The following is a 238,876-nucleotide window of genomic DNA, read 5'->3' as shown; positions in this document are numbered from 1 at the left end:
ACCTCTTGCGATGTCCTCCTCAAAAATCTTCTTTACCACCTCTACCTCAAGCTTCTCTAAATTCCACCGATTCATCTGAAACCTTTTCTTCAGGTTTTTAAACCCCAATCGACATTTCATTAACCCCAAATTATGGTCGCTATCAATGTCTGCTCCAGGGTAAGTTTTGCAGTCAACGAGTTGATTTCTAAATCTTTGCTTAACCATGATATGATCTATCTGATACCTTGCAGTATTGCCTGGCTTTTTCCAAGTGTATATTCTTCTATTATGATTTTTAAATTGGGTGTTGGCAATTACTAAATTATACTTCGTGCAAAACTCTATAAGTTGGTTCCCTCTTTCATTCCTTTTGCCCAGCCGTTGTCGGTTTAGGTTTTGATTTTATCCTTATTACAATGATTCTATCGCTATGTGTTTTGAAATACTCTACTCTCTTCCCTATCTTCTTGTTCATTATGAAACCTACTCCTGCCTGCCCATTATTTGAAGCTGAGTTAATTATTCTACAAATCACCTGACCAAAAGTCGCCTTCCTCTTCCTCTCTAATTCCTACTACATCTACATTTATCCTATCCATTTCCCTTTTTAAATTTTCTAGCCTACCAACTTTTTTTAAACTTCTAACATTCCACGCTCCGACTCGTAGAATGTTATTTTTTAATTTTCTGGTGACCCCTTCCTTAGCAGTCCCCACCCGGAGATCTGAATGGGGGACTAGCTTACCTCCGGAATATTTTACCAAGGAAGGCGCCTCCTCCATCATTGCTATATGAAAATGAAGAGAGCTACATTTTCTTGGAAAAAAAGCAGCTGTAGTTTTCCATTCCTTTCAGCTGCGCAGTACTCAGAGGACTGAGTGATGTTGATATGGCCGTTTAAGTCATTCTGACTCACGCCCCTAACAACTACTGAAAGAGTTGGCTGCCCTCTTTCAGGAATCATTCCTTAGTCTGGCTCTCAACAGATACCTCTCCGATATGGTTGCACCTTCGGTCCAGCTACTCTGTATCCCTGAGCACTCAAGCCCCCTCACCAACGGCAAGGCCTCATGATTCATAGAGGAGGCACCTGTTATCAGTTTTCGGTAATCAAATTAAAACTAACTACGATACGTTATCAACCCAATGTTCAATATTATCATTGTAGATAACAAATTGCAATTCTTAGAAATAAAATTGTAATTGTCCACTGTACAACACGCGCACAACTAAACACACACACACACACACTAACACGAAAAAAGTTCAAACCATATTACCTGCTGGCACTAAAGCTATACAACAAAAAAACCCGGTTAAAAAAAAATGTCTGTAACCCTAAATCTTCAAAACTATAAAACACGACCAATAATAAACCATCGTTCTTGCCAAACGTCCAGTCCATACAAAAAACTGCAAAACCAACCCAAAAACACAATCAAAACCTCGGAGCAAAAGTGTACAAAAAGAAAAAGTGATTTAATTTCTCAATCATTTGGTGGAGAATGAAGGATGGATAAAGTTATGAGAATTTTTTGTTTTATTTGAGAATAGTAAAAATCCAGAGCCAGAAAAGAGTTAGAGATCTATGATAAATTCTTCGAAATCTCCAGACAGGTTTTTTTATTGTTAATTCAGTCAATTATGGCTTCTTTTAAGATTTCATATTTTTACCAGAGGTAAACGAAATGGAGGTTCGATGCGAATAAGAAGTCTTAAATGGAAAAGATAATTCCCATTAATACTATTATCGATGATAAAAATAAAGGCTAACTAGAAAAGCAGAGTATTCATTACTTGAAACAATTATGAAACGGGGAAAAATTTATTTCTGGTTTAATTTTTGTATTTTTTTAACATGTGATCTAAAATATTATGTTGTGTTTCTTATTTTGCTAAAACGAGTCTTAAAAAATCATTTTATAGCTGCACAACTTTGCTTTTCCTTTGCTTATGCAAAGGAAAACCTATTAAATATTAAATAAAGCTAAATTCAAGCTTTAAAGAAATTTATATTATTTTCTATTAAACTTGATTTACTAAACATCCGTATACAAATACAAGTTTTTTTTTTGTACCGAAAAGGAATTCGATCCCATAACAGTCTTTATTAGGAAATGCAACTACCACACGATAATTTATTCAGAATTCTGAAACAGGAATTAAAAACGAGGTAGAAATTTAAAGGTAAGCTGAAAAGCTGTTTACTTCCAACATACGCTTCTGTGGAAAACCGACAGAGTATATTTTACATTAGATAAATTAATACAAATTTTTCACATCTATTTGTTTCCACGTAGAGAAATTGTACATTTAGAGTCTACTATTACACCGACTACATTACATTATTATGCTCTACTACATGTACTATGACACCATATGCTACTCGCTACAGGAGAGAAAATAAAAATGAAAACGCTTCGCGATAAGATTTACTAAAACATAAAACATGTTAAAAAAATAGTAATAATTTTAGATGACTTTTCAAAAATATTATAAACTTATCGTTTCCGTGTAACAGATCATTACTATTTGTCTTGACAATAAAAAGGGTAGGCAGAAAACACTCATCGCATCCGTGAAGAGTTCATTTACAATTAGGCCAACAGACTTATTCTTTTATAATTAAAAAATTTTGACAAATCATGTAACTTATTAATTAATGTATTCCGCACACTTATTTCACATCATACTAATGTGATATTTAATAAGAATATCACATTATCATATCTAATTTAAAACCATGCTTATTTTATATATCTCTTGTAATTTCTCTTATATTGTAATTCACAATACGTTATATTACAATATTATAATTTCAATTATATTTTGACGCCATTACTGTTACAATTTATACAGATACATATTTAATGCCTAACTGCTAACTGTATCGGCCTAACTGCCGACTCGGGTAGTTCGTAAATTCGGCTTAATTTTTTTTTTACGTAGATTCAAAATTTTCATGTTATCAATTTTACGTTGTGTGAGGTCGCTCAATAATAGTTTTGACAGTTATAACATCAATCAAAATACTTTCTTAATAAATCCTATTGATAACTCTGAAAATTGAAATCGGTAAATCTTATCACAAATAAATTTAAGATAACTTTAGCCGTAGACGTGTACAAACGTCTGAGACGTATCTCCCACTATTTCCTAGCTCCTTCCCCGCCGACTCGGCAACAACGGGGCTCAAGGTTTTAGTACCCTTCTGGCATTCCGAGAGGAAGGTAAGGAAAGTGTTATTTTGATTCTATTTATAGTAGGGTCTGGAGGGTTGGGTCGCCTCTGTAGAAGTGCCTTCTCACAGACACTGTGTACCTTCCTGCAAGTTGATTTGGGTATCTGTGAGACTGTGTGTACCAAGGTTACATTACGCCACTATTCTTTTTATTTTTCTCTCTTACTTTTGGTTTATGTTAACATATTTTGTATTTGTTGTAGTTTATCATTCGTGTAAGAAATATAATATATATATATATATATATCCTTTTTTTTTTATTTTTATTGTGCAGGTAAAAAAATGGCGCATTCTCAATCTAGTTGCAGTAATGTAGTTTATCAAACTGACGACCCTGGTTTTAATATAAAAGTGAGAAACCTTTTGTTTGAGGATAAGTAAATGGAAAATGAAATTTTATCTAGGAGAGGTGAAAGTAGAGAGGAGAATAGCTCAGGTACTGATGATGAAATTAAAGAGAAAGATGGTCTGATGGAAGACTCTGATCACTGTGATGCAAACCCTGACTACATTGTATCTTCAGAAGATAGTGATGAATGCTGAAGCAGTGATGGTGATTATGACTGTGATGAAGTCCATGAATCTTCATGTCCTCAATTCCATTCAAATGAGGAAGCAAGTAGAGCTAAAGTAGAGCTGTAGAGAGCAACTAGAGCTGAGGAAGCAAGTAGAGCTAAAGTAGAGCTGTAGAGAGCAACTAGAGCTATAACATATCTTGGGACGAATGATTTTGAATCGCATTCTGCAGAATGCAATCAACAAGTAAGGGTGTCTCGTGATAATATAATCGGAGGTCTTCCCAGTCTTATGAAATCAGCAAAGGCACGTGGAGAAAATATGTCACCAAAACAACTTTGGAACCTTCTGATAGACCAACAAATACTCGACAAAATATTAAAATGGAAGCAAGAAATTTGAAAATAAATGCTAAGCCTGAAAGAACTGAAAACGATAGAAAACAAAAAACTCTTGAATAAGTGCAAACCAACTGATTTGCATGAGATAAATGCTTTCATTGCAGCAAACTTGTTCACATCAATTTATAAAGGCTCCACAGTAGATATTGAATCTCTTTTCGCTTCCAAAGCTTCAGGGTGACCAATATTTAGATCCATCATGACTGGAAAAAGATTCAAAACCTTCTTGCAGCCCTACAGTTTGACAACCCTGAACTGAATGCATGACTACAAAACTGCACCAATTTCATTTATTTTTGAGTGCTTTGTCAATAATTGCAAATCTCCTATGAGCCTCATTCGTACGACTTGCATAGATGAAATTAGTCTCTCATAGACGCTGTTGCTCTTTCAGGGTTATATGCCAAGTAAACTGACTAAACACAGCATAAAGATTCAGGCGCTCACTGATTCAAGGAGGTCATATTTTTATAATGGCTACATTTATCAAGGGAATGAAACTGGTGGAATGGGACAAACTCCCTCTGAAAGAGAACTCCAAGTCCCATCGCAAGTTGCTATACAACTTGTGAAGCCAATTGTCAACAGTGAAAGAAACATTACTGCTGACAATTATTATTGTTCAGTTGAATTGGGTCTAGAATTAGCGAAGAGAGGTCTCACCCTCGTCGATACTCTACAAAAAAAGAAAAGGGAAATTCCACCAGAATTTCAGGCATTAAACAGACGACCGGTACAAAGTTTTTTATTTGGTTTCACACAAAATATGACCCATGTGTCATATTAATACGTTCCTAAGAAAAATAGGAATGTGATTTTGCTATCTACAATGCACCATGACAAAGAGATTAATGAGAACACCTGAAAACCATCAATAATTATGTTCTATAAAAGAACTAAAGGTGAGGTTAACTACCTTGATAAAAAGTGTTCAACTTACTCTTCATAGTGTAGGTCCCCGAGATGGCCACTGACTATGTTCTTCTGAATTTGTGATACAGCTTCTTTGAATGTTCTCATGCTCTGTATTTCTTTCAGGAAAAACCCACTGCTGTGAAGATTCAAGTACATTGAAATGCTGGTGAAACAAATGATGGCTCCACATTTACAGAGGAGGCGATTAGAACCTACAACTAGAAGTAGTGTAAAAGGTATCATCAATGAAGTTCTCAATGTACCACCAGAACCAGAGCTAGAGCCTTGCACTGAAGAAATGTCAGATGTGCTACCATCAAAGAAAACTTATAAAAAATGTGATCCAAAACTAAAGAGAAGGACATAGTATAAATGCGTCAGCTGTGGTACACCTATTTGCCTACAATGTTCCAGAAAAATATGTACTGACTGTACTAATAAAAATTATCAAAATGATTGAAAGAAAATAAAACTGTAGTCTCCTACTTATATATTTACAGTCTCAAGTTTATTTACGTAGATTATTTTTTAGGAATATTACTCTTCTTGTTGTAGTTCTTTGATAATTTCTTATACATTTATTATTTCATTTAATTTTAATTTTCATCATTTTAATTTTCATTTAATTTCTTATACACTTCTTATACATTAATATAATTTTTTAGTATTTTTGATGATCTCTTTTAAATGTTACCTATATATAATATATACTTACTACTTTACAAGAAGCAAAGACACATTTATTTTAATTTTAAAAGGACGATTGTTCTTCATTTTTCTATTGATTTTTGGAGGCTGTGTTTTCTAGCTAAGTCAAGTCCTAAGTGAGGGTATTATTAGTTTAGGCTGTGTTCTTACTTTAATTTATAGAGCTAAAGACAGTTATAATAATTTTTTTATTAATGATATTTATAAGATTTGTAATTTACGTACAATAAAGTGATTAGCACTTTAAAAAAGAAAAGTTCATGAAAAGTTTAGTAATTTGAAAATTACACTTTGTCCCAAAAAAAAGAATAAAGTTTCATACTTCTTAAAAATTTACTCAATCCACTTTCACCCTTGTATTCCTATATTCATGTATGCAATGTTCAGTTTATGGGTAAGTGGGAGGTAAAATCACTAACTTAGTGAAAAAAAGAAATGGTGTTTCACAGATGGTGTGTACCCTGGGGCAGGCCCAGGTGCGTGTACCCATGGAAGGTTATCCTAGAAATCCATGGTTATCCATGGAAATCCTAGGTTATCCATGGAAGGAAATCCTAGTCAAAAATTAAAAATTCTAATCAAAGTACAAACACAAATTCCAACAGAATGGACAAGAAACTCCACTGTGATTCCATTATATCCCGGGACTTTACTCCTGCCAAAGCAAACATTTCACCTGATGTACCTCAGCTTCTGTATTTTCTAAAGACAAATCATCAGGATGAAAATGAGCAACTTCCTCTCGAATTCACAGATGATACGAGGTTTCATTGGTTTCAACAACATCCAGCAAGAGATTGTTCAACAAAGTGTTCAAACCAGAAAATCAAGACGAGAGAGAGAGAAATCGCAAGTTTTTTCATCCCTGAAGTGCCTTTGTGAGTAGTCTGCTAAATCAAATATTGGCTAAGATATCCCAAAAAAAGGAAGGATCAGAAGATAATTTTATTGACAGTTGTAATATGGTAACATGCAACGGGCGTTTCTGGCATTACAGGTCAAGTCAATAGTTCAAATTTCATAAAATGTCTTAAAAGCGCATGAAAGTTTCTTATTTATCAGTACTTTCTTACATGACGAAGGCATGCTATCAAATTTAAAAAATAAACTCTCAGATTCCAAAACATTTTGGTTGCCTGCAGTTCACACTATATTGTTTAAATGGGAAAGTAAGGAGTCTATCAATAGAAGTTTAAGTGGAAAACGTAACATAAAATCATTAGGTTTTGTGGACTATCCTGTTATGGTTTTACTACGATTATAGTATTAGGTTTAAATTCTCAGACAGGATAATAAACACGGGAAAATATAAACTGCAATCACTATTTGAGGATTTTGCACAAATATAGGATTTGCTGTTGAAGCAATGGTATAAATGTAATTTAAAAAGCGAAACAAATTATCTATTTAGTGTAATCTATGATAGCTAAATTTCACGGTAGTAAAAGACAAGGTACTCAGGCCGACATGAGATTTGATTTTCAGTGCGAGGTTGAACAAGATAAAGCTTCCAAACTGTTGAAAGTCTTTAGAACTAATTGTGATGCTATTAAAATTCAGTATATGGATATGAACTCAATAAAAACTTATGTGTGCGAAAAAGAACAGGAAATATCAGGATAAATGTATTAATCATTTTAAAAAGCCACACTTATATTCGGGTGCACATATTTCAATGGACTACTACATGCAACATTTTCAAAAATTATTGAACCCTACTATTTTTATTATCTTCTGAAAGAACAAATAGTTATTATTTTAAAGAAACACTTTATGCCAAATCTCAGGTGGTGGATGCGGTAATGAATGCACCATTTATATATCGGATTTGGATAAAATTCTGGCAGTTTAGAGAGAGCACAAGTCATCTCGTATATCTGTCCACGTGTTGGCAGATCTCTTATGAATTTTTATAAAATGCACCTAATAATTTTAAAGTAGATTTCTTGAATATTTATATCATTAAAATAAAGTTAATCATTTTTATATTTATTAAAAATTATATTTATAATGATATTCAACTTAGGGTTACAAAAAGTTTTAAATGATCGATTATATATATATAATTTTTAAAAAGGAGATGGGAGCCAACGATTGAATTACAGAGGATATCCGTTTTTAATACAATCGGGAAATCTGTTTACAAGCCTCCTGCTGGACGTTATATGAAACCTGGGTTAGCTCTCATGATCTTTTAAGTTCCAAATTCAATTTTTTTAAGTACCTTGAATGTAAGAGGATTTTTAAACTTGTTAAAAAAATCAATCTAAATTTACAAAAAAAAATTAGTACACATTAGGTAAGAAAATAACTGTTTATATAAATAATTAAGAACATATGGTTATAAGGGAATAAATAATTGTTTATTTTATTACTGGGTGAAAAATGATTTTTTGATGAATATTCTTGAAAAATAGAGCATCACTGTCTTCATTTTACTTAAAAAAAATATTTTCTGGTTAATAGCGTATTAAAGGAGAATGTAATGCAATATGTACACAAAAAGGTAATTTATTGTGGTTAACTAAATAAAATTTATATCATTTTTATGAATTTAAAAAAAGTATTCAGATTATGTTTAAAAATAATAGTTTTGAATAATTCTAATAATTTACAATAAACGGGTTAAAACATCTCAAATAATGAATCATCATTTTTAAATATAAGTAAAAAATACAATTTATACTTTTTTATGTAAATCTCTCTAATCAAATCATTTAGTCATCTCTTTAAAACATACTGAAAATATTTTAAATGATCATAATTTAACCAACTTTACTTATCTAATTCAAGTCAATGTACCTGGTGATTATTCAAAGGTATAACTTTGGTAAAATCATAAAAATATCTTTTAATGGAAGATATGACATAAGTAAACCAAACTTGAAGGATAAGTCACTCAAAAAAGTAGTTGTTGAGTTAAAATTATAACATCAATTAAAATTATTTTATTTCATTACAGTATACAAAATATAAGATAGAAATACAAATAATAAAGTTAAACTACTTATTATAAAAATATTTTTCATATGCTTAAAATAAAAATTATACATGTTCACTCTATATAATATTATGTGCATAACATGAATAATATGCATAACAGCTACAGGAATCCAATTATTTGTGCAATCATCTATAATATAATTATATATTAATAGACTGTAATATTTTCATATATAATTTATAAATGCACTTATAAAATGTAATATTAACTTAATTATATAGTAATACTGTACAAGTTTAATACCAAAACTGTTTTTTAGTTATGTATCTAAATATTTGTGTGAAAATTACATCCATACAAAATATAAGAAAAAAAGTGCATGTTCATTTATATGCATACATTACTTCCAGTATTACAAAAACTATAAGCAATGGCACATTACCAATCAGAACTACTATTTTGATAAGGGGAACAATAATCATAACATTAGAATTATTCTTAAAGCCTTATTCTCTAACTCTGGCACTAATAATAATAAAATAAAAGATCTAATAATAATAAGATATGGCCAATTGAGAAATATTATTTTGTCAATGTGCTGATATCTCTAGTTAAAAAAAAGAAATAAGAGCTTAAAGAGGGTATTAAAATGGGATGAAAAGCTTAATCATGTCTATGGAGACATATGAATGGGCACTGGCATGTGGAAAAGTATCACATTTTCATTTTAAAGATAAGAACAGTAACATCCAAGATCAAACTGCCTCACAAGACCACAAAAAAGGATACAGGTTATGCATGAATGATTAATATCTGAACAATAATCATAACATTAGAATTATTCTTAAAGCCTTATTCTCTAACTCTGGCACTAATAATAATAAAATAAAAGATCTAATAATAATAAGATATGGCCAATTGAGAAATATTATTTTGTCAATGTGCTGATATCTCTAGTTAAAAAAAAGAAATAAGAGCTTAAAGAGGGTATTAAAATGGGATGAAAAGCTTAATCATGTCTATGGAGACATATGAATGGGCACTGGCATGTGGAAAAGTATCACATTTTCATTTTAAAGATAAGAACAGTAACATCCAAGATCAAACTGCCTCACAAGACCACAAAAAAGGATACAGGTTATGCATGAATGATTAATATCTGAATTCACCAGCAATAAAAAAAAACCAAAACACTATCAGCAGAAAGAATAACATACAATCTTCTGAGATGCAGTCTGACAATTCTGGAATCTGAGAAACCATAACTGTTGCTTCTTTGTTTCTATTCATACTAAGCAAACTTAAGTCATTTCTATGAAAAAGTTTTGTCTCACATCATTCACTTTCGTTGAAAACATTCATTCTTATGCTGCTCGTTTCACCATGGACAATATTTGATCTAGTTCAAAAGGAGATTCTGGTACGTCAGATGGAAAGTTCCAAATTTGGTATATTCAGAATATCATCTTTTCTAAATTGTATGGTAATTTTCAGAGATCAAGAAAAATGTATAAATATGTATAAAGAAATGAAAAAATGTGAATAAATAATTTTTAAATGAGTAACAAAAGATGTTGCTTGATTTTTCACACAAAAAAAAATGTTAATGTGATGTACAGAATGATTTGTGCTAAATGATGATTGGAATAATTAACTAGAGAACGTTCAAGAATCATGTGCCTAAAGAAAGTTCTTTTTACTTTATGTAAATAGGTTTTAAGTATGCTCTTTCTTATTCTAATAAATAAAGTAAAAAACTACAACACATTTTACAACATTGTTGTATAAATACTAAAATTTAATATATATTAGTTAGTTACAATTATTATTTAACAACAAATCTTTAATTTTTTGTATAGTGAATTTAAATGAATAAAAGATACTCAACAGGATTTTTTATGCTGATTTCAAATATGTTAACAGTTTTTTCCAACCAGACATAGTTTGTAAATAATTAAAATTATTTTTTGCAACAAAAAAGACAAATCCTGATAATATAACATTACCTTCACATTGACCTAAAATCCACTTCTTTTGGATTTTCTACTGAAATTAGCTTTGGATTCCATTTTCTGTGGTAGAATGTTTTGATGGTGAATATGAAAGCAGGCTTTGTATTCATCACTAACAGAACCAAGATTGTTAGCTAAAATCCAAATGTAAAAGTATGAAATGAATTTTGAGAGATGGTATATCCATGTTTTCTGTAGATTTGAAAGAGCTCACTTACAAGCCCTCTATAGCAATTCATTTTATGGTTCCCCTGGGAATTTTTTTACCATACTTTGAAATGATTTCCATGCAGAATCTCAACTCTATTCAGATATTTTTTAAATTCAGGATCATTTATTAGTTTTCTTATTTGTGGTCCAAAAAACATGTTTTCCTATCCATTATACTCAAGAATTTCCCTTTCATAAAAAACTGGATGGTGTGCCATATGATTCACTGCTTTAACAAAATCTTTTTTTAAGCTTAACTTAATGTGCAGTAAAAAATAAACTTTCAGGTGATACTAATTAGCGCCAGACTTTCTACATTCTTCCCTCTTGGCCAATGCTTTTTCCTACTCCTGTTGTTATTCATTTCCACGAGAAATAACAAAATTTAGATTCTAGTTGTGAAAGTAAAAGTGCAATCACTTTCAGATCTTCAAAACATGACATGAATATTTCTCATACTGAACCCTGTTCACTATAAAATTTTTTATACCTTCAGATAACTGACTTAAGATAAAGAAAGGGATTGATTACTTTTCCAGTGTAAAGTGATACCATTCTCAAATTAAGTTTTAAAGAGTCTCTGAAGAAATGTAAATCTTCAGGATGGTACACATGTTCCAAAGCTTCCAGTAAAGAATTCACATCAATACAGCAAACTAGGTTCTCATACAAACTGAAAAAATGTTTAAATCCAGGCAGACACACATTATTTTAGTATTCTATTGTAAAAAAATTCTATCCTTTCTGTCTTGATGCTGGCATTTCTGCTTGACTTTTTGATAAATTTAAATTGCAAATGAGATCGTTTGGTTCTGAGTGATTAGTTGAAGTTCAATATGTGTATTTTTTAGAAAATCTGGGTCTCCTTTCTATGTCACCCGAGAAATTCTTCACAAGGTTTGATATTAGTAACATCTTTATCATCCGCTAAGTTCCATGTTTCTGGTGCTAATGGAACTGGAAGGTCTGGATGTTACTAATGCCAAACTTTGCGAGGATGTCTCAGCTGATATAAAAGAAAGACCCAGAACAAAGATCATCTTCAATTAAGTTCCATGTTTCTGGCAGTAATGGAATTGGAAGCTCTAGATTTTGTGGCACTAGCCTAATAGTAGAGGGAATAACTGAATATTTATTACATTTACCCTTAGTTATTACCCAGTTATTTTTTACTATACAAAAATAAATCTGAAGACTGATCCTTTGATTCTTTCAATACCAATGGAATTACAAATGACAAGTAACAAGAGATGTTCAGCCAACCAGTAGACTGGTATACGTAATTACAGTGAGTATAAGGAGCCCAATATTTCCTCCGACTATCTAATTTACACTCAAAATACAGTTTATATAATTTTTTTTTATAAAGTTATTTCTTTTCCAAGATGTTTATGTTACTTCGCCAAAAACATAGCAGGTACTGTTTGGATGTTTGACGTGACTACGAGGTTAATATATACAAAAAAAGTATATAATATAATGTTTATGTAACCGCTAAAACTGTACTGTGCGTTGTAAACACACAATTCTGTAACACACACACTCTTGCTTTAAAAAAAAATTAAAACAAAAACAGATATGAAAACTAATACAGCACTGAATCGTATGTGGACGAAAACTTACATTTGAATGAGGTAATAAAAACATTTAACCCTATTCTATTAAATAATTTATCTTTGAATCACCACAGAAATAAAAAGGTCAGGATTATGATAAGATTCAATGAAAAAAATTACAAAAAAATACCAACATTTCACTCTTTTTAAATTATTGAATTAAAGTATAAATTATTTGGAAAAAACTGCCTTCTTTTACCTTTGAATTTGCTTTATGCAAACTTTTGTAGTAAATGTAATTTTATATTCATAATGATCCATCATTATCAGTACATGATATGTTATGTGAATATAATCAGAGTTTATTACAAACATTTATTCTTGATTTAATATAAAAAGGAAAAATAGTGAAATTTTTTTTTTTAGTGCATTTATAAATATATTAGTACTGGAAGTTTTCTCCAAACAATTTATACTTTAATTCAATAATTTCCAAATAGTGAAATTTTGTAACTTTTTTCATTAGCTAAATAAATGTGTATTTAAAATTGTTTTTATTAATTTTGTTTTTTAATCAGTTGCAGTGATTTTTCTGTTAAAATGTGTACTGTTATAGTTTTATTACTGTTTACTTTTAAGATTTCCTGCTTTCATTTATAATGACCAATTCTCAGAGATTTAGAATAGGAAGCAAAGTTAGGAATGCCAAAACTAGAATATAAATATGTATCCCAATTATTTATTACATGTTTTTTTCTTTATACACTGCTAACAGTGATTTGCTAGATAATTTTATCAAATACTTAGCGTACTACTACTGATTTATTATGTGTTCACAAAAGAATTCCATATTTGATGTGTATTTATATTTATTGCTAGCTATTTATGTATTGTAGATTTTTTCTATTATGCAATTTATAGAATTGTATTTTTAGATTTGTCTGTTATTTTTTATTTATTTACGTTTTTACTCAAATTATTGCTTATTTAAAACAACAAACTTTAACTCAGTTTTACATATTCTTTAGTTAGTGGTGAAATAGTTACGTGCAGTAATTATTATATCAGTACACTTTAACCTGTGGGAAAATTTCTATAATGAAAATATTTTATGTTAACTCAAGACATGAAACTGATTCTACAATACCTTCGCAGTAAATACATGAATTATGTTGGCACTGAGTCATTAATGAGGCGGTACCAATTCGACAACAAAAGTGGTTGTTTGTGCTACATGAAACTGAGATGTTAAATAGTATTGAGTTAACACTGTTTCAGGTGGTTTGCCCTACACTGTTCAGGACCCAGAAGTACTAATATAACCTTTGGGTTTCTTTTTATTGTTTTCACAAGCAGTTTTGAAACTGCTCCAATAATGTCTATAACTAAAATAAGTGAACTGGTTGTAACCAGTTTACGGAATAAAATCTACAATCAGACATCATTATAGAGAAAATTTATTGATTATTGCCTTATGTGCCCACAAGAACTACTCTGGTTTTTGGTGCTACACTAGCACTCAGTATGTGCAAATGTATACTTAATTATTATGACAAGAATGACTTCATTTGACTTGATGTATTAGAGACTTAATGAATTATATGCATTTTCTATATATAATTTAGTCACTGAAGTTGCTGTCAAAAAACTGATTTATTTCAGGAAATTTATTCCTATTAAAAAGAAATACCTAGGCATGAAATTCAGTAAAATCTCTCCAGTTCAAATTCAGTTATTCTCTAGTTACACTACTGTTATAGACTTGTTCATAAGTGAAGGTTGTTTTCTGGTGCAAGAAAGTATGGTGACTAAATAAGTCAAATTGTTTTGAATCTGTGTTGGAGAATTGAAGACTAGGAAATGGCTGCATATGACAAATTTATCATTTGCTTTACACTCTTAGCCTTGAATTATCTATAAAAAAATAAATCATTCTTGATCTATTTATACCTTTAACATTTTAGGTATAAAAAATTGAGGGTCATTTTTATATATATATAATAAAAAGTTTCATTGCTGGCTACCAAAGAACCTGTACATAACTGAATTCTTTACAAACAGATCACAATGAATTTTCATGGGAGTTTCAAGCAATAAAAAAATTCTGTTATATTTGTTTTTTTGTACTAAAATTGCCGTCCTGGCGTAATGTGTGGAACTGTCATTTGTGTTCCTAAATAAATGATATTTGTGTACCTGGTCACTCACTGGCACTAAACCAAATTGTTTAGTGGCACTCACTATGAACACATGCTTCAGAAACTGAAATAATTATTCTGTAGTCTAACCCTGAGTACACCAATATTGAAGATGTTCCCCTGTTTATTGTTATTCACCAGACACCTCAGAACATGTCCACCTGCCACACTAATGGTTCTGTTATAGTCTGAACATGACAATCAGATCAATCTTCCTCTAAAATTTTTGAACATCCTTAGAGAACTTATCAATCCAGTTGTACACTGCATAAATGATAATATACTTCTTATTTTAAATCGGTAACATTTCATCAATGTAAGCATTTGTTGTAAGAAGCCCTTTTTTCACAAAATCACTCAACAGAGCACGTTACTATTCCAACATACATTCTTTGTGCAAGGTCATCATTTTTAAACCAAGTTACTCAAATGTGTGATTACAATTCATATAATAGCTGGATTGTACTGCCACTTAGTGACATATTTAGAAACTAGGTCACTCCTTTATTTTTTAAAGTATAATCTGAGTTTAGTGAAATTTTTCTTTCTAATTTCCTGTGACTTAAATTGATTTTAAGAGACCAAGTGAGTTGAAAACAGTGCCTAGTGATAATACAAAGTGTAGTACATCATCATAGTGTGGAAAAACCTTTTCAGTAAGTTTTTATTCAAAATTTAAGGTTATAGATATATTACATTATACAGCTAAATTTTCTAAGTCGATAGACAAGCCAAGTCTTGTTGGTGACGTCATCGACTATAGTAGCAAACAAGGACTTGGAAAAATTTTCGTCGAATATTCATAAGACGAGAATATACAAAGTCCTACAGACACTCATAAGTGCATACCTTTTTCCTTCAATAGCTCCTGCAATTTTCCATATTTTTCAAAACTTTCTTCATATCTCCACGAATCAAAACTTTTCCCTTCCATTGACCCCCCCAAAATTTTCGACCACTTTTTTGGCAATATACATTTTACCTCCCCCCCCCAAAATTTCTTTTTGGGGCTCCCGCCCGAGTGGGGTCTCGTTAGACTCGGGATCAGGCCCTGAGACGATGAAGCTCTTTGCCGCTGGAGGACAAGAAAGCGACCTCACAGAGATCTATAAAGATCTCCAGAGAATTAATGATGAGGCTTCAGAAAAGTAGGATATTGGGACACAGACGGAAGGTCACTTTCAGGAGTAATAATCTCACACCGGATAACCTTGTCAAATGGTTATTACAAGATACCAGGAACAGGGACTGGTTTTCCAATTTCGCGAGCTCGATCCTCAGAATCAAGGAGGAAGAAGAGAGGCATCGTGGGGACAGGCGTGACGATAGAGCAGGGAGGACAGTCCCATCCTGGAGGGCCAGCATGCTCTAACAGGGGTTAAGTAAAGACCGAGTCCTGTCTGGTTCCTGGGGCTGGCGCTATCGGTTTGAGGCAGGCATAAAAAGACCGAGACCTGGTCCTCCGTGGGCGGGGGGGAGACGGCATAGCCGGGTCTTCCTTGCGCGCGGGGGATTAGAGGCAGGCAATATGAAAAGATCCGGAACCGGGGGGAGGGGGGGTGACCTGCCGTGCCGGTGGGTGGGAAGGCCTGGAGTCGCAAGGACACGTCCCTGGGCCGCATATACTTTAGTGGATGTCCGGGCCAGGGATGTAGGGGGGAAAAAAAGGTCACTCTTATTTTCAATTGTCCTACATCAGTTTTTCAACTATTTTCTGATTTACCCGTGTAATTTTAAATGTGTTTAAACAATTTTAAGAGTGTAACTTTAAATTTCACAAACAGTGAAGCCAGTTAGTAAGTTACTTTGCAGCTACGTGTACATATAAATTTATTTTAGGTATCCCATTTCTGGAATGTTAATATGAACTATTAGAAGTTTGATTTATTTATCTTTAAAAATTTGAAATGATTTTTTTCTTGTGAGCTTTGAATTTTTTACATAATTTTTTGTAGTAAAATGTAATACTGCACGATTTTCAAAAACTAAATGTATTGCACAAATTATAGACCTGGTATAATTAATTTTTTTTTTAAATTAATAAACCTTTTCCAGCATAATGGTCTATAATTTGTGCAATACATTTAGTTTTTGAAAATCGTGCAGTATTACATTTTACTACAAAAAAATTTCCATTATTACTGTATGTGGTATTAACTTAGGTGTAAAGAAAAATATGTACTAAATGGTTATTGAAATAAATTTAAAAACTAGAAAGCACTCTAAATTTAGTTCATTCCTTGTATTCAAGTTGAGCCTTTTGAGCTTAAAATGAAGGAAAGGTTTTTTCATTTCCGCAAGAATTCACTTTTTTTTTAATACATTCAAGAGAGAAAAGGTTTTCCAGATTTATTATGATGAATATATCTATAAAAAATATAACAAAAAAGTTAATTTTAAATGTTAAATAAAGTTGATTGAATTTGGAGATAAAATCAATTTTTAATTATATATATGCTCACATATTTATAATGTGTAAAAAGTGTTTTCATAATGAAAAACATAATTCAGATAAAGTTAAAAAAATAATTAAATCTTTTTTTATTTTCAGTGATGAAACACATGTTATTCTCAAAATAAATGTTTAGGTTAAATATGTATACCAGTAAAATCTGTTAACCAAGCAGTTTTAACTCATTAAAAATCTACTGGTTTTTAACCTTTTTTTCAGGTCAGTTTTACCATTTGGTTTTTTTTATCATCTTTGGATATCACAGAAATACATAAAAACAATAAACTTTTCTTTAAAATTCTACTTGTTTGTAACTGCCATGCAATTGTCAAATTCTCATTTAAGCTGAAGTTCATTTAACTCTTTTTTTTTTTTAATTCCTTGGTAGTGCATTTTTAAATATATTAGTATTGGAAGTTTTTTCCAAACAATTTATACTTTAATTCAATAATTTACAAATAGTAAAATTTTGGTGTTTTTTTGTAATTTTTTCATTAGTTAAAACTGTATTAAAAGATCTTTTTTTTATTTTATACTTTTAGATTTCCATTAGACTAAAAAAATTACTGTCACAATTAGTCAGTGTGTACTATTATGAAACTTCTCAGACACAATCTCAGAGAAATGTGCTCTAATTTATCCAATTTATAACCCATTTTCATATTAGAGACTATTCAATTTTTTGTGAAGCACAGTTGACTGACACTCTGCATTGAAGTCTTTCCATAAGCATGCGTGGTTGTTTGAATTTCCGTTATTTGCAAACAACAAATTTTCTATTAAAATAGATTTTTTTATAGAACTTTTTGTTATCACAATGCATTGTCACTGACAACAAGCAAACGTGCAAAATTTTAGCCTTCTATCTCATCTGGAAGTATGTTAAATATTGTTGACAAAATTCTGATCATCCTGCTGAGCAACACAGTGCAAGTTGAATAAAAGCATATAAAAAAATACAGTCTTAAACTTAAAAAAAATTCCTTAAAAAAGAGAAATCATGTAAATAGTTAAAGCTTGCATGACATTCTAGGTTAATACTTGCTAAAAGTTTTGAGATGCTTGGATAAGATTAAACAACCTTAAAACGAATTTTTAATAATTAGATATGGTTGGAAAAAGAGAATACAATACAATCTTAAATAAATAGAAGTTCCAAGTCAAAGGGAACAAACAGAATAAATTATTGCTAATATATACCATGAATTTATTTTTGAATAAGATAAAACAATATTTATAAAAATGTTATGAATTTATAGTAGTGTTGTTAGCAGTATAATCCTGTATGAAAAAAAATAAAAATATAAATTAAAACTTTCATACTCCACTCTTATTTGTAGTACAAGGTAGACATGACTAGACAAACATTTGCGTGTCTGAACTTGTTACTGGTTGCAATTTCTCTCCTTCATGTATACTTTGTGTTGACTAAGTGTGTGTGTGTGTAATACGATGTTGAAAAAAACAATAATTAAGTTTTTGACAAATAAAGAGGTCAGTCCATCTCAAACTTTACATGTCTTAAAAAATAGGTCAGGGGATGAGTGTACTGTTCAATCCTGCATGAATTGTACATATCATTCAATTGGATGCCCACTGGCCAAGAAACTAAGTCAATAAATGGAGACTGAAGTTAAGCACTTAAATGAGCAAAACAGTGAACTAGTGCAAGGGAAGTTACTTGTTAACTAGAGATTTGCAGCACGAACATAAGAAAACTTGGTAGCTGCCTCACAATTTTTGGATTAACATGAAAAGAATGGGACAAAGTTCTAAATTCTAAAGTAATCTGTTACGAAATTACAAGCATGTAATAGCAGCAATCGAGCAACTTTTTTTTGGATTCACAGGGATACCCTTCCTTGATTTTCTTACAGACCAAAGCACTGCCATTACTTAATACTCTGCTATGATTCTAAAAGACAAAGTGAAGACTGTAGAGCTTTCCAAGAAGATAGCTACTTAGTCTTCTGTTAAGATAACAATCGCCCTCACACTGCAGTTTCAACAAAGTATTAAGAGAGGTAGGAGGTACCTCACATCCCACAATCCAGATTTAGCACCATTCAGTCCTTTAAGTAATTTAAGGTCACTGATGCTGTGGTACGATGGGTTAACTTGTAATCAAGAAAAAGCAAGACTTCTCTTCTGAGGTCAGATAGCTTCATGAATTTGGAACAAGGGCTGCAGTTGGATAGGTCAACAACTACCTAATCATAAAATGAATTTATTTAAAACATTAAAAAAGGCAAACAAATATAATCATTAACAATACTTAGATCACATTACTTTGAAAACGTACATTTAAGACAATTGAAAAGCTGCCAAGAAAAAAAAAAAATCAATTACAGCTTTTACTGATTAATTTTGATCAGCTGTATTTAAATCCATTACTCAAATTAAACAAAACCCATTCTCCAATAAGATAATTCAAAATCGGCTTCTATAAAGCAAAGACATCTACAATACAAAGACAACCAAACAGCAACATATCTTGTCAGCCAATCAGATCTACATATTCAATTGAATATACATAATCAATTTTAATTGTTCTGCAATCATCCCCTGACAGTTAATTGCCGATCATACCATATCAAGTCTATGATGCATTCAACATTGTCATCACTTTTTGACATTATTGGTCTCCAGAGTGTGGATTGTCTGCAACTGATTCCCGGCCATCTGAAAATGCTTTAAACCACCTAAAAACTTGGGCTCATGAAAGAGCATCATCTCCATATATCCTTTTCAATTTTGAAAAAGTTTCAGTAGCATTCTCACAAAGTTTAACACAAAACTTGATTGCACAATGTTGCTCATAATTAGAACCACTCATTTTTGTAACAAACACTCGTTTCACAAAAAAATTGTTTACATCACACGTGGCAACAATAGGCTAAAAATATTAATACCTAATATAAATCAGCTGTTGATACAACCATATGTTTACTACTAACTTTACATTGTTGCCACTTTGGCTGACAAAAAAAACTAGTCTCATTACTTTATTTACAGACCTCATAGATGCAATCACATTCATTCATTTATTAATATATCAGTGATTATTTATTATTACATTGAAATGGTTTTTAACAGTTACCTATTACAGAATATTATGAAATAAAACGAAAAAAATGGCATTTAGTCAAAACCAAATAATATTTCCATCATGTTCAAGCAAATAAGAAATGCCCTTCTTATTACACAATTCTTTAGTTTTGATCTGATATCTTTAAAATACAGGTTAATATTAAGATGATTGGAATAATAAATGTATGTTTAATTTTCAGCAATTTCTCAGCAATGTGATTATAAGGACATATTTGATTTTGCCTGCCAGCTCCTCAATTTGTTACCAAATACTAAAATGTGACGCAGCATCGTGGTGTTGGCAATTTGTATAGAGTACAGATTGCAAAATTACAATGTTGCATTTCGCAATTAATGAATCAATGCAATATAAAGTGTTTACTACAGCCTATAACAATTATTTAAATGAGTAGGAAGATAGATACACTCAGTAATTTCAAACATACGTTCATAGATTTGAGGGAGGTTCTGGTTACCCAAAACTTCTTGCTTCTGCTTTTTTTTTTTTTTAATCGACTATTTTCAAGAAAGTTTCATTTTTTATGAACCCAAACATATAAAACAGCAGCCTTCTTATCAAGAGATAATGATTTTTCCCAAAAGTAATACTGAAAATTCATAACATGGAGGTTCTACTGTCAACTACATACATAATACAAAGAATACTTTATATTCTCCTCAACGAATAAAGACAAAATCTGAAGTCATGTATAAATAATGAGTTATGATTATTTGAATAAAGTAACTACAGGGGACAGAATCCTCATGAACTGTTTACATAAAGCAAAGTGTTAGAACTAAGTGTAAATTCAGATTAATAATTATCACAAATTTTTGTAAATGAATTGATAAAAATAAATAAATAAGGAAAATAATAATTTATAAAATAAACACCTTGAAACTAATACAAATGCAATCTTATTACTATTAATCAAAGCAGAAAGCAAAAAAGGTTTAGGTATATATCACCTGATCTGGTGACCATGCCCTGTAAGAACCCCTCATAAATGTTACAAAATAAATATTTTACTATCAGGTCATCTTCACATAAATCTTTATAATCCAATTTAATAAATAGTGAACCAAACAAGATATGGGGCTAATTCAGCTGACATTTAGTTTGCAGACAATATTGCAATTTTGCTTCTACTTTGAGAGTCCTCATATGTAGCATATTTTTTTTTTTTGTGCTGATTAGTGTTTGATTATTAATTCACTACATCTCACAGCTTATGCAAGAAATCTGATATGAAAATTTTATTATATAAAAAAAAAAATGGAAAACCTAATCCGAATTCTTTAAACTCAAAATCTTCTGAATGAAAGCGAGATGTTACCATTCACACAAAAATCAGCATTTACCAGCATTTCATAAACACACACAACTTTTATAGTGGTCCATAATTATTGTTCTGTATATTTTTTACAATATACCCTGACTTATGACTGCTAGTTTTAAAAATCCCTTTAATTTAATAAAAATATGCAAGACAGATTGGATAGCAAAAGAAAAGGGGTATTTATTGCTTATTAATATGTACTTGTAATATATAAAAAAAAAATTATTTCTCTTTTGACTCCAAACTAACCCCTTCCTTCCTGCTTAATGCTACTTTAACTATTTCAATTTTACTCAAATTTTTTATCAGATACAATATTTTTTTTTTTAATATGAAAGTGGTTTTATAGGGTAAGTAACATTTAAAAAATTCACATCTGTTGCTAGAAATTTTTTTTAACCATATTTTTAGATATTTTAGTTTTTTATATCTCAACATTTTAGTTGAAGATTTTTGCTATCATGGTTTTGCATTGTTATGTAGTGTGATGTCAGAAATTTCCTATATAATTTAATAACTTCATAAAAACGTTAAGGCATGATAAATTGTAGATGACAGATAAACATACAAATCTCCATTTTTTGACATTCTGGGTTATGAATACATTTTTATAGTAATTTTAATGGGGAATCTAAATCTGAACTCATTAAGAATCAAAACTAACAATTTCCTATTCAAAAACAACACCAAAGTTTAGGGTTGGAGTTAAAACTCACAATCTCCACTGGGTAATGCTAGTTTTGATACCAACTTCTGATTTAGCCAATGAGAAAGCAGCATTATCAAAAAACTATCATGGCTGCCTGCTGAAGCTCAATATACTAAGATAATAATTATTACAATATTATTTGAATATGATTTTTGTAAATATAAATCCTCTATTTAATTTGATAGACTGTATCATTGAAATAAAATGTTATTTTTGTCACTCAATAATTAGGTTGGTACCATAATTATAATTAGGATGATAACATAGAACAAATTAATGTCAACTGTTTGTGAACTTTTTTTGTCAGGTTTTTTCTGTTATAACCTATTAAGAAGTGTTTTATTTTTACTGGCTGAGTGTTGACAATTCATATTATTAAATTATCTTTAGCACATTGACTAAAAATGAATAAGTTGGTTTCTACAGGGAAGACTAGAAAAAGAAAAAGAAATGAAGAGTTTTGGGAAAAAAATATTTTAAGCGTGAGAGAGAGGGGGGAGGAAAAAGAGTGGTTGTTTACAGACGATATTCTGTTGGGGGAAAGGATTTAAAAAAAAGGCAAAGGATTGAAGGAAGGGAATAAGAAGTAAAGAAAAATGGGGGAAGGTGTTCCTAAGGTAAAACCACCAAACACGAGATTAAGTGATCTTTATTTAAATATAATTTGCTTTCCAGTATTTTTTTATTTTTTTAACCTCCGTGACCACCATTAGGTATTGCTTCAGAGGATGAGATGAATGACAAGTAGCGCGTGAAAATGCCATGCCTGACTGGGATTCAAACCTGGGACCTCCGGATGAAAGCCCGAGACAGTACCACTCACGCCACAAAGGCCAGTTTCAGTATTATTTTGAGGAATGTTATTATCACTTTCATGTTCAAAATCAATAAAATCAAAGATGATCAAATTAATGACACATTCAAATTATTAAAGATCAATATTTTTAAATTAAATACATAATATTGTACGTTTTCATTAACCTTTTTAATGAAATTTAAAAAAAATTAAATTAAATTAATGAATTTTTTTTCTGTACCAAGGACTATTTTTATTTTTTGTGAATAAAGAAAATACATATACTAATCTTTTTGTGTTAACAAGGTGTGTCCATAAATCGTTTTATTTTTTAAATTTCCATTATATTTTTAAAACATATTTAATTTAAAACAGTTCTTTATAGCAACAAAAAGGGCATTTTAGAAGTACACAATATTTCTTTTCCAGATAATTTTAATGAGATTTTGCATATATTTACGGTCTTTATGTTCTAGTTATAAATTTGTACTTCGGTTGTTAGCCCGTTACTTACTGCAATGTTACAATTCCTTAAAAAGTTAAATTTTCATAATTCATATTTTTATTGCTCATTTTTCTCAAAAGTTTCAATTAGAGACAATATAAAAGCTATTTACATAAATTTCAAGTAGCAACATCTGGTATCTATTTACTACTAAGCAATGACTACATACACATAATAAAGTTAAAGCTATGTGGCTGTACAGTGGATTGCATTAATATAAATACTTTCCGATAAAAAAGTGTATAAATAAAAATGTCAAACATTAAAAGAATGACTTGAAGGATCTTTTCTTAGATTAATTGTAATATATACAAAGCTGCATGACCACAAGTTTTACAGCTAAATTATAAACTACTCTTAAATACTACATAATAAATGATAATAATAATTACAAAACAGATGATGATCTTAATACAGATTAACATGTATTTCATTATTAGAGTCTCTGGATCTGGATTAAGTCTCACTAACAAATGTAATAATACACTTACATAATGATGAATCTAAGTATTGATTTTACAAAATTCTAATTTCATACTTTACTAAAGGTGTTAATTAAATTGAAAACAAAATATTTTGAAAATAAAACAATATTTTAAAAGAAAAAAAATTCATTCCTACTTTTTAAAATGCATACATTACAAGCCACGGAGCAGCAAACTTATCTCTTAAATATGAATACATTATAAATTGAGTATAACTGCAGTTAGCATAATTATATATTCATTTGGTACAATCATCTCTTAACATGAACTCAGAAAAGTGACACTTTTTCTGTACATACTACAACAAAATCTATCCGCATAATTTAATTTTTCTACAAGAAGTGCAATAAAACTGTGTTAATGTAAACCTGTTTGTATCATCACTACTGATTAGGTCTCTAAGAAAGGAGACCTACACTATGTCCTATGAATCTTTTTTATGAATGAAAAATGGATCCATTGCTCTAATAAAACCATTCTCAAATTCTATCACAGAGAATCTATCAACAGATGCTCTCGCAGCTGTACGTATATTTTCCCTAGCAGCAGGAGACAATTTAATTATACCACCAATAACATTAGCATATTCCATTTCATCACTGGCTAAGAATCCATTACGGCTATTTTCAGCTTCCTCAATGATGTCCATTTTTGGTCCTCCAGATCTATGTGCAACCATAATAAGTCCAGCAGCCATACATTCAACTACACCTATGCCAAAATGTTCATTCCACATAGCATGAAGACCGATCATACCTCTTGACAGTTCTTCTTTAAGTTCATCAAAAGATACATTAACCTGCAAAACAAAAAAAATCAGAAAGGACTTTGTTGTTGACAAGATTAATAGGCGTAGTTCCTACTATGACTGAACTTTTCAGTTGTAGCCACAGTTTTGCATCTACATTGATTATTTTGTTAGTGGTTTTACTTTTTAGGATGCAGATCATTATTAAAAACAATTCTTTACACCAGTGTTTTCAAGCAGAACACTTTAATTCTCGATGTGTATAATGTTCAAGGTCTGACTGTATGACTAAGGGGCAGACGTCTTATGGATTTACATCATATAGTAACACTTATAAACCCTATAGACTTACCTTAACAAAATCATTCTCATACAAACCGCTCCTGCAAAGTTTTAGATTTCTGAGGGTAGCAACAGTCCAGATTTTAATGCTTAAAGAGTTTTTATTTGCCTACACAGAGATTAAGTTACATTATTTTGTTCTATAATCTAAAATAAAAATTACAGTTATTGATAGCATATTATAACAATAATTATTGTCATAATGATACTAAAAGGACTTTATAAATTTATATATGTGATTATAAATTTTCTGATGAACACATCATCCCTTTCTTCCTGAACAGGGCTTAACCACTGACTGCATATCATAATAACAAATCTCAACCAGGATGCCACTGACTGATATTAATCAGCGTCTCAGGAGAATATTAGTTTGTATTTTATCTCACTATTTTCACTTACACCAAAGCTTTCTGTAAAAAATCTTTCTTAATCTACTACATGGATATTTTTCTTAATCTACTGTCTTGCTTATTGAACCCTTCTTCATTTATTCTTCTCCCAGCTGTATAAGTTCAAATGCCACAATTTTTATTCTGTTGTGTTGGTACACTTATCCCTAACCCCGATGGGGAGTTTTATTCTTTAAGACTTTGGGGGTTGGCTTCCCCATGGGCCTAGCCTCTGCAGCTTTTCTTCCCACTACACACTTAGCTGCAGAATACTTTACACTATACACATATACTACATCAAGAACACTACACGAATTACAACATATACATTTACTCAACTACACAACAACATCCAAGACAATTTTCTCTTTCATTTACACTTGGTGGTGTTGCGACATCTTACGAAACGCAACTGTAACCTAAGGTGGGAACTATCGTGCCGATGGGTGAATGGCTCTACGTAGTGAGTCTCGAATGATGTCCTCTGGGCACCAGCGCAAACCCAGTTGTATTTAGCTCAAACTCCAGTATGCATGCGCTCTATTGGAGTGGTCTATTATATCACATTCTCGTGGGACCAAAATTTCAGTTCCTTCAGCAAATTCTATGATGGTTGGTGGTCCATCTGAAAAAACCACCAATTTCAGTCTAGTGAAACGGCCTCGATCAGCGAGGATAATCTCGCTACAGCGGACGAAGATGGTGTCAGGTGTAAGAATGTTTGCTTTGTTGTTATTCAAAATAATCAGCAAGGTGGCTCCCTTCAAAAGGTCTCACCTTTCCTGATTAACAAATGAGTCACGGGTTGTATTGGTTCTCCAAGGAACATTAAGAGATTACGTGATGGAACAATTCTGGTGGAAACACATAACGGTGAGCAGAGTCGCTCACTATTACGTCTCACAAATATGGGCGGCATAAACATAAGTACGAAACGCCACAAGACCCTAAATACCAGCCGAGGTGTAATTTTTTTGTCGTGACCTTCTGGAAATGAATTTAAGTGAAATTGTTGATGAACTTCGTACTCAAGGTTTTGTAGAAGTGAAACGTATAATGAAATAGCAAAAAGGAACAGAAGAACCGACACCGTCTCTTATACGAACATTTGGTCTTCCTGTTCCACCGGAGAAGACTAAAGTGGGTTTCCTCTCTGTTCGGGTATGCCCATTCATACCCAACCCACGGCGATGTTTCAGATGTCAAAGGTATGGCCACACTACATCTTGCTCAAGAACGGAGAACTATGGTCAACATGCCAATGAAGGTCACAATGACAATAACTGCAAGGAAAGTAAAAAATGTACGAACTGCAGTGGTTCACATACAGCCCGCTCCCTAGATTGCCCGACCTTTAAGAAAGAGAAGGCAATTCTCAAGATCTGTACTGAGCAGAAACTATCTTTCCCGGCTGCACGCAGGGAATATAGAAAGATAGTTAACTCACAGAACCTAGTCAAACCAGATGTGTCTTTCGCCACCGCTACAAATGTTCATTAAACAAATGAAAAAATGTTCATTATCAACAGTGCGGATCCTGCAATGAACTTAAGAAACTCGTTCAGCTGCTCTCTGATCAAGTTACTTCGCTTACAGCCACTATTTCAGAGCTAAAAAAGGTGAATAAAAAGTCCTACGTCACGGTAAATGATTCCAACAGTGGGATCCATATGAAAGTTCCTGCTCCCAAAGCCCTACTGGTACGGGCAGAGACTACCACGGCTAGCAGTAAGCTCCCTGTAAAGAGAACCCACATAACCACCTCATCTAGGATGTCAATAAAGACATCCCATTCTAATAAGTCTCCTCCACCATCACCCCATATACTGGAGGATATGGTTGAAGAACCTCCCGACCCAAAACCATCGGATGTATCTAAAATAAAGAATACGAAAAAGAAAAACCGAATCACATACATCTAAATTTTATATAGTTTCCTAAGTATATTTATTTATTTTTTTGTTTATATTTTTTCCCTTATGAACATTATTCAGTGGAATGTTAGGCATCTTCGGTCCCGCATTGAAGATATTGGAGTACTGGCACACGTACATCATCTGATAATCATGTGTTTCCAGGAAACTCATGTACATGACCCAATAGCACTCAGAGGATACTTCAGTGAGAGATACAACTGTATAGTAGACGGTAGAGAGAGTGGTGGAGTGGCTATTTTCATGAAGGATGAGGTGTCGACTACAAGAATTCAACTGACCACTATCATTCCTGCTGTTGCAGTAAAGAACTCTATCCCCTTCAAGTTACATATCTGCAATCTGTATCTCTCACCGAACACTGAGTTCAGTGCTCTGGATATCTCAAATCTCCTCACACAAATACCATCTCCATCATTAATAGTAGGATACTTCAATGCCCACCATGTTTCCTGGGGCTCGACCTTCTGCTCCACTCGAGGAAATATAGTACACAGTGTGAGACAAGACTTAGACCTTGGGTCTCACACATTCATATCTTTATAATCTGGTACTAACATCGATCCTTCCGTATGCTCACCGAATTTACTCCCTCAACTTGATTGGTCTGTTTGAGATGACTTTCACAACAGTGACCACAAACCAATTATTATTGGTTTCTGTGTGGACCACGAGATTAACAGAAAGCCACGGAGGTGGGTTGTTGAAAGGGCACATTGGGATGGATATCGTAAAGCCTTCCAATCGCAGTATGACGATGGTGCCAACATTCTTGAGCAATGTTCCTCTTTTACGTCCATGATGCTTGAAACTGCCAGCAGATATATCCCACAAACATCTGGTAATCCTAAACGTCCTTCCATTCCATGGTGGAATGATGATTGCAAACGTACTATTAAGAATCGACGGCGAGCACTACGCAAATTTAATAATAGATCTACAACTGAACATCTAAATTTGTACCGCAGAGCTAGAGTGGTATACCGTCGGGTCTTCTTGAACGCTAAGAGGAATTCATGGACGAAATATGTGAACACCATCTCATGTACTACTCCCATGTCTACTGTGTGGAAAAAATCCATGCAATTTTCAGATCACCAAGGCAATCTATTCTCGGTCTCATTGATGAAGGAGAACTCCTTTCATCATCTTCGGCTGTAGCAAATACTTTAGCAAAATCTTACCACTGGGTATCTCTCACTTCATCATATAACAATGATTTTCAGAGGTACAGAGTACAGATAGAAATATTGGTGTTAAACATTGGTGATTCGGTTGGTGAATTGAACACTCATTCGTATTTAGGGAATTGTTACACGCACTTAAGAACTCACGTGACACTTCCCCTGGACCAGACAACGTTCACCTTGGTATGCTTTCCACCCCTAACTCAGCACTACAACATCTTTTGAATATTTACAATGGTTTATTCTCCGAACAATTCTTTCCGGCCAGCTGGTCAGAAGCATTTATTATTCCAGTACTAAAGCCTGGTAAAGACAAAACCTATCCCTCAAGCTACCGCCCTATTTCTTTAACAAGCGTGTTGTGTAAAATAATGGAGAGAATGGTAAACCACAGGCTTACATGGTATTTGGAAAAACATGGCTTTCTATCTTCGGAACAGTGTGGTTTCCGACAAGGACGATCTTCCATGGACCATTTAGTTTCAATGGAAACAGCCATACAAAATGCATTCCTAAACGCCAACATCTCGTTGCTATCTTCTTCGATATAAAGAAGGCGTATGACACAGCCTGGCGACGTGGTATTCTTAACACCCTCATGAGATGGGGAATCAAGGATAATATGCTTGCTTTAGTCCAGAGATTCTTAAATCACCGAACGTTTCGTGTTGACGATTCACTTTCAGATAGTGTCGTCTTGGAGAATGGAGTACCCTCAAGGTAGTGTATTAAGTACGACCTTATTTTCTGTAGCCATAAACAGTATTACCAATAGTGTACATGCTCCTCTCTCATGTTCTCTCTTTGTTGACGATTTTGTTATTTACATTGTGAGCCGTTCAACGCCCACTGCAGAGCGACTGCTACAGAACACTGTAATTCGCCTTGAGGCTTGGTCCAGTACTACTGGTTTCACATTTTCATCTGACTAAACGAAATGTGTAGTCTTTTCTCAGCTACGAAACCCTTCTATTCCGCAAGTTTTTCTGAACAGAAAGCTTATTGCTATCTCTCCTTACGTCAAGTTATACATAAAGGAATTAAGGACAAAATGTTCCAAACTTTTAGATATGATACGGGTCCTTAGTAACACCAATTGGAAAGCCGATCGGTCATGTATGTTACAATTTTTACTATTCCCTTGTTCATTCCCGTTTAGATTATAGTTGTGTCGCCTACTCTTCAGCTCATCAAACTGTGTTTAAAATGCTGGTTGGTGTACATCATGCTTTTCTTCGGCTTGCCACAGGTGCGTTTAGATCAAGCCCTATCGCAAGCTTTCTTGTAGACTGTGGCGAGCCATCACTTTGGGATACACGAGACCAGCTTTTGTTATCTTATTTTGCCCGTCTCAAAGGACAGCCAAATCACCCAGCTTTTGACCCAGTTCTTAGAAATCCTATTTTAAGGAAGTATGAGGACCGTCCACGCTGTACTGCACCTGTGGATGTCCGGACCCGATGTCTGCTGCAGCATATAAATGTTGACATTCCCTCATTCTTTCCATCACGTCAATCTGTATCCAGGTGTTAACTAAAGGTGTTTGCTAAAGGTGCTCATATCCTCCGTGGAGAATAAACCTTGTAAATTTTACATTTGGCCTTACAACATATGATAAACAATCAACACCACCTACTCGTTTTCCGACAAATGTTTTAGTATATTCTCACCAAGACGAACCCAGACGCAGTGATATACACTGATGGATCAAAACAAGATGATACCGTTGGTTGTGCTTTTGTTGTCAATGAAAGAACTTATATGTTTGGCCTACCCAGTATTACGAGTGTGTTCACCGCTGAACTACTGGCTATAACTAAAGCTTTAAATATCATTAATCCTAAATATAGAAACATTCTTATTTGCAGTGACTCGTGTAGTGCTCTCCAGGCGTTAGAAAACCTTTATTCCAAACATCCTATCGTCATTGAAATTTACGATGCAATGACTGATTTAGGTAATCGCAACACAGAAGTAAGTTTCTGCTGGGTCCCTAGCCACGTAGGGATTCCAGGTAACGAACAAGCAGATTATGGTGCCAAAGAAGAGTGTATTCAACCTCCTTTCACCACCCGAGTTACTACCTTTGATTTTATTAATCGTGTAAAACAATCACTGAGAGCAAGGTGGCAAAGTGACTGGGCGACTACCATCGATAATAAACTTCGACAGATTAAAGATACAGTGTTACCATGGAGCTCCTCTTGCAGAAAAACTCGTCGTGAGGAAGTGGTTCTCTGCCGGTTACGGATAGGACATACGAGGATCACACACGAGTACCTAATGTCAGGAGGGCATGCACCCCTATGCACACGATGCGACTGCCGCATGACTGTGCACCACATTCTCGTAGACTGCGTATGTTATGCGGCGTTGCATCGTAAGTTTAATCTACCCAGAAACATCCGTGATATCTTGTACAATAATAACGAAATTTTGGACCGGATGTTTCTGTTTTTGCATAGTACCAGGTTACTGGAAAAATATAACATTATCATATATATTTTTATGCTGGAAGAGTTTTTGATAATTTTTAATCTTTAGTTTCATTTTTGATTTTTTTGGTTCTATGTCTTTAATTTTATTATCCGGGAAGGGAGCCTTTTCCACAACCTATCGGAATTAGGTAATTTTTATATAGTTTCTTTATTCTATTATTTTAACTTTTATATTTATAACAAGACTTCGTCTGCGATATTAGTTTTGAGTTTTATTTCACTTTTTTGACTTTTGTTTTAATAAATTATTATTATATGATTTATATTAATTTTACACCTTATATGTTTTATTATTTTGGAGTATTTTACCCTTTTATTAATAAAAATTCCGGGCGATGATAACACCTAGGCGTTTTTCGCCTCCAAACTAACACATGTTTACATTGGTAAACATCCAACATGGAAGCCACATTGGATGCTTAGTTTATTGTTGGCTGTCAAAAAGGTTACATATGTTTTGGTATGGTTGGTAATTTTTAACTTGTAGAAAAAATGGAACAAAGAATTTGCATTAAATTTTGATTTAATTATGGAATAAAGTGCAGCACCACACTGGAAATGTTGAACGTTGAATTTCTATGAATAAAACAAGCATTTACAAGCAGTACATATGTTTCCAAGATGGTAATGAAGTTGTTGAAGATGATGAGCACCCTGGACATCCCAGCACATCAACTGATGACAATGTTGAAAAAGTAAAGAAAATGATTATGGACAATCACTGAATCACATCAGGGAGTCAGTAAGGATTATTAGCTGCAACTTCTATGCCATTTGCTTGACACAACCCAAAGAAAATGACTGGATTCATGGCAAAACAATTCATGGAAATTGCATCATGATAATGGACCTGCTTACACTTCCCAGCTTGTTTGTGAATTTTTGGCCAAAAACAACATTATGATGCCTTAGCCTCCATATTTACCAGAATCACTGAAGGAGCTAATCGCCATACTGGAAATTGCATTCCAAAGGTGCTTCGAAGAGTGGAAAAAGCACTGGCACAAATGTATTACATCTGAAAAGGAGTACTTTGAAGGTGACAAAATCTATACTGATGAATAACTAAAAAAGTTTGAGAAAAACTAAAATTCCATCTATTTTTTTTATCAAACTTCGCATTAAAAGTCTGTGTTAAATTTGCATACAGTAAATCCTCAATTTATTCTGTATATCAATAACTGATTTAGAATTTTTATTTTCCTTTTGTATCAGTTAGATTAGCTTAGTTTATTTTCTTTTGACTTCATCTATCACCTGACTTCTTTATGACCTGAAAATTAGATTTTAGGTGAATTCTTGTGAACGTTTTAGAACAGATCTGACAAACAAGTAAATTAACTACATTATTTATGTTTTAAACATATAATGAAATAAAACACTGTATATTTTAATGCTTTTATTAAAAAGAATAGTAATAAAATTAAAAATATTTATGTAATGTACATATTATAAAAGATATAAATAATGGCCAAAAGTATTAATCTAAAATGAAAATAATAGCATCAATATATAATTACAAAAAAAAAAAGTTTAAACATAATTCTCCAAGCAATACTTACTGAAATACTTAATAATTTATAGAATAAATCTACTTAATATAAATCTAGCCTCTTTTCTAAGTGATGAAACTGATACAAATTTAAAATTCTACCAAAAAAAGGCCATGTATTCATAGATCACGCACCTGCAAGTGCTCAGCACTGAATATGTTATTCTTTGGATCAGATACCATTCTGTTTGGAGGACAGCCACTCTATGCTATCTATATGATTGAGAAGCAGAGTTAAACAGGTTGCAAAAACAAAATGTGGTAAATACCTATTCTACAAAAAAAATTTTTCAATTAACACATACTTGATCATTGCCAGGGGTTTTTTATCCAAAATGAGTAACTCAAAATGCTAAGACTTAAGTTATTTGACCGTCAACTCTATTCACAAAGAGCTGAAAGATTTAATTATGAACCTAACTGATTAAGGAGGAACACTATTTAGTGTTGCTCCTAAGCATTTAGTGTATTTGCATACAACAATATTATCTAATACTCTATAAGGTGCAAAGATATTAGGCTTTAATAAATAGAGTACAGTGCAAAGAAATTAGGTTGTAAAAAAGCATAATGGTTGGTAAAGGTAGCAATTCTCCCATGTAAACCATCAATTTTCATTCAGATAGGGAATTTTCAAAAGATTTAAAAATTTCCTTAGGAAGGAGAAAAACAAAATAATTGTCTACTCATATAAAGCGATCAAACAACTAAAACTTCCTTAAAATTTCTCCGAATTTTAAGTTCTCAGATGATTAACTATTGTTGAACTGCCAGATGGTGTCATTGATTTAGCCATGAAAAAAGCATTACATGAACACAGGGTGTAAAGATATCAATACAATGCTAAAATATATTTTTGTAAGAGATAAAAAGAATGTTGTCTTGTATGGTATGTTGAAGTGAACTCTCATATTTATGCAGAAGAATGTAGATTCCAATGAAGTAGATATTCCACTGACCATTAACAGTTCTTGAGAAAGTGGCCGTAATGCTTTGATAATATGTTAATGAATCTATAATTATGTACTGTACAGATTTCGAGTGTTACTTAAAAATTTAAATCCTTCTTTGGAATATTGAGCAAAAACTAATAGTTTAAAATTTCAGTTATGAAAATGTGTATGCTTTTCCTGTTTATATATGAATAATACGTCTGGAATTTAACAAGAAAAATGAGTAAACATGTAATATTTTTATGTATATATTTTAGTAAATGCATAACGATTAAAAATTTAAGAGATCTCTAAATCTGCTGTTTAAGCATTTTTAAAACGTGTAACAACTTTACAACATGTAGTAACAACAGTTGAGGCAGTTTTGTTTAGTGTGTTTAAAAAAAATCAAGCAGGATTACAGTTCAGCTGTTTATTCTTCCATGAGACAAGTGTTTCTTAAGATGATATAAAACCCATTCATAAAAACTTTCTGCAACTCTCAAGTGCTTTCTAATCCATCCTTTGGTAAGAATTTTAGCAGAGAAGAGTCACTTACTGAGCAAGACAGGAACAACTGTTAATTGTTTATAAGTAGCATTTAAAGAAACAACCTCAATAACCTTAGTTTGACCTTGTTTAGCAATTGTAAAAAATTTGTTGTTTTATTTCACAGTTTTTTAGGGAATAATAACAAATTCTTTAAATATTCAAGGTCAGAAAATATTTGTCTATGTATGCAATAAAACTGAATAACATCAGTACATAGTAATGTTTCATTAGTATTAAGAGAGAATATTTTAAAAGAAAGGTTAGGAATACTAGGTTAGGAGAAGTTTTTATGAGAATATTTTTTAATAAAAAAATTCTTCTCTCAAGGTAGATTTCTTAAATTGTTTACAAACAGAACACCAAATGATGAAAATAGAAGTAAAATATAAATAATATGTTAAGTGTTAAGAACTCATTAACATTTACCTATTAGCACTTGTGTCAGAAGTCTTAAAGATCCCAGTTTCTTTGTATACTATTTACAATTTCATAATTACCAAATGAATTTCCAAAAGCTGGAATGGAATGCAAAGTTGGCAAGAGTTTATTACTCCCTACTTTATCGCAGAACCTGGACAGAGTCCCTTGCTGCTGGATCATTCTAATCGGGCTTGCCCAAAAGCTATGCATTCAGTGATTTACAAAATTTCAATACAAAAACTGGTTTACAGAAACTTGTGTGTCAGGTGATTGCCAGAAATGTTGACAGATGGGCATAACAAAAAACATCTTGCTGCAGCATGACTATTTAACTATAAAAATGAAAGAGATGAACTGCTTAACAACACTATGACTGATTATGAGACTTGAAGATGTGCAATTGGATTATACTACTGTTGAAATAAAGCACCAATTGATGCAGTGGTGACATTCATAAACTCTAACGTCCAAGAAGCTAGAGCACAAAAACATTCAGACAGGAAGTTTATGGCCTCTGTTTTTGGGTCAACAAAGGAATATTGTTTATCAAGTTCCCTGGTCGTGGAAGTATTGTAATGAAACTAAAAAAAAAAAAAAAAAACTTTGACAAGCTACAAGCTATTCAGAATAAAATTTGTGAAAAGCTGTCAAATGGGTTTTGTTTTGTTTCTGTACAACAATGTTCGACTGCTCACTGCAACAAATCCAAATCAAGAATTAGTAACTGCTAGGAAATCTTTGAAGATTCACAATTCAGTTCCAATCTCTCATCTAGCAATTATTATCTTTTTCTCTGTTTAAAACAATGGTTTGCATCATAGAAGTTTGAAACTTATGAGGAAGTAAAGACAAAGTTAACTTTGTCTTCAGTAAGGTTTAAATTACTAGAGGAAGAATTTTTTTAAAGATAAAATAACAAAGTGAGCAGATAAAACGTGTTGTAGTGAATGGTGAGTATTTGGAAAATAGTAGGCATATGTAAGTTTATATTATTGTAATGAAGTTTTTCTATATCACTCAATCTTGTTTTTAAACCAAAAAAAATCTTACTTGAATTTACTTGTGAAAATTAGTAGTCACGATATCATCTGCAGTGGAGGAAACTGGTAGTCAAGAGAAAAAGGAATATGGGTACACCTAATAGATGATAGTACAGGTGTCCCATATAAAACACAACCCATCAATCACTCATCCATGAAATTTCAAAAGTCAAGCTTACTCCCCTACTTGTTACTGAAATGGACTTGTCCAACATCTGAACATCGCGACGACGCAGTAGAACACTACCGATAGTAACAACAGTGCAATCATAACGTTCAGTGTATTGCTAGAGACAAGATGGTGTTTTCACTAGATGAACGTGTATTCATTGTTGAGTCGTACTTCAGTACGAAATCAGTGGTTGCAGTGCAAGATTTGTTTCGCCATAAGTACCCAGATAAACCAGCTCCTAACAAGACATCAGTATTAAGATTAGTCGCAAAATTTAGAGAGACTGGTTCTGTTAATAACAAGGAACACAAAAGATCTGCGTCAGTGTTGAATACAGATACAGTCACTGAAATCAAAGACCGATTACTCGCCTCGCCAAATAAATCGATCAGACGTTTGTCTGCTGAAATTAATTTGTCTAAATCAACTGTTCATCGGGCGACCAAACAATTACAATTACGACCTTATTGCATTCAAACGGTTCATCAACTTCTTGAGCCCGACAAAGAAAAACGGCTACAATATTGTCAATGGTTCCGTCGATTTCTATGTTAGGGAATTAATGTTATGGATTCGTTATTTTTCACAGATGAAGCACAGTTTCATTTGGATGGCTACGTAAACAGCCAAAACAGTAGAATTTGGAGTGCTGAAAATCCCCACGTTTATCACGAAAAACAATTACACCCGCAGAAGTTGGGCGTGTGGTGCGGGATATCGCGGAAGAAAATAATCCTATTTTTTTTCGAGTACACCATTAATGCAGAACGATATCAGAATATTTTATTTCAGTTCGTTGCACTCTTGGAAGAGGACGACAGCCATTGCTGGCTACAACATGACGGTGAGACATCGCACTACGCAGGTTCAACTTCTGATTTCGTTGAGGAATTCTTTGGTAATCGTGTTATCGGTCGAGGCTTGTGGCCACCAAGATCTCCAGATTTGACTGCGGCGGATTTTTTTCTATGGGGTTACCTCAAAGAAAAAGCCTACAGCAACAAACCACGAACAATTCAACAATTGAAAGTCAATATTGAACAAGCTGTATTAAATATCCAGCCACAAACTTTGAAAAAAGTTGCAAGAAACGCTGTAAAAAGAATTGAAGCTTGTATTCAAGAAGATGGCGGCCACTTCCAACATTTACTCTAAATGTAAAGTAATGGATGGTAATAATAAAAATTACATTTACATTTACACATGCCTTTTTATTGTTTCAATACCTACCAATATAAGGTTGGGTTGCGTTTTATATGGGACACCCTGTATCTTCAAGAATGTTAGTAATATATTATTATGAATGTATACATACATTTTTGGCAGTTCTTAATTTAAAAACTTATAAAAAAAAATAATCCCTTTTTAAATTCAATTAACATGTATTCAACATTTTTCTATGGATTCTCTGTAGAAAATCTAAGAGAGAATCCAAAGAAATTAAGAATTAACTTCTTTTAAGAAGGTTTCACGATTTGTGATCCCAAAATTATAAAGTAGTTGTTTGGTGTTATTTGGCTTAACAATTAAAAAAAAAATAAAATAAAACTTAAAAATGATGTTACTTCTAAAATTATGTTACATTTAAAAATGTTTTAAAACTTTTTAACTTCTAAACATAATAATCCCAAAGAACATAACATATAAAGATTTATTTTAGCATCTTTTCAATTAATTTTAAAAGATTTTGAAGAGAAATAGAACATAATCTGAATAAATCTCATTTCACTACATTCAAACAACTGTGAATAATTCACTAACTTCAGCAATTACCCAAACTGTTTGTACGATTTGTAAACAATAATTTGTCTCTTTAACTGTCTGTTTAAAACTGGTACAGTATGAACTAATAAGAAAACCACATAAATAGAATCCGTAGATAATAAAAGGACCTGACTATTAAAAACAGTTTTTGTAAGACATGCTTAACCCTTCTTTTGATGTATAGTGGTTTTCATGATATCTAATGCAGTTTATCAAAAATATTTTTATGATAAAGATAAAAAAAACCTTGATCAGTGTTTAAAATAAAACTTTTTTGGCCTGCTTTTCACTAGATACACAGTAAATAGCAACTTAGCATACAGTAGCGACTACTTTTAGGAGCTAATCAGCAAAAAATCCTTAAGGCTTCCTCAGCACAGAGTTTTATCACACAAAAGATTCCTGTAAAAGTTCAGAGATGATAAGATCGAATCAAATAAATATATTACATAAAGAATCTAAACATGCTTACCTTAAACTCCACATTATTTTCCAATGAAAGGTGTTTACAAAGGTCTTTCATATCTTTAACTCTCCTTTCATCGTCCACATGACGGCAAGATCCAACAAATACTAATCTCGTTCTTTCCCAAATATCATCTGGTAAAATCTGCCTCAATTGATACATTGCTTTTAACTGAAGAGGATGATCTTTTTCAGGTCGAAACTGACCAACAGAGACTATTCGTATCTGTGAGTCAGGATTATCATCACAACTTCTCACCAACTCTCTAAAAACTACAGTGTCACAAGGAGGATAAACTCTATGTGTTGTCAAAGGACGATCCCACAAGCTATTAATATGATCTTCTGTCCACGAAGAATTAACAAGAACTATGTCGGCAAACCTTCCAGCAATGCTATAAAGCCATGCAAATATACGATAATAAATGACTTTAGTAAAAGATAGTATTGGGCTTCGAGCAACTGCTGCACTATTATTATGGGCTGCAACTCGTGTAGCCACTCTTCTAAGCATATCGCGTGTAATAGTGGGATAATGTACATAACATGACACATTGCATCCTCCAATATATTTAAATAAGGGCAAAGTAAATGCATAGCCCATTGTATCAATATAAACATCTGGAAGAAACGATGACATAGCTTCTACTCCTAATATCACTGAACCTGCAACGTAAAGTTTAATTAAGCATCACTACAGAATAAAAATGAATATCTAAAATAATAATCTAAGAACATTAACGAACAACAAAGAGCAAATCTCTCAACAGTAAACAGAGTGAATCTGTGGCCTGTGACAACTTTCAAAGTAAATACTGCTCTGCTCATTAAAAAACTAATTCAATAAAAAAAGGACATAAGTAGTTACAAAAAAAAATCAAAATCAAAAGAAATGTTAATGCATTTATAGAATAAAACATCTTTACAGATTACATACACTGAATTAGCAGATTTTTTTTTTTTTTAAATTAAAATATTACCTCAATGAAAACTATAAAAAGACCACAAGGTGTGGGTTGTGGTCTTTCTTGAGATAAAGTTAATTATTTTTTTATACTTAAGTAGTACTGGTAAATCTTAAAATACACATTGGATAATGAATCATGTTAAACAATCATCCCACAATTCTTTAACTAATAATTATCATATTCGTCAGTTGACGTGATAAAATGTCAAACTTCACATATAAATAAAGACAAATTTCAATACAAATAATTACAATTAAAATTATGAGTCATGCAGTTAAAAAAAATCAACTCTACTTCATAGTAATCTTTACTAAATAATCAAAGATCATATCATCAAGACCACACCAAAGATCAAACTTAATCAAAGATCATGCTGCTTTGAATTTATTATATTACCACATTAGTAATGTATTTTTATTTGGTGTTAATAATGCTTATTCAGGTACAATAATTAATCATGTTCTTGGCCAGTATTTTTAACATTAAAAACCCAGCCATTGTATTTTTTAATAACATTGTATAATTTAATTTTAGTAAGATAATTTTTTTTTTTACAAATAAATTTAAGAGAAAAACATTTATCATAAAAAAGCAACAATCACGTCCATAAAATCACAATCTCCTTTTTTCTCTTCCAAAATCACATCTAATAATCTTTCACTTCTCTAGTCATTTTATACAAGTGATTCAAAGAAACGGGAAATTTAAAAAATTAAATAACGTTAATGAAAATTTTTTTTAGAAAATGAATTTTATTTCATGTAATTGTACAAATGTTGCCATTTTAGTTTATTTTTTAAAGATGACATGTTGCAGGTGATCTCCTCTTCTATGTAAACACTCACGAAGTCTCTTCGTTAAATTGTTCATGGTTTGACGTACCATCTCAACTGGAATTTCTGCAATTGCTTCTCGGATCTTTGCCTTCAGTTCTTCCGTTGTAGCAGGTCTACTGTGGAACACTTTGCTTTTAAGATGACCCTACAAAAAGTAATCGCAAGCTGAGAGATCAGGCGATCTGGGAGGCCATCTAATGTCACCATTTTGTGAAATGACACGACCAAACGATCAGCATACAGCTGCCATCGATATTCATGCAGTACGTGACGTTGAAACCGGGCTGTGTTAAGAATTGGTGGAAATCTCTTTTGTTGTTCCACAACAAAGGTTTCAAGCATGGCTACATAACGAGCCGACGTCACTGTAATTGCACATCATACAGTCACTTTCTGGCTGTGCAACGGACGCTGGTGTAGCTGCGTAGGATTTTCTTGTGCCCAGTATCTGAAATTTTACTTGTTAACAAATCCACTGAGATGGCGCTTCGTCTGACATCCACAGTTCGTGAACAAACTCTTCGTTATCATTTATCTTCTGAAGCATTACATTACCGAATTGTGCTCGCACAACTGCATCGTTCGGGTTCAGTTCCTGGATGATCTGCAACTTGTATGGATGGAATTGCAAGTCCTTCACTAACATTCTTCAAACACTTGAACTATGCAATTGTAAAGATGCTGAGAGACAACGGATTGATCGATGTGGACTTCGTGTGACAGCATCTTGTAAAGCTTGAACATTTTGTGGTGTACGGACGGTTTGCTCACGGCCTGGAGGTTTCTTTTTCATTGCCGAACCAGTTTCCTCAAAATTAGATATCCATGTTTTAACTGCATATGCTGATGGAACACGGTTGTGCCGTCCCAGATTAAAATGAGGGTGAAATTCTCTATTCGCTCCATCCACACTGTCATTGTTATTGTAAAACGCTTTGATAGCAAATGCACATTGCACACCACTCCAAGGATCCATGATAACTAAATGGCAGATTAGGTTAGAGAGGCTGGCGCCACTTATCAAGTGGTACGAATCGCCCACGGCTACCAACATAACTTTCAAACTTTCCCGTTTCTTTGAACCTGTATATTCCTGTAACATTCGTAGTTTCGTATGTCTGTAACAATTATTGTTTTCAATCTTATCCATCAATTATAGACCATAAAACACCCGCTGATTCCACCCTCCAGTGAAATTCAACTAGTGATTTATGGGTACTCAAGTTTAGCATTTTTTGTTATTAACACGTTCATTGCTGCCTCGAAATGACCTGACCACTCCAAAAACTCATAAATTTTTTTGCTTGTTTAGATTTATTGGCATTAAAGTGGTATTTTTTATACTATAGACAACATTAGAATAAAAAAAAAGTTATTTTAGAGATAAACAGAAAATGATGCATATGTGGCCCCAGTAGTCTGGTAAATGAAATGCAATACTGAAGCGCCAATGAGCACATACATCGCAGGCAGCTATTATCAGTAGCAATCACTTATACAAAATTATTTTTTTGTTACAATACTGCTCTAATTATGTTGCAGTTAATGTTCAATGGACGCAACAAAGCAAAAGAACATTTTATGTCAAAGAAAAACAATTTTATCAAAAAACAGCTCTATAGTTCATTCTTAAACTAAATAATAAACAACGAATGATAAGTATGAACAACATTGATTTACAAATAACAAGAAACATTTTAATGAAATGAATTACACATAAACATATGACAACAATAATATAACTACAAATAAAAATCAAGTCAATGGCTTAAAATGAAATCAAAATACATATCAAAGAATTACAGAGTATAAATACAATCATATTAAAATGTATCCAAATCACTTGAACGTCTCTATCATAACAGAAATAATTCCAATGTTTACTAATATTTAAAACAAGAAAATTTAAACCAATATATACAATGTTTTTTACACTTTATATTCAGCAAGTCAATTTATAAAAATTATTTATACTGCTTGAAAATCAAAACTAAAAATACAGCTACTTTTTCAAACAAAACATCAATAAGAAAATACAGTATTTACTATCAAATATATTATTTATGTATAATAAAGTTCAAAGCAGTCAAAACACAATCCAGGAGTATCAGGAAACGTCTTACAGTAGTACATTGTATCCTTTCTTTTATTATGTTGAGCACAAAGATGACATTTTTTTTGTAGAGAGCAACTGTTCTCACTAACTTCACATTTACCCATAAAATGATTTCCCACTACTGATGGACCTGGTTGTTTATCTTCCTGTGAAGCATTTTGTAGTAAAAATTCTTCTATCATGACTAATCTAAAATCATGAAAAGGTATTTTTGTTTTCATTGTTTTACAATAAAGTTTGTATGCATTGAATAGCATCATTTCAGTAATATGAAATGCAAGCTTCTTGCACCAACAAATGGTTTTTCTAGCTATTGGGTAATAAGAGAGCATTTGGTCTTGTTGATCAATACTGAACATATAGTTATTATACTCAGCAATAGGCTTTGGCTTTTCTTTAGTCTGCCCCCTCCTGTTGAATACTTCCACATGCTCATTTTCATGTTCAGTAATTATAAACATTACTGCTCTTTTACCTCGCCACTTTCCAATTCCTATTCCTTCTGAATATTGGCAAACAGATTGACCAGTTCTCAATTTTGCTTTAGAAACATGTTTAGGATTGTCTTTTCTGTTATTACGCAGAGTACTGGTTATGTATACGTCAAGTTCTAATAACTTTTTAGATAAATGATAGGAATTATAAAAATTATCCTTACATAGCTAATAACCTGATTCAATTCTCCTTCCATCAAGTGCAGTACAACATTAGCAGCAAACCCATGTTACCGCCCATATCATCCAAAAAACCGGTGTACACATTTACTTTTAAAATTGTTCTGTCAGGTTCAGTAAGCAGATACAACTTTATGCTGTATTTGTGTTTTTATTTTTGATATATTGCCAAAATATCAAATGACCATGCCACAAAATCATTGAGTCATCAATGCAACGTTCTTTATTCGGGTAGTACAAGTTATTCATTTTTTTATTGAACAACTCTAGTAAGGGTCTACTTTTGTTCAAACGGTCATTACAAGTTATTTTTCTGGTTAATTTTGAGTAAAATGAAGACACCTCAAAATTATCATAAATCTATTTCTTCCCATAAATTTGTGAAAACAAGGTATTTTATATAAGCGATGTGTCAACCAGTAATCTTTCAATCTATTTAACTTAATGTTTTCCATGTGCAGAACAAGTCCTAAAAATATTTGGCACTCATCCTTTTCTAGCGATTTTCATAGTGAAATTTGTGACAGGAGAAATAATTTATGTTTTTAAATTATTTCTACCAAAAGAAGTGAGAACTCATCTCAGCTATTAGGAAAAAATCGATAGGCTTACCTTCATTTGGTGTAGGAACCAGTAAATGGGATATTTTTCAAACCTGGTAGCTGGGACATCCATGTAATATTAGCTGGAGTAACTGGAGCTCATGTAGGATTTACTGTCAAGTTACCTGTGTTGTTGGTCAGGTTAATTCTGTTGTCTGGTTCGTCGTTTGTAATCAGATTATCATTGGTACAAATAATTTCTTGTTTTTCCCCAGCACTGTCAATAGTATTATCACACAGAATTTTGGTGTCAGTAATTCTTATTACATTTTCACAATCACTATCACAAGAAAATTTGTCACCACTATCATCATGAAAACAATAGTCAGTGTCACTATCAATGTCAACGTCTTCATCAGTGCTTTCATTAGCTAAAATTCATTTCAATTCTAAGACTGAGAAAATTTGTTTAGCGTTTAAATGTTGCCTTTTTGGTCAGAATGGACCAGCAATTACATTGTTGGACATAGTGCATACAGTAATAAAAAAAAATGAAACCACGTACGAACTAAATAAATTTACATTTCATACAACACACCTCTAAGAAAGAAACAGAATGACTGAGGCGCCAGTGAAGCAGGACAGTGTGGAAAAATAATATTAACACACCAGACACACATGTGGTGTTGCCAGGCGGTGGGATGACTGGATGGCAGGTACCACATATGCGTCCTTGGCGCTGAACATGTTAAACAGAGCAGATATCCTGCTTATATAGTTGTGTATCAGTAGAGTATACTTTTAAAGAGGGAAAGAGGTAACATAACATTTTTTAAAAAAAACTATTACGAGTGATAGTTTGAAAGTTATAGACATTTCAACCTGTATACTTAGAAATAAGCAAAAAGTATAAATTAAAACTAATAGACCGTGTTAAATAATAATTATACTGAAAGTTGTGCTATTACTATATTCATTCACGACACTAAGCTGCTGTTATATATCTTACAAAACTTTCATCATATCAGGAAACAAGTTACGTTTCTGAGGCCTGAGACCAGGAATTGTAGTCATGGTTGTTATTTCACAACAACGGTATAACAACGGTATTATTTCATGACGGTATAACCAACTGACGGTATCAGGACTACTAAATCAGGTTTAGATGCCAAGAGCTAGACATGTGAAAAATTAGCTCTTTTTCATCATTAAAAGGCATACAGAAATTCCAATTTTAATGTAAAATCATCCTGTCAAAATCAATATATTTATATACATTAGAGAAATATATATCACAGTAGTTTTCTAAGTAGATATTCTCACCAAGACTTTGCAGCAGTAATGTAAAATATGGATATCGTTCAGCTTCAACCCATCCTCTCTTATGAAGATAGATGAAGTCTACAGTACGAGGTAATATTATATTAAGATGATTTTCAACTTTGTGCATTATTTCAGTAGGAGATGCATCTATATCACCTGTATAAACAACCACTTTTAAATCTTTAAACCTGAAACAAGAAAAGTACAGCTAAGAAAAAATACTACTGATAAAATTATTAAATTAATAAAATTATTATCAATAAAAGACAAAAATTAAAGTAAATCAGATAGAAGAATAGTATTTAAAACAGAAAATAGATTAATATAAACTACAAAGTACATCAGAAATAATCCAATTCAAACCAAAATTATGTGAATAATTCAATTTGTTTGATAAAAATGATCAATGGTAGCAAAATTTATTAACAAGTTTATGTAACCTATTATTTTTGTTTCTACCTTTTAATTAACTTCATATATATGAAACAAATATATATTTTCATTATATCATAAAAATAACAATAATAAAAGATTTGCAACAACCTTCGACATAGCATTTGTTGAAATATCAATTGGGCCTTTGCCATTCTTTGTCACTGTATTTATATTTATGATTATTCTCTTAGGTTGCATTTCAGGAGTAAAATTTCAACACATAAAATATGAAGTAAATAAAATCTTGAATCATTTTAGTAAAGCATTTTTTATATTCAATCATTATTAATAATGATAATAATAGTTTTTGTACGTCCATCAATCAGAATACTTTCACAAAAAAAGAAAATGTAATCAGGGCTTTGATACACAATGACATAATATTTTTCCAATTTACTTTACTAGGGTACAATTTTCTAAAATATCTTAAACAACAAAGAAACCAAAGAGACTGTGCTTTTATTTCTTCCTTAAGAAAAATTTTTATTTTTATTTTTAAAAAACTGCATTTTCTGATAAAAGTATATATTTCTCTTTTCCCTGCTTGTTCATGTGAATACTTCACTACTACATTATTCAGCTGGTTTATCAATTCTATAAAAACAGTATTGATAGAAATCACCATACTCTGTTATACTATTAAGATTGGTTTGAGCCCTACATACTCTGAATTAAAATAATTCACTGCAATGTAGTAACTCACCTATTCTGAAGTGCTTTGATAGCACACCACAATACTCTTTCACCACCGCCACCAGTATTGCAGTAAGGATGAAAGAACCCGATGCTGGGTCCAACCCATTTCCTGGTAAGTTGTCGTCGATATTGACAATGATGTCGTGCCCAAGTTATCAATGCAAATAAAGCAACTACTGCTAAAATTATAATAAACAGTAAAATGTATATTAATTCAACCAGCATGACCTGTAAAAAGAATAAAAATCATCATATATAATATAAAATTTACTATAGAAAGAAAATATTTCGACCTGATTGAGTAATTATTTTGCAACTTTAAAGTAAGTTTGAAGGATTGCCAATTATCTACCCACTTTCAAATGTTTCCTAGTATTAAGTTTAAGGAATACTATTTAATCATTAGTGAACTTTCCTTAATTCTATTGCTTGAAAACTGTTAAGTCAATTTTAACTAAAAATTGATATGAGAGAAGTCTCAGAAGAGTAGGCACACAAAGAAACAAGTCACTGTGTATCTTACTAAAATCTCACACAACACGGACAATACATATGCATATCAACTGCCCAAATAATATCTGTTACGTACATGAATTATGTACGTAACAGAATATATACAATTTTCTTGTGGCTTTACTACACAAATTTGGTTTTTTATTAATCAGATAATATTTAATGTATATATTAGTAAAATAAATAAGCCATATAACAATTTCATGCAGGTATTGCATTAAGTATAACCAAGCTAATATAATAATGTGAATAATGCAAAGCCTAAAAACTACATTTATACAATGTGTTTCCTACTGCTGCTAAATATGAAGTGTGTTCAAAAAGTAACAAGAATTCTGAAATTTTGCGGGTTGTATTAGTCCGATTCTCCAGATTTTTTCGTTGTTATATTGGTAAACATGTCTGAAAAGTATCTGTTCATTTTTACCCATATTCGATGTTTAGTCTGTTGTCAGCTGTCAAAAGGATAACACGTGTTTTGGTACGATCGGCGATTTTTTTACTTGTATAAATAATGGATCGGAAAATTTGTATTAAATTTTACTATAAGAATTGAATAAAGTGTAACAGTGTTTCAGGAAATGTTAAATATTGTTTTTGGTGAGTGTGCTATGAGTAAAGCAAGGGTTTACGAGTGGTATAAGCGTTTCCAAGAAGGTCGTGAAGATGACGAGCGCCGCGGACGTCCAAGCACATCAACCGATGAAAAGGTGGAAAAAGTGAAATAAATGATTATGAATGATCGCCAATTCACAATCAGAGAAGTCGTTGATGATGTTGGGATGTCAACTGACTCATGCCATGAAATTTTTTCGTATGATTTGAGTATGAAACGTGTGACAGCAAGATTTGTTCCAAAATTGTTGAATTTCGAACAAAAACAGCGGCGAATGAAAGTTGCTCAGGAATCGCTAAATGAAGTCAACAACGATGCAGAACTACTCAAACGTGTCACAACTGGTGATGAAACATGGGTTTACGGATATGATGTCGAAACTAAGGCTTAATCGTCCCAGTGGAGGCATTCTGGATCATCAAGACCGAAAAAAGATCGACAAGTACGGTTGAATGTGAAGGTTATGCTCACAGTGTTCTTCGGTTTTAACACCACAGTGCATCATGAGTTCTTGCCACAAGGTCAAACCATCAATAAGGAGTATTACCTACAAGTTAAACGTCGTTTGCGTGAAGTAATCCGAAAAAACGCCCGGATTAGTGGCGAAACAATTCGTCTTTTGCACCACGATAATGATATCCCAGCCGCCATATTCGCCAGACATGGCCCCGTGTGACTTTTCTTTCCCAAAAATAAAGAAAACCTTTAAGGGCCGTCGTTTTACAAGCATAGATGAGATTAAACGAGCGAAACGCTGAAAGAGCTAAACATTATTCCAAAAATCGAGTTCCAGAAGTGTTTCGGGGATTGAAAAAGCGCTAGGATAAGTATATAATATCTAATGGGGACTATTCTGAAGGGAGTAACATTAATGTAGACGAATAGATAAAATTCTTACCAAAAAAACAAAAATTCTCGTTACTTTTTGAACACACCTAGTATACAAAAAGTTTTACAATTTTCTGTTTAATGTGCGATGTATGATTATAACGTAATGTGAACCTGGAACTTCGTTAATTGGAAGTGAATATAAAAATGTTCTTAATATTTTTTTTCTTTTCTTCTACTATCAGTACGTAGTTTTTTTATTTTATATATAATTATCATTTAAAGAATTGTTACTAGAAATGAGTAATTACGTCAAAAATAGCATTTTTCGTTAAAAAAATTATTTATTTTTCTTAAGTGTTTAATTCATTTTTAAAGTGATTACATCATGGGAAATTAATAACCAAAGCAAATTCATTAAAATATTTTTTTTTAAAATTATTATGTATTTCTTATGACAAAAATGCCCAAAAATAGCAAAACTGTTATGGAAATGATGGTTACATAATTAACATTTGGATTTAAACTGCTCGCATTTCCTTTTTACCACAAAGAAGCTTGCGTTTGTGTCATACCCGGCTCATTTCCGACTTATTACTAATTGGTAAGTTTTAGATGTAAATTTTATTTATTTAACATTTATTCCATTAAAATATATTGCATTTATCAGCATCAAATCTCTCAAACTTGAGTCTATATAATTTCTAGTGTAATAATATAGTATAATCTTAGCAGTTATTTCAACAATTTTCCCAACTTTTTTGGTGAGAAACTGTTTGACTGGACTGCTGAATACTTAGAAAAACATGTTATTATCTTTGAAATTTTAATACAAAATGCCTTGTCAGCCTGATGGTTTTTTTTTCACTTTCATACCTATAATGCTTTGGAGTCTATTGAGAAACTGAAGATAACAAATGTCGTGGATACCACTGAAGGCAGTAATGAGTATCTAAATCGATCATTAGACCACCTGAATATCCTGTTGAAGTAACATCAGAAGAGAAGCTTTATCTCATTACATCTGCACATTCTATTGAAAATATCCTTGAAGTCACCACTTTGTCAGGTCAGACTTTGGGATTTTGTGTTCAACATGTGGAACAATTTTTCCTTTATGACTATAATGAAAGCGATTGTTTTAGTGATTCTGCAACGCCCGATTCTTTTTGACATTTAAAATATTATCTAAAAAGACATCTTCTTATTTGCAATAAGATGGGTTATAATAAAGCGATAAAAGATTTGAAAAAAAGTTAGGTGATGCGTATTATGTAGAGAAGGAAAAGAGAATGCACCTAATTGTGCAAGTGCTGCATATTTAACTTACAAATTAAACACAAAGTACAAGTCATATGAATCTACAATTACTGAACTACGTAGTACTGGAAGTTCTGTGGGATTCTCAAATCATTCAAATGAATTTTGCAGGTTGTTTCTACCAAATGTCTAATCTGTTTTTAGAAAGGAAATTACAGTCTACATCAATGATACCTTCAATACATAAATGTAGGTACATCAATGGTATGTTCCTGTTGGTATTTCTTTTTTACAGACAAAATAACAATCACAGGTCTAGCCATATTTTTGGCATGAGGTTCCAGTTTTTGACATTTCATCAGAACATTTGTTCAACTGTATTTTTCTTGAGCACAACTTTCTTCAAGAGTACACTGGAAAAGGATTGATGAAAATTATTTTAAATACATTTAAAAAATTTGGTTCTGATTCATCATTTTTAAGAACTAATTTAATTGGTATGGCATTAGAAGGGCAGTATATTCTACTTTTGTGTGGATAAACACATGAAAGATGAACTTGTTTTAGAAAATACATCTGTTCCTAGAACTTGATGCACAGACGTGAACTAGCTGTGAAATATTCTTCTGCACCTGATCTAATCTAGAAAGGTCACACCCTCACTGATGAAACTATGAACGAATTCTGTACAGGAAGAAAGTACGGGTTATTTTTGCAGTCATCCAAAGAGTTTGAAGATTATTTTTATAAACCAAAAGCATTTTTAAAGTCATGAATTCTGCAAGCTACTCTGAATCTGTGTTAAAAATTTTCTTGAAGATTACAGAAGTCTTGTTTATGCAGTAGAAAAGCGCCCAGAATCATTTGTCCTGACAGACAGGCTGTTTTCAAAAATAAATTGTGCATAAGAATCAGCTCCGTAACTGTAGATACGGTTATTGCAATCCAATGAAAATAACCATGAAGACAGTGAGGCTGTCAGTTGTTATTCTTTTACTAGCTGACACTCCATTTTGTCTTCTTTATCAAAAGAAGTTCAATCCATATATCATTTATCTTGGTAATATGTACAGTTCATAGAAAATATCAAAGTACAGTCCATTATGATTAGATATGTAAATTATATTCTCTCTGCAAGCATTAAAGATAGTTTATGTCAAACTGTTAAAAAATTGTCTGAATCCTTCTTTAAGCACACCAAACTGTCCTGTAATTTATCATGGATATTAGCATCTTTTGCCTGATGTTCAGGGTAAGCAACAAAATTTTAGGATCACTTTCTTTCTGGTAGAGTTGGTAACGAAGTAATGAATAAAATTGTAAAATATACTAAACAGTTTTTGAAGTTTTTAGTGCCACTCAAAGAACAATGTCAGACTTACCTGAATGTAAATGAACCCAACAATCAATCTGTCAAAATTATTAAGATAGCAAATATTTTGTTCACTTGGACTCTCTCATATTTTCAAGAAATAATGCAGCTAACAACAAACCAGACAAAACGTTTAATTCGTTTGAAACTTTTTATGGCACAATCAGTGTTTGCTCATATTCATTTCAATCATCCACTGATAAAAGGAAACATTTTTTTATATAAACAAGTGTTGCTCTGGATGACTGAGAAATTAAATCCTGCAAGAATTAGTAAATATATTCTTGATTTCACAAGTATTTGTTCCAACTGGCAGCGATAGATTTTCATTAAAAATATCCTTAGAGTATTAAATTACAGAATTTTTTTCTGAATACCCCAGTTTCAATTTGTGAACGCTGAGGTCCTCTTATTACCAATGTAATAACTAAGCACCCTGCAGCCAGTAATTTTCCATAAAAGCAGATTGGTACCACTGATATGCTGGCTGTATAAATGATAAATGAACTTCCTGCTGATTATAAAGGAAACTGGACATTTTTGAAATTGGCTCTTTATCAGAAATGTCATTACTACAACCATTTCAAGCGTTTCAAAAAATAAATTAATGTTTCAATTGGTAACATCCAAAATTATAAAGAGGATTCAAGACGATTTAAATGAATCTTTGCCATGTTTTAATAATAAGAAAACTTAAAATTAAACATGCTTTCCTATTTGCTAGTGTTTTAAAAATTAAAAAATGTTTGTATATATCCGGCTTGCTTATTAATTCACATGTTAGAATGTATATTTCTTTACATACTCCCTCTATTATTTCTATGCATTGCGTATTCACTAAAATAAATAAATATCTCTAAACTAACATTAAATATATTTCTAAAAACATAATCCTAAAAAAATTTATCATTTTATCTCTTTATATTTTTAGATTTATTATTTCATTATATTGTGGGACTTTGACAGCCAGATTACATCAAACAATTTTTTATGACCTATTTACATTACACTATTTCTAAAATGCTTCCAGAAAGTTTTTTCTCCACAAACTGTTGCAGAGATTAAAAACATTCCACTTTGGGATGAACTGTACTGATAAAGCATTTCTGAATTACTGGCTCGTGGCTTTAGTTGCTTTTTTCTTATTATCTCTCTTAAACATTGCGTTCCCATCAAATAAAATTATCTTAAGACATTTTCATCTCACAGTTCGCTACAGCATAAAGTATACAATTAAGCTTACATGTATTACAATTATTATGTTTAACATATATCATACATCAAAAATGAAACTTTAGCACTTTTTTGAAAAAAAATTACTTTCTGTTAACACTGAATATATTAACAAATTAAAAAAATAATTCTCAGACTGTGATGTGATAAAATTTCAATAATATTCAAATTAGTTTATTAATTTCTATTTGATGTGTCATCTTAAATATTTATAATAAAATAAGGGCAAAAGCAAAAATATGAATTGTATATCCTAATTTAACATTGACAGCAATATATATTGCTGTCAATGTATATTGCTGTCAGCAAGGTTTATGCACCTTGGTTATTGCACCCATGAGGTGCAAGGTTGCCTTGCACCTCAAATTTAAATTTGAATTTAAAAGGGAATGCACTCAAGGTTATATCATTATAAAATACAATCTTGCTTCCAATTTCTTCATTATTGGAAAAGTTTCTGACTGATTACTTCTGAATAATATAAAATCACAGGCCTAAAAAATATGTAAAAGAAGAGAAAACCATTATGTAGAGTGAATTGTAAAGATAAAATAACAGAACCTCATAGATATATTATGTAGAAAAATTGTACAGTTCACATGATAATAAATCCGAATCAATATATTTCTACTTTTTTATAGAATAACTGAAACAAGACTTTTCCAAAAGAACTAAAAACAAAATAATACAATATCTTGATCAGTTTGGACCATAAAATTAATCACGCAATGAATCGTGTAAATTTTGATACACTATCAAAAATGAATGATTATCTGAAAAATATCAGAACTAAAAGTTGCTCATTGCAATATAAAATACCTTAAATCATGTAAAAAACATTTTTGGTTGTAGAAATGATAATAATCAAAGAAATCACTTCATTGATTGGCAAAACGTGGAAATTCATATCCCACATTTCCTTTTATAGAATATCAGTAATAGATTTAAAATCGGGAAACATTGAATTGCCGAATGAATGTTTATTCTTTAATTTAAACAGCTCATTAGCAGCAACAGCTTCGATTAACGGACTACATCATGGTAAATAACATAAGTATTGAAACAAAAGAATTCATTTTACATAAATAAGGATTTAACAAATAATAAATACTTACTAGATTAATACAAAACAAGTCACGTCACTTTATGTTAAAAACCACATTATCACACAACTCTGTCAGTAAATACCGATGATAGAACATACCAACTTAACAAATAATAAATAACACTTCGCTTAAAATCTCTTGTACTTTAAAAGAACGATTCCTAGCTAAACATACACTATTTCTAGGAAATTTTACCGAAATTATTGACTTCAAATAGTTCAGAATAATGGGACAATTCGCTGATAATAATTAAAAGCAGAGAGATTAAATATAATATTAAGTAACATAGTTCGTACGCAAGAACCTAGTCTAGAGAGTAAAAACAACATATTTCACTGCTAATTTATGAGCGTCAACTACCTCACACTTGCCTGAATGTTCTAATAAACATCACAATTAAATTATTTAAGCACCAGCAAGCAACACTAGTAATCAGACTATTTACTCTAAGAGTGGTTTAGATTAAGTATCAAAAATTAATATTTTTCAGTAATAAATAAGGTACTACTTTATACAGTGATAATTGTAACTGAACATCAATAATCAGGTTATATTATGACGATTTAATTGACAAGAAGCTTCCCAGCGTTATATGCAAAGATATCGGATAAAAAAATAGAAACTCAGGGTAGGCTCACAAGTAGAATCGCTCTTATCAAAACGCACTGTTAATAAGTATGCAGTGAATCTATAGTACCAAATACTTCAAGTATTTACCCGAAACCACTAGGAGAAGGGAGAATAATTAAAAAGGAATTAACCCATAGAGATAGCAAAACTAGACAAACTTAACCAAACAGATGTTCCAAAGTTTCTGCACGTCATGATTGCTCAAACAGCTCACAGATCCTCTGGCGAATGGGGTATACACCATCTAAGATAAGAACAACAGATTACTAAATATTGAATTAGCATTAAAATCAGCTTAAATCTATACTGCAATAAATTGCTTTTCCTCTGTAAACTCATGACAACTGAGCTCAGGTTACTTCTTCAAAAGGAATTCTCATCTTATCCAGAGTTGTCAGAGTATAATATCAACCTCTCTTAATAACCTAATCCTAGCTATAGCGAAGGATTAATTTGACTGAAAGTGATTTTAGCGATTTTAAGTTGGTCTTGCAGCTTTATCAATTCAAATTCTTAAAATAACCTAACACTTACTATTGCGGCACTAACGTATAGGTTTAACGGATTTTTATAAGCGAAATTTATAATCGGTCTACTTATGTTTGGAACTTATACAGAATGATTCACGAATAATATAATAAACTTTAACGACATATTCAACTGATGAAAATAAATAAAGTTCATATAAACATAGTGAGAAAACGCTTCGTTAGCGAGTGTCGGTTAGCGAAAGATTTTGTCCTAATTTCTCCGTCTTTAGTAAAAGTAACTTAATTAAGGTATAAAAGTTTTAAGTTCTTTGAGATCTGAATATTTTCTTATTGATTTCCCAACTCTAATGATTGTGTTATAAATACCATTAAAAAAAAAAAAATATATATATATATATATATGATACTATATATGAAATTGAAGTAATTTATGTTGTTTTAAAAGGACATAATATCTATTTTACATAACCACAGCACAATTTTTTAATGTTAATAGTACAACTGATTTCAAGAAAGTTTATGTAGAAAAAGGTATGTTTAATAAAGAATTTGGAAAGAACAGCAGTACATGAGTTTGTTTAAATTTTTTTTCAAATTTTACAAAAAGTATTTTTAATATTAAATTATTTATTTACATGCCGACTCTCTTTAGTTTCCTTGTTGCATCGAGAGGCAGACGATACACAGACACCCATCAACTATTATAAGAATGTGAGTCATCCCAAACTGGAATTATTTGTTTACATCATCTGCAAATAATTGGAATGAATTATTATTGTTTAAAAAATGAATTTATTGATATTTTCTCCTTCAGTGTGCATTGAAACAAAACTGTAAGAGCTGAAGCACAAAAAATTTGCAAAACTTTTGTTAATGCCGCGATTTGTAATTTCAATGGAAAATCACATAATTAGATTATAGGTCTTCCCTTTCTAATTATGGTCAACAGGGTTCAATATCTTCAATCTTTTCATCAACTTTGGAGACCAGATCGTCAGTCACAATGCTCGGACGTGCACTCTTCTCATTATCGTGAACGTTTGTTCGGCCACTTTTAAACTGAATGCACCACTTCCTGACAGAACTTTCACTCATTACGTTGTTCCCGTACACTTCACACAGTTACCGATGAATTTCTATTGGTGTTAAGTTTTTTACCCACAAAAAACGAATCACAGACCGCACCTCACAACTGGCTGGGTTTTCGATTGCAGCACACATTTCAAATTTGTTTATAAAAAAACGGGCAGTGCGGGGATGTTGCCGGCATAGAATCACTTTAGGTAGGCCATTATGCAAGTCTTAGAGGGAACTGTTCAGGCCTTGTGATCCTCCCAGTATTTTTCATATGTTCTGATTGTGCCCTTTCTGATGTTAAAAATCTTCACATTTTCTTGTTTTTTTTAATTATAAAATTTTTTATCAGTTTTTTAAAATATAATTCCGTCATAAAAGATGAAAAAAAAAATGATTATGTACACTGAATTATATCCCAAAAACAAGTTGGTCAAACTCTACAAATAAATTTTCTTTCCTGCATCATACAAATGATCTTTGATCACATTTTCTTGTTTTTTTTTATTATATTTTCAGTGACATCATATCTTATTACATAACACTATTTTCTTACCCTATCCAAATACTGGATATCAGAAACTGTTAATGTAATAAATCTTGCCTTTGAACAACCAATTTCTCAATCTTAGATGTTTCTCATTTACGATGTGCATATCTTTACAACCAGTTAAAAAACTGTGATCATACAAAGCCTTAAAATTTTGAGATAAGCAATATTTAGTCCTTTTCTTGGAAGTTTAGTTTGTAAGGGTATTTGTGATCTTTGCAATCCTGTTAAATGAATACTCTAAGTGTAAGCATTATGTTAATTTTGAAAAACAACCTATAACTCACTAAAATAGTATTTCTTCCTTTATATTATACTAAAAAAACAGATTGGTCAGTCGGAGAATTGCTTAACACCGTCGAACATTATTAACAAATAATAAAACTAGCCTACTTGTATGGATAGAATTACTGGTATTTATGAGAAATAAACAATACCACACACTTTTATAGTTTTACTTCCTTGTTTTTGACTTTTTACAGATTGGATGAATGGTATATTTTGTATTAGCTTTAACTTTTTTCACTTCAAAATTTGGATTGATTATCTGTTCTTGGAATGTGCATTTTTTTGTGTTATGTCTATTTTAAATCTGTAAAGAATATTGAATAATTCAAATTATATGAATATAATTTGCTAAATGTCATTACATTTCAGTGAGGTCGTGGTACAACAGATACTTTTTTATCTAAATTAATAAAAGTGGAGTGGTGAACATTAGTTTCATAGTTTTTATGCATGATGTTAAGTGCTACACCTAAACTAGCTATTGCAAAGTAAGATGAAGATATTTAGTGGTCTGGGAATAATTTACAAGAATTTTTTTAGTCAAAGATTTACTCATTTCACATAAATTAGCTACTCTGGGAGTCAGCAAAATTAATTTCTAATATTAAAATTCTGCTTCTCTCTAATTAATTTTTGTTTTAATGTGATAAGTTTAGACTTTACTCAAAGTTCTATGCTCAGGACATTAATCAACATCCACTATTGCTCTTACCAGTGGTTATGTTTATTACAGAAGCTTGAAATATATTTTTTGTTGGTATATCACAATTTAAAAACAATAATATATTCCTAGTTTTTCTAAGGGGTCTATTTTGTTACATCATGCATTTATTTTTTGTTAGTAACCCTCCCATTATGAAACTCACACTCTAAAATACATGTAAGACATTTTTGTTTTCTTCAAAAAAAAATCTTTCACTTTATACGAATGCACTTCTACCATCCTGTGAATAGTATAAGTGCCTGTGGCATTGATTTACATTTTTTTTAATTATAAAAGAAATTAGTGATGTAACATTTAGTATATACTATTTTCTTATTTGGTGGTAGAATCACAAACTGTAGTTCTGATTTCTTCATGCTAATTTATACTGTAGTAATTTCAATTTTATTTTTAATACATAACATTATTAGAATGCTTATATCAGAATTGTGTAGTAAAAAAAAGCACAGAATCTGAAAATTTAGGTTTAACTTATTCAATAAAGTCTGCTTGTGATGTTTACTCTAAATTATAAGCCCATACATTCTTATATTCTTTACTGCAATCATTTATTATGTGTACTGTAACATACAGTTACCAGGAAGGAAAAAAATTGAATTCATAAAAAACATCTGAAAAGTTTTAAAATCTGATGGTTTATCACATTGAAAATTTGTTTGTACTTATATATGTATATGTAATATTTTTCTAATATATTTAATTTTATGTTTAAAAAATAAAGTATACTCTAATGTTAACAGTGAATAAAAATAATATGTGGTAATCATATTCTGAACTAGTTTAGCAAGAAGGTTTAAGAAGACATTAATTAAAATATAACCTATTAATTAAATCATATTTTCAATAAAATATGTAAAATTATTATTTTTTTTTGTATTATGGCACTACTGAATGAATATATATATAGATATTTAATATTATATAAAATATAAACCAACAAAAACACATTAATTAGATAACTTATACTTACCATGTTAAATCCAATAATTAATTTTCACAAGATCCCGCATCTTAAATAAGTTAAAATAGGTAAGTTAAATAAGTTACACTACTTATTTTATATAGTTTATAAACTAATGCAATAACTTTATTAATTAATACGTTTTGAAGTTTATATTTAGTATAATATTACATTTTAAAAGAAAGAAGAGTGAATTAAAGAAAGATGTTCAGAAGTGGAAAGTGCTTACAGGAAAGTTAAGGAAAATTTTGGGGTACATAAATTAGAATCTAATCATGTGTTAAACAAAGATGGTACACTGATATATAATATGAAAGGCAAAGTCGACAGGTGGTGGAATATATTGGAGAGTTATACGGAGGAAATGAATTAGAAAATGGTGTTATAGAGGAACAAGAGGATGAAATGGGAGAAACAATACTGAGATCTGAATTTAAGAGAGCATTAAAAGATTTAAATGGCAGAAAGGCTCCTGGAATAGACGGAATACCTGTAGAATTACTGCGCAGTGCAGGTGAGGAAGCGATTGATAGATTATACAAACTGGTGTGTAATATTTATGAAAAAGGGGAAGTTCCGTCAGACTTCAAAAAAAGTGTAATAGTCATGATACCAAAGAAAGCAGGAGCAGATAAATGAGAAGAATACAGAACAACTAGTTTAACTAGTCATGCATCAAAAATCTTAACTAGAATTCTGTACAGAAGAATTGAAAGGAGAGTGGAAGAAGTGTTAAGAGAAGACCAATTTGGCTTCAGGAAAAGTATAGGGACAAGGGAAGCAATTTTAGCACTCGGATTAATAGTAGAAGGAAGATTAAAGAAAAACAAACCAACATACTTGACATTTATAGACCTAGAAAAGGAATTTGACAACGTAGACTGGAATAAAATGTTCAACATTTAAAAAAATTAGGGTTCAAATACAGAGATAGAAGAACAATTGCTAACATTTACAGGAACCATACAGCAACAGTAATAATTGAAGAACATAAGAAAGAGAGTCTGACAAGGATGTTCCCTATTCCCGTTACTTTTTAATCTTTACATAGAATTAGCAGTAAATGATGTTAAAGAACAATTTAGATCCGGAGTAACAGTACAAAGTGAAAAGATAAAGATGCTATGATTTGCTGATGATATAGTAATTCTAGCTGAGAGTAAAAAGGATTTAGAAGGAACAATGAACAGCATGGATGAAGTCCTATACAAGAACTACCGCATGAAAATAAACAAGAACAAAATGAAAGTAATGAAATGTAGTAGAAATAACAAATATGGACCACTGAATGTGAAATTAGGAAGAGAAAAGATTATGGAGGTAGAAGAATTTTATTATTTGGGAAGTAGAATTACTAAAGATGGACGAAGCAGGAGCGATATAAAATGCGAATTGCACAGGCGAATCATGCCCTCAGTCAGAAATATAATTTGTTTACATCAAAAATTAATTTAAATGTAAGTAAAAGATTTTTGAAAGTATATGTTTGAAGCGTAGCTTTAAATGAATGTGAAACTTGGATTTGAAGTACATGAGAAGAAAAGATTAGAAGCTTTTGAAATGTGGTGCTGTAGGAGAATGTTAAAAATCAGATGGGTGGATAAAGTGACAAATGAAGAGGTGTTGCGGCAAATAGATGAAGAAAGAAGCATTTGGAAAAATGTAGTTAAAAGAAGAGACAGACTTATAGGCCACATATTAAGGTATCCTGGAATAGTCGCTTTAATATTGGAGGTTTAATTTTTTTTTTCAAGGTCTGATTGGTCATGAAATTAAAACCAGTGAAAATAAAAATTTTTTTTATTTGTAACAAGTACTTACATAGTTACGCTATTTCTCTACATAGTCGCCACTTCGATTTAGACATTTTTCATAGCGTGGTACCAACTTTCCAATACCCTTGTCATAGAATGGAGCTGCCTGTGTTTTCAGCCATGTTTCTATGATGGTCTGCAGCTCGATCCTCTTTTGGCTGGTCTGTGCCAAAATGTTGTCCTCCTAGCCAGCGTTTCATGGGAGCAATGAGGTGAAAATCGGATGGAGCCAAGACTGGGCTGTATGGTGGTTGATCAAACACTTCCCAATGAAAATGCTGCAGGAGCTTCTTTGTTACAGCTGCATTGTGCATTGTCATGGAGGAAGACAATGCCTGATGACAACATTCCTCTCTGCTTATTCCGAATTGTCCTTCATAGATGTTCGCAGTCTAGAAGGGTCACGCAGTATGAGGCTGCAGTGATGGTCGTGCTACGTTCCATGAATTCCACCAAGAGAACTTCATTCCGGTCCCAGAACACAGTAGCCATACACTTTATATTGGGGAAGGTTTACTTGAACTTCTTTGGTTTACTGGGAGAATGAGAATGCATCCACTGTTTGGATTGTTCTTTTGTTTCTTCAGTTTCGAAATGGACCCATGTCTCGTCCCCTGAGACAATTTTGTTCAAAAAATCTTCTCCTTCGTGTGGTAGAGCTGGAGAAACATTAGGGAGGTGTCAATTCTCATTTTGTGATGGTTGGACAGCATCTTGGGAACCCATCTCGTGGTACTGAAGTCTCTCATTCACAATGGTGTAGAGAGCTGAACTTGAAATTTCAGGAAACGAATCACTCAATACAGAAATTGTAAACCAACAATTTTCTCGAATTGTCTCATCCACTCACTCAACGAGATCATCGGTTGACATTCGCTTCCTTCCCTCACCGCCTGCATCATGAACATCTGTACATCCTGCTTTATTTAAAGTTCCTGCACCATTGTCGCACTTTGCTGTCACTCATTGAAGTTTCACTATACACATTACTTATTCGTCGATGAATTTCAGTTGCATTACACCCCTCAGCCTTAAGAAATTGAATAACCGCACGCAATTCACACTTGGCGGGAGATGCTATTGTTGTAGATATGTTTACGTGCTAGCTGCATGTTCAGAACCTAATGAAGTGGCGCGGTGTGATTGAAGGCCATACTAGAGACACTGCGCAACACATATGCGCAAAGGTTCATCTGATTTTTGCGCGGGTTTTTATTTCGCAACCGATCGGACCTTGAAAAAATAATCCTCGTAGAATGAAAAAATTGTGCAGGCAGGCAACATTTGGAGTATGTAAAACAAATTGTTGGGGATGTAGGATGTAGGGTATATACCGAAATGAAACGACTAGCACTAGATAGAGAATAGTGAAGAGCTGCATCAAACCAGTCAAATGACTGAAGACAAAAAATAAATAAATATTATTAACAATGGTCAATACGTTAATGAATTATATGAATTTAAAAAAATATATATATATATAGTCTACTACACCAGAGCAAATTATTGGGAAAACACCAAATGTTCTTGAGAAAATATTTCATTTTTACAGTTTTGGCAAATTTATGTTAAGGAAATTATAAAAAAATTATTGAGAAATACTATAAAAAGAAATTATTGAGAAATGTTAAAAAGAAAATTACATTCTTAAACAAAAATTACAACTACAAGTATGAAAAAAATTCCTCAACCCAATTTTGTTGCTACTTAATTACAAATTATCAATAAATCTATCTATTTTCCTTGTTGCTTCCAATATTAAGCTTGAGCACAGCTAGTTGGTGTATTAGTAGTGGATTTATATCTAGCTAGTTTTTAAATATCCGTCTACTTCTCTACATCTTCCTGCAAGTCCTCATTTCTAAGGCTATTTTTGCCTTACCCTGGGATAAAATTATTGAGAAATACTATAAAAAGAAATTATTGAGAAATGTTAAAAAGAAAATTACATTCTTAAACAAAAATTACAACTACAAGTATGAAAAAAATTCCTCAACCCAATTTTGTTGCTACTTAATTACAAATTATCAATAAATCTATCTATTTTCCTTGTTGCTTCCAATATTAAGCTTGAGCACAGCTAGTTGGTGTATTAGTAGTGGATTTATATCTAGCTAGTTTTTAAATATCCGTCTACTTCTCTACATCTTCCATTTCCAAGTCCTCATTTCTAAGGCTATTTTTTCCTACTGTTCAGGTTTCATTATTGCTACATTAGCACTAACAGTTTACAGATATAATTTTTTTAGACGTTGTCTAGATGTTAATGGATCTTTTCTACATAAAACCACATCTTGCTTATGCCAGATGCTTTTGATCTTTACCTAGTTTTGTCCATAGTTTGTAATTTTATTCTCTTAATAGAAAAATTCTATAATTTGTACAATATTTTTTTTTTTAATTGTAGTATTTACTTCCTTCGTAACTTCTCTACCACATTTCATTACCCTCTTTTTAGCCGAAGGTAGCATTACAAACTGTAAAGCAAGTTAAATTTACAAACTGATTTACTTGTAAATCTCTGATTTACAAGTAAAGAAATTGCTTTTCACAATTTTTTTAACCTCATTTTTGGTTTCTGCCAAAATAACACTGTCATTGGCAAATCTTAACATAATTATTTCGGCTGCGATAGTTACTCTGTTCACAAAGTCTTTAAATTCCTATGTTGTTTCTATATAGAGGTGGAAGGGCAACAGGGATTCTAGATTCTAAAACTAAACCTTGAGGCGTGTCAAACCTCATGAATAAAAAATAAAGCTGACATTGTAACTTGCATTTAATTGTATTAGATTTAATATAAGTAACATTTTTTTTGACATTGTAACTTATATTTAATTGTATGACATTGTATTAGATTTAATATGAGTAATGTTTTTTTTACTAGTATTAAGTAGATGTGTATTATTGTTAAGATGTTGAAGTTCTCGCACATGCGATCTGTAACATAGGAAACATTGTTGGAAGGGGAAGGTAAAATTATCTTTTTTCTCCAGGCCGGCTAGTAAGTGTGTGGGAAGAGCACTGGCACTCTCACTCTGGACTTGGAAGAAGCAGGATGAAGACATTAAGATCGGCGGCGTCCAGGTATGCTGTGAATGGCAGAAGACGAATAACGTAGTGAAGAGTCAAATGTGTATGAAGTGACTTTCTTTTTATGATGTAGCGAGCATCCGGTCGGCATCAAAGGGTGAATCCTAATATAAAAATTAATTTTAAGATACATTATGTCAATAAAATTTCTTTGTTCAAACATTTAAATTTCTTAGCATTGTATTTCAGTTCATTTAAAAAAGATAAAGTAATAATTTTCATTTTTCATTTTTTTTTTGTGTTTCGTTCATGGCACATCATCGGTGCAGGTCGAAGCGTGGTCGGCTGAGAACGGCGCAACCTACACATGTTACTCCGTAAATAATCCTAGCGAGTGTTTCTGATGTACAGGATGATTCAAAGAAACGGGAAATTAAAAAAATTAAATAACGTTAATGAACATTTTTTTTAGAAAATGAATTTTATTTCATGTAATTGTACAAATTTGCCATTTTAGTTTATCTTTTAAAGATGACATCTTGCAGGTGACCTCCTCTTCTACGTAAACACTCACGAAGTCTCTTCGTTAAATTGTTCATGGTTTGACGTAACATCTCAACTGGAATTTCCGCAATTGCTTCTCGCCTTCAGTTCTTCTGTTGTAGCAGGTCTAATGTGGAACACTTTGCTTTTAAGGTGACCCCACAAAAAGTAATCGCAAGCTGAGAGATCAGGCGATCTGGGAGGCTATCTAATGTCACCATTTCGTAAAATGACACGTTGTCCAAACAATCGGCGTACAGCTGCCATCAATATTCGTGCAGAATGTGACGTTGCTCTTGTTGAAACCAGGCTGTGTTAAGAATCGGTGGAAATCTCTTTTGTTGTTCCACAACAAAGGTTTCAAGCATGGCTACGTAACGAGCCGACATCACTGTAATCGCAAGACCATTGTCATCCTCAAAAAAATAAGGGCTTATTACACCGTAAGATGACATAGAACACCACACGGTCACTTTCTGGCTGTGCAACGCACGCTGGTGTAGCTGCGTAGGATTTTCTTGTGCCCAGTATCTGAAATTTTGCTTAACAAATCCACTGAGGTGGAAATGCGCTTCGTCTGACATCCACAGTTCGTGAACAAACTCTTCGTTATCATTTATCTTCTAAAGCATTACATTACAGAATTGTGCTCGCACAACTGCATCGTTCGGTTTCAGTTCCTGGACGATCTGCAACTTGTATGGATGGAATTGCAAGTCCTTCACTAACATTCTTCAAACACTTGAAGTATGCAATTGTAAAGATGCTGAGAGACGACGGATTGACCGATGTGGACTTCCTGTGACAGCATCTTGTAAAGCTTGAACATTCTGTGGTGTACGGATGGTTCGCTCATGGCCTGGAGGTTTCTTTTTCATTGCCAAACCAGTTTCTCAAAATCAGATATCCATGTTTTAATTGCATGTGCTGATGGAACACGGTCGTGCCGTCCCAGATTAAAATGACGGTGAAGTTCTCTACGCGCTCCCTCCACACTGTCATTGCTTTTGTAAAACGCTTTGATAGCAAATGCACGTTGCGCAACCCTCCAAGGATCCATGACAACTAAATGGCAGGTTAGGTTAGAGAGGCTGGCGCCACTTATCAAGTGGTACCAATTTCCCAAGGCTAACAACACAACTTTCAAAATTTCCCGTTTCTTTGAATCACCTGTATAAGAAGTTTGACAGTGCTGTAATTATCACATGTTCATGTTTTTTTTGGTATCGTTAACAGTTACATTTTTATTCTTTTTTAAATTTATAGATCCTTTTTGGTATCTTAAACCCTACATACTAATCAATACCATCTATTTATGTCTGCATTTTCTGAAAAAGATAATAAATTGGCATATCATCTAATTTTATTGTTCTACTAGATCTTTATCAAACTCTGATCTCAAAATAGTTTCCTCTTATGTTACATATATTTCTTTTTCCTCCTTCAAAATTTTATCTGAGAATATTTCAGTTGGTATACTCTTTTTATAAATTCCTGCCACCAGTTAGCAGTGTTATATCTTTCTAGCAATTTTAGTCTGGTAACCGAGACTGTGAGCATAATCTCTCTATGATTTTAATAATTGCAATGTTACATTTCTGCATACTTAAAGAAAGAGGTTCAAAAAATTAATTTTATATTTCTGTTAAGATGTAATTTGCTAAACTACTTATAACGTATTCAAAAAATTCCCATTTAAAAAAAATAATAATTATTAAGAAATAAAATATCATAAAGAAACAGCTACATATGCTACACCAAATAATGGCTATTATTAAATCAATGTAAAAAAAAATATAAATTAAAAACAGATATTCGTTTTATAAACAATTTTTTTATTACTGTTAAAATAAGAGCCAAATACATTATTTTAAAAATACGGACAATAATAATTATTATTATTATTATTATTATTACTATCAACAGTGAGTGAATGGTTTCATTAACAACTTATGAAATATGATACATTGACTACAGTACAGTGTATCAACAAACCAAACCTAACTTATCACTATAAAAAAGGAAAACATCTTCAATATGCTACTTATACCAAAAACACAAAATTTTCTACAAACACTTAGAAAATAATAATTATATTAGCAGCAAAAAAATAAATAAATATGGATAAGAAAAGAAAATTAAAATTTTCTACATAATTTCTATCGTTGTTCACTTAAATATATTATCAATAATAATAATTATTATTAAGAAATATTATTATATAAAAATATTTTCACCACTGGAGAATTTTATCCAGTAAAAGCACAATCTCCATTCACATAATATTTAATGAGGTGCAGTTAACCCCAATGTCATCGCTACATATTTACCTAACGTTATATAATCTAATAATATATTTGGTATTATTTTTAATTAATATTCATTTTTAAATTTCATATTGCAAACAACAATAATTATGAAGAGGGAAGAAAGGAAAAAAGTAAATCACTATTTCATATTAAAAAAAAAAAAAACAAAAAAAATACAAATTATAGATAAATACTTACTAGAACCTCTCTGCTTGTTTTAAAAAATAACCGAATTGTTATAATGAATTTAATATTTACAATGCTCTTTAACTTTAAATGTATACTAGAATATTAAATAACAGTACATGCACTATAATATAGAAATTCTGCAATTCAACTAACAGACAATCTTATTTACAGTGACGAGTAGTGTAATACATACTGTAACTGCAAATTAAGTATCTGCTAAAGTGAAATCATTTTTCTACTTTTATGTAATTTTTAGTTTGAAACTCATCTTTTTCAATAGAAATCCTTCACTTTTACTCTTCATTCCACAACATATCGAAAAATTTTGGAATCCGTTAGTTTTACTAATAATTCAAGTTTAAATATTAAATACAAAGATAGAATCCAGAAGAAGAAGTACTATAAAATTCTGTGATGTGAAGGAAAAATGAATCAGATTAAATTGTAGGAGAAAATTGCCAAAAATTATTTTTCAGGTTAGTTGTCAGTGATGGTTATAGTCCTGAGCTTTATTTCATTTACTTATATAATTTTAGAACCACTATTTATTTCTAAGAAACCTTGTGATTATTAAAAATATTTTTTATATCAATGATTTCATGCAATTCTCAAACCTTTCAATGTATGATGACTTTCCGGTGTCATCACAACCAATACCAATGTGTGATGACTTTCCATTGTTTTAATTTACACAGCGGGAATTCAGAAACAAAATTATATAAAAACATAGCAAATTATATTAATGATTTTTACATTTAAAACTTATTTTAATAATCTCTCCTGACTTAATTTATTTTTTACTTATTAAGAGTTTCTTATTATTTAATATTAAAGAGTTTTAATAGTAGAAGGCATTATATTCTTAAATGGATCAGCAAGGATGATTTGAGGACTTATCAGCTTTATAGTGAAAAAAAAACTAATTAATTATATGTTATTTAAGAACTGGAACTATAATTTTATTTTTATAAATAAAAAAAACTTAGGCTTATAATTTTTGAAAATATGTAGTGCCAAAATAATATAATAAGCCTGTGAACATGTTTTATAATAAAAGATTCTAGGGTTTATTTTAAACAATTCAAACAATGAATAAAATTTACAATCTACGTGACAAGAAGAGGAAATTATTAACACCCAACTTAACAATATCATGAATATTTTATTTTGAGTACAAACAAAGAAAATTGTAAAAATAGTAAGGGCTGCTACTGGGTTTGGATAAACAGTATGACTTAACATTTCTCAAAGTAAGGTCAGCAGAATAGTTTTGGAACTATGTACTACACTTATATTCAACAACTGACACCATACTTTATTCATCATTCAGTACTGATTGATTTTTTAATTTTCTAGATAAATTTATAACATTTCTCTACGTAGATTTGTTAATATTTTAGATATATATTAAAAATTCATTCTAAGAAAAAAAAACACTCTAGATTAGTATTAAAAACTAACTTTATTGCATTTTTTTGTCAGTCAATTACTCAAGAACATGTCTATACATCCTATACTACCACAAATCTTCTCTTAATTATTATACGATGTGGGTTATCATATTAAAGTTCTCTAAAATTCAAGAAAAGCAGCAAATTAAAATTAAAAATTGTCAATCAGGTTACCAGAGTTATAGTAATAAGTTACAATAGATGAGAATTTAATTTCAGGCATGTCTAGAATAGAAAGATACCTCCTCATCATATCTTTTTGATAACCACCTTTTCTGTACTAAACACTAATTAAAATGAGACCCACTAAAAATAATTTACCTCTAAAAAGGTTTTATTTTCCATAATGTATATGTGCACTTTAACTTTTATATTTTTTTCATAATATAAAACAAATAGTAGCAGTCAATGATATACTGATTCTATCTTGTCAAAACAGGAGTCATTTCAGAGCAGCCCCAAATTCTTAGAATGTGAAAACAATATAACACAATACCTTCATAATATCTTAAAAACTCTGGAATGCATTACTGTGACAACTCAATTCAAGAGTTAAAAATACTTAAAATACAAAGGTGCAATCAAGAAGAAATTTAAATGCCAAGAAAATCTTTTAGAGTGGAGGGATTCATCTTTTGATAAATTGTAATAGCATATAACTTTGTTATTTTAAAAATGTAACTACACTAAAACATTATTTGAAGTAGTATTGGGGATAACAGTAGCGGTTTGTATTGAGATTAATGCTAGCTTCTCATTCTGATTTGATTACTAATAGTCACCTTTCTTCACATTATTTTAAACATAAGCAAAACTTATTAACTGTGGCCAGATATCTACTGAATCAGAGCTAGTTTTAATGATGAAGATCCAAAACAATTTTTTTTTTTTTAAATATGAAAACATAACTATATGTATATATATATATAATTATTTAACAGCTATATATCAAATTTATTTTGACTGATGCTAAAATGCAATCCTTATTATGCAGGATACGTTTACAATAAAATGTACACATCAAATATATTTTTCTGATTATGGAAAAAACACAATTAAAATCCAAATTAAATCATTCAAAGTAAAACAATCAAAATTTGCTAAACAATCTATCAATAAACATATAAATTCAAAACTAAACAATTATTTACAGTGTTTGAGCTGAAATTTTCCTTTAATGAACTGTGGAAACAGTTAATTTTATTAAAGGATAAATACTAATTGCTAATAACAATGATGGGAACAATAGGTACTATCTATTCCCTTCATTTAAAAAGTAATGCATTTGAATTCTGATCAAACTTGCAAATTACCATAAAATGTAAAAAAATTCCAAATTATATTTTTACATAAAAGGTTACCATGTAAGTTACAAACTGTAGAAGTTATTAAAATTTTATTTCTTTTTACTATTCTTCTCATAATTTGCACATCAATATTTAGTTTGACTTAAGGCAGCAAACGTTTAATATAAAATTGAAACATGAAAAAGCAAATAGAGCATATATAACCACACATATTATAAACAGAAGCTTAAAAGTCTAGAAATAATTTATCATAGATTATAATTTACCAGAATTTATAATTTATTTAAAATAGATTAAATCAAACAAGGAAAAATAATCCAGAACTGATGCAGCTGAATAGATTAAGAGATAGGAATACAGAAAATTCTTCTTAATTCCAGTCAAGTGAAATTATGAAATCGCATATGCAATTCTACAAAGTACCTAACTGTTACACCTTTCCACAAACTAAATTATTTTCATGACAATTAAAAATTATGTAACTTAAATATACCCACACATTTTGTTTAGATACCTTAAACAAACTGAGAGGTTAGATGAGTATCATACATTTAGAAAAACTAAACCCAACTAATAAAATAATACGTAATAATTATATATTTAATTATTATAATACAGTACATCCATCTATAAACAAAAAATTCATGTGCATATAAATCTAACTTATATATATATATATATATATATAATATAATATATATATATATATACTGTTTATATTAATGATCCACCAAACAATGTTCTTTATTAAAAATAAATTTATTTCACTCTATTGCCTCAGAGGCAGAAGTGACCCAATATTTTACAGAAAATTTGATAATCAACATAACTGAAAAAGAGTTATTCATTTCCATCCTTAAAGGATTCAACAAATTTAGGGTAACAAAGTATGAAAAAGACACACCTAATATACAATGCGTTAAGAAACTAAAATATAAAAAGATAAAACAAGTAAAGATAGGTCTGCAACGTATTAAATTCAAGAATGAATTACATATAAGCTAACAGAAATGGTGATTAAATTGAATGCAGCACAATTTGAAAAATGACTGTTAAAGTGGAAAAAAAAGTATTAATTTAACTGAAGGTAAATTTCAAAATGACCAAATATTTACCTGTAAAATGAAGATTTACCTCATATACACATATAGAAATACTGAATATAACAATAATGTGATTTAAAAAAATTTAATCCTAACAATTTAATTCAGTTTTCTTTGTTTTCAATAATAATACTGCACATGTTTAAGAAAATTGTATTACAAATATCTTTGGAAGAATACATCAATTGCATTATATTGCATAAATTGTAATTAATGATCATGCCACAATACAAAATAAAAGAACTTTTATAATAGAGAACCTGAATATAGACAAAATTTCAGTCATTTATCAGTGATAATAGGAGATCAGTGAAAACTGGTTAGACTTCTTATAGTTATTTGAGTAATACCAGAAGATATTTCCAACTAAAATAAGGTAAACCTTTCAAATTGTTAAAAAATTCTTGCATATAATGCTACAGTACTGAGTATGCATGTATAAATTAACAGCCCAGACATCAGTTTTATCCTTATCAATGTTAACAGCAGCAATTAGACAAAGCCTATAGTACCAGTGAGTTGTATTAAGCCATGAGTTAAGAAGTAGTAGGTACTTTTTCCCTCCTTAGAAGCATACATAACTCAAAAAAGGCTCTGGTAACAGTCAAACAAAAAAGAAGATAATAAAATAAATATTCCTCAACTGATATTGACTATACACTGGTCAACTAGAGGCATGATTTGAGGAAATGTTACAAGTAATAAGAATTAAAAATTCAAGATTTAAAACTCAAATAAATGAACTGTATGAAATTGTAACACATGAAATAAATGTTACTTTCAATAACACAAATGCAAGTTAATTTTTTAAATTCTATTGAAGGTAATTTAATTTTGTTTCAATTGCTTTATCTCCATGCACATACGTATAAACAAAACTACTACCTTTACAAGTCCAATGAAACATTTTTTTCAACTGGTAGTAAAAATAATTTCAATTAACTTATAAATTCTTTACAATATAAAACATAACATGGAAAGTACAATATTAATAAACAATCTGGGTGCTAGAAAAATCAAAACTTCACAATAAAGCTAATAAAAAAAAATACGTCCTGTTAAGTATGCTATCTTTTCCTTCACCTTGTGAGTGGCTATTCTCTTATAGAAATAAGAGAATTAAAAATTAAGTATTTATTAAAAATAAAAAACCACCATATTCATGAAATAAAAATGTAAACCAATTTGAAATAAAAACCAACTTCACTTGTTGTAAAAGTATATTTTTAAAATATTCATAAATGTTGGCTACACTTCAAACTGAATTTACATCCAATTACATGCATGAACTGTTCAATTTAAAAAAAAAAAAATACTGGAATCTCTCCAGCCTTTCTTAATCACAGAAAATAGTGTAGGGTTCATATATTAAATAAAAATACTATTTGTAAAATTTATTAATATAAGTTCGTTACATGTATCAACAAATCAACTCTATTCAAAACTGAACACAGAAGTTACAAAGTCCTCAGAATAATAAGTAAAATAAAATGATTAATTTTTTTTCAACTGCATTCTTTTATGTAATAGGGCATTAAGTTGTTAAACACTTCAATATGACAGTTAGTTTTAGGAATATTTTTATTAAAATAAATTGTCTTTACAAAATTCAGGTAGACAATATCTGTGTTTACATTATCCAATAATTTAGCCTGATAAAAAAACAAGCAACGTTAGAAACAAAACAAAAACAAAACTTAACTGCCTTGCTTTCAACTAAATACATATTATTAAAGTTGCTTAATCAAATCTTGAGACACAGCTGATTCCAAACACTTTTTTAGTTTTCATATGAACCCTTTACATACCAGAAGTTTTGTTTTAATAATGTTGTTAAAATAATTAAAATCCGACAAATTGACTGAATAAAATGATTTGACTGAAGAGTTGTAATGACTATTTTTTTATTTTACAATAGAATAGATTTTCTATTTATAAGAGTGACTAGGTGTACATGTGTATGTGTTGAAATATGTTGTGACAAATGCACAACAAGTAAAACAATCCATCAGTCGGTCTGTACATATGATACATGGTATGACAATTAACACGGTAGTTGGTGGGTGGATCTTGAAACATATAGTTGTTGTAATAAAATACGGTCACTGTGGTTGTAATATGGTTGATAGAGCTGGGCAATATCAAGAGTCCTAGCCTTCTCGCTTGATCGCCTGTGGTGCTTCAGCAAGTCCCTTAACTTTCAGTCTGTCTGCTGTCTTAAGGAATGCAGGTAGCTGTTCTTGTGAAACATTTACCTCACCGGCATACATAAACTCAAGGATGGCTTGCAAGTGACTGAATGGAACATCTTTCAGTATTATAATCGGATGTTTTGATGGATTCTCCTGAAAATACATGAAAAATAAGATTCAGTTTTTAAAACAAAAATATTCATAATTTTAATGTTCTACAAGATTGAAACAAATTTAAACAATGTTGCTATTCTATGCAGAAAACAGTTCCGAGCTGAATGGCAGAGTGGGGAGGGTTAATGTTTGGTGTGTTAGAGAAAGGGAACCAGCTTGGTTAGCTCCTCTGTTCTGTTGTCAGTACAGCTATGAGTGAGCAAGTTCTGTTATCTGTTGCCCAACAAATAATCATAAAGTTTTTAATTAGTAAAGGTGTTAAACCTGTGAAAATTTTAACTCATTTAAAGATACAGTTTGGGGATGCTACACTGTCCCAGAACCAAGTGAAAACATGGGCCGGACAATTTAAGGGCAGGCAAGAAAGTGTAGAAAACAAGTCATGATTGATGCCCAAAATCAAGTCTCACAGCTGACAACACCCATGCTGTTCCAGAGCTTATTGAAGGTGATCGACGATTCACTGTTGAAATCACAGAAGTGGGAATCGGCTAAAGGGAGTGCTTAATCCATTATCACTGATCATCTTAGCTTTAAAAAGATTAGTGCTTGATGGGTTCCTAGGTGGTTAACCAAAAATCAAAAACAGGTCAGGTTGGAGATGTGTGAGAGACTTCTGAATTGAGTTCAACAAGAAGGGGATGATTTTTTAAGGCGCATTGTCACATGTGATGAGACATGGGTCCATCATTACATTCTGAAGTCAAAAATGACAGGTAGAGTGGCAAAGCAAGGACGATGAGGGTTGCCCAGTGAAGGCCAAAACCCATCTGCCAGCCAGAAAAGTTCTTTAAACAATTTTTTTTGACTAAAGGGGAGTTTTACTCATTGATTTTGTCCACAATCAATGAATAGTGAATGCGGCTTACTATACCCATCAGAGATGTCAGTCTTCTTCATGACAATACCAGGCCACACACTGCGATTGTGACAAGGGATTAATGGGAAAAATAAATGCACTAGGAAACCCTCAACCACTCTATCTGCAGTCCAGATTTGGCTCCTATGACTAGTTTTTGTTTGCACCTTGAAAGTATCACTTGCAGGGGAACGACCAAAAAATAAAGATATAGTGGAGTGTGTGTGCAATTGGTTGATGCCTCATCCTCAAACCTTTTATGAATAAGAATACTCAAGCTTCCAAATTATTGGCAAAAGTGTGTAGATTATGCAGAAAACTACATAGAGAAATGATGAAGGTATGATGAACTGTGTATATTATTAATCAATAAATTCATTAAAAAAAATTACTATTTATATTTGATTCACCCTTATATATGAATGCATGAGATGTGATTACAAAATTCTCAAACTCTCAAATTCTCAAGAGACTAAAAATGTCATTGTTTTAAATTCAACTATAACTGTCATGTTTGATAAATTGCCTGGAAACACAGAATTTCAGTGATGTGTTATTGGTTTGCACAAAACCTCAATTTTGAACTCATTTAACTCATACTCATTTAATGGTTGAATGACTGAAATTGGTATGGTTTCATAGCTTTAAAATCTTGCAAAAGATAAAATCTATGCTCGTCCTTGATAGCTTTCAGGGAAATTTAACTGAAAATGTGAAAAATTCATTATTGAAAAATAATCCTAATTACTAACTATTCCAGGAGGAAATTTCTCTCCTCCAACCTTAAGATGTATGTATTAAAGAATTTTATTCTTCTTTGATGGCAAACAATGATCATTCTTTACACTCTGGAAGAAATAAAATGACCATCTCCTACTCCTTGGTCTGTGAATAGATATCAACTGCATGGGAAAACATACCTTCAGAGCTAGTAAATATATTCAATTTCAAATAATATGGATGGGACAGAAGGTTATATGCTCTGGGAAAACGAAGAGGACGAAGACTCTGATTCTGGATCTGAAAATGGATACAAAAGTGAAGAGGTGACTAACGGAAAGCTCAGCAATTGTAAATATTTATGTCCTTTTGTAATAACTATAATAAATAAATAAATCAGTGAAACAGGGTTATATCTTCCATTTATTGAAGTATCTAAGGGTAAATGAGTATACATTCTAAAGTTTTTTCTTTCTCATTAATCTTAAAAGTAGCCGGCAGGTCTTATGCGGGGCAGGGCTTATGTGGATAAATACAGTAATTTCTAATTTTGGATAAATATCACAAATTATTTTTGCTCTCATTTCATAAAAATTTATTTCCATTTTAATTATTTTTATTGGTCTGTTGTTGCTTTTGTTGAGAATATTATTTTTAGTTTTGAATAATGTTTCTTTTGTTCTCAGTATCTGGTAGTAAGATATGAATTGCTGATAACCAGGTCAGTATTGTTTTGGCAACCTTGTCTTTTTTATAAATATGCTTCTTCTCATTTCCTACTTTTTTTTAATGGTCATTACTGCTTTCTAAGTGTAAATTTTAATGTCCTTGAATTAATTCTTCATTTGTATGCATCAGGTAAAAAAAGACAAGACACTTTCTACATATATCTAAGTAATATTATTGGTTTATCAGTGTAATTTTTATAAAAGTTTTTTTATAAGCTCTGAAAAATCTTTTAATGTGACACCGATATAAAAAGCAAGTGATTATAACATTTATAATGCAACTGACTAATTATTTTTACACAGCTTACACTGTGACGGTTCTTTTATTTCATGCATTCAATTGTTTGTTGCTGGTCTCCTTGTCTTGAACCTCAACGACTTCACTAACCTGTTTTATTTAAAATGAATTATACTAATTTTGATTTTATTTTTTTTCTGTTTACTTTGAGGGGTTAATTTTATATTGATATTAGAAAAACCTAAGACCCATGTGACATTTGATCACATTACTAGAGATCACGTATGGGAGAGTTTGGCGATCTGTATATATGAAAAACCAGAGAAAATTCTGAGAACTTACACATCTCATGGAATCTATTAGATTCTTCACTGAAAATTTTATGTAACAGCAACTACAGATTGTACCTACATTTCTTGAGATATTACTTTTATCTTAATCTTCTTTCTTCTGCTTTGAATGATGACCAATATGGTCAACATTGTGATCTTTCTTTTTTTTTAAATGAATTTTTAATATCTTTCAGTAATCTCTTAAACCATTTTTTTATAATAATATTATCAAAGTAATTTTTTAATGGTGAAAACTTGGATAATCAAAAGTGGTTACAGTATTAAAAATATTATTTCAATCTGGAATGAGATGTTTAAACTCACAGAAGTTAATGGGAAGCTCACAAAATACGAGGTGTGATAAAAATATACGGTGAATAATTTTTTATTAAAAAAGTAATAAGGTTACATAGAATTCGATTTAATCTCCTTCAAAGAACTGTCCTTGGCTAGCAGTGCACTTATCCCAACGTTGACTCCATGACTGGAGGCATTTCTGGAAAGCGTCTTTCGGAAGGGCTTTCAGCTGCTCGGTCGTGGCCCTCTCAATGTCAGCAATGGTGTCAAAACGTTTTCCTTTAAGCACAGTTTTAATTTTTGGTAAGAGCCAAAAGTCACATGGTGCTAAATCCGGTGAGTATGGCGGATGTGGACAGACAGGAACACTTTTTTCGGCCAAAAACTAGCGAATGAGAAGCGAGGTGTGACACGGCACGTTGTCAAGGTGAAGAAGGATGCCATTGGTCCATTTTTCTGGTCGCTTTCTTCGTACGTCGTTTCGCAAACATTGCAGTACACCCTTATAAAATTCAGAGTTTACAGTTGTTCCCCTTAGAACAAACTCTGATCGCACTATGCCCTCACTATCGAAAAAAAACGAGCATGACCTTGATGTTGGATTTTGACTGACGTGCCTTTTTAGGGCGACGAGATGAACTGGTTTTCCATTGGGAACTCTGCATTTTGGTCTCAGGGTCATAGCCATAGACCCAAATTTCATCTCCAGTTACAATTTTGCCCATAAGTCCGGATCTGCATGAAGACAACCCTTCAACTCCGTGCAAATTGACACACGATTTTCCTTCTGTTCATCACTCAAAAGTCTGGGAACAAATTTTGCACTCATTCGTCTCATTTGCAATTCATTAGTTAAAATGCTTTGAACGGATCCATACGATATGCTAAGGTCTTCCGATAGCTCTCTAATAGTCATTCGCCTGTTTGAACGAACCATTGTTTCCACTTTTTGCACATTTTTAACTGTTTTTGAGGTTACTGGACGTCCCACACGCTGCTTGTCTTCAACAGACTCATTTCCGTTTTTAAATCGGTCATACCAATTGACCACAGTCTTCAAAGTTACCACATTATCACCGTACACCGATTCTAACGTTTCATGAGCTTCTTTGGCATTCTTTTGCAACTTAAAACAAAACTTAATGTTAATGCGTTTTTCAAAATCCATGTTGCGCGACAGACACGATAAACACAACCTCACTCTAGCAGCTGACTGGCAAGCTCTAACGTGTTACAACTTGTCCCTGCCTGTCTCAGTCTCGCTATTGGACAAATTACAGCATATGGATGTAGCATCGGCAGTTGCCGCTATAAAAATTCATTCACCGTATTTTTTGATCACACCTCGTATACTACTTTTAATATCTTTGGTACAAATTTTGGGTTAAAATATTATTTTCAAAATTTTCTAAACTTTTACTTTGACAGCAAATTTTTATTATAATTTATTTTTCTGAATTTATTTTTTTTCCTTTTTCATTAATTTAACATCTAAACTGTTTCTTTTTTAATGTTGAACTGAATTCAGAAATGAATATTCTCTGGCCTTAAGCAGATTAAATTTCTAACTTTCCTTTCCTTTTCACATCACAAAATAAAATGTTTCTCCTCTAATAGATCTACATATTCGGTAATTATTCTAGTCACATTACAGGAGCAATAGCATTTACATAAAAATCATTGCCACAATAACTTATGGGCTGGTAAAATGAATTTAAAAGGAAAAAAGATCCTTTCAAATAGTTGGAGTATTTTTTAAAATCATTCACCAAGTGAAAGTCACTGTGAATAGGTAACTGATTAATGAGGATAGGTAAATAATTACACATCAGCCTGCTATTGATTTAAGAAAGTGAAATGGAAAGAGGCCAAGTATACTAAAATAAAGAAAGAAAAAAATAATGAAAACCATAATCACCAGTTCCTCTATCCTTTAGAAACAGGAAAAACGGTACTTCTCTGACCTTAAATGTTGAAATTAGCATACAATTTACACACTGATAAACCAAACCAAAATATACAAAGATATTAAGGAGTAGGGTTAAAAAATCTTAAAAACACTTTTTCATTATCAGAATGTTTAAGATTTTACTAACATATTTTTATCATCTCAAGTCAAATGCTTTACTTCATATCCTTATTTACTTGTGTTTGATTTGAGTTTATTATACTCAATATTTATTTCTCTCAATCTGGATACAGATTTCATAAAATATAACGCAATCTAAGAAAATGAGTAAGGAATGTTTGCAATATTAAAAAATTATATATAATTTTTTAATCACTTTTATGAATTACTCTTATTAATTTATTTATGCAATTTTTGCAGAAAAATAAGGATTATCTCTAATTGTTCACTCATGATAATAATCTGTTATAATGCAAATAAATTTTCTTTCTTTTCCTTCCAGAGTTTTTCTTTTAAGTTTAACTAACTGTTACAGCAATTTGCCACTAATAAATGCCAACAGCAACCAATGAAACTACATCCATCATTATTTTCAATTTAAGTAATCTACAGAAACCAACTAAATAAATGTGGCTATGACTGGCCTCAACATTTTTTAACATTACAATTTTACTTCACATCCTTCAACTTCAGGATGCTACTCCTGAGAAGTTTAATTAGTTGAAGAATAATCACATACAGTTAACTATTCAGGATGGCCTAAAATATTTTAATTTTTTGTTACATTTTAATAATTTCTCATTACTCTATTCCTCATAAATAAAACTTATAGCACTGGTACCACTGATCAACCAAATGCAGTGGTGACTTATGACTTCAACCCTATTAAGAAATTCATTTCTTAAGAAAGTATTAAGAAATTCATTTCTTAATACTCAACCCATAAAGGCACATTGTGAAAAAAGTATGGCTTTTATTTTTCAGGAACATAATCCTAAGTAATATTAAAAAGTTCTTATTATAATTATCTTTTATCTGAATAACATTAACTAACAGACTGCTTTTTCTTCTCGGATTTGCATCTCATTTTTATTTGCAAATAGTTTACTTCTTGGTTCATCTATTAATATGATTTCTCTGCACCCTATTAATATATCTTTTGCATATTGTCTTCCTCCATGTTTCACATCTTAGATAGATACCCCAAATTGTTTCTGCTTTTGAGAAAGCACAAGATCACTTTGCAATAGAAAACATGTCTCTTACTATTACAGAATAAAAAAAGGTGTTTAAAATGCAGTAATTTAAATACTTAAATATAAATATAGCCTGATATGAAGGTGTGACATACCATTAATCATTAACACACAAAAATATACCAAATCATGTATCAATAAGGCAAATATAAAATGTAAAACACATTTACAAATTCAGTAGTGAATATACATTTTGTAAGTAGACATCTGAATTTTTGTCAAATGGAATAAAATGTGGATATGTTTTCATACATTTATATAATTATGTTTACTAAAATACTTCCATCTGAAAAAACAATAATTTGTAAATTAACAGTTTCATTTTTCCAAAATTATTTAATTTTTCTATATATTTGCAAATTAAAAAGAAATTATAACATGTAAATCTAGGTTTTTAATACATGAATATTTAAATACAACCTAACTGTTTAAGAATGAAATCTGTAAAAGTTACATAAATTTGAAGATTTAGAAAAATGTAGCAAAATGACCAATCCAGTTTGTTTTTCTCTCTGTTCTGTTCCACAACATTTGAAAATGTACTGTGCAATGTACCATCAGAAAAAATCTGAATAATTCCAATATTAAACTTTCTTTCAATCAAAACATTGCAATAAGTGAATTTCATTATTTTGTGCGGTAAAAATATTTCTTATGTATCAATGAAATTTAACAAATTCTCTATTTATTAAATAAGAGGAGGAAACTGCACTTCAATGTCCCTCAATCCAATTAATAAATGCATGTAATTTTATACATAAATGTGAAAGTTTGTTTGTAACAGAATCATATAAAAACCGATATTTTAATGACTATCTGCCAAATATTAAATATTCTCACAACCATAAGGATAATGAATGTGTAGCGAATCCTGGATGGTGAGCGAAGCAAGCCCTGACTGGCTAGAATTTGAATATTTTTTTAAATACCAAAGCAAAATACCTTCTTTTTGATCCTTATAACTATTTTCCTTATTCATCAAATCAGCATTTTCCCAAATTACTTTTGCAGCTATTGTAGCTAGCATTTTTTACTGGAATTCTTATATTTTATGATACAAAAGGATTTACAATAAACTAAGAAGTAAAAGTAAAAAAATGTAAAACAAGAGTTTAAAATATGGAAGTAATACCTAAAAGGGGGAAAACACATCTCTCAACCCAAAATATGTATTTTTAAAAAAACAAATGAATTAAAACACAATAACAAAAAAAAACTAATATAAAACATAAACTTTTGATTTTATAAAAATGTATGATAAACTCCTGATACCATGGTTTCTTACCTCAAGTAATGATTTGAAATAAGGACTGCATGCAGACAAAACCATTTTGTGTGCCTTGCATGTCTGTCCTTCACAAGCAAGTGTTACATCTGTAAAGCTTTTCTCATCACGTAGATGCCTAAATGATGATACCATATTTGACTGGAAGTCATTCCACTTAAGAAAAAACTGTTGTTGATCTGATGCCATCTTAACTTTAAAAGAACACTAATTATATGGCAGAATCTAGAAAAAAAAACAAAAAATTTTATTTTTTTTTGTAATAATTAATATAAACTTGTTTAACAATACATTAACAATGAAAATATAAGTAATTCTGATACATCAAAATCTCATATGATCAAAACTAATTGTTTTGCTCAGTGATTTAAACAAAAAAACTAATGTGTACAACTATTAATAGAAACCGATATGCAGACAAACATTAAGATCTTACATCCAAAATATTAAGGGCAAAAACATTAAAACACTTTAAAATATACAACCATATCATGCACAGTTTAAATATACTCTGAAAAACCAGCTTACAAATTGGATATACTTGCTAGTTTGATGTATTCTTACAAAACTTTAAATTTAAAATTATACAGCATAATGAAAAATAAATTATTCTGTTTAACAGTATTTAGCAAATTCAATCATGGAATAATTTCTTCTTTGAACTTGAAAAGAATATACATTGATTACAGATTATAGGAAGTGATTAATTCTTAAAAGAATCTTTTCATTTTAGGAGAATATAACAAGTTAAAAGAAATTAGAGGTTATAGAATAAACATAACAAATATGTAAATAAAATATGTCCGGCTAAAATAACAAAAAATTAATTTTCAATACTACTGTTATTAACTGAATTTGTTTCATATGTTTGTAATGCTATGGTATAAACTTCAAAGAATGCAACTTAAACATACAGGCTAACTCTGGTATTTTCAGTAAGGCATGTTTAACTTCACAAATGCACTTTAATAATTAATGAAATAATAAACATTAATGACAAGCTCAAACATATTCCATTCACATTTTAACTAAAAAAATTATCTTCAAAGACTATATTTCAGATTATTTATGCTACGAAAATTACGTATGCATATGTTTTTATAGTAAAATATTTAACATAACTTTCTGATAAAAAGCTATTTTTATATCAATACTACCACTACTGTTTTTTTCAATTGAAAAATATCAGAAAACATACTACAATTTTTTGAAATTTTAATGCAATCCAAAGAAATGTTTTGAATTCCTTCATAGAATATTACCGAATTGAATTTAAAAAATTCAATTTTATATTTTCATTGCTATAAAACATTATGTTACACCTACTTAAAAAACATTACATAATAAAGATGATTTATTAAATCACTTTTAGCTAGAAAACAGATTGGTCATTTTCCAAAGAATGAAACAATGAAATTCCAAAAGAAAAATTCACTATCTTCTAAATTTCATGTAGAGAAACCTCAAAGAACTATCTGTAGAAAAACATAATTCAGCAAAATCAATGTTGCTACACTGCAAAATATAAAATCTTTTCAGTTTATCTGTACAAATTGCTTAATTATGGTGTTATTTAGGTAAATTTATGTTTAAATCCTACTTCAAAATGCAGTAAATACACCTATGTAAAGAATCATAAGATCACAGCACTGAATTTTCAGTAATTCTGAATTGTAAGTAATTGTGCATACATAGACATTATGATTCTTATTTGTAAACATAATATTCATTTCCTGACACTGAATAAAGATATTATTAATGAAGCAATCGCCCAAAAGAGCTATATAACAGAACTCAATGACAAAGATTTCTTTCGGTTCTTAGACCATCTTGTCTTGACTTATAACTTATACTAAACAGTTTTAAATTAACAGCAATAATAATAATAATAGTATTTTCATTAAAAAAGTTTGAAACAGGAGGAAAAATATTGCATAAGATATTTGTCACAGTCTCTTATGATCCTCTAGCTATTACAGAGTTCCTTCATGTATCAGATTTAACTACCATTGGGAAGAAAACCCTCAAAATTCTAAAAACTGTTCTGAACATTTTTTTTATTTGTTTAAATTTCTGTTCTTTAAATTCTTTTATTACAATATATTCTCAATCAAAAAAAGAAAGGAAAGATAAAAAGCATTATTTTTATCTGCTGAAAGCTTCTGTTGAAATGAATACTGGGGTGCAAATTAAAAAAATGAACTGGACTGCAATGAAATGAACTGGGGTGCAAATTAAAAAAAAAAAAAATTGATCCTAGATACTGAATAGGTCTTATTTTTTAATTTCCGTTTCTTATTTTTGATTAAGTCTTACAAATTTTGTCTAATTTTCTTTCTTTTCTTTGCTTAGGTGCATCCTGACCAAGTAATATGTATACAGTGCATATACAGAGTGAGCAACATAAAACCGAACTCATAACATAACCGCTGCAGAATCAGTAGGTTATGTTGGAATGAAATTTTATGAATATGGTTACATTAAATAAGAAAAACATAAAACATAATTTAAATGTTGCATTTATTTACCTTACTGTTGGGTCAATCCATTTGAAGTGACCCAAAAGTGGTTGCTTGACCAATTCAAAAATAAAAATTGAAACTTACCCACTCCTACATGTGTCAGGACCTTAAAACTATTTTTTTTTTCATTTTATGTTTAAGCAATTAGCCTATGACGGCCATTTTTGTTACGGTGCACACACCTAGTTTTGATTGTAAGGGTCTACGAAAAAAATCATAACTAAAAAACTATTAGTTCTGGAAAGAAGAAACAAAAAGTAATTCACTCATATTTTCTCAAGGTAAAAGATTGGTCTGATGGTCTATTTACCTTTCTCTCTTCTTTCTATGAGAAAATTACCAATAAAGTTGAACATGAAAAACTGTGAAATTTCACTTTTGGTAATTGTTTTCAAGAGGCAGGGATGGCATATATAGTTTGAATTTTTTTTATATGTAGGTATAGTTAGTAGTTTTACCATAAATAATATTAATGGTGATATACTTACTTATCTGTAAAATTTTATGAATTGTTGAAAAATAATTTTTTTTTAAATTCAAATTTTGGCTTCAAATAACTCTGATGAGACTGGTGATAAAAATCGCAAATTTGCACAACTTACAGTGTTTTTGTAGATTTTTAGGGCAAATAAAAGCCTTTCTTGTATATTGTTATAACCTCTCAAAAATCATGAAAAATCTGTTAAACGCAATACCATTTTGACTCACTAAGTGTTCCAAGAGAGTTTCTTGTCTTCTTGGCAGTTTAATATTTCTATACTTATTATAATTAAAATAGACTTGTTTGAACCATTCAACTGCAATGTTCATGTTACAACAGGTGCTTGAAGTCATTTCCAGTCATCAGGAAAATTCATGTTGCAAAATGTTCATTTATGCTTGCTGCATTGTTCAGCTTTGCAGTTACAGACTGGTCAGTGACCTGTTCACATCTTGTCTCAAATTTTATCCTGTGTTTGAAAGTGTTCATTAAATAATAAAGTTTTACTTATAATAATATAATTGAAAATGTTAAAATCAGTTAAATTTTTACATTATTTTCAAGTAATTTCACATAAAACAATGGACAAACAATGTTCCCATAGGAATTAAACAGTGTATGGTACACTGCAAAAAGAACTCATTAAAATTTGTGAATTTAGTGATGAAAACCAATAACTTATTTTTTTATGTCAATTCAGATGTCACTAGTGTTTATAAATATGATGAAAAATTCAGTCACCTGTATGGCCCTGTTGTGACCCTTTGAGAACTCATAAAAAAACCAGTTAAGAAAAACTTAAGACAAATAACATTAGAGCAAGCTCTTAAAGAATACATTTTTCCAAATTTAAATTTAGTTCCTGTAAATTCTCTCTGTGTTAACCGTTTCAAATATTTAAGGTAAGGGTAAGTTTTACAAGCATTTTTGAATTAAAATTGTATTAGGTTACTAGTATTGGTTAAATAATCATTAAATTATGACCTATCATTAATAATTTTAAAAATATTGAAAACATCAACTTCAATAACATAGGGTCTAAAAATAAAAAATATGTAAAAATGTAAAGTGCAAAGAACACAAGAAACCCCCTTGGAGCACTTATATAGTGAGTCAAAATGCTTTTATCAGGTTTTACATGATTTTTGTTATAACGTTTTTTATTAGTACAATAACAAGTGACTTTTTTATTTGACATAAAGATCTACAAAAACACTAAGTTGTGCAAATTTGAGATTTCTATCACCAGTCCCATCAAAATTATTTGAACCCAAAATTTGAATTTAAAAAAAAATTGTTTTCAAAAATTCATAAAATTTTACAGATTAGTGTATATCATCATTAATATTATTTATTATAAAACTAGCATACACCTACATATAAAAAAATAATTCAAACTGTGTATGCCATCTCTCAAATTATTAAAGTTTTTTACAAACTTGCATTATATATTTTAGTTATAAATTAATCAAATTATTATCATACATTGGATGAGTTTAATTAATTAGTAGGTAGGTTAATCTAGATTTACACCCCTGCACAGCCGTTTTGCAGATTTTGCAATTTTTTACACCCACACTCTTAATTTACCCCCATACAGAGGAATGTTTGTAAAAGTAATGGTGGAATACTGTATTGTCACCTGACCTTAGTAACTGCAAATTTTCATTAATTGGCAATGTCAGGAAGTATGTTAAATTAAGGATGCAAGATTTGAGGACAAACATGGAAAAAAAATTGAAAAATAATGCGAGTTAAAATAAAGCAAGTTATTTTAAGTAAATAAATTTTTATTTATTTATTACAAATATAATTTAAATATCTCAAGCTGGTGGTGCCCAGACTGTAAAGTTTTTTCCTGTTTAGCACCCAGGAATCACAGTCAGGTATTACTTCAGAGAATGATATGTATGAGTGTAAGTGAAGTGTAGTCTTGTACAGTCTCAGGTTGACAATTTCTGAGAAGTGTGGTTAATTGAAACCCAACCACCAAAGAACACTGGTATCCACGATCTAGTATTAAAATCCGTATAAAAGTAACTCCTCTTACTAGGATTTGAACGTTGGAACCCTCAACTTCAAAATCAGCTGATTTGTGAAGATGCATTCACCACTAGACCAACCTGGTGGGTTAGACTAAAGTTGCAATGTGTTTACCAGACTGTTTCAAAGTGTATCATACAAAGGCAAATTATTTGTAAATACTAGTTTTTCTTAGTTTACATTTAATTTTGTTTTATAAATATCACTGTTACTCTCTTATAATTTTTTTTTTTTTAATTATAAAATAATTTCTAAGAATAATAATGTTTCCATCTATATCTAGTTCTAAAGTGTAAATAAACAGAAGTGTGTGAAACAGCAGTATTCACTGGAAGTAAAACATCAGACAAACTCTGGTTTTGCGCTGTATTTTACTAAAAAAAGTTTTTCTTTGACACGACATAACTTTTTACTATAAAGTATTATCTAACTGAATTTATATTATACTGAAAGAATACGTTTCTGAGTTCCTAAAAAAAAAGTTATAAGCAATATAAATAATTTAAGATACATACAATAATTACAAAAATATTAAGTACTTCCATCGCAGCTATTTTTTTTTCTGCATTTGAAAGGGAAATTTCAACATGGCATACAAACTCGAGTAAGTTTTGTCTTTTTTTTACATAGAACAAATCTGCCTGTCATTTTCTTTCAGGTGATAAAATTCTGAAAGGAAATTTTAGAATTATGATAGGTAGGAATTTTTTTTAAACCAGTCTAAACTGTCCAGTTATCATGGACTAACATGTGCCGAAAAGCCCAGGTTTCAAAGTGTAAATAGTAATATACTCATTCTGAAATTTGACTGAGAGCTTATTTTACATCTGGAATTTACTCTGGATAGACTATTAAGTGAAAAACACAGATACAAGGGTACATACGCATTAGCCAGTCAACCAATAAATTGCAAACTTTTGGGTTATTGTTAATATCACCTGATACAATCATTATATTAACATTTTTATTTATTTATCACAAATATAATTTAAATATCTCAACCTCTGCTCGCTTCATTCACTAAACTTGATTATAACACAGTAATGTTTTGATGCTTATAAATAATAATAGTATTTATAAATAATAATAAATTCAGTAATTACTGGAATTACTTATTATTTAAATAATCAAAACATTACTGTTAATTAGTTGAGGTTAGCGAGTGAGGTAAGCATAGGTTAAGTTAGGTTAATTTATATCTACAATTATAAGCAGTAATGCTTATATTTTTAATATGTAAAATATATTAATGATCCTGTAGCTTTGAAGTGTTTTCAAAGTTACGAGATCGTTATGGTTATGGTCAACATGCTAATATGTAAGTACCAATACAAGTTTACTTTCTATGTTTATAACCTATTTCAAATAGATTTTGAACTGAATATTAGATGAGAGATTCTTCTGCTTTATCTGCTAGAGTAAATTACAACTGATGACAAATATTTCCTGTTACAAACAACTGAAAAAGATAAAATTTAGAACATAACTACACAAACCCAATAACTATAAGATAACCTTTTCAACAGACAGATCGAACGGTGAGATTATTTTGCTTAAAATTTGTTTTAATACAAATTGAGTACTAATACTAATTACAGTTTTTGAAGTTATATATTCCAATGAAATTCTAATTGTGTTGCATATATTTGTTCAGAGAAATGCAGGAAATTATAAATATTTACAAAACAATATATAATAATAAAAAATAAAAACTGTTAAAAAATGTAGCATAATTTTTGGGAATAAGTTTTCCGAGTTACGGTAATAAAGAGCACATAAGTGAAGTGGAAAAATGTAGCTTGGTTATTCATTTAACATTTGGCTGAGGATGATGAACTTGATATATTGTAAGTCATTTACTGTCATTTAATAAACACAGAACGGTGGGCAAGTGCAAGTTTTATAAAACTGATGTCTCCATGACAACTGTTGAAAGGTTATTTCTTTGAACAATTAGTTCAATATTCCATGTCACAGGTGGGTGCTGTTCATGCGATTAACTTATGGGTTAAAAGGTTTGAGGAAACTGGGTCCATATTAAATTAAAATAAAGGAGCAGCAAAATGTTAAATGCCAAAAAAAATGGAAGATTTCAAACTGCTATAACAATTTAAAAATTTCTTTAACTATAAACATGAATCAGCATTAAACATTGGTGAACCATCGATTCATCAAATCAATATATAAGGACTTAAATTTTCATCCCAATAAAATTCAAGATGTTCAGGAATTAAAAAATGTTGATTTGGTTACTGGCAATTAGATGAGAAACCTTTGAATGGTCTAAGGTCATAGTGTGGTCTGTGCAATTTAATCATGTGGCATTAATGGACCATACTTTTTCAAGATGATCAAAGAAACCCTAAACAATTAGTGCAGCTTATTGTGTACACAAGCACAGCCACAACATTTTTGAGGCAAGGATTAGTTCGATTTTCAGAGGCTATAAATTACTCGGTGCCAGAAAGACCATGTTACAAATCATACTGCTCATGTATTTACTACTGCTTTAAGAAAACTCATTGTGAACCATATCATATCCAAAAATGAGGGCACTGATTGGCTAGATCTCCTAATTTTTCCCATGTGACTTTTTCTTTGTGGTTTGCTCAAGAGCAAGGTGTACCTAAAGCAATTGCAAACACCAGCAGAACTAAAATTAAAAATTCAATAAGTAACACGCATTACGCCAGGCATGTGTTGTGGTAAGTTAATCGAAAATTGTTAATAAAACTAAAAGGGTGGGTAATGGTTACCACCTGTCAAGGTATCATTTAAAAAAATAAAATGACATGTCTTACTTAAGAGAAAACTATTGAAACATTGATGTTAAAAAAAGCCTTATTTAAAAACGGAAGATTTAAATCAGACATGTTTCTTGGCACATCAGAGCAATAGTTGCACCTAGGTGCCACCTTAGCATAATCCCCATTCATGATTTATGTTCAGTGTATAGCTGGTTATCAAACTGTGACATTCATAATCAATAATCACAACTTGTATCCAACTGTATATATATTTTTGAATAAAAGTGTTGTATCTGAGGGTGCAAAAGATAGACTGAAAGGTGCAAGTACTTCAAGAGAAATGGAAAAATGCTTATTTCTTCACTAAAATAATATAATTCCTATATTTTTCATCTGTGATAAAAAGAACCTGTGACCCCATTATGAAACTAACAAAGATAGATAGCACACATATGATTGATATATTAAGAAAACGTGATTGCAAAAACTTTTGATTTAAAAAATTAAATTTTTAACATATGTTTTTTTAAATATAAAATAGAGGATTCTACAACTAAATGAAGTTTTGAATTAAGAGAAAACTCAATTATAAATTATTTTTTCTTTAAAAAAAATAATATTGGTAAACTCTCTATTCTGTATATACAAATAATACAAATAAAAAATAAATATCTGGAAATATATAGTTGAGCAGTCAGCCAGAATATTTGTTAATTTCACAATCAGCCTATAACAAACTTCTAAGATCATACGATTTAGTGACCAATGTTTGATCTATTAACAGTATATTTATTAGGAACAAACGGTGATAAAGATTTCAGTATTTCAACTATTGGTAAAACCCTCTTAAACTGGGACCTTGCAATATCACAAAACAGCTGTCAAATTACAAACTGGGATGATGTCAATTACTGAACCAAGCAATAAGTAATAGTATCATAACAATATAATACAATTTTAATAATATTGAAGGTAATAATAAAAATAATGATGTGACAGATTAAGAGATGGCTTAAGAGATTAAGTAATTGAATCTGTTGAGCTAAATTTGGATTATAAAGTAAATAAAAGGGCATGTATTTACTTTTAAGAACACATAATTTTTTTTTATACTACTAATTTTATTTTTACTATTGGTCTGTCAGTAGATTTTTTAATCATTCTAAATATTTTATACTTAATTTTAAACACAGTTCATTCAAAAACAATAAAAATATTCTGTTAATATCTAAAACATGCCATAACTCGTTTTATAAAATAATTCATATTTAAAAAAAAAAATTTTTTAATGAAACTTGTTTTGTTTATTGTATATGCAAACCTTTTCAGAACTACTTTCCAGTTTCTTCATGTATGATGTTGCTTGTCTAATAACATGCTTTCCTTACAGTTAATAGTTTAATCTAATCTTTATAATGGTAATCAATTTTATTGGTAACTTTTTTCTTAAATAATTATGTTGTTTATGTGTTAAATTGGTATTAGTAAATTTAATTTTATCACAGTTTCAGTGTTCAAATTGTATTAACATTAAATTTGGCACAAACAATAGAAAAAGCACATATCAAGTAACAAACATATACAGACAAGCAAATTGGAAAACAATTCCAAAAAAGTTTTTTGAAAACATATAGAATATAGTCACACCTAAGAAAATAAGTAATATTTTTAATTAGTTTGTTTATATGCCTAAACCAAATTTATTAATAGTGATTAAAAATTTAATTTTTAAGAAAATAATTTTCTTGAACAGATAATTTTCTTTCTCTAATTAAGACTTAACAATTGATTTAAGAGGCATCATGTATGCAGCCCACAAATACACTTATAATCCAGTAACAGTTTAACTATTTATTAAAATTGAGAACATTGAGCCAAATGTTATTGTACAAAGTATTTAAAAATTTTTACGGAATTACCCCACTGGGGCTGTACGACAATAATTACCAGTTCTGAAACAAACTCAAATACAATAAAACCAAGAACATTTAACTTCAGGAGGTTCTTTAACTTTTAAGAATTGCATACATTGCAAGAAAACATTTTTTGATTTATTTTGTGAATATAGTGATTTTCACTTTAAAGGTAGCAGCTCCTTTTTATTTATTCTTTTAACTGAATGTTTATTAACATGTTTTTTATCATGAAAAACTACGTAAGAACACACACACAGTATTTTCCACAAACTGTTTTCACTGCTAACATAAAATACAATATTATTACAAAACATGACCAATCTCATTTCAATTATTAAAAAGAAACATTAAACATGTTGCCTAAATTCACAAAGAATATACTGATGATAACCGTTTAAAAGTACTTTATATCTGGCACTAATATATCGAAAATAAATTTGAAAAAAAAAACAAAAAACTGTCAACTAGTCATTCAATTAAGCGAATTCAGATAAACCTAAAAATTTACTAATAGAGGTAGGCCAACATACATACATACAAAGGAATTCAACCAAATTTATAACATTATGAGAGGCAATAACCAAAACGACTATTTTGAACCTTTTGCAGCTCATCATCTAATTCATCACACATGGCAAATGACAGTCCCGTAAAAGTTAAAAGGCGTAATACTTCAGGTAATGAAAAATAAATACAAATGACGTACGAAAAATCATTTAAATTGAAAATTATGACATAACGATCTCTTACGTTTAAATACATTATTTATGGGAACTAAGGGTAGTACAACAAATGAACGTCAAAACATTTTACATCCATAATGCAAAGGAAACATATCTTATCTAGCTGCAAATTTGTCCATTCGTTTTCTGAAATACACAGACCTTACCTGTACGATATATTAACGACGCGTGTAACAAATTATAAAATTTAAAACACAAGCTCACAAAAAGTTCAATATGAAATTACAGCCGTGTGTTTGTTCACAGACTACCATTGCTACTATGATCAAATATTCTTACTGCTTCAGAATTTCTTTCATAAATATCAAGTGATTTCATCATTCAACTACATAGTCAATTTATTAACTTATAACAGAATCACACTCAAAGAATATAATCATAAAATTAATTGAATTGAAGATAATTTTGAAAAACAGCAATTTTTTAATTCAGTTTATAAAAAGTAAATTAAAAAGTAATAAATGCTCTTAAAATACTCTTAAATTGAAGTTTTAAAATTAATATTATACTGACTAAACTCTTTATAAAGAAATAGTATTTTAATGTAAGGGCGCAAACATCTAAAATTTTCAGTTGTTTATCTGAACGAAAATGTTAAGTTTTAACGAATGATTTTGTGCTATTTCAACTAGCGCTACCTACATAACATTAATAACAAATTTTAAAAAAATGTAACTTACTGAACTTATTTCATAACTTGTTTTTATTGCACTTCTTGTACAATTCTCCCATAATTTTTATTCATCCATATTGTTAAACCGGAATTCATCAATAATCAGGTTAAGCATAAAAGCGTGATACTTTATATGCAAAAGTTCGCTACATTTCTTCAAGTGAATATGAGAGTTAAAAACAAAAGTGAAATTCAGTACCGCACTGATACTTGTATAAACATGTACATGAACATTGAATGCACATGCTAATTTGTATTTATTTTTTTATCGTTTATTTCTTTAGTTTATTTTTTATTTCTTAAATATTTTTTTAATAAGTAGTGGGCTAAAGGAGAAAATGTTTTATTTGATGCATGTATGAAAAAATTGAAGTAAAAATAAACATAATGGAGAAAAAAATTATATAAAAATTGTATCAAAACATTTTTATGGCAATACTAAGAATTCATATTAAAATACTTTTGTTTTGTGTTTGAACACTTTCGGAATTATTTTTTTGCCCAATTCTGAATGAAGTTTTTTTAACTCCATTTCATATTTTCATTTTTTGATATCTTCTTGTCTATCTGAAGATGTATCAGTTTCCGATGTTCTTCAATAAGAATTGTTTGTTCAGGAAGCCTTTGAAGCTCCTGAATTAAGTTTTTCATTTCTTCAGTATCACCAGTAGGTCTATTTCTCTTGAGCTCATATTTTTTCTTTCCAAACTTTAATGCAGTCAATTACAAATCATCTGATAAATTTATTTAACATGTAAGCATACTATTACCTTTTCTTTTGCGTCAGTTTCAACTTCTGTTGCACCCGGAATCTTATGTATCACTGGTTTTTCATACCATTTTAATATCTGAAGGAAATCTTTTTCCCACTGACATAATTTTATCATTTTATTGCCTGTTTTGTTTTTATCTTTTTTTCTTTTAATGTTATTCATTAGTTTCTTTCGTTTTTCAACTGGTGTTGGAATTAAAAAAAAAAAAAAAATGTTTATTGAATACACAACCAAAACCAAGCCTTATCTTTTCTTTCATTATGGCTTTTATAGTTGAAATTTTAGTACAATTTCATTGCCCATCAGCGCATCATGAAACTAATTTGTTTGTCTTAAACAGATACTTTTCCTGAAGATGAAAGAGAAAACTGCATTTCATCTTTGCTACTTGACATGGTGATTTAATGCTGGTAGTATACTTAGCAAAAATAATAAAAGTAAGATTATTGATACAAATTAAATGTTGACATCTAGCCTACTTTAATGCAGGTTTCAACAAGTCTCTTATAAACATGATACAACACATGTACAGAAATTGTATAGGTAGATGTATTCATTTTGTTTAATAATACTAAAGTGATATTTAGTAATACATGAAAACTGCACAGTATTACTTAAATGCTACATCACAAATACTACAAGTTTTAGTGATTATGTAATTACTTTACCTGAGAAATATTTTACTTAAAAAAAACTGCAGTAATTACTATTTTTTATTCACTTCACTTACTGTCTTGTGATCTTAGAAAAAATCTACATCTCTGTATGTAGTTTTTCTAAAAAAAAATTTCCAGCAATCGAGTTGAATTGAATAAATTCCAATTCTATTATTATTCATAAAAAAAAATTAGCCACATAGCAGAAAGGTATTACTTTTGGCAGGTTTATATGTTTAAAATTAAAAATGTAAAAACACACTTAAACAAATTTTATATATATATTTTAAATTGAGTAAAAAAATTTAAAATCATCTTTGTGACCATCTTCAGTAAAAACTGATTCTCCTTTGTCACCTTAGTCAGCTGATGTTACTGCTGACATTCTTTATTCTCTTTTTCTGTTTAGCCTCTGGAACCACTGTAAGGTATTACTTCAGAGGATGAATGAGGATGATATGTATGGATGCAAAAGAAGTGTAGTCTTGTACAGTCTCAGGTCGACCACTCCTGAGATGTGAGATTGATTGTAACTCAACCACCAAAGAACACTGGTATCCACGATCTAGTACTCAAATCTGTATAAAAGTAACTCTTTTACTAGGATTTGAACCTTAGAACTCTTACTTTGAAATCATGGTATTCTTTATTTATTTGTATTTAGTTGAACAGATATTAAATGTGTGGTTGAAAAATGTGTGTGATTTGATTTATATCTGTTCATTTAATATATCACTGTTGTGTGTGTGTATTTTTTGTTTGCTTGCTTGTTTCATAATGTTCAAATGTGCTAAGATATATCTCCTTTTTGTGTGTGTTTAATGAGAAGGTTACAAATGCTGTGGATTTGTGATGTGTCTATGAGGTAGCTAGCAAATGTTGACTATGTTGTTGTAGATGGGTTTTTAATGTTCATAGTATTTTTATTTTTAAAAAATGTTCTGTTTGACCTGTGTAGAATATGTGATACTGAAACAATTTTGTTCATATATTACAGGGGTATTTAACTGTTTCTTATTTCATCAGTGCCTAATTATCTTGTGGGAGGATAATTCAAACATTAAATTAATTAGATTCACTTTCTAAAACTTGGAAATATGTTCTCAAAAGATTCTGCACTTTATTAACCCAGTCGTATTTCTAGAGTGCTTTCCTCTGTACTTCTTGAGTGATGTTTTTTCACTGAAGAAAGAAATTCATTTTAATTCTGAAAATATGTTTTGGATGCATATCTCTAGATATCTGAAAAAGTGAACGATTAATAATCTATCAGTATTTTATAAAAGTTCAAATTTTAATCCTCATTTTCTCATGTTGATCAACAAATATAATAAAAAAATGATTGTATTATATAATTGTTTTGTTAATATTAATATACCAATATGCATACATGTGTAGACTGCAACATGGCATTAGAAATGTTAATTTTTAGAATCTAATGATATTTCACTTTTAATAGTAATTAATAATTGTTACAATATTTAATTTTGAGTTATCAAGATGTGTTAAAAATTCTCTGCTTCCCTTTTGTTTTTTGTTTCACTGCAGTTAATTTTTTTTCTTCCTTTTTTGGCTTGGTGGAAAAGAACAGTTTGAATAAGAAAATATTTCTGTTTTTGATGTTTGAAGGGTGTACAAGGTCTATGAAGCCTGGAGGGACAAGGGTCTTAATTGTTTGAATATTGAGATCTTTACTGGTTATCAGTATCAAAACAGAAAGAAAGTAAAAAATAAGTTTTGAATATCTCAATATTTACTTTTTTGTTAATTTAAAGAGAGAGAAGTCCTGGATGGTAAGGATGCTTGGTCCTTTTAAAACCTTAAGTCTTGTTACAGTGTAATGGCTGTTGTAAGCAAAAATTCTAAATAAGAGAGATACAGATACATTTAGTATCTTTATTGTCCTTGCGGTTCTTGGATTTGTAAGGGGTCCCAGTTTTTTTTAAATCACTGAGTTTTATACCTGAAACTAGTCCATGTTTTGAAAACAAAACTGTTTAAAATGGCAAAATATTTCAGCTTTTATTAATAAAGCCTAAACAACTTTGACAGCATCATGTTTTACAGAAATAAAACCAAAAAAATTTTTGGAAAAGATAGAGAAATGGTAAAAGTTTTTAATTGAATTGGGTTATTGGTCGAATGGAAGGGGTGCTGAACCTTTATTACTAGAGTTATTTGTCTCTTGAAGATACAATGCACCTTAAAATGAAAAGTTTGGTAATTTTAATATTTCAATTTCCATAAATTAAAGTGAGCTAAGGTCTAAAGGTTGGGTAAGAGAGGTCTTAACTACTTTGATGCCAATAAATTTTTTAATGGTTATTATATTTACTATTTACATTTTTGCTGACTGAAGAAGTGCTATTGGAGCTAGAGGGCCTGGGTGACTAAGGGGAAATAAATGTATACCTCTTCAGTATTACTAAATTTTTGTTGCGCTCATGGTTGAGATTAAAAATATTAGTAGCATTATACCCCGACCTTGTGATTATCACTTACTAGACCAAAAATTTGGCAGATCTGCAATAAAAATGTTCAAAAGATTGGAATTTATTTATGTTGTTAGGATATATCCACTTGACATAGTTTTTTTTTTTTACAGTAGTTGTTAATTAACAAGGAAATGAGCTGTGAAATAGTTGTTTTATTATGTTCTGCTGCTATATTTTGTACAAGTAGACAATTGTTCACACCATAAAATAAAGGAAATAATTAAGAACTCTGAGCTGTGGTTAATTCTGAATTAATTCATTATTGACTAATAATTATTAATTATAAAATTGTTAGCTTCTGGTGGCTAATTTCATCTGATTGTACACCCTATTTTTAAGAGTTGATTTGTAAAATAATTCTGTTATTTGGTGAAGTGCAGGATGTTTGTTAAATTTGTAGATTAAGTATGTCAAGTCTGTTGCAATATTTAATGCAGTCATTACAGTTTAATTTTTATATGTCTAGGTTACTTTGATAACTACAATATATGCATACAAGATCGAAAAAAACAAAACACAGCAGCCCAGGAGTACATATATTCAAATTCAGTGATCACATTAAATATAACATCAGACTAATTAACGCATTAACTCCAGAGGTTCAAGAAATATGAACATATTTCACCCAACAACATAATTAACTTTTGCAATCTCATGGAAACATTAACCACAACTCGCAAATTTTAACTTTATAATAGAATGAATTTATAAAAAACGAATTCGTCGGTTGAATCTATTATTTAATTATGCTGTGGGGATGGCTTCTTAACTTTTTAAAATAGGCGGCTTTAGAAACTGACACTAGAAACTAAACTCAAGTGTTGTGTTTGCACACTTAAGTAACAAACTTAACAATACCTACAAGGAATTTATCTAGCATGTGACCATTCGATGTCGTATGATCACATTCTAGAACATTTTTCATGTACTTTATGAATCTTATAATTTTTTATAGTCTAGCATTATATTTTCGAACTGGATACCAGAAAGATCTAATAACACCTCTGTACACTTGCGATTTTTGCAAAATATTGGGTTAAACGCATGGAAAAGTATATAGAAAACTTTCTTGTTACCAAAAAACATATTCAGCTGGTTAACTCGTCATTTAATGTTGGACAAAAATGAAGACATTTGCGGAAGTATGAATGAAGAAATAATGAAAGCTAATATTTAAATATTCCATCAATTTTACCAGAATTCAAATATGTGCTATAACGCTTTATATTTTTTACTCAGCGAGGATGGATATGATTTCATATGTTAATATGAAAATAAAATTAAAACAAAATTATTAATTTTTAATTACGTGAAACAAATGCTAGTAACAGGAGGATAAAAAATTACGATTTAAATTCGAGTGGCAGCATTGGATGTAACAACTTGCCACCTGACAGCTTAGATCGTAGAGTCTTTGGTTATAGGTTAGACTGCCTTAGGGCTATATTTCTTGTTTTTACTGACTTCACAAAATCTCATTATTATGTCCTCTAAAGCTGAAAAAGAAAGGCAAAAGCAAATCCAGGACAAATGTCAGAAATTATTGACCCAAATGTTGCGTGATGATGACAATAAATATTGTGTGGACTGTGATGCCAAAGGTAAGCTGTGCTGTCATCCATTGTGTAGAAAGTAGTGAAATGTAGCTTAAATTCTGATGCATACGGTTTTGTTGAGTCCCTTGTAGGTATTGTTAAATTACTTAAATATCGTTGAATTATATATATTAAAGCAATATAAAGTACTAACTAATTTTACATGTGGTAGAATAAAGTATTTTCATTGTTTTACTATAGTTAAAATTTTTGTGTTAGAATTAACAGTTTCAAAATAGGTGATTTTTCACAAGTTTTTAACTGATAATTGTGATTATTAAGATTTTATTAATTAGTTTCTGAGAATTTTATTGTATTAGGATGTTTTAATTACTTTTTTTGGTACAAAACCACATGCAGTAATTTACATATAGATTTTACATTTTTATTGAGCAAAGTTTACTTTTTGGTTGATTGGCTGGCTGCATGTGAGATTTAATGATGAAGTGAATAGGATTTTTGCCTTGAGCTTATTTTGTGCTTTTGAATTTGTTGTTCAACTGTAACTTCTTACTTGATATGTAGGTTATGATCTCGTCATAATTTTCTCCAAGTGGTACAGTAAAGCATTTAGTTTGATAATCTGTGATGGAAGTTTTATTTAAAAAAACAACTTTGACCTTTGCATTTATTTGAAAACAGTTTTTATGTTTCTGATTTAGGTAGAATTACAGAGTGTGAAATTTAATACCTGTTTGTATGCAATTCATAGCTTGGCTTTGAAGAATAAACTTATTGTCACTGATTTAACAAAAGTAGAAAGTTAAGCATTTTAGTTGAAAGAGAATGAGGAACGTTTTTTCTGACAGCAAATGGGTCAGTTAATTATTTAACATACTTGGGTCTCTAAGGGGGGTCAAGCTAATTGATTTTTTTAGTTCAGTTGGATTCTTTCACAAGGCACATAATAATAACAGTTAGCAAATGGATGTTACAGAGATTTTATAGGCAGTGGAAAAAAATTAAGTTTATGGGTTTTACTTACTATGTGTAAAATTTGCATGCTGTAGTTAATAACCTTGTATATGTGTCTAGTTCCCTTGAGGTGATTTGCAAAAATTGCTTTTAAAGTGTAATTTGTGCATGTGGGTAATTGTGAATTCGTACCCAGTGTTACATTTAGTACAGTTAATTGCAATATAATTTGTGTACTCCTGGGTTACTATTTTAATCCATTTTGGTTTCTAAGTGTTCTGTGTAATACTGAGCAATTACTTGATCATGGGAAAATTTTTTCATACTGACATTCGAGTATGTTACGTTAGAAAAAGTGAAGATCAACGTAAATTGAGTCTCAGAAATGCAAAATAAACCATAAGCTAACCTTAATAGTCGTCAGCCATTGAAGATGACTGACTGTGCTTTTGTTAGGTGATTCTCCATTGTACACATTGACAAATAATTATGTTACATGAAGATTATAATAGAATTACAACACTGAATCATAATTTATTTTTAGAATAAAAGGGAAGAGAGGTAAACGAAAAGTATAATAGGTACATGCAAGTGTACTGATCCATCATTTTTGTTTTTATTAATATGAAATGTTCTGATACTCCCTCTCAATTTAAATTACATAAAATCAATTTTACTTTGATTTAAAAAAAATATGTACAGTATTTTAAGTTTAAATAATGAAATCTGTTTTATTTTATTATATTGTGTTACAGTATAATAAGGTAAACGAAAACTATGATAGGTACACGCAAGTGAACTGAACCATCATTTTAAATTTTACAAATATGCAATCTTCTAATACTTCCTCTCAGTTTAATTTACTTAAAATCAATTTTACTTTGATTTAAAAAATATGTTACAGTATACTTTTTCTTAAAATTAAAAATTTTACCCTGCACAAAGTTTTAGTAAAAATATCTGCTTTTTTATCAATAATTTCTATATATTTTAACTTGATTAACCTTTTATAGAAAAGATCCTTAATAAAATGAAGTTTAATATATATATGCACCTGGTGAGTCCACTGTTCTCATAACTTGCACACATTGGCATTTTGATTGCCTATGTAGATTAAAGGAAATTTAGATTCATACTTTAAATCCAGTAAAATTATTTGAAAGTTGATAACATCCATTGCTTTTGTTGCACAGACTATATATTCTGATTGTGTGTTGACTGAGATGTGTGACTTTGCATTAATACCAAGAGATAGGATTACCACAATGCTATATAACTCATTCACCCTTTTGTTCTATTGGTGATGTTGCATGACTGGTCAGCATTTGAATGTTGGCAATCTGGTATCTTGTCCTTCATGAAATGTCAAGCACAGATTTTTGATGTCATTCAAGTAGTGCAGAACTCTTTTAGCTGCTTTCCACCGCTTTTTAGTTGGCTTATCCAAATATTTACTCAAAACTGATATAGCATACGCTACATCTGGTCTGCTTTTGGTGTATATCTGGTGAACCAACCAATTATTTTAAAATTATGTTCCATGGATGTGGTAATGTTTCACAATTTTCCATGCCAAACTTGCTTATTAGTTGAGATATTACTTGAGATATGGTTATATATTCCTTTTCAATTTCTGTTCTAAGAAAATTCTTTATTGTCCCAAAATTTTTGGCTTGGAATCTATTCCTTAAGAATTTGATTTGTTTATTGCACTCCAATTGATCTGCAGTAACTGTGAGTTATCAACCCGTGCCAGTAAATTTATATTTTCACTTTGATACAAACAAGTCTTTTAACAATCTTACTAGTCTGTATTTTTCTACAGTTTCATTAAATCTTTTGTTACATTTTCTGGGCGTAGAACATAGTCCATATAAACTTTTCTTTTGCTCTAAAGCATTACTTTGGTACGAAACTCCTTTGGGTAACTTAATGTTCATTTCTGTGTCTAGTTTTACATTCAAAAAGATTTTTGGAACGTTCAGTTGTCTAGTATCCCAACCCTTTTTTAGTGCAATGGACAATAGTATTGTAGGAAGTTGTACAACAAAAGCATTTAAATTTGAAGACATTTTTTCTTGTAAATGTACAATCTGTTATGTGTAAGCCTTTAGCTACTAAGCCAGCCTTTTTATTATCGACATATTTAACTTTAAAAATCCATTGTGTATATACTGGCTTTGTACCTTTTAAAAAACTTGCTGGCTCCCAGGTTTTGTGCTTTTCAAGTGCTTTGATATCTTTTTGTATGTAGCTTCTTCACAACCAAATCTTGAATTAACTGTTTTTTCATAGGCATATGGCACTCCTATCTAGACAGTTAGTTTTTGCTTTCTTCCTTTTCATTATCTTAATATGTTATAAAATGTTAAAAAAATTTTCGTGTAACATCTCCAATTCTGTTGCGTTTACAAAGTGGCTCTTGTGGAACTTGTTTACTTGTTATTGTTTTATTTTCCTTATTAGATGTAGATTCAGGAAGAGTACATCAATTAATTCTGTTTTCATTGTTTGTCACATTTTGAGATTTTTCAGCGTCTACATTGCTAATTTATATTGCCATCTGTTGCTGAACTCTTGAAAATTGTTCAGGTCTATAAACATAATCATCTTCATCAAATGTGACTTCTCTTGAGACAGTGATACGATTAGTTTTTGGAATCCACAATTATATCCATTGTTGGTCTAACCTACCATAATTCACTTAGTTGCCTGGTATCCTATTTGTTGGCTGATATTGGAAGCTTACATGCTCAGGCTGTAGAACCAAAAATAACTACCAGTATACTATTACTGGTATTTTCCATTTAATGTGCTTGTTGGAGAACGGTTGAGATGGTACAGAACACATCTTATTGCCTCTCCACTCAGGTACAACTTGATAAGTTGTTTCTACAAAAAGTATTTCATTCTACTCATGAGAGTGAAATTTATTTTCTTACACCATTTAGTAGTTCGGGTGTATGTGGTAGTCTGTGTTCTTTCTCGATTCCTTTTTGATTACAGAGATTTATAAAAACATGTGATGAATACTCTTTCCTCCACAATCTGATATGATCTTTGAAAGTAGTGATCTTTTGCTTTTAATTCTCAAATAAAATTCATAATGTTTGATTTGCTTCATCCTTGTACTTCAGTAAATAAACTTGAACAAAATATGAATAATTATCATTGGTTGTCTGATACTACATCTCACCTTTCATAGTATGATTTTTGAATGTTCTTGCAAGATCGCTGTGAATAAGGTGTCATTTTTTTTTTAATCTCTGCAAACCTACATCCTTGAATGGTTTATACTTGGCTTTCCCTTGATTACATGATGAACAAATCCCAAGATCAAGTGGGAAGTCAAGTGCTTTGAACTTTATTAAATAGCCAAATATTTGATGCCACAGCACATTTTGATTTGTCAAACAGCAGATTCCTTTGGTTGGCTTTATAAACTTTGCGGCATATAAATTTCCTTTTGATTCGCACTACATTTAGAAACGATCATTTGTTATGGTTGCTGATATCCACCTTTATTAAAGAGCATGTCGCTTCCTTTTATGCTCATTTTTATTTTCCCATCTAGATAGTGTTATAGGAGAACTGTAGCTCTAGAAGGGAAAGTATTGTAATTGGTCTAATTTTGGCATATGTTGTTTTCATTGGATCTTGATAGTTTGACACCTGCGGAATCCAAAAAACCAAAAATGGATTTTTCTGATGGAAATTTTCTGGATGTTAATGTTCGTGTGTGCATGTGACCAAACTTGGTCAGATTACTTCTATATATGTGGGATTGATGCCATTAAATTTTAAAAGGTCAAGGTTAAACTTAAAAGGCCAAGGGAGTGCTGAGGTACTGGCGCATTAAGTCTTGCGGCTACCCCTATCTGCCGACTGTACAAACAAAATTTGTTCTATGTAAGTTGTGAAATTACATTAGTTTAGTTAGCGCTGACCATCACCGCAATTAAATATTATATTTAAATAAAATGATAAATATTTTTAATTAAGTTGTGTATGTTTGTTTATGTAAGCCATGCATCAGAAATGAGTCCTACAGCTGTGTTGCCAGTTTTTTAAACAAATAACTGGTTCTAAGAAATTCTTGGTACAATAATTGCAGGTGTGGTTATGTTGGTTATAATTATAATAGTGCCAGCTATATCTTTCAGTGCTTTTAGATGTAAAATATCCCTTTTTATATCTTAAAATTTCACTATTTGAAATTTTTATGCTCAGAATACTTCGTAACCTCAACATTGTTCATAAATTTTTCCAAATTTTCAAACACCCAATGGTTTGTCGTAGTGCCACTGTCCAAAATAAAATTTATGAAATTATTATCTTCCATGCCTGAGAATAGAGCACTATTTTCTTCAATTTCACTGGCAGTGATTATCAATTAATCATCTTCTTCATCCTTCTCTTTTGCAGTGTTTGAATTTCCACTGTTTCGCGCTTGATTACCCTTACTAAGGCCTCAGAAGCTGCCTCTTCATCTGGAACAACTGTAATGAGTACCTGTTGATTCACAATGACATTTTGTTGCACAGTCTCTTTTACATGCCCTTTTCCTCCACAATCGTAGTGTTTCACATCTCTGTGCGATTCATTTTGTACTCCTTTGAGATAAAAAAGAACAATTATTTACATTTACTGCTGCAGAATTTTCTTTGGCTTTTAATTCTGTAACCAGCAGCTCTGCTTTTACATCTCCATGTGTACAATCTGTTGTCCTTTTTTTATTATTGTTTCAATAAATGAAATGATATTATCGAAACACTCTAACATTATGAGAAGATGGTAACAAGTTTTGTTGATGTCATCTATTTTAGAGCTACCCAAAGCCTTGAGCTCTGTAATGAGTTTTTCAAACTGATTGAAATGATCCTGTAATTCGCCTTCAATGATTTTCATTTTAAGCAATGCTTTCAACATGGACATTTTTGACTTAGCACTCTAACACTGAAAAACATCGCTTAAGTTTTGTATCATTACTCTTGAACTTTTAACTTCTTGTTTGTATTCAATATATTTATCTGACACTGATTGTACGATTGTGCATTAAGCCTTTGCATCTTTTTCTAGAAATTCTTTTAGTGCTCTGTCTTGTAATTTATTGACATTTTCATCTTTTATTTCTAACACTTCATTTAAACCTTCCTTTCTCAAAACAAGTATGAGTTGAGATTTCCAGCTTGTAAAATTTTTTGCTGTGAGCAAGGGAAACAGTATAGATGAGGTGTCCATTTTGGTTATGAATGTATCACTATTGTGCTATTTACTTAAAACTGCTTATAATCCTGGTACATATGTTTTGTGAAAAAATAACATGTTTATACAACTATAATAGGATGGTGGTGTGGGCCCACAACCTTAAATAAGTAAGTTATATGATGATTAAAGTGAATAAAATTGTACATGTGAATTCTGAATTGTAATATGTTTAAGACTAAAAGAGAGGAGAGGTAAACAGCATATAATAGATATGTGCAAGCGTACTGATCATCATTTTAAATTGTACAAATATTCTGATATACTTGACTTTTTTCATGGAAAATGTGGTGTATAGTATCTCAGTTGTGACCATATTTCTGTTTATATGTAAATTCAGCCGCTGGCGTCTGTGGCGTGAGTGGTAGCGTCTCGTCCTAAAAAAAAAAAAAAAAAGTAAATTCAGCCAAGCTTCCTACCAGATGATGTTTAGTTTTTCCATACTTTATTATTTTACGTCTACCCCTCTCCACAAAACTCTAATCTTGATCTTCATTCTCTTAACTCTAACTAACCTTAATCCTAACTGTAATCTTTACTCAGTCTAACCTTAACCTCCCTTTGCAGAACAGATTAACATGTGAACAGGTCACCATATCTCTTAAAAAAGGATTGCTAATTGACTAGGGTATTGATAATTCTGTGGGGAGTTAGGCCTTGCACAGGTTAGCCGCTATCTAAATCTGCTTTCTGACATTTAGATTTTGTGTTTTCTTGATCCTAAGCATATCTACTAGGGTATAGTAAATTATAAAAAAACTGAAGTTGATTAAGTAATTACCTAGAACTACCTTGTTCTATAATCTTGTGTATTTTGTTTGTAGTTTTAAAAGTACAACAGTGCTCTGAAAACATTGACAATCTTTTTGTGAGTTGGTTGATATTTGTTATTGTTATGAGGGTCGGTAAATTTGTTTTTTGATTTTTTATTAATGTAAGGTGTTGTCAGCAACAGTAGGTAGGTTTTAACTTGTTCTAGGAACTTTTTGTGTTAACTTATTTATTATAGTTTACGTATTATGTGTAACAGTTGGTGTAACTCATACAAAAAAGCTGTATGTTGTGTTGTGTGAAGTGATTATAATGTTGCTGATAAGTGTGTCTGTTTTCTATGTATTTTGAAAGTGTTCTTGATGTCACTTTCGATATGATAAGGTAAAAAATTTTCTTTGTTTATTCTTTAGTGAATTGTAAGTTAGATAAAGTTTTGTCTTGTAGTTAAAGTTAAAAATTGTTTTATGTTTTCTTTGTGAAGGAGTATGAGGTTTTTAGCAAGAAGGTTACTAATATTATTTTGTTTGTGTTTTCATGTAAAACAAAACAGGCAAAATACAAAGAATGAATATGTATTGTGTTACTACAGCTGCATTTATTGTACATTTGATGTAAAAATATTTCAGTAGTGGTACAAATAAATGAACTTATTGAGAGGCCAGCTATTTTATTGTTATAATTTTTTTGAATAATTCGCATAAGTTTGAAGTTTGTCACTTTTGAAATATTTTTCTTTTATTATGGCTAGTGTTAAGGATATGATTTCAGTTCTATGATCTAATTGTATGTGTTTTATATATTTTTTCTTGGTTACATATAATACATTGATAATATTTTTTTATAGATATGTGGAGATAGGTTATGCGAAGACTGGAAGTGTAGATTTGAAGCTCACATTTCCTAATGAGTGATAGTCTTAGTCTTAATAGGAGTGTCCTGTTCTATCTATGAATTCTGATCTATGCTTTTAATAGGTACCATGGATGCTGCATATATTTGTTTGAAGTGGTGTTTTTATGTTTGTAAACTCTTTATTAAACATGATGTTACAAGGTTAAAGGATAGCAGCTGTCATAATTTGAAAATGAAAGTAAATAAATTTTAAGTAGCATTTTCATAGTTAGTATGTGGGAGATAATCTTAGCAACTGATGCAGTTTTTATGTGGCTGATTAGTGATCACAGGTTGATTACATTTAGAATTACTCCTGAACTTTAAATTTTTGTTATTGCCAATTTCATATTGTCTTGAAACAGCAGCTGGTGCTGTTCCCATTCAGAAACTATTTCTTTAAATTAACTCTGACAGCTCGTAATGTATCTAAGATAGTATGGTTTTCAGAGACATGCAAATTCAGCAGGATGTGGTCTGTAATTCTAAAAGGTTGTATAAAAATTATTTATTAGTATAATAATGTATAAGTGAAGCTACTTGTTCTGATCTTTTAGCTATTATTGGATATTTTTAGGGGGTCAAATGATCCTAGTTTTAATAAGGGATGAAGAATAATAAAAGGAGTTGGAAGAGGAAGAGAACGATCAAGCCATAGTGGGACTGTATGATCAAGGTAGAGTGTTGTAGTTAGCTAACTTGCTCAAAAGCAAGTCTGGTCTTGACCTATTTCTAGTATCAACTAACTGGTCTCTTACCCCTCCTCTATGAATCATGAGACCTTGCCGTTGGTGAGGGGGCTTGAGTGCTCAGGGATACAGAGTAGCTGGACTGAAGGTGCAACCATATCGGAGAGGTATCTGTTGAGAGCCAGACTAAGGAATGATTCCTGAAAGAGGGCAGCAGCTCTTTCAGTAGTTGTTAGGGGCGAGAGTCACAATGACTTAAACGGCCGTATCAACATCACTCAGTCCTCTGAGTACTGCGCAGCTGAAAGCAATGGAAAACTACAGCTGCTTTTTTTCCAAGAAAATGTGGCTCTCTGCATTTTCACATAGCAATAATGGAGGCGCCTTCCTTGGTAAAATATTCCGGAGGTAAAATAGTCCCCCGTTCGGATCTCCGGGTGGGGACTACTAAGGAAGGGGTTACCAGAAAATTAAAAGATAACATTCTACGAGTCGGAGCGTGGAATGTTAGAAGCTTAAAAAAGGTTGGTAGGCTAGAAAATTTAAAAAGGGAAATAGGTAGGACAAATGTGGATATAGTAGGAATTAGTGAGGTTCGGTGGGAAGAGGAAGGCGACTTTTGGTCAGGTGATTTTAGAGTAATTAACTCAGCGTCAAATAATGGGCAGGCAGGAGTAGGTTTCGTGATGAACAAGAAGATAGGGAGGAGAGTGGAGTATTTCAAAACGCATAGCGATAGAATCATTGTAATAAGGATAAAATCAAAACCTCAACCGACAACGATTGTTAACGTCTATATGCCTACAAGCGCCCATGATGATGATGAGGTAGAGTGTGTATACGAAGAGAAATATGAGTGTGTATATGAAGCAATTAAACACGTAAAAGGAGATGAAAATTTAATAATAGTTGGAGATTGGAATGCAAGCATTGGAGAAGGCAAGGAAGGAAATATAGTGGGTGAATATGGGCTGGGCAAAAGGAATGAAAGAGGGGGCCGACTTATAGAGTTTTGCACGAAGTATAATTTAGTAATTGCCAACATCCAATTTAAAATTCATAATAAAAGAATATACACTTGGAAAAAGCCAGGCGATACTGCAAGGTATCAGATAGATTATATCATGGTTAAGCAAAGATTTAGAAATCAACTCGTTGACTGCAAAACTTACCCTGGAGCAGACATTGATAGCGACCATAATTTGGTGATAGTGAAATGTAGATTGGGGTTTAAAAACCTGAAGAAAAGGTGTCAGATGAATTGGTGGAATTTAGAGAAGCTTGAGGAAGAGGAGGTAAAGAGGATTTTTGAGGAGGACATCGCAAGAGGTCTGAGTAAAAAATATAAGGTAGAAAATGTAGAAGAAGAATGGGAGAATGTTAAAAAGGAAATTCTTAAATCAGCAGAAGCAAACTTAGGCGGAATAAAGAGAACTGGTAGAAAACCTTGGGTTTCAGACGATATATTGCAGCTGATGGATGAACGTAGAAAATATAAGAATGATAGTGATGAAGAAAGTAAAAGAAACTATCGGCAATTAAGAAATGCTATAAACAGGAAGTGCAAACTGGCGAAAGAAGAGTGGATTAAAGAAAAGTGTTCAGAAGTGGAAAGAGAAATGAACATTGGTAAAATAGACGGAGCATACAGGAAAGTTAAGAAAAATTTTGGGGTACATAAATTAAAATGTAATAATGTGTTAAACAAAGATGGTACACCAATATATAATACGAAAGGTAAAGTCGATAGATGGGTGGAATATATTGAAGAGTTATACGGAGGAAATGAATTAGAAAATGGTGTTGTAGAGGAAGAAGAGGAAGTTGAGGAGGATGAAATGGGAGAAACAATACTGAGATCTGAATTTAAGAGAGCATTAAAAGATTTAAATGGCAAAAGGCTCCTGGAATAGACGGAATACCTGTAGAATTACTGTGCAGTGCAGGTGAGGAACCGATTGATAGATTATACAAACTGGTGTGTAATATTTATGAAAATGGGGAATTTCCATCAGACTTCAAAAATAGTGTTATAGTTATGATACCAAAGAAAGCAGGGGCAGATAAATGTGAAGAATACAGAACAATTAGTTTAACTAGTCATGCATCAAAAATCTTAACTAGAATTTTATACAGAAGAATTGAGAGGAGAGTGGAAGAAGTGTTAGGAGAAGACCAATTTGGTTTCAGGAAAAGTATAGGGACAAGGGAAGCAATTTTAGTCCTCAGATTAATAGTAGAAGGAAGATTAAAGAAAAACAAACCAACATACTTGGCGTTTATAGACCTAGAAAAGGCATTCGATAACGTAGACTGGAATAAAATGTTCAGCATTTTAAAAAAATTAGGGTTCAAATACAGAGATAGAAGAACAATTGCTAACATGTACAGGAACCAAACAGCAACAGTAACAATTGAAGAACATAAGAAAGAAGCCGTAATAAGAAAGGGAGTCCGACAAGGATGTTCCCTATCTCTGTTACTTTTTAATCTTTACATGAACTAGCAGTTAATGATGTTAAAGAAAAATTTAGATTCGGAGTAACAGTACAAGGTGAAAAGATAAAGATGCTACGATTTGCTGATGATATAGTAATTCTAGCCGAGAGTAAAAAGGATTTAGAAGAAACAATGAACGGCATAGATGAAGAAGACAAAAAAAAAAAAAAGGTCTCTTACCCAGGACTTGTTTTTTCATCATCATTTTTGCCAATGGGAATTAATTAACAGGACTTGGCTCAGACCAATGACTGAAGTGTAACTTGTGTATTTATGATAGTGTTATGATTCATGTTAGGCCCAAAGTTTAACTTTGATCTTGGAATAAAATTGTTTTAAACTTAGAAAGTCATAAGGTTTAAGTTATATTCTTATTTCTTTTATAAAACCTACGAGGACAACATGTAAATTTTATCTTTATCTTATAATTTTCTTATATAAGAGTTTTTAAAGTAAATTGATGTCTTAATAATTGTAGAAGGTATTAAAAGAATGGTAAATGCTTGCAGCAACAATTTTTATTGGTTGGTATATGAGTTTTGTTTTTTCTTCAGTGTGGTTGATCAAAAAAATTAATTAATTACATTTCTGAGCTCTAAAGGTATAAGGGAAACTATAGGGAAAAATTGGAATTTTTTGAAAATGGTGCTGCAACTATTTTAATTCAAATGATGATTTGAATTATGATCAGGAATGATCAGATTTTCAGAGTATAAACTATACCACCGTATGAACTATATTAAGGTAAGAAAGTTTTTAATTAGAAAATTGTAGATGGCCAAGTAAAATTGTTTTGTTGTAGAGTGGATACAGCATTGCCTTTCAAGACACTGTAACAAATTTTCATTATATTCAGTTTCATCCTACATATAATTGTGGGTCACAGAGTTTTCTGCCTAATTCATTTTCACTTCACTTCTTGTTCTTGGATATTAGATTTGTTAATGGTGATTCTATCATTGATTAAATTTTTGGGAGTTAATTATGGGCATCACATTCATGAGCATTTTTGTCAACTTCCTCACCTGATTCATTCTACCTTTTTTTGTGCTGATTTGTAAAATTATATGTTTAATTTGTGAATTCTGGCGGTTCATATTCTTTATTCTTTGTTTAGTTCAAGTAGAAGTTTTTCATATAATTAAATATTAGTTACATGTTTCTCTCCAGAATGTTGAGCTGTAATGTGGTTGATCTGGTTCATAATTAGAGGTGATGTGTAATGGAATTACTTTTATAACCAACATTTGTTTTTATAACCAAAGCTGATCAGCAAGAGTTTTTGTGATTTTTGTATTTGAATGTAATATGTAACATCAGAGGTAATGAAGTCCATACAAGTTGCAAAAGTAAGATGGTTGAAATAAATGGACATTTTATTCTTGTTATCTTTTAACTGCACACTTCTTTTGAAGCTTACTTATTATTAGCTAAATTCCTTCAATGTAGTCTCTGTGGTGGTTTAATATTAGACTTAGCATATCACTCACTATTTTCAAAATACTCTGCAAAAAAAAACTTACTTCTGTAAGTCAACCAGTTTGTGGTTTTACATACTAATTTTTCTTATGATAAAAATAATTTTCCTGAAATCTTTGCTTTTATAAATCAAAGAAAGCACACACAGGACTCGTCAATTAATTGAAAGTTGCTCATAATTCATTGTTATCTTTTTAATTTGCGTATTATGATTGGGATTGTTTGTGTGTTTGTTGTGAATTGCTGATCAGTTTGATACTAATGAAACAACGTGTAATAATGTGTCTGCACTTTTATGTAAATCAAAATTAAATTTTCTATTGTGAAAAAAATTTAGATAATGAATAAATTAGAACTGTTGAAGTTGTATTGAAAGACATCACTTGAAAACAATTAAAATTAATCTGTTTAACATGAGAAGGTATTGTATTAATGTTATTAGATTCATGTCAACAAATCAAGTTTACTAAAGCAACAGATAGTGCTACTTTACTTTACCACCAACAAAATGGGAAAATATTAAAAATGTATTATATGAACAAGAAAAACAGAATGGATGGATGAAGTAAAAATTTTTGACATTCAACTTATTTTATATTACAAATGCTTTTGCATCTTAGTTAAGGATTATCTTTTTTCTAGTTGGTCTTTGATTTTTGTGGCATTGACTTCAGTCACTAGTAAATACCATTGTAATATCAGGAAACTGCATGAAACATTGTGTAACTAGTAATTTATCTGATGTACATCAACTGGTTAGTTAAATTTGGCTTTGGCAGTTGGCATTTAGTTCCTAATCGCATGCTTACACTTTCAAGATACTATTCCTAGAGATATTCCAGGAGTTGTGGAATCATCAGGTTTTGAGGGATACAGTTATGGCCTTCTTCAGTATAAAATTCTCAAAATATTTATAGTATATTTTGATCTGTTAAAAGCTAGTCTTTGTGAATTAAATAAATAGAAATGACTGAATGAGCTGTACAGGATAAGTAGTAGAGTCTTAAGTTAATTAATTATGTTATCTAAGTTTTAATTAATTAAGTTTGTCTTCCAGGTGTTAATTTCAAATTTATTGAAATTTTTTGTAGGACCTAGGTGGGCTTCTTGGAATTTGGGTATATTCTTATGTATTCGTTGTGCTGGTATACATCGCAACCTTGGAGTGCACATTTCTAAAGTGAAGTCGGTGAATTTAGATACTTGGACTCCTGAACAAGTGGTGGTAGGCTAATTATTTTTTGACCTTAAAGTATTTTTCTAATGTTTTATTTTGCATTTTTGGAAGATCTTTGTCTATTCCTAATTCCTGTTTATTATTAGTTAATATGTACATGAATTATGATCTATAACACTGAGGATGTAAAGGTAAAATTTTCTGATGATACTTTGTTGAAATCTAAACCAAGTACATAGATGCTTTATTTGGCAAGTTTCATAACACTTGGAAATGCATTCTTATGAGAAATAAATACATGGAGGGTTAGTGACAAAGATTCAGTAACAGAAAATTTAGAGAGACAAACATTTTTTCTTAGATTTAGTTGATTGATATTGGGTTAGGGTTGTAATATAATATGCAGTAATATACAATTAAATGTTTTTTAAAGTTATGTTTTTAAACTGCTTCTTTGTATAATATGTATTTTTTGTCAGCCCATCTGGTGTAATGGTTACTGTTTCTGTTAACCCTTGATTTAGAAGGATAAGTAATTAAATTTTGATTGTCATATTAGTGACAAAGAGCAAAGTAATCATTACTAATTCTGTAAATTAGTCTAAAACAAAATGTTATATATGACTTTTTAATATGCAATTTATATATATTTAGGAATATATATATATATTCCTAAATACATATACGAATTTCAGGATTATAAAAAAAATATTTACCCAGCTAATCATTTCTGGATTCTATGAGGGTGATTCATCAAATATAAATGATAATTTTTTAAAAATAAATTTGTTGATTAATAATATTCACAATAAATACCTTCATCATTTTGCTATGTAATCGATGAGGTTTCAACGAATTGCACATGCGCTCCTCAATGTCTTTATGTTTTTGAATCGTTCTCCTCCAAGCGATTTTTTCAAGGGCGCAAACAAAAAGTAGTCAGAGGGTACAAATCTGGACTGCAGGGAGGGAGGATGGTCAAGAGTTTCCCAGTGCATTTTTCCAATGTATCTCTTGTCAAGATTGCAGTGTGTGGCTTGATGTTGTCATGGAGAAGAATGACATCTCTGACGGGCATACCTGTCTTGTTTCATTAGGTGGTTTTTGTTGACTGTAGCAGCTGGGAGTAGTAGGCAGCATTCACTATTCATTTATTGTGGAGGAAATCAATGAGTAAAATTCCCCTCGAGTGTAAAAAAATCGTTGCAAGAACTTTTCCAGCTGATAGATGGGTTTCGGTCTTCACTGGGCAGCCCTCATCCTTCCTTCGCCACTCCTCCTTACTCACTATTTTTGATTCTGGAGTGTAATGGTGGACCCATGTCTCATCACATGTGATGATGTGCCTCAAAAAATTGTCTCCTGGCCAAAATCGATGCAGAAGTCTCTCACAGATCTTCAACCTGACCTGTTTTTGAGTTTTGGTCAACAACCTCGGATCCCATCGAGCACTAATTTTTCTAAAGTTAAGATGATCAGTGATAATGGATTGAACTCTCCTATTGCTGATCCCGCTTCTGACGCGATTTCTTTAACTATCGATCACCTATGATAAGTTCTCGAATGGCATGAATGTTGTCAGCTATGAGACTTGATCTTGGGCATCAATCATGAATTTTATTTTCTATACTTTCTCGCTCACCCTTAAATAGTCTGGTTCACGAATACACTCGGTTCTGGGACAGTGTGGTGTTCCGAAACTATCTTTAAACGAGTTAAAATTTCTGCGTGTTTAACCACCTTCATTAGTTAAAAACCCAATGATTATTTGTTGTGCAACAGAACATGATAGAACTTCTTGCTCACTCTGGCTGTACTGATGACAGAACATAGTGAAGGAGCTAACCAAGCTGGTTCCCTCTCTTTAACACACCAAACATTAATCCCTCACTCTGCCATCCAGCTCAGAACTTTCTGCTATGTAGAATAGCAAAATTACTGTTTAAATTTGATTCACCCCCATATGTATGGCATTGGACAAAAACTGCTCTACAAAATAAATGCTGATTTGACCTTTGTTTTCTTTCTGTCTACAGTGTAGTGTTTTTTTTTAACTTTATATCTCAAGATTGGATTGAGGAATCATTATATTTGGTACAGATGTTTACATTTACTTTCTCTAATAAATAAAGAATTATGATGTGAACATGTTCATAAATTTCAAAATGATGGCCACATCAACTTTTTTTATATCGGTTATCATTGGTTTTATCAAAATATGTTTGATTAGTTAAAATTTTAAGCCTTTCATCGTACATGTAATGACAGCTCATTGGGTTGGTTTAGTGGTGAACCCATCATTGCAAAACAGCTGATTTTGAAATCGAGAGTTTTAAGGTTCAAATCCTAGCAAAGCCAGTTACTTTTATGTGGATTTGAATACTAGATTGTTGATACTGGTGTTCTTTAGTGATTAACCTTCAATTAACCACACATCTGATGAATGTTTGATCTGACACTGTATAAGACTACACTTCATTTTCATTCATACATATCATCCTAAGAAGTAAAATCTTACGGTGGTTTCAGAGAATAAACAGAAAAGAAAGAGAAAGTGATATATAATGACACCTTGGCTTTGAAAATCTTATTAACAAACAACAAAGTTATTGCAAAAAATTGAAGCCAATTTTTAGCCATATTTCATTTTTTTTTGTCTTCAGTCATTTGACTGGTTTGATGCAGCTCTCCAAGATTCCCTATCTAGTGCTAGTCGTTTCATTTCAGTATCTCCTCTACATCCTACATCCCTAACAATTTGTTTTACATATTCCAAACGTGGCCTGCCTACACAATTTTTCCCTTCTTCCTGTCCTTCCAATATTAAAGCGACTATTCCAGGATGCCTTAGTATGTGGCCTATAACTCTGTCTCTTCTTTTAATTATATTTTTCCAAATGCTTCTTTCTTCATCTATTTGCCGCAATACCTCTTCATTTGTCACTTTATCCACCCATCTGATTTTTAACATTCTCCTATAGCACGACATTTCAAAAGCTTCCAATCTTTTCTTCTCAGATACTCCGATCGTCCAAGTTTCACTTCCATATAAAGCGACACTCCAAACATACACTTTCAAAAATCTTTTCCTGACATTTAAATTAATTTTTGATGTAATCAAATTATATTTCTTACTGAAGGCTCGTTTAGCTTGTGCTATTCGGCATTTTATATCGCTCCTGCTTCGTCCATCTTTAGTAATTCTACTTCCCAAATAGCAAAATTCTTCTACCTCCATAATCTTTTCTCCTATTTTCACATTCAGTGGTTCATCTTTGTTATTTCTACTACATTTCATTACTTTTGTTTTGTTCTTGTTTATTTTCATGCGGTAGTTCGTGCGTAGGACTTCATCTATGCCGTTCATTGTTTCTTCTAAATCCTTTTTACTCTCGGCTAGAATTACTATATCATCAGCAAATCGTAGCATCTTTATCTTTTCACCTTGTACTGTTACTCCGAATCTAAATTTTTCTTTAACATCATTAACTGCTAGTTCATGTAAAGATTAAAAAGTAACAGAGATAGGGAACATCCTTGTCGGACTCCCTTTCTTATTACGGCTTCTTTCTTATGTTCTTCAATTGTTACTGTTGCTGTTTGGTTCCTGTACATGTTAGCAATTGTTCTTCTATCTCTGTATTTGAACCCTAATTTTTTTAAAATGCTGAACATTTTATTCCAGTCTACGTTATCGAATGCCTTTTCTAGGTCTATAAACGCCAAGTATGTTGGTTTGTTTTTCTTTAATCTTCCTTCTACTATTAATCTGAGGACTAAAATTGCTTCCCTTGTCCCTATACTTTTCCTGAAACCAAATTGGTCTTCTCCTAACACTTCTTCCACTCTCCTCTCAATTCTTCTGTATAAAATTCTAGTTAAGATTTTTGATGCATGACTAGTTAAACTAATTGTTCTGTATTCTTCACATTTATCTGCCCCTGCTTTCTTTGGTATCATGACTATAACACTATTTTTGAAGTCTGATGGAAATTCCCCATTTTCATAAATATTACACACCAGTTTGTATAATCTATCAATCGCTTCCTCACCTGCACTGCACAGTAATTCTACAGGTATTCCGTCTATTCCAGGAGCCTTTTGCCATTTAAATCTTTTAATGCTCTCTTAAATTCAGATCTCAGTATTGTTTCTCCCATTTCATCCTCCTCAACTTCCTCTTCTTCCTCTACAACACCATTTTCTAATTCATTTCCTCCGTATAACTCTTCAATATATTCCACCCATCTATCGACTTTACCTTTCGTATTATATATTGGTGTACCATCTTTGTTTAACACATTATTACATTTTAATTTATGTACCCCAAAATTTTTCTTAACTTTCCTGTATGCTCCGTCTATTTTACCAATGTTCATTTCTCTTTCCACTTCTGAACACTTTTCTTTAATCCACTCTTCTTTCGCCAGTTTGCACTTCCTGTTTATAGCATTTCTTAATTGCCGATAGTTTCTTTTACTTTCTTCATCACTATCATTCTTATATTTTCTACGTTCATCCATCAGCTGCAATATATCGTCTGAAACCCAAGGTTTTCTACCAGTTCTCTTTATTCCGCCTAAGTTTGCTTCTGCTGATTTAAGAATTTCCTTTTTAACATTCTCCCATTCTTCTTCTACATTTTCTACCTTATATTTTTTACTCAGACCTCTTGCGATGTCCTCCTCAAAAATCCCCTTTACCTCCTCTTCCTCAAGCTTCTCTAAATTCCACCAATTCATCTGACACCTTTTCTTCAGGTTTTTAAACCCCAATCTACATTTCACTATCACCAAATTATGGTCGCTATCAATGTCTGCTCCAGGGTAAGTTTTGCAGTCAACGAGTTGATTTCTAAATCTTTGCTTAACCATGATATAATCTATCTGATACCTTGCAGTATCGCCTGGCTTTTTCCAAGTGTATATTCTTTTATTATGAATTTTAAATTGGGTGTTGGCAATTACTAAATTATACTTCGTGCAAAACTCTATAAGTCAGGCTCCTCTTTCATTCCTTTTGCCCAGCCCATATTCACCCACTATATTTCCTTCCTTGCCTTTTCCAATGCTTGCATTCCAATCTCCAACTATTATTAAATTTTCATCTCCTTTTACGTGTTTAATTGCTTCATCAATCTCTTCGTATACACACTCTACCTCATCATCATCATGGGCGCTTGTAGGCATATAGACGTTAACAATCGTTGTCGGTTTAGGTTTTGATTTTATCCTTATTACAATGATTCTATCGCTATGCGTCTTGAAATACTCCACTCTCCTCCCTATCTTGTTCATATCCACTACTAATGAAAAATTACCAAAATAAAATAAAATAATCTGTTATAAATTGAAATAATTAAATATTAATTATTAATGGTAATATTAAATTTACTAATAAATTTAATTAATAGTTCTTAATTATTAATAAGTATAAAATAAATTAGATGTAATTTGGCAACAACAATAACACAGTTGTACAACTGTAATAGTGTTTGTGTTGTATTACATCATTATCGAGTATGATATAATTGTAATATTAATAACAGTAATCAATTATTTTTATTCTCCTAATTTATTTTATCTTTATTTTCATTATTATAGTATTTTATTTATTAAAAATTCTACTGTTAGTTAAATTATTTTGATACCAGTTTTTCTTTATTTGGTAATGTAAGTTTATTCTCATATTAAAATTACAGAATGTTTCCTTATCATTGTTTGCCAAGTGAAAAGATTTTATGTTGCTGCATGAATGTTTAAAATAAATTGGGCACGTTTCTCCTAGAATTCATGATCACGAAAGGCGACAAAGCACAGTAATGCTGGAGTTGAAAGAAAGGACATTAGGATATATTGAGGAAAATTCAGGAAAAAATACATGAAGAGTTGCATTATGTGAATAAGTTGACAGGAGAATTCTGCAAAGCCAACAATTGCGTCTACATCATGTACAAAGAGTGCAGTGATTAATAAAAATAACTGTCTGCTGAGATAAGAATTATGTGCTATCATTTTATAAAGATTGACTATCAATCTGTAATTTTTTACTACTGATGAAGCTGTATTCAACCAAAATGGAGTCATACATTTTCACAATAACAATTCTTGGGATAAGAAAAATCATCATGAGTCAATATTTCAACAATCACTTTCAATAAATGTTTGCGCTGTATCATAGTGAGTCATTGATTAGTTCATGTTTTATGATACGCAGTTTATTAGTTCATGCACAACTACACACCAAGAATTATTACAATTTCCTAGAAAACGTACTAATTTGTTATCTGAAATAAATTCTTTTAGTAACTAAGAATAACAAGTGTCCATGCAAAATAGTGCATGGACACTATTTTGGACACTATTTTATATTTATTCAGTATCAATGTTCAGCAGTATTTAGATGATTATTTTCCCCCTAAAGATGGATTGATTATGCAGGACCAATAGCTTGGTCTGCAAGATCACCCGATCTGAAACTGATATAGATAGATCTTTACCTTGGAACACCTAAAACATATGTTTTGCAGTAAATCAGTGTTTAGTTTGATTATCATAAACAGAGAATTGAAGATTTTTGATATATCAGAGCTACGACAAACGTTTTTAAGAGCAAGACAATATCTAATCATTGGCTATTATATCACCACCACCAATGTTTTGTTTTTTTATGTATTGCCATCAATGGAGGTTACTTTGAACATTTTCTGTAGGGAAATTAAAAGTAAAAACTTAATGTCTGCGTTTAAATTCTGTTCAAATTTATATGAATCTGCTGTTTATTGTAATTGATCAGAATTTATTAAATCCTGTTTTCATGTAATGATAAGTAATCTTCAGTTATTCATTGTTAAGAGTGAATTGCGTAAAATGGTGAAAAATAGGATGTTATTAGCAAAACATAATTTTATATATATCTAATTTTTATAAATTACATAAATTTAATTTATATAATATAAATAATTTTATATACATATTTTAATTTATATAAATGTTTTTAAATAAATCAAAAAGTTGCCATTTTGCTATGTAAATAATGTTTCATTAGTTAGTTAATTTACTGTAAATTTAATTAGCAATTATTTAATATCAGAAGTATAAAAAAATCAAGATTATTCAAATGAATTAATAAAATAGTGGTGAAGATAAAGTCTGGATGAAAATTATGTAATCAGTTTTCTGCAGTAATATTTTGTAGTATATGTTAAAAAAATTTTAAATAAAGTAACCTCTCATTACAGTCCTAAAATAAAGAAAAGATTCCTATAAATAAAAATCCTCATAATTAAAAACATAAGTTCTCATAAGTAAAAATATAAGTTTTTATAAACATTCTGCAAAGATATTTAAAGTTCATTAGCTGAGCCATAGAGATTTTTTATTAATATATTAAAGATAAGTTCATTTCTTTAAGGATTTGTCTTGATTTTATTTTCAATTCAAATCTTTTGTAATAAACAGTTTTAAAAATGTTTCACTTTCTTTGATAATAAACAACTTCAAAAATAATAATAACAATAAAGGTACATTGGCCTTAGTTGTCTAAAGGAAACAGTTTTATATTATTAAAATAAAAAATAAATTAAAAAATTACAGGAGCAAAAAACAAACTAAACTATTAGTTTATCTACTTTGAAATTGAGAAAATTTTTCGGAAACAATATATACTCAGAAAATATTTCAATGCCTTTACATTCAATTGCAATTTTCTATTCTTTTCATATGTAAAAAAAATGAAGAATTAGATTGAAGCAAATTAAAATTTTATGTGTAGAAATGAAAATGTGGATCTGTGTGTAAATCTATGTGAGCATTTAAATGTCAGTTATTTGTACATAAGCATAAAACTGATAAATATATTTTTGCTCTAATGTTGCTTATAAGTTGATTAAAATTCTTTACATAACCAGTTTTTATCTTTTTTTACCCCTTCTAAATTCTACATTTATTAATTATTTTTTGGAGCTGAAGGTGTTAAATACTTGAGAACTTTACTAAGAATAATACTTATTGTGCTGAAATATAGATGATTATTAACTATAAATAACTATAGATATATTATTATTATTATACTATTATTTTAACTATAGATAACTATTAACTATTATTAATAGGCTATTGTTGACTAAGGTGATTTAAAAATGCCTCAAACAGAAAATACTTTGATCACCTACGTGGATGATCTCATTCATCTCACTGTGGTCATACCGAGTTGGAGGATGAGCCTTCTGCAAATGGAGCAGTAAGGATTATCAGTAATTGGTTACAAGCAAGAGGCATGAAATTGGCCTGATACAAAATTTCAGCCCTGGCGATGGTGGGTTGTCGCAAAATCAGAGAGGTCAGCATATGTATTGACGGGCTCAGGGTGAACACCTCTAAGTATATAAAATACCTTGGAGTTTACATTGACAAGACAAGCAGTTTTACAACACATATAATGGAGGCTTCAAAAAAAGGCTGATAAGGTTATAGTTACTCTTTGAAAGCTTATGAGCAATAGATGGGGACCTAGTCCCATTAAAAGAAAGCTCATCCTTACGGCTGCTACTTCAATCCTTTTATATGCAATGCCGGTCTTGGCTGATGCTTTGGATACCAAGTGAAGCCAAAAAAAATTGGCCTCGCTGCACAGAAGAGGAGCTATCAAGTTTGTGTTTGCATATAGAACAATCTCCTGCCCAGCAGTTGAGGTCATTGCAGGGGTTTTTCTGTTGTATCTCAGAGCAGTTCAACTAAAAAGAACTTATAGTGGAATGTGGATGGAGGAGGCTACTGCATTGATGATTAGGAAATGGCAAGCGAATTGGGAAGATTCAAACAAAGGGTTATGAACAAGACGACTCATTCCACAGTTGCAGCCATGGTGAGGTTGGCTTCCTCCTAACCCAGATGTAATTAGGTCATACAGTGTTTAATTCATATCTCCGTAGATTTAAATGAAGGGATTCACCCCTGTGCATGTATCATGGTGACTTGGATAAATGCGAACACACATTCTATGTGTGCCTACAGTGGTTGAGCATAAAGCAACAATTGGGGCTTACAGGAATTACACCAGATAATACTATTAACATCATGCTACATGGGAAAGAAGAATGGACTGTGGTTGAGCAGTTTGCCTACTGTATTTACAAAAAGAAGGAAGCTGAGCTGCTAGAGGGGTGCAGACTAATATGGAATAATGGAGAGGATTGATGAGTCATGATGACTATTTACTTATCAAAAGACATCTAACATTGTGGTGAAAAAACTGACTGGAGAGTGAGAGGGAGAGGGACAGCCCTCTGTGGATTCGCTGTTCATCTTTGCTTGCATAGATGGGCGATGGCAATGAAGCATGGGGATTCCCGAACCCCTGAACTCAAAGGCACCTCTTGGGGCCTAATAAGGCTTGACTGCGGGTCAGGCCTGGCAGTGGAGGAATGGTGAGAAATGAATTTTAGTTGGTAGACATAGGCCTTTAATTACACATAGGCCTTTAATTACATCTAGTCGAACCTGTGTGTGTCTGACACTCCCCTATTTATGGGGGGTACGTAAATGGTATTTCTCCAGATCATTGAGAAAAAAACAAGAAAGTGTTTAGAAGGATAATGTGAAATAAAACGCGGAGAAAGCAAAAATAAAGAATAGAATCAGTCTTGCCAGCAGATGCATATTATTACACCAAACAAAACTGAGACTGTATCATACTATTATCACATCAGTTGTACTGAATTGGGCAGAAACATGGATATAGAATAAATAGGCATTGAGAATAATATCCTAAGGAACATCTTTGGTCCCATAAATGAAGATGGAGAGTAGAGGATCAGAAAAAATAGGGAGAAGAGAAACTTGTATAAAGTAGCCTAACATAATGGCCAAAGTGAGGGGCAGAAGAATTAGGTAGGTAAGTTTTGCATCAAGTTGGCATGTGTATTTTCACTGTGCGATTAAATTGTTTTTTGTATGGTTATTGGTGTTTTTTATTGATTCGCGGGTATAGGTACTGTTGGCTAGTGAGTTCTGGACGTGTCTGTAAAATTTTATTAGTTTTGGTCGTGGATTAATACGGTTTTTTACGCTTTTTCATAGAACAGTTTTATTTGCATAAGGAAGCATTGAATAGAGGTCTACATAACCTACAGATTTGAAGAGAATTTTTCTAAATCTTTGGACAGGCAAATTTAATAATTACGTCACAACACAACTGGTAACCAAGAACTTTTTAAATTTTCCTTATTCTCGGTGAGTACTGTGAATTATTCTAAGTGCTACAGCTATAAGGGGAAATCTTTAAAAATCCATATCTTCTGAACCCTTCCCCCAGTTTCAAAATCCTTCTGGTTCTGGGCTAATCTAGCCCATCCCCATCCTTTGACCCCCAAAATTTTTATTTGATTTTTGGGAGACATCTTCCTTACCCCCACCTCTGAAAATCGAATAAAATTTTCAGGGAAATACATTTTACCTCTCCCCCAAAAATAACCTTGACCCCTCCCGAAACCCATCAAATGAGGTCTTGTTGAACACAGGATTTGGCCCATAAGTAGAAAATTGCATAATGCAGAGAAGATAGATGTTCACTCCCGTTGGACCAATCAGTTGGAGGTGTATGTCTGGAAGTGTGTGCAATCTCAGAAAACGGAGAAGTGGCCTGATTTCAAGGGCAAAAAATGCAACAGAGGACCCAGTCCCAGACAGTCATCAGAGGAGGAGGACCCAGCCCCAGACAGTCTGCAGGGCATTACTCACCAGTTTGGGCTGGCAATGCTGGTGTTAAAACAGAATCTTGGGTCTGGCTTACCCAAGTTTATAGGGTAGCATGAGAAGGCCTTGTCAAAGATATTTAATGGGCTTAAGGCCCTATCGGAAACATTATCACTGATAACTACAATAACGCAGGCTACACAGACAGAGGAGCCAAAAAAGGTCAGCGTCAACAACATTCTGCAGGAGGAAGTAACTGACAGTTAGCTTGTGAACTTCATCTCTCAGAGATGGCCAGCTGAGATTATCAATCAAGTCAAGCAGATAAATGACTTGGCAGCAGAAACTGGCTATAAATATTCCTTTAGAGACCCGTCAATCAAGCCATGTGACATTGAACGTAACGTATCAAGTATACTGGGAACGGACAAAGTGGATGTACAGAAGTGCATATATAGAGTATATTATAATTCAGCAGAGGGGGAACAAAGTTCTCGTTTGTCACTTCTGAATTCAGTTAGGAGAGTCGTGCGTAGCTGCAAGTCTTTGGTTTCTATTTTGCCTGGTGGTGGAGTCGGTTTCTACATTAGAAAGATGTTAGTATATTTGCACAGAGGACAAGAGAAACTGGTGAAGGTGGTTAGGCCACAACAAGATGGTGCACCTGACAAACGGTGGTCAGGATTGGCAAATGTAAAGAGGGCTACTTCCCCTGTGACTGAGAGTAGTATTGTAGTTGTGAAAGCGGAAGGGAGCACTTACGCCGACTTAATCAAGACCATGATGTTCACAATTTCCCGAGAGGAGGCGGGAGAAGTTATATTGCTCAAGAAGGGCAATAATGATTAATTGCACATTCAGGTTCAGGCTGCACAGAATGCGGAAAATATTACAGAAACATTCTTTAACAAGGCTGCTGAATTATAGATTGATTTTAGAACATGAAGTGGGAAATGTACTGTGGTACATATTAAAGATGTGGAATCAGACGCCACAGAAGGAGAGATAAAAGATGCGATAGCACAGGCCCTAGGTAATGATGTAGAATTCAAGACCTCCTCAATAAGGCCGGCGTACGGGGAGACTAAGTACACAGTAGCCATATTGCTTTGAGCAGCTCGCAAACTAATTGAGGAGAGGATCCAAATAGGATTGCCGGGCCCATATTCGTGAGGTGGCAGATAGATGCTACTGCTGTTGGCATCCAGGGCATCGCAGATCAGAGTGTTGGGGTCCAAACAGGGCGGATGTTTGTTTTAACTGTGGGGGAAGTGGCCACAAAATAGCAGCTTGTAAGGAGAATATGAAATGCCTGGATTGCGGGCTGTTGAATCATCCTACTGGAGGGTTGGAGTGCAAATACAACAAACATGATTAGAATCCTATTAATGAATTCCAATAGAAGCTTGCTATCTCATGAATTGGCTGATGAGATAGCAGGCAGGTGTGGGGCTGATTTCGTTATGGCAACTGAGCCCAATAGGTACATTGCTGCTGGAATTGACTGGTGTGCAGACACAAGAGGTGATGTAGCTATCTGAGACATCAGTTGATGGTGCACTTGGCAATTCCGAGAAAGGAGGGATGGCATTGTATTGTTGGAGTTTGTAGATGCGGTGGTAATAGGAGCCTATGTCTCCCCGAACTGTGTGCTGGCTGAGTATCAGGCCTTCATAGATGATCTCCATGAGGTAATAACTAGATCGTCTAAGAAGACAATACTGCTGGGAGACTTCAGTTGTAAATCAGTGGCAGCAGGTATTGGATACACTAATCGTAAGGGTGAGTCTCTGATGGACTTGATGGTAGCCAATGGTTTAAATTGTGTAAATGACACCACCTCTACGTTCAAAGCTAGGGAGTCACGCTTCAGTTCTAGATTTGACTATCCTGGAAGGCAAATGGGACCTGCACCAATGTGATTGGTATGTACTCTGGGACGATTTTGCCAGTGATCATCTGGCAATGTGGCTGGAGATTAGAGATGGATCATTCAGAAGAAGAGATTGGGGACTGCTCCTAAGGCTGACTTACAGACAAGTCGAAACAGTATCCACAAACATGGCCAGAGTAGTCAATGATGGAATTCAGTTGACTCCTAAAGCCCTGCAGGCCACTATAAGACAAGATCCCAGTTGGACGGGGAGCATACAGGTTGGCCTACTGGTAGACCCTGCAGATTGCCCAGTTGTGCCAGAATATGCAGCATTACAAATGGACTATGCAGCACCTCAGAAGATCAGGCAGGGAAGAATGCCTCATTGCAATACACCATTACAAAGAGAGCAGAAAGATACTCAATGCAGAAAGACAGAGAAATGCAGCAAGTGGTTGGACTTATTTGCAGACTTGGATCATGATCCATGGGGGGCAGTTGTATCATATAGTAATGAAGAAGCTAGGAAGATGCCTGCCTGTAATTATGAAGGACAGTGCAATAAGAGAGGTTGAGAAACTTTTTCCCTGTTTTGAACAAGAGATAGACAGACCACAGGACTTTGAGGTATGCAAATTCACGATGGATGAGGTGACCTGGGCAATTGGTGGACTGGGTGACAAATGGAGTCCTGGACTTGATGGGATTCCTGCACTGATTCTCAAAAGCCTTGTAAGACAGATCCTGTGGAAGATCATGGATGTGGTTAATAGCGGTCTGGAGAATGGCTCCTTCACGGTTTGCTGGAAGGAGGCACGAGTGGAAAACCACTCGTGCCTCCAAGGGTGGACCAGCTAGTTGGCCAGTGAAGTATTCTCCTATTTGCCTGTTAAATACCATGGCTGAAGCGGTAGAAAGGATGCTGACAGTAAAAATAAATAATGAACTGAAAGCTGGGGTGGGTATTCACCCAAACCAATATGGCTTCTGTAAGGGGAAGTCAACCACCCAGGCGATCTCAAGAGTGATAAACTGGGCTGCAAGAGAAAGAGGGCACATGGAGAAGGAGGAATATGCTGATGATGATTTTGCTAGATGTAAAGAATGCATTCGGTTCCATACCATGAGGATCCATTATGGAATCATTGAGAGAGAAAGGCATTAGTAATTACCTGTGTAGGCAGGTTGGAGATTATCTAAAGGATAGGTGGGCCACAGCTGATACACAACAAGGCAGCTATTTGGAGATACTCTGCAGGGGTTGGTGCTGGGGCCCCTGCTTTGGAACATGGTTTGTGATGATGTGTTGAACCTCCGTCTGCCAGCATGGATGGAGGCCATTGCATATGCTGATGAACTTGCAGTTCTTGTGAGCGGAAGGCAAGGGGCAATTCTGCATTATCTTTAACTGACGAATGGATATAAACACATGGGCTGAAATTGGCAGTTAACAAATTTGAGTTCAAAACCCTAACTGGGAGACGCAAGGTGGGGCCAATAGAACTGAGAATTGGTGACCAGCTGTTGCATCAGAGGGATAAGGTCAAGTACCTTGGCGTAATGATAGATAGAGCATGCAAATTTGGTGAACATGTTACAGAAGTCTGTAATAAGGTGGAAAGCTCAGTGAATGCCTTAAATAGACTTATATCTTCGTGGGCTGCTCCTGGCTCAGCCAAACAAAGAGTAATCATGTCGGCCATAGCCACAGTTCTTCTGTATGTCTGGTGCCTCAGGCACCAGCCTGGGGCAGGACAATTAACATCCAGTGAAATCTTGACAAGCTTCTTCGGAGGGTCCACTGGAGAGCATTACTAGGAGTTGTTAAAGATTATAGGACGCTTTCATACGATGCTGTGTGTGGTCTTTCTGGGGTTCTCTTGGTGGACCTGCTCATCTTGGAAAGAACGAAGCGGTTTGTGGGAGTGAGTAAGGCGGATGCCATTGTGTTCCATTGTCAGAAATGGCAAAACTCTCAGGTCAGGGCAGGAGTCGCTGACCTAACACCAGAAGAATTAGTAGATTATATGCTGGCTTCATTGGTAAACTGGAGAGCCATCGATGGTTTCGCGAGGAGTATTTTGAAGGAAAAAGATGGCGAAGGATGTCGAAGGGGATTTTAGCTTAGGGCAGGGCGGACAGCGCTGGGAGGGCCAGCATGTTGAGGTGTGGTTCCACCATTGGAGGTGAGGTTGAGGCTCTGATAAACAGCTGGGGACTCCTGGGGTGTGTAGGGGTTCAATCAAAAGACTGAGTCCTGGCTGCTGGGTGGGGCCCAGGAATGACAATCAGGCCCGGTTCCCTCTTTGTAGTAGTTAGAGGGAGGTGAGAAAATGTACAGACAGAGTCCTGGTCCTATAGTGGAGGGGGGGGCAGGAACAATGTAGTCGGACCTGGTTAACCTCTTCCTGATGATTTGAGGCAGGCGTTGATCACAAAAAAGATCCAACCGACAAGCTGAACTGAACTGGAGGCATGTTTGTGTTAAAAGGACACTCCCCTGGGCTGAGCTTTACTTCATTGTATGTCCGGCCCACAGGAGTAGGGAAAAAAGTAGGTAGGTTATGTTTTAGATAGAGAAGAGAGATCCCTCTTAACTGAAGAGTTGGACTGGGCAAACCAAAAAGGAAAGAGGCCACCAGGCAGACCAAATCAGAGATAGTGGGACCAAGTTAAAAAAGACCAGTCCAAAAAAGGACCAAGTTAAAAAGGTGGTACTAATAGTATATACATACAAGATGTTTACTTTTTTGACAAGCCAGGTAAAGAAAATGTATATACAAGTAATAATGCAAAATATAATATTATTACATCGCAGATGAGTTGTTATGTTCATCTAAAAATATGATTAAATATTTTACTGCAGTGTGGCCAATGTGCAATAACTCTTGTTTGTTGTCTGATTTTCAGAAATATTCTGTAATTTTATTTGAAATGAAAAGCTTAGTGTTTTGTTTATGAAAAATATTTTTCCATGTAGAAGGTATTTTACGGATGTCTCATGGAGTGACTATTATATTTGTGTAAGTAATAGTGTATTTTTGTGAATAATTTATTGAGATTCAAGGTGAATCCAGGAATTCAGTTTTGTTGTTTTGTGTTCAAATCGTAATTGAATGTCTAATTATTTCAGGTGAATTCACATATTGCAATATTGAGTGCATTATCTATTTTTTATTTCCCTGCTGGGGGTATCATTGATTGCCTGATGCCAGGTTTTGGTTGATTTCTGGCAAGGGTCTGGATTTTATTAACAAAATGGAACTGCATATTAAGACAAAACATTTAGACAAGTCCTATATATAGACAAGTCATACACAAAAAAAAAAAAATATTAAAAAATTATTATAATTTTAATTGTGCTAAGTTTTGTTTTACAGAGTCTCCAGCAGATGGGAAACAGCAGGGCAAGAGCTGTTTATGAAGCTAATTTACCAGATAACTTCAGACGGCCACAGTCAGATTCTGCTCTTGAAGCTTTTGTTAGAGCCAAGTATGAAGCAAAAAAATATATTGCCAGAGAGTGGGTGCCTCCTCCTATACCAAAGGTAAATTATTTCTTTTAAAGGATAAATTTTTGTTTCTTATTGATATTATTTACAGTACACACATACACACTCTCTCTCTGTGACTGATGTGTTGAAATAAATAATTCTAAAAAAGTATCCACAAATACTGCAAAATAAGCTTAAGGGGTGATATTGGAAACTTCTTGGAATGAGATTAAAAAAACTAATTTGCTACCTTTTATACAAAATCCCATCATCTTTTCAAAATCCTTTTCCTGGAGGCCAACCAGTGCTGCAATTTTTTTTTGTGTATTTTTAGGGTGTCGCAGCATTCAGCTTCAGTTTTAGTATGGAAAAGAAAAAGAGAGTAGAATGGGTGCAGTGCATAGCTAGAACTCTCAGTGAGAGGGCAGAACTTTTCAGGAGGGGAGAAGAATGGTAACGTATCAAAAAGGATACAAGAAATTGCTAAGTGGACCCAATGCTTAATGACACAAAGGGAAAGATAATAAATAAATATTAAAAAAAAATTAAAACAACGGTTCTCTTTTAAAATGAAATTACTGTAAAAAGTAGAAAATAATTTTTTAGTGATTATGTAATCAAAATAATTTTCAACATTTTAATCTCCCACCCGCACTAAAAATCACAAAATTCAAAAAATCAAAATCGAAATTCAAAATCATAAAATTCATTTTCTTACGATAACAAATCGATTTGTTGCCATAACAATATCAGATAACTTACAGTAACAAATCAGTAACGATAGGTTATAGTAACAAATCCATTTTATTAACGTAATAAAATCGTTTTGCTGCCACAACAAACCCTTAGTTACTGAAAATTACTGAAACATGATTTGTTATCCATATGTAAACTAAGGAATATATTTTCATAATGTCTGCCATATTGATTTTAGAATGATATTAAATAATGTCACCAGATTCTATTTAGAATGATATTAAATATGCTGTATTATATTGTCATCAGAACCAAAGCTGTGTGCAAAATTTCAGCTTGATTGGATAATGGGGAAGTGTGTTAAATTTCAATTACTAAATTTGACTTATACAGGATTTTGAACATAAGAATACCATTGAAAAAAGAAGACTAAGACAAAGAACTAAGCAAAGCCACAGGGGGATGACTACCATATTGTTCTTCATAAAAAACTGCATTGTTTTAAGAGGTGTATGTACTGGTGCATTATGATTGATAGTAGTTAATTCTGTTTTTCCAAGATTTTTATTTTTTTGCCTCATATCTTTTTCAAGTAGCTTAAAAAATCACCAAACAAATCAGAATTCACCATAACACCAGCAGGAACAAATTCTCTGTGAACTTTTGAAATTGAAGAATACAATTTTGTTGCACCTGTTTGGTTTCAGTGATTGCATAGTCTTTCTCTGCAATGACTATTGTATTGTCTCTGGATCACAGCTGTAAACCAAACTTTCATCCCTGTTATGACTCGTAGATGAAATTAAGATCATTAATAACTATGTCATAATACAAAACATACTTGTTTTTTTTATAAATGGGCAAAAACCAAGGCAAAAGCTTTGCAACAAAATGATATGTGTTAAATTTTTAGTTAAAATTTCTTGGAAGGTTCTCTGGAGTGCAGATTGTATGGTACAGGTTAAATATTATTTTATCATTTTTTGTTTCTTCAATGAAATGAACCAACATTTTTCTTTTGTAATGCTCCTTAAGATAGTAGGTAGTCTAAAAAGCATTGAGCCTTTTGTGCATGAGATAGCGTAGTGCATTCTGGCAAAAGTCGTGGTAGATTGGTTTGTAAACAGTCATGATGTCACCAATGGCCTAAACATCATCAAACAGTATTAAACAATTTGGAGAAAGCTGGCTACAAAAATAAGCTTGATATTTAGGTGCCACTTGATCTGACTCAGAAAAATTTACTCGATCGAATTTCTATGTGTGAATCTCTACTGAAACATAATGAAATTCATTCATTTCTGAAGCAGTTGATCACAAGTGGTGAAAAGTGGATAACCTATGACAACAATGTGCAACTAAGATCGTAGTTGAAACGAGGAGACACTCCACAGTCTTTGGCAAAGCCCACATTGATGCTTAGGAAGATTATGCTGTGCGTTTGGTGGGATTGGAAGAGCATCATGAGCTGCTGCTGCCAAGCCGAATTACAGACTCCTCAGACCTGTTCTGTAGACAACTAACATGATTGCACCTAACAATTCAAAAGAAGCTTCCTGAACTGATCAACAGAAGGGTGTTGTATACACCAAGGTGACAATGATCGATCGCATACATCTTTAACGACCCATCAGAGATTGAGAGAACTGAGAGACTGGGAGGTTTTAATGCATCTACCATATAGTTCAACTTGACACCGTCAAACTATTATCTGTTTCAGTCTATGCAGAACTTCCTGAATGATGTAAGTTAGTTTCAAAAGAGGCCTGTGAAAATCACATGTGAAAGTCTTTTGTTCAGAACCACAGAAGTTCTATTTATGTTGTTGCTGGAAAAATGGTAGAGGGTCATTGAAAAAAATGATGCGTATGAGGTCTCATAATATTATTTTCCAATAACAATAAATGCAATCTCCATTTTGGCCTCAAAAGGCTCAATATGTTTTAGACAACTTTGTATTTGATAACATTCAGATCCATTAGTTGCTGTATTTTGTAGTGTTGGTGGGTAAAAGATAATTTTAACTTATGCAAGTTCTTGGATGTCTGGATGTCCTGCACAGTTTTCCATGTTAAATAGGATTTTTTTAATTTTTAATTCGCTCTTCCTAAATCATATTTATTTTTTGAAGATTGAAGCCATTTCATTCATGCATATTTATTATTATTGTGATACTTCACAGATATTGACGTAATGTTTTTAAATATCTAGGTATTTTATATTTGCTTATCACTTGTAACTGCCATTTCTCAGCTGCTGTCATATTGACTTAAAATAGAACAGTTCTCTTTCTTTCCATCTAATACACGATTTAGCTTTAAACTTGTGTCACTGACTGACAGCATTTTAATAATGTCTCATTTCATCAGCATTAGAAATATTTTCTTCCTTATAACTCTCATATATTCTAGGCTACTTTTTTCAAGCCCTGCAGAATTATACAACCTGTTTTGCTTCACTATTGATTTTGCAAAATGTGAGGTTATTATGTTAACGTTTCTGCAGCCAGCTGTTAAAACATTACAAAGTTTCTGCAGACAGCTTTTTATTAAAGAATTCCATTTTAGTTTTAAATAGGCCATTAACTGGAAAGTATAAATTTCATTGCTGTTGAAATCACTGAAAGACTGTTTATTCTAGATGATCGTAAACCATTGCTTGAATTTTTTACTGTTATTGTTTTCTGTTTGGTGCACCTAAAGTATTTTTCTTTGCTGCCTCATGTTGTGGAGAAAGGAAAATTAAAATTATAGTAAACATTAACTTGCTGTTTTCCCTCTTATAATTTTAATCTTTTCTTTGATGGAAAGAATTTTGCATTTACTAGCTATTATCTCAAAAAAATTAATTAACACAACTGAAGAATGTATTATATATACATACTATAAATAACTAATGTACTGTAGTGTTAAATTACAGAAAAACACAGTGTCTATTGTGCTTAATTACAAGTCCAACAATAACTTTAACAGTGAAAGTCAAATTATACTATGGTTTTGCCCACTACTGTGTGTTGTATTAAGTTAATTTGTCATAAGACAATGATGAAAAATAAATTCATTGGTACAGTATTTTTAGTCTATTATTAATTATTTTTGTATAGTTGTTAGACAAGTTAATGAAATATCAAGAATTTCTTGATAAGAACTGCAGTACAGTATTTTAAAAATCATTTTATAGGATATTACCTGATTTAGAATAACATTTGTGGCTTATATGAAGCAAAGGATTGTGTACTGTGCTGTTGAATTATTGACCCATCCTTGTTATGTAACAAATAAAGAAAGTTATTTATAAAATTCATAGATAGGAGTAGACAAGCAGTTGCTATCCTAGTGTAACTTGTTTCTATTCACTGTTGAAATAGTTCGGTCATTCTCAAAAAATTCTTGCCCATTGATTCAAAATTAGTTGTGGATGCATATATTTTGATTGTTATAGGAAATTTTGGTCTTTTCTTTTGCAAACTAGAGAGACTAAAATACATTGATTGATATAGGAAATGTAGAGGAACCAGCCAACTCTTTCATTATAGAGAAATTTTCTTTATGAAGAGCTCTTTAATAGAGAGCATGTATTGTATTAATAAATTATTGAACTCCATAAATAATCAATTCTAATTAATAATAATTCTATTTTTTTTTTGTCTTCAGTCATTTGACTGATTTGATACAGCTTTTCAAGATTCCCGATCTAGTGCTAGTCGTTTCATTTCGGTATAACCCCTACATTCTAAACCCATAATTTGTTTTACATACTGCAAACGTTGCCTGCCTGCACAAATTTTTCCTTCTACCTGTCCCTTCCATTATAAGCGACTATTCCAGGATGCCTTAATGTGTGGCGTATAAGTCTGTCTACTCTTTTAACTATATTCTTCCCAATGCTTCTTTCTTCATCTATTTGCTGAAACACCTCTTCATTTGTAACTTTATCCACCCATCTGATTTTTAACATTCTCCTATAGCACCACATTTCAAAAGCTTCTAATCTTTTCTTCTCAGATACTCAGATTGTCCAAATTTCACTTCCATATAAAGCGACACTCCAAACATATACTTTCAAAAATCTTTTCCTGACATTTAAATTAATTTTTGATGTAAACAAATTATATTTCTTACTGAAGGCTCGTTTAGCTTGTGCTATTCGGCATTTTATATCGCTCCTGCTTCGTCCATTTTTAGTAATTCTATTTCCCAAATAACAAAATTCTTCTACCTCCATAATCTTTTGTCCTCCTATTTTCACATTCAGTGGTCCATCTTTGTTATTTCTACTACATTTCATTACTTTTGTTTTGTTCTTGTTTATTTTCATGCGATAGTTCTTGTGTAGGACTTCATCTATGCCGTTCATTGTTTGTTCTAAATCCTTTTACTCTCGGCAAGAATTACTATATCATCAGCAAATCGTAGCATCTTTATCTTTTCACCTTGTACTGTTACTCCGAATCTAAATTGTTCTTTAACATCATTAACTGCTAGTTCGATGTAAAGATTAAAAAGTAACGGAGATAGGGAACATCCTTGTCGGACTCCCTTTCTTATTATGGCCTCTTTCTTATGTTCTTCAATTATTACTGTTGCTGTTTGGTTCCTGTACATGTTAGCAATTGTTCTTCTATCTCTGTATTTGAACCCTAACTTTTTTAAAATGCTGAATATTTTATTCCAGTCTACGTTATCGAAAGCCTTTTCTAGGTCTATAAACGCCAAGTATGTTGGTTTGTTTTTCTTTAATCTTCCTTCTACTATTAATCTGAGGCCTAAAATTGCTTCCCTTGTCCCTATACTTTTTCTGAAACCAAATTGGTCTTCTCCTAACACTTCTTCCATTCTCCTCTCAATTCTTCTGTATAGAATTCTAGTTAAGATTTATGATGCATGACTAGTTAAACTAATTGTTCTGTATTCTTCACATTTAACTGCCCCTGCTTTCTTTGGTATCATGACTATAACACTTTTTTTGAAGTTTGATAGAAATTCCCCTTTTTCATAAATATTACACACCAGTTTGTATAATCTATCAATCGCTTCCTCACCTGCACTGCACAGTAATTCTACAGGTATTCCGTCTATTTCAGTAGCCTTTCTGCCATTTAAATCTTTTAATGCTCTCTTAAATTCAGATCTCAGTATTGTTTCTCCCATTTCACCCTCCTCAACTTCCTCTTCTTCCTCTAGAACACCATTTTCTAATTCATTTCCTCCGTATTACTCTTCAATATATTCCACCCATCTATCGACTTTACCTTTCGTATTATATATTGGTGTACCATCTTTGTTTAACACATTATTAGATTTTAATTTATGTACCCCAAAATTTTTCTTAACTTTCCTGTATGCTCCGTCTATTTTACCAATGTTCATTTCTCTTTCCACTTCTGAACACTTTTCTTTAATCCACTCTTCTTTCGCCAGTTTGCACTTCCTGTTTATAGCATTTCTTAATTGCCGATAGTTTCTTTTACTTTCTTCATCACTATCATTCTTATATTTTCTACGTTCATCCATCAGCTGCAATATATTGTCTGAAACCCAAGGTTTTCTACCAGTTCTCTTTATTCCGCCTAAGTTTGCTTCTGCTGATTTAAGAATTTCCTTTTTAACATTCTCCCATTCTTCTTCTACATTTTCTACCTTATATTTTTTACTCAGACCTCTTGCGATGTCCTCCTCAAAAATCTTCTTTACCTCCTCTTCCTCAAGCTTCTCTAAATTTCACCAATTCATCTGACACCTTTTCTTCAGGTTTTTAAACCCCAATCTACATTTCATTATCACCAAATTATGGTCGCTATCAATGTCTGCTCCAGGGTAAGTTTTGCAGTCAACGAGTTGATTTCTAAATCTTTGCTTAACCATGATATAATCTATCTGATACCTTGCAGTATCGCCTGGATTTTTCCAAGTGTATTTTCTTCTATTATGATTTTTAAATTGGGTGTTGGCAATTACTAAATTATACTTCGTGCAAAACTCTATAAGTCGGTCCCCTCTTTCATTCCTTTTGCCCAGCCCATATTCACCCACTATATTTCCTTCCTTGCCTTTTCCAATGCTTGCATTCCAATCTCCAACTATTATTAAATTTTCATCTCCTTTTACGTGTTTAATTGCTTCATCAATCTCTTCGTATACACACACTACCTCATCATCATCATGGGCGCTTGTAGGCATATAGACGTTAACAATCGTTGTCGGTTTAGGTTTTGATTTTTTTTCCTTATTACAATGATTCTATCGCTATGTGTTTTGAAATACTCTACTCTCTTCCCTATCTTCTTGTTCATTATGAAACCTACTCCTGCCTGCCCATTATTTGAAGCTTAGTTGATTATTCTAAAAATCACCTGACCAAAAGTCGCCTTCCTCTTCCCACCGAACCTCACTAATTCCTACTACATCCCCACATTTATCCTATCTATTTCCCTTTTTAAATTTTCTAGCCTACCAACCTTTTTTAAACTTCTATCATTCCACGCTCCGACTCGTAGAATGTTATTTTTTAATTTTCTGGTGACCCCTTCCTTAGTAGTCCCCACCCGGAGATCCGAACGGGGGACTAGTTTACCTCCGGAATATTTTACCAAGGAAGGCGCCTCCATCATTGCTATATGAAAGAGCCACATTTTCTTGGAAAAAAGCAGCTGTAGTTTTCCATTGCTTTCAGCTGCGCAGTACTCAGAGGACTGAGTGATGTTGATATGGCCGTTTAAGTCATTCTGACTCACGCCCCTAACAACTACTGAAAGAGCTGCTGCCCTCTTTCAGGAATCATTCCTTAGTCTGGCTCTCAACAGATACCTCTCCGATTTGGTTGCACCTTTGGTCCAGCTACTCTGTATCCCTGAGCACTCAAGCCCCCTCACCAACGGCAAGGTCTCATGATTCATAGAGGAGGAAATAATAATTCATATCCATAAAATTAAACAATTTCCCACACAAGCTGTGTGTTACAAGAAATTATTGTATAGCTTGATGTAATGTTTAATAATTTATGTGATTGTACTTTTTCTTTTTTTTTTTTGAGGATTTTGAGGTCACAGTGGACCACTTCAGTCAACACTGGCTCCTCTTCTTTTTATTTTTTTCTTGATTGCTTCCCAATACTTCTTTATTCTGTCAGATCTTGCTTTTTTGAGTTCTTCTGAACAAACCCCTGTTGTTGTTTTCTTTAATTTTAAATCTGGAGTTTGCTTCTTTTAATATTTTTGTATTGTCAGTTTTGTTCTATCTATAATCTTCTATTGTAATTTCTAGTTCTTACATATCTTGTTTAATTTCGGTTATCCAGGTCGATGTTTTGGACATTTTCTATTATTTCTCGACCAGTTTCCTGATGAGCCTGCTCAGTTCTGTTCTTATTATGTGTCCAAAGAAGGAGATTCTTTCTTTCTAAAGTAGTCTAGAGCTGGTTCTACGTCTTTATGTACCTCTTGGTTTGGTATAAGTCTCCATTCTCCCCTATCAGTAGTAAGTCATCTTTTATTTATGCATGTTCGTAGAATTTTTCTTTCTATTCCTTGCATCTCTGCTGAGTAGGAAATGTTGGACTTAGTTTTAAGAGTGTTTTGCTTCCATATGGTATTATAGGTCTGGTTTTGTAATGTCTAAGTTTGGTATTTATTGAGATACATCTTTTATTATATGTTTTGGTGGTATTTTATGCATAATTGAATTTTTTGTCCAGTTTATTTTTTCTTTAAGTTCATGTGTGATATTTTCTCCGAAATATTTAAACCGTTCAACTAGCTCGACTTTGTCTGTTTATGATTATGTGGTTCAATACTAGGGAATTTATGGCCATTATTCTAGTCTTTTCATGTGATATTCTTAGGCCTTTTTTTCCTGATAGTTCTTCCAGTGAAGTTACTTGGATTCTATCTTCTGCGACGTTATTGGCTAGAAACGCAAAGGTCATCTGCAAATCCTAGACAGTTTACTTTGATATGGTTTGCATGTTTCCTTCCTTCAATTGTTACGTGTGGTGGGTCTTTTTTGAACCACTCTAGAATATATCACACATATATTCATATATTACATATTCACACACATATTACATATTCTAGGGTGCAGTTGAAGAGCAGTGGGTGCAGTCTCCTTGTCTTAAACCTGTTTTGATTAGGAATGGTTCTGATATTTTTCCTCTGAATTTTATTTTGGAGTATGTGTCAGTTAATGTTAATTCTATCATTTTTTCTAGTTTTGGGTGTAATCCTAGGTTTCTTTTAGTATTTGCAGCATTGATGGTCTATGAATATTGTCATAGGCTTTTTGGAAATCTATGAATGATATTACTAGTTGTCTTCATTTCATTTTGTGTACATCCATTAATTTGAGAGTGATTATTTGCTCAGAACAGCTTCTCCACGGTCTAAATCCCCCCTGATATTCTCCCAGTTCATTTTTTTTGTAGTTCAATTTCTCTGTAGTTTTCGAGGTTAGTGTCTTGTCCCTTTTTGCTGGGTGTATGAGTGCAGCAGTCCAGTGTTTAGGTAATTTTTCTTCTTCCCAGATTTTTTTGGAGATTTTCTAGAAGTGATTGTTTAATCTCCTTGGAGGATTATTTCCAAAGTTCTACCACTGTTTGGTCTTCCCTGCTTGCTTTGTGGTTTTGTGTTTCTTTTAATGCTTGGTTTAATGATTCTACTTTATTATAAAGGAAGTAGGAAAGGGTATGGTGGCCAGTTCAGTTAGGGATTTAAATGATAGTGAACAAGAGTACTGTTAGTTACTTTTTCTTTTGATTTCTACTGTTATATTATTTTATAATTTTCAGCGTTTTGTTTATTTTATAAATACGATTAGAGATTTATTACTGTTTTTTTATAATTTTTATTTTTGTTGTTTTTTAATTTGTTTTCATTTTATCTATTTATTTATTTTTCTTTTATGTTTTCTGTATAATTGTATTGAATTTTAATTAATTGCATTATTCTACAATTCTTCAATTTTTTTATGATTGTTTAACTTTTATATGTGCATCTAGTTACACAAAAATTCTTTGTAATCATTTTTGAATGTTTCTTTTTGCTATTCCAGTTTTCATTGTTAATTAAAAAATAAAATAGAACATATGGATTATAAAAGCCTGTTTGTTGTTTGTGGTTTTTTTGTCTAAAGATATAAATATTATTGGATTATAAATATGTAATTTTTGGGAGTAAAAAAAGAGACTTGCATTTCCTTTTAAAATGTCTTTTTCTTTTAAAATTAATAAACTGCTTTATTATTTTGTAATGTTTTAGAATGTAGTGATGTTCAGTGGGCTGATACTACTATTTTGTTGAAAATATATTCTTATTTTATAGAAAATGGGTTTTTTTTTTAGGCTTGCTTTGGTTCATGTATTGTAAAAAACTGCAGATGTTTGGTTGTTTATTTTTTGTATTTTAAGTGGTCATAGTAAGTTTTAATCATGTATTCAAAGATACCTTAGAGATAACCAACAATCCAGGAAAGACAGTTTTTATATGATAAATATAGACATATTAACAAAAAAAAAAAAATCATAACAATGGATGCCCATAACCATGAAATATATAACTATTGTTTACTGTAAAATGCTTTAAAATAAATTGTATATAAAATCAATTATACATGATCTTATGGGATCATAACCATGTGTTTAATCACTCTGCAATTACTTTTCTGATCTATCATTATAAGTGCTGTATACCACAGCAGATCCAAAAATTGATCAGTTTGGGAACTACATGATGGTGCACGAAATGATCCAATATTTGGTTTTGTTAAAAAATATTTATTTGAATTGTAATTCAGAAAAGTAAAATACAGTGTGTTTACTATCTATATACTTGTAGATTATGTTACTTACAGCATGTTTAATATGACTACCATCACATCTAGCAACTTCTTCAATACGAACTCCTGTGTTGCTAATAACTCGACGACATATATCCTTAGTTATCTCTTGCATGCCTCAATGATCAGCACTTGCAGCTCCATCACTGTACGAGGGTGTTTAGGGAAAATTTTTTCCTTTAGAAATCCCCAAAGAAAATAATCACAAAGATTCAAATCAGGACTGTTTGGGGCCCAGTTCTGTCCACATGCAAAAGGATTAGGAAAGCGTTTGACATGATATTTGTATTAAAAGTTTCATGCAGAAAGTCTAAAATGAACATTAGCTGTGTGTGGTATGGCTCCATCCTGCATGAACCACTCGTTTTCTGATTGAAACCCTTTTGCAAGAAGCTGAGAAACAAAATTATTATGCAGCAAGTTTAGTTAATGTTCACTGTTCACTGTCTATTCAAAAAAGAATGGCCCTATTACTCCATGACTGGAGATAGTGGCCATTACCATAATTCTTCGAGTGTGATGCACATTTTCATAAAGCACATGTGGATTTCAGAATCCCAAAAATGCACATTTTGTTTATTAACAACCCCGTCGGTGAAAATGTACCTCATCTGAAAACCAAACTTTGTTCAACAATACATCTTCATTTACAGCCCATTCAACGAATGCATTCTTTGATGTTTGTTGTCAGTCATTAATTCAGGCAACACTGTTATTTTCTATGGATACAAATGCAGATCAGTTTTTAAAATTTGCTGCACAGATCGCCTAGAAATCTCAAGTTGTGCTGCTGCTTTTCTTGTTGATTTGCTTATCGTCCTCAGCAATGCTGCTTTGCTGACAGCTTTGACATTCTGTGAAGAATGAATGTTGGCAGGCCATTTATATTTACTATAAAATACTGAACCATCAATGTTAAATTTTTTATGAAGTTTATGTATTGTTTTTAAATGAGGATGACCATCGAGTTTTCGTTTCATAAAAAAACAATGCAGTCTTTACACATTGTTCAACAGTCAGTCTTCCTTTGTCAGCCATCTTGTAACAATACACAAACACCGCACTCGGAAAGAGAAGAAACTAATGTTCATGAACTGCTGTCACTTCTGTTAACATATAACACATAAATAATTATGAACCTATATAATTATAACCAAAACAAGTGGATCACTTTGTGCGATACCCTGTATAATCAGTGTGGCTTGTGCTGCCAGTATGTTCTGTAGTCCTCTTCTGGAAAGTTTAGAAAATTTTTGGTTGGTTTTCTCAGTATTCCATTTGATTTACTGAAAAACCTCAGAATGTGCTGAAATTTCATTCAGAATTTCTTTATTTTATTTGTACAAGAATGACGGTAGTGCCATGCAATCAGGGATGGAAGTAATAAATTTTTTTGTGAACTTCTTATACACCCTCACACTCTTGGAACAACAAGACTGAAACTCTGCTAACCTAATACATATGTATGTAGAATCTGTTCTGAGATAAAATCTTTTCATCAAAAACTAAATGCACTACAGTTCTCATAACGTAAATTAAAAATGTAGTAAAAATCGGGCTCCTTTTCTTCTTTAATAGCAGAAAAGCTACCATGGTCATTTTTATTCTGAAATTGCAGATTAATTAGGAAAAGAACAAGTTTTAAAATCAGCCGTGAATTTAACTTTTTTTGTGACTTTTGATTGACAAAATATGCAGCTTCAACATTATGCTTCACCTTTCTTGGATTACTTAATAGCATTACTGATTCAGCTGATGTTTTTGGATTGCTATGTTGGGTTTTCTTTATAACAGTCCTACCACTTAAAAAAAACTTAGTTTCTTCTAGTTATTTTTACATTCTCAGATTTTTTTGGCTTGTAGGAATCATTGAAAGAGGTAATGGAGAAGAAAGTTTCTTGGTAATTTCAGTTTTCTTGGTAATGAAAGAAGAGGTTTCTTGAAGTATTGAAGTATTTTTTGACAACATTTTAAAATGAGTGTCTTTTTAGGTGAACTGGGATAAAGAACTTGAAGAAGAAGCTGAAAGAGGGCGTAAAAAGAAAAAACAACAGGATGGCAAGATCTTGGTAATTATTTTTTTTCAATGGTTTATTAAGTAAAACTGGTGTAATATATAATTTGAATGAGAAAGTAATTGTACTAAGGATTTTTTTTTTAAGCTTTGCAAGGGTATAAAAAGTGAGTAAATAAAGTATATATTCATTTGAAAACTCAAAGGAAATGAAAAAATGGTACCGTATTTGTATACAATGTACATGTTTCTTTTTTTTTTTTTAAACCAACGTGAGATATATGGATGCATGTAACGTTTAGAGATTTTCGTGTGAAGAGCTATATGTAGATTGTACTATATACATTGAGATATATTATAGTACGTGTTTGTTTAAACATACTTTCTTGATGTGCAGGTAATTTGTTTCATTTCAAATCATCCATAAAATTGAGTTTCATCAATTACTAATGTCATAATAGTCTGTTCACTAAGGCATACTGTTGATGAACTGTAGATAACGCTTATTGGTGATTCATTCTTTGTTTCCTGTATTTGTGACCTTAGACAAACAAGTATTCATTTTGCTTTAATTAGGCAAAGACTGAATGTGTGTTCTGTATACTTTTAGTAAGTTCTGTAAAATGATTGCATTTATTTACAGACAAAGAAAATTAAAAAATTGTTGCAAAAAATTTGTAATTGAACAGGAAGTTGTAAATATTACAGTCTGGAATCTTGTATAAGAGACTGGAGAAAGACAAAAATAACCTTAACACAAGTAATAAAAATAGAAAATTATTTTACTGCAAAATATAAAATTTTTCAGTAGTAGAAGAGCAGTCACCCTCTTACATTCAAGGCAGCTGGCAGGCTGGCAGTTTGCTGGTTTTCTATATCAACAAAGATGACACAATTAAAGAAATACAAATTGTGAAGGAACATTAAATTTTAAGTCTGTTTGTCATTTGCTTATGAGGAGAAATTATTGGCATTTTAGATGCATAATTCAGTTATGAGAAGAAAATAATTTTTTGATAGGGTAGGTAGGAAATACTGATAAAATTCAAGTTTACTTTGACATGCAGCAGATTAAATAATTAATGCATTCAAGAATAAAACTTCATATTCATTGTTGCAGTTTTGAGAAACAGACACACTTATGTTGACTGTACCTTTAGGTAGCAAAAAACTTCCACCATCTATTATATTTAAAAGAAAATCCCATCCAAAGGGTGAGAAATTACCAGCTAATGTAATTGTTAGGTGTAAGAAAAATGATGGGTGAATACGCTAATATTAGGCTGGGTAAAATGTATGCTTGTACTTTTAGAGTTGAAAAGTATATTGAAAAGTACTGGATAGTTTCCTGCAGACATGTATCAAATAATGTAAAGCATAGGCTTTGAGACGGCAAAAGAGAGCAAATTTGTGTTTCTGATTGATGGAAATCTTTACTCCAACTACTTGGAGTTTACATTAATCAGTGTTCAAAGCTCATTTAAAACATTTTTATTCAGAGTTGATGGCAAGGACAGTCTATGCAATGGATTGACTTACAGGAAGATTGAAAACCCCTTGTCTCACTCTAATCTTTTAGTGGAATTTGGTTGGACATTATTTTAAATGATGTAATTGTATAGATGTTCAAGAAATACTGCATTTATAATAACCTTGTCAAAAATTAAAATTGTGCCATGTGGGATGATCATGACACTTTTGAAGAAGGTTCAGTCATGACAATAAAAAACAGTAAGATGTCCTTCAAATATATTACTGTTTTACTTACTATTAATGATTGCGTGGTGATGCTGTAATTGGCTTGTTATATATTTTTCTTTGTTTTAATGTTTTCCATTAAAAATTTTGTATTGCTGTCTTATGTATCTGCTATGTGTGTGGAAAATATAATCTTTTATACTGATATACGTAGATTACACAGGCCAATGATAAAAATACTTTTTGAATGAGTTTACCTTATTCTTTTTTTTTTTTTAGTTTGCTGAATCCAAATATGACGATAAAAAAGTCTTACCGCCCACTATTTTTTCACATTTCAACACTCATTAACTTAATATTTAAAGAAATATTTGAATTATTTAAAACATTTAAAATAAAGAAACATCGAAATTTAAAGAAATATATGAAATTAAATGTACAGCTGTTTGTTTTGTTATAGTCAACCTAACTTAACATTTTTTACCTTTTGGTGGATGTGTGTAGTACTGTGACTAGTCGTGGTTATAAAAACTTTCCAGACTGCTTTTGTTATATTTGGGGTGAGTTTGTGATTAAAAAACATCAAAGGAACATCTACAAAAAGATTAAAGTTTGTTAAAAAAAAGTGTACTTTGGAACTGAACTTGGTGAACAGGATAAATTGTGTTCACCATATAAGGTATGATGTGTGTAAGTTGAAGATCTTAGAAAATGACCAAAAAAGGAAAAACAAGCCTTTACATTTGCTGTTCCAGTGATATGGAGGAACCAAGAAACCATTCTAATGATTGTTACTTTTGTGCCGTTGAATTACTGGTTATAACTAAAAATATAAAAAAGGTAATAAGGTGCTTTAATCTTCCATCTGCCATTTGGCAAGTCAGCCATGGTCCAGAACTTCCCATCCCTAAACCAGCAGAACTTTTTTGTGATATCCTGGATATATCTAGTGATGCCCAGTCTGATGCAGATTTGAGTTTCAATGTACTACAGAAGATTTAGGACCTTAACTTGTTTATTCAAACCAAGCTAATTCATTTGGTTGGGAATTTGTGGGTTAATGAAGGTGAAAGCTCAACTGCTTGGTTCCAGACTCAAAGAAAAGAACTTGTTGACAGCAGGAACAAATATTTATGTATATAGGAGAAGAGATCAGACTTTTTTCAATTTTTAAAGTGATAGTTTTTCACAGTGCAGCCTTACATTGATCTTCTGAATAAAAATTTTGGCAAATACAGTGTTTTTGTTTACCACTTTTCAATAGATGAACAGATGATACTGTACTTTTTGATCACGATTCTTGTAAACTGTTTCTGAAAGGAAAACCTGTCTGTACGCTTTGCCTACAAGATGTGGTGTTTATGTTCTTCACAAGTATACTTTTTCAACTTCTCCCTGTATCAAGGAAAAGAAGCATAAGTAGATTCTAGCCTTGGAATTAGGTGCTTCAGTTGTACAAAATTTATTGCACATTGTAGACAATCCTGGAAAGCACAGCATTTATTTTGACAGATTTTTTTAGTTCGTTTTAATTGTTAAGTTTACCGAAGAAGTAAGGCTTTTTTGCAACTGGAACAGTTAATGAAAGTAGAATTCAAAACTGCTATTTGGAAGACTCTGGTTTTTTGTGTAAGAAACCTCATGGGATGTACGATTATCAATTTGATACCATCAATTCAGTTTTTATTACAAAATGGAACAACAACTCTCCTGTACTCTAATTAAACATTTTCAGTTCACTGAGCCTCTGAATAATGTCAAAAGGTATTCTAAAGGAAAAAAAATGAAAATTTCAATCCAACAGCCAGATCTCATTAAGCAATGTAATCGCTATATGGGTGGGGTTGATTCAGTGGACAATAGTGTCAGCAACTATTGAATAACAATGAAAGGAAAATAATGGTGGCCTTTGTTTTCAAACTTTCTTGATGTAGCTTTAGTAAATTGATGAAGCTTTATCAATATGTCCACAAAGAACAAGTCGAGCAATTCAAATTTCAGTGACTTGTAGTTATTGCATATTACATCAAAGACAAATAACATAGAAGAAATTGCTATTCCTGAAATCTAGAGACTTGGACAACTAACAGTGTTTTCAACTGTAACAAATCAGCAACACTCAATTGACAAGCATCTTCCTGAAAAAAAAAATGTAACTAATAGAAGATTCTGCTGCCGACATTGTAAAAGTACAATGGTATTTTCATGTAATAAGTGTAAACTTGGACTTCACCCAAAATGTTTTATTGATTACCATAAAAAATAAATTTGATATATTCTTTATATACTGAAATAGAACATTTCATGTATACATGAAAACATTTAATAACAATAAAAATAAAATTTAATATGTAAACATTTCATTTATATTGTATCGTAATTTCTGTTCAGTTTAGTTTTTATTTAGATTCGTAAAAATATAAAAAAATTGTAAGGTGAATCAGTTTGTGGTTATTAGACATTATTTCCTGTTTAAGTTTTGTTTTTGCAACATTTCATAAATCGATGAATAAACATACCTGAGGGTCAAAAATCATATATATGATTCAGAAGCAACCATAAACTGAAGAAATCAATGAGAAATAATTTTACGACCAATGCATCAGAATATGGAAAATATGGATTAATGAAACAATTTGTGAAAGCCTTACCCATAGATGTACAATGTTTCAGATATCTCTGTGAGAGGTTTCCTAATCCATCAGAAGCAAAATTGAAAAAAGGTGTGTTTGTTGAGCTTGACATATGAAAAAATGTTGTTCGATTCAAACTTTGAATCAAAAATAACTTAAATGAGAGAGAGGCTTGAGTATCATTTAAAAGTTCTTGGTCAACAAAAAGGACTCATATTTTAGTTCTATTGTAGTCAGCATGCTGGAAAAGTTCAAAAAGTTAGGATGTTTGATGTGCCTGAAGATTCACTTTTTGAACAGTCACCTTGATTTTTTCCCAGACAATTTGGGTGATGTCAATGAGGAGCAAGGTGAGCCTTTTCAACAAGCTATCAAAGTGATAGAAAGATGGTATCAGGGCTGCTGGGATACTAATATGATGGGAGACTTATGTTGGTAATTGAGAAGTTCAGGTAGCGACTCGCAGGAGAATAAGCTATATCAAAGCTTTAAGGAGAGGAGGGAAAGGAAATATAACCCAATGGACACATAAAACCTGTGCAATAAAGAGGTATTTTCATGTTTATATATACATAAAAGCTTTGTTTATGTTGTAACATTAACTTATTTTTGATTCCTATTGTATGTTCCCCTAATTTTCTAGTTTATAACGAAGTAATATTGTGACGAAACTGAAAGTGATAGAAAAAACTGTCAGGTATGGATTCAGCACCAAAAAACCCATAAGAATTGGCAATTAACATTAAAAAAGTTTTTTTTTTGGTCTGTTTATATTGGGTGATTCATGTAGTATTACTAGGGCTTTCTGAGCTCATTCTACTAGTGAAAATAATGAAAAAAAGTTCATTTAAATGTGGGTCTGGAAATGCATCGTTAGTGAGTTATGGCTAGCAAAAGATTTTGTACCCCCTGATTCCTGGGGAAAGAGTGAAATAAAACCATACTAAAATTCTAGGAACCCAAATTAAGGGGTAAACTTGATGTTTTCTTATGGGTTTTGACCTGACAAATTACATTAAATAGGGTCTAGAATTATACCTCCAGTAGTTTTCATATGGTAACCGTTAGTAATAAAATCAAATTTTTGGACTTGTATTTTTTTTATTGGGTTATTTTACATCAGTTTTTTCAGAATTAAATTCTCTACAAGGTTTGATAATAAATTTTTTGCATTTATTAGTCATTTAACAAAATTTTTGTATTACAAATATAAAAAAACGTGTTTTTAAAACAGATTTTCTGATTTTCATTGGATAGTTTGAAAACTTTTGGAAATATGATTCTAGACACTGTTTAATTCAATTTGTCAGGTCGAAAACCATAAGAAACCATCAAGTTTTTTCCCTTAATTTGGGTTCCTAGAATTTCAGTATGGCTTTTATTTCAGTTTTTGCCTACAAATCAGGGCACAATTTTTCGCTAGCCATAACTCGCTAACGGACCATTTACAGACCCATATTTATATGAATTGGATTACTCTAAAGGTAGTATTTAAAAATGATTTTAATTGTTATTGTTAGTAAATTGATTGAAATTAACAAAAATATGTATAAGTTAATTTAAAAAAAAAAAAAATTAGACCCATACTTTTGGGTGGGCATTTTGTGTTGGGGACTTGTTATTTGCAAGTAAATAGAGAAAATGCTATGTTGACATAGATGATGTAATTGTAAAAAGTGAAGTGTGTATGTTTGTTTGTAATATGCATGTTTATTAAATCCCTTGACCAACAGTTGTAATAATGATTTATAGGTCATTCCCAGGTCATTCTTGTGTAGGACTTCATCTATGCCGTTCATTGTTTGTTCTAAATCCTTTTACTCTTGGCTAGAATTACTATATCATCAGCAAATCGTAGCATCTTTATCTTTTCACCTTGTACTGTTGCTCCGAATCTAAATTGTTCTTTAACATCATTAACTGCTAGTTCGATGTAAAGATTAAAAAGTAACGGAGATAGGGAACATCCTTGTCGGACTCCCTTTCTTATTATGGCTTCTTTCTTATGTTCTTCAATTATTACTGTTGCTGTTTGGTTCCTGTAAATGTTAGCAATTGTTGTATTGAACCCTAACTTTTTTAAAATGCTGAACATTTTATTCCAGTCTATGTTATCGAATGCCTTTTCTAGGTCTATAAATGCCAACTATGTCGGCTTGTTTTTCTTTAGTCTTCCTTCTACTATTAATCTGAGCCCTAAAATTGCTTCCCTTGTCTCTATACTTTTCCTGAAACCAAATTGGTTTTCTCCTAACACTTCTTCTACTCTTCTCTCAATTCTTCTGTACATAATTCTAGTTAAGATTTTTGGCTAGTTAAGCTAATTGTTCTGTATTCTGCACATTTACCTGCTCCTGCTTTCTTTTGTATTATGACTATAACACTCTTTTTGAAGTCTGACAGAACTTCCCCTTTTTCATAAATATTATACACCAGTTCATGTAATCTATCAATCGCTTCCTCACCTACACTGCGCAGTAATTCTACAGGTATTCTGTGTATTCCAGGAGCCTTTCTGCCATTTAAATCTTTTAATGCTCTCTTAAATTCAGATGTCAATATTGCTTTTCCCCTTACATCCTCTTTGACTTCCTCTTCTTCCTCTATAACACCATTTTATAATTCATTTCCTCTGTATAACTTCAATATATTCCACCCACCTATTGACTTTGTCTTTCGTATTATATATCGGTGTATCATCTTTGTTTAACAAACTAGATTTTAATTTATGTACCCCAAAATTTAACTTAACTTTCCTGTATGCTCTGTCTATTTTACCAATGTTCATTTCTCTTTCCACTTCTGAACATTTTTCTTTAATCCACTCTTCTTTCGCTAGTTTGCACTTCCTTTTTACAGTATTTCTTAATTGTCGATAGTTCCTTTTACTTTCTTTATCACTAGCATTCTTATATTTTCTACGTTCATCCATCAGCTGCAATATATCATCTGAAATCTAAGGTTTTCAACCAGTTCTCTTTGTTTTGCCTAAGTTCGTTTCTGCTGATTTAAGAATTTCTTTTTTAACATTCTCCCATTCTTCTTCTACATTTTCTACCTTATCTTTTTTACTCAGATCTCTTGCGATGTTCTCAAAAATCTTCTTTACTTCCTTTTCTTCAAGCTTCTCTAAATTCCACTGATTCATCTGACACCTTTTCTTCAGGTTTTTAAACCCCATCTACATTTCATTAACACTAAATTATGGTTGCTATCAATGTCTGCTCCAGGGTTAGTTTTTCAGATGACAAGTCGATTTTTAAATTTTGCTTAACCATGATATAATCTATCTGATACCTTGCAGTATCACCTGGTTTTTTCATGTGTATATTCTTATATTATGATTCTTAAACTGGGTGTTGGCAATTACTAAATTATACTTCGTGCAAAATGCTATAAGTCAGTCCCCTCTTTCATTCCTTTTGCCCAGCCCGTATTCACCCACTATATTTCCTTCCTTGCCTTTTCCAATGCTTGCATTCCAATCTCTAACTATTATTAAATTTTCATCTCCTTTTATGTGTTTAATTGCTTTGTCACTTTCTTCATATACACATCTCTATCTCATCATCATCATGGGCACTTGTAGGCAAATAGACGTTAACAATTGTTGTCAGTTTTTGATTTTATCCTTATCCTTATTACAATGATTCTATCGCTACGCATTTTGAATACTCTACTCTCTTCCCTATCTTGTTCATTATGAAATTACTCCACCCTGCCCTTTATTTGAAGCTTAGTTAATTATTCTAAAATCACCTGACCAAAAGTCGTTTTCCTCTTCGCTCTGAATGTCGCTAATTCCTACTACATCTACATTTATCCTATCCATTTCCCTCTTTAAATTTTCTAACCTACCAATCTTTTATAGACTTCTAACATTCTATGCTCCGACTAATAGAATGTTTTGATCATAGAGGATTTATGACAACATTACCTGGTATGGTAGAAACAGCAAGACTGATGTGGTTCAGCCACGTTAAGATGAATTGGTGTAGAGTGTCACAAATATGGCTGAATAAGGAAGTACCAAGCAAGAGAAAAGTAGGAAGACCAAGGGAGAGATGGGTTGATCAAAGAAGTTATGATCTCAATATAAGGGGAATCTCACTTCTTAAAACGGAAAGAGGTAAATATTAACCTGGACAGAATGAAGTGGAAGAGGCTACTAAACAATACGCAGGAAACTGGAGTTTTACAGTGTTGATTAATGAGAAAAGAGAATAGTATTCAAGTTAGTAACAATAGGAGAAAATATTTTAAAATTATTGCAAAAAATGAAAGTATGTGCTGTAAAAAAAGTAAATAGTAGTAGTAATAAAGAAAATAGTTGAGGCAAGATAAGAAATGTTAAGTAATAATGGAAGATTTAATAGATTATGGATGTAAGAAACTGACAAGCTATTAGGAAGTCAAATATTAGAGTGTAAAAGTGTGGTCAGATGAGAAAGAAAGTAATGTGGTAGAAAAAAATTAATCACACAGGAAGCTGATTATACAGAAATAAAATGTTACCTTTATTTTTGATACATGAAAAGATGTTGGAAATGAAATAAAAACGTTTATTGTGATTTCAGTTGAAACCATTTTAAGTTTTGAATTTAATATAGTTCTAAAAGATTTAATTGGAAAAGGTAGTGAAGAGTAGAGAATGACCTTTAAAATTAATATGAAGCAGTAATTGCATAGAATCAAAAATGTTTTTCAAAATATTTTTACTTGAATTAATTTTAGATGTGAGAATAAATGAAGTTTGGTACATTTTTAAAATGCCTTTGTTGATTATAGGTTTGATACCAAGAATTTATTATATTATACAGGTGGGCCATGAAAAAATAGTCCCACCAGAATATGTAATATTGAATAGAACATTAAGAACAGGACAATGGCATGGAAAATTGGAACAAAGCAAGGGGATGTGACATTCTACATTAGAACTCCCCTTCCTGGAGTCCATGATTGTCCTTCCATCCCCTCACTTCCATGTCCCGACTATCATTTGTCTGCTGAGATCAAGAAGGTGAGGTATGTTGTGTTGTGAGTGTTAGAATGTATTTGATAGCAGAGTGAGTGAATATTGTAGAGTTGTACATAAAAACCAGTTCTTTGAAGGAAACACAGAGAGTTATTCCGTTCAGCATTTTCTAATTGCCCCATGCCAGCTGAATGCAGCATTCAGCAATTGTTGAAGAAATGGTGCCAAATGGAATCTGTTTTACATGCACCAAAGAATAGGATGCCATTTCTTCGCACTCCTGAACTTTGTGGGTGATCTTTGAAGAGATGCTTTGTAGTCCTTGGAAGTCTATCAGCTGTCATGCAGTGCTAACTATTGCAACAGGTTGGGATGAATAGAAGAACCTGCAGATGTGCCCTGAAGATTTTGAAGTTGTAACTATACCGCATCACAGTTATGCAACAATTGAAGGAACTGGACAAGGGAAACTGTGATGTTTCTGTTGCTGGTTGTTGAATAATATTGCTCAGACTTGTTTATGTTAATCATGTCGGGTGAGGCATGGTTTCATTTATCAGAAAATCCACACCTAATATATGAGGTACTCTTGCATGACCACAAGATTAGTGTCCTGTGCTTGGCACGTGTGTTATCGGTCCAGAATTTTTTGACACCAGTCAACACAGATGCCTACTTGAACATTATGGATGACTTTGCTCAACAGCTAACAGAAGAAGAATGTGAGTACTGCTTTTTTTCCAGCAGGATGGGGCTACCTGTCACACATCTGACTGAGATTGTACACAATGAGTTATTTTGCACGAAAACCAATTAAATTCAATAACAAAGTATATATGTATATATACCACAATATGGACTATACAGTGGTGGTATACTGGTTCCCTATTGATAAAAAAGTTCAAAATGCAACAGTGTGTGAAAAAAATCATGGTGATATTTTTCTTGGATTGAAAAGGAACTTTGCTTATAAATTTTTTGACTCAAGTTCCATAAATGCTGAGAGTGACTGCGAACCCTCTGAAAGTTTCATTTGGCCATTCAAAACAGCAGAAGGGGGCAGCTGATAAAGGGAGTGTGTGTGTTGCATGATAATGCTTGGCTCTACATTGAACTCAGAATGGTCAATCTCTTCCAACAGTTTTGGTGGTGATATTCTAAACTGTCCTGTTCGTAGTCTTGACTTTTCCAAGTGACCTTCTTCTTTTTACCCTTTTGAAAGACCATAAGGGTGGAAAATGCTTTTCAACTGACGAAAAGGTGAAGAATGTGACACAGGAATATGAAAGTTGATTCCCCGGCTGACCAAATGCTTGGAACAGAATGGTGAATATATAGAAAAATATACTAATAATACATAAAAAATATATACTTATGTAATATGTCATATAAGTTTCATTAATAAACACGCATTTTTTGATTTTTGTAAATTGTTGTAACCTTATGCAATTTATGTAACCTCATGCACATCCTCATGCTATTGTTTTTTTGTGAGAAAAGTTATTGCAGTCAAGAAAATAAATGCCTTCACATGTTTTCATAACTTAATTTTTTTTTACATCTTATGTTTAAAATAACTGTTTGAGAATTAAAAGCTGCTGTAGTGTAAGTACTGTGGAGTCATGGTAATTGCAAAAAGGTCTTTATGCTACTTCATTTAATACTTTTTTTTGCTTTGTAAACTAAACTATGTTACACTAATTTTCATTAAATCTTGTTTGAATACACGCACTATTTTTTATTATTGCTTTTTTAATTTCTTTAAATATGAAAATACAGAGTGATTCAAAGAAACATGAAATTAAAAAATTAAATAACGTTAATGAAAAATTTTTTTTAGAAAATGAATTTTATTTCATGTAATTGTACAAATGTTGCCATTTTAGTTTATTTTTTAAAGATGACATCTTGCAGGTGATCTCCTCTTCTATGTAAACACTCACGAAGTCTCTTCGTTAAATTGTTCATGGTTTGACGTAACATCTCAACTGGAATTTCTGCAATTGCTTCTCGGATCTTTGCCTTCAGTTCTTCCGTTGTAGCAGGTCTACTGTGATCCTTTATTTTGATTAAAAGACAAATTAAAAGATGACAAATCTTTAACTGAGCATTCAAATTTGGTGCTGAGAGATCAGGCGATCTGGGAGGCCATCTAATGTCACCATTTTGTGAAATGACACGTCCAAACAATCAGCATACAGCTGCCATCAATATTCGTGCAGTATGTGATGTTGCTCCATTTTGTTGATAACCGGGTTGTGTTAAGAATTGGTGGAAATCTCTTTTGTTGTTCCACAACAAAGGTTTCAAGCATGGCTACATAACGAGTCGATATCACTGTAATCACAAGACTGTTGTCATCCTCAAAAAAATAAGGGTCTAAACACCGTAAGATGACATAGCACATCACACGGTCACTTTCTGGCTGTGCATCAGATGCTGGTGTAGCTGCGTAGGATTTTCTTATGCCCAGTATCTGAAATTTTGCTTGTTAACAAATCCACTGAGGTGGAAATGCGCTTCGTCTGGCATCCACAGTTCGTGAACAAAATCATTTATCTTCCGAAGCATTACATTACAGAATTGTGCTCGCACTACTGCATCGTTCGGTTTCAGTTCCTGGACAGTCTGCAACTTGTACGGATGGAATTGCAAGTCCTTCACTAACATTCTTCGAACACTTGAACTATGCAATTGTAAAGATGCTGAGAGATGACGGATTGACCGATGTGGACTTCGTGTGACAGCATCTTGTAAAGCTTGAACATTCTGTGGTGTTCGGCCTGGTGACCTCCAGGCCGCTCACGGCCTTGAGGTTTCTTTTTCATTGCCGAACCAGTTTCCTCAAAATTAGATATCCATATTTTAATTGCATGTGCTGATGGAACATGGTCGTGCCGTCCCAGATTAAAATGACTGCGAAATTCTCTACGCGCTCCCTCCACACTGTCATTGTTTTTGTAAAACGCTTTGATAGCAAATGCACGTTGCGCACCACTCCAAGGATCCATGACAACTAAATGGCAGGTTAGGTTAGAGAGGCTGGTGCCACTTATCAAGTGGTTCCAATCGCCTACGGCTACCGACACAACTTTCAAAATTTCCCGTTTCTTTGAATCACTCTGTATTTGAAATTATCTCAAGATTATGATTTCATATTTGGAAATATCAAATAAATTTAAAATAGACTCAAGAAAATTTTGAAAGTATTTAAAAATTCATTGATTTTAAGTGTGTTGGCAGTATTTGTCCTAACTAGCTAACTTATTTTTGACCTCTGTAATGCTTTTGAAGTTGCATATTATATGCTATGTGCAGAATCTTTTAATTTTGAAAATATTTTTGATGGCGCAGTTATGATTGAATTAAATGTATTGTTGTAATAGGTGAAAAGTGGTCTGGAAAATACTTTTCAAGATTTTCAAACAATTGTTGGATGAGTGTCTTAAGTGGCTATTGTTAAAATTGTTTAATGATATGAGCTCATGAAATGTACCCATTTCCTTTAAAAACTTTTTCTGTAATATAAAAAGTTTAATCTGATATAGTTTCTAATTAAAGAGATACATATCATTTCTTGATGAGATCTCAGATATTTTTACAAGTATTTTATACAAATATTGGACATAAAAGTTGATTGAATTTATAGGTATAAAAGACTTAAAGATTGAGAAATTTGAAATAAATTTTAAAAATGACTTTTGGGGCTTTCCTCTCCACATCCAATTATATTTTTCATCTAGGATCATCTGAAGGACCCGTACGTTGGCAGTCGCTGGAAGTGCATTTTAAGTATATCCATAAAGTTCCGATTGCTAGTTAAATAGACTGACAAAGAAATTGGTACTACCTGTAATTACCGATAAGGTAGCGGGTTCAAAATCTGGCAGGACACAATTGAGAAAATCAGGTAAAAAGTTAATTCTAATGTTGAACATAAATGATCATGGCCATCCTACTTGATACAATTTTTGCAGGTGCAAGAAATGATTCCAGGTATGTATGGATAGAGAAAGCTGATAAAGCATAATTTCATTAGTTATATTCTAAACTTGATTTTAACTTTGGTACAATTCTTATGCATGCATGTTTGATAAAATAAAAGGATTTTTATAAATTCAATTCAAGTTAGGGACTTGATGTTGCTTTGTGCTCTTCCAAATCAGAATACCCTCAAAATCAGAATAGAATATTTACCACAGTTTTGTAGAACAGAGGAGGATACAATTAAAAGTTATAAGAGTTATAGAGTTATAAGCATTCGAAGTGTAAATGACAGAAAAATCATGTTAACAATAAAATGAGGTAAAATGTGCTGCATGAACAACTTTATTGAATTTTACATTCGTAATACATACAGTTATGAACTTTAACAGTGCTATAATATTGATAATAATAAACAATAACTAATAATTAACAACACAACAACAAATTAAACGGCTATGTAGGGTCAATATAAAAAACAAATTAAATTGCAATATCAGCTGATATTGACCTTATATAGCTTTAATTTGTTCTAAAGTTTTAAATAAATATTCCATAATTATAAATATTACTAATGGTAGAACTCAGGAGTTATAAATATTTGGTAGCTCTGTGATGTGATATTTATAATTTTTAAAACTTCTTAAATGTTTTCAATGAACTAAGTTGGCATTTTCATGCAATTCTGTTATATAAAAGCAGATAACCATTTAAGTGTTGTTTTGCTTTAATGTTTTAATTAATTACTGAATTTTTACTTCATTGTTAATTATAGGTTGAAACAAAAGGTCTTCAATATAACTGGCAGCTATACTGTATTTATCATTAAACTGGTTATTAATTGATTATTATAAGAAATTTACATTTGAGTAATAATGTATGAGTGTTTATTTATTGAATTTTACCTAAATTATTTATTATGAATTATTATTATTTTGGAATTAATTGTGATTTATAGGGTCAAACGCAGTCGGTTAGAAAACTAGATAACGTTATTCCACAGCCACTTCCAAAACCTAATACAAGCCCCAAAACAACACAACGTATTAATAGCAGTAGTAATTCTAGCCAGCTGTCACAACAAAATAAGCCTCCTTCTACTGATCTGCTCGGACTTGGTATGTTATATTATTTTATGAATGTATTATTGTTTGGGTTTGATATTATACCTTTATAAAAAAGTATTTATATTCTGACTGTTAATTTTAACAAAAAACATTAAGTTTCTGGTGATTTTTAAGAAGTGAAATGATTATGAAATTGAATTTATGATCATTATATTAGAGTACAGCATTGTAAGGAGTATGCATTGTATTAGCATTGTAAGGAGTATGCAGTTTCCATTTATAAACTATATGAATAAGAGTCCATGTATGGTCTTATTTAATTTACTACATCACTAGAGAACTGATTCTGGTATTTTTCTCCAGTAGCTCCTTATATTTAATAATTTGTCTGTACATTTAACTCTTTGTAATTTTAAAATCTGTTTTGCTTCAAAACAAAACAGTGTTTAGTAAGTGAATGATTGTGAAGCAGTTTGGTGTTTTCTCTTGAGTTAATATGTTAACATTTAATTCTAATTGTGAAGCTAAAAATGTGAGATTTTGAGTGGTACAATCTTGTAACATAACCTTAGTTATTGAGTTTTGTACTCTTATCAACAAAGGAAAATTTCTGTTATTGATGTATTAAACCATATGTATTATTAATTTGATCAATAAGGTGTTATGCATCTAGCAGCTGATTATATGAATTTTGTAACTAAGGACATTATACATTTTATTGTTTGAGTTTTGTTTTGGATTTTCAGATGATGAAGTTTATCTTTATTTGTATTGATATAATGTTCAAAATAAAAGATTCACATATTGTTTTTTATTATCAAAATATAATTACTTCACCTTTATACATTTATCTTATTTCTGAAAAATAATCAAACTTGTATATTTCAAAGACAAACGCAACATGAAAGATAATCTAATTGATTAAAAATTATAATTTTCATAAAATATCTATTCTTTAAGTGGATGAGGGTAAAGGTACAAATGATGATTTATATAGTTGCAAGGTTTAAGTAGAGTTTTGTTGTTCACTACTCTTTATTTTTGAAATGTAGCAAAATTTAAGTTTTAAAAATTTTTGATATATATATATATATTTCAATGATTTTATAAAACATTTGAATTATGTTATTTGAATATCAAACATGTATGTATAAAATATATATATTTATAGGGTTGTAGGTTGTATCTGGCTTTTGCATTTTTAGAATTAGAGTGGGAGCATTAGATTCAAAACATGAATATAGGGGCAAAATTTTCCTGTCGATCAGACCAGGTGGAAAAGGTCCCTAAGCATGCCTCAATTAACATACTAAAAGTCAAGAGCCTCACTATGTATTCAGACATTTGTTTATAAAGAAAATAAAATTTAAGAACCATGTTTTTTTTCACTCTTGGCTGTAGGTCGTTAAATATTTTTTTTAAAGAAAAAATCATTCTTGCCAAAAATGTAAAGTGGAAAATTCTACACAAAAAAGTCTATGGACACATTCCAATCAGATCAAAAATAAACGAGCGAGCGAAATAAACAGCAGCACTCTATATACTGCCTGTGTGAAGAGATATGAGGTAGCCAACAGCGTAAACTAATGGTTCTATCAGGCAGACATTTACAAAAAAAGGAAAGAGAGAGAGAGAGATCTATTTGTATGATGAATTGGTTAGTACATAAAAAGTTGAAACACTTTTATTCTTGGTAATTTTAAGAAAAACTAAAAGGAAGGCCCAAAAGGGCTCCTGAAGTTTCAAATTTACAACCTTTTTGAACTGTTTTGGGCTTCAACTTTGAGTTTTTTCAAAAAATTACCAAGATTAAAAAGTATTTATTTTTGTATGCATTATCCAACTGCACCATAAAAAATAGTTGTTCCCATTTACAAAAATCTGATGTGGACACCAGATGACTTCCTTGTATGCCTATTAAATTACATATACACATTTTTTACTGTACTTCATTTAAACATATTTCATTTGAAAATGAGATATGATCCTCAATTCTTTGATAAAGTGGACAGTTATACAATTGCTTAAATGTTACTTTTTATTAACATTAAATATTAATACAATTATTAATTCAACAATCTTACATGAAATATTAGGAACAGTAAAAGCCCCTCCATTACTTGTATTACTAGATCAGTATCTTGTGTATTTTTGTGAGTTGCTGATTAACAAAAGTTTCAGATTTCTGGTGTGTCATAGAAATAAAAGTTAAAAGTAATTGAACTATTCCGTTTAGTGAACTCCTGTATACTGGTTATAAATGTTAATTTCGACCTTACGGTGTAAAATATTCAGTTCCTATTATTGGATTATTTGGTGAATAATCAAAAATGAAAAAGAAACAATCATACAGGAAAAAGAAAGATAACATGAAGAAATATATCTCAAAAAAACGACAAGAAGATGAATATGAAGAGGAAGAAAATTTTAAGAACAAGGGAAGAATAAAAAAATTAAGAGGAATTGATAAATATAAAGAGGAAGAACATGTTAAAACCAAAGAAAGAATAAAACGATTAAGAGTTGATGAATGTAAAGAGAAAGAAAATGTTAAAACCAAAGAAAGAATAAAAAAATTAAGAGAAGATAATAATTATAAAGAGGAAGAAAATGTTATGACAATGAAAGAATAAAAAATTAGGAGAGGATGATGGATATAAAGAGGAAGAAAATTTGAAAACTAGAGAATGTGTACACAAATTAAGATCAAAAGAATTATATCAAACCAGAGTGATTAAATGATTTGCAACAAAAAAACTAATAAACAAAATGATGATCAATTCCGACTTAGGGAGAATATTGTCTGACAATATCAGAAGAGTAATGAACAAAAAGATAAAAATTTTTTGCAATTTATTGAAGATCCGGCATTTATGCTTCAGTGTATATGTTGTTCTTGTGAGGGTCTATTTTTCAGTCATTCTGTAGTTAACTTTGATGTTGATAAAATTAAACAGAAATCCAGAATAATTAAATAAAATTAAACAGAGATTAAAATAGAAAATCCAAAAATAATATGATTCTAAATTATAATTTTCAATTAATATTAAATAATCAGATGTTTCATCAACTCTATTACATATACACATATGTAATAATGCCTATTAAATTACATATACACATTTTTAAAAGTACAATTGTATTTATTTCATTAATAGCTTCATTTTCCTTTTTTTATTGTTATTATTATATAATTATTTATTGTAAAAACATTTTTTATAATTACAAGTTAATAATTATTAAATCAATATATTTAATTAAAAAAAAAAAAGTTAAAAAAAAAAATGGAAATGAAGTCTGATTCGAGCGATTGCAATTAAAAGCGGGGAGGAGGTGCACAATTAGATGTTATAACAGTCCTAAATACAAAATTTCAACATCCTATGGCTAATAATTTTTGAGTTATGCAAGATATGTACTTACAGATGTCACACTGAAACTAATCAAAATGGATTCGGGGATGGCCAAAATGGATATTTCTGTTGAAATCTGAAAACCGAAATTATCATGATCACAATACTTTCTTTACTTCGTACAAGGAAGTAAAAAGGGTACTTTGCACCCTTAAATAGCATAAGGGCCAAAATTTAGGAAGCCCATCTAATTATGTCCTTCAAGCCCTGCAACTTTTTTCTGGAACATTTTTCACTACTCCAAAAAAAATTAGAGATTTTCAGGTGGATCTGATAAAATGGCCCACTTATCTGACATAATAAAGTCATATTAATTGTGTTGTAGTCCTCTTTTTCAGTTGTAACTAGTTAAATACTGAATTTATCAAAAAATATTTCAAACAAAAGTTGTAGAATGGAAAATTGTACACAAAAAACTTCTAGTAACATTTTCATCAGATCATCAGTAATTTGAGAATGCTCTGTTATTTACATCACAAACAAAAAAAAACTCGTTTTTATCTTAAACAATTAAATTTTTTTGAAAAATAATGAAATTGAAGGTTAACGCTCAATAAAGTACATATTTCTGGATAACTATAAAAAGTTCAACATAAAAACCTGTTTTTGTTAACTTTTGTCAAACATTTATTTATATTGCTATTTTCAGTGTTTGATGTGCACTGACACATTTTACAAATATTATGCTCACAAAACTCAGTAAAAAATTAAAATTAACGTAAAACTAATATTACCATCTAAAATTAAATATTTTCTGTAAAATATTACATTTCTTTACATCTTAAAGTTATTTTTTTTGTATTTACTGAATTAGGTTATATAAAGTATGCTAGGTGTGTAAAGTATGGTAGGATATTCAGTATGGATTTATAGCTCACTATTGTAGTCTATACTTAATTCACTTTAAGAGCTATCCTGTTGTAAACAAACTATATGTTGTTATAATAGAGTTCTCAAAAGTTACCCATACAAATTATAAAATTATCAGTAAATAATGTAAGAATGATTAATTTATTATTTAATGCTTTCATTTGATGCCAACTGAATTAAGTTATTTACAAATTAATTAAGTGGCAGCTATATTTAAAGTTATATCACTATTGACAAAAACATGATGCATGATAGTGTAAATAATGGTGAGGACTAACAAATTGATTCATCTAGTACATTATTGCAGTAACGCTATTGTTCATGCTGCAGTAAAATCTCACTTCTACAAACAACAGCCAGGATAGCTCTTATGTTGAACTCAGTATAATTTTTTTCTTTAGCTTGATTTAAACAGTTCAAAATTGAATTAAAATAACAACATAGCAGAAAATAACAATTTAGCATGTTGTGCATGAAAGTCTGATTTGTAGTGTTAAAATTTATTTTTTAATTTATTATAAAATCATTCAGAAATATGCAGAAGATTGTTTAAACTATTTTTTGGAATCTCTTTAGGTACTTAGTAATGCATATCTGTAAACTTTTCTCAGATTTTTAAAATTCTGAATCGTCTAAATAAGAAATGACTAAAAAAAGACTTAATTTTAGCTTGGATATTCTGACAATTCTTTTGTCTACTGTAGTAATGAAAATGCCTACAAATAAATACTAGTACTAAGGGCTGGGAGAGCAGGAGAATCTTATTTTGAAAGCCCATTCTGGGCTAGGTACTTATCAGGTAAAGCCAGATCTTTAATATATATAACAAAAATCCACACAAGAATCAAAAATCTCTTGCATTTCATTCAACAAACTCATATAGGGTTATAAAAGATGTGATTTCCTCTAGAGGAATTTATTAAAATATCATCAAAATTAGGATTCTTTTCAAACGGTAAAGTTAGAACATTAATAAATGAGTATTGCAAGGCAAATTAGGAGATTCAGTTTTAGTTTATTTTTTAAGAAAAAAGTAAAATTTTCTTGTCACTAAATTCAAAACATTTTAAAATAAAGTATTTACCTAAAATACAGTTCTTAGTACATCATAGTAATAAATTACACTGCTCTTATGTTCTCTTGTACAGAGTTCTAATAGATGCGTACATCCACATTTTTATGTTATGAGTTGTTTATTTATTCTGATGGAAAGTGTTAGGGCTGTCGATGCTTGTTTGTGGGGTGCCTTTTATTTTTGGTAACTAAACCTAATGTTTGAGTTCTGTAGTAAGTTTTTTGAATGTTTTAGATACTCCATTATCTGATACTTCGAATACAGCATCATCAACAGATGAAATGTTCAGCAGTTTCTTAAGTGCTCCCTTACCTGACAGTTCAGGTGGAGGAACAAATGCTCCTAAGCGTACTCCAGAAGAAGACAGTTTCTTTAATCAGCATTCTTCAACCTCTAGTACTACAGAGAAGAAACAATTGACTACTGATTCTATATTGGCATTATATGGCAAGTCACAGCCAGCTCCTTGTCAGCCTGCTGTGAACAATGCATTCACAATGCAGGGTAAGTGAGAACATCTTCCTTGATCTATGTAATTTTCACTATGAGATAGATTGGCTGTATTTTGAAAGTAATTTTTTATTAGTGTTTAAAAATTTTTTTTTTGAACTATCAGTTATCAGTACTATTTGTTGGTGCCAAAATTCGGCTTGGGTTAAGATAACAGATTTATCTTTTTAAAAGTATTACTTGATAATTCACATAAAGATAATTATTATTAACAATACTCATTACTCTCTCTGATTCTTTTTTCAGAATAATTTTAGGCAGTTGAATTTTGGGTGTTGAATAAAAGTATGTTGTTGATATTATTGTTAAAGGACCTGGTGGGTTTATTGGAAGTGGATTTCAGACCGCCTCGACAGTTCCAACTGCAGCATACCAAATTCCAAATGGCATGATTCAGATGCAACAAGTACCATCAGTGAGAGGGGCTATTCAGCCAGGTGTTATACCAGTAAGTATAAAGAATTATTAGAACTTTAATCATTAATGTTGAATATTATATTCTAATTTCAGCCTAAGGTGAAATAGGCATATTATAATTTTTGTCATCAAAAAAATAACACCTCATAGCTAAATCATATTTATATACAGTTATTAATACAAATTACAAATTATTACAAAACAAGATATTTGTAATGAAAATTTTTTTTTTTTTTTGCAATTGAATGTTGTCCTATATATTTATTGTATATTGGATCAACATTATTAATGTTTATTATCCATTGCATTTAACTGCAATATTGCATTTTTGTTCAATGCTAAAAATATGGATGAGTTATTGGCATTCCAGATTAACAGGTTTCTTATTGATTACTTGCATAATTTTAATAGTATGTAAAATTATGAACTAAATTAGCTATTTTTAATGACTTGGGAAATTTGTAAAATATTTTACATAAAAAAAAGTTATTCTCTTAAAATTTTTTTTTGAAATTCAGTTATTTTAAATTTTAGCGAACTCAATTTTTATTTCTTGCCATATGTACTGCTCTGTAAGTAATAAAAGTAATTCTATAGAAAAAGTTATCATTATTTTTTTCCTGCGTTAAATAAATAAAAATCAGAATATTAAAAAAATAATTAAAATTTTAGTATTGGGTCAATTGACATTAATTTATTTCTATGTATGTTTCTTTAATAGTAGAAATTCATAACAAAGTCAGTTGTATACAACTTTTTTCAAATGCTTTTTTAGGGTGGAGGTATTTATCCAATGATGGTCGGTCCTCAAGCAGCTGTAGCTGCTGCTGCTTCAAATCCATTCTACAGCATGGCTACTATACCTCCGCAGCCTATGAATTTCAATTCATCAGTTCTTAACCCTGCTTCAGCAAATGTTCCTACAATACCAGCAAATGCAATGAGAGTTAGTATATGTTATTTATATTGTTAGTTTTTGAATAATATAACAATTTTATTATCTATCTTGTTTTGATGCAGTTAATAAAATTGTATGTATAATTTTTATTTGATTACATTTTACTTTCATCGCATTTAAATGTAAAGCTAAATTATTTTTAGAATTATTATCTTTACAGAGTTTATTTTTATATTTCTAACCATTTAAAGAATTCTATTTTTATAAAATTGAAAAAAAAATCTTTAAAATTAAAAATAAAAAAACCTGATGTGTCTTTCTTTTGGTTTTATGAAATTTTACAGCAGCCTGCTCACATACTTAGTTTAACTGGAGTGATCATGATTAGTCAAAATGTAGTGATTTGTGAAAAATGACTATGTTCAAAAGAAAAGAGTCAGGTTAAAGAATATCAATTCATTTATAATTTCTACTATTGTTCGAGAGAAAATGTGCCTTAGTGTATATGTTTAAAGACTTGTAAATATGATCATGATCATGGGAAACACTTATCTTATTATAAAGTAATGAAAACTCTGCTGTAAATTTTTTGATGACATTATAGTAGAGAACTGTTCAGTAATTTAATATAAAATTGATTCTATGTGCTCATGACACCTTTGTTTTTAAACCTACCAGTTGTCCTTTTCAAATTTACTTGAAAATGAGAAATACTAAAGACTTGAGTAGGCAGTTCAGCAAGGTATATTTGTCTATTCTCCTTGAATCATGAGACTTTCTTAGTGAGGAGCTTTGAGAAGGTAGATATTTTAAATGCTGTTCTGACAGCTATGTATCTGTGAAGAGGGTAGAATAAGGAATGATTCCGGAACAGAAGGTATCCTTTTAGTAGTTTTTACTAACTTATAATTGGTTAATATAACTTGGTACGGCCTGAAAAACTTAAATCTAATTTATGCGTTATTGACTTTGAATAGGAAGAGCTGAAATTATATTTTCTTAATTCCAGTTTCTTTTATTATTCAATATGAATTTGTCTTCTGGGTAAAATAGTCATCCAGTCAGATTTCTGGGTGATTTAATCAAGTTAATTACCAGAAGATTTTAAGAAAACTTTAATAATTGGAACTCTGGATGGCACAAAAGTTAAGTGTGCTAAACTAGATGATTTAAGATTAAAGGTTACTTTTAACACAGGATGATAAGTAGCTTGAAATCACCTCAAGCAATTATTTTGTCGTTCAGTGAAAGTACGTACACATTATTAACATGGTGTTCTGAGTTGATTTGCTTCAAATAAACACACACTTTACATGAAACATATATATTAGCAGGAAAATCTGGTTTCACTTGGAAGTTTGCCATATACCACCATTACTCATAGAGACAGTATACTATTTAAAAAAAAAATATATTAAACTGAACATATCCACCTAGGTAGACAACATGGTTTAAACTTTTGATATCATAAGAGTTTTATTGGCTTCTAAGAAACATCTCTTAGAAAAACAGTGGTGTTAATATTCTTCCAATCTTGAATTAAAGGGAAGTAGAGGCCTTTAGAGAGAAAAGGAGGAATGAACCTATTGAAAAATTTTAATTTTTCAGAAGGTACAAACTTAAAGATACTACTGAAATATTAAAATTTTTGTTAATTGTGGGAGCTAGAGAGCATGAACTCTTTTTGAGGTAAGAAAGTGTAAACATCTTCTTTTCCTATACAATCTCCGTTTTGAATTTAATTTTAACAATATTTTTAACTTGAACCTGTACTTGGCATGCAGTTAAGACATAATTACAAATTCTGGCTCTGGGTGTAGCAAGCTTTGGCAAATAACAATACACAAATTGTCAGTATTTAGGCATGGATGAATGTAGTAAATTTTAATGTTTCTTTCCAGTTTGGACATGTAATATTAGCATAAGAATAAACCATTAAAGATAGTTTTAAAGAATGTTGGTAATTTATTTATGAAAATGTAATTTTTCATTACTCGATTCATGTAAATCTTTTTTTATGATTTACAGCTTTCTTGGCTTATAGTGTGAAAGACTACAAGTGTTGTCAAATTATGTGATGCAATAGCATCACTAAATATTATCATTTTAATGTGGTAAAACGCTTATTATTTAAAAATTTTACTTGTATCAAATTTTACAAACTTTAAATTATTTTTCATCATATTGGGTCTATCCCAGCACTGTGCAAGCTTATTTATACCTAATAGATTTCATATTCTTCAGTACAGTTTGTTGTGTACATAAAACATAGACCATTTGTGAACCTCTTAAGGTGGTAAAGAAAGGGTTGGGAATAAGTAGACACAAAGTCAGGGTTTTAGAGAGGAATGACCCAATTGTTTCTTCCACATGATGTAATGGGATTTTCCTTCTTCCCTAGAAATGTCTTAAATCCATATCTGGTGATTTTAGAAGAGCAAAAATTTGTTTGAAGTGTAAACTTTTATCACTGTGAAGCACAGGGATAGATTTGAAATGTTAAAGGAAAATTAGGTAAAAATGATAAGAGTTGAAGATGAACCGAAAAATAATGTTATCTGAGGCAGATTTCTAAAAGTTAGAACAAAGATGGTGAGCCTCTTAATGAGCCATCCAGAATTATTTAGCTTATAGAAAGAAGTGTAGAGGGAAACTACAGGTTTCGGTGCAATTTTGAGGAGTTATAGTAATGGAGATATATTGAGAAAAATTGTTTTTACTTTCCAGTTTAGCAGTACATTTAATAATAATTAAGTTTTGAAAACAATATTCTCAAGATGGTGGTCATTAGCTGCAACACACTGTTGGAGATGATCTCTGAAGCTTTGTAAAATTTGTTCACACATGGCAGAATATGGTGTTAACTTCTTCAATAATCCGCTCTCTTTGCTCTGGTAGGGTGTTGTGAGGATGACATTTAAACACCTTTCTTTCAGATATCCCCAAAGCAAGAGATCACAAATGCTCAAATCAAGTGACCACATAGGTCACCTCACATCACCCCTTAGAGAGACCAGATGTCTGGGAAAAATTTATCTTAAAACGTAGTGAATTTTGGACTGTGTGAGCTGTAGCCCCATCCTCTTGGAACAAGTTCCCCAGTCCCTCTTCTTCAACAATCTCTTCCATTCTGGGCTGCAAAAAATTACACAACATTGTCCTCAAAGAAGTGCAGGCCTACTACGTCAACACCAATTTGTGATACGGCACACCACACAGTTTAAAGGAATCTACTGTAAATAATTTGGGGTTATTTTCAACCCAGTAGCAGAAATTTTGCTTATTCACAGTTCCACTGAGGTGAAAATGTGCTTTTTGCTACTGACGAAAGCTGCTTCGGGAGTGATCTATGCAAGCATTTGTTTACACAGATTTTGCCAGTTGTCGTAGTCTGCTGGGCTTAATTCTTGAGACATCATTATTTTTTATAGTTAAAATTTCAAATCAAAATGCAGAACCTCCACAAACTGCAGTCTGACATCCCCAAGGTGACTTGTTGGAAGGTGGTTTTGTTGAGGATGCTCTTAAAATCAGGAAAGGATCCTAGTGAGGTCAGCAGTTATCGACCCATCAGTCTCTTGCCTGTAATCGGCAAGTTGCTTGAAAGGCTGGTTGTGGTATGACTTTGGGAAAACATTGATATGAACTCACTTCTAAATCGAGCCCAGGCCATATGTGACTACTTGTCATTTTGCACGGCTCTGTTTAAGGATGTGCACCTAGTTGTGGAAAAGTCCATCACTAGGGAAAGCCTGCAAGGCTCCATTCTCAGTTCCTTGCTGTGGAACCTGGTATTCAACAAATTTTTGGGACTGACATTCCTGGAAGGGGTCATGGCCCAGGCTATTGCTGATGACGGTCTCCTGTTAGTTCGTGGTATGGTAACTCACGACTGCAGGTGGCTTTGTCAACTGCAGAGGACTGGATGGACATTCAAAATTTAACGATTTTTGTGCCAAAGGCGAAGTTAATGCTTCTCAAGAGTGCAGACAAATTATCATACAGTTGTTACCACAGTATTAACTATAAAGGCTGGGTAATCAGCTGAGTTCGAGTTCATAAGTACCTAGGTGTTTGTTTGATGAGAAGTTGCTGTTTAGCAACCACAAGTAGTGGTGGACGCCGTCTCTGTGATGCACAAGCTTAGGAGGATTGCTCGAAAAGATTACAGGCTGTCGGGCCATCATTTGTACATGGTGTACCAAAGTGTCTTCGAAAGTATGACCTCTTACGCTGTGTCCGTTTGGGCACATAGATTGGAAAGAAATTGAGTACTTATTAAAAATTTAAGGAGTGCCCAGTGCAGAACCTTAATTGTATGCACTGGTGTCTTTAAAACAACCTCCTACAAGGCTACCACTGTATTGGAAAAGACTCTCCCAATCGATTTAGTGATGAAAGTTTGGGCGGCCATGTGGAAATTGCGAAGAGGCAGGGAAGCTGAGGTATTTGGGATGCAGTTTCGAGATAGTATTTGGGATGCGCCTGTACTGGAGCAGAACGGTGATCTCACTGCACCAGTTCTAAATTTTGAACAGTTGCCCATCTCCTGCCTGCAGAGGAGGCTTTACAGCCTTGCGATGGAAGCAAGAATCGCACGCCATGACTAAGAGAAGTCCTTCTATAGATTTATACAGGATCTGTGGGAGGGGGATGGTACGCCTCTCCTTCGTTTTTAAGGGCAACGGAAGCCTGAGTACTCTCCAACCATGTAAATTTAAGCCATTATTTGTTTCGGTTTCGCCTGGCAGCTGATGAGCTGTGTGTCTGCAGGGAGGTCCAGTTGAATGAACATGATGTTCGACTACCCAGTGCTGGGGGGGGGGGAGAACTCAGGCCACCCTTTAACCTAGAGGTCAAGGGGAAAATCGGCGAGAGGCGCATTGTTGGATTGTGTGGGAGTTTCTTGATGCAGTTGCTTTGTTCAGCCGACATCAGTAGTTTACCTAAGGGAAAAGACTCCTACCACACTGCTGTAGGAAGCTAACTGAGAGATATGGCTGGCTACCAGCCGGATTAAGGCTTCAAGCGCTTTAATGGTGGACAGGTAATTGTTGGCATTCAACGGCCTAGGTGTGGCAGCAAATTTCTGTCTTTGACAAGATAAATTTAATTATTGATAGTCATATATGCTTAGTAGTTGACGGTTGCGCCTACCCATGTTAGTGATATATGACAAGCGGGTGGTGGAACATGCAAGCAAATGGTGTATGATACCATCTTATTCCGCTCATGCTTTTAAGTTAGCTCTAGGAGCTAGTTAGGACACTGGGGTTGCTAAACTGTTTTGAGGCTTAGCCATTTGTGGCACAGACATTCGGTCTTATGCTTTAGAGCGACCGAATGGGGTAGTGGCGGGAGAAATGCCAACCAAGCAAACCAAAATTTCCTAAGGCAACAGTATGCCTCCAAGCAGAACATCTTGGTAATTATTTGATTACTGCTTTCACCAGCTGCATATTTTCTGGTGTTCTGATTGACCAGCATCGACCATGTGTACCTCTTCTTGTTGTGCTACCAGTTTCCTCCAACTGCCTGACCTAGAACCAAATTGTGTTTGCATTAGTAACGGATTGTTGAACAGTCGCTGAAAAGCATTTTGTGTTGCAATCACAGATCAGCTGTTTTCAAAATATGTGTGCATGGCAAAGCCACAATGTTCTCTGGTCCAAACTATGTTGACTACTGAAATGGGGTCACTGATGGAACTAAGGGGGCCCACGTTCACCTGCTTACCCCCACTACTCCCCAAGCATTGATCTCTCTTAATTGCTTAGTCAGTTCTGCCGCACCTCAATATAAAGAAAGTCATAGATTAGGGTATCTGAAACAACATAGTTGAGGAAACGATGAAGTGGTATTGAGAAGTCGCTTAGAAATTTTGACCTAATAAAATCTTTTAAATTACTTAAAATATATATATGTATTGTAAATTACTATAAAATATGAAGTATTGAAAAGAAATACTTCATAAGATTAAAGTTAATGCTTTTAAATCAAAACTTCGTTGCAAATAGCATTTTATCCGAGATGTATTAATTTTTTGTATTTTTTTTATCAAATTATTTGTAATGCTGTATCTGCTATATTTTAAACTTCCTGCATATATTTTTAGCTACCTCAACAGATGGCAGCATTGTCTCTTCAGTCGACTTCAGCTGGTGGTACCACAATGCCTCATGCTACTGGTCAGACTTTAGCATCCAACCTTTGGCAATAATTCACTTGCCTGATGATGTTTGCTACATATCTGTCAATTCCTTCTTTGTTCAGTTTAAAATATTGTTGTCATCGTATTGTTATCTTAATACTGTATTGTATGTGTGTATGTATGTAGATGTTCCAAACTCTGCTGCAGTGGTATGTAATGTTCTAAATTTAAAATTATTATTTTATTGTTTAAATTATCTAAAAAAGTGGTTATTGTGATAATTATTATTATTATTCTGCTTAGATAATAATAATAATAATTATATAAATATAATACATATTGTTATTATGATATATTATTTTATAGATGGTTATATATAACTGTTAAATTATTATTTATATTAATTCATATGAGTTGCTTTAAATAAATCTATACATAAATACTTGTTTTGTTTTTATTCTTTCCAAGAATAGTTAATTTTAATTGTTTTATAATAGGCTGGCCAGTTGGTATGATGAGATATGCTGCATGTTCACTCAGCTTTGAAGAATGGCCGTGGTTGGCCATTCTTTTAATTAAAGATTATTAAAAGTAAAAAAGAGTGCTAAGCTTGTTGAATGTATGTCTTATAGTTCTTTTTCATGAGATAGAGAAAGAATTTATTACCAGTTATCAAATCTTCTTTAAAACAGCACACTCAGTGAAAATTAATTTATTTTGAGAAGTTTTGACAATGCAGGTTTAATCCAGCAGTAGTATTTATATAAATATTACATTTCACTACTGGTTCAAGCTGTAATGGAAGATACTTTTCAACTGGTCTCTGCTTCTTTGATGAGAATAAGTAACTTGTTATTATGCCCGTTAACAAGTAAAGTTGTTATTCCGGGATTTGTAGTTTTTTTTAAAGAAAATTTCTGTGAAGTAATCCACTCGAGAATCTTTGAATTTCTCAATGCAACACCATCTCTGACAGAGTAATTGGGAAAAAGAAGAAAGCTGTAGAATAGGCTCCTCCTACATTATATAATTTACTTTTTTTTGGAGAAAAGGTGAGTGAAAGATATAGTGTAAGGTCATAAAAATTAAATTGTGCCATTAAACTGAAAGCGCATATTGAAGATACATTTGTTGACTGATGAGGTCAAAAACATTCTTCAAAGTGATAAGTAACATTCACAAAAAAATTGACCATGTTTAGATGTAGACAGATGTTATTAATAGAAAAAAAAATAAATGTAAAGAAAAAGGTAACAGTATGTCTTAAATTAATCTGTTAGTATAAGTGCAATGATTTGAGGGTCATAAGTAATACTGAACAGTGCTAATTTGTATTATATATACCATTGATATAGTTAAAAAGCATTAATTAAGATTTGTATTAAAGCGATATATAAATTCCTTGAACCATTATTTGAATCTAGTTACCATTAATCAAGGTACCATATAGTTCAAAAGCATTAATTAAGATATTAATTAATGTGATATAATTCCTTGAACCATCAATTGAATCTTGTTATATTACTACTAATCGGAAAATTACTTAAAGCTCATGTACCCCATTATTATATTATACTCCAGTTACTGTTAAGTGTTTTTTATGTTGATTATTACAGTATATTCATATTTTTTATTTAATACCTTTATTATTTTTATACAAATAGCATCTTCCATGAGGAAAGCATTATTTTGGGAAATAATTATAAAAATAAATTGTCTTATAAAATAGATGCAGAAGTGATTTGTTCTCAAGTTGTGGTCAGTGAAATATTTCATCCTCTATTTCTGCTCCAAGGTAAAATGAGGCTACACTGAAATTCTTGAGACTCATATGTTATTAAGGAAATTTAGTGGTTTTACATGCGTCTTGACCTGAAAAATGGATTGAAACAGGTCCTAGAACTATATTTCTAGTAATTAATGAGAAAATTGCTGTAAAGTTCAAACATTTTTTCAGGATTGTCATAAATTAGTTTTTAAATGGTCAGACAACAAAAATTTGAATTAATTTTTGAGAATTCACCCAAAGTAAAATGTGGAAGAAAATGTTAAAGTTTTTAAACTTTAACAAATAAGAAAGAATTTATTACCAGTTATCAAATCTTCTTTAAAACAGCACACTCAGTGAAAATTAATTTATTTTGAGAAGTTTTGACAATGCAGGTTTAATCCAGCAGTAGTATTTATATAAATATTACATTTCACTACTGGTTCAAGCTGTAATGGAAGATACTTTTCAACTGGTCTCTGCTTCTTTGATGAGAATAAGTAACTTGGAAAATCAAGTTAATTAAGTTAATAAAGTAATTAAGTAACTTAATTACTTAAAAATAAATAAATGAAATACACCTAAGAATACATCATGTGCTAACATATGATGTGAACTGGTGACTGAAAATATGTAGATTTGTATCTGCCATTTTGAACATGGAGTTAAACTTGGTCACACTTCACTCATTTCACTAATTTGAAATATCTTCCTTGTTCATTATATACTTTCTTCTTAGTTTTGTAAAGTTATTTCAATGTCTATTAAAATAATGCAACATTACATATTTCTATATGTAATGGAGAAATATAATTCTAGGTTATATTTATAGAAGTAAAAGTCAACGAGTTTACAACTAATGAAAGTAGATATTCTGTCTTACTATGTGTGCAGGCCTAATTACACTGGTAAGGTCAACATAAAATTTGGAACTGAAAAGGGAGTAGGTGTACTGTCTAGTATTTTATATGCATTTTGAAACAACCAATCACATAATGTTATTAAGTCTCAGACCGTTAAATTTATTTGTTCCATCATTTGTGGAACAAACAATACAAATAAGGTAGTACGACTATATGTTTGCTTATTCATATATGATTTTTATTGGGATGTATGCTGTAGACCTATATTTGATACATAACAGTCGAATGATGTCATTTCATGTCAAGCCGGACTTGTCAGTTAGTCAAGTAATGAGCAATTCAATGTGATGGAATTTTCTTCACTGTGAGTTCAGTTCTTGGTATGACTTGCTTTGTTCTTCAGTTGTGAGTGGTTTTATCATACACATATTACAGATTGTTTCATAAGTGATGCCAAAAATTTAGCAAAAGATTTTTATGACAGAACAACTTTTGATATTTTATTGAACATAAGATTTATTAAGTTGTGTGTGTGTGTTTCGCGCTGCTTTATTGCACTCTAGGTAAAACACTTTTATTAAGTATTTTAAGTAATTATTTATAAAATAAAACTTAATTATTTTTATAATTAAATAAATACTTCTATAGTATTTCATTTTACTTTCATTCATTAAAACATTCTGAATTATACAATGAATAAAAATCAGGATTGTAAAAATTCTCCAAATATTTTTTGTTACATTTGCAGAGAATTCATCACAAAAAGTAAAAAAAAACCTGAAAACTGCTTACAAACATTATTTTGACTGTCCCTTGGGAGACCAAGGTAAATCCTGGGTTCCACATGATCATGTATCAAATGCTACATAACCAACCCAGTGGTTAAAAGGAAAAAAGAGCATTTGTCTTTGGCGTACCTATTAGTTGGCAACCATTATGATGAGGTATTATATTTGTTTAACAAATGTTACTGGTTTCAATTCAAATAATAAAAGTGGTATTGCATACCCAAATGTTCGTTCAGCTATGAGACCAGTACTTAATGGTGTTGATTTACCGATTCAGATTGCTCCAACTCCTTGGAAAGAGATTTCTGATTGCCCAGAAGGCTCAACCAATGAATCTTCAACTTAAATAGATATTACACTCCAGCAGAACTAAGCGACCTAATTTGTGCCTTGTATTTGTTGAAAAAACATGCAGAACTCCTAGGTTCACATCTTAAAGAATAGGATTTATTCCTTCCATGATGTTAGGGGGGCTGATGTCTGAACTGAACATTGAATATGTTATTCGTGACTGGTGTTTATTTATACTCATCAAGAAGAAGCTTAAAGGCAGTGTTGTTGCATTACTTGAATAAGTTTTCTTCTATACTGGTAGCACATGCATTGGAAATGAAAGTATTTCAAACATTTTAAAAGTATGATGAACACTTATAGTGAATCATTGCTGACCAGAAAGTGATAGGGCTTCTTGTCGGTCTCCAGAGTGGCTTTACAAAATATATGTGTTTCTTGTGTTTGTGGGATAGTCGGGCTATAGATAACACTATGCAGTTAAAGACTAGCCAAAAAGAAATCAGTTTACCCCTGGAAAGGAAAATGTCAATATTCCCTTTGTCAAAGCATTAGATAAAGATTGAGATGGCTTTAAATATTTAGCCGAGATCTTTTCACAATTAAGTGAAGCCAAATTAAAAGAGGGATTATTTATTGGACTACAAATAAGAAAATAAATTTGTGAAAATATATTTGACAGCAAACTGAATCCTAAAGAACTAGAAGCATGAAAGTCATTCAAGGATGTTGTTACTGTTTTTTTTTGGAAACAAAAAGCTGAAAACTATAATCAGCTTATAAATGAATTCATAGTGAACTACAAAAATTTAGGCTGCAGACTCATTGAAATTTATATTTTGTATTCTCATTTGGACTTTTTTCCTTTAAACTCACATGACATAAGCGATAAACAAGGAGAAAGGTTCCGCCAACATTTATTGCATATGGAACAATGTTATCAAGACAGATGGGATGAGTGACTACTACTGATGGATGATAAAAAGAGAACATAAAAGGAAATTAGGATAAAAGTAAATGTCTGCAAAATAAAGGTAAGAATTTTAATTGTAACTATTATTGTTTTTATTTTTGTGTTCTATTATTAAAGAAGTTTCTTGGTATTTTAAAGGGTCATAACTAAAAATCTGAGGGCGATGAAGAAAAACTGATTTCATTTTAATTTTCAGCATAAAAATGTATTCTAATTTACTTACTTTTATTTCAGTTCCAAATTATCTATTTTTTTTTGAACTGTTATTTATTCAAACTGTGATTGACAATAAGAAATTAAAAAAAGAATGCACTGATTTAATAAAACACATTAGGAAAAACAAATTCAAAGTAAAAATAGAAAATGAATGATTTAGACCAATAACAAAATCACTTTTATTCTTGGTTTTTTGTCAATTCTCATAGCATTATAACTATGTTTGGGGTAATGCCAGTAATAAATACTAAATTTGTATCTAGTAAAATGAAAATGAACTGGCTAGAAGCAATTAAGATAAACTTGTTTAACATTCAGGATTTGAACTAAAAGTGCATTTTTTAATGACCATCTCACTGTGTAAAACAAGAGCGGGGTCTTCTTCTCCACAAGTAGGCTTTTGCTTAGTTCCTGAGGGCAACGTGGTAGCGTTAGGTGTCAGCTGTCTTCTTCGGAAGGCAGAACTCATTACTATCTCTCGTGGTGGATTACCGATGTAGATGTCCCTCGGGGCATCTCACCGTGGCCAGGCTGAACACTGTGGAATGTGATCAGTTTGAGGGCAAGAAGATGTCCTCCGTTAAAGTCATTACTGACAAGGAACGGAGGGGGTGGTGTAGCGACCTGACACGCTACGAGGCAGGATCTTCTCCCCTCGGTGGGGGGGATTGAGATGTGTAAAACAATAACTTTTAGGAAAAATGAGATTATAAAAAAGAGAAGGAAAAATAAAAATTAATCTGTGTATGGACTGCAAAATTTAAACTATTATCTCTTCAGTGAGACAAGTAATAACAAAAGATCTAAATAAATATCACTTGAATCTTACAAAGTGTTGTGAAAAATTGTCAGTTGTGCTTTAGGGTTTTTAATTTTTACTTCCTTGTACGAAGTAAACAAAGTATTGTGACTGAAAAGTTTTGGTTTTCAGAGTTCAACGAAAAAATATCCATTTTGACCAACCCTGAATCTATTTTGACTAGTTTTGGCATGACGTTTTATATCTCCCATAACTCAAAAATGATTAGCCGCTATTTGTGCACCTCTCCTTTTGATTGCATTCAGCTGTACCAAAAGTGTCCAAAAAAGCTTGGATTTTGGACTTTTTCTTAACTGCAGTAAAAGCCCTCATTGAGAGCTTTTCAATGATATATCGTAAGTGATAGTTATTTTCATTGGTTCCAGAGAGTTATAGCCAAATAAAATTTTAATTAATGAAATATTTGGATCTTACAAGAGAAGGTACATTGATTTGAATCAGACTTTTTTTAATTTAAATATATTGATTTATTAATAATTATTAACCCGTGATTGTAAAAAAATGTTTACAATAAATAACTATTCAATAATAACAATAAAAAAAAGAAGTTATTTAAATAAAATTTAATGTACTTTTAAGAATGTATATGTGTAATTTAATAGGGGTAAAAGGAAGTTATGTGGTGTCCACATCAGGTTTTTATTATTACGATACTATTAACTAACAATCCTTTCATATTTTTATAAATGACAATGCTGGTTTTGTTTCAAAAACTAAGTTCATAGTAGTGTAATAATATACTTGATTTAATTTGTGTCTTTAAGAACTAAAAATGGTTTTAGTACTGTATAGACTTAGGTCTCATTCATGTTATTCAAAAATTCACTATTAATGAAAAACATTAAATTAGGACTTTTAAAATTTAAAGATCTTTGGCTTCAGTCAGATTCACACTCAGCTCCTGATGATTCAGTGGCTCCATATAGTTCACACAACTCCTTACGGATGCACTTGGCTCCTGACAATTCAACGGCTCCTTACACAGCATATAAGCAAGCTCCTCACTTCATCCAATCAGTCTGATCTCGCAGTCTTGTGTAGGTACATCGCTTGAAGATGCACATTATTGATGTTTCATCATTGATATATATTTGTGAAGTACATAAACAAAAACTATAATACATATAATTTCTATTCATAATTAATTCAAGGCTTTTTATTTAAATAAATGAACCAGCACCTAATTAATTACATGAATAATTCAACCTAACCAAGGTATTGTACTATGGCAGCAATTATTCGACATTACTGCTATTTTTTTTAATTTAAATCAATTTTTTAAATTTAATTGGTATCAGTCTAACTAAAGTAATGTGGGTAGATATTATTGTTTCAATTAAATTACTTATAAAATTATATTGAAACCTTTAATGGTGATGAGTGATAGCATATTTGTAGGTGTGGGGAGGGAGTATATTCCTTTTTTGTTTCAATGGTTGTGTGGGAGTATATGTGCATGAGGGTGAGTGTAAGTATTTGTGAGGATAAATGGGAAAAGTGCTAGAATGTGTTCACAATCAAATATGGGCATGTTTCATAGAAAAGTAGCAATTTTTAAAGACATTCTAATTTAATTTAGAATTTAATATTATTGAATTTTTTCTTGGATGGATTAAAATCAATAATCAATTGGTACATACATATGAGGTCTGTTCAGTTATTTTCTGAACAGACATCATACGTACCAATTGATTAATATTTTCTGTTCACAAAATAACTGAACATTTTTAATTACGTGCCAACAGAGATATTTACTGACGTACGGTTGGCAGCATTAACCTTCTCAGTAACTACATGTTCTTGGATTGTTGATATCTCATTTAGTTTTTGTGTTGTTATTTAAGTGCAACATGTTTAAGTGTTAGTAATGATTTTTGTAATGTGCCATTTTTGGGAACAATGATGTAACTTAAAATTTTGTGTGAAACTGTGGAAAACTTTCACAGAAATGTTTCAACTTTTGAAACAAGTTAATGGAGATGATGCTGTTGGTTGTATGCAATGCTATGAATAGTTTTCATAATTTAAAAGTGGTTGTCAGTTAATTGAATATGACCCTCGATCAAGAAGGCCTTCGACTTCAACTGATGACACCCATGTTGAGAAACTCAATGATCTGATGCGTGCAAATTGTCAACTGACTGTCGGAGAACTTGCAGAAGAGGTTAGCATCTCAACTGGATCATGCCATGACATTTTGACTGATAAATTGAACACGCATTGAGTTACTGCAAAGTTTGTTCCTTGTGTGATGAAACAGCAGAAAAAATATCGAGTGGACATTTGTTAGCAACTTCTTAAACAAACCGATGATGACCAAACATTCATGCAAAGGATCATAACAGGAGATGAAAGCTGGGTTTACAGGTATGATATTGAGACAAAAGTTCAGTCATCAAAAAATCACACACTACAAAGATCGCTACTACTCTTAAATATGTTGCCCTCAAATAACAATAACATGAAAACTAAACGAAATATGAACAATCCAAAAACATGTGGTTACAGAGGAGGTTATGTGAAAGAGAATGCTGTAAACTGCATGTCACTAAATATCTCTGTTGGCATGTAATTAAAAATACTTGGTTATTTTCTGAATAGACTTCATAGTTGTGTACATTATTGTGTATTTAACATTACTGTAATATTCTGTTTAATAATGATTAGAAGCTTAGAATATCTCTCCACTTGATCAGACTAATAATAGAAAATAATTATATATTATTTTATTCCTTATCTTTGTTAAAATGTAATTCATTATCAATTCTAAGATAATTAACTAATAAAACATCATACAGAAACAGTAGGCTGTCAAGTTAGTAAGTTTTCTGTATGTGGTATTAGCTGTTTTATGTTATTATAACTATAATTTGATATTCAAAATTCTTTATACAAATAAGGTATGTATTACAGTCAGTATTAGTAGGCTGAAGGCTTTGACATAGTCATTCAGTGACAAAATCATAGGTCGGGGCACTGCAGGTGTTTTATTATTTTTTTAAACTATTAATTTTATTATTATTTTTTAAAGTTAACTGTTGTTATTGTTTAATTACTTATAATCATTTCTAGTTCTAATTTTTCTGAAGATGACAGTGATATTTAATGAATAAATTTCTTCAATTCTAATAATTCTTTTTATGCTGGTTCAGGAAAAACTTTATCTATATTGTAAGAAGCTAAAATAAAAATTTCTCAGATTTACTGATTTACCTTAATGAAATCAAAACATGGATTAACATAACTGTGTTACCCATGACTTGGTGTTAACAATGTACTAAAAATGATAAATGGTCACAATATATTTATAAAATAAAATAAAACAATGAAAATCATTACATATTTTAACAAAGCTACTACGAAAGTGAGTAGCTAATGAAATTGCTTTGATAAAATATGGCCATAAACAGGAATTTAAATGTCATTATGAACTGGTTTGTTTGCTCATCTAATGCATTCATGATTGTATACTTAAACAGTTCCTAGATTCATTGAAAAAAATTTATTGTGATAAAACTAAAGAAAAGATTTATGTTTTGTTAGGAAATATTAACGTAGATTTAGTTTCACACTGCAAGAAATAAGAAATAAGCAATACAAGGAGAAAACAGTATTTACATATTTTAAATAGTTCAGGATTAATGTTATGCATTGGAGTATATGGTAGTAATCAGTTGATTCTTGATCATATGCTAATTAAATGTGATAATAACCAATTAGTTAGGAATGCTGTGGTCAGGATTGAAATTACCAAACATTAGCATGGCACTAGAGAAATATAAAGTTGATAAAATTCCTCATTGAACCATAATATGGATAAGATTAGCCTGTTGATTAGAACATATTATATTATTGATCCTGTTAAAAAAATATACTCTAGTAACTGTTATTTTTTTAATTAAATATAAATAAAACTATAGATAATTTTGACAGTATTCTAAAGGAAACATTAAATTATTCAATAGTACTTGCTAAGATAGCTAGAGGTCATAAAAAATATATTAAACCAAGAATTACTAGTTTTTCATTCTACAGAATAAGATGAGGAAACTTTTTAAAAAGCAGTTGATTAGTAGAGGTTGCACTGCGTAACTTGATTGCAGCCAACCATGCAATGAGGCAGTATACTGTCCCTTATTGATGATGTAGAAAGTTGTACATTCTACTAATATCGTGCTACATATCATTGTTCACACATCATTGCAAGTATGACGTAATATCACAGTTATAAATGCAAATGAAACTAACCTACTACTATTATTTATAACATTTATGTTATAAATTACGATTCACGATACACTGAAGATGTAAGAGGTAATTTAACTATTGAAAGAAAGTCAAAATAAATAAATTAAAATGTAATTTGCAATAATTTTACAAAAAATTATGAAATGTAAAAAATCTGCGGAAAACAAAAACATAAATTATTGCAACATGTTAAATAATGGTGAATGGTGTTATTTAATTATTACAATTTTTTAATTATTCAAATTATCTAATTTAGATACCATACAGGTTAAATATATCATTAATATTTAAATTAAGTTAAATCAAACTTACCAATTTGTGTTCTGTATTGCTTGTATTAACTGAAGCAACTCTCCTTTAATCATTGGTTTATTGAAGGAAATATTCTGTCTCATTAGCCACTCCCGCATTTCTGCTTTCATACTTCCCATATTTGTAATTTTTTCCAATTTGCAACAAAGTTATGGTGCATTACCGAGAACAACTACAAAATTTGGTTTCAATTTTCTCACAAGTTTTTCAGAAACCCTTTCTTCAAAGTTCCTGTGTCCCATGTTATCATGGTAATTACTGTTTTGAGCTAGCAGAGTATGTCAGCAACGCATTTGGAACAAACCCATCTTTTCCTCCTGCATGGAATTATGATGACCCTTTACCTCTGGAAATTGGTGGGTCCCTCACTGCTGCTGTCTTTCTACAATTTAGCAGATGAGTGCAAAGTTAAGACATAACTTTCATTTAAATAGATTGGTCTATTTTCTTCCCAAAGTTTCTTAATGGCTTTCAAATAAAAAATTCTCTTCATAGCACCATCATGTTTCTCTGCCAACAATTTTCGGTTATTTGTTGTTTTCACCCGCTTAAATCCTAAATCGTGTAATATAGTCCTTAAACTTGTTTCTTCTTCTTGCCAACCTCGACCACTTTGAAGTTTATTCTTTTGACAGTAGGAACTGTTTTATCTGTCAAGCAAAAATTGTGAACGATTCTTATGACAGTTGAGGAATCATAATTGTCAATCATTTTAATACGTTTTTGTCTCTTGCAATTTTTATCCAGCGTACAAAAATTTGACTCACCATTTTCATTTGAACACATGCCTTCAGCTTCCCTTTTTATATGCGTTATCACACTAATGGATAACCAGTAGCTTTATTACAATGAAGCTAAACTTATTGCAAGGGAATAAGAGAACTGTCTGATTTCTTAGATTTGTTGCTTAGCTTCTTCCTTCATAAATTTCAAAACGTTATACATGATTTCTTTGCTCTGTCCATGAAATTTTTACTTTGCTTTTAATTACAGGATTCATTGTTAATGAAATAATATCACCGAAATAAATTATTTTGTTTCAAGTAACATTATGAGGCCCTATAATAAAAAGAAACTACAATCCATTTTCAAAACCCAAACATAATGTACGTTACAAACAGAAAAAAGTTGTACTTAAAAAGATGTCACTTATAAATTTAAATAAAAAGCTCACAAATGAATTTACTGAATTTGCCTTGCTACAGTTCAGAAGATTGTGATCTTACTGTCATGTAAGAGGATACTAAATACTTATTATTTATTGTTATTTGTTATAGTTGTTTATAAATCCAAGGGTCTACACATCTCGTGTAATATATCCTGGATAACATGAATCATAGTTTAAGCATAACTTCAAATGAAAATGTAAATACAGTAATTAGATGATGATTTTGTAATAATATGTAAATATGATTTTGTAATAACAATGTTTTTGGAACACACACATAAACAGCTCTTCAAACCCACACAGTCCAATCACCATCACAGCACCAATCGTCAACTTACACTGCAGACCCAACACTAAATAAAAAAAATCCTTTAAAATTTTTGGTTGAAATTATGTAAATTATTTAAGCTTGTGAAAAATATTATTGTAGATGAAAAATAAAACCAGTTAGTAACACTTCCCAATTATTTTATAAAACAGTGTCAGAAATAATTAGCAAAGGTACTTCTTTGTTCTTTGACAGAACAAAGAAATAATACCTTTTCGATATAGATGAAGGTATAAAATGATGCCTGGTGTAAAAAGCAGCAAAGAGCTTTAATGAATATTTATCCAGAGTAGGAAATGACTTAGCAAATGCATAGATTCTGGAGAAAATTACTGTAGTTCTTATAAATTTAAATTTTAAACAATTTAGCACTTTCAGACCTTAATCTTAATAATGTGACGACTGGAAGTCTGGATGTTTTCGAGGTGTCTAAAAAAAATTATAATAAGCTACTGCATATACGTAACCTATTATATGTTATTATATCACCTGAAAGAGAAAGAAATGAGCTATCATTAAAGATAAAAATATTTGTAATAGATTACTTTTCAAAAAAAATTGTTGCCATCTGTATTTCCTTCAAATTTCATAAAAATAAAAAATAGCAACCATGCACAGTACTAGTCAATAAACATACAAAATTGCTATTACTACACATTGACATTTTATACCGTCTAAAATTTCACACTTTCTAAGATAAAAAAATCAAAAATTTATAATGTAAAATTAGTCATGAATTTTTGATAACTGATTTGTTTTTCAGTACTTTTTCACACAAATAATCAATCATAAAATAAATCAATGAAAGAAATTTTACCCTAATATTCATTTAATTTTACAAGCATAGTTTACTGACATAGTTTCTAAATATATTTACACAAGTTTGTAAAATTTTTTTTTTTACATACAGTAATTAGCCCTAGTATGGTACAATTTGAAGCAAGTAGGTAAGCGTAGTGGAACGGAACAGTCGGGGTACCACCAACTTGTTTTTCTTCCCAGAGACTTGCCTGTATAAGCTTTACAATATACACACACTCTACACACAATATAAAATGTTAAAATAAAAATAAACCAGAACACAAAACATGTAAACAACGCCAAGTAATAACCGTATGTTTTATAACCTAAACACAACAACACCGCTCCTGAACACAAGATGCTGTTTTTAATGTTATTAATTAAAACATCTGCTAGATAGCATTGAAACTCATTGAATCTTTATAGTGAACTACTGAAAGGGTATACAAGGCTTAGAGACGAGTATAATCCCATCACTGTTTACTACGCATTTAACTGTACACTCGAGCTCCAGTCTTATGAAAAAAATAACCTGTTGGTATATATTCGGGCTTAGTCCTGGAAGCGTTAAACAACCAACAACCAGGCACCTATCTGTATGTCTTGTTTTTTACAATCACATGTATCTAATTTTTTTCCTACTGCCTTTATAAACTTTATGAGAATTCTCTACAAATTTTTATCTATTGGAAATGTCACAAAGTTAATTCACAACACACCTGAAATGAAAACCATGTGCTTTTAACAAGAATTTTTTGGGGTGTCACAAAAACTAGTAGGTACGGTTCTGGAACCTTTTTATCTATTTTTCAGATAAGAAAGCTTACAAAAATGGTTCATTAATAAATAGGTATAACAATTTTAGTAAAGCTTAATCTTATCCTTGGAATAGAGATGAAATGAAATATTTTGAGATGTTTACATGATATTTTTTTATTTTTATCTTTATCTCCTGATAAAGATAATTATCTTTATGATAATTATCTCCTGATATAGTTTTCCTTAGCCCCTCTCTCATGTTGTGTGTTCGTACGTCACTTAAGTGAGAATGACAACTGATTACTGCTAGCATAAGGGCAGTTTCAGTAATTCATGTTTTTGGTCAGGAACCAACATTAATGAAAGACTTTCAGCATAAATGGAAATAATTTTCCTGCAAAATGGTCAGAAGCGAACTGAAGAAATCAAATATTGTGATACTAGTGTTATGTATGAAGAAGGAGCCAATGTCCATCCACAGTTACAAATGAAAACAACACAAAATGTATAAGTGTCATGGTTTTGTTAGACAGATGATTAATTGATGATATTTATAATTGACCAAATTAGTTAGTTTTTCTAATGAAATAATACACAACAGACTTTAATAAAGTCTATACAGGATATATTTTTAAAAAAACAACTCAACACTTAATATACAAATGTACTTGGACAGCTTTAAAAATAAATTTGGAATACCATGTTAATAAGGGTGACATCTTGGATAGAATCGATGATGATGATGAAACATGGGATCCATTATTAAGAGTCAGACAGTAAATAGCAAAATAAGTAAAGGAAACACCCACAATTCTTTACCAAGAAAAGACATCACCAGGAAAATTGATAATTTCAGATATTTGCTACTCAAAAATCCCAATATTACATTTTCACGAGGGGATTCAACAAATGTTGCTTAATGACAGGTTAAGCCTGCAATTCAAAGTCAATGCTTGGGACTACTGCTAAAATATGATAATTCCCAACTTGGCTATCAGTTAAAATGCTCAACAAAATGAAGTTGAGATAGTGGCTCATCTCTCTATGAAGCTGCTTTTGAGGCAACCACTTAGACATCCAACCACAATCCATTTAGACATCAAGGGGATAGTGACTCGCCATGGACCAGAAACTGAACAATACTATGATGAAAATATGGTTAGTTCAACAAATTTATTTTTTGAAAATTTTGTTTTTTACTAAACAAATGTACTAAAAGGAAATGCGTTTTGAAAAATTTATGTAGATAGTATGTTTTATTTGCATAGAATTTATAAGTATAATGCAGATAATTTTTGGCTTATCCATGCACACAATTATAAAAGAAATATACACTTGAAAGGAAATGATCATAAACGCTCATACTATTTTAAATAATTTATTTCTTTTACTATAAATTACGTCTTCTTTTTATTTTTTGAAGAAAAATTAACTGAAGACCTGATAACATCAATAGCTGATGATTTACTTTGGTCTTGTAACAATGAATCACTGATAATCTTTAGTGGTGTGAGTTTTCTTGATAAAAGCAGATTAAGTTTTTTTCTTTTTGCACAAGTCAGCTGTCTAATTCTAGCTAATGATTCTGAACTCATTTTTTCAGGTCTGAGGTCATAGCATCATGGAAAATATCTTAAAATATACAAAAAGAAAACAAAATGCTATATCTTAATAGTGGTGGATTAGCCTAAAAAATTAAATAACTTATTTAAGTAATTTCATTTTTAATGATAGTTACAAATACTAAATGAATAATAGAATATTATTGCTTATTTATTCAGCACAATTGTTGCAGGTAGATAAGTTTCATGAGTGGTGAAACATCTAAATATAGTACCATCTTTGGATGGTGCATCTAAGAATAATACAGAAAATTTTGCTTATTAGTTACTGCTACACTTAGATAATACAAAATAAAATGTATTCATCAGTTAATTTGAAATAATTATAATTTTACTGATTTTAAAGAATAATGCCAAATTCACAATCAGAACAAAATGGAAGTCAAAGAAAAGTTGACACATTTTAATTAATGCAGATATGATGGAATTTTTATTTCTGCAAGAATTGTAATTTAAACCATTCACTCATACCAGAGTGAAAACCAGAAATACTAATGTTTTATACAACGCTTATATGATTAGTTGGAAATAATGAATTTGAAATTTGTAAAGATTGCTTTGCAAGGTTGGAATTGGAATACAATATTCCAATGATTTAATGTATTCAAATTTGAAACATATGATGATGTTTTATATAAATGATTAAAGAAATAAAATAAATTTATCATTAACTACAGGGAAAATCAGAGCTAAAAGGAGTAATCAACAAGGAGTTGAACAGCAAGGTTTGATAATACTCAAAATGATATTTAACAACTTTAGCAGATATTAAAAAACCAAAAACAATGAAACTAATATGTTCCATCAGATGTTGTTGCTGCAGGAAACAGTATATGATGTGGAGAGGGCTTTAACCATTGAGTTTTAAACTTACAGTTGCAAAAGTAACTTGTTAATTTGAATTAAAATGCAAATTCTGAAAAATCTAACCCTAATAACGTCTTTAATGAATTCCTTAATATGAAAATATTAATAAATAAAAGTTAATTCTATTCTAATCAGTATGATGAGAGGAATTTAAAATTATTTAAAAAAAACTAAAATTGCTTATTAAAACTATATATTTGTAACAATAATTTAAATACATGTTAAATTTTTTCAAAGTATTAACATTTTTAAACCGATCATTTAGTTTAGGTTATCAAGATATGTAAAATGATTCCTTCCATCACTTAATGGCCATAAAAAATTAATTTAAACTGATTATGTCAAACTGTACAATTTTTCTGTACAGTTCTAATAACAATAAACAATTTTTTCTTAAGAAATTCTTTAAGAAGTTTTAACTGCCATACACTACTCATGTAAGGAATAAGGAATGATCAACTTTGAAGGGCACACTTACTAATTTGCAAAATATTAGAAATATGCTTTGGAAGGGAATGAAGTGACAACCCAATTATTCCATAAAGATTTGGTTATAGCCCTCTCCAATGTTGCATGTGACTTATAAGATTGAAACACTGATAAGCTTCAAACCATCCTTTGGTGATGAAACAATATAGATCATTACACAGTATTCCAGAAAGAATAATTTAAAAGGATACATTAAATCATCATCAAGAATTAAATCCATATCTTCAGCAGCTCTTTCCAGCCAATCTGCATTTGATTTCTGCTTTTTAGAAGTAAATTCAATATGATCAATGTCCCTTGCCAAATGAACTCGCTCTTTGACTATGGACATTAATGATGTATCAACTGGAAATTCTGGTAGTTCATTTTCTGAAATCAAGTTTAAAACTCCTGTAAGCTTATATCAATTTGATATTAAAAGATTAGCTGAAATAAGTTGGATAATTCATATATAATAATAATTAACATATAAATGACTTCATATTTATTATATAACATTTGAATAAAATGGATTTCACTACCAAGCCCAATTTGATGGGCCTCTCTTCTGCAAGACCATATGGCTAGTGAGAAGAAACTTCTCACTAGCCATACGGCTGAGGTTAGGCTGACGGATTCTCCCTATAGCTGCTCAAAAATAATGTGGATATAAATAAAGGTTCTATTAATGGATGATCAGTGAACTTACACTGAAAACTGAGGGAGGCAACAAACTAGAAAAGCAGAGCCAAAGTAATGGGAGTACACTAAGATGAAGAGTGTGACAGTATAGTTAAGTGTGCATTTCATAATATTATAGACCAGTGATTCTCAACCTTTTTAGCTCCACGATCCCCAAAAAGTAAAAAAAAAAATATATAATAAACTTTTCACGACCCCCCCCATCACCAGCAACAACCCAATGAAATCTAGTTAAAACTATTTAGCTGCGTTGACAGTGCCGGGTATTAACATACACATATGAAGTGTATAAACATGAAAAATTTATAAGTTCTAACTTGACAAGTGCGTGCTCCTTGTAATTTGTCTGCTTGCATAATATTCAAACATGAATATGATACATTTGAACACATTGTGCTCTCAGCAGTACAAAAGAGGTGTAAGAGATTGTAGTTTAGTTTAGGAATATCAGTTTAGTTTCAAATGCAAAGTGTGCATCTGGTGACTTTATTTAAGTTTTTAAATCATTGAAAATAATAATAATTGAGGTTTTAGTTGATCAAAAAGTGTAACTGGGGTTTTTTTTAGATTCTTATGTAAAGTGGAAAAAATGAAGTGAATCATGTACATCCGTTCAATTGGTAAAAAGACATGATTGTACAATGATAGTTATCTAAATTATGGTTTTACATCATTGGATGGTACACTATTTTCTTTTAAGTCCTCTCTGATGAAAACATGAAGTCATCAAAATTAATTTGACACTTGGAAACTAAACATCCGGATCATAAAAGAAAACCCTTGGAATGTTTCAAAAGAAAATTACATTCTTTGAGAAATAAAGAAGTTTCTGTTTGTAAATTAAGTCATACTGACAAAAGTACACTTGTAGCATCTTATCTCATAGCATAAAGAGTAGCTAAGATGTTCAAACCCCATATAATTTCAGAAAACCTCATACTGCCTGCTGCAATTGATATGGTCAGTGTTTCAATAGACATGGAAGAAAAGCAAAAATTAAAAAAAATTCTGCTTTCTAATGACAGTATAGAGGTTAATCGATGACATGGCTGCCGATGTTCACATTCAGATAGTTCAGCAAGTTAGGTAGTTCAAGAAAATTTATTTAGCATTCATTTTAATGAAACAAAGATCTGCAAACATTTCTTAATTATTATGTTTTGTGAAATATGAATGCGATAAGACAGATCAATCAAAGAAAATATGTTCGAAATCAAATAACAGGATAATGTCTTTTTTATGTTTTCTATGAAGCTACTCAAAACTACAACATAGATTACAGTAAAAAATGCAGTAAAAAGGACAAAATGCATTATAGTATGTAGTGATGGTACACAGGCAATAACAGGAAGCAACAGTGGATTTCTGAAAAAAAATTAAAAGATCATCTTATACAAAGGGTGGAACATCACTGCTTTCTTCACAGACATGCTGTTGCCACATAAAATATGCCAGAAAATTTCAAATTCCTTGTAAAGCTGTAAAAATGGCTAATTTTATTAAAAGCTGATCACTACAGAATAGGCTGTTTGCTAAACTATGCGATGAAATGGGCAAAAAGAAAAATTGTTTCTTATTCATAGAGAAGTTAGATGGTTATCACAGGGGAAAGTTTTAACCTGGTTATTGGAATTGTGAGATGAATTAATAATATTTTTCCAGGAAAAATAAACCCATTCTCTATGTTTTTACAGAATAATAAGTATATGTTACTCTTAGCTTACTTAGCTGATGTATTTTTGCATTTAAATAACTTGAATGTGAATTTACAAGGATGTGATAAAAACATTTCATTAATAATGGACAAAGTTCAAGCTTTCATTAAGAAGCTGATATCTGGATTATTCGTCTTCAAACCAATAATTTTGATGTTTCCACTCACTTCCATTATATTGAGAAAAATTTGGATGAAGAAAACATTATTTATTCACCATAGTTTGGATAGCATGAAGATGCATTTGCACGAGCTAAAAATTCAGGTGGTGTAGTACTTCATGGAAGATAAAAATGTTTTTCAAACAGATGGGTACTGAATCCATTTAGTGAAACGTAGCTGCTATGTTACCAGTTGAAATTCATGACCAGCTCATGAAAATATCTGCCAATACAACTTTACAAACTATAATTCAAATTTGAAGATTTAGATATGGCTTGCTCATCGAAGTGAATATGGAAATTTAGTCACAGAAGCATTGAAAATAGTAATCCATTTTGCCATGTCTTACTCTATGAAAAGGGTTTTTCATCTATGGTGGGTCTAAAAACTAAATATAGGAATCGTCTTTTATCACTTAAAAACAATTTGCTTTTGTGTGTTTCTATCATTGATTCACATATGGGGAAACTTTTAAATGAAAATCAAATGCAACCATCTCATTAATTTATTTTCTTTACATGTGTACTTATAAATGTAATTAAAAGGTTTATAATTTTATTTTTCATAAAATGATTTCATTATTGTTTATGTCTAAAGCTGTAGGCTAATTTCATAACCTCCTTTCATATCACTGCAACAGACAAAACTGTATAAATGGAACAGTATATAAAACAATTTACAATTAAATTTATTGTAGTTCTACCAGGAGTAGTTCAAAATTAGTTTGTGCTTATGTTACATCCCTTTATTCTGAGTTTTTCTGATTTTTAGGAGTTCACTGTTTTACAAAGTAAGGGTGACTATTTTCCAAGATATTGGAAATCACACATTCAAGCCAAAAGCCCTCAAATTAGTTCAGCTATGAAGTTTCTGTTGCAATGAATAAATTAATTAACTACAATAATATTAACAGAAAAAATTAAAACCCAAGATGATATAAAGACCAGAAGGTACCTCTCAGCTGGTGAGTCTAGTTCACTTACTAGATTCAGTGTTTATCAGTTACTCTACTGTGTAATACACTAATAAATAAATACATCAGTTACAAGTATTACTAATATTGAATATCAATTTAAGATAGTAATTATAAATTGTAGTGATTATTTACACAGAGATTATAAATATTTTAGCAAATTTCACATCAGCACCAGAACAATTAATTAATTAAAAATTAATATTTTTTCCTTCCCTGCTTTCACCTGCCAACGTTAATTTTTTTTTTTTCAAAAGATCTCTAGTTCATCAGAACATGTTTTTATATTAATTATTAAAAAAATATATTTTAAAACAGTAAAACTACGACACATATATGTTTATTAGATTAGTTATTGAAATGAAATAACTGCTTTGGTACTATTTGAATGTATTTTTAAATCTTACATTTTTTAATAATTCAAATTAAATATGTTTCTTAATACAATACTGTTCAAATTTTACTAGTTCATTAATTATATTTTTATAGCTATTGTTATTATTTCTAAGTGAGCAATTTTTAAAGTAAGTTATTTAAATTTATCTATTAAGAATTTCTAATATTGATATCTTATAAACTTGAAAATGTGTGTTTTATTTTCCTTAATTAAACTTTTTTACTGTGTTTACATGTTTGTAAACCAGCCCACCTAGACATTACAGGACTTTATTGGAGTGATGAGGTTTGCTTACTCTCTTGATCCTGAAAGCTATGCTGGCAGAAGTTTTTCATGTTTTCATGTCATCTGTTTTCAAGTTAAGAAATACAGGATGCAGCGATGAGGTATGGTGGTTTTGAAAAGACAGTCACACACTTATTTTTGAACGACTCTCAAAATTGATTGTTATTATACATTAATATTACCTTGCCATTTGAGATTACATATGAAACACGAGAAAAAAATAATTGCGAAAAATCATATCAGTTAGGTGGCATCCATTTTTGTCAAGACATTCTTGTAGACAACTGGTGAAATTGTCCATACTCCTTCTAAGTATGGCATGTGGAACCCTTTGAATTCCTCATTTTATGGTATTGGAAAGGGCTTCAAGAGTAAGTGGTTTGTCTACATGAATTTGAGTTTTTAGGTAACCCCATAAAAAATAGTCACAAGGTGGAATGTTAAGGAGGCCGCTTGATATCCCCATACAATGAAATCAGGCATCCAGGAAAGTGCTGTCTAAAAAAAGACCATAATTGCTTTTGATGTATGGCAAGTGGCCCCGTCTTGCTGAAACCACACTCTATTGAGGTTAATGCATCAACTTAATTCTGGCAGGAAATAATCACACAACATGGCAAGGTAGCAATCTGCGTAAACAGACACTGTTCATATGGTTTCACAAAAAAATAGGCCCAATTATGCACGTTCGAGATAAGCCACACCAAACAGTTAAGCTGTGGCAGTGCAGAGGTTTTTGATGCAGTATTTATGGTTTTTCAGGTCCCCAGTACTAGAAATTCTGTTTGTTTACCATCCTCAATAAATGGAGGTGGGCCTTGTTACTCATGAACAAAACAATATCATCTGTCAGATATTTCAACATCATTTCTGCAAACCTATCTTTTCTGATGAAGTAGTTTTGCTGCAGTTCCTGAAAAAAAAAACATTATCTTATAGGGACGGAAATGGAGATCCAAGTGTAAGATTCTCTGAACTACCCTGTCTGACATCCCAACAGCGTGAGCGTAACATCACTGAACGACGAGGACTGGCTTCCACTGTTTGTCGCATCCTTTCAATATTTTCTGAGTTCTATACAATTCTATCACCTCCTCGTGCAGTCCCTGGTATTACAGATCCTGCCATTTGAAAATTATTCACCCACTTCATAATGGTATCTTGTTTCGGAATGCGACCATGACGACTAACATTAAAATGGTTTCGAAAACATCACTATGTCAGCACTACAGAATGACAAGTTTCAACGAAGGTGTAAAAATACACGCGATGCGCTCAGACCAAGGCTCCATTGCTACTAAAATGGCATCTGGTAATGAGTACATTCAACCATTCTAGTTCATATTTGGTCTACTGCAGTTGCACGTCAGTTTTTTCAAAACCACCATACCGCAATGCCAGACCCTTTATTTGCTCTCCATGTTACTGTAAACTGCGCTTGTTCTCCACATTAGAAGTAGCTGATCTATACACAAAAGGCAATGGAGTATCAACCCACTTCATGTTATAAAATTATAACATCATTGTGCAATCATCTGTTAAAAAATGTGGTGAATGTAAAAATCACTTCCCATTCAGATCTCCAGAGGGATTGAGAGATATTAAGGCAATGAGCTCTAGAAAGCAGTCACCTAGAGATGGAAAGATGATATGAATAAGTTCATGGAATGTAAACACACACCTATAGCAAGTAAGTTAAATATAAAAAGAGAAGAGAATAAACATAATTGAGATAACACCACTACATGAAGCAGGATGGGAAGGGAATGGTGAAGATACATTGTATTAATTAAGAAATAATAAGAAAAGAAATGACAAAACAATCATTCTAAAAAAAAAAATAACAGAAAATTTAAACAGAGGATGTTTGTTACTTGCGCAATCACTATACATTAATTGCTGTCAGAATAGGAATGAACTGAAAGGATTTGATTTAATATAAATGCCAATTGCCAATTGGCAACATTAGCTAGTTTAGTTAGATAATATGATTGAAATAATGTAACAGGTAGAGAGGATTATGAAAGAGAAGATAATAAATTAATAATAGGTGACTGGAATACAGTGGTAGAGAAAGACAGCTAAGTAAGAAAGTACAGACTGAATATATGGAAAGGTTTATTGAATTTTGTAAGAAAATAAATGCTCATAATAAATACTTTGTTTAAAAATCCTAGAAGACCAGGAGATAAAAACAGACATTAAACTGTACTATAAAATTACAGATGAAAGATTCAAAATTACCACTGAAGAGAGTTAAAAATACAAAGAAAATAAATAAGTGGAACCTACAAAGAATAACAATTTGAAAAGAGATAACAAGGGAGAAGTTAGCTCAAGAATTCAATGGAAGAAATACAAAAGGTGACTGCAAATGAATTTTGGCAGCTGCAGAATAAACGGTTAGTTTCATTAAAGGAAAACAAAGAAACTATGGGTTATCACTAGGATGACTGAAAAAAAAATAGAAAACAGAAGAAATAAAAGAGCAGAAGAAGGCTCTACAGATTTGAAAAAATGAACAAAGAGTGACAAAAAATAAAGAAAAATCCAACAATTGTAATCATTAAAGAACATTTCCTGTTAGTTAATTGATTAACAATAAAAAATTCCTCTTTCCTGGTATATTAAACTATGTACCCAAAACTTTCATAATAAAAAACTTTAAATGTTAAATTAATATACTCAGTTAAAAAAAACATATCATGAATTAATGAAATAATATCATTATTAAAACTGCACTGCATAAAGTAAAATTACTTCACATTGAACTGTATTATTTACTAGAAAAGTTCTAAACTAGATGAACAATGGGTTCATCTTTAAGTAGCAAAATGGCTGAAGTAGCTTTCCAATCACAAAACACAAGTTACTGATGTTATGAATATGCTCAAATTAAATTTATGGATTAGATATTTTTAAGAGACTTCGGTAATAAACAATATACAAAAAAATTTAGAATATGATGTAATACATTAAAAATTAAATAGTTCTCAAAAAAATATTATGCATTCTTTAAAAGATGATAAAATAAATTAACACTGAATGTAGATCACAGATCAGTATTACCAGCAATAATCAATAATAAATCAAAACACCTGCACAACAAAAAGTAGTAATTATTGCAATGTGATTTGTAGAGCCCTAAATTACATAGAAGGGCATAAGGTTTGCTAATAATATCGTCAGCAATACATGCTTCAAAGATTATAACAGCTCTGCAGCCTGCAAGAAATTTCTATCTGGTGTAGATTTAGGAAGAGAGTAATGAAAAGGATTAAAGAAGAAAGAGCACTTTTGTGGGAAGTGACAAAAGAAAAGGAAATGGTTAGATTATGTTGTAGGAGGTAGTGGAATCTTGGCAATTGCATTGGAAGGATCAATATGAGAATGTTAGAGAGGAAGAAGAAGGTTAAGTTAATAGATGAGGTGAACATTTAAAAACTACAAAGAGATGAAGAAAGCTTGGGACAGAAATGGATGAAAACAGCAGTGATGAAAGTAAGAGACCTGCCATGAGGCAGGCAGAATACCAGATGATGATGATGAAACTATGTAGCAACTAAAAATGGTTATAGTATAAAGGAAACTGATAAATTAATAAATGCAAATTTAAATATAACAATAAAGTAAATAATTAAAAGAAACAAAAAAATATATATTCCTGAACCAGTCTCATTACTTTATTTAAAAACCTTGTACATAAATATTAAATATGCTTTTTTCTAAAATTGTTTGAATGATTAATTTTGATATTTTGGGCAAAGCACATCTATGCACCAATAAATAAATAAATATTATAATACTGCTTAACAGAAAGTTTTTATCATTGTCATTTCTGAATGGGATAAATACTAAACACAATAAATATCAAACTGGTAAATAAAAATGTAACATATTCATAATATAAAATTGTAATAATACCTCTCTTTAAAGTAGAGCATAATCTGTGATAGGTAGATACTTCTGAAGGCTCGATTAACAACAAAGTAAGTCCTTGTTCATTAGCACGTGCAGTCCTTCCACTCCTGTGCACATAACTCTACAAGATAAAGAAAAATTAGTTGTGATGTGAAAATAAAAATATTAAAATAAAAATGTCATGTTACTAGCCAGAAACATTCACAATTAAGGGTACAAATTGAAAAACATGTATCTGGGTAACACCAGTTATAATGTTAACAAGACATAATTAAAAATGAATCAACATAAAAACAGTTCAAGATCTGAAATATATTTAGGAATTATTTCAATAGATATAAAGAACAGAAATGAAATTTTCAACAAGTTTAGATCATTGCAGTCAGTAGATTGCAGTGTTTTCTTTCTAACAAATTATGACAGTTATCAACAAAAATAAAATAACTCAAGTCTTAAAAAGAAAGAATTTTACTATATTATTTATGTGTCCAGGATTTTGTAAGCATGAACATAACAACGAATGAATAAGATTATCAATTGCAACAGTAAACAATGCACACTATACATAATTCTGCAATTGCTCTTATTAATAATGAGTCTTATTGAATAAAAATAATCAAAAGTGAAGATAAGTTGGAACTATAAAATGGAAAGCTGCTAAAAATTCACTGTATCAAGAGGATAGTAGTGTATAAAATAAAAGTAATATAAGATATTAAAAAAAGTTACCTCAGATGTTTTTGGAACTTGATAATGTATTACATGTTGTACACTTGGTATATCTAGACCTCTGGCTGCTACATCAGTGGCCAGTAACACACCACTAGGATTTTCACGGAACCTAAAATAAAGATCATAAAGTATCAAAAAGTAACAAATTATGACTGATTAGAAATCTTTAAGGTAGGAGCCACCACTGCTCAGTAGGAGGAGGTAGGTTTGCTTGTGGGTGAAAGGGAAAGCTTGTTTAATTTTTGAAACATCCTGAAGAGATCACCACTTTATCTGTTACTAGAGGGTGGCAATCTAGTGAGTGAAAACATGTTTTTTGTTCTTGGTACATTATTGATTGCAAAATGGATGAAAAAACAAGGAACAAGTTTGTGTCAAATTTTGTTTGAAAACTGGGAAATAAACTTTGGAGAGTTACAAACTCAAACAGTATTCAGGGATAAATGTCTGTCAGACAATGTTTTTATCTGGTTCAAAGATGGCTGCAAATCAGTTGAAGATGATCCCTGGTCTATCCGCCCTTCAATTTAAAAACCACCAAAAAGAAAACAATTTAAAAGTGGTTTAGTGCACTCTGATTATAGACTTGTAATTACTAAGATGGCTGATGAACTGAATTTAAGTTTCTATTCAGTTCAGTTAACTTAACTGTAGATTTCAATGTGCATTGAGTGTCTGCAAAATTCATTCTGAAATTGATATCAGATCAGCAGAAACAACACTGACCTGAAGTATCCCAAGAACTGATACTTGGGTTGAAACTGACCCTGAATTTAAGTTTCTATACAGTTCAGTTAACTTAACTGTAGATTTCAATGTGCATTGAGTGTCTGCAAAATTCATTCTGAAATTGATATCAGATCAGAAGAAACAACACTGACCTGAAGTATCCCAAGAACTGATACTTGGGTTGAAACTGACCCAGATTTGTTTAATAGCATTATTACAGGTGATGAATCATGTGTTTATGGGTACGAGCCATAAACAAAAGCACAATCATTGCAGTGGAATGGTCCGTGTTAACCAAGACTAAATAAATCATGACAAAGTGGGCTGAATGTGAAGACAATGTTGGTGGTTTCCTTCAATTCTATGGGTATCATGCATCATAAATTTGCCCCTTGGGAGCAGACAGTCGACTAGGAATACTATAAAATTGTCCTTCAGTGTTTACATGAAAATGTGGAGAAGAAAAGACCTACACTCTGGTGAGACAAGAATTGGGTCCTCCACCACGACAATGCACCTGCATTGTGCATTCTCAATTATGGAATTTTTGGTCAAATTCCAAATTCTTGTTTCCTCACACCCCTATCACCTGCCGACATGTACTTGTTTCCTAAATTGAAATTTTTGCTGAGAGGGAACTGATTTGACTCAATTCAAGACATCCAGGGAAATACAGAGAGGGTTCTCAACACCCTTAAGAAAGAAAATTTTCAGGAATGCTTCCAAAAGTGGAAACATCACTGGAGTCTATGTGTTCAGTCAGAAGGGATAACTTTGAAGGAGATCCATCATGATAACCTGTAAGTACTGCTACCTGATAACTGTAAGTATGCTAACCTGTAAGTACTGCTTATATTGAAATTACAAGCTATCTTAAAATTTTTCAATTGTATCTCATATGTGCCTATACTTGTAGGCAATTATGCATAGGTATATTTTTAGAAAACACAACATGAATTTTTTTTAGTTTATATCACATTTCAAAAGGTATTCATTGTGATAGAACAGATTCTTATGCTAATGTGGTAAGTAATAAATACAAAAGCTGGGAAAATACTACTTTCTGTTAGAGCCTGGCTAACACTAAACAGCAAAATTAAATACTTATTTATATTAATTACGTAATAAAAGAGATTCTCTAAATGACGTTTACAGTGACTGTAATTAATTTACAATCATTCAAAGAGTTCTCATATATTATATTCCAAATCTAGTTTGAAAATTCAACAGTTACGTTAGCAATTTTCATCTTCCACCATCAGTTTTGAAGAATTTTAGAATGAAGTGTGAAAGATTTCTTTAAAATTTTCTTCTATAATGATGAGGCCCACTCCAAAATTTCTTATGGAGGCAATTCTATCTTGCCAGGCCAAGCTGGGAGAGGTAAATCAGATCTTACATAATCCTGATTTAATATGTAAATAGGCTGAAACAGTTCCCTGAGTAACCTCTGAGGCAGGCATCTTGCCTGCCTCAGAGATATTTAATAGAGTATTAAATAAAATTTCTTCAGGGCCATATGCACACGGGGTAAGGAAAATAAACACATTGATTGGAATTATCATTTTAGGAGGGTAGACTGATAGCCCAGGTCTAGTTGTGTTATTGTTCTTAATATTCAATTTTATATGTGGAAGGTTCTTCTTCTATTGTTTTTAACAATTTTATTTTTAATAATATGTGTCTGATCAGAAATTCTATGCAACCAACTCTATTGATTTTTTTTGTTGTAAAGTGCTGCTACCAATCAGAGTGAGTACATTATCTTAATAAATATTTCAATATGTAAGTTATAGAGAAATAAGGCTCTTTTGAAGAGTTGTTCACAGAAGGTCTATTTCTTGCATAAATGAAACTTATAAATTTTTAACTCCTGCTTTGAGAATCTAAGCCTTCTGATTAATTAATTACTAGTTTCTAATTTTAGTTTTAAATTTATTATGGGTTGAACAATTTACGTTAATATAAGTTACCAACAGGTGGTAATTAAGTATAATATAAGATTTTTTGTTAATACAGCTATATTAACAAATACATATGAAATACTAATTTAAATAAACACATATGCATTTTGGGGTTTTCAACTGTTATTACAGGCTGCTAATTGTTACTTTCTCTTTGTTTACAACATGAATTTTTATTATGTTTTAAATTATTTTATTTTTTCTTGAATTTGAGTTTATAATTTATGGGTTAAAAAACAGGTAGAATTAATGTATGTAAATATCATTAGACTGTTTAATGTTTGTTTTTAATATGTCTTCATATACAACATTAATTCTGTCATTTATTATGGTTTATATCATTATCTGAAGCTCACTTTAATTTAAGTTATAGCTTAATTTTGATTTTCATTGTTATTTAGTGAAACCAAACTCTTTGCTAAAGAATTGTACAATCCTGAATGGAATAAATAAACAATCATAATATAACTATATTTAAATACAACTGTAGGCCTACATGTTATTTTTTTTTTAAAGAGTAAAAAGTACATACCTCTTCCAAAACTAAATATTTCATATAATAAATATATAAATAAAATAACTGAAAATTAAAAACTGTTGTATTTCATAATTATGGATTAACATGCTGCTTTTGCTGCTAGAATGAGCATTTTTTATTCAGTAAATATACTCATACATATAATTTTTGGTAAATCAGGGATTTACAAGAATACCTAGTCATTTTTATTGTTTCATTGAATATAAAAACCATTATAAAAAACAATTTCTATTTTCTAAAATAATAACTGTCCAGTCTATGGAATGAGAAATACTGTAGATTTCCTGGCAAAGCAATGGGAAAGAACTACCTCATCTGTGATTCTGTGGATACAGCAGTGAACATCTTGGATAACATATGAAAGTTAACAGGTGAGTTAAGTATTAAAGAAATAGCTATTAGTCAGCAAGATTTTTTTTTGGAAAAAAATTTCCATGTTATCATTGCCCGGAAAACAAAAATATGAAATAGAAAAAAAATACGTAGAATTTAACAAGACAACAACAAAATAAAAACCAAACTAAATACTAAAAACAAAGACAAAATAAAAAAAAACTTTAAAATATGTTAAATACAAAACATACAACTACTTTAAAAAAAAAGAAAGATTTAAGAACACCATTCAAAAGTATGTAAAATACTAACAGTTCGAGAAATAAAAATACCTGGTCATAAACTTCTTTATTATTGCCCAGGATTTGACGAAAATTCCTGGGCAATTTAAATTTACAATGCAAGGCCGCATAACATATGCAATCCACAAAGATGTGGTGCACAGTCAAGCAGCACTTGCATCATATGCATATCGGTGCATTTTCTGCTGATATCAATTTTACCCATGAGTAGCAAAAATGAGTATCAAAGTACCCATGAGTAGCTCTTGTATGTCCTATCCACAATCGGGAGAGGACCACTTCCTCTCTATGAATTTCCCTGTGAGAGGAATCCCAGGGCAACACAGTATCTTTGATATAGCAAAGTTTGTTGTCGAGCATGGCAATCCAGTTGTCTTGCCACCTCGTGCAAAGTACGTGTTTGACATGGTTAATAAAGTCAGATGTAGTAACACGAGTAATAAAGGATGGTTGACTACATGTGTCTTTAGCAACAGAATCTGCACGTTCATTACCGGGAATCCTCATGTGGCTAGGGATCCAACAGAAACTCACTTGTGTATTGTGATAGTTCAACTTGGTGTTTGCATTGTAGATTTTGGTGATGATAGGATGCCTGGAATAAAACTTTTCTAAAGCTTAGAGAGCACTATATGAGTTGCTTCAAATAAGGACATGATGGTACTTAGGGTTAATGATATTCAAAGCCTTATTTGTGGTGTACAGTTCAGCAGTAAAGACATTCGTAATACCAGGTAGACCAAACATACAGGTTTGGTCATTAACAATAAACAAGCATCCAACGGTGTCGTTCTGCTTCAATCCATCCATGTATACCACAGTGTTCGGGTTTGTCTTGCGAGAGAACTTGATGAAATTGTTGAAAGAAAATATGGGGTATTGATTGCCCATGGAGGATATGAAAACAGATAAATAGGAAAAATAGAAGGTGTGTTAAAATTCATAATGTGCATAAACGTTGGGCAAGAATACCTACAGGTGCAGTATAACGTGGATGGTTCTCATATCTTCGAAAATAAGTAATTCCAAGAACTGCATCAAAAGCCGGGTGATTTGGTTGTCCCTCAAGACGAGTAAAATAAGGTGCTAATACCTGGTTCCGTTTATCCCAAAGTGACAGCTCACTACAGTTAACAAGGATGCTTTGACAGCGCTTAATCTAAAGGCACCTGTAGCAAGCTGAAGGAAAGCATGATGTACAGCATCCAGGATTTTAAGCATGGTATTACATGGTCTGAAGAGTAGGTGACACAACCATAATCCAAATGGGAACAAACTAAGGTATAGTAAAAACACAATATACACGATCGATCGGCACCCCAATTGCGACTGGTATTGCTAAGGACTCGCACCATATCTAAAAGTTTGGAACACCTTGTTTTTAATTCTTTGATGTGTTTGACCCATGTAAGGTGGCTATCAAAAAATAAACCTAGAAATCTGATAGCAATTAGTTCTCCACTGAGAAAGACTTGTGGAATAATAGGTTCCGTAGGTGAGAAAAGACCACATATTTTGTGGCATAAACAGGTTATGCCTGTTATGGCAAAAATGCATGTACAAAGAACAAAAGAATAAAAGTTATTTTTATGATATATTAAGTAACAAATTACCTCCCAAATTATGGACCTCTCAACCATCATGTAGAAAAAACTTTTGAAAACTGAACTGTAGTACTATTCAGATAGATCATATTAGTCTCTGAAAATAGTAAAATACAAAGAGTATGTGCATGGTGGTGTAGTACAGTAACTTTAAGTTAGTTCTACTTTACTGGTCGCAGTTAACTCCAGTGGCCTAATGCATTAACACAGATTTTTTTCTTTTTCCTGTTTAACCTTCGGTAATTACCTTTCATATAATACTTCAGAAGATGAATGAGGATGATATGTGTGAGTGTAAATGAATTGTAGTCTTGTACAGTCTCAGTTCGACCATTCCTGAGATGTGTGGTTAATTGAAACCCAACCACCAAAGAACACCGGTATGCATCTAGTATTCAAATCCGTGTAAAAATAACTCACTTTACTAGACTTGAATGCTGGAACTCTTGACTTCCAAATAAGCTGATTTGGGAAGACCCATTCACCATTAGACCAACCCAGTGGGTTAAAGTAACACAAATCTGGTCACGAGACCCACAGCAGTTAATGTGTTAAGTATCCTTGTGTAAAAAAAGTATTAACTGTGTCTAATTATTTAAGTACTAATGATGTTGTGGTAACTGAAGTAGAATACACACATATTACATATTACAGTAATTTTAATAATTAATATTCCAAAAACTAAAGTTTATATTTATGCCAATAAAACTAAATTTGCTAATATCTTAAGTACAAACCGGTCTAGGTTTTTTAGTCGTTGCCTCTGCATCATGTTAGCATGCAGTGGTAGAGGATGACACTGAAGAACATTAAGCAGTGAAGCCAACCTGCGTACACAGCTAATGTTATTACAAAATATAAGAGTACGACCAGGATGACGTTGCAAGAAGTAATACAAGTAAAGATCTTTATCTTCAAAAGAACAATGAATGCAAGCTTCTGTCAAATTGTCTGCAACAACTGAAAATGAATTTAAAAAAAATTATTTTTTAATTTAGAAACTACCTTTTTTGGAACAAAACCAAAATTTTCATAAAATTATAGAAAGAAGGAACATTTTAAAATTTTGAGTCTTATCATGATTTATAGATTTTATTTAAATAATAAAATCAACTAAACAGTAAAAAAAAAAACTTATTTTAAAAATTATTATAAGTACTTATACAAGTAGGAAAACAAAAATCTGACATGGATACCACATGACTTCCTTGTACGCTTATTAAATTACATATACACATTTTAAAAAGTACATAAAATTTAATTTCACTTATAACTTCTGATTTTTTCATATTTTCTTTTTTATTGTAATTATTAAATTATTATTTATTGTAATTTTTTTTTACAATCACAGGTTAATAATTATTAATAAATCAATGTATTTAAATTAAAAAAAAAAAAAAAAATTAAATGAAGTTGAATTTGAACCCATGTGGCCTTCCCCTTAAAAGATCAAAATATCTCATCCATTAATATTTTATTTGGCTATAACTCTGGAACCAATGAAAATAAGTACCACTTAAGATATATTGTTGCGAAGCTCTCAATGAGAGCTTAGTACTGCAGTTAAGAAAAGTCCAAAATCCAAATTTTTTGGATTTTGGTCTTTTTTGGTCACGTCGATGCAATAAAAAGGGGAGATGCACAACTAAATGTTACAACAGTCCTAAATCAAAAAATTTCAACATCCTATGGCTAATTGTTTTTGAGTTATGTGAGATACATATATATATATATATATATATACATGCAGACGTCATGCTGAAACTAGTCAAAATTCTGAGATCCCAAAAAACTATCTACCTCACCCCCTGCAGATATTAACACAAAAGTTTTACCAACAAACTACCACATATACATGAGCCTCTGTATAAAATTTCATAAAAATCAGTTATCCAGTCAATAGTTTAGTTATTAAGCTTCAAAGACATCAACACACATATACTTATGAACATTACCTCCTGCCTTTTTTTGTGGTCCCTGGGTCATGAAACATCAAGAAAGCAAAAAACTCCAAATCCCATCTTTTGACAGATTATCATATTTTCCTTTTTTAGCATAGCTCTAGAGATATGATACAAGGAATAACTTGCCTTTATAATTAGTATAAAGGCATTTTCAGTACACCATACAAAATCTAATAAAACATTCATTAATTTTAATGAATCATAATACTAATTTAGCTCACTGGGCTGGTCTAGTGCTACTCGTTCAAATCAGTTGTTTAACAGCTGAAATCAAAGATTCTGATGTTCAAATCCTAGTAAAAGTTGGTTACATTTATATGGATTTGAATACTAAACAGTGGATACATTAGTAGTTGTTGTTCAATTAATCATACGTCTAAGGAATGAGATGTGTGATTTCCCAAGTACAAGATTAGACCTGATTTACATATCATCCTCATTTCATTTGGCCATGGCGAGGGGTTGTTTATTGTTCACTAGTTGCAATGTAATATTAAGAAAAAACTTAATTACCAGCTTCTTTTGTGATGTCAATAACTTTTGGTTCAGTGATACCAAGCAATTCTATAATATTTTGAAGTTTTTGTCCAGAAGTCAATTTTACATCTTGTTTCTTTTTATTTGATTCTGAAAATAAAATATAAACTTATAAATAACTGTTTAATTACAAACACCATAATAGATTAAATTAAAATTATAATGATAAATAAACATTAAACTTTGCTTGCTTCTATTCTTAAAAAATAAGGGTTTAAAATCCTTTTCACAAGTTTTGAGAGCAAAGAAACAAGGTAATAAAGAATGAAAATAGGAAAAACACCAATAAAATAATGAACAGCTAATTATGTTTCGAATTCTATACTTACAATAAATTATACACTAAAATATTTAATTTGGAATAAATGACCTAAAATATACACTGAAATCTAATTGTCAACCAAATCCTTACTAATTGAGCTCTAAAAGCAGCTAATATAAATTTAAGAGAAAACACGATCAGAGAACATCATTCAATATTTACAACAGAATTTGCCTTCAGTTTAATGAATTTTTTTTATTTGTTAATACTTTGAAGAATTAAAAATCTTCAAACATAAATTCTTGATTTAAATTCTTCTTATATATATAATATTGCTTGTCTGAAATTCTTCAAACACTAAATATTATATGACAAACAATCAAAAGTGTAGCTAAGTGCTCATAACATCTAAATGAAAGTGTAATGGGTTATCAAGAACATAAATGAACATCCATACTGAACAAAACATTAAAGAGATTTTAAATTGAGATTACCTGTACCTATAAAGCAACTTGTTTTGACTGCCTAATTCATCAATGCCCAGCAAAAACTACTGAAGATAAATTGATGAAAATTTGTATACATGTCTTCTTATACTGTAAGTGCACACTAAGAAATGATTTTTTTTAATTCAGAGTTTAAAGGGTTAAAATGGAATAACAATGAAAATTACAATTTTTTTAATTTCTCAGTAATAAATGAATAATCAACTTGATTTTTGATATGTGTAATTTTCATGTAAATATCTAAAATCCATTTTCTAGATTTTTTGAAATTCAACCTTGAAAGGGGTGGAGAAGGGAAAAAAAATTGAACAATGATTGTAAATTTTCCCCACTTCTGCCTATACCAAACAAGATATTCATTAGATTGGGGCTTGCAAATAATGTTTAGAAAATATCTAAAAACCATTTTCAGGTTTTTTAATTTCAATTTTTTATGGGTGCGATGGTGTATGGCGCATGGCTCAACTAACACAGCCACTGTTACTGTACGTGCAATACAACTGGTTGCACCTGCCTCTGATCATTTGATTAAAAAAAATATAAAATAAAAGTAATTAAAAAAAAAAGAGAAATGAAGTTTGGTACATCCTAATGGTGTTTGTTGGGTAATGATGACATCCAGGTAAAATACATTTTTACCCGTACTTTGTACCGATAAAGTAATAACCAATATTTTTAAAATGGAGGCGACCTGTTTTAAAACCCACATTCTTGGATCATTCAAAGTTTCGGGTTCTGTATTGACCAAACTTTTGCTCTGAAGAAATTACAATACACTGATATTTTTTATAAATTAAACAGGCTTTAATTTTTATTTATCATTATTATTCTCACGAGTATCAGTTTAATGAAAAACAGCAGGGTCCAAGGGGCAAAGCCCTTTGACTAGATGGGAAGGGTGAGTGAAGTGAGCCATAATCAGCTAAATATCCCCTGACCGTGACAGGAAACACAAGTAACCACACAATGAGCTGCGATGGGGATGCTTTATTTTTTTTTTTTTTTTGGCTAACAAATATTCTTCAGATATTTATTTAAAAACCATTTTTGGGATTTTTGAATTTTGATTCTTTAAGGAGTGCGATTGTATATGGTGTGTATCCTCAATCATCATAGCCACTGCCACTCTTACTGTCTGTGTGATGCAACTGGCTGCATCTGTATCTAATTACTTTACTAAACTAACATAAAATAAAAAGAAATAGACCATGACAGGAAATGCAAGGAACCATACTGTGTGAGTGAAGTCGTGACGGGGGATGCTAGTCTACATATATAAATCATGTTATGAGTTATTCATGATCAGTGCCCAGCAAAAACTACTGAAGATAAATTGATGAACATTTGCATACATGTTCTTCTTAAGATGTAAGTGTACACTAAGAAAAGATTTTTTGAAATTTAAAGGGTTAAAATGGAGTAATAATGAAATTTTTTTTTTTTAATTTCTCTAACACATGTCGATAGCAACTTAAATTTTGGTGCGTGTATAATCTTCATGCGAATATCTAAAAACAAAGTTCTAGACTTTTTAAAATTCAACCTTAAAAGGGATGAACAAAGATAAAAATATTTTTAACAATGATTGCAAATTCTCTTATATAAATATCTAAAAACTATCTTTAGGGTTTTTTAATTTGTTTTTAAGAAGTGCGATGGTGTACAGTGCAGCGGCTCAACCAACACAGCCACTACCACTGTTACTGCAAGTGTAATGTAACTACTTACCTAAACTGCCTCCAACTACTTGACTAAATAACATAAAATAAAAAAAAATGTTGACCGCAACTGGAAATGCAATAAATCATATTGTGTGGGCAAAGCCGTGACAGGGATGCTAGAATATTACATTCAAGCTGATAATGTTCTTTTCTCACAGAATAATAACAATAAACTGGTCTAAACTATATATAATATCTTTGTATCATCTCTATGACAGGATGTAAATTTTATAGTTTTTCCATCTTATTAAGCTTCTTTGAAAGCTCTCTGATTTTCTTAAAACAAGAAAACACTTTACAAAAGAAAATAGGTGAATCTGTTTCAAAATCTGATTGTGGTCACAAACAAAAATCCACAGAACAAAAAAAATTAAAAATTATTAACTATACGTAGTCAATAAATCTCATTTTTTAAAAAAATATATAGATACTTTGTAAACTGTTTAAATTGTAAAAAACAACCTACTTAATCCTAAATATGGTTTAATTAAAAATTTTTAATTATGGAGTTTCTGTTCTGGGGTGTTTAATGGTAGGGTAGGTACTGGGAAAGAAAAATAGGTAAACTAAAATCATATGATTCATTGAACTTTACCGTGTCACTGTAACTTGTTTCAGTTAATAAGATAAGCTTAAGTATTTATTATTTAGAAATAACACAAAATAAGACTTAAAATCCAGAAGGGAAATGCTAAAAATAAATGAGAAAACAAAAAATTTCTAAGTACTGGTACCTGATATTTAAGGAATTGATATAAAACTAAAATTATTATTTGAACAAGAGATGCAGCAACTGGACACAGTAGCCAGAGAGGTCAAGATAAAAGGATATAACAATGAACTATTTGAAAACAATATGTATTAATATTGTCATGAAGAATTAGGAGCTAAGCTAGACATCTCCATAAACTGAGAATGAAATGAACAACTGATAAAATGGTATTTGAGAGCTGGAATCACATATGATTGAAAATATACCTTTCAATTATATTTAATGGTCCTGTTGGCAAGATCAACAAAGTAAAAAAAAAAAAAAAATGATCTGAAAGATGCTATTAAATGATTTGAATGCTAAGAGTAATCGGTGAACAAAATTATGGAGAATGACAATATTTTAAGAGGGTCTTGTGTATCACAGGCTAGGGTATGTATTATATGGTACCAAATATTATATTTTAAAGAAAATATTAGAATTTGGAGAAGCTTAAATTATTTTCATTTTCTAACTGGATACTAGATGAGAGGACAGTTTTTTTTTTATCACAGCAAGCCCATGCAAAACAGAGTATACTAACCTCAAGAGCTGAAAGTTATTCCATGGTATTAATTTTTAAAAAAAATAATTAAAAGTAAAAATAAACTGAATTTATAGTACATAACAATAATTAAACATCAGATTATTTTAAATTTTACAAAAAGATAATATTTTTTAATGTGAACAACCAGATTAAGGTTAAGGTTGATTGGTTTGGTTAGGTTAGCTTCATCTTTTGTTAGTGAAGAATGGAGGAGGAATTAAAGTTAAATAGGACTGCCAGCAAAAAACATAGATCTCTTACAGCTAATTCCACTTTATACTATTTCTTTTAACTATAACATATTTAACTTATAAAATAACAACAGTACCAGTTTAAATAAAATCTACATAAATGGTTAATCCTAAATCATGACTGAAATATACTCTTTTAAAATAAAATATTTAAGAGCATTCTCCAATCTAAGAATTAAAAGTTATATTTTGCATCTATTAGTTTTTTTTTAGGAACAATATTTACTATTCTATGAGATGATGGCAATCATCATGAGGTGACATAACCATCAACTGGATGAAACCAAGTAACCCACCGGGTTGGTCTAGTGGTTACCGCATCTTCCCAAATCAGCTGATTTGGAAGTCGAGAGTTACAGCGTTCAAGTCCTAGTAGAGCCAGATATTTTTACATGGATTTGAATACTAGATCGTGGATACCGGTGTTCTTTGGTGGTTGGGTTTCAATTAACCACACATCTCAGGAACGGTCGAACTGAGAATGTACAAGACTACACTTCATTTACACTCATACATATCATCCTCATTCATCCTCTGAAGAATTATCTAAACGGTAGTTACCGGAGGCTAAACAGGAAAAAGAAAGAAAAAAAAGAAAGGATGAAACCAAGTAAACCTGCTCAATTAAAGGTTGTATCTTACACATAGGATTACCTGCTACTACTTTGTTACTCCAAAAATGAAGAACTTTCATAATTACTATAAATCTATTTCTGGCCCATATAATTATGCAAAGGCTGTATATTAAATGATAGGTACACAATAATCTTTAGCCTGTTCAATTTAATGTTCCCATGTGTAAAAAAAGTCCCAGAAACATGCAAAATACGTCTTTTGTTACAGGTTTTCATGATAAACAAAATTTAGGGTAATCATCCTAAATTTTGTTTGTACTTCTGCATAATTATTTGTTTCATTCATAGACAAAAACTTATCATCAGCTAGTAGTTAGAAATAGTTAATTGGCAGGTAAATTTGTATCAGTGTCATTTTTAGTTATCTCAATACCATTGTCAATGGTTTCGGTTATAATTGTATCAATTTTATTTTCAGTTATTTGAATACATTGTCATTGGTTTCAGTTTCTCTATGTATAGATTGCACAGTTGAGTGTCAGTAACATTTTTGTCTTCACTCAAATCACTTTTCACTACCCGATTCGATATCACTATCATCTAAATATTCATATTCAGTCATTTTCAGCACTAAATTCGCAGTTACTACTTTCATTTTCCAAAATATATTTCTGTGGATAACTTCTTTTTAACATTAAATCATTGTCTCTTTGATCAACACAGACCTGGGATTTCACCATCAGCCATTATGAAAATTGTAAAACCTTGGGACCACAAACAATTTTGCAACACTAAGTATTCGTAAAGGTTAACAGCTGAACTGAAAGGCCAGCATAAGTAGAATGTATTTCATATGGCTTATGCATAGGCCGCCATAGATGGTGCTGATGGCCCCTGATATAATTGCCTAATGGTGCTAATTGGTGGCTGTGGCACTCAACATGTTAAAATCCACCAATAAAATTAGATAAACTACAATAAACTTCAGGATGTGAGCAAAAAAATTTTGCTTCAAATATGTGTTTGAAATTGGTTGAGTATGATCACTTGGTTATTATTTTAGTTGAGCCCATTATTTTTCTGCACAAGATATTCAATAAAAGAATTTAACTATGTAATTTAATAAGTTATTCTAATTCCTGGTCTGTGGAACTTTGAATTAAAAAAAAAAATTGTCAAGATAGTTTTTCATAACAAAGATATACACTAAGTGCCGATGACTGTAATGTCGTACAAAGTTGGTTTGTCTTCACTGCTTTTATTAAGTGAACATCACTGATCTAAGTTATTGAGTTAGAACCTGATATTGATTCAGATTCATACCATTGTATGACCTGTAACATGTTAACAATTATTAGAGTGTCCAATCACTTCAAAAGATTATAAAAAAACATTCCTAGCATTACGAGAGATATTGATTTCAGTTTTCTACTACTTTAAACAAACCTACTAACTTTTTTGAAAACGAATAGGTGGTTCATGTACAAGCGATAATGTAGCAGAAAATACAAAATTCTGTCTTTGTTTTTTATATACTGGATTAGCATTCAGTCGTTCCAACAGTGACCTAAATTCAGGAAAGTGATTAACTTCTGTCATTCTGTCAGCCTCATCAATCACCAGATATCTAGTAAAAGAAATAACAATAAAACAAATGTTAAAAAATATTTTGTAAAGATGCTAACAATTTACTGGAAACAACGTAAGAAAGACAAAATGAAATAGAATAACTAATCAAAATTAAATAAGGAGTTCCTGGATAATAGTGTTAACTTTTAGTTTCATGGTTATTCACTGGTTGGTTAGTTGGTAATGACACAATTCAATAGAAAGTTACTTAGATGTAAGTTAACTATTGCGTCAATCTATTTGAAGTGTCCCAAAAAAACTATAAGCTGGTTGCTTGACCAATTCAAAAAACTGAAACTTACCCACTTGTTTCCTACAAGTTTCAGGACTTTAAAAATGTTTTTTTTTATTTATTTTATATTTACGTGGAAACAAGTGGGTATGTTTCAATTTTTTTTGAATTGGTCAAGTAACCACCCTTGGGTGACTTCAAATGGACTGACATTATTCTTTACAAATTAAAGAGAGAGCTATTGCTTTACAATTATTGAAATCAAATTGCAAACAGGAAGCACTTGAAAACCATTTTAAGAAATCTAAAATTATAAATTCAAATTTAAAAGCAAAACTTAAATAAAAAAATAAATTATTAACTTAAATAAATAAATAAATTACAAAAAAAATAGTTGTAGTTAAAAATATTGTTTATTTTTTAATTAAAACCTGTGACTACTCAGGGAAAATTTATAAAATTCTGGTCATTGTAAAATCAGTTCCTGGGCAAAAGACGTGATGCAAGTAGAAAAAAATTCTGGAATACATAAAATTTGGAAATGAAAACAACCAATGCATTCGAGCAACATACACAAAGACAGCAGGAAAATTGTATGTAATTTACAAACATCATTTGCTATGAGCTGCACTTAACTCCCTCAGAAAGTTGCAACCCACTCTTGCATAAAAATTCAAATAAAAAAACAGAGTGTATATTTTAAACATGAACTCCAAAAAGTTTAGTTTTTTAATCACTGACTACTTTTATCTATTAAAATATTGTTACTGAGCTATCCTGAAGTACCATGTTTACTTTAATTGTAAGAAGTTTAAACTAAACTCCAATTTTGTTCTTTGTTAGCTGAAAATAATTATGATGCAACATCCTGGCGATTTGATAAGTGCTAGAAAAACTGTTCTTTGTTTTTATAAATAGGATATTTTATTTGTAACTCCTACATGCATAACATATATAGGTTTGTCCAAAAAGTAAGTGTACTGATTTTTTATTTAATTACTTATTGGACTTAACCTGAAATTATAAGTTATCTCGTTCAAAGTATGACACTTGGGAAATTACAAAGTGGTTCCAACATTTCTTCCACTGTTCATAGCAGTACCGAAAGTCATTTTCCTTAAGTGTGTGTAGCTCATCGGTTCCATTTTTTTAAAATATTTTCCACTGTCCTGAAATGATGACCCTTCAACTTCAATTTCAACTTAAGAAAAAGGTTGAAATAGGAGAGCTAGATCGGGGCTGTAGGGAGGCTGCCCAAGTAGGGGAATGTTTTTCAAATTATAAGGGATACCCTTATTACAAGGAGCACTTGGCCTGACAGAAGGGCACCCCACAAAAGTCCGTGGTCACTGACGTAGCCTGGAAGAGGCTACAGGCATAGCTGGACGTGGGTTACCAGGGGAATATCTAAACCCCAGCCACAAGAGGTTCAGCCCACGGTAACCCTGACAGTGGAAAAAGAGGCACCACATACTTCCACACCGCAAAAGCCCCCAACAGGTTTCGGCAATCGAAAAGGTCGCGGCCACAAAACCGACCAAGACCAAAATTAAGACACCAAATAAAATATATGATGAAAACCCGTCAGATAAAATAGAAAGATACAGCAGCAAGTGACATTTGTCCAGGTTCTGCAATTAGTAGGGAGAAAACAAACTCCCGCTATCCTTGCATTCCATTCTGATATTGTAACATCCAATATTTTCCTCCGTTGCAAATGTAATAAGGTTATAAAACACAATCATACTTGAACAGCAGTAGCATGCAATTGACTCAACCGATCCAGTTGAAACAAGTATACATGTGCAGCAAAGGTAATTTACCTACATTGTTATATATCAAGGACGTTTTAAATTACCTGTTCATCTGTAGGAAAATCAGTACACTTACTTTTAGGACAAACCTTGTGCATATATATATATATATATAAATATAAATATCTCATGCTAGTAGAATATTGTCTCATACACTACACACACTAAGGACTAAGGACAATCAATCATCATCATCTATAAATGAAAACCTATATTTAATATATTCATCTGAAATTTTCTATTCACTTTCCGAGCACCTTGAGATTTTATATTTTCACTAACTTTTACTGATGTGTTAGTTTCAACAGTGACAATTTTTAAGATTAATCAATACTTGCCAATTAACAACAGTTCTGTTTTGCACTCAAAACAGAACTGTTACGTATTCTAAAAGCAGAGACTGAGACTTAATAATACAACAAGGATTGCAAAATTGCAGCAGTACTGAATGTGACTGAGCAATGAGTAGGATGAATGAATTTCTTAAATGTCTTCTGAACTAGCTTTCTTTATGGAGTTGACACACGCATATGTTATTTATCTGATATTACTAATCCTTTTAATGTATCCTGAGAAGTACATTCACAAAAGTTTTAAAAACACTGTTCTCTAAAGTCTGTACAAAAACCAAACTTTTTTTTCTCTGGTGGTTAAAGATATATTTTGATCCTCCATCAATCCCACAATGCTTGCATGTGTTTCTGACAATTAGTTGTACACATTGCTATGAGTGGTCTGGGCTTTTGAAAGTAGTTCAACCTACCAAAGATGATGCTCATCCAGGAAGGCAGGTGAAATCAATTGATAAGTTTCATATTTTCCAAGTAAATGATTTGTGAGGTAAAATCAATGTTTCACAGTTTGTGAGGTACCAGATAAGACTTTTTTTGGTGGATTCATGTCAAAAAATCCTAACTGCAAAATTAGAAATGCATCACATCTTCACCAAATTTATACTGTAACCCTTGACCCAAGTGGAAAAAGACAATCGTGTAGCAATCCATCAGGATCTTTGAATTGTACAAATGAAGATAGAAGCTTCTTGTTAATGATAATAATTGGCAGTGAGAAGCAAGTTTATGGGTATGATGTGGAAAAATGTCTTGTTTCCTTGCATTGAGATTACGGTGGGGGGGGGGGGGATTGTCATACAGATGGAAAAAAAGGGTTACAAAAGTCATTCAAATACAATAGTGATGTTGACAGTCTTTTTGTAACATTAAAGGCATGTTCACTATGAATCTCTATCTACAGAGCAGGCACTCAATCGCCGCTACTACCTAGCAGTCATCAGGTGCCTCCATGAAAATATAAGGAAGCAGAAACCTGACCTTTGGCACAACTCATTGTTCCTTCACCATAACAATTAGCCATCCAAGCCACCACTGCTAATTTGCAAAATTTGTAAAAAAATTTGCTCAATATCATCCTTCACTAATTGTACTAAACTGATCTAACTCCTGCTGACTTTTTTTTATCTCTGAATAAAAACTGCTCTGGAAGAGGAAGAGCACTGAAAAATGTTGTACTGCAGGTAAGAGAGTAATTTGTAGAAGACTAATTATATAATGTTATACATATTTTGTAAAATCATTTTTACAAACAGTTTGGCTATTTTTTGAACAGACCTCATATATAATTAATGAAAGTCAGCACTTAAAGTCATATTTCACTTTACCATCAGAAACCCAATTCATCACCTAAAATGTGGCCATAGTTTGTACAAATACTAAAGTTACCTTATTCTTGATATATCAGCAAAATGTTCTTCACCGATTGTAATTAATTCCCATAATCTCCCGGGAGTAGCAACAACAATATGAGGATGCCGTTTCAATAATCGCTGCTGTTTCTCTGCAGACATTCCTCCCACAACTACAGTTACCTATAAACATAAAAGACAAGAGAATATAATCAACAATTAAGTAAAACACGTATACACAGCAAACAATTCAAAGCACTTTGCTAAGTAGAATATCACAAAGATATGATTCTTATTGTTATCTGGAAGATGAAGGTCAAACTCATATGCTTGACTGCCAACATAGAACTAAGTTTCAAAATTTCTGAAACGGTGTTATCTTAACTTTTGAGGGTCCTACACAACCAACACTATTAACCCTGGGGCTGATAGGTATAAACAGTAAAATGATAAATAATGAAAATCCAAATTATGAATTAGAAACAAATTTTAAACAATTTTTTTCTAATTTCATCACAAACTAAATTTAAAAATATTTATAAAAAAACTAACACTAATTATCAAAACCAAAATAAAAAACACAATAGTATGCAAATCGAAAATTCAGTCAGAATTAGTCTCAGAGGCTTTCCTCTTCCTACCAATATTTGTTTAACTCCAGAAATCCACAAGCTTATGGAAACAAGTTGGATGAACCCCAAAACTGCATGCTGTGCACCAGTAGTTGCTTCTTTTTCTTTTTATAGCAGGATTTTTAGCACAAATTACACAGACATGTTCTTATCGTCCCTGCAGATGAACAAGTGCACTTTCACCTGAGATTCTTTTTTTACAATTTCTTTATGTGCATAGTTATTGGTTTTGTTGGTTATTAAATTCCAAGCTTCTAGTAATAAGTCCCAAATTTCATTAGAGTAACAGGCTTCATCCATTTTGACAAAATAAAAGCGACAACTAAACAATATGCACAACATTAAACTAATAATATGTACATAGCAATGGGTTATAAACAAACATTTTTCGATGTCATTTACCATTCCCTGACATGTTCACATTGTGAAGCCCTGGTATGTCAAACACACGGCCCACTGAGAATTGTTCTGCGGGCTGCCAAGATTGATAACCAATATGTTTAAAATACCTTAAAAATTAAAAGTAAAAATTCCTTAATGAAACAAAATTAGTTTTGAAAAAACAGTTTATAAGAAAATAGTATTACAAAATACTGATTGTTAACACCAGTAACTATGTACGGTGGATAAATTAACTACATGAGTGCAAGAAGGCTTCCCGCTTCTAGTCAGTCCTTGAATATATTGCACTATCCCCCCTACTGTACTAGCATTGCCCATACCACTTCACATGCCACTCCCAATTGAGTTTCTGCACATCCATGTGTTTACGCTTTCTTAACTTAAAACAGGTATACTTTGTGCATGACATTGAGTCACAAAATGCCAGTACAGTCGGAAGCTATTTGTTAGCAGTCGGTGAACGAATGCTGCGTTCTAGTCTAGTTTGCACATAACAATTTTCATCTGGTTTAAAAAAGTAGTGTTCTTTGTTTAGTGTTAAACTGACAATTTAATAAAACAATACACACGCCCTCCACAAAAATTAGCAGAAAACAATCAATTGAAGAAAAGCAATGCACTTTTCAAGAAAATTGGGAATTACAAAATTTGAATTAAAATTCAAGGAAAAAATAAAACTTTATGTCTGATATGTAGAACTCCATAGCGGAGTGTAATATTAGAAGATATTATGATACAATTCATAAAGAAAATTATGACAAATATGGAGAGAAGCTTTGTGAAGATAAATTGTTAGTATTAAGATTGATACTTCAAAAACAACAAAGCATATTTTCCAAACCTACTGAAGATAAATCTATTTGATATTGCATTAAATTGCAGCTAAGTAGAAACCATTCACTGAAGGGGAATTTATTAGCGAATATATGATTCAGGCAGTGGAAGTATTGTGTCCTGAACAAAATTGAATAAATTCAAAAACGTAAGCTAAACAAGAAATACATTGCCAGCAGAATTGTTGATATAGCTTAAAATTTACGTAATCAACTAAAATCAATAATTCTAAGATTTGAAACTTATTCCATTGGAATTGATGAAAACACAGATGTAGGAAATAAAGGTCAGCTAGCTATTTTTATTTGCCCGGATGTGATGTGAACTTGAAAGTAAGTGAAGAGCTTCTGGAGATTATCCCCATGCACGATACAACCACTGGGGGTTGATATATTTTTAACACAATGATGGATGTTCTGGGTAAACATATAACTAATTAAAATTCAGTGCAATTCCATACTGAAACAAAATATGGATGTTGGAATTCCACATTTCAATAATTATTTATCACCGGAGTGATTTCCCAATTTGTTATTAACAATTAAACATATTTTATCTACATTACATGTTTGTGCAAACAACTATTTTCAACATTAAAAAATAATAAAACCGGGGAAAGATCAAGTTTAACAGACAAGCATGTCAAGCAATTTTAAAAATAACTACAGTTCAACAAATTCAACCAAATTTTGAAGACTGGTTAATGAAAAATGTTACCGTTAATTTGGTTCATGAAAAACGTTGTTGTTTTTGTTTTAAAAAAAAAAAAATTATTTTATTTAAATAATGTTAAATTGAAAAAAAGAAACTTTCCTACATACGTATGTATTTATTAATATGTTTATATTCTTTGCATTATTATTTTGTATGTATTGATTTATTTATAATTAAAGCTATGCTTCATCTTTATTTCCATTTGTTTTTCTTGTTTTGTGGTTCGCGATTTAATATTTAATACCTCATACTATAATTTAATATGACATATTAAATACTATATTTAATATGACCCTCAGTGGTTAAAGATTTAATGCCTGTTAAATCGTTAACCACTGAGCATATTCGCTATTGGTCACTTTAGCATATTCGCTATTGGCAAGACCAATAGCGAATATTTTGTATGAATATTATACTACAGAATTTAAGGAATTGATTTTTAATGTAAAATAGTTGATATAGCAAAATAGTTGTAAATTATGACGATCATCAGTTCTAGAATTAAATATAATGGATGCATTCCACAGTCTCTCATTTCATCAGGAGCAACTGTGCTCTAAAGCATAATCAGAATCCGACATTACTTGTTTTAGGTGAGAAATGAAGGGTAAGATGTTTATGTTAAGACGGGAAGTGTCTAATGTTAAGAGTAGATTAGGTGTACACCTAGTTGTGTAATAGTGTAGTATGGTTACATACCTGGTTGTATAACTATAGACAACCTGTGTACAGTTTGAAGAAGGCTACAACCAGTTAAGGCCAAAGGGTCACTCAAATTGAGAACCTCTAAGGGTAATTTTTTATTTTGTTAAAATAACGCAATAACTTTAAACAAATGGACACTGAAACATTTTTTCAGGATTGATGGATACTTTTCCCAATTAAAAAAATTTTTATTTCTCATACAGAATAAGACCAATTTAAGAGAAGTTGAAAATTTCTTAGATTTGTTACAAACACCATTTTCTATACTACATGTTATTAATTTACATTATGACTGACTGTTCTTAATATTAACAGGATTAATCAAAACATAGCCAAAAAAAAAAAAAATCAAAAATGAAATTTAATTCAATCTCAGTTAAAGGTAACTTAAACATCAATAAATAATAAAATTCCGATTATTTAATAAGTTATCTTGAAACAGGTAGTATCTAAGTAAAATATGTTTGTGATTGTATATGAAAACTGTAAACCATCTTGCTAGGATAGAAATCAGGACAAGCTGTTTAAGAAGCTATATTCTAAGCAGTACGCGAGATTAGATAAGATAGATAAGTTGGAGGTTTAATTTTTCCAACAGCCAGAACCCAAAGCTAAGTTACCAGCCAAAAAAAATCCATATAAAAAAGATGGATATCAGTTGAACATTTTTTTAAAGAAATAATTATTAAGATATTTGAAGGATTCATGTAATTCAAATTCTTACTATTCAGAGTTAAAGAAATTGCAATCAAAAAAAAAATTCAAAATGCAACAGCAAAATTTTTAAAATAACTTATAAGGCCAATTTTTATCTACACCAACAATAGATGAAGAAGTGAGAAACAAATTTACTAAAACCACATATATTTCACAAAGAGTATAATAAAAAAAAACAAAAAACTTCTATACAAACTACAATTTTAGCTTGCAGTTAAGGTTTAGGTCAACAGTTTCAGTACACTAAATAACTTTTAAAACCATACTACTAGTTTGTAATAGCCATACTTTTTCTAAATCATAAAATAACATGCAAAATATAAAAAATAACAATCATGATTAACAATAGCAACTTTTACCTACCCTTATACCAGTATATTTGGCAGCAGAAACAATGTGGTTCTTAACCTGCATAGCCAGCTCCCTTGTTGGGGTCAGAATAAGTGCCCATAATTTGTCGGTTTTTGAATCTTGAATCTTGTCTCCAGTTTTAAGAAAAGCATCATGAGTAATATCTTCATTTTTATTGTTACTACAATCACCTGACAAAAATTAAAATAATCTTACTATGTATATGCTTACACAGGGGTGTTCCACAAAGAAAGTGAGAAACTTTCTATATGCTCTACTAGTGAAAATAATGAAAAAGGTTCACATAGGTCTGGGTCTGGAAATGAATTTTTTTCAAGTTACGGCTAACAAACAATTTCGCCTGGATTTCAGCTCTTCTAATAAAAAGAAGCCCTATTATAATTTTTGAGACCCAATTAAGAAGTAAAGTTCATAGTTTCTTTTGTAATTTGAGCTGGGAAATACGATAAAATAAGTCCCATTACTGTAACTCCAGTAGTTTTCAAGATATCTGGCATAAAACACAACATTTGGTGTCGAAAAACAAGTTTTTTTTTATTTGTAGTTCAATAGCTTTGTTGAATGGACCAATAAATGTGGAAGATTTAGTAACAAAACTTGTAGAGAATTTAATTCTGTTTATTGGCTTTATTTCCATTAATTTTCTCAGAATTAAACTCTATACAAGATTTGTTACCAAATCTTGTACTACAAACCTAAAAAAAAACTTGTTTTTTGACACAGAATTTTGTTTTACGTCTGATATCTTAAAAACTACTGGAATTACAATTCTGGGACCTGGTTTATCCTATTTCTCAGCTCAAATTACATACGTAATTTACTTTACTCCTTAATTTGAGTCCCACAAATTACAGTAGGACTTCTTTTTATTAGAAGAGTTGAAGTCCATGCAAAATCTTTTGCTAGCTGTAACTCGAAAAAAAAAAGTCGTTAACTCACATCTATGTTTTTATGAACTTTTTTCATTATCTTCACCAGCAGAACATGTCCTGAAATTTTCTCCATTTCTTTGTGGTACACTGTATAAAAAAAAATTAGAGAAAAATTTCATAATTAATTTTTAATTAAGATGTAGAATAATCTATTTAAAAAAAATTGTTAAATGCTTTCAAAAACTCTAGTTTCTTTAAGGTAAACCAAATAATAATACCTAAATAACTGAATGCTTTTTAATAATTTCAATATACAGAGCTGTTCTTACAGATTTTCAACCATAAAAACAAGGCAGTTTCATTTACCCAAAATACAGAAATTCCAATTATGTCTAAATAATCCCAATTTTATTTATTCACAGTTAAATTATCTGCATCAAGGTATTTATTTTTAAAATAAATATTTTGTCAGAATGGTAAGTGGGAATAAACATTATGTTTATTTCCACAATAAACTGATGAAGTGAGCTTCAAGATGAAGCTCATAAAGCTCACTTCATCTTGAAGTGAGCTTTATGAGACATAAAGGTGTTAATATGAGGGTAAGTCAATTATTATCTGCAATTTAGTTTAAGTTGTTTATGTTGGTAGTACTGTCATGTTGCGTAGATGACGCATGCGTGGTTTAATTGTTATGTCTATGCAGGTTTGATGCTGCTAGGTTAGTTCCATTATCGCTGCCCTGCCGTTAACCATGGCTGCTCTGCTTTCTGTTTGCACCAAACAAGAGCAACGTTCAGTGATCCATTTTTTGTGGTCGGAAGGTGTATTAGGAGTCAAAATTCATCGAAGACTTTCGGTACAGTACGGGAACAGTGTGTTGCCACAATGGAGTGTCTACGAATGGATTGAAAAATTCAAAAATGGTCACACAAGTGCTACGCACAACGAACAAGCCAGATGACCGTTTACCACCACAAATGAGGAAAACATTGAGCGTGCATGTGACATGGTTTTCTTAGATAGATGAGTAACTATTGATGAAGTGGCACATTGTCTGCAAATTAGTCATGGTTCTGCCTACGAATTTATCCACAACAGACTTGGGTTTCATAAAGTCTGTGCAAGATGGGTCCCAAAACAACTCACACAACTGCATAAACAAACGCGCTTGGACATCTGCCAAAAACATTTGGATCGCTATAGTAACGAATAGGACATCTTCTTAGACAGAATCATCACTGGTGATGAAACATGGATCCATCATTACGAGCCGCACACTAAACGGCAGAGTATGGAATGGAAACATCCAAATTCACCCTGCAAAAAAAGTTCAAGACCCAACCATTCGTAGGAAAACTGATGCTTATGGTTTTTTGGGATTCACAAGGCTCAGTACTGGAACATTATGAGGAAAGGGACAGACAATAAACAGTGCGCGTTACAGTGAGATGCTTACTGCCAAGCTGAAGCCTGCAATTCGAAGCAAACGTCGAGGACTGTTGTTGAAAGGTGTTGTGTTGTTGCACGACAATGCCCGTCCACATACTGCTGCCCACACTGCTGAAATGCCCCAGAAACTCAACTGTGAAGTACTGGCTCCATATAGTCCTGATCTTGCACCATCTGACTACCACTTGTTTGGTCCACTAAGAGGCATTAAGGGGCCGTCGATTTACCTCAGACGAAACAGTGAAAGAAGCAGTGTATTCCTGGCTCGCAGCTCAACCGAAATCCTTATTTTATGAGGGCATCAGGAAGCTTGTGCAACGATGGACCAAGTGCATTGAAATGCAAGGGGACTATGTTGAAAAATGATGTACATGTAAGTTTCCTATTTGTATTGCAATAAAATTTATAACTACATTGTGGATAATAATTGACTTACCCTCGTACATAATCAAATGTATAAAACTCATCCCTATTGAGCATTACTGTATAAAAATGATAGTTTGAAATTTTTGTAATTTTATTAAAAAATTTAAAATAACTAATATAAAAGAGAATAACATCCAAAAATGAGTTTGTTTTTTCCTTGAAAATTATAGTCTTTACTAAAATAATCCCTACAAGAAAATAAAATGGCAAACTCTTTTCATATAAAAAGAATCATTACGATATTCTCAGAACAAGTAAATATCTAATCAATTAAAAATGACATCTAATCAACCGAGGCAGAAAACTTACTTCTTCGAGGAGCATTAGACACCCATCTGCTGTGTAAAATTTATACACAATTTTTAGTGCATTTTTGTCAGACTGCTTACTGTACAATAAACAAATGATCAAAAAGAAAACTTGCCATTACAGTTCACTTCAGATACTACATTATGAGATTACAGCTAATTATTGCTACACTGGTTGAAAATTGTTGGAAAAACAGAAATTTCATAAGTATAATAACAAATTTTCAATGTGCAGGTTTTTATTCCACAATATGAACACAATGCATTTTTCTTGCGTGACGGAAGTTACAGATTTATGAGGAAAAATTTAAATAAAACTTCACCTAATTTACTAAAAAGCATTTCAAAAATACTAACAATCAAATATTAATTTTATTTACATGTTTTTAGCCTCAGAAATCTGAATCTGTTAAATTGAATTCCAAATTTGCTTATATTAATTAGTTGTTCCTAATTACAGTCAGGAATTTAAGAAATGTGTGCATGTGCAATACAAAAATGAGTGGGCACACACCCACACATAAATATGCAAAATTCACTGAGACTGATTCACAGAGATTAGGTCAATCTAAAAGCCAATGCTGACAATTTCTATGGTTACTGTAATAACTTCCAGTGCAAAGAAGAAGTTCTTGCATTACACTGCATGATAAAATATTTAACTATATAAAGTTTCATCTTACCACTATTACAGTTTTCTTCAGTTTCCAAGTCATTATCAAAATCTGTTAAATTTTTCATAATTCCATGTAATATTGGAATTCCAAATGCTAATGTTTTACCACTACCAGTTTCTGCAGCCCCTAGTATGTCACGTTGACCTTTGATAGCGGGTGGAATACAAAGAGCCTGCCACAACAAAATAAATTGTGCATAAAAATTTAATAAGCTATTATTTAAACATCTAATCAGTAACCAAAATTAACTTCAAAAAGCACTAATATAAATAAAATTAAGAAATTAGGATAGACTGCTGCAAAGGGAGAATATTATGATGATAATTATATCATAAAAAAGTAGATGGTTAACTATGTGAAAAGTTTGGAGGGCAAAAAGAATGTGAGCAAAAAAATATATTGATGAGACAGCAGTAATCAGAAGGGGAAAACAAAAAGAGGCTGAGAATATGGCTAAATAATTCTAAACAAGTGAAAAAGCATTTGACGTAGTATTTAGTATCCACAAAATCATAAAAGTTGTCCTCACCGCACAAAATAAAAATTGCTGATACACTTAAAAAATAATTACATCAAATTTATTTAAATAACCTAATCTATAACACAGCATTTACTTATAAATAAATATTCTTTTTCAAAATTTCAATCCTTAAATTTAATTAGCTCAAAGGGTACAAATGACATGTAGTTCTTCAGCCTCCATTCAAAAAGTTAGTACTGCTTCCATTTTATTCATGTTTTTCCTGAACTGATCTTCATCTTATCTCATGGCTTTTAACATAAACAAAAATGTTATCTAACATTTTTGATACAAGATAATTATCTGGTTATGTTTTCCTAGGATTACAATTTTTTACAAATATTACAGTTACCAACAAGGGAAATCTACCCACACAATTAGCAATGTTAGTCCTGTACTAGAGAACCAAAATGCAACAGGTTTATCCATATTTAAGTTATAGATGGTTTCAATACATCCAATGAGTAATTTTTTGAATTGCTAAAACAGAATTTTAGTCCTTTTTAATTGATATCTAAAGATGTTGATACAGTTGTATCTATGAACAGTGCTACTTACCTGTAGCACTCACCCTTCTACATATTGAAGTGAAGATCTATAATTTAAAAGAATAATATTATTGAATGTAGTTAAGGTAAAGAAAGTAGACAGAAGAGAATAACTTAGACCATGGTTCCCAAACTTTTTCGATTATCTTTTTCGATTATTCCCTTGCTGAATCCAGATTTTTCTAAGGCATCAAATTCTAACAAGTACACTGTGAAATCGTCAATAATTTTTTCCCAAGGGTTAGGTAAAAATAAATAAAACACATTTTAGATTACAGAAAAATATAATTTAATGAATTCAACTAGTATAATAGGCTCATTCATCATTAATGGGATGGATGAGCTTGTTGATCGCTGCACATTTTCTATCAAATTGTATAATTAAATTGGACTCAAAAACCCTTATTTGACTCTTCACACTGATTTCTATGCAACACTTAAATTCTATTGCCAAAAGCTAGCTATGCATAAATAACAAGTTGCAAAAGGATTTCAAATTCTCTGAGCTTAATACTTAGGAGTGAATATTCATCTTTTACAGACATCTAAAATTCAACTAATTCTATGCTGCTAAATTTTGTTTTCAATGTATTGTTGTCACCAACTCAATTAGATTCTCTTCTTCTGCAACAGTAAATTCATGTGGCATTAAATGGATCTAGAATCCATATAAATTTATCGATATTATTAATTTAGAAAATACCGGATGATTCAAAAAGGATTTCACAACTTTAAAAGATCATAAAAATTATTTAGATAATCTACAAATGCGGTTGGGGTCTCATTTCATAGCAAAATACATCAAGTTTTGACTTACATAGTTCATTAGTATCAAATTCGGCCACCAACGCTATTAAAAATGGACATATTTACTGGTGTGGGACGTACTTACTGTTCGCTGTTTTGATTTCATGATTTGCAGTCAGCAACTGCAATCCAACGTAATTTTTATAGACGGTACAGTGACAGCCTCCTAGTAGGCATAAAATTTAATCTTGGCCCCAAACCTTCTTTGAGACAGGTTGTTCTGATAAAATACAAAATCACCAGAATGCCCACGCATCCTTGAAGCTGCTGTGGAACAAGTTGAAAGCTTTGCAATTTCTGCGAAAAAATCAATTCAATGTGTGTCAGGTAAGAGACTGGTGTTTCACAAATGACTGTTTGGTACATATTATGTAAACAACTGCACTTGAAACCATACAAACTAACAATGGTTCAATACACTACAGATAACAACAAAGTTGTTTGCTGTAGTTTGGTATGGAAATGAAGGATAAAATTGCAGACAATGATACAATTTTAGCGATGAGTCAATATTTCACATTGGTGGCAAAGTGGACACCCATAATTGCCAAATACGGGGTAGCAAAAACCCTCAAGAAACGTTGCAGCACATTTGTGATAGTCCTAATCAAACAAAAACTGTACGGTCTGTTCTTTTTCCAGGAGAAAACCGTAAATAACATAGTTTATCAGGATATGCTTTAAAATTTTCTAATTTCTCAATTAGATGATGATGATGACCAAGATGGACATCACTACTTTCAGCAAGATGGGGCACCACCTCACTATTGCCTAGAAGTCTGAGATTTTCTTGATACTTGATTCCCAGGTTGGTGGATTGGTCCAGTTACATGGGCACTTTGCTCCCCAGATTTCACCCAACTAAATTTTTTCTTGTGGAGTTTCGTTAAAGATCGGGTTTATGTACCACCTTTGCCTGCTGGTCTTGTTGAGCATGACTTTGAATTAATGCTGGAGCTGCAGAGGTAACACCTGACTTGCTGGCTATAGTCTGCAATGAAATCAACTTCAGGTGGAATTATATCACATTACAAATTGAAGCAATAAGAACCAAACTGAATGATGGGTGACAAACTTGATGTATTTTTTCTATGAAATGAGACCTCAACCAAATCTGTAAGTTATCTCAATACATTTTTATATGCTTTTAAAGCTGTGAAGTCCTTTTTGAATCACTCTATACTTTTCAAAGCAGGTGTTTGTTTTCTTCAAAAAATGATTTCATACCTGCAATCAACTCCATTGGAGATCAGAAATTATTGCAACGAGGGGAAACGTTCCTTGCATAATTTTTTTTTTTAATAGCTTTAGTTTTTTATAAAAGCTAAATTTTTCTCAGTTGACTTTAAAAAGTGCATGTTGCTTCTCTGCAGGGAGAGATTCAGAGCATTCAGCTTTTCAGAAATGTCTCACATAAATATGATAGCTTTACTAAAAAGAAAATCTTAATTTTCAAAATGTTCGGTATATTTTTGTTCCAGTTTAAGAAAAACATAAATCTCCTGTTGCAGTTCAAACGTATGAGACAATAATTACCATAAGAAAACCATTGTGAAGAATAAAGACAATATAATACAATAAAGACAAGTGCTCGGATCCATATCCTCACATAGTTTTTGAAAAATCTTGTCTTCAACGGCCAAATCTTTATAAAGTTTACTACAATCACTACATATTCTAAGACCAGATTTAACATAGACTGAGATATTTTGATGCAAGTACTTCCCTTTGAATAACACAGTGAGTACACAGTACTTCAGGGACTTTGCTTCGAATAAAAGCCTGCAATACTGCATAACAGCCAGACATATTACAAGCACCATCAGTACAGACACCAACACACTTAATCCACTTCAAACTGTATTCAGATATAAAAGTATTAAGGATCGTGAACAACATTTCTTTACTTTTATAGAAGAGAAGGTACTCTGACATGGACGGGAAGTCTCTTTACACTAATTATGAAATTATTAGGATAGGTGCAGCTTACCTTCAATGAATCTAAAACATCTGTGTGGGTATCACTATGTTCAAGGCATAGCTGTATGCACCTCCATGTCCTGTTGTTAAGCTGCAACAACATACCAGGGGTGATCATTTCAAATGTTGATCGAATAGCGTCTTGGAGCTGCTCATTGTTGACGAATCTGTATTTTCAAATTTCTTCTTTAACAAGATGCCAGAGTGCATTGCCAGGCGTAAGGATCAGTAATTCTTGCTGGCCAAGGCAATGGAGCTGATAACTTTTCCGACCCAGAGATTTGGAAAAATTTCATTGAGGCGTCTGTGAATATTCAAAGCAAATGTGCTGGAGCACTGTCTAGCTGAAACATAATGATGTCAATTATCATTTTTGGCTTTAATTCTGGAAGCAACCACTCACTGATCTGTGCATCGAAAAAATAAGGACCAAGGAGATGTTTGGCTGTCATCTCAGCCCAAATCATAACATGAGGCAGATGAATTTGATTTCTTCAAAAAAGTGGAGATTGTCTTTTTTCCAGAAAAAAAATTTTGGGGTACAAGAGTTTTGATAAACTGTACATTTGTCTGAGAACATGATATTCTTTTTATTGTTTGTTCTTGGAAAGCGTTGAAGCAATAACTGACATGCGTAAACATGCTGATCAAGGTCATTGTCACTCAACTCATTAACTGAAGCTGGACGAAAACAATTAACTTTCAAGTCTTATCAGACCATATATGTGATCTGGCATTGTCAATCTTGGAATGACTAATTCTGCAGAACGTTTGTGCTTTGATTTTATCGGTGATCGTTGAATTGATGCCTCCACAGCAGCATACATCTCAGCTTGAGCACTCGGCCTCTCACTATGTGGCACATCATTTCCTATTGCAAAAGCCTTCTTCTCCCACGTCAGTACCATTTGCCATGATTGTGACAATTTCCTAAAACTCACAATGAAGTCATTTATAATGTTCTCTAATGTTTTACCAATATATGAACATTCGTGGACCACACTCACTTGAGTGTGGTCATTCTTTGACCACACTCAATTTTGAAATTTGAATTCGTGGACCGCACAGTGAACACACCCATATTTGCCATCATTCCACACTCAACTACGATTAAAGGTTATCCCACTACAAGTGAATACACTGGATGACCCCCCACCACAGTTTATCCTCCCCTCCTTTTCCAGAAGCAATGAACAATATCAGCAGCAGTAGAGAGCCCAATTAAGCTGGATTTATTATGGTGTAAAGAGACTTCCACCGCCCAAATACAAGTCATTGCTACCTATAAAGCATACATAGCAAATCAAGTAAGCATCATTCTTATAGACAATAAAAAGGAAAGAATTTGCAAGCCAAATTCTTTTCCTTTCAATTTTTCAATTAAATAATCATTGAGATCCTTCACTACAATCTGTATTCTGCAGCTGATGGTGTTATTGGACAAAGGCACTTTTGAAAGCAGCTTCCAACAGACTCGCTTATCGTAATGTACCATCATATCTACAGTAGCCAGTAGAATGAGTTCTGTGATTGTTTGGGACTACTTACTGTACATTTTGTCATTTGCAAAATTTGAAGTGCTTAATTTGAAGTTAGCAAGATGCCAACAAAGTATTGCAAAGTATTGATGCCTGCTTACGAACCCTTTTGTTGATTTAACTCTCTTAGCTTCCTGCTATGTCACAAGTTTTACTAACTACACTGGGATAAGTGGTTTCTAAAAAGCATTTTGAAACTTACTTACTGGATAGCAGGATGAATTCTTGTAGCCAAAACTTTCATACACAGAACACATTGTGGCCTCTCTTTGGTACTGACTTCTGTCAATGTAAAACCTAAGTCCAAAAAGCTGTTATATCTTTGAATTTTATGCTTCTTCAAACTCTTTGCCACTGATTGACAATGTGCTCACTTCATTTTCATTATCACAATGCTTATTGAAATTTAGTAAAAACCTATCCATTTTTAAAAATGCGTATGATTAAAAATAACTCAAAAATTTCACTTGACGATCACAATAATATTCAATCGATACAATCTTCAAAAACTAATTCAGCACTAAAACCATATAAAACTAACAATTATTTATATACAAACACAAGTAGCAGAAATTATGAGAAACTACTGAACAATTGAGAGACTAGTCATCTAGTAACTATTTACAAAGGTTTCTTCTAAAAACATAGAGTTATGAAACAGCTCTGCTAGATGTTGCATCCTATTAAACTGAACGGAAAATGTTAATAAGATTATGAAAATGGTGTAATATTTTACAGCATCACTGTGAGGAAGTCACAGTTCCCCAGGGAACCACAGGAGTAAACTTATTACACCAAATTTATGAAATTTTCTTACCACAGAGCTAAATTTTACAATTCCTTCAATGACACAAACATATTTTAATGTTTAAACTGTTTCTTGTATTATTCTATAACACAGTACAAATTATTTCTCAGAAATGATTTATGTATTAGTCAGTCAACCTTCTGCAAAACACGTAAATGCTGGTGACTCATTACATAAATAATAATCAATAATTTTACATTTAAAGCCAGTTTGTGTGTATGTATAATGGTTAATACATAGACGTATTACCCATTATTATTATTATTATTAAATTGGTAATTTGAAGCTGTGTCCAGTTGCAGGAACTTTTTTTTTATTTTTAGCAACATGAAATAGATTGTAACAAATGAAAAATGGCAAAACAAGCAAGAATTGAATACAGAATCTTTAGAATAAAAGAATACGTAAATGCAATTCTTTAAGTTACATACTATTACTAATTTATGAAATATTATGCACAAAATACAAATATTTAAATTAATTATTGTAACATAGGACAAACACAAAAACTGTAATAATTATTTTTGTAATTAATAAATTATATTATTATATCTTATTAACATAAAGGGAATTTGTTACATATGACAAAACCACAAACTTTGAGCTTTGTAATAATTATTTCTATAATGAATAAATTATGAATATTATTGTATTTCTATTATATCTTATTAACATGAAGGGAATACATAAATTAAAAAAATTATTAAACTTATGTACAATTTTTCATCAATCTGCAGACTTTGCAAAGTACCACATTTAATACAAAGCTCTTGAAATGGAAGTTCTTCCATTACTTTGGATCTATCTTTCAGGCGATGTGATCATTTGTAATCTAATGAACAAAGTAGCTGCTTTTGTGTTTAAAAACTAAATATCTTAATTAATAATTAACATTACACAAAACATAATTAATAACAATGAAAGAGATGTATCCAGTTTTAGATTTCTATCAAATTCTTTTTTAAAACTTAATCTCATTATGCAGCAAATAAAACTGGCTTTTCAAAGGATTTTGAAATATATTGATTAGTGAGAAATATTAAAACAAAGAAATATATATTTTATTATTTCTGAATAAGGTGCTCGACATACCTGAATATGAGTGGGATGTTTAAAACCATTTTCCAATAATGCTTTTGAAATCTCTTGAGGCACAAAAAGATTGCACCACGGCATGAAGTCTTCATCGGTAAATACACATTCATTTTCAACGGCTAACGCAGTTGGTTCGTGATTGGTAACTTTTCCAGAGGGCTTAATTAGTTCCACAGTAAACTTGTTACATTGCTGTTTATTGTTAGTTTCTAATGCGTTAACACAGTGCACAGTTTTTTTCCTTTTTTTTAGTTTTTTCTTTTTTATTTTCCCGGGGCTTTTTTTGTAAGCTTTTGACGATTTCTGTTCAGTAATTAAAGAATAATCAGTAAGTTCTTCAATACCTAGTAATCCCTCGAGGTTGTTCACAACTGCTCCATTTATTTCAACTGGCTTCCACCTTCCTTCTTGTTTTAATTTACCCATTTAACCTAAAACGATAGCCACAAAATACACTTATGATTACATGTAATAACAATATAACAAGCGACACAAATATGAAACTTATTACACTACAACATACACTTTATAATAACCTGTACTCAGCGATCACATTCATCAACGAGACCAATGAAGATCGTTATTCCCACTAATATATCGATATAAAGCTTATGGTTAATGAAAGATATGCAGAACTCGCAACTACTATCGATTGAATGTATAAAATAATGTTACCAAGTTTTCATTGTAAAGCTGTATCCCTCGCTATTCGCGGTTGCTTTTTTTAACTGTAAAAAAATATTTATGTACATTAAACCATGGTTTTACCAGTTTATATACAACCAGTTACAGTCTTACTAGGATAAATTAAATAAAATAATACTGTATTAAACGTAGAGTACACGTATTATATATAATACGTATGTTATTACAATAATTGTTCGAATTTAATAACATTGTATTAATACCACGTCGGCGGAACACTTAATTACCAAACAGACAGAACTTAATAAAAAACATAAAGATGCTATGAGCGCAATCCCTGCTACAACGAACCCCAGCTTGAATATAAATGGACTTCTCTAAATGAAAGGTCAGTGACATACAATATCTCGGAAAAGAGACATTGAGTCTGCAATAAATTCTTTAGTTTCTGTTCTTTACTTTTTTATTTAGGATGAATTATTTTCGTGAAATAAGTAAGTTTGTTACACATAATACAGTAAATACGTATCTGCTTTTTCGAGCCGCAAAATGTCCACGTGTATCGAAAAGAAAAGGCTAAAACAATTCACGCCTTTAAATAAAAAAAAATTGAATTTTTCGATCGGCTTAAAAGTGACGAAAGTGTTGCCTCAGTGGCAAGGTTTTTTTTAAAAGTAAATGAGTCAACGATTCGGTACATTAAGAAAAAGGAAGAAATCATTTGGAAAAGCGTAAAAAAAGCGCTTTCCGATCAGCAAAAGTTACATCTGTATGTCACGATTAAAACACCGAAAAAACTGAAAAGGTTTTGAATATTTGGATTGAAGATAAAAGTCAAAAAAGGATTCCTCTCAGTTCTATTTTAATTCGAGAAAAAGCACGGCGTTTAAAAGGTCATTTTGCTCAGCAAGATGGTCAAAGCAGTATCAGTGAAACACCTATGTTTTGTGCCAGTAAAGGCTGGTTAGAAAATTTCAAAAAAGATTTTCGTTGCATAATGTTCAAATCACAGGAGAAACAGCATCAGCTGACCATGAAGCAGCCAGCTCTTATCCAAATGAGTTTTGTAAACTCATAGCACAGAAAGGTTACGCACCAGATCAAGTTTTTAACGCAGATGAGACTGGCTTATTTTGGAAGAAGACACCTTCTCGAAACATTATTTTGAAAAATGAAAAGTCGGTATCAGGATTTAAAGCAGCAAAAGATCGTCTAACTGTCTTGCTTTGTTGCAGTGCTAGTGGTTACATATTAAAACTGTTGGTTGTTTTAAGTCTCTAAATCTGAGGGCGCTGAAAGAGAAAAAAAATTGCCGGCTTGTTTAATGGAAAGCTAACATATCGATGTTTTTACTGAACGGTTTGATTTTTTTCTAAAAGAAGCTGAATATTATTTGAAATCAAAATCCTTGCCATTTAAAGTTCTCATTGCAGTTGATAATGTGCCTGGATATCCAGAAAAACCTTTACCCATCCCAATGTGCTCTTTTTTCCTATTTAGCCTCCGGTAACTACCGTTAAGATAATTCTTCAGAGGATGATATGTATGAGTGTAAATGAAGTGTAGTCTTGTACATTCTCAGTTCGACTATTCCTGAGATGTGTGGTTAATTGAAACCCAACCACCAAAGAACACCGGTATCCACGATGTAGTATTCAAATCCGTGTAAAAATATCTGGCTTTACTAGGACTTGAACGCTGGAACTCTCGACTTCCAAATCAGCTGATTTGACCCATCCCAATGTGGAAGTGTTATTTCTTCCATCTAAATACCACAGCTTTGTTGCAACCTTTAGACCAAAGAATTATAACTACTTTCTAAGCATATTATCTATGGAAAAATCTGAGTAGGCTGATACGCGATTTGGAGGAAGCGCAGGTGTAGCCATGCAAAATTATAAATTGTACAGATTTTAACTATATTTTCCCTTAATTTTTTTTGAAGCGTAGTTTATCTAAAACTAAGGGTGATAGAAAAATTGTATTTACAGATCTGTAATGTATGCAAAAAAACAATTCCAAAAATGGTATCACACTTAGAGAAACATTAATTTTTTTTTCGTTCAGTGTAACCAATTTTTATTTTATTGAGTCTTTGTTATTGATGTTTAATAATGAAAACATCATTTGTAATGATTTCATTCGTTTCATTTCAATAACGAATTTTCTAACTTGAACAAAATATTAACTGCCGTGATTACCAATTCTGAACTGCCAAATTTTTCTAGAAGTACATTACATCGTGTTTTAAAATCAATGAATTTTCCTTTCATGTCCAGAAAAAATAATCCTTTATTGATTGAATGCGAAGATATTACTTCATGGCATAGGGAATATTTAAGAGAAATTAAGCGATTTCGTGAAGAGGGTAAAATAATCTATTATCTAGATGAAACTTGGGCTAATGCAGGGAAAGGTATTGGTGGAAAAAATAAAGAACGCAAAAGACCTTTTATAAAAGGTTTATCATCTAGGATAAAGGCCCCGACTGGAAAAGGTAAACGATTAATACTAACGCACGTAGGGAGTAAAAATGGGTTTTTGAACGGTGGTTTATGGGTGTTTGAATCCAGATCTTTCCATGTGTATCACGATTAAATGATGGCACTTTTATGCAGTGGTTTAAAAAAATTGTCGAAATTGTTGCTGAAGAATTCGTCATAGTATTGGATAATGCGCCGTACCATTGTCGAAAACTGAAAAAATGTCAAACGCTTCGACCCGAAAATTGTAAATTGCCTAATAGTTAAAATCGCGTACACAGAAAACATGTTATAAATAGAATTTATAAGATTAGAAAAATCAGTTAGACAAAGATATATTCATTATTAAGTAGATGAAATAGCAAAATTAAAAAAAATGTGTCTTGTTCCGTTTTCTTCCATACCATTGAAGTTTTAACCCGATAGATTTGATATGGGCACACGTCAAAGGGTACGTTGGAGGTTATAACACAACATTTAAGTTACGTGACGTAAAAAATCTATTGATAGAAGCTATTAAGAGTAGAAACAAATACTTGGAAAAATTGTGTTCAACGTAATTAAAGAAGACAAAAATAGTATAGGAAGTGGACAGTTTGTGTGAAAATATTATTGAAGATATTGTGATAAATTTGGGAAACGATGATAATAATTCAACTGGCAGCAGCTTATCGGACATTAAAGAAATATATTAAGATAAGAAATACTTTTTCTGTTTTCTTAATGAAATTTTAATATAGCGGTAATGTTCTTTATAAAAATTCTTATTTTTAAGATAAATATATTATTTTATCACGATTTCCTCATTTTTTTTATTACAAGTTATTTTTACTTCATTTTTATGTTGAGTAAAGAGATGTCTTTTTGTTGGATGGATTGCGCTAAATTAAATTAGAATCGTCATACTGTTATGTTTTGCTTTACTGCACGCTTTCGTGAAAAAAATTAATAATGTTTCAGTAATTGTACGTTTTTAACTATAACGTTCAATAGTGAGAATTGTTTAAAACTATAAACTCTGAAACTACGAATCAAACCAATTTTTTCTAGCTGATAGTAGACCTCTCTTATTTTGTTCTGAATTTAACTACTTAAGCTCCGCAAATGAAATTTAAATAGGGACTTGTCGATGGTAGTTAATTGTGTAGGGTTTAGCCAGCGAAAAGATTTTACTGCATTAAAGATATCGTGAACACTATTTCACAGCCAGCGGACATCAGTGGCTGATTATCGAAGAGGTATTTCCAATAGATTTCCATTAACTATTTGGTTCTGGAGACAAATATTAGGCTTAATTTTGAACTAAAGAGAAGGATCTACGTAGCCGCTGAGAGACCGACTGGAAATGGATTGCTGTCAAACGTTGAGGAGAGACCAGTATTCAGCTGTGGCAGAGATGTACTGTCTAGAGGTTCTATTTTGCAGAACTGCCAGCCGTGACAATTGACAATAGCAGCTGGCAGTGACGATCGAGCTATTTGGCTCAAACTGCTCGGCCGCCGTTACCAGTCTGTCACCACTAGACTGCCCTGTGCTCTGGCAATAAAAGCAGTGCCAAACTAGATGTGTTTACTGGAAAAATAAAGTTAGGTAGAAGTTAGCGTTTATGAGTATAACGTTTTAATTGATGATAGCGTTTTTGAATGATGAGAAAATTGAAGACGTAGAAACAGTAAAATTGATTCCATTCCACGCAGAGATGAAATATTTTCGCAAGATTGATTAATAATTATTTGAAAACCGATTCGAAGATATTCCGTAGGTTTTTTAGTGTACACATTACAATTTAATTTTGTAATAAGCTTAATGTGGAAAAACCTGTCAGGAAATATTATGAATGCAGTGCAAGACCCGATTGACACAAAGAAAAGATCAGTTACATTACTATAGGTTGCATATTTTTGGAATTACATGAAGGGGTTATGCACTGTGACATTTCTTCCTTCTTAATATGAGCTTCCAGAACACTCTCCGATGGCTCGATGTCTCCTATATAGTTCCTCTCAACTTCCAATATGTCTGTCAAAATCTGTTCAAATTGTGAGTTTATCACAGTCATATAAGTCAAGTCTTCAGCCTATCTTTGCAGAATTATTTGTTTTACAGTAAAGGAGGATGTGTTCAGTGGTTTCATCTTGTTTGTCACAAGCCAAACAGCGAAGAGACTTCACTAAGTGAAACTACTCAGATAGTCCTGGGTGACAATGTGACCAGCTCTCATGCAAGCAGCAAACGTGGCAGTTGAACATGCAATATTACAGTGATGCTTCAGAAGGCTTTCTCTGAATCTTAAAAAAGGAATGTCCTATGCATAGACCCCCCCACCACTCTATCCAGGTATCCACAAATTTTCTTCTAACTTCCTGCAGGCACTCACCAAATCTCTGGTGGGCAGGTTGAAGTTTTGCTGCATGGTTGGCCAGGAGATCAGCCATTTCATTGCAAGGAACACACAGTGACTAGGTATCCACTGGAAGGTGGAATTTTTTCCAGATAATCTCCCTAGCATTTTATGAATTTCCTCGGTACATGGAGTCTTGTTGGCCTTTGTTTTTGTATTATTTGTAGGGCTGATCTAGAGTCAGTAAAAATGCAGATATCACTCACAAGGATGGTGTAAATGTAAGTAAGCACACCATTAATTGCGAGCAGTTCAGCATCAGTACTACAGGTAGATCCTGATTGTAGCACAAATTCTGTGTTTGGTCATTGAAGGCAGCTCCAGTATTCTCCTTATTATCTTCGACTGATCCATCTGTGAAAATCCAGTGGAATCCATAATATCATGTGCCGATATACTCTAAGGTTGTCTGCAGGAAAAACTCTGGAATTTTTTCATATTTTTTTACAATTCCAGGGATGGTTAGTTCAATATTAATGTTGTCAGACAACCATGAAGAGTGGAGCTTACCATTGGAAAGACCTCTGGTGCACTTTGTGTAGATTGGTGTTCAATGTTTGATACTATTGAAGGAGTTGGCAAACCAAATTGTTTTTCTCTAGATGATGGAGTGGATGGTTTTGCGGGAGAGCCTGGACTTTGATATATTTTGTCATGACCATCCTCCCAATGTACAATTTTAATAGTTCAAGTGCCAGTTCAATCTCCATCGATTGGATGCTGGTTGTTCTAGGACATCCCAAACATATCCTCATAGACATGCTCTGAATTGCTTCTTACTTCTTGAGATGACATGCAGCAGCAGAACCCCATACCTCAGATCCAAACATCATTTTTGATCTAATGAATGTCAGATAAAACTGTCTAAGAGTAACAGTATCTGCATCCCAAACCCTACTCGTTACCACTTTCATAGCATTTAATCTTCCTATGCATTATACCCCACAGCAAGACCAGGTACAAGATACCATTAATCTGTGTTTTGAGGCAACCATTCTGGAAAAAGTTAAACAAAAAACAGTTTTATTTCTATTATAACTTAAAAACTATGAAAGATCAGTTAATTAGGTATTAATAATTAAGTTATTATGATAATTTTTATTAGTCATATGGGGTAGTTAATCGAATATCAAGACTGAATAATAAAAAGGTTTTATTTATTGATTCCATTCTGTACTTAATTTTCTGTTGTTTCTGATTCTAAAACAGGTACAAGAAAGAAAATAATTGTTCATTTTTTATTATAAATGTAATATTTTTTTGTACTTTAGCAAAATATTACGAACAAAGCTCAGGTCTTAGTTATTTTTTTTGTGTAAGCATTTATTAACAAATGTAGCCTATCCAAATTCCATAATGGTATAGAATTGTTTCTATAATTTCATGGAAATAAATTAATCACTGAGAAACTTTTGTAAAGAAATTGATTTGAATTCATTTAAGAAAGACCATGCTTGGTAACACGAAGAAATTGTTGACAAGCTGCAAAAGGCCTTTCGAAGACAGTTCCACATTAATTTAAAAATTAATTTTTTGATAAATGGTTTTAAAGTTTTTATATTTTATTATTCTGTTTAACAAATTTGTACATGTCTTAAGATATAGAGAAATGTGGAAACTGTGCTGGAATAGATACTTGGCAGACTTAATCTGAAAATGGTGAGCAGGAAATCATGGGGTGGTGACACAGAAAGTATGAGACAACTGTACATACAGTACAGGGCTTTCATAAAAGAATGATGTTTTACATAAAAAACTGAAATTACACGCTTGTAAAATCCAGATACTGCAGGAATTGAAACCCGATGATGGTGTAAAACGTTACAATTTCGCTGTTGAAATGTTGGACAGAATAAGTGAAAACGAATCATTTTTAGATGATATAATTTTTACAGACGAAGCTACATTCCATGTGAATGGATGTGTTAACAGACACAATTCACGAATATGGGGCTCTGAAAACCCACACGCAATTATTGAGAAACAACGCGATTCGCCTAAAGTTAATGTTTGGTGTGGTGTGATGAAAAATCGTGTAATCGTGTATTCTTCTTCGCTGAAAAAACAATTAATGGAGTTGTGTATCTTGACATGTTAACCAATTATTGCTTTCCTCAGCTGGATGAACTCAAAAACATTCATAGACTTCATTTCCAACAAGATGGTGCTGCCCTGGACTTCAATGCATTGGTCACGGACGCTTTGAACGAAAAATTTGGAGATCGATGGATAGATCGGCAAGGACCCATACTTTCGCCTCCAAGGAGTCCAGACCTGACACCTTGCGACTTTTTCTTGTGGGGGTACATCAAAAGCGTTGTTTATACAAAAAAAATTTGTGAACTAAACCACTTAAAAAACAGGATTAATGAAGCAATGACAACCATTAACAAAGAAATGTTAACCAATCTTTGGAGAGAAGTTGAGTATCGTTTGGACATTGGTCGAGCGACTAAGAGCGCACATATTAAAATTTATTAATTATGTAAAAAAATGTTTGAGACGACAAATTTGAAAAATAAAAAACATAAACTGTAAGTAATTCTGTTTTAATTTAAACCATGTTCAAAACCGCACCATTCTTTTATGATAACTCTGTATATTAGACCCAAAATCACTTATGGCTGTGAGGTGTGGGGCAATGCAGCAGATACCCACTTGAAAAAACTAGAGATAGTGCGAAATTCAGGAATGAAAGCTTGCCTTCAATGCCCAAAGACTACTTCCATTGAAGCAATGTAGATCGAACTAAATATTGAGCCATTGACATTGTTCATTAAAAGAAAAATCTGGACAAAATTCCTGAAGCCCCAGACGTACCCATACACCCACCCCATGAGACAACTTTGAGCTAATGGAAGGGCAAGTAGACAGTCCTTTTGCTTCTCCCTGGATACACTTATGAAGGAACTCATTAGCACGGATTTAGATAATATTCCGCCAGTACATACTATTCCTCCATGGTCCTGGACCAGACCTAACACCAACATTGAGCTTCCAGACCAACTAACAAAGCAAGAGAACACTGAGTTATTAAGACAGAGCTCTATAGAAGTGATAAAATTAAAATTTTAAAATTTTCTTCACATTTACATCAGTGGCTCATTTAGGGCTGATAATTGTTTCTCAGGCTCTGAGGTCTACATTCCAGACCTAAACATGCAACATCTTCAACCTTTTTGTCTTCATGTAGACTTGAAACTGAATTAATGGTTATACTCGCGGTGCTGTAGATGTGCTGTGATCTGTGTCAGGGTGACATGCATTTTGATTGACTCAAAAACATCCCTATACATGTTCTCTAACTATAAGCCTTCACCTCTTTTCTGCTATATTAAGGAAATACATGACCTGCTTCACAAAACAAACAAAACATAAGCTTCCAGTAGATTCCAGGACTCTGTGGTGTAGCAGGCAAGAAAGTGGCAGATAAATTGGTTGCGATTGCATCAAGCCTAGAACCTAAGCAACAGAAGATGGAAATAATGACCACAGGTTTGAACCAAAGCAGAGGAATTTTCAAAAAACTTTGAGTGGAAAGGTGGAAATCCTCCTTGAAGGACTGAACATTCTATAACATACAGAAAGGGCCAAACGATCTAATTGTTTACAAAGGAATGACAAGAAAAATTGCAGATGTTCATGGCCAGAATCAGAACCGATCATATAATTACACAATATTATTTATACAGGTTTCATTTGAATGAATCTCCAATATGTGGAAGATGTGGTGATGCTGTGGAAACTAATTGTTTCCAAATTGTGTTTGAATGCAGTTACAATAAGGATAACCAAGTGAAGTGATCTGATTGAATGTCTAAAGGTCTTGGATCAAACTGGAACATGGACTGACATTATTCTAATGCGCAAGAGACTTCTACAAATGGCTGCGAAATTGTACAAGATGCACCATGCTGTCAATGCCAGATGCACATACCAAGAAGTATGTAAGATATAGCAGCATGGTGATATTAGACTAAAAAACATTTGACCCTACTAATAATAATTTTCTTCTAAGAAAATTGGGAATGGCTGGTGTTAAGGATTCTTCTGCTAGTCAAAGTTTTCATTATATGTTTAAAATGGATCACAGTTTGTAAATGCCATTGACAGTTTTGACCTTCCAGTTACAAAGGGTGTCCCACTGGGTACAGTTCTTATACTTCTTTTAATTGTAAAGTGTTCTATAAATTACCAATGAAACGTACTCCCACATTATTTGTTGTTGATTTTTATTCCAAGAAATGTATGAATTTATTTGTTTGAACGGGTTTTCATCCCTTTAAACAATTGACTACTGCTTTAATGGGGTATTAATGGCCTGATAAATGAAACCATGTTTCATAATCAGGCCATTAATACCATATATCATTGATATAATACCATGTACCATTAATGTCACAGTAATATACTGTCTTATAACAATTAGGTGTGGTCTGTGAATATCCTTCATGAGATCTTGAAACAACCATTACATAAAAAAATTGAGTTGATTCCTATATCACGTAACACAACAGTCAGTTTTCAGTTTCAGTTATGAAATTGAAATCATTTATCCTTTTATCGACCAACTAAATGAGGAAAACATTACTGGACTGATCTACCAAGAAGATGGAGTAACAACACACACCGCCAATATTTGTCTAGAATTTGCTGCTTTAAGTTTTTGGGAGTAGGCTCATTTCAAAGTACATCAGGCTACTGAGATCTCCATATCTTGTTCCTATAAATTTTTATTTATGTGGTGCAATGAAAGGATCTTTTTATAATAACAATCCTCATATCCTGACATTATCATATCCCCATATGAGAATATGATCCTAATATGAGGATAGTTAGTCTGAAAAAGGATTGAATGAACTGAAAAATAACACAACTAAACTTGTAAATGTGATCAATCCTTTGTTGCCTCAGTGTGTACTTTAAAAGATGTTGAAACATGTTCAGGCATGCTGGGAGACAAATGTCTCCCATAAATATTGAGCATCTCCAATAAAATAAAAATTCATTGTAGTAAATATTATTCCTGTTCCTATCATTGTTATTTGCATGTAATACATTAAATGTTTGTAAATATTGGTGCACAGTTTCATTTGGGAAAACCTGTTAATAAAATACAACATTGTAAAGTTTGAAATGAAGAGAGTACAGTCTAGCTACTTTAGATTGTAAAATTTTTTAATTTTCTTTTTTCATTTTATGTGAAAAATACCTAACTAAATTATACATGAATAAAAAATATTGGAAGAAAAATAAATTCTGCTTCATAGAATGAAGAAATAATTATTTGTTTACATATACGTATTATTGTTTACAATTAAATATTTATTGGTGAAATTTCTGCCAGTATTTCAAGAAGTCATAGATACTAATACTGCCCCTCTTACAAATATAATTAATGAATCGTTAAATAAAGAAGTACTTCCAAGCTAAGATTAGAACGGCTATTTATAAAATAAAGAGGGGTTCTTCTTTCTAGGTTACTCCGCGTAGTCGGGCTTGCTCATAGAGTATTAAGATCTTGTCCAAAAAAAGGAAAACTTGTAAACTAAGGAGCGGAGAGTTCATGTATGCGGCCCATAGGACCTAGTTAATTAAACTTGAAAACTTCCCGCAAAAGCGGTTGAACTCAACGCGGATTAAAGAATCCGGTTACCTTTCGTCAAATAAATTCTAGAAAGGGAATCTTGATCACAAAAATTAGAAACAGAATTTTGAATGGCGCGATCAGCCATTGTTATGGCGGAGTACGATCTCCAGCGACTACCTGAGGGCGATGAGCGACATTGTTTTAATTATGGCCGGAGAATAAATCCCCAACGTCTGCAGATGTTGTGCAGTAAAGTTCGGTACCACTCTCCTGTTGCTGACCACGATCGGAACCACTTCACAGCGATCGCCTTGGTAGTTGAGAACCCGAGCTCCCTCGGGGAGCATGGGCCGATATTTTACAGCTTTCTCCTCCGCAGCTGTGTGTAGCGAAATCTCTTTCTCAAACCGAACGGTTACGTCGATCACAAAGAGACCGGAACCGTTTTTCACGATCCGGACTCAAGCGGTCTCCACTTCCGCCAGTTCTAGGTTCAGTTTGGTTGCAAAAGGTCTGCTGTACAGCGACCACATCCCCTCCTGAGAAGTCAAGGCATCAATGAGAAGGTTTTTTTATCTCGTCGTGCCTTCGTATGTACTTCGCTTTATTGGTCACACAGCTGCCCAAGACATGACCCAGAGTCTCAACGGCGTCCTTGCAATTTCTGCAACTTATATCACTTTCGGGCCCTATGCGAAGATAGAAATGCTAGATAGAAATTTACACATTACGCAGCCTTTCACAAGCAAAATTACCATATTTTACACTCTTTCGCGAGCGTCACTATGATTCTTTAATGTATATGTTACTGAAAAACATTTACAAATACAATATATATATATATATATATATATATATATATATATATCGCTTTATATAAATAAGCTTTATATTCGTTGTTAATGTTTATTTATGGCGTCCCCAATCTTGCGCATGAATATGTATTTATTATAGCCTGTCGATGACGTCAGGGAATTCTTCTTGTTCACTACAAAAATAATAATAATTGCATTTTTTTATTCAGCGAAAGATAGATATTAACAATAGAATTCACTGACCTTAATGGAAATTACAGTTTTGTTCGCGCATGCGCAGTAGCACATTTAATAATATAAATAAAATATTATGCGATACTTTATTAATTTATTATATAGGTGATGGAGTTAAAACATGTGTGTTTAGAAAATGATTGCGCAACCGCTAAAAAGCGAGCCTGATTAGCTGTCTGTGACGCGAATTGTTTCACAATTTTAGAAAATGCATTTAAAAATAATTTAATCACATATTATTATAAAAATGGAGACAAAACAATTAAAGATATATATTTATTTTTAAACAGTAATAGAAATTGCGTTCTCAACATCTTAAAATCACAGGTAACAGCAGATACTGTAAAATTTAATATATTATTAGAATGTACATATGAAAAAAGTCGGGGCCACCAAATCGATAATCAAGACATTAATTTTAAAACTAAAAATACACCAATATATAATTGTAATGATTTAGATAAGTTATAGACGAAGCGTTTGAAAAACTATTAGCCAAAAAATCCGAATTTCAAGATAAAGGCAGCGGTTGGTCTTTAATTAGTATCGACGGTTTAATGTTGCGTATAAATAAATTTAAACCGTTACGTGGTTCTTCATATATAGACTTACCCGATAAAATAAAACAAAAAAAGGCTGTGATTAATGTTAACAATAAAGACATATAATGCTTTAAATGGGCTATTTTATCGAAACATGTAACCGGTAATAATCCGCAACGCTTAGATAAACGTTATACTGTTGATTTAAAAAATACATATGACTTTAGCATGTTAAAGTTTCCAGCCGAGATAAAAGATGTTAAAAAATTTGAATCCGCCAACAATGTTTCTGTAAATGTATATACGCTGACAGATAATGATGAAGTTAGACCTTTAAAAGTTTGCCAAACCATTGAAAAACCAAACCATTTTGATTTATTGTATTTAAAGAAAAATGATGCTTCACACTATTGCTACATAAAAGATTTTTCGCGACTGGTTAGGTCTCAATTAACGAAACACAATCAGGCAATAGATGTATGCAAACGTTGTTTTACATTCTATTATAAAGATGGAAATAGTGAAGATAGAATGAAAGCCCATTTAAAACGTTGTATTCACAATGAACCGGCACACCAAAACCGGATGGAAATATAATGAAATTTAAAAGGTACTAGAATCAGTTTCCAATGCCTGTCGTAGTATATGCCGATTTTGAATGCATACTGAATCCGACACCTTACCATCCAACGTATACAAAATCATGTAGTTATACATCCCATGAGCATGAACCTATGAGTTACTGTTTGTATTTCGTCTGTCACGAATCGCTTTTCGATAAAATAAAACAAGTCCTCCCACAAGAACCTGTACTTTATAGAGGCGAAAAAGCGGCTGAAAATTTCATAAATGTTCTATCCAATCTCGCGAATCAAGTTGCGGATGAAATGATACACGTTGCAATGGCACCTCTTTCCGTCGATGAACAAAGAAAATTCGACAACGCTAAACGATGTGAAATGTGTAATGCAGGATTCGGTTTAAATTGAAAAAAAGTTCGCGATCATTGTCACTTAACCGGTCGTTATCGAGCCGCGTTATGCAATAGCTGCAATTTACACAGACAAGCACAAAATACGATACCGATATTCATTCAGAATTTAACCGGTTACGACTCGCATTTCATTATAAGACAGCTGGATTACGATAGAGAGGATATAAACATTATACCTAAAACCACCCAAAAATATACAATGTTTTCGAAACGGATGTCTGACGTTTTAAGCGTAAAATTCGTAGACACTTTTCAGTTTATGGCCTCGAGTTTGGAAAAATTAGCGTCCAATTTACCAAAACAATCATTTAATCACGTCGAACAACACTTTGCAGCTGACGATTTACCAATGGTACGAAAAAGGGCGTGTACCCTTACGAATATACCGATTCGTGGTCGAAATTGGATGAAACACAGCTGCCATCGAAAGAAAACTTTTATAGCTCCCTCACCGATTCGCATATTACCGACGATGAATGTGAACATGCGAAAATAGTATGGGACCATTTTAAATGTAAAACGTTGGGCGAATACAGCGATGTATATTTAAAATGCGATGTGCTGTTGTTGGCTGACGTTTTCGAGAATTTCAGATCCCTATGTCTACGAGAATACCGCCTTGATGCCGCGCACTATAATTCAGCACCCGGTTTAGCTTTCGAAGCCATGGTATATAAAACCCATGTTGAATTGGAACTGTTCACAGACGTCGACATGTACATATTTATCGAATCGGGCATCAGAGGCGGCATTTCAACGTTTGTGCAAAAACATGCTGTAGGAAATAATAAATACCTCGAAAACTACAACCCCGATGCCCCCAGTAAATATATAGCTTACGTTGACGCCAATAACTTATATGGGTTCAGTATGAGTCAGCCTTTACCATACGGCAACTTTAAATGGGTGGATAAAGAGCATTTATATACAATTTTAGATTCTATAATGAATCATCCTAACGATGCGGA

The 238,876-nt window shown here is 31.7% G+C and overlaps 5 protein-coding genes and 1 long non-coding RNA gene across 9 annotated transcripts; 3 read left to right on the top strand and 3 right to left on the bottom strand.

Annotated features, from left to right (window-relative positions):
* The first annotated feature begins 4,540 nt into the window (after positions 1-4,540).
* Positions 4,541-4,927, top strand: LOC142317894 (uncharacterized). Its single transcript, XM_075354433.1, has one exon. The coding sequence runs from the start codon at positions 4,541-4,543 to the stop codon at positions 4,925-4,927; it is 387 nt and encodes a 128-aa protein (XP_075210548.1).
* Positions 4,928-19,346: 14,419 nt separating this feature from the next.
* On the bottom strand, positions 19,347-52,733 carry Alg11 (ALG11 alpha-1,2-mannosyltransferase). The gene is made up of 5 exons (XM_075382262.1): positions 52,586-52,733; positions 45,656-45,876; positions 44,518-44,705; positions 38,066-38,724; positions 19,347-24,859 (listed from the first exon to the last, which is right to left on the bottom strand). The coding sequence occupies exons 2-5, from the start codon at positions 45,871-45,873 to the stop codon at positions 24,485-24,487; spliced, it is 1,440 nt and encodes a 479-aa protein (XP_075238377.1). The 5' UTR covers positions 45,874-45,876; positions 52,586-52,733; the 3' UTR covers positions 19,347-24,484.
* Positions 48,125-81,633, top strand: LOC142334321 (uncharacterized). The gene is made up of 3 exons (XR_012758821.1): positions 48,125-48,209; positions 62,105-62,298; positions 81,386-81,633. It is a non-coding gene; the product is annotated as an uncharacterized LOC142334321 (long non-coding RNA).
* lolal (longitudinals lacking protein-like) lies at positions 64,499-89,779 on the bottom strand. Of its 2 annotated transcripts, none has more exons than XM_075382263.1 (3): positions 89,632-89,779; positions 79,034-79,258; positions 64,499-71,388 (listed from the first exon to the last, which is right to left on the bottom strand). In XM_075382263.1, the coding sequence occupies exons 2-3, from the start codon at positions 79,220-79,222 to the stop codon at positions 71,194-71,196; spliced, it is 384 nt and encodes a 127-aa protein (XP_075238378.1). In that variant the 5' UTR covers positions 79,223-79,258; positions 89,632-89,779; the 3' UTR covers positions 64,499-71,193. The 2 variants fall into 2 exon arrangements, with proteins under 2 accessions (XP_075238378.1, XP_075238379.1); XM_075382264.1 differs by having other exon boundaries at positions 89,627-89,757.
* Positions 89,780-95,451: 5,672 nt separating this feature from the next.
* On the top strand, positions 95,452-166,100 carry LOC142334318 (stromal membrane-associated protein 1-like). The gene is made up of 9 exons (XM_075382261.1): positions 95,452-95,683; positions 109,281-109,414; positions 125,317-125,484; positions 137,945-138,022; positions 152,216-152,375; positions 157,917-158,186; positions 158,504-158,640; positions 159,385-159,555; positions 165,623-166,100. The coding sequence occupies exons 1-9, from the start codon at positions 95,566-95,568 to the stop codon at positions 165,725-165,727; spliced, it is 1,341 nt and encodes a 446-aa protein (XP_075238376.1). The 5' UTR covers positions 95,452-95,565; the 3' UTR covers positions 165,728-166,100.
* Positions 166,101-180,357: 14,257 nt separating this feature from the next.
* On the bottom strand, positions 180,358-224,880 carry LOC142334317 (ATP-dependent RNA helicase DDX24). Of its 3 annotated transcripts, XM_075382258.1 has the most exons (12): positions 224,728-224,880; positions 224,202-224,635; positions 216,915-217,080; positions 213,165-213,343; positions 208,835-208,980; positions 204,875-205,047; positions 198,784-198,897; positions 197,044-197,266; positions 190,834-190,945; positions 190,108-190,225; positions 182,163-182,340; positions 180,358-180,598 (listed from the first exon to the last, which is right to left on the bottom strand). In XM_075382258.1, the coding sequence occupies exons 2-12, from the start codon at positions 224,628-224,630 to the stop codon at positions 180,391-180,393; spliced, it is 2,046 nt and encodes a 681-aa protein (XP_075238373.1). In that variant the 5' UTR covers positions 224,631-224,635; positions 224,728-224,880; the 3' UTR covers positions 180,358-180,390. The 3 variants fall into 3 exon arrangements, with proteins under 3 accessions (XP_075238373.1, XP_075238372.1, XP_075238375.1); XM_075382257.1 differs by having other exon boundaries at positions 224,202-224,814; XM_075382260.1 differs by lacking the exons at positions 180,358-180,598; positions 182,163-182,340 and adding an exon at positions 185,028-185,159 and having other exon boundaries at positions 224,202-224,813.
* Between the last annotated feature and the right edge of the window lie 13,996 nt (positions 224,881-238,876).

Source organism: Lycorma delicatula, chromosome 1 (assembly GCF_047948215.1).
Source record: "Lycorma delicatula isolate Av1 chromosome 1, ASM4794821v1, whole genome shotgun sequence".
Lineage (NCBI taxonomy): Eukaryota > Metazoa > Arthropoda > Insecta > Hemiptera > Fulgoridae > Lycorma > Lycorma delicatula.
Note: the sequence above shows the minus strand (reverse complement) of the source record. Positions and strands in the feature narration are given on the sequence as shown.

Coding starts and splice junctions, on each gene's coding strand:
- LOC142317894 (XM_075354433.1), top strand. CDS start 4,541: ATGCCAAGTAAACTGACTAAACACAGCATAAAGATTCAGGCGCTCACT.
- Alg11 (XM_075382262.1), bottom strand. CDS start 45,873: ATGCTGGTTGAATTAATATACATTTTACTGTTTATTATAATTTTAGCA. Junction 44,706..45,655: donor ATCAAAGCACTTCAGAATAG/GTGAGTTACTAC, acceptor TTCTTGTTTCAG/GTTTAAAGATTTAAAAGTGG. Junction 38,725..44,517: donor ATTACTGCTGCAAAGTCTTG/GTGAGAATATCT, acceptor TTTACGTTGCAG/GTTCAGTGATATTAGGAGTA.
- lolal (XM_075382263.1), bottom strand. CDS start 79,222: ATGGCATCAGATCAACAACAGTTTTTTCTTAAGTGGAATGACTTCCAG. Junction 71,389..79,033: donor ATTTCAAATCATTACTTGAG/GTAAGAAACCAT, acceptor ATGTATTTTCAG/GAGAATCCATCAAAACATCC.
- LOC142334318 (XM_075382261.1), top strand. CDS start 95,566: ATGTCCTCTAAAGCTGAAAAAGAAAGGCAAAAGCAAATCCAGGACAAA. Junction 95,684..109,280: donor TGTGGACTGTGATGCCAAAG/GTAAGCTGTGCT, acceptor AATTTTTTGTAG/GACCTAGGTGGGCTTCTTGG. Junction 125,485..137,944: donor TGCCTCCTCCTATACCAAAG/GTAAATTATTTC, acceptor GTGTCTTTTTAG/GTGAACTGGGATAAAGAACT.
- LOC142334317 (XM_075382258.1), bottom strand. CDS start 224,630: ATGGGTAAATTAAAACAAGAAGGAAGGTGGAAGCCAGTTGAAATAAAT. Junction 197,267..198,783: donor TGACATCACAAAAGAAGCTG/GTAATTAAGTTT, acceptor ATTCATTTTCAG/TTGTTGCAGACAATTTGACA. Junction 180,599..182,162: donor ATTCTTGATGATGATTTAAT/GTATCCTTTTAA, acceptor CTATGACCTCAG/ACCTGAAAAAATGAGTTCAG.